Source organism: Anser cygnoides, chromosome 3, assembly GCF_040182565.1.
Source record: "Anser cygnoides isolate HZ-2024a breed goose chromosome 3, Taihu_goose_T2T_genome, whole genome shotgun sequence".
NCBI classification, from domain to species: Eukaryota; Metazoa; Chordata; class Aves; order Anseriformes; family Anatidae; genus Anser; species Anser cygnoides.
The window spans coordinates 33,156,765-33,445,122 of record NC_089875.1 but is presented as its reverse complement, the minus strand read 5'-3'; the positions used below and the strand labels follow the sequence as shown (position 1 = coordinate 33,445,122).

Below are 288,358 nucleotides of genomic sequence, written 5' to 3'. Positions count from 1 at the left end.
TTGGAAATTTGGGAGGAGTAAACAACATATTCTACTCAACAAGCAGGAAAGAACAAAAGAGGAAAGGAAAGATATTTAAAATGAAATTTAAAAAAAAATAGAAAAAGGGGGGAGATTACATGGAAGTTTAAAAAAAAAAAAAGGTAACCAAAGGTTAAAGTTGGCTTGGTATCATAATCCTTTCATTATAACATATTAATATGTAAGGGATGTTTGCACAGAAAAGATAGGATAAAACAATTAGTCTAGAGCATCCATCCAGAGAGAGGCAATTCTGTCCTATATGTAGTATCATGTGAATACATTAGTAACAGGCCTGATCACAGAAGTATTTCACACTAAATTCAGTCACATTTTTAAAGGTGGACTGAAATTTTCTAAAATATACATATTTAGGAGTACCGTTAAAGTTCTTGAATAACAGTACTTTGCACTTTTGTAGCAACTTCCTTCTGAAGGACTCAAAGGACTTTACAAATACGAATTAATTAAGTTTCTCCAACCCACTGTGAGGGAGATAACTACGATTACCTTATTATACAAGGGGAGGAGGGGAAACAGCAACACAGAACAGTTAAGCAATTTGACAGAAGTCGCACAGTACATCTGATGGTCTGAAGGAATTGAAGAATGAAGTTGTTAAGACGCTACAGAAAGTGTGCAGCCTGGCTGATATTGGCTCTAAGGAGAATCAGGGGGTGGAAACATTGCAGCAGCCCTCTGAAATGAGTGCTTGGGAGAGCAGAGCAGGGTGTGTTGGTCACCTGGGATGAAAACAGGACTGGAATGACAACATATCTGAAAGTTGCAGATATAACAGGGACTCTGGAAGGGCATTTGCAAAACCACCTCAATCTATTAGCACTCTTTGTGTGTGTCAGCAGATATGGGACAAATGAAAATTGTCTGCCTCTTTCCACTTGGATTTTCAAAACTTTCTCAACAGGACCAAAGAAGAGGGTAGACAATCAGGTACTGTATTAATGAGAACATCCTGCCATGTCAGAGGGAAACAGGCTAAGGGTCTGAAGAAAATAAATGTATAATGTAGATTCAAGTTTTCCATTTCCAATATGGCAAAATATTAGTAGCAGCATGCATCTAGCCTCTAGAAAGATCAGCATTGGTCTGTACATTAGCAGATAATATGGCAAAAGTGAGTAGTCAGGGAGGTGGCAACGTTTGCAAACAGTAAATATTCCTTGTCAAAGGTGGTGAAACGCGAGGAATCAACCACATAACAGTGTAAAGTTTTTTGCTAACAAACACACATTCAAAGAACTCATTTGGATCATCCAGATGTGTTGCCAGGTTTGACATGAGAATGATCTGATGTCTTCCGAGGCTGCGTTCTAATTTCTCGTGGCACTGTGCTTCTCTGGTCAGTGTTCTCCATTTGCTGGTGCACACATAGGCGCTAGGGTGGAATTTCTTACTAAAAATGGTGCAAGATCAGTAGGTAAGCACATTATGTCTGGAACATTGTGTTCAGTTCTGTATTCAAATAAAATTATAGCAGAAATCAAAGGGGTCCAGAAATAGTCAAAACAATTGTTTCAAGGCATTGCATGACTTCCATGTAGGAAGAGAATTAAATGGCAGGTGTATTTATTTTAGAAATCATATGAATAGAATAGGCATTCAAAATAGTTAGAATAAATTATGTAGAAAAGTAAATTCAATGTTCCTATTTACCTTGTCTTTCACACTCCAGCACCAAAGGCACATCTCATTAAACTGAGCGATAGGGAAAGTATTCCTTCAAAGGGAATACTTTTCCTCAGGCATCTTCATTCACCTGTGGAAATCTCTGCTACAAGATATCTCTGAGGTGCAGGGTGTGGAAGGATTTGAATAAGAAGATACTCATGGATATTGAAATTTTCCAGATTTTCAATAGGTGAAGTTAAGATACAAATGATGAATATAAAAGCTTCAACGCTACAGCATGTAAGCCAACCACTAATGAGAGTGCTAGGAAGCATATTTCCTGAAGCAACAATTTTTAAGTGCCCAATGTGAGATCCTGTGAGCCTTCTTTCATGGCTTCTGGTGCTCACCAGTATCAAAGACAAAAGGGGAAACAACTGGATAACTGGCCACATCAGACATGGAATTTCCTGTGTTCTTGAGCCTTCTTCTCAGCTTCTTTCTGTCTTTAAGGCTGCCCTTCCTGTCATCTAAAGTGCAGGGAGGTACCACTGAGTGATTTAACATTTCTATCAGTGTTTTTTTGGCCCTTTCAAGCAATTGAACTCATGGTGCCCAGTGTCAGGCTCACTGCCAATTTTGACTTGACCTGGTCACAATTTTGCAAGCACTGTCAGTGCCAGAGCGAAAGCTGAAATGGAAATTTTAATGATGTTAATGAATAAAAGCTTAAGCTGTGCTTCCTGCACCTGGGCAGCAAAAGTACATTTATAATTACTTGCCAAACAAGCCTCCTGGCTGCATTCTATCTGCCCCAGGCAAGCAGTTAACTGAGGTTCTCTCCTTTCACGAAGATTATTTCTCAGTGAATACTTCTGCCAGTGAAAGGTGTTGGATTGACAGCTCTGGAGACTGAAGTCCTCTATTATGTGACAGAAGTGAAAAAATGTGTAACAACAGTTTTTATTAGGTCACCTAGTTCATCCCTCTGTCAACACAGGATTGTTCTCTCTAATACATTCTTGAGTGATTTTCCCCACACACTCCTCCTGCTCTTAAATATAAATCCCCAAGTTTTTTCCATTTTGCTGCACGGCTCTGATCCTCACAGCCTCTTCCACGCTGACACTGTAGAAAACCCCTCTGTGTGTGTGTGTGTGTGTGTGTGAGTGGGCAGATAAGTGTGCGCATCTTCCAGGCTCCAAGAGTTAATCAGAGAAGGGGCAACAAGAATTTGGAGTCAGCAAGGAAGATACTTAGAAACTATCAAAAAGTAATTTCTGTGTGCCAGTGCTTTTCCTTGCACATGCCTTCTGGAAGGAGTCTTCATATCTAAAAATGTTCTTTTCCTTGCTCTAATGCTAATAAACTACTGGTATTGTTTGGAAACTTCATGTCATCTTGACTCATCTTTTTACCAGGGGAGTGGCCTGAGAATTCATCTTGGCCTTTGTTTTAAAGAAAGAGAACTGAGGGACAGGGGGATTAAGTGACTTGTTCAAGCTGCTAGTCAGTAAAATGAGCCCAGACTTGTCCCTAACTTCTGGCCCAATCTCTTCAAGCTTCTCTGGGGACTGGTTCAATAAATCTCAAATGTTGATGAATCATCGTGTAACAGGGTGGGGGTCTCATACCAATGCAGTAGGCCCAGAAGAGCCCTGACCTCAAAGACTTCATTCCTGGAACATAGAGACTTAACCAAATCTGCATTGCATAGATTTCTGGGAATTCAGATCTCCACTTAGTCTCTTCCCCAACCCTTGTATATTGCCAAGGAACAGGATTTATTGCCCCAGTAATCTAACATGATGGTTTTTCTTCCAGGATAGGTTCTTCCCTTGTGTCAAAGTTAAATCAACAAACAGATGAAAATTGGAGCCCTGCTTAACCTCATGAGAAGAGTTTGGATAGCTGTTGCTAGTTAGTACATGAATGGGAATGGTAGAAGAAACTACACCAGGGATGACCAGTTTAGAAGGATGTATTTTACCTCTGTTCTGAAAAATAATTACCAGGCACCCTTTCTTATCAGATTCCCTTCCTGCTACCACTTTGTGTTCTAGGGCAGACCTGGGTTAGGCAGCATGCTCCAGAGAAGCAACCTGAGACCCCTAAGCTTCAAAGGACTAGCATATTGCTAAACAAAATGGCCAAGACGGCTCCCCCAGTCATTATACAGTTTGGTTAGTGTTTGGGTTTCTGCCATTTAATTCTGTGCATTACATTTATAGAAGCCCCTTGGCTGGCTGTGACAAACAGTAACCAGGTGTGCTCAGTCGGAGAATTACAACTGACTTGTTCATTGCTGTGACAGAGCACATGGCCAGATCCTAGGCTGTGTGCTCCAAATCACAGGGCATCTTCTGCTCCCTTTTACACTGGAGAGCATATCTGCATCATGCACTGCAGCTCATGCAGAAACTGCCAGGTTTGCACAGCGTTACTCAGCTGTGGTTTCAGAGGTACGAGGACTGCACTGCGTGGTGCTGGCTCCAGGGACTCGGTCCTGCTGGGCGCACTCTGTTGGCATTGCGGTGCCACGTCTATGACCTGTGATAACATTTCCATGCAGCACCCTGCTGTCGGGTCCGCTCAGCACTCCAGCACAGCAATGCACCATGGCACCATGTGGTGCAGACATACCCTTGGGCCACTCGCCAAAGTCACTCAGTTTCTCCCAGCTCACGCAACGGCAACTGTGCAGCATCCAGCAACTTTTATTGAAAAAGACTGATTACAAGAGAGTGTAAGTGATGGTTTCTAGGAGCCTGAGCTGGAGAAGGGCCAGCTCAAGAAATTCAGAGCGCGAACAGAGTTTAGAAAGTACCCTGAGACTGAAGACAGCCTCTATGGGGATTTCTCTTTGCAGAAAAAAAGTACATTCGTAGGCCAGATTCAGTGAAGAAATAGAAGATACTGAAAGTGCTGAAAAAGAATTAGTAAGGCATTTAAAAGAAGGTGAGAATCTGGGATGTAAATACCAGTTGTGTCAGATGCCTGGACCAAGCCTGGCCACCTGGCCTCCTTCTGTCTAATATCGTTACTTTGCACTTAGCAGAACAAGGGCTGGCTGGCAAAGCAAAGACACAGGGACCTGCCCCGTCCTGGAACAGAGACACCTGGCTCCCGGCCACCCGCACGCACCACAGAGCAGCCAAGGGCAGGAGCTGTGAGGACCACCTGGGGTCTCGCCCACACCATACCCACAGCGCTCATCCAGGAGCATGCGATGTTGTGCCCCGGCACAATTCACGCCCTCTGTAAGTGAACAATTTCCGACGGAGTAACACGAGTGATTCATTCTGTCTGACAGTCTTTCACATGTAAATATTTTATATTCCTATTGAATATTTTTGGATGATTATGAATTCTTGATGTGATGAGGACCTTGCTATGTATGAGATGCAGGCAGCAGCAAGGACTCGGCAAGGAGGAAAAGCATCCAGGAAATAAAAATAAGATATTACAAACTACAAATTAGAAAGCTGGGAGAAAAAGAGGCACACATTGTTCTTCCTTCTCTGTCTGTACACTTTCAGAAACTGTCTGAAGCTCACATAAGGAGATTTGCACATGGAGAGATGTGAAGTCAGCTGCCTTTCTCTCTCTCTCTCTCCTGATTTAGTTTTACTTTCTTTATTCCTGTTGAAAGATGCAACACCAATAGCCCAAGGGACCCAAGACTGAAGTCACTCCAGAGTTAATTTACAGGAACACTTCTGTTTTGTCTTCATTTTGACTCTGTTTCTACAGTGCACCCAGACACCAAGACTGCACCTCCGATTCCACACGGTGAGTCTAGACTGAAGGTGGAGAACTTCTACAAAATGGGAAAAGATTTAGACAAGAGAAAGTTTTCTGTTATATCCCTGTTATCGTTAGCAGCAGTATGAGCTTCTGTATGAGTACTGAAATGGCTCAGAGTCTACATGAGGGACTTTGGTGGCCTACAAGAATTGAGCTCTGTCTCATTGATCCTGTTAGTCATAAGGATTTGTGCACTTGCAGAACTGAAGGGGTCAGAAAAGATCAGTCTCCATCAAATTAGGAAAGAGCTTGCCAGAAGAAACATACCCTCTTGATTTGGACTGAAATAACTAAATGCATGAATTAATGTTCTTTATCCTTATGTATCCATACCTAAGGTTTGCTTGTTTTCTAACAGTCCTCCCGTCCAGCACACTAGGAGGTGGACCGATACTGCCAATTCTTTTCATAGTGCTCTGACTGGCAACACAATGTCAACATCTGTGGATCAACACAAGCTGGCAGAGGCCTCACATGTTGGCCCAGAAATGAAAATACGTGGCTCAAGTTTATCCAAAGGTCATGCAGTTTACATTGCGGGTATACTTAGCAAGATTAGGAATAATACCCTTTCCAAGGTTTCCCTATGATCCTGCTTGTCCCTGGGCCCAGAAATTGCATCTCCACAGAAGTCCAGTGACAAAGAGGCATGCTGCTACCTGCAGAAGAACTGTCTCCCCAAAGTCTCTAGGGAACAACAAAGATTCCTTTCCCTTATTTATGTGGTGATGGCAGAGAAGTTAATATGGTCTTTGCAAGAGTGAAGGCTAATTTGGACAGACCTTCACTAAGAAATCAACACAGAAAATGCTGTCCTGAGACTCATCTTGCAGACCTGTCCACCTCTGCTCATGCAACCCTGAGTAGATGTCTGCAAGAACAACCCCTGCGTGACTGACTGCTTAGCATGTGGCCTGCAGAGGCAAACCTGAATCCCACTGTCTGCCAGGGAAACACGGGGCCACCAGCACGGTGAGGAGAGCTCTCAGCTGGGCAAGTCCAGATAAGGATTGCACAAAGGGCCCTGATTATCTGGTTCCCGTGGTGCAGGCATCAAAGTCCTGCACTGAGCATTAGGGTTTCCATGAGTCCCCAGGGTGCGGTACATTGACTTCGCTTGCAGTGCAGTTTAAGATTGATGAATTCACAGGTTTTAAATCAACTCCAAGCATCTGGGCTGGCCCCTTGATGGAGGCTGTTAACTTAATGAAACTGAAAGGCTGTGAAGTCAGATAACAGACATTAGAGTCTTTATTTACCTAGAGATTAAAGGAGACCTTTCTGAGGTAGCACAGGACTTCTTTTCTGAAAAGTGTAAGCTGCAGCCTGGCAGCACTTCCCAGGCACCCGTATGCACACACGCATACACACTGGCTGCCAGGAAGGCACGGTGTGCTGACAAGTGCTCGCTCCCTCACACATTGGCTGACAAGCAGCGTGGGGTAGCACGAGGAGAACGTCTCCTTTTAAAAGTACAGGTTCTGCTGCAGGGGCTACCTGGCACCAAAGGAAGGACATCCAGCAACCATTGGGGTCCACATAGCCATCCCCCAAGAATGAAGCATCCAGATGATTAATAGATGCTTTTGACCAGGTATACCCAAATTCACTCAGAAACTTGGTAGCAGGGCCAAGGACAGAGGCCCACTCTCTTGACCGCTGCCCAGCTGTGCAGGGCACCAGGCACCGCAGCTTTCCATCACACGCTTCAAGAGGATGAGCCAGAGCAGTGCTCCAGCTGAGTGAGCCGAGATTTAGTACCAACTGAGATCCTCGTGCTCCCTGCCTCATGATTAATTCATGTGGCACAGCACGTGCATGCTCTTTCTGTGAACAAATGTTGCCCATTTCAACTCCTATCCGAAGGAGTTCCTCTGATAAGCTCAAACCTTATGTCTCTTGCCTTCTCTCTGCTTAACACACGCAGTGACAGTGACAGGGTACACTGTTCAGATGCTCCAGTGGCTGCGCACGAGGCAGGAGAGGCCTGGCCATCTGGCTCTCTGCTTTCAGGAGCAAGTGGGAGCTGTTAAAGCATGCACCCAGCACGTACAGCAGTCCCAGGCCCCCCTGCATGGCATCCCGGCATCACCAACAGTACCAGGGAAAGGGCAAGGAGAAAGGGAGCAGCGGATGGATGCTGAAAAAATGGAGCAACCCCCCAGCCCCTCTCTTCCTTGGCAGCCACTTCAAGGAGGAGAGAAGGTGTCTGGAAAACATAAAAAATAAAACACAAAGCGACATAACAGCTCAGAGTCCCTGCCCTCACTGCAGCCAGCTTACAAAGAGATGAAATCCCACCAGATTTCACCAACCACACAGCTCTGCACAGAGGGCTGTTAGGGCTGTGTAGTAGCCTCCTGCAAGGCAGTAAAGATGTCCTGCTGCCTAGGCCATTTGGAAGAACAACCTCGAGTGAACCACTGACTGTCAGATGTGTTCACAGTTATGCCTCCTTTGTTCAAAACTGCCCCTCTCCCTCACTTACTGAGGTGCACCGGGACAAGTTCTTTATAGGTCACTCCTGTCTTGGAGACACTACTGCAGAGCCTAGCGTATCTTGCACAAATATGCTTGGATTCCTCCCAGCACCAAACAGAAGGACCCTCAGAAGCATATGATAGAGGATTTCAGTGTCAAAATAACTAAGGAGTATTAGGGAATTTATCCTGGCTAAATGACATACATTTCAATTTGTATGGGGCTGAGGACTATTCCATTTAAGCTCTTATGCAGATAATTTTTACTTCACCTAGATACAACCATGTCTGTTCAGTGAAAGTGCAGGGGTCACTGCCTGAAAAAGTCTTTCTATTCAATCAGGGAAAAAAAAAAAAAAAAAAAAGGCAGTTAAGGTTTACCTTTTAAACCTTTTCCAGTTTCCAGCTTTCTTCTTTTAGTGATGTAACACTTCTTTGGATTTTCCTGTGAGCTGGATGCATTAGTTAGTCAGTAGCAAGAGCAGTACATTTAAGTTCCAGGATTATCTTCCATCTGCAAGAAGCTGGGATCAAATGTTATGCTCAAGATCTCATTTACGGGTGAAAAGAAAACATACATATATATATATATATGTATATATATATATATATACACAAAGCTAAGAATCCATTGTTAATGTAACTGAAATCTTAACAGTGTGATACAAGAGTCATAATACTCCAGATCAGACTATAACAGGAAAAGGAAGAACACTTCTGTACAGAAAACAAAACAAAACAAAACAAAAAAAATCAAAACAAAAAACAGTAGTAGTAATAATACAGTTGAAGTAGTTATACACACACTTCTCAGTTTTAGCCCTTCCACTGCTCTTCTGAGTCTTGACGTTGCCTTTCTTTCTGATGGGAGGAAGTGAGGGTATCACAGTTTGTCATCAGACACTGGAGTCCTTCAACAGGAAGAATATGAAAATGCTGATGGTTTCTTCTTCTTTCTCACTCTAGGATCCTTATGGGGCATTTTTATATGTTTGCTAACATACTTTTACACTTTATTCTTTCTTTATTGGTCTGCAGCTCCACAATACATCCACATTTATTATGTATGGTGCAGTTTACATATGTTAGGTATTGTTGTTTGTTTTGTTTGTTGCCTACAAAAACTGTTTTTGTCCAGCTCCAGGTCTGCATTGCACAGAGTTGAGTAGCTTTTCCTTTTGAATCCATGTGGCTCTCATTGCTGGTTCACTCCATCCTACCTGCTGCCTTGCACTTCTAATTAAAGTGCAAAGACCACGTCAAGAGGACTGTGAAGTTGTAACGGGACTGCGAAATTTGTCTCCTAGCCCTGTCACCAACTTATTGACCGATCTCAGGCAAAACCACACTGTGTCTGCCATTTGTTTTTCCCTTTGCGAGGAAAGGATGACATTGCTTGTGTATCTTTGCAGCACTCTGAGAGGATAATACGTTGACCGGGATTTGCAAGTGTGCCAGAGCTCTGTTCTGACAACTCAGAGAACAAAGTGGCTACAACAGACTATTTTTCTGAACAGCTTTTTACTGGGTGTGGTTCTGAGGAGGAGAAGAGAAAACTCAGGGATCGCTGAATAGCTAGTTTAGATCGTTCTCAAGGGATTATCTACCTGCAGCGGTTGGTGAAAGTAAAGTGTGATTCCCTCACTTCTCCCATATCCCTCACACCTACAGCACCATGGATGGGCTGGGGACTGATGTTGGACCTCATCCATGAGACCTGGTCAGATCTGTATGGGTAACTCCTCAACAAGCAGGTGCACATCCCCTCTGGCAGGACAACATGACGAAGAAGGTCCGATAACCTTTCAGAAGCAGTTATAACAGCAATAAGAGGAGCAGTCTCTCTTGCAGCCTGCCTCCCAGACTGAGGATTTCTTGCTGAGGCTCTCATCCTAATTCACTGCTTCATGCCTCAAGGACTGCAACTGCAGAAGCATGCCATTGTGCTCAAAAAACATTTCTAGTGTACAGCCGCTGGCTCCATTATTAGAAAATTGTGCATTATCCACTGGTGAGTGACTTGTGTACTAAAAGACACCCATGGAGCCCTGTGTGTAAAGGTTGGTACAGCCTTTGGTTATCAAGATTTGGCATTTTCTTTCAAGTTGCCATAGACTATTTCTTCTCCATCCCTGTGGCACACTGCCTATCACAGTCTAGCCATAATTCTGTGTACTGGAGGGTTACTTCTGCTTGAGTTGTGATTGTGCAAATGGGCAGCAGTATTGCTAAGGACTGATGGACATATTACAGGCTAGGGGAAAGCAGAATTCAGCCTTCTTATTCTCAGACAGCTCCTGCAGCAAACAACAACAACAAAAAAAGCAAGTAATACAAGTAATTACATCTCCTACATCTTACCCTTTAGCATTAGGAATAATCAGGGACCTGGATGTGGTCCCATATCTAAAATCAGGGTTGTAAATTTTGCCTTCTCAGCACAGCTGACAAGGGGTTTGGGAAGGAAAAAAAAAAAAAAAACAAAACAACCCACACCACAAAATGATAACTGTTCCTGTCCCCATTCCCTGCTGGAGTATTTCTGTCCTGTTAGTAGTTGCAGAGACAGAGAAATAGCAGATTGACTGCTTGTCACATTTCTTCTTTGGCAACTCACCCTTTAAAGACAGTGCCCTTTCCCTTTTCTATTCTGGCTTGGGAGCATTGCTCCTTCCTGTATCCTCATCAGCAGTTTTAACCCTGCCTGACAGAAGTAGCCAATTCCGAGTGTGGCTCAGTCTATCTCAAGTAGCATCACCACAGGGTAGGGGAATGGGACCTGCCTGGCTTGAAGGCACCACGGGGAACTGAAGGGAAACTCTGTAAAAGATATTAACCAAAACTAACCCATTATCATCTGTGAGAACAATAATGATTAAATCTACAGTGAACTACTCTAACCTAACTCTCCTTTCTCCAGACTGCCTGGTTCTAGGGGCAGAAATGCAGCTTTAAACTGGCCACCCCAAACTGAGATCAACTGGGAGTTCCCTGAGCAGGGACCCTCAGCATGGGCCTTGTCTGTAGGAGCAGCTGGGGAAATAGCTCAGCACACACGCAGCTCCCTTGGATTTGTGTCCAATTACTACAGAGAGCCCAGGATCACTGCCAGCTGCCTGCCCAGACACCTTGGGCAAATTCAGCATTTACTGTGTCATACCCGAGGCAGATTTCACAAGGCGTCAGTTCTGTTTCGCCCAAGAACAAGCACAGAAAGCTTGCCACAGCTGAGCCCCAAAGAAAGAAAGGGATGCTCATCTGCTGCTCAGCACGGGCGGGTGACAGACACATTAGGGAATGTGCAGCCACACACTCCTCAGAGAGCAGGGAAGCACCCAAACTTCTGGGTCTTTAAGCCATTTACAGCTTTGCTGAGGCCCTGCCTTCCCCCCTTCTCCACCCCCAGAGCAGGACTAGATGGCATTTCCCCAGCCAGCCTGGCCCTGCCATGTGTTTTGTCTTTTCCCTCTGTTATAGCTGGATTAACCCTACTGCTCAGCTGGGCAAGCTGATTAGTTAAAGAACTTGTTTCATCCCTCTCTAGGGCTTTATTTTTCATCTGTCATTTTCCTTTGTATTACTGTGGGAAGCCTCTGCCTCCTCAGCTCTCCGCACGTTCCCAACCTCACGCCCCCCTCCATTTTCCCTGCCATCAGCCCTACCACCCTTTCCCAGATGGAGTGAGGGAGCAGGGCCTTCTCATTTACCCCTGTGTGGTATTTCCCAATATCCTTTCACCTCCTCTGCTCAGGCACTCCGTTTCACAAGAGTTAATCCCCCATTTACTCCCCCAGCACTCTGCTTTTGTGCTCCCTTCTGTTCCATCTCCCCAGGGCTGTGCAGGCACCGTGCATGTGGCAGTGCTTATGGGCCCCGGTGCTCCTGCACTTGCAAAGACATGAGGCCTCCCCTCATATTGGGGTCTCTGCCAACCATGCATGGTAGTCTCATACCAGGAGTCACCGAGGACAGTGTGTGAGTGTACTTGCCCTGTAGAAAGCATGTGCATTGGTGCTCTTTGCTGGTCAACGGAAGCTCTGAACCAAGAAAGGGATGCTCCAGGACATTACAATCAATCAGAACGAGAGGGACCAAGGCTACTAGCCTTCCCCAGCCTTTTGCAGGGCTAGCAACAAGATCTCCTTGGCTCCCTTACTCATCTCAGCAGTTTGAACATAGCTTTATTTCTCCTTCATGGTTCTACATGGTCTGTTGGTTACTGCATCCTGACCAATGCTCACTCCTCCTGCCACCTCTGCTCTCCACCCTTGTCCCTCCACGTGCCCCTCCATGTCTTTTTCCATCTCTGAGCAATACATATGAGCCCTCCAAATGCTGGGCAAATGAGATGCATCTTTAGGGAAAAAAAAAAAAAGAGATAAAAAAAAAAACACAGAAAAAAAACACACACAAAAAAAGCCCATAATTATGCTGCCCCTGTGGCTCCTAGCAACAACCCTGATCACTTTGATTGCACGTTGTGACCTCTTTTGCTGTGCTCCATCTGTTTGTTTTTATAGTCTGTAAATTTGCAGCAGCTAAAGGAACATGTCTTCTTATTTGTATCTGGAGGGTCCCCTGTGCAATCTGCCCTAGTCCTGACCAGGGCCTTGCTCTACAGGAAAGACAGGTAAGAATAACAATGAAAAGTGGGAGCTGGAGCTAGAAGCACAGCCCTACTTTGGGAGCAGAAAAAGACAATTAAGGAAAGGATTTTCAAATAATCCAAATGAAGAATACAAGGGAATAAATATTTAATACTCAGTCATGCAGCTTCATCCTTTCTAATAATCCCTAATGTTTCTACAGTGCCTTTCAGAAGGGAGAAGTGCATAAAGGGCAGATGCGAAACTGGTTCTGACAGACAAAGATCCCCCTGCTTCTCCCAGTGCGATAGCGAGTGTGCAGCTACAGCCAAGACATGAGGGAGCTCTTTATGCAGGCAGCCACAGCTGTAACCCCATGGAGGCCTGTTGGAAGTATATATTCTGCTTAAGAAGTCGTTGTAGTTCCTACTCTTACTCTTCCTGACTCCATGGGCAGGAGCATGCAGAGATTATGGACATGTAATACAGTAATACACTGTTTAAAATTAAATAAAACCAAGTTACATTTTTTTTTTAACACAGTCCATGTGGTCCTTCGTTTGTGGGGCTCAGCAAATATTACGAGGGTCAGAAGAAAGTACTCTGCATGTGGAGAGAGGGTACACTAGCCATAGGTCATAGGTCTTCTGCAAAAACTCAGTATCTCCCAGGCTGTTTCTTTGCCCTCCTCTTCCCAAAGCCCTCTCTGGCTGAATCCCCAGTGCAGACCAGTGCCAGTATGAGGAATACTGGTGACCAAGCTGGGCCAAGGGGCACTGAGGACTGTATGAAATGACAGACAGGTTGCCTGTGGGTTGGAATGGCCAGAGAGAGGAAAAGAAAGGAAGACAGGCCATGTGTGTTTTAGAGGAGATTCAGGAGATAGTGCCTGGGATATGTGCAGGTGGGAGTATTTTATCTGTGTCTGTGGAAAAAGAGGGGGCTTCCAACATTCTGGTTTTAAGCCCTTTTTTCCCTTGCTTGATTATCATCACAATTACAAGCCAAAATTAACAAGTCAAGCTCATGATGTACAGGTGATATCTGTGTGAAATAGGAGACTTAAATATCTAGTAGGGAACATCCCTCTTACCTCTCTAATTATGAGCTTACTCTAGCTTTCTTCTTAATAGTTGGGGGCTATTTGCAAACAGTGGAGGGAGAGAGGAGAACTGTTACCAACCAGCTGCATCCTTGTATCTGAGAGCCTGTGAGTGTATTTGGGTGAAAAGAAGTCCCAATGGCAAAGGATGGATCCACTCTGGGACCAATAACATTAATTAGGGGATGGTGCTAGCTTTCTAAGTCTTGGACAAAAGGGCTGCTCTACCAGAAACTCTCTGGATTATCAAACTCCTTGCAATATCCTGCAAAATAAACCATGTGGATGGAGAAAGCACCCACTTTCTAAGGTGTTTTTCCACATCTCAGTTTCCACATCCCAAGAGGAAGAATGACAGGCATTTCAGAAAAGCATTTTCCCTCAGCAGTTTCCATGTGACCATGAGTACAACACTACATAGAGGCAACCTTGGGAGGAGAAATGAGCCCAGACAAATAATTACTGAATAATCCAGGTTGGAAATGACCTTCCAGCTTCTGCTTGTAGTGTAGCTAACTTCAAAGCTAAGTAGGGTTACCCAGGGCCTTGAGCTGCTGAGTTTTGAAGATCTTCAAAGATGGAGATCCCACAGCCCCGCTGAGCACCTTTCTCATGGAGAAAAGTTTCTCCCTTATGTCCAAATGGAATTTCCAGTGCTGCAATTCATGATGACTGTCTCCTGTCCTTTCATCTCTGGGAAGAGCATCTTCATTATCTACCCTTTTTAGGCAGTAGAAAACAGCAATTAGATCTCCCCTTTGCCTTCCCTACTTAAGACTAAAAAAACACGCTTCCCTCAATTGCTCCTTCTGCATCATGTACCGCAGCTCCAAATTACCACAGTGACCCTGTACTGGACTCCCTCCAGTTTGCCAAGCTCTTTCTTTTACTGGGAAATCCCATGCTGGTCATAGAGCACAACATGTAGCCTCACGAGTTACAAATAGAGGATACTAATCACTTTGCTCAGTCTGATGTTCAGCTCAGCTTTCCAGATCTGTCCCTAACCAATCCACATCCTGGATGTGTCCTCTGCTAGTTCTGTGCTTTGTTGCATACATGTCAGAAAAGGGAGGGTTTACTGGTGAGAATCAGGCAAAAAATCCTTCTATACTAAAAAAAATAAAAAATAAAAAAATAATAAAAAAAAAATTAATGATTGCAAATTACCAAGAGGAAAGAGATTTTAAATGTTCAGTAACATCAGTAACATTTAAGGGCAAATTGTGTGTGTGTGTATGTGGGATGTAAGTGAGTAGGTGGCTGAGTGGGTGTCAGTGGCACTAGAAAGGAATTTTTTGATGATTTTTAAAATAAAAAACACTAAGGAGCTAACAGTATGAAATAGCAATTATTATGAAGCGTGATCTCATTTCCGAAACTGGTATGAATTTCAGGCTCTGTAGTTATTACATTTTGAATAAATAGCAATTAACATCTAAGGCTTTTCTATTTCTTCTTCTTCATTTTTTTAAAAACTCCTGGCTAACAGACAGACTTAAGCCATTCTATTATTCAAACACCGTAGAAAAGAATGTCAAGACCCCTAAATCACCACTAACAGAAAAAAAAAAAATCCAAACCATGTTGTCCAGCTTTGACATTTTGCTGCATCTTCCTGGACTGATATGTACTGACCACTTGTGGGTTGTCATTTATTGCAGTGCCAAATGCCTGCAAATCTCTTGCTGACTGCAGTTGGTTTGTGGTTCAGCTTCTTATTCTAGAGTCTCACTATGAAGCTTAGACATTTTTTCCCTTGTTTGCAAATAAAACACATAACATAGTTTTGCAGACCATTTTCTACTGTCAGTGGTGTCTGAGCAACTCCACTTTCTGCAGTTCTCTGCCGGTGATACAAATGCATATGCTAGTTCTCCAAATTGTGCCTGAAGCAGCAGTTGTGAGATGCCCAATGTGAGATGCTCCAATGGCATTTGTGAAAATGCAGTGTGGAGACAAGGCATGGGGAGCTGGAGCTCAGGTCACCTTTCCAAGAGATGTATTGGTGCTGTAAGAGATATAAAATTGAAAACCAATGACAATGTGGTTATCAGAGAAACCAAACCTAATTCTCAGATAGTACCATTTCCTTTCACTAGAAAGGCTTTTCTAACCCATCTTTCTTCTCCTGATGTCTCTAGTCAGTATGTCTAACATCTACAACTAGAAAAAAGTTTTGAGGGCAAGATGAAACATCTACACCAATGGGTGATCCCATATGTTCAGTTTATGAGCCCCTTAAAAATTTATTTCCTGTAGAACAAATGTAAGACAGCTAACAACACTTAAGCTCATATGTTATCTTTTGCAAGTTATATGTTACCTTTTGCAAGTTGTAGGAGCAGTCTGTGGACCTCCAGGACTCTTCAGAGTTTGGACTGAAAACCACTGCAGTAATGTATACAGAGGAGGTATACTGGCTGCAGAGTTGGCAGTAGGACTGCTGCTCAGCCAGTTATGAAAGCTTCTAATAGACAACACATTTTGGTATTAACTGCTATTTAATAGAAAGTGCTATTGCTGGATGACTGATACGAGTGTCATATTTGGAGAAGAAGCAGTACTACAGATCACCTGATCCTGAAACATTAACCTTACTAAGAAAGCAGTGCAAATAGACCCACCACTTCCTTGGGCAGCCTGTTCCAATGCCTAACCACTCTTTCCATGAAAAAATACTTCCAGACATCTAATCTAAACCTCCCCTGGTACAACTTGAAACCATTTCCTCATGTCCTATCGCTTGCCACCTGAGAAAAGAGACCGAAATCTACATCTCTGCAACCTCCTTTCAGGTAGCTGCAGAAAGAGCAGAGTTTGCTGTTATTTTATCCTTCCCCTGCAGTGTTTTACCTATTGCCTTCATGTACACTTTCCAAACCTCCACTAAAGCAAGCTGGGGTATTTGTTCACTCAGAGTGTGACTCTAAGTAAGGCTCCAGTTGTCCCTCTCCCTGTCTTCACACTTGACTCCGCATTGCATCTGCAAACCACATCCCTGCCAGTGCTGGATCTGGATGGAGGAAGTCTCCTGGAAGGTTTCCCCTCTGCAAGGGCAGGATTTTCTCCCACAGCTGAAGGGACGCAGCCTCTGCTGAGTGCGGAAACAGGGAGCTGAGCGGCATTATCGAATCTCTCATTCACTGCCATTACCTACGGTCACTTTCAAGCGCTTCTCCCTTAATGAAGTGCTGGCTGTTCCTTCCTGGTGTTTCATTAAATTGTAAGCTGGAGCAAGCAAAGATGCACTGGAGTGAAAACAGAGAGAGGGACCGCAGCTGGAGCCCTCTGTCCTCCCTTGGAGCCTTCAGCCTCCCCCTAGCTCACTGAAGATCAAAGCAACTATTTTTTGTTTTCAGGTTTTTTTTTGTTGCTGTTGTTGTTGTTGTCACCTTTCCCCAGCACTGTGCCCATCGTTCCAAAGAGAGGAGTGAATATTTGATTGCAGTAATTAGTTAATCAGTAACTGGCATAATTTTTTCCCTGATTAATGCTTTGAATAATCATTGCAGCCCTATCTGTAGGCAGTCCTGTTATCAGAGTCACTTTGAAAACAGCTTTGAAAAGATAGATCTGCATCCTTACAGATAAAATTAGACAGGTCAGATGCTCCACCCTCCAAAAACTGCTCCTTCTCTGATGTTGGCCAGGGAAAAAAAAGAGATCAAAACCACATCCTCTTCCCCCAGCTCACTCATTTGCACTTCCCTGTAAGTACCATGCGGTAAGGACCTGGGGAAGGAGTCCACATGGAAAATTTCTAGCTCACAGGGCAGATGGAGACACAGGATGGGCCTTCCTGGAAATGAGGACCAGGAAGAACATTTATACAAAGCCTAACCTATCTCCTGCCTGGAGGGTTTTTTCATTGCTCCAGGTGAATGCTGAAACAGAAGGACCACATATTGATCTCAGGGAAGAGTAAGCTCAGTGTGGACTCTCTGTGTTTATACACAAATATATATATACATGCATGTGCAAGAAAATATTAAAACTAGTGTTATTCTGTAGTAAGAAAAGGATGTGACGTTGTCCTCCCTTCAGGAGTAAATCCAACTCCTAAAGCAGTGTTGAAGCTGAAAGTCAGCCTTGCTTTGGAGGGATGGATAGCACTCACTGGGGATTGCTATAACCAGTCTGGGTGGGAATTTTTCAACTCAGAAAAAAAAAAAAAAAGTAACAAATTATTAATACAGAAAAGCTAAAAATCTCCAGAATGATACCCCAGTCCCAATGCAGAGTGTCTCAGTAATAGTCTCTTTAGCTCCTGGGTGGGATTTCTAAGAGGAATGTGAGAGAGACATCACAAGTGAACATGTGCAATGCTTAGAACACCCAACAAGAGGGAGGGCTCAATGGGAAGGGACCAGCTTTCAAAACCATATCCTCTCCTATTGTGTCTGGAAACCTGAATCATGGTTTTACTCATCCCAGGTCAGTGCTGTGATATCCTTCATGTCAGTTATTCTGAGGGTTTCCTTCCAGTCTGTCATCTCTCACCAAAACAAACAGAATACAGACTGAAAGATCTTGGCTTTTTTATTATTATTTGTTTGTGCATGTGTGTGTTTTGTTTGTTTGTTTGTTTTTCCACTGTGATGAGAGGGTATTTCTGAAATCCTCAAAATGCTGTGAGGATGGGATGCCCTTCCCTGACAGCTCCACCTGGACCACCTGATCCCGGAAAATATCACATCTGCAACGGACACATCAGAAGTTGTGCAATGGTCCCATCAGCAGCTGTGATTTGATTATCACATCACAAAACCCAGGGCAAGAATACAGAGAGTATTTTCCCAGGGTACATTTCTGTTTATTTGATGGAAGTATATTGTTTTTTATCAGCCACTGTTAGCTATCAACAGCCATGGGAAACTAGCGATCCTTGCTGTGCTTGTTAACAGTGGCTAGGTAAACAGAGCACGACCTGCTGCCATTTTTGCTGAAAGAAAAGAATGAGAAGATGTGTACAGGAGGTGAAGAAAGTGTCCCTCTGCAACCGGGTCTGTCATGGCAAGGATGAGCTAGACAGGATAAAATACAGAGCAACCCAAGCATCCTCTCAGACACAAGTTGAATCTCCTCATTGGACCAGTTCTTAGAAAACTACAGCACTGAGAAAGTATGAGCATCAGGTAGAAATCAAAGAGATTTTTAGATTAGAGGTGAAGAGAAAAGCACATTTTATTTGTGAGGACATACACTACATCATTCAGAAGTGCTGGACCCGGCTCCTCCATGTGACCCCACAGACATTAGCTGAGAAAGGGTTGAGAGAACCGCCCCTATGAGACTGGGATTTCCTGTAATATACACAAAGAAATATATTTATCAATCTTATAATGTGATATTACAAGTAAATCAGGAACAATGCCATACACGTATGATCAGACTGTCTTATCTTTATCTAAGTTATGTCCTCAGTTACGCCGCAACTTAGCTAAAAAATTAAGTCTACTGACTTCTTGGCAATGAGGTCATTTCTTCTGACCTTTTGCCCGTGGAAAGCCTCAAGTCATTTGTCTCGCACCTCCAATATTTCCTGGACATTTAACTTCCACTTAGCCTACCTAATGCTGAGCTGACAAAAGCTGTCTTAGTAATGGGTACTCATATGTGTGAAACTACCACCTATACTCCTATCATATTCCATCTCTAATGATTATTGTATAATATTTCCTACTTCATCTTATGCTTAATACTATACTTAGACCTACTAAAAGAGACAGGATTAAATGACATGTGAACAGCTATCAAAATGGATAATACTATTCCCCTAGCATCAGGAAGACTCCCAGAGCGATATTGTCTGGCTGGCCAGCACATTTCTAGTCATGAGAAATCAAGCAGGCAGATACCTACTTATTTCTGGCTCTGGAGAAAGGAGAGCTTAGAGCTGCTTTCTGGCTGCTTAGCATGCAATGGCCACCTACACAGGAGAATAAAGTAGGACCCAGGTCCCGGAGCGGACCTTAGGACAACCCTTTCTCATCACTATACTTGGAAGAGCCAGGTCACTTACTAGTAAAGCAAATAAAAATCATGAGCTTCATTTTTGTTTATACGATTTCAGAAATAGCTCACATCTTCCAGAGATTGTTTCTGCCTTAATAATTGACCTGGTCCTGCCAATACAGAGATATCCGCAGAGGGTAAAAGACGATCATTTACTGATGTTTATTCACCCTCCTCCCAGTGGAGATGCACCAAGAACAGAGCAGTGGACTCCCCTGTCCATTTATTTAACTAATGGAATTTGTGCTTGGAGCTGCCCAGCAAACCCAGGGCTCCCAAACCAGGCAAAGCTAGGGCTGCTGTCCCATCCCCGCTGGTGGCAACTCCACAGCCCCTGGAGACTCAAACTTCACTGGAAACGCAGGAAGCAGCAGCAATGTTAAATTTAGACCACGTTCATTTCTGCTGAGGGAAGAGGGGAGCAGCTGCCTATGCCCTGAATCCCCCATCTGATCTATCTCTCTCTCACGCTTGGATGCTTGGGCATGAAGAAAGTCTGGGAAAGGACTAGGGCTGGGAGCAGAGGCCGGAAAGCTGGAGAACCTCTAGACACTCTCATCCCCAGGGAGAATCTCCCCAGGCTTGACTGTATTTTTAATCTGCCTGTTCCATCAGCAATAACAAACACAGTCAGAAGAAATAATAACAGGAATTTTGCTGTGTATGAACTTGTTATCACAAAATGTAATCTCTCGATCAAATTAGAGCTGTGTTTAGACGTTCTCTTTACTGACCTTGGGCTCATCAAGAGAAAAACATTTCCCTCCAAAGGTGGCCTGCTGTTCACTCAGCCACCTAGGCACTTTCCCCTTGTAAACTATTGCTGTAATCTATCTGTGCCTAACCACACATGCCTAACTCTGGCTGACTCAACAAGTAAAGTCAAAGCAGTTTGAGATGTTTTATTGAACGTGATATGTGCCATAAAACCACAGCTGAATCTGTTTACTCTCAGGGCTCTTGTTACTCCTATGCCCAGGACAAATTCCAAGCCAGAAGAGTTGCAGTCCACCCTAGACTTATCCTACAGCTTCAGATGGACAGGAATACCTCTTCTCATATTCCTAACTGATGTGTAGCTATGAACTGGAAAGTGACTGCTGTAGTTCACAGCAGGGCTAACAATTTCAGTGGCAGGCAGAATGATACCAGTATGCATAAGGTGTAATGAACTGATGAAGTTTGCTAAAAATCTTGGGTGCTAGACATCTTGGTGGAAAACTCTCATTCATCCACTACTTCAGGATGCTTCATCCCCAAGTGCCAGGGCTTAACAGCACACAAGGAGCCAACAGCTATTGCACCTGCATTCCTGGTGAATGACCTTTATGGTGAATGCATGGCAGTATTCCCTCCTGACCCCTAAGGCTTATCGGACAACTCCCTGATTCATGCAGGCTGGTTCTTTGTCCAGTGCTCCAGCAGATTATTCCTAGCCCACCCAGCAGAAGGTATAGGGCAGAGGTACTGAATGACCCTGCCTTGTCCTTAACTTGCCAGCATGCATAATTCATCATCCTTGGATAACCTGCAGTCCTTCCACCCTTCTGGTGACTGTATCAGCATTTGCAATGCAGAGCACTCCTTTAATTTTATTTATTGAGGGACTGATTTGCACAGCAGGGCATCACTTTGTTTATTCTCCACTATCATTGTTACCTTTAATGAAGACAATGAAGAATTTAAAATAATAATTAAAAAATATATCTCCCTCAGTTACCGTGGCAACAAGCTGGAGCTTTTTAACACTGCCACATATTCCATCTGTTTCTTTCTTTTAAATGACAAAACAGCTTCCTCCCATACCAGCATTGCATGGAGGAGAGGAGGTTCTCAGGAAGGGGAAAACAGAAATTCCAGCTAATAAACAACTCATGTTCCTACCCTGAAGGAAAGCCCCTTTCTAGTCAAAAGTGGTTTCCTCCCACCAGTGCTATCTGGCGTGGTTTTCTCTAGACACAAAAGGGCACTAGTCTGTTAGCAGCCAAGCCTCCAGTACTTTCTCGTTCCCCCGTCACCAGGGCAATAGATAAAGTGTTGCATGTCTCCCTCTGTGTCCTCTGTCTCAAGGTAAATCAAACTCTGTCAGCTGAATGTCCTTGAACTTGATGCAAGTCTAGACCTGGATAAGACTCAGCCTGGTTTTGAAGGGAAATACTAAGGGCATACTTGTGATAATGTGAGAGAGATGTCATAACAAGGTGCTTTCTGATAGATTTTGGGGATGGGAGTAAACAAAATATCACAAAATTATTGTTTCCTAGCATCATAGGTTTCCTCATTTCTCTCTATCTCAGATTTTCTGGACTTTTTTCTCTTCCTCCTCATTCTCAGACTCTGATTTGGGACTTACTCCAGCCCACTTCTGTTCCCAGAAATCTTTCACGAGCTCCACTTCAGCCAAAGCAGACATTTCTTAGCACCATAAAATGGGCTCTGGTCTTCTCTCTTTCCTCGGGCTTTAGTTTTCTTGGCAGATAAACCCTCTCCCCCTAGACTGGCTGGCTGCCACTGCTGTATGTCACACCTGCCTTCTGCTTAGCATCTGACTCACAATTTAATCTGGAATAATCTGTAATATGGAGAATCCATCTGAAAGATTTTTCTCTTCATCGTATGGATATAAAGCCAAAGCAATTCTCCCAGATTCAGTGGAGACATTCCCTCTCTTAGGCTTGCGTTACCAAGACCAGAAATATGCTAAAATGTTGCTGTTGGTCTGATGGCCTGCAGAGGAACAGCAGTGGACAAAACTGAATGCTTAGAAAGAAATCTGGGAAGTCACCTTGCATGCACAGCAAAAGCGAGCCTTACCTTCAGAAGTATCTTCAGGATCAAAGAGGCTGTGCTCTCTCTCCCTTTCCCTCCAGCTTTCAAGGTGGTTTTTTTTTTTTCTTTCTCCCTTTTATCTAAATTTCTCCTGTAGTCTTCTACACTCATTGGCAGTAGTTTTTCCCTTTTCTGTCTAGTGTCCTGTTGTATCTCTCAGAGTCCAGTTCAACCCCACCTGGAATTTTAGTTTCAGGCAGGCTGTAGAGTGTTTTGGTCTTTTGCCTGTCCTCATATAGCCAGTTTATTGGTTCCCTCTGTCCTTCCAAATAAGCAGCAGATTGCAGCTGGGGAAAAAAAAAAAAAAAAAACAAAAAAAAACTGTTGGCTGTTTCTCTCTGGGAAGCAATCTGAGAGTCCACCCAGTGTTGGGGCAGCAACTCTAACCAAGCTTGAAATGAGAGACAGCACCTGGCCAGAAGAGGTTAATGCCTTTCACCTCTGCACACATGGATCCTGGCTACAGCTGCCAATGAAATGAGTTTGGTAGAAAACATTTTGGCAACCACTAAGAGACACCAGAATATCATCATGGTGGCAATCTCTGCTTTGGAAAGGTTCAGGGCTGAATAGCAGAGAAACAGGACAGTCAATAGCAAGGACATCTCTGCAGGAAAGCCTGTAGATCAGAGACTGGAGCAGAAGAAGGTGCTGTAACACCAACTGAGATTGCCCCAGGACATGAATTACAACAGGGCAGGCACCTGATGGAGTTGAAGGGCTAACTGTGTGGTGGCTGCCATGTACAGAATGTGACAGAAGCAGTAAGAGTGGTCTCAGGGGAGGATGCTTAGGAAGGTTTGGGTATGGACACACAAGGAGGAAGAGAAGAAGGGCTGTAAGAACAGCAGATGTTGATGGCACCAAGATGAGTGGGTCACCAGGATCACAACATATCTACCTGCAGTTTCTCAAGAAAAAATAAAATAAAATAAATATATATATAAAAAAATAAAGGACAACCTAAAATAAAGGATTTTTGGTTTTGTTGTTTTGGTCAGCTCTGGTGTCACTGCAGACGTAGAAATACCATTAAGCTTTCTGTGCCATATAGAGGTTGAGATATTCCTTCTCCTCTCATCTTCTCCTGTAAAAAGGAGGTTCCCAGAAATGCTTTTAATTTCCTGATGAAGCCAAAGTGTTGGGAGATCAACAGGGATGTTTGCCTATAACCTTGATGAGCCAAGGAACCAGGGTCTTTCAGGATTTTTGTTTGCTGATGTTCTCCAATTCAGAGATCCAGAAAAATGGGAAAAGCTGAAGATCAGGGTGGGGAGTGGTGAAGCTTGACTGCTACACAGCCCAGGGTGGGCTTAGTGGGAAGACTGACAGAGGACTCCTCAGTGAAGAAGGATTTAGACACTGTTGGAGGAGAAACAGAAGAGCTTAGTGGTTATTTAGCAAGTGGAATGGAAACACCACTCAATGAGTAATAGAAAATGGAAAAGCTGGGCTGTTTTTGTGATACCTTGCCTCAGGTCTTCTTAGGGCAATGTACAGTCTCTGAATGATAAAACACTAGCAATGTGATTGATAAGCAATGTGATTGTCTTAAGAGACACTGTGAGGAAATCCTTGAGAATTAGAAGAGGAAACCAGACCTTTAACATCTTCTGTAATGCATGGGTGAAGCAAGAGGGTTTGGGGTGGAAATGCCATCATCTTAGGCCTGCTGTTTTATGATTGCCCATGATTTTACCCTTCATGCTGAGATGTCCCTTTGTGTCCACTCTAATAAATAGGGCACTGGAGCCAGATGGTCCCATCAGCAGTCCTGATGCTGGCAAGACAGGAGTACTACTGCATGGCACTTGGCACTTCATTACTTCCTCCTTTACATTGTGTATAACTGATGGTTGTGCTGCTAAAGAAGGACGAATATGATAAATAACCATGGAAAAGAAATCTATGGAGATGGATATTCTACTGTAAACCATATGTCTCTGCCCAAGACTACTGCACAGTCATTACTGAAAACAGCAGGGTAATAAAAAACAAGATTTCCTACATTTTCAATAATATTTTCTGACCACCTGAATTATCAAGTGTTGAGAGACTGGCCAGAATTGCAGCCCTGGAGGCCAGACAAAACCTCCTCATGTCATGCCTTCCAGGTCTTTTTACTAAGAGGAGGGAGCCATTGCTGTTGGCCAGCTCTTGCCTGGCACCAGGCCCTCCTCCTCCTGCTGGTGATGAATCTGCACCTCCAAAAGAAGACACATTTCACTGCAATCCTCATGATCATAAAGTTAAATGTACTGGCCCTTGGCATTAGCTGTATGAGGAAGGAAAAACTTACTTAGAGGGAGAAAAAATGCATAAACTGTGAAAATTACAAAATACTAGTGCCAACAAAGAGTTAAATCCCCAATTTCCCTGATGACAAAATCAACCTATGAGATTTCTTTTTCACTCATCAGTGAGGATGTCCTATGGGGAGCAGCTTCCGAACACCCACCTTCCAAACCCCACTCATGGCTAGAAATAATATCACCTTAGGTATTCCTTTGCAGTCCTGCCTCTACTCCTTACAGAATCATCTGCATTCACTCTCTTATTCCAGATAATTATTCACCTCAAATAACCCCCATACAGGGAGGACTTAGCAGAGGCCTTTCTGCTCTAATAACACCCTGACCATCATCTTTCACCCCAAAGTCTTCTCTAACAGCTGCCATTACCAAGCCTTCAGTCTATGTCTGAATTTCTTGATTTATACATTCTGCAGCAAATCCTTACAGGATGAAAGCTGAAAGTGCTTAGCAAGGCAAGGACCGAGATCAATGAAATGTAGTGTTTGGTACTCCCAGGTGAGCAGCAAGACACAAGTAAACACAATATGCTCCAAGTTTGAAGCAGTGCTGTCCTTTATCTGCATCCAGGGAGACGTAGTGAGTGGGCAGTTAATTAACTGGTGCCCCCAAACAAGAATGTTTTCTGAAATTCAGCATAAATCATTGTGAATCTTACAAATCTGAAATCCAAGGCTATATAGTGTTACGGTAATTATTGCCCTGTCACACAAAGCATTGTGGGTAGGTAACCCATGCAAATGGAGGTAGCCAAGGAGTAATTTTCTCCTCTGCCTGAGTAGGCAGAATAAAGAGGTCTTCCTCCATTACAGCTCTGAATTTTGGGCCTTGGCAAGCTGGGAAGATTACCTTTTTACTAGCAACTACAGATGTAATAGAGATTTTCAGTTGGATTTATGCCCCACTGTGTTCATAGAAGTGAAGCATTAAAGGAGGGAAGAGCATCTGCAAGCCGTCCTTCCATGTCTTATCATCTTCTAGCTGCTAAGAGGAGCCGAAGGATTTGTTCCCCTACCTGCCTTTCCCAAGCTATTTTTCATAGTGGACAGAGAAGGGCTTAAATATTACAGATGGCTGAAAATCTTGAGGCATCAACACGGAATGGCTGTTTCTGTTCATGCTAATAGCCCAAAATGAACAGCAGCAGCAGCAATGTGCCATTGTGAGCCTTGCTCCGTTCCCCTTAGTGTCAATCAACTGAAAAAAAAATGAACTGACATACCTGGTGTCAAATAGAATCCCAGGCTTTTTTGGCCCAAATTTCCAACTGTTACTAAGACTGTTTTGGCTCCCTCAGTGGTAGCAATGAGAAGTGAGAAGGCCCATCCAGACAGCTGCCAGCATTCTTAATGTGTTGTTTAACAAATCTGGACCTAAGTGGCTATATAGGATATTTGTATGTTGTGCATAGCAAGGGAACTTTCAAAGCCTCTTGCTGTGTTTGAGACTGTTTGGCTACCAGGTCCCATTAACTTAGCTCTCTATGCTAGCAGAAGCCAACAGGTCAGTGTTGCATAGCCTTTCTTCTGCTGTGTGGTCTTGGAGCAGCGTTCAAGGTAGGCAGCATCTGGCTGTCTAACTGCTCTGTCTGTTAGCCAAACCAGTGCATGAATGCACAGTGTCCTATACATGTGGATTTTTAATTGGAAGGCCTCTCAATCGGTCCTTGTAGTTCTTCCACATATTTGGTCCCTTCAGACACTGCCTCCTTTCTGCCTTATTCATTCCTTTTGTTGCAGATGGAATTTGTTATAATAATAATATGAGGGTGACAAACCAGCTACATTGACACCAAGCTAAGTGCGTGTGTCGATCTGCTCGAGGGCAGGAAGGCTCTGCAGGAGGAGCTGGATAGGCTGGAGCGATGGGCTGAGGTCAGCTGTATGAAGTTCAACAAGGCCAAGTGCCGGGTCCTGCACCTGGGGCGCAACAACCCCAAGCAGAGCTACAGGCTGGGAGATGAGTGGCTGGAAAGCTGCCTGGCCGAGAAGGACCTGGGAGTATTGGTTGATAGTCGGCTGAATATGAGCCAGCAGTGTGCCCAGGTGGCCAAGAAGGCCAACAGCATCCTGGCCTGCATAAGAAGCAGTGTGGCCAGCAGGTCTAGGGAAGTGATTGTGCCCCTGTACTCGGCTCTGGTGAGGCCGCACCTCGAGTACTGTGTTCAGTTTTGGGCCCCTCGCTACAGGAAGGACATGGACGTGCTCAAGCGAGTCCAGAGAAGGGTGACGAAGCTGGTGAGGGGTCTGGAGAACAAGTCTTACGAGGAGCGGCTGAGGGAGCTGGGCTTGTTCAGCCTGGAGAAGAGGAGGCTCAGGGGCGACCTCATCGCTCTCTACAGTTACCTTAAAGGAGGCTGTAAAGAGGTGGGGGTTGGTCTGTTCTCCTATGTGCCTGGTGACAGGACGAGGGGGAATGGGCGAAAGTTGCGACAGGGGAGTTTTAGGTTGGATGTTAGGAAGTACTTCTTTACCGAAAGGGTTATTAAGCATTGGAATGGGCTGCCCAGGGAGGTGGTGGAGTCACCATCCCTGGAGGTCTTTAAAAGACGTTTAGATGTAGAGCTTAGCGATATGGTTTAGTGGAGTACTTAGTGTTAGGTCGGAGGTTGGACTCGATGATCTTGAGGTCTCTTCCAACCTAGAAATCTGTGATACTGTGATACTGTGATTATATGTCTGCACAGCATGTTGATTATTAAATGCAGTTGCCTGGTGCAAGAGCGCCTGCAACTGAAACCCATCACCAGAGCCCTGGAGTCCTCTGCTCCTCATACTCCTCCCTGAAAGACAGGAATTTGCCAGTATACATATGCATGGACATGTGTGTCATCTCTACAGCTTTTTCTGTAACTAAATGTGTAAGGAGGTATCCAGCCCGGCCTGTGTTTGAATTGCTCGTCTTACGACAGGAAAAGTGATCCTTTTAAAAAAATTATGAGCAGGTATATTAATACTTCAGGAGGTACATTTGTTGGAGACAGATTCCAGGATGCTTCAGAGAAGCTGAGCTCAGCTAGCAGTAAGTCACAAGACCTAAAACTCACTTTCCGTGTTCTTTTGCAGATATGTTTTTAACACTAACCATGATTATGCTTTGGACTAGCATCCTAGGAGAGCAGATGGGTTTTCCTGGCATTGGGTTCCCTGGGCTTTTGGCTGTTGGAGGCTACTGCATCCTGTTGTGAAGGGAATGTATTTTCCAGTGCCCTAACACGATTCTATCTATTTCCAAATATAATGGTTCCCTGGTAATTCTCAGGCATGAGGTAATGCCAGGCATGGCTCAGCCTGACACCAGTTTACTACAATGCACATGTGAAAATAGCCTGATTTCTGCATCGGGTTCCAAGCCAGGAATTAATTGAGCCAAGAACAAATAAATAATTCCTTGTTTATTCCTCACTTAAGCTTTGCTTCTGTTGTCAGGCCACAACAGGTCAAGGAGGACAACTGCTCTGTGTACCTTGCAGAAAATATTACTCACTATTAAAGAAAATTAATAAATAGCAACACTCCAGAGTGGAAAAGGACTTACCCTTCTTCTCTGTAATTTACGGTAGTGTTTAATAATCTCTACCCCTTAACTACAAATAGTAGCAGTATCCCTACTATTCTTTAAAGCAGTGGAAAAGTTCAACCAGACAGGACAAGATGCAGATCTTCCCTGGAATTTTCTCACACCTGGGACTCCACATAGGTTCCCCTACTGGGAAGTTGTAGAGGTTGTGCTTGGCTTTAGAGGCAAATCCAGAGACAACACAGCTGAAAGCACGGAGTTTGTGAGCTGAACCCATAGATTTCCATGTAAAAACACCTGAGAGTTGGTGTTCACCATTGCCTCAGTAATGCCATGGGATCTGAACCACGACCTCCTTCTGAAGCTCTCTGTCCTGAAACACCACAGTCGGAAGCAGCAGGAGTCTCCAGTAAATGCTGCCCAATATGCTCTCTTCCTATGTAGATGCTTTTGAGAAGCTCATTGGGTTGTGATTCTGTTTCTGGTCACCAGGAAGTTTTCTTCTGGATTTACGTCTCAGGTGGGAAAAGGCTATGCTAGAGGGGAGCCCGTGGGGACACACAGTCCTGCTCCAGCGAGGGACACGGACAGGCTGTCTCTCCCTGCAAGGGGCTGGTGCGGATGCTCCTCTCCTCAGCTGAGACAAGGGGCTGCTTCGGGACTCTGCTCCATGCCCCTGCCATTCCTCTCTGACCACGCCATGTGGCTACTGTTACAGCAGTGCTTCCACCTTAGTATTCCACATTTCTCTTCTGCTTTGTTTTAACGTTGTTCGATGAGCAACAGCCCCCTTTTAGAGTGGTGATAAACACCACTGATATAACTCACAATTGGTAGAGTCCTGCCTCTCTTGATGTAAGACAGCCTTGAGATGAATAACCTGTGGAGAACAAAGTGGCTGTTTAGTGGTGTCCAGTAAAATTTTGCAAGAGTATATGGCAAAAAGCAAAGTGAAAACCTGCACTAATCAGAAGTGTTAGGGAGATTTAAAGAGTGGGACCATAAATAACCTGGCAGGAGTTTGGCCAGAAAACCCTGTGTAGTGCCCCACTTTCTTTAGGAAAGCACCTATTTTTTTTTCCTGTGTGCAGCAAATAAGGGTTTTACCAGAATATTAACAATATCCCCATTCCTATATAACAGCGCATCCTTGATGCAAATAGAAAGGTATTGCTTGCCACCCACGGTCTATTGCCTTTGTTACTTAAAGACCCCAAGCATTTCCACTTTGCATTTCACCAGCCACTTGGAATATATATACTAGCTATAAAATGATACTTAAAGAGTTCCTGCACTTTGTACAAATGGCTATTTATGACCTGCCATCAATGTTGTGCTACAGAGAGGCATGGGGAGGGGGAAATTGATGGAGCACTGAGCCTAATCCATCAGTCACTCTGCTACAAACTCTAAACAGATTTTAATTGTGAGGCCAGATTTACTCCAGCCATCTGTATAGCAAACATGTCTCCCCACTGAAATAGAGAAATACTTTATTCTGAATGCTCTTTTGCAATGTATATATTGTATCAATGTCAATAAAATATTCTTCACAGCAAAAATGTAAGCCTGTCTGCTGCATAACAGAGAGTCCCAGTGGAAGGCAACACTCCCAGATTTAATGCTGACTAAACTTCTCAGTTTCACAGGAAATTAATGGGGCTGGGGAAGAGCCTTGCAATTAGAGGAACAGGGCTACAAATTCTTGCCTTGCTGTTGGCTTTCTTTATTGGAAAGATCTCAGTTCTCTGAGCAGGACTGGGCTGACAGCTGGAATTGCTGGAAGCTTTTATGTCTCCTCAGAGCAAGAAAAATAAAGCCACTGGCATTATAAGCTTGCTTAAGCCTCTGTCCCCGGCTCTGCCAGTGCACTCCAGGTTGTTCCCCACCCAGAGCAGTGGATTTACTCCCTGCAACCCCTTTAAACCATGGCATCACTGCTGAGACTGCCAACAAGGGAGCCAATTAGGTGGTGCTACAAAGATGTTGATGCCTGTGGTCTGAGAGCTATCAGCTCATCTCAGATATCCCCTGGATGGCCATGAGGTGGTAGCAGCTTTTAATCACTGCTGAGCTTGACTTCATTCAGACCGTTTCCTTGAGCTATCCAGTCCTTTTGTCCGTCTTACTTCTATGGTGATTAAAACTCTGTTTGCTACAAGGAGGCACTTGCTTTAAATGTTGTTCCTTTCCTCAAAGCTAGCTATGATAGAATTGCTCCAGAGGATCCTTTTGTGAATCAGTTTCCATGTAACATGCCCCTCTCTCATGGCAGGCCCAGCCAGCTGTCACAGATCTCCGGCCAGCCGGCACAGTCACTGTACTGCAGGCCTGGTAGCCAGCCCTGCTCTGCTGCAGTGCAGCTCTGTCCAGCTCTCAGAGGGGACCTAGTTCATAGTCACAGAATCACAGGGTGGTTTGGGTTGGAAGGGCCCTTAAAGACCACCTGGTTCCAACCCACCTGCCACGGGCAGGGACACCTCCCACCAGACCAGGCTGCCCAAAGCCCCATCCAGCCTGGCCTTGAGCACCTCCAGGGATGGGGCATCCACAGCTTCTCTGGGCAACCTGTGCCAGTGCCTCACCACCCTCCGCATAAAGAATTTCACCCTAATATCTATGGAATTACACTGTCCTCTCTGCTTTACCACAGGCAGACCCTTTCTGCCACTATCAGGTCAGTTTTAAACTGGGTAGAACAGCTTTTCTTTACAATTCTTGAGGCACTTGCTAGTGAGATGTAGCTCAGAACAAAGTGCCCAGCCTAAGAGCTTGTTTGCTCAGGAGAGGTTGTTCTCTGGGTCTCCCAGGAGCCCAGTCCTGCATGCCCAGTGCATGCAGATGCCATCAGTTTCCTCTGTGAAGGTGCAAATCCTACCAGTCCCATTGTATCCACATTTTTCTCCTCTGATGTTACAGGTGCCACTTTTTAATCTCTTGGAATTTGGGGTTATTCCCACAGCTGAAGGCACAAGACTTTAGTCTGGTGGTCATTAGCAATTAAACTGAATGGATGCCGGCACGTTAAACATTGCATACTTTGATTTATAAAGGATACTTCAAATGTTTATCCTTGGAAGGCTTTTTAGAATCTAGTTTGTTTTTCACTTTCTGCTGTTTGCTTGTTCCTTGGCATTTCTCTCAGATAGACAATGAAAACAGATGCATGGCTTTCACTTCAGTTTCTAATCAGGTTTACTTTCTGAATTTTGTGCACTAGAAGAGTAAGATTCATGTTGCAAGCCCCAAAAAGGATTTTTTCGTTGTCTTTAAGAATGTTTCTTTAACAGTATTTTTCTTAGATGAATTGCAGTGCAATATTTTTATTGGTCTGTGGCATATTGTGGGCAGGCTTATTTCTAGCAGAAACTGGGGTTAAGCCTTGGCTTGGTAAATCCCTTAAAATGGTGGTCACTGGGTAGTAGTTATATGAATCTAAAACATTCATTACAGGTTTCATGTGTGCATGAAGGGAAGAGCAAATATCAACAGCCTCCTATCTCTATTTTCGGTCAGTCCTGCTTGGTGTCGGGGCAGTAGCTCTCAAGTCACCAGATGAACCAAGACGTCTGCACAGTGTGATTCAGAGAGGTGTGCCAAAAGAAGAAAATAGTAGGTCAGCGTCGGTCCTTTGGCGTTAACCTGGTGATATTCACTGCACAGGCAGGAGTCTCGTCTCCTGAGTGATATTGAGCCGCCCAGGAATGACTCCAAACTCCTCAGGCTTTGCTCTCGCTGGGCTGGTGGTGCATTTCTCCCTTCTCCCATTAGTGGTGAAGTGAGACAGGGAGTGTATGGATGGGAAGATAAGACGGGATCCCAGTGAGGCAGGCAATAGTTTGGCAGTTAAATTTACCATCAAAAATACTCCAATGTATTCTAGAGGCATTTTAAGTGCACTGCATTAAACACGACTGGTAATACAAAAACAGAGCAAAAATATGCCTTTGATTTCCTTACTTGTGTTTTATTGCTCCACCTTGTGCTCCATAAACCACGTGAGCATTTACATCCAGGATAAGGCATTAAGTGACAGTGCAATTCAGTGGGCAATGTTCCTGCCTCTAGGGAGGAAGGTCAGTGGTTCGTGTTTTCCTCCAGGCTCACACCTCTTTGTAGGACAGCAGCAAAGGGCTGGAGGGATATGTTGCTTTTTAGACCTAGTATTACACACAGAAACAATGCGAGATGCAACAGGGTGAAAATGAGGATGCACATCACTCATTTCAGAAACATTATAGTGGAGTATGTACATCTGACACATAACAAAACTTATTAAAATGACAGTACAAAGCCAAGCACTGAAAAATTAGGAAAAGGCAGGAATCTTCAGGCAACCATTAGTTTGCTCTCTTATGCGTTAACCACATGGCTACACAGTTTTCCCTGCAGGGCCCTGTTTTATTCACTGCACAAAGTAGGCAGCACTAATTTAATAAATAGCATTTCAGTATTTCTTTTCTCCTTGGCGCTCATTCTGTTTTCTGTCTGGTTAGGTTCCTCATCTCCTCTGCCCCTCTCCCCTTTCCTGGTGCCTGTGCTCCCAGCCATGTTCCCCATCCTTGCTGGTGTCCCCTGCTGGTTCCTCTCCTCAGACTCAACACTGAGTCTTGTTGCCCCTTCCCATCAGCACCTCCAAGCATCCTGTCACATTAGTCTCAGCTCTCCTACATCCACCTTGTCCCCTTTCTTCCAGTCACCCCACTCATCTCCCCACTCCTAGATGTACACCAAGGTCCCACCATTACCTCCCCACGCACCTAATCTCAGGCACTGAGGACCCAGCCAGCCCTGGCCAAGCCCAGGGAAGCGATGGAGGGAAGAACTGAGGAATGAAAGCTGCATCCAGGGGCTGGGGAGTTGGACTGTGACACGGAGGGATGCCCTGCAGGAGGTTTGTGTGCCAGCATGGGATTGGGACTCTGTGGTACAGGTAGATGCCCAGTTCTCATTGGCCTTGGCTTAAAACCCCCAGGGGATTCAGCAGCTGACATCCCTCCTGCAGGCTGTGAGGCTGGGCTCCATCTGATCCTGCAGAGGTGTCCATCTGAGCTAATCATCTGACAAGCCTTTTGTAGTCAAGGCAGAGAAATCAGCAGTCCTGGGGCATGATTCATCCTAAGCAGACATTTAATATAGGTCACATGAATTGTTCCCTGTGAGTGTCACTGACTGTAAATGGAAACAGAGAATATGAAGCTATGCAAGATGAATGCCACACTGGCGGCCAGGAGAGGGTGATCACACCATCACCTAGGCAAAGTCTCTTTCTTTCTGCAGTCCCAGCCCAGCCTGACTCCCTTATCCCTCTTCCCTCAGCCTGACCATTTTCCAATCCAAGTCTTTGCTTGCCACGTCCCAGCCTGCAGTCTTTCACCTTTCTCCACACCCCACACCGCCATTTCCTTCTCTCTCACCTTCATCATGTCCCAGGTGAAGCTCCAACCCCCATGAGGCTCCTGAGTAAATCTGCTCCCCCAGCAGCACCTGAAAGCTGGTTCCAGTGGCTACAGCCTGCAGGCCCCAGTGTACGGGAAATTCTGCATAGCCCGGGGCATCAAACATGCCCAGGAGAGGTAGACTCTTGGGGGAACACTGCTTCTATGATCAAAGAAATTTCTAATAGGTATGTGCAAATTGCCATTTCTGGAGGCCAGATTTGGGCCAGGTTCATGAAAATACAAATGGTGCATTCTCAATTCGGAAACTACCCAAGTGCTCAATTTCAAGTCCTATTTCCACAGCACGCAGGATACAGAGCATTGATAGTAAAAGGTCACCCTCATTTTTAACATGGGCAAAGACATTTTTTTCTTTTGGCTTCATTCTTGAAAACTGCTACATCGTTTTGGTTGAAATAGATACAAATGCACGTACCCCCAAAAGAAAGAGAAAGGAATCATGAACAATCTCTGCCCAGAAAAATTCTTACATAACTAAAAATAAGATCTGGTGATGGGAAATGCTGGACAGTCTTAATTATAGGTGAGGCTAACAACCTGAACATAAAGATGAGAGTGTCAGGAATTGATGTATCAAAAAAAAAAATGCTAGAATAAATGGATTACATTAAAGAGTATTAAATCACCAGCTTCTGATTGCCCAGGTTAAAAAATTCTGAAGGCGCTTAAGAAAGAAATTTTGAAGGAAAATATATAAACTCTCAATAGAATTAGTTATACAGCTGGAAGATAGCAAACGCTGAATTTACCATTTTCAGAAGCACTAGGGTTAGTCATCCCGGGAAATACAAATCAATACATCTTACTCTGATAAACAAGTTTTGTAATGAAAATTTAAAACATAATTATAGTGCCACTGATTGAGGTATGTTAGGGTCTAACAGGCAAATTTTCAACACAGGAAAATCATGTTTCATCGGTCTATTGGTCTTCTTTGGATAAAGAGGCAATGGAGAATTTGTTGCTACAGGCTATTGGATTCCTACACAACTTTTGACAAAGTCTGCCTTGAGATAGAAATGCAGAAACTGAGCAGCCAGGGGCAAAGCAACATAATAAATTAGAGCAAAAGAAAACGAAGAGGAACAAATTGGTTATTTTCATTATGGTAAAGCACCACTAGTGAGTTACAACAAGGTTTAGTGCTAGAGGATCATATTATTTAATATAGTCATTGGTGATCTTGAAATGGGAACAAGCAGCGTGACAGCAAAATGGGCTGATGAGGTCCCTTTACTTAGCCAAGACCGTGTGAGACTGGGAGGCCTGGTCCAGGTGGATCAGACCTCTGGTGGGGCCACTACAGCAGGCCGGGCTTTGGGCCTACAAACCCCACTTAGAGCCTACACCGCTTTCCTAAGCCTGCAGCTGCCGCGTTCATTTTTCTGACTGTGATCCAAAGCACATCTACCCTTCGGGCAAATGCTTCCTTAAAATCATTGGTATTTTCTTGTGAAGTGTAGCCTCTGAATCCAGTGGCCTACACTACTGTAGCTGGCTCCTGAACTGTCATTGCAATGACTATACAGTGTCTGTTGTATTAATGTACGGAGGGAGGCTCAGCCTTCCCTTCCAGGAAGCCATCTTGCACAACCCTTGCTGCATTTGCTCTGGACCATGAAGCTCAGCGCGGTACCAACAGGGCTCCTGTGCCTGGAAACCTCTGCTTCAAACTCTGTAAAATTTCCACTACATTTTTAAACAACATAGCATCATGTATATTTATAGCATTATAAAAATTAAAATAGTCATTTTACTACCACCAGTCCACTCTACTCAAGGGTCAAGCTAGTCTAGGTCCTTTGTCCTGGCACATTTGGACAGGATGCTCCTTAAACTGCCTACAGACCAGCCAAGTTGAAGCCAATTGCTCTGGAGGGCAACTGCTTTACTGTCTCATGTGTCTCTGCTTTTGAACTCTCTGCTTAAAGCTGCTGAGGACAAGGCACCTCTAATCCCAGCAGCTGGGCGTGCATCCAAACATCACAACACCTCTTGGGCCTGACCTCAGTTTTTGCTGTGGCACAAACAAATTGCCCATATTGTGCACGTAGTGGGTAATAAACAAGCCTTGTGCTCCCAGATATGCGTCACTGCTGAGTGTGGGGGGCAGACAAGAAGATGCTGTTTCCCTTGGCTTCAAGAATATTTCTCTATTGGGATTTTCCCCTCTTCTCTCGCAAAGAGGAGCTGCAACACCCAGGAGCTTTCAAAAGCTCTCCACCCACAGCAGCTCCCCACAGTGCTGTGAAAGGGGATGTAGGGAAGAGGTGGAGGAGGAAGAGGAATGACATAAACTCGTCAGAAAGGGGAGTCAGAAATGGGAAGTGTTTCCAAGCCCTCACCCGCAACATGACTTTCAGAATGGTCAGGTTGGTTTAGAGGCTGCAGTTCTGTGATAAGGTTTGGAGAGTGCTCTGCGAAGAGCTGGACAGTCCCCAGCTTGGTCCCTGCGGTATGACAGTAATACGTTATGCTGCGGTCTGACAGCAATATGCTCTGCAACCATTCATCCCTGGGCAGTGCCAGCCGCCGGGATGCTAGCTGCCCATGCTCTCTGATGGGGCTACGTGCTGCAGAGGTGCTGCTTTCTCCTCTCTGCACAGTCCCTTCCTTTGCATGCAGTGACCCAAGATGCTCAACTGAAGATCCTGGGGATCCTGGTGATGTCTGCTCATAATCATTAACTGCACAACACATCGTGAAACTGCAATCACCTCCTCTTCTCCCTCTAAATCTTCTTGCCGTGTAAGCCACTAGTTTTTCCTCCTCAGATTCCCATTTGGAAATTCACATTTTCCCTGTTTGACTTCCACAAAGGGCTTCCCTAAATACTGCCCTTTTAAGAAGTGAACATCAAATCAGGATTTTTTTCACAGCAGAAAAAAAAAATATATATATATATATATTTCCTGTTTCTCCAGCTATTTATAAAGGAAGGCTGATGTCCCCTGCTAGTGAGTGCAGGAGGCAGTGAAAGCCAGCCACCAGTGCTACCAAAGAAAAGCAGATCCACAGAGTAGCCAGCTGAGCTGAACTCCAGCACCACCCCTCGGCCTCCCCTTTGCCTTTTCACCCCTTCCTCCAAGTCCCCAGCTGCACAGCAGAAAGGCAGCACATCTTTAAAGGTCATATGCTGGTGCTGGCTTGCTGGGGTAGGGGAGACTGGCGTCTGACTTGCGATGCAGTGTCGTTTTCCCTAGTGCCCACAGCTCAGTGACAGGCTGTTTTGAGGATGTCACCCCAGAAGCAAGATGGATATTTGGGGTCTGAGTTGGATGACAGCTGTCTAATACTGAAAAGAAGTATAAGGGGACGGTGGTGTGGACCTGGCAGCAAGGGACCAGCCCCCTGATTAATATCTTCACACGAAGCCTGGAAAGAGAGCCCTCCCCACCCGTCCCCGCATCTGACTGCCTCAGAAAGCAGGGGGAGCATTTTCTGGCACTCTGCTGGCAGAAGAGTAGCCCTCGCAGCTAGGAAATAATGGTCAAAAGCAGGACAGCTCTGAGGTACGATGCACACACATCTCCCCGGAGCGCTGTGCAGAAGGCACCAGCCCAAATGCACACAGTAGGAAAAAAACAGCTGCCTGAAAGATTGACAGTGCGAAGAAATTAATGAAGCTTGTGTATTAGCACAAGTTTTGCACAAGAAGCTGTATCTGGGGTCACATGTGCCCATGACTTTGTACCTCCTGCAAATCGCTAAGGTATAAGGGATGAGAAAGAGGCCACCTTCCTTCATGCCCAGCTGAAGATTCTGCTAGCTAATCTCCACTGCCTTTTGCAGGCAAGGGGAGGTGGCAGGGAATGTTGCAGCTTTCCATGCTGACCTGTTGGGCTGGAGGGATGTGGGTCACACAGCTCACAGAGCACACCAGGCTATCTGCAGTCCCCTGACAGTCAAAACCGGGGAGAGCATCTGCTCCCTCCTGCACTCAGCCCAGGGTGGAGTTGTGCCCATACACCAGCATACACCTGGGTGTGGTTTTTCTCCCTTTTTTTTTTTTTTCTCCCTTCTTTTGTGGGGAGGTTATGAATCATTTTGGGACATTTCAGATTTTTCTGCAAGAGGTTTATAATTTTGTGGGAAAACCCAAGAGCTAATGAAAAACTCCTCAGGTGCTCTGATGGGGAAAACGCTAGGGCCCCACAAGTGGTCAGGTAAAGTTCACAAGCAGAGACTATGAATTTCTTGACAGTGTCATATGTCCAGAACAGCGACCTCAGGCATCTTTATAAAGCAGCACTGCATCTTTTCTTATAGGGGTCGGGCTGCCACCTCATCCTGCTCTAAGTAATACTGCGGGGGAACTAAAACAGAATTCCCAGATAGGCTCTGTCAAGCTGTCTTCCCTCTGGCTCAGCTATCTGAGACTTTCAGCCCCACTCTCTGGCCATATACAAGAGCCTTAGCTGAGCACAACGTACTGAGTGGTAAGTGGGGGGGGAAGAAAGTTTATCCCTTTTTATGCCATTTTGTCAATGGCTTTCTCTATTAGACTTTTTCTTCAATAGGAATTGTTTCAATTTAGACCTCTAGGGATAGTCTACGCATAATTTTTCATACTGACTTAACTATATTAGCTTCAAAGCCAATGTAATTAAAGTAGTATTCCCTCCTCCTCCACAGTCACACTTTAACTGGTATAAAGGGACTCCTAATGGTACCGCTTACATGAAAATGAACTGCATTAATTCTTCCTTTTCTGAACACCTGTATTACCATCTGGACAGCTGCAGCACTGCCAGGGGGTGGACTGGGGATGAAATAAGGAGACCCTTCTGACAAAGTTGAATGGGTCCAAGCGTAGGCATGTAATACTAACGAGGCAGACTACCTCACGCTCTGGTCTTACACATAGTGAGACAGACTGAGAATCAGCATCTGTTTGGGGAGAAGGGATCTAGAAAAGTTTGACTTACAGCACTGTATCAAGAAAGCCCTAAAAGAAGATGGAAGTTAGAGCTTCTGGTCTCACACCAGCTTTAGGATCTCCACTTCTGACAGCAGAGGACAATGCAGCAGGTTCAGCTACTGCCTTTGACTGTCTCCTCCTACACACAGCCCTGTCCAGTCTCACAACTCCTTGTTTGGATGCTGAAGCTCGCAGCTGTCCCTCCGCTCTCCCTGCCCTGATTTTCCATTGCCCAGTCTCCAGGTCTCCTTCTGCAGCGAGGAACTGCGCCCTGCATCAGGCGAGCGCCACTAAGGCACCGCAGCCATCTTCCCTGCACAGATGCCAAAGTGCAACATAATTTCACATTTGTCACTTTCCAGGCTCCTTCCCCAGTCTCCCTGATTTGTGATTTCTATTTCAGGAGCTCTGCAAAGGAGCTCCACTGATTAATCCTCCCTCTATGAACTAAAAGTAGCTGTAATCCCAGGGCATGGGGGAGGGACCCTTAAACATCCCCGGTGGAAAGAGGCAGTATTAATTCTGGCATGGGAGCAGCACTTAGCTTGCCTGCAGAATGACTTAATTTGTTTCTTAATGGACATGATGCTTTGCTGATAAAAGCCCTAAAGTGCCTTTAAAAAAAAATTAAGAAAGTGATTGTTCATTCTTTACCCATTGGAGGTTTCATTTGTAATGTTTATACTCCAGCCTGGAAAGTGGAAAGGGTTATGCTCCGGATGGGAAGTTAACACAGATGCAGGCCCTGGTACTTTGTTAACTTTGAAAGGGAGGGGAGGAGCCCAGAGCAGAAGAAAAGCAAGGAGCAGATCTCTTAAGGAGTAACTGCCTAGCCAGAGCTCCAGGGCAGGCCAGGAATGATGCCTAGGAATTGAGGGAGATGTTTTACTTCTGAGCTTGCGTGCTATAGGAAGTAGAGATGGAACATTAAACCCTGCATCTAAATTTTCCTAAACTCTAAGGAAAGCCAGCTCCACCAGGAGTCACGTTGCCAAAAGCTGGCACCAAACACTGCTCCCTGGGCAGACAGTGCTACCAACTACCTGGCCCTTCCTTGTACTGAAGCCTTCAGGTGCTGGTTTCCCTACAGCTGCTGCTATCTCAGCATGACGGAGGAGGTCCTAGAGATGGGAATAAGGAAGAGATTTTTAGATGACGTATGACATCAGAATATCAACCAAATATTCAGAAAGTGAAAATCATCTCACTGCCTGGCTCTGGATCTTGGCTAAGCACTTTGTTTTGGCTGTTTCTGCAGACTGAATTTGTGCTGCTGACCACTGCCAGGGACACAATGCTGGGCTAGACAGACCACTCATTCAATCTAACATGACAGTTCCTGTGCTCCGTAATGCACAATGACCAATAAATTTCTAGGGAACCCAGGCTTTCACATTAGTCTCAAAATTCAGGTTTTGATCCCCAGCCTCAAGCGCTGGGTCTCCTGCTTATACTCTTGTTACACTTGCCTGGAGTTGCTGTGTAAGTGCCAGCCCCATCACTGCCATTTCTGCCCACTTCTGTGGCATGCAAAGGCTTTCTGGCATCCCTTTAGTATGTGCTGTGTGCCAGGGATGGTGCTGCAGCAGCATTGCTTATGTTTCCTGGAAGCACTAGCAAACCATCCCCTTCCACCTCTCCTTGTCCAGGACCCCTTGTTTGTTTTTTCTCACTCCATGTTTGTTGGAGATGCGTGGATGGCAGGAGATCATCACCTCTTATGTTTGGAAGCCTCTTCTAATAGGATCATGAAGGTGGGAAAGGATCCCCTTGTCAGAGGTCTATCCTTCTCTCCAGGGTGGGAAGAGCAGACTGGGTCAGAAATAGAGGGCCTGGAGGTCAGAGTCCTCCCCCATCAGAGAGCTGCCTCCCTGCCTGGGAGAGGAGGAGAGAGCTGCAGGGCTTCCAGGTGTGGGGACTAACGGAGGTGAGGAGCCAAATGTAAAACATCTGAGCTCATGGAGAAAACCTGATTATCCAGGAGTATCAGCAGGATGAGGGAAGATCTTGCAGAGATCAGAGCTATAAAGGGCAACAAAGCAAAAGAATGTGACTAGCTACTAAAAATAAAGGTTCTTGAGTCAGACTGTATTAGCCTTATTGACTTCAGCAGGAGAAAAATACCTTAAGTACAGAGTAACTAGGTACAGGAATCCTCTAACTGGGCCAAAGCCGAAAGAGAGGAAAGGCACACAGGAATCTGTTTTAGCGTCACAAGTGTTCAGCAAGCTTAAAATACTGGTGAAAGTTGCATTTCCTTCCAGCCCGCAAAGCAGAAAGGGCATGCTTGTGCCTGCAGAGCAGGAAGGATGGGCATGAGAGAGATGCAGGGACTTGGCACCAGGCAAGGTGAAATTCCCTTTACACTGGGCAAATCCAGGCTGAAAACAGTGTGGGAAGACCCATGTTCTCCTGGGCTTCCATCCCTCTAGCCTAGCAGGGTTCAAATATAACCTTAATTGCTTGTACAGGAGGAACCAGGGAAATCCCTTTTCCTAAATGTGCTGCTCTCTGGCACCAAGCATCCAGCCCAAATCCCAACTTCACTTCCACAGGCAGCATTAACATCGTCTGAGCAACTTCAGACTTAGAGTGGTGTCACCAGCATCAGAATCAAGCCTTCAGTCATTCCCGGCATGAGACTCCGTTTCCCTCCCCCTCTTCTTCCCTATATTTTCTGCAGTCTGTAATACCATTTTCTAAAAATATTACAATGTGCAGTTTACTTCTGGCTGCTTCTTCGAGACCTTCCTGTACCTTCACCTCGTCCCCACCCCCACTTTCCCACCTCTGCAAGAATTTCACAAATCACTGCAAGCTACGCTCCCCTAGCATGGGGACATGCATCACCTAAATACCCTCTCCACAAACTGCCTTTCACCTCAAGGACAATAAAAAAGATGCTCCTGCTAGCTGGTCTGCTTCTCACCTCGCAGAGGATGTGTTAGGAAAACTCCAGACGCAGCAGTATATTGATCTAAATTAAACACACACACACAAAATCTAATTGAACTGACAGGAAACTGCTGTTTAAAGGCAGAAAATTAAAGCTGTTAATATAATAATGAACAGTTGTGCTTACTGTCTGTGCCACTGACATTTCATATTGTCATCTCACCAGCTAATCACCGCCTCTCCCCCTTTTGTGGGAGTTAATGTGTTTTCATCCATTCACCCAACAAGGTAGCTCTCCAATTGTTTGACAGTTACTAATATATCCAACCTGCTAATGAGCCACAGACCTGGAGCTGCTCAGGTGATGGAGTAATAACAGCTGTGCATCGCTCGGGGCTGAGATTTCGGACCCCGGCCCCGGATACAGCCACTGGGCGATGGCTGTGCATCCCCTATGGCACCCAGCTGCAGCTTCACAGGGCATCGGGCAGCTCTGCCCATTCCCAGAAGGAGACCTGGAGGCTTTGAAGGCACCATGAAAAGCACTGGTCCTGGTCTTGATAGCAATTCGTCTCTCCTGATCTCCGTCTGACTGCTGAGTGGGCTTCAGCCTGTAGATGAATTTCAAACAGCCTTTGCAAGTTTGGTGGCCAGCCACCACCTGCCTGCTCGCCCAGACTCATGGACATGAGCACCACAGCTCAATGGCAATTTTCTCTCAGGAGCTGCACTCACCGTTGAGTAAATATCTCCGCTCACAGATGGGGAACCCAAGAGGAGGAGGTGAGGACAGGCTTGCTTGTGAGTCAGAGGCAGGACGGGGAAATGGACCGTTGCCCCGGGCCCTAGATCTGCCAGTTTCCAAAGCAGAAAAGGGAGAAGAGGAATGAGGCTCATCCACCTTTCAAGACAACCCGCAAGCTGATTTCCTCCACTGATTTTCCAATAAACTTGACTAAATCGCTCGAGTGCTTTCTTGACAGCCTCAGCATAACAGAAAGGGCACCGTGCTCCCCTAAGGTAGCCCCCGTGAGGGCTACACAAGCTCAAAGCCTGTGGAACAAAATTTACATTATCCAGGTCAAATCCTGCTTTGTGCTGCCTACCAGTCATGCCCTGGGTGGTGCGTAATTACCTTTTTAATAGTAGAGGGGTGAGCTTGGAGGTGCTAAAGTGATTGCACCTGTGGCTATTTCTCATCGTGACCAGGAGACACCCGCTTCTGCTTGCTCAGCCAGTGTGTGCAGAGTCCTCTGTCCAGCTGGAAAAGAGGAAATCCCGAGGAGAGAGGGAAAAGGCACAGCTCTCCTGATCTGTCACCATGAAGCAGACAGACTGTGTGGGGTTAGAGAGTGAGCTGTGGAGACTCTCACACTTAGGCTTCTGGCTTGAGACACGGGGATGAGCAGGACCCAGAACTGGTCCTGTGGTGACATCCTTACTGAGACTTCCAGAGGACAATGGAAAAAACTCTGCAACGTGCATTTATAAAAGCGTGTGTCCCTTGGGGAAACTTTCTCCACCACTCATCTCATAGAAACTGGCTTCTGCCTTGAAGCATGGGGATTTATAGTCCATCGTATAAAATCGAGGGTGTTTCCATTATCCATGTTAATACATATTTTCTTATTCTGGCCCCATTCTTTTTTTTGGACACATTAATTTCTGACAGCAAGGAGTTCCACAGATCTGGAAGTATGTATTGCATAAAAAACAATTTTTTAGTTTTTTACATGAAGTTTTTCAATTTAATGAGTCATCTCCATGAAATAAACTAGGAGCATCCAGTATACCTTCTCTAACCCATCTATTGTTTTACTCTTGTCCACCATGTCCCTTGTTATTTATCTACCCTTTTTAATAAAGAGATCCAGCATTTTCCACCCCCTTTCCAAATTTTTTTATGTCTGGTTAGCAGTTCCTGAATAACTTTTACTCCTCTTGCACCTCCTCTGGCCATTTCTCCAGGACTGAGCACAGTATTGCACGTAAAAGCAAGCTATTTAGCAATATTACAAAATTGCCACATATTTGATCCATCACATTTCCAGCTGTTCTTTGTTTTGCTTTACCATCTTCCCGTGTGCTAGAGGGGTTGCAAGGATCTCTCTGTACTGGGAAGCTCACTTTTTTCTTCTCTTAACTGAAGACACAGCAATGTCATTGAATGGTTTAAATGATCTCTCCCCACTCCTCATTCATGCCGGCACCAGCATCTTCAGGAAACAGATTATTGGCTTTGTTCAGGTTAGTAGTTTCCCATTCTTTGTACCTCTGTTTGCCCGTCACATCCTTTTTCATCTCTCTCTGCTTATGGGGCTGCATGAACTGTCCCCAAGTCCCTGAGTTAGCCCCACATATGCAGGCCCATGGCAGACACTCAGAGCAGCACTGATGGAGATGATTTGAGACCTCTTCCCCCCACCAGTTCTCCCAGTTTGCCCAAATCATCCACCTCCACTGCCCACTGCCAGACAGGTGAAGAACAAAATAAACCTGATTTCCCCCAGGAGGGGAACAGTGTTCTTGGGTGATATTTAGGCTCCTGCAGGAAGCAACAAAGTAGCCACGTAGCCCCTGACACTGCTGCCCTACAGCTCTCCCGCAGCTTGAGCCAGGCAGGTTCGCTTCAGTGCTCGGGATGATAAAATCCAGAGGACAGTCGGCAAAGGCCAGTGAACAAGCAGGGACAGCAGAAACCCTGTTTCAGCAGGAGAGAGAGGACAGAGAGGCAAATTGTAGGGAGGCCGTCCTGCAGAGCAGGGCTGACTCCGCAGCCACTGCACCGCTGAGCATCAGCGCGGTCCCCAGGGGTTGCTGCTGATGCCGGGGATGCTTGATGGAGACACTTCACCTCTGGGCAGCCCCAGCTGCTGGCATCACATGCTGCATGGTGGTCAGCGGGGAAGGGGATGGAGAGGTCAGAAAAACCAAGAGGTGATGAATTGTAGCAGGGAATCAGCTCTTGCTGTGGTCTGGCCCATCCTTGCCTGTGGGGAACGGATGGCAGGTGTTGGGTATAAATCAGGGCTGCTGTGCCTGCCTTTCCCATCAGGACTGAGCCCAGCAACATCCTCTTACACACAGACCCTTTACTGCCACTTGTAGGTAACATCCAGGCTTGCCCTGCAGTTTGCCATGCAGATGTCTCTTTTGGGGCACTGTGCTCCTCCTTTACCCAGCCCACAGCACAACAGAGAGGAACCCAGAGTCCACTTCCCCAGGGAAGGGCATAATTTCCCATTGCCCAGGCAATAAAACTACCTTTCCTAGCTTTATAGACACCTGCTGACAGGCTTTAAAAATAGGGGACCCAATTTCCATTTTCATGGTGTTCCCTTATATACTATAAAGGAGCTTTAAATTGGAGTGATCTATATTCATCTCATGGCTTCTTTCCACTGCCAAAGTGCTGTAAAGTCTGTTGTAGTGTAAATGAGAATCAGGTCCAAAATGTTCCTCCGCAGCACAGACCAGCATTGGCCCCTCCAAGGCTTTTAGCAAGGCACTGGGGAAGGGAGGAACAAGAAGAAATTCCAGGTGGGAGGAAAGTAGGAGGGCAGGGAGGAAATCATGACCTCGACAGGTGTGTTTGGGAAATAACCCTCTGCCAGCTGGTGGCTGGGGATGGTTCCTACTTATTTGAATGCTCAAAGAGAGCCCACGTGGGTGAATTAATGTGGGTCTAGGCTTGTGAGAGAAAGAAGAACCATGCAGGTAACGCCTTCTGCATTATACATTATCCTATATACCTGTATGTCTATAAATTGACACACTGATAACCCCAGATTTTGGCAAATCTTTACAAATGTGTCTCAAGTACTGCAGAGATCCAGTGGATTACTGATAATTTAGAGTTATCCTTCCCGTACAAGACAACCAGTTTCATATGCAGTGTAAGCAAATGCATCAAGCAATTTCTTGGTTCACCCATCTGTAGCTGCTAGTCATGCTAGGATTTATGTATTAACTGTGTTGGATCAAATGTTGGCTCAAATGTTGGATAACTTGGGGAGGGAGGCCAGTGTTTTTCCGACTGAAATTCGAATGTGTTGGAAGATGCAGGACTGTGAACAGCAGCTTTCTTTTTTTAACCCCTGACAAATGCCACAGGCAGCAAGGCTGATCACCTCCCCTGTTAAACCTGGGAAGATGACTGTAGTTTTGGTACACACCCAGCTTACATCGGGAAAGCCACTGCCATGGGCAGTGCTCCCCTCCGACTGCCTCTGCTACACCTATGGGTGCAAAATGACAGCTGTGACTGCCAGGCTTGGACGGGGAGGTAGTGCAGTGGCCAAGAGTCAGAGAGCATCAACAGCTCAGCAACAGGTTTCTGTAGCTGACAGCCTCCAAAACAACATCCTTTTCTTTCAGAGTGTCTATTCTGCCTCTCCTCTCACCACTCATGGATGAACCAGAACAGATAGGAAGCATTTTGGTTTTATGACCGAGATCCACAGAGGCTCCCAAGTCACTTTACGCATTTATCCTCCATATAAGTTGGTACAGAGAGAGGAGGACAGCGGTGCCCCATCCCTTGCACCGAGCTCTAGAGACTGCTTCTGGCTTGAAGATATTGTGCTGGGTGAAACTCTAGGACCTGGGCCAGGACAGTGGCTGAATGCTGGCAGGTCCCAAGAACCCTCCAAAGATGATTTGGAAGCTGTAGGAGTGAAGGAGGGACAACCTCTCTGACCTTTCTGCCTTTGCTCTGGCTGTGGTACCTTCTGGTCATCCAGTTCCCTGGGGGACAGAAACTGCTGGGAAAACAATGTGGGCAAAGGAGAATCAGCTTTCCCCCAATTGCCTCTGCCCTAGAGCACTGGGAAAAACTCAGGTTAGGGTTTCTGGGATGTTGAAAGAAGGGAGTTTTCCATGCCAGCAAGGGTGAGAGGACACAAAGTTTACAGCAGTTATCCTCCAGCCAAAAAGGACGCTTTGTCTGAGGTTTCTGCTGCATTAAAGAGATGTGCAATGTGCAAACACACTGGCCACTGCTTTGCAATAATGTCCTCTCACCACAGAGTTACTGTCAGTGGGTGACACGGCATTTGGCATGAAAGAAAGGACCACATGAATGTCGGTGGTGTGGGACCAGGAGATCCCATTAACTCTCTCCTCTCCTGTATTCCTGCTTCAAAACAAACTGACCATTGGCTTCAGGCACCTCCTACAAAAAAACAGCTTTCCCAGTTCCCACTGGTGGTCTTCTCGTTACTCAAACATTGATTGCTCCTCACCATCACAAATTCCCCTTCAAAGAGGATGATCAGACATAGTTAAGCAGCTATTCAAGAACTGCACATTTTCCAGACAAAAAAAAATGTAAAAACAGCTAAATGGAGTGAGTGGGTTAGAATTGGTCCAGGATGCTGGTACCCTTTGTCATAGGGAGAAAAGCAGTGGCATTTGCCAGGGATTAAAGAAATCACTAGCTGTACAATTCCTCCAGGTCTTGCTGACTCTTTTGTTTAGCGTGGACTCAAAGGGCAGAGAAAGGCTGTCTCCCGCAAACGCAAACACGCCAAAATACCAGTGCCATTTCCTGCAGCAGCTACGTTTCCCACAGTGGGGTTCTGATGCAGATTGCTACTGATTGCTTTGTAGGACAGGCCAGAAGCAGAGCCCTGAATGATGCCACATGCTTGCCCTCTTCCTATACCTTCCTTCTGCCGAGATTGGTCACATCTCGCTCCAGCTGCCTTGGCCTACCTATCCCAAGCAAAGAGATTGCTGTCACTAGTTGAAGTAGTCAAAACCCACAACGCTGGGCTCTTTCATAGCAAAACCTGACCACAGCAACCCAAGGGATGAGCAAGAGCCAGGAGTGACCCTTCCGGAGCTCCCAGGCACAGAGCTAGCCATACAAGTTTGTGCTTCCCAGAAGACTTCTTTGGTTGGGAACATTCCTCCAAGGCTTGCTTTGCACTCACTATTTCCTAGCTCATATTTGACTAGTTAAAAGTTTTATCAGCCAGGGCCATAAATTACAGTGACAGCTTCTAGGGAAACTCGGCCCTTTCGTCTCCTGCTCATTTCCTCTCTATCCCCCACCATTGATCAAACCTGCATTTTGAGACTTTTCAAAAGCAGAAACAAAGAGAACTCCAACCCTGTCTAATTGAGACGTGGGTAAAGTTAAAAAGCAGCCACCATGCATGTATTTGCTGCAATTATATTGGCTCCTTGATATTTCTGATAATTCCTTTTCCTTGTTTCCTTTTTTTCTTTTTCTTTTCTTTTATTTTGTTTTTAAAGCAGCTTTATGATTAATGGCTGCTGTGATGTGCTGACATTTCAGCTTTTCACATACCCCACGCCCCTGTTAAATGGCGGGGTCTCAAGCTCCTATTTGCAAGGAGTGGGACGACCACAAGTTGTACTATTAATCAATGGGCTAATGCAGCCAGAGAGCTCGGAGCTTGGCTTCTGGAAAACATGACACCCCCCTGGGAACCTCGTAAATGTTCGTATCAGATGAGCTTTGTACCTGAGAGCAAAGCAGGCTGGCTGAGTAGAAGGCTCGAGGCGGTATCAGTGTACTCTTTGAAGGTCATTAATTTGTGTCTGATGAGGAAGAAAAAAAGCAGTGAAAGCCAATGCTTTTCCAATGTGTGGATCGAGGGCTCTAACAGGCCATGAAGAGCTGATGCTGGAGAGAGAGCAGGAGTTGTGTTTCAAGCCATTAAGCCCTGGCCTGACTTCCAATGTCAAAAAGGAGATGGATGATGGTGCTGAGAGCACAGTTTCCTCACACAGGAGTTTGGAGACCACACAGTAAACTTTGAACTGGAAAGACTGTGAGGAATATCATGCTGGGGGCTGCTTCTGTAATAACAAGTTTCAGACACTGTAAATGTCTTTGATCCTAAAGGGGCTTTAGCAAACTTGGGCACAGTGCTCACTGTGTCGAAAATGGACACAAAGCTGCCCCTGGAGGAGCCAGTCCCAGTGGTACAAGACAGCACTGCATGCGGGGTGCCAGCCTGGGGCTGGAAGGTGGGACCGACCCTTCCATTTAAAGAAAGAGTTGAGAGTCAGAAGTCAAAGAATTTAGGTAACTTTTAATCATGTCCCTGTGTCGCAGGGGCATCATGGTTTCTGGCCAAAAAGCCTCAGATTTCCATGGGCAGGTTTCCTGGCCAGATCTCTGCTAGGTCAGTCGTTGTGTGGCTGGGGAGACCAGACGGGCTCGCAGCCCCAGGTGGGCGACATCTCTGCTTTTGGACACAAGCAGGGAAAAGCACAGCTGAGGAACGGGCGATCAGGATTCTCCCCTGGCTCAGCATTTGTGCCAGCCCAGCATTATGCATGTGAAGAAGTGGCCTACTTTAACAAAGCACTGAGCCCCCCTTCATCTGAATGGGAGCAGAACTGGCTCCCTTGCGGCTGGAGGGGTAGTTACATGATAACGGTGTGTTCAGCAGCAAACCAAAAGACACCAGTAAAAAATAATACTTCCAGGAAAGTGCTGAAGAAGCTAAGCTTGATCTTAACAATGCACAGCACAGCCCCAAAATTGGTGTTATTGGGACAACTGAGGGGGCTGCGGTATGGTATGAAATGTGGTATGAGGGCAGGAATTTCTTAAGTCAGCTTTGTGAGCAAAGGAAAATTATTGTGTAATTACACCCTGCCAGTAATCACAGCAGCAGCAGGTCTTGGTGTCTCCAGATTTCTGTTTCTCCCCCAGCAGGTGTAGTTATAGGAAAAGTAATCCAGGCAATCCCAACTACCCCATGCAAAATAACAGCAGTGAAAACAACAGCTGAAAGCTTTGTCTGCTGTGGCAGTATGGGTCTTGTAAATGATGTTCCCAATCCTAAGAACAGAAAAGGCTTCTCCAGGAGGTCAGGACACCTACAGTCACTGTGTTGCCTAACTAGCATGGAGAAGGGAAAAGTCATGCTTACTGTTTGGGAAGACTCGTAGAGCAGCAGCCGTCGGTGCAAGCAGCAGTGCAGATAATTAGCTATTGCAGAGAGCGCCCTGGTTCTGCTCCATGACAGTGATTATCCCGCACTGGATGGGAGGCAAGCAAAGAGCAGCAAAGCCGAGATGCGAGCCCCACAGCCTATTCCACTTTGCTGTCTCTCTTTCTGGAGCACCAGCAGAGACATACAAAAGAAGTGTAAGTGCCCTTTTACAGGCAAGTTGGGCCCCAAACCCCTGTCTTTCCTGATGCTCTGCCTGAACCCAATACTGAGAGACACCAATTCCAAGCAATCTCCAGGCTATCTAGAAGGAGGGATGAGCATCAAGAATTGTCCCTGAACCAGAGCAGGTCCCAAAACACCCACAGAGCTTGGGAGGCCCACGAGAAAAGGATTTAAGGAGGCTTTGGCACAGGTTTCAGGGCCAAGAGCATCAGAGGGGAGACACCAGAGGGACACAATGGCACAGCTCGTTTTGCCTGGGGAGTTTCTGATATGAATGGGCTTGAAGAACATGCTGGGCACATGTCTGTCAGGAGAGAATGGCCCTAACTAACTCTGCTGGGGTATGAGGATGGACCAGCTGATCTCATGAGGTACTTTTTACCCCCTTTTTTTCTGCCATTGCTGTGAAATCAGCCTCTTTGTGAATAAAACAAAGCATCACCTTAATTCTTCAAAAACCGTAAAACAGGCTTAAGCAGAGCAAATAGATTTAGATATAAAACCCAAGGGACTGGCAGCTCTATTGGAGACCATAGCTTTATCCAGAAACCCCAGCCACTTCCTCCCCTGCTGAATAATTCAGAGCTTCATTTTCTTATCTGCTTTAATCTGGGTTTGTACAAACCAGCCCTGCTGTTAAGTAACATGAGCAAGATAAAGAACAACAAGGCATCGCCGTGCAGGGGGAGCCTCAGCAGGCAACACACATCTCTTCTTTGTGCTGCCACACTCCGTGAGAGAGGAACTGGTGTCTCCACTCCACTCTGGCCCACTTGTTTTCCTCCATCTTCTCTCCAAGCTCCTTTCCCCACAAAGATTCAATAGGTGCCTGTCTGGTCTGGCCTCTACCTGGAGCAGGGAAAGCCAAGCACTGCTGGGCAAAAAAAAAGAAAAAAAAAAAAAGCCCCCAAGCTCTGTAATAGACTTTTCATGACATTTACTAAATCTTTTAGAAGTTTTCCTTCTTTCTGCACTAAATATCGGTTGCTTAAGATAATCTGCAAACCTGTAGAACGGCCATTAGGAGCTCCCTGGTGACTAGGTTAATTCACAGTAAATTACAGTCACTGCCAAGGAGATTGCAGGGAGGTTAGGAGGAGATTGGAAGCGGCAGGCAGTAAAGCACTGTAGCATTTACCAAAAAAAAAAAGAAAGAAAATAGAACAATAATCAAAACTCTCCCTTGTAAGGAACAAGGAAGCCTGACACTGAATGCATGTTGGGATACAGAGATGCTGGTAAATACTGGGAACAACCCTGGGCAAGTTCTCTGAGTGACAGGCCAGCAGCAGCCATGCCTGGGAAATGTGAGGAACAGCCACAGAGAGACTACCCCTTTCCCGACTTTTTTATTTTAAATGAGGTAGCACCCAAGAGTGCCAGGCAAGAACCAAAACCTCAGCTGCACCAGGCACTGTACACACAGGAAGATGTTCTTCAGACAGACAACATTTTCCACTTTCCCTTCCCCTTGCCATACTTCTATTCTTTCCCTTTTCACCGTTTAAATGATGGCACCGACCTTTCTCCAGCCCCCGTGAATCACAGAATCATTAAGGTTGGAAAAGACCTCCAAGATCATCTGGTCCAATCATCCCCCTATCACCAATGTCACCCACTTGTGTTGCTGTGAGTACACGGCATAATTAGTAGCCCAAATGTTTGCTAGTGCTCCGAGTACACCACAGCTTAGAGGCAGGTCCTCTAAGTTCCTGATCCTGGCAAAGACCAGGTATTTTTAAGTATAAAACAGTCAGCACGTTCCCTGTGCAAGTCACAGCTCACAGAGCACACTTTACCTTCTTTCTTCTAACTCAGTTCAGAGCCCAAATCTTTCTCAACCATTTGGCTACCTTGATGTTGAGAACAAATACGTTTCCCTAATCATACCTCAGAGGGGAAAAACCCACAATCCAGGCAGCCTCCATATTACAGAGAAAGTTATTTGAGCCACATGCAACACCTAAGCTGTGTGACAAAATCATGCCTGGAGAGCTTATTGGAAGATGCCAGGCAGGGGTCTCCCCTGTAGGACCGTCCCCAGCACCACCACCCCACCGTGGCTTCTCTTCAGCCTCCCACCCAAGATCCATTTCCCTTCCCTTGATATTTCCAAGGTGTCTTGCTCCAGCTTCTGCTCTGGCTGCCAGTCAATATTCAGATCCCTCCAATATTCTGGCTGTGGCTTCCTTGATTACAAAGTCCCGGTATTCAACACAGTCATGTTAAGTTGGTAGTAGGCCATCCTCCACGGTGCTGTGGTCTCCTGCACAATTCACCTGGATTCATACTTCATCCGTCTACCCCAGGAAGGTGTACCAGGCAGCTGCTTTAGAAAGAATTTAGAAAATTCTCTGACTGCAGACAACAAACTCTTCTCTAAAATGGACACCAGGCAGCAAGGTGTAGAGGCCCTGGAAATGCAGACATCCACTCTTCACTCTCTCTCTTCACTCCCTCTCTCTCCAACAGCCTCTGGTTCTTTGATGACGAACTTTCATTTCTGCTGCTACTAAAATTTAACTATACCAAAAACTAATTTGTGCCTTTTTGTTCTCTTCCTGAAAATATACATATTAACCTATCGGAAAAGCTTCCTTTCTGCTGCCAACTGGTATCAACAGTCAATCAGAATCTGTCAACATAGCAATTTTATCATCTCAAACCCTGGTAGCAATGCAGTCGTCATGGGAACCAAAATAGTAACTATGGAATAGCTGCCTTAGTAACAACAACAACAAAAAATGTGTTGGCATAAAATTGCATTTGTAGTAAATTTCAGTTAACACTTCAGAAATTAAACAGTCGCTGTGTGAATCCTGGAGACTGTAAATCCAAGGGCCCTCTCCAGGGGAACGGTGGCTTTCAGAGTTTCGTGAGATCTAATCTCACTGCTGGCCCATTGTGCTGCGAGTTGAAAGAGGAGGAACAGAGAGAAATGGGTCTATTTTTTTGATATGGACATCTGTGTAACATGAGATTAAGGATGCAGCAGCTTTATCCTGCTTGAAGAGGCAACCTGCATCTCTTATGCAGAGTTAAATTTGTGATGCTGGGGAGAACTGCTAACTACAGAGACTTTAAAGGCAGCCTGCTTTAGTCTGTGTGAAGATCCGAAAGAACATGACCATGGGCAAATAGTAGGAAGAGAAACATGAAAACTGCTGTACCAGAACAGACCCATGGCCCAATGCTCTGGGGTGTATCAACATTTCAAAGTAAAATGCATATTCTCAAAATGCTTTTGGTCACATATGCAAAGATATTCAGCTTTGCAGGATGGTGGGTCATTCCTCTAGCCCATTTGATGCTCACGCTGTATTCCCAAAAGCAAGAGAACAGAAAGGCAGGTTATGTCTGAGAAGAGCACTTGCTGAGTTTTTCTTTTCAGAGTGTAGGTTTAATACACTCAGTGCTTTTATCCCCTCCAGACCTCTGGTTTCTGTCCTGTAACACCTTTGGAAATGGAAAAAGTCAATCCTAGTTTTATTTCATACATGGCCTCTGAAGATTCTGCCAGATCTCTTTGCATTGCATAGGACTCTCTTAACAGTGAAGATGAATAGCTAATTTCCAGGATTGCTTTTTAAATTATTTGCCAAGGAGATGATCTACTCAGCTGAACATCAAGACCACCCAGAACAGCAGGTTCAAATCCTTGCATTGTCTTCTCTTCCCTGCATCTGCTAATGGAATATAAGTCATATTCTCTGCCCCTGAAGTCAGTAAGACATTATGGACAGTTGAGGGATGAGGGTCATAAGAGTCCTCAAAAGAGTCAAGAAATTCCTTATGAATGGTTTCAGGGTTCTTTTTGAAATGAAATCACCATTTGATGCAGTTTGCCAACATTACCAAATAAATAGCACTGGCACTAGAAATGATGAGCCATAAGAGGCTGGAGGCTGGAGAAGAGGCAGGGAAGTATCACTAGCTGCTTACACTGATTTTATGTTCTTCAGAAGTCCAACTTTTATTTCTTGACAGGGAAAAGATACTATGCTATATGGATCTTTGGACAGGCAGTTTACTTTAATACTCTCGCATTCACATGACTAGTTTGTTATTGGCCTCCATCCAAGGAACAGTTTTATTTAATCGGTGCTCTATTAAATTTGTAAAACCATTCTGATATAATGGGATGGATAGCTAGTTAATATTAATGTTTGTCTGCCTAGAATAAGAGGTAGTTTAAAAGTTTGTATAATTGATGCATCACAAGATTACAATCCGTTCACTTTAGCTCCAAGACTTGTTCTTGGGAACAAGGCCATTGAGATTGCTGACTTGCAACAAGGGCCAGTGACCCAACCATCAACCTCCTGCTCCAGCAGACGATGGTCTCAAACAAAGCACAATCATTTAGAATGGTATAAGTGGAGTACACAACTTAAGTGACCTTTTAACCAGATGAGTTTGTCCTAGTGACTAGTTACCTAGAGAGAGCACGTCCAGAGGAGAGAAATGGTCACAAAGGTCAAGGAAACTTTCCATTCATCACTGTTCTGAAATCTTTTTGAAGCCTAAAGATGTGAGGATGCCTTGAGATGCTCCAGAGAAATCAATAAGAAAATCTGCTGGAGCAGTAACAAAATCTGTGTCATGTAAAGTGAATTTAGACCTAAGGTTTAATGTCTTTATCTTAAAGGGCATCTCTCTACATTCTTCCCAGCACTGTGATAATACAGTGAAGAATGGTCAGAAAAGGTGTTTCTCAAGAAGAGATGTGAGTGCTGGAGGGTTTGGAGGATTAACCTTTCAGTTCTGGACACTAGGGCTCAAATACAGGCTTTGGCATTAGAAGTGGCTGAGAGTAAGTGAGGGCTGCAACACTACCAGCATGGACAGAGCTGACGAGGTTACAAAACAGTTTGTGTGATTAGCCAGGAGCCACAACAGAATCAGTGACAGAAGTGGAAACAGATTAGAAACGATGCAGCTTTGAAGACAGGAACCAGGACATTGGCTAGAGAATAAGATTAGTTTTCTCAGAGGTGTTCCTGTATAAATAAACAGGAGACAGGGGATGGGGGTGAGGTAGTAAAGCTGATCCCAAAGTAAAATTGAATGTGAGAGAAGGATTGGCCTTGCAGGCAGCAGCAGGCCTAGGAGGCATTAGCAGACCTAGGGTGTCCCCATGTAAAAGAAAGTTATCACTATTATTTCTTTACTCGACACTTTCACCAGTCTCTCTCTGTCACTTGCCCCTACTCGCTATCATCTTCACCTATACAACCACTTTTCCAAGAAAAGGTTGGGGTGAGGTGAGACACCTTCCCAGACATACCATTCAGAAGAGCGGAACACTAACCAGGGGGTTTATATGAAACCTTCGAGGACTATTGAGCTTCACTGACTGTTTGCCAATCTTCTTGTGCTTTCCTGTGTACATGAACCATGCCCCTACAACCCCTGAAAGATGACTGCTACCATTCTCACTTCCAAAACATACAAGAGAATCACAATTCCGTGTTGTGTCAGGGAGTTCTGGGTTGCCCCTGGTGTTAAGGGTGCCTCGCTACTGCTCACATTTAATCCTTGAAGGTTTCTATATCCCCTGTATGCCTCAATTAAAAGGGTTTATAGAGAGATTTAACTCCAAGCAAAAAGAAGTGGGAATACTCCATAACCCCACTAAAATCTACTGGGATGAAAAAGGCTTCAGGAATGGCAAATGAAGAAAACAAAGCTATTTTAGGAGACAAATGGTACATGTGCACGAGAGCCAGTTTGTCACTGGTCCTCAGGGCTACCCCTGGCTCAGGGGGTCCTGTAGCTGCAGAGCACAGGCAGCTGAAGACAGAGCACCAAGGAACATCATCACCTAATGGTTTATTTCTGATACTCTTCTCCAGGCATCAGCTACTGTCATATAACGGATTCTGAGTGAAGTGGCTCGAGTCTCACCCAGAGCAGCTGTTTGGGTGGTGGTTGCATCCTGCATTCCTGGAAGACAGCACTGACTACATGAGCTGGAAAGGAAATATCTCAGTCCAAGATGAAACACTGTAAGTAGTTTGTACTGACTGCTGTCTAAAAGTGTGGGTTTACCTTTGACATTTCCAAGAAAACGATGCTGAAATCAGGTCTGCAACTGCTTACTTACATTTGCAGTTACAGAACATGTGATTTTTGAGGAAAACTGACCAATTGGTGGCAATTTTCCCGTATTTTAAAGTAAGAAGCCAAACTGGGAAGGCACCTCTAACACACTCTGCATGGCTATGAACAATAATCCCTGCGATGCAGCAGCACTCAGGTGAGGGAGAGGGCGTGAAGCCCCGTCTCAGCCATGCACTCATCCCAGCAAAGGCACAGACCCCAGCTCCACTTGGGTGACAAGCTGCCTGAATGCCACAGCAAGAGGAAACCCAGGCCTGAAATGGTCTCCCTGCCTCGCTTTGTGCGGCACCATACTTATCATTTGATGCAATTATGTCATTAACTAATTTGCAATTTTGCATAGAACCATTAATTTAATCTTTAAATAAATAGTATGGATTTAGCGCTGGTGAAAGCGATCCAGATTAACTGCTCGGTGAATGAAGCCCCCTGCTTATCTGTGAGACAGCAGCAGGACGAGCTTTATCCACACACTGCCCTGCCAGCAGACTGCAATGTTGATTTGACAGATACACGCGCAGCTTCATCTGAGGACTTTGAGGAAGGAGCTCAGCTCCACGGCTCAGGCACCTCACCATCTCTCTTGGGCCAATTAGTGCACATAAAGGCAGAAAGTTTGCAAGGAGGGCGGCTGGAACTGAACCTCACTGCTTGAATTTCAAGATCGTCAGAATTAAAGTGATGAGCAAGTTGTCACAGGGAGCCAGAAATGGCCCCTCTACAAAACGAGCACTACACAGCTGTGAGCAGCCACAGCAGAATAACACTTTCACACATCCTCCCGCTGCCTTATTGTCCTATGCCACCCACCACACCGGAGCTATTTATACCCTGCTCCACACAAGATGCTCACACCTCCTTAGAGACGGGGAAGACAGACAAGGCATCTGATGGGTGCATTATGACAGCTCTACTGATCGGATTACCCTGGCTGCAGGGGAGCTGCCCCCACAGCCACTGCTCTCTTGTCAGTTGCACAGAGGCAGCAGTTGGGTTGAGGAGGGGCAGAAGATCCATAGATAGCTGCCTGCTGGCGGATGGAGATGGATTCCCTCATCTACATGTAATAGCTGGGTGGACTGACAACTAACAGCCCTTCTCCCTTCAGCTGGAAAAAAACACAGGGCATGAGGAGGAGGATCCATGCTCTTGCTCCCGTGCATTCACGAAATTCCAGGGCAGCGACATAACCATGACAACTACTGCTCTGCAATCACAGCCGTGAGGACTAGAAGACAGCTGTGGCCAGCCATGAGGAATGGCAGACAAAACCAGAGGAAGAAAATTGACAGGAAGGGAGTGAACTCACAGCATGTGCTGTGAAAACAGACCCAGCTTCCTTGCACTGCTGCTGAGGAGGTGCTCTCGGTGGCGGGGCCCACCTGGACCAGCCAGTTGGCTCTCGGCTGCACTTGTTATTCTCTGCGACCTTTCAACATGACTCTTGACAGAAAAATTACCAAATGCAATGCACTTGTGACTTAGTTAATTCGCACCTGCATCTAATTTCAGACTTGCTAGAATAAAGAGCAGTTCCATAATCAAAACAGGAGAAAAAAAAATAAAAATAATAAAGTCAGGTCTGCTATACACCGGCATCCATGGTGGAAACTGTCCCTGCTACATGCAGAGCCTGGTGCAGGAGCTTTGCACTGCTGGCAGACATGGCAAAGAAGGGACGAGGTGAGACCCTGGAACTCGGTCACGACCTCCTGGGGGCTCACAGTGCTCGCTGTTGGTGCCACATTCCTCCCTGGTTTCTGAGGTAGAAATTGCTTTGGACTTCTGAATACCTCTGCGTTTTCTTTTGGGGAGATTGTTGTGAGTGGTTTACAATGGCAAGAAAGTCAAAAACACTTTGGGTTTGGCAGTTCTTGCATGACTCTCAGGCCTCGTGGCACCTGCCCCCAGGCCACCTCTGTGCTGGCCCTGTGGGACCCAGGGCTGGCCTCAGCCCACCCAGCCAGCCACCTCTCCTTCAGAGCCCAGGGCAGAACTGTGATGGCAAAAGTGCTGTTTCTGAAGGAAAACAAGGATGATCTTTTATTTTCCCCTTAACCAGCTTCTGTATCTAGCTCTCCCCAAAGAGGGCTTTATCCACCTTGTGTCCTGCAGTCTCCTCCCTGCACGGACCCTCCTGAAATGTCTCCAGACACCCTTTGCATCTTAATGACCCCATACCACACCGCCTAGCTCCAACCCTGCCCAGAGGCTGTCACACGAGCCCCTGTCATGCTATATCCTCCCAACCCATACCCAGCCTCCTTCCTACAGCCCACCTTCCCTCGATGGCTCCCGTCGTTCCTTTGTCGCAGTTGCCCAGCTCCCTCCTCGGTGAGAGCAGTGACTAACCCCTGCCACCTCCTCCCTGCGGGGAGCTGGAGGCCATACGGATACACACGCAGCACAGAGAAGCCTGCACTTTTCCCCTCTGGACAACCATAAGCCTACAATAAAGCTGCATGGGGAAAGCAAATCAGGACATAAAACATTTTGAGATCTTCAGATGAAAGGGGTTAGTACATCATTAACATCAATTTCTTTGCCTGAGACACATGTTAAGCACAGGACTGGGAATATGTAAGTCTGATGTTTCAACCTTGGCTTTCTCACTGACCCCTCATCTCTAACCCTGGTCATGCATTTTAATACCATTGCCTCCATTTTGTTTCTAAAGGAAAATGATCCTAACTGTCCTGCCTTGCAAGGCTGCTGCAATTGTGTAATTAGGTATGGCCTGTGGGTCACCGTAAATGTAAAGAGCAATATGTAAGCATTATCTATTTATAATAGCTTCAAAACGCAGTGTCCTATGACAGCGGGTGTACCACTGCAATGTGCTCCCTGAGGAAATCAGTCCTTCCACCTCATGGCCTTGCCTCTCTCCATGTGAAAGTGCAGTCTCTGGCAGTCTGTGCAGGGAATTTCCACCCATTACACCTGAAGCAATCAAGACAAAGGAATTTCAGATGTTGTCTCAGGATGTCCTCACACCACAAATGCATTTATCGTGCTGTTATCCAAAGGGATCTCTCTGCACTAGAATACACTCCCAGGAGGCAGTTGCTCACTCACCGAGGGAGAACTGTGCAAAGCATAACCACTGACCTATACTGATCTTCCCATCACTGCTGAAATTTCCTACCAGTGATAGCCTCCAGCAACAGAGCTTGGAGGAAAAGTCTGGGTGAAGGATATGCGCTTCTGTCTTCAAAGTAACAGCTGAAGCAGACCGAGGCAGATCTCACACCAGAATCACGAGAGATAAAGACTACAGGGAGCAAGGCAAACTCGGGGCACTGCCTGGTGTAGAAGACTTTCTTCATATTGCAATTGACTCCAGCAAACCCTTCACTTTGGTCAGCTGTTGAACGGTTTCACATTCACAGCGCTTGTGCCGAAATTCTTTCTTTTGTGGTTTCTATGCCAATTAGCCTTTATGCGATATGCTCTGAGTGTTTAGAACAACTTGCATGGAGATACTGGAGTCTCCTCAAGTCACTGTCACTCCTGCCTAGGTAATTACCTACAGACCTGCTCCTGTGAGATGAGCACCCACCTTCCAGTTGGCACCCATCCGTCCTCCTTCAGTCTTAGCAGAGGCCAGGCCCTGAATACACCGATCAAACCAAACACCTAATCCCTCAAGGTGGTGCCTCCTGGGTGAGGTTGAAGGCGTATTAGTGATGCAGTGTGGGAGAGCTTTAGTTTATCTCAGGTTCCAGAGCTATCAATCCAGCGCTGCGGTTGTGAGATGCAAAATCTTTAATTAACTTCTGAGCACTTGCTACCAGCACTGGTGGAGGTGGGTGGATGTGATTGTCGCTCAGGGGAGGATTTTCCCCTCCCCCTTCTTTTGAATTCCCTGGCAATTAGTGCTCTGTATAGAACAACATAGAGCTCCTCCAACCCGGAGGGTTTAGCTTGGTTTTGTTTTGTTTGGGGTGGGTTTGCCCTCCTACCTGTTCTATCAAATACTAAGCAATTTATGGACCGCTTTACATTTATTTGCACACCCTTTTGCATCTTAACTGACAACCTACGTGCTTTTCTAATTAAAATTTTATTGGCTTTTCCATAAGTGATATACCTACAGTAAGTGAGCACAGTTCAGTACAGATAACATGTGGTTTGTTTAGCTATCTTGCGGGAGATTATTTCTGTTATCGTTGTAAGTTGATTATTGTAATTATTGAAAGAGAGAAGGCTGAGAGAAAGAGCATACAGAAGGAAAATGGGGGGGGGGTATTAAAAGATAATAATAAAAGATAATAACAGTCTCCTTTGTTCTTATTTCTTTCTCTTGACAGCCTACTGTACATGCTAAATTCCAGTTTAATGTTAGAGTCAATCCCTCCTGTTGCTAACACACCCCCATCAATAACACAAGGTCTTTAAACCCTCGATGCCTGCAATTAACTTCAATACCAAAGAATACCGGGGATTGTCTCTCCCCTCGGTACTGCCAGCCCTACTAGTATCACAGAAGGCTTCTTTTCATCTCCTTATTCTGAATTCACTTGATAATTTTAACACTATTTAGAAAGTGTATGGCTTAAAGATACATATAATTGAAGATAAGAGTTACATAAGGGGCAGGGGGGCATAAAAAGATGGGGTGGAGACAAAGATTATATACTGAATCAATAACCATGCTATCGGGCCATTACTTTGGGGCCAGCATGTGTGATGTAGAAACCCATGAAGGCCCTGAAGTCTCAATGCAGTTAGTGAAACTGCTGTACCTTGCTCTAGTCATGAGGGACCTATTTTTCAGAGGCACTTACATCCCCTGCTCTTGTAAAGTACAAAGCAATCGGAAGACGCTGGGCAGCTCTGCAAGGAAAATCCTAACTGTCCCAAGCGAGAAGATTTTTTGCATGCTTCAGATGGACACTGACCAGTGCTTAAAACACCTGGTGAGGATATCAGAGAGCCACCTTTTCCCCATCTTGCTTTTTGCTCCCGTGGGAAGTGGAGAGATCCTTTTATAATTCAGATGGTGTTGATAAAGTGACTTTTTTAGATGCTTTGATCCAGGCTACTACGGCTTTCAAGGTCTCAGACTTTGAACTTGACTATGTATCCTCTTAAAACTTGAGGGGAAGATTTGGCACAGTGAGCTTGTGCTCTTGAAGTGGTTAGGACTGCATCAGTGTTTCTCACATCCTGATGACTTTGTGCCCAAGTGGGTCAGCAGAAAAAGGAAAAGCATACATCCCTGTGGGACAGCACCACAGTTAGCAGTGGAGGTGCATGATCGCATCACCATGAACTGGGTATGTCCCGCCAAACCATTCCCATCAGCCTGCAACCCCCCTCCTCAACAAGGGCCAGCAGGGGGTCGTAGTCAACAAAGTCAAACGCTGCAGAGACATACAGCATCTCTCTGTAGGAGGTCTGTCCTCCAGCCATCAGAAGCAGAAGTGCCACAAAAGCAGCTTCATTTAATGTCCTGGCCTGACTCCAGACGGAGCCCCTGTGTCATTCCAGGAATAATGCGAGCAGCAAACCTCCCTCAGGTCAGGGGGTCAGCGCTGAAGCTATTCAGCCATCAGCTATTCAGATGTTTCTCAGAAAATCCTCCCAACAGGCCAAGCCCCGTGAAACTGACCTGAAAAATAAAAACCAAGAAATCAATGCTGTGCTCTTTACGGTTTCTTTGCGGTAAATAAATACTGCATTACCTACACCGTGCTCACATGAAAGGATTTTCTTCACTATGGGTAGTTACTCGCCTCAGAATATTCAGTGTTTGCTTCCCCTCTTTTGCCAGAGGACCTGATTTGTGATGTCGCATGAAACTTCAAAATGAACTGCTCCCTCACACAGAAAAGGAGACTAACAAGCTGCATACCCTTGCCCACCTCTCACAGAGAGGGAGAGCTACAGCCCGTGTTATTGCTTTATAATGACACGACTATTTATGGTTGCAAAGGTTCTTGCCAGGGTTCTTCTAGTGAGGAGGAGACGAGCAAGGCAGTGCTTTGAAGGTCAAAATAAAATGGACAAACCAGACGAGTGTTTGTTCCGGGGAGTGTGGTGGGAACATAAGCCCCTTGAGATCATCTGTGAACCATAAAAAGCAGCGGGATCAAAATATAATTTTCATTTGAGAGGTAGAAATCTGAAGAACAGACTGAAAACAATGTAAAGAATAAAGAATAACCAATTTTACCATGTTTCTTTATATAGCAGTGCCCATCCTGACCTACATGCAGGAAGCAAAAGAAAATAAGAAAGTGAAGGGAAAATATTTTTAAATTAACCCAGCTTTCTCAAACCTTTTCGAATAATCAGACAAACAAACAAGAAAGGCTGAACCGTCACTCACTCTTTGGATGCAAGCTCACGTCAACTTTTATTTTTCTGAATTGATTTGCTTGTTTGTATTCCTTGCCATTTTTATTTTTTTGTCCCTGAAAGTACCGTAAAAGCCAACTAATAGGGGTACAAAACGGTAAGGTTTATGTTCATTGCAGAAACTTGTATATGATGCAATTTGTTAAGATCTTTGCCGTTCCCCCAGCAGCACGTCAGGTTTGTCTAACACCCAGCCCTTGAGTTACGGTTTTACGGTGCCGATTTACAGCACTATAAGTTTAACATAGTGGTGCATTGCAAAAGTTTTTTTTTTTTTTTTTTAATTAATATTTTAGACCCCCGAGGAAAACACCACGAGGGTACGTGGCAGGAGCGGCGGCACGATTTAGGGTGCCTGGAGCGCAGCCACGGAAAAATTACCTCCAAGCGGAGCTCCGGGACGAGTCCCGGGACACGGCTCGGCCCGGCTCGGCCCGGCTCGGCTGCCCGGGGCAGCGCTGCCCCCTGCCGGCCCGGCTCGGAGCCTCGGCTCCCGCTGCAGCGGCTGCGGCTCCACTCCCAGCGCCGTGCGCCCGCTGCGCGCACCGGGGTCGTGGCGGTGCCCAGGTGCCCAGGGACGGCTGCGACACATCCCTCCTGCCCTCGGGGGACCGAGCAAGCATCCTTCACAACCAACAATCGCTTTCAAAAGCGCGCTCTTAGTAATGGAAAAATTACTGACCCCACCCAAGGTTATGGCAACCAGAAAATGAGAAGAAATCCACAGGCGCATCCCCTTAATTCCCTTTCATCGCCAATGCTAGCATTAAATTGTAAACAAGTTTGCAATTTAAAAGGTGCCAGCCTGTGTGCGCGGGATGTAAAACACCAGCCCTAAGCTCTGGAGTTATCTCCTGCGTGGGTCTGATGCTCCTGGGCTTGTGCCATGCGCCTGGGCTGCCTCTGTGAAGCCTCCACCTCCCCGGAGCTCACCTCCAGCCTGACAGCCCTGACAGGCCTCCTCTGAGACAGCTGGGGACATCTGGGCAGCCCTGGGAAAAGCAGCAGCATAGCCAGTACTTTTTTGAGCCTTTTAATTTGCCATTCTCCAGCGGGTTGTTTTCCCAACAGAGCAGTGGGATCTAACAATCATGCTTGCAAAACCAAGCTGTATTATCTCACAGTGGAGGTGGTGCTGCAGAAGCAAATTGCAGAACGCGCTTCAGGGATGGAGGAAAGAAGAGATGCTTTGGCTTTCTCTGTAGTCCTTCTTCCATCGAGCCCCCCCCAGTCCAAACAGCACCCACCACCAGCCGGGTCTCTCAGTGGAGTCGGCTCCAGCTTCAGTCCTCACTTCTCTGTCACCCTTCTCTCCTTCCCTAGAACACCAATTTCTCTGATTGTTTGTAATTAACTGCAGATTATTGTGCACAGAAGTCCAAAGAGGATAATTAAAAACAGTTCAACCAGCGGCAGTAGAAATAGCCTGCTGCCAAGGAAGAGAGAGCAGCGCACAGCAAGCACACCCACGCTTTCTGTGCGCCCAAGTGAGCTGGCGAGGACCAGTAATGCTGGTGGGCACAGGCGGGCTGCGGGGTGCTCCCATCCCATTAACCAACGGGACCAGCAGCCCTGCGAGCACAACACGCACCTAGGTCTGTAGCAGCAGCCTCGAAGCTCTGAGCAATTTCCTCAATAACTCCACCGAGTGGGCTGGAGAAACCCAGCTTTTCTGCTTCTCTACCAGCACCTCTTTTTAGACAAATTGTCAGTGGAAAACCTTTCAAGAAACCATCTCGCTGTGAAATACGCTTTGGTTGTTTGAAATAAAGGACATGGGCAAATGCCGGAGCTGATAATACAAAGTGCCCACTCAGTCCTGTGTCAACACAGATCATTTTTATACACAGTAACAGACAACATGGAGTGTTGAGGAAAAGCCTGAGCAGGAGAAAAGTACACATGATAAATTTAAACCTTGGAGGACAGAGAGCTGGAAGTGGAGTTTTATTGAAGTAGAAGGTTTTTTTTTCACCTCTTCATTTATACCAAAAAGAATTGCAGGTCAATTAGAATGAAGAAAAGTCTTTCCAGTTGTGTATGGAAAGCTGGCTCTAAACTCAGAGCTCAGAGCCTCTCTAAGATGCCACCTGTGAAAAGGAACAGCCTATGACTGTGCAAAAGGAAGGAGGGTGAAGTAGTAGAGAAGAAGGGGATGTTTTCAGGGAGGACTGCCGTTTGCCTCTACTAGTATGTCAGAAATAATTAAAATAGCTTTTCCACTTTAAAAAAATAAACCATTTGTTTAGAAGGGGCTACTGATCTTGCCCCACCATGGGCACAGTCAGAGTTTCGTTCAGGGACAGCTGAGGCAAGGCAGCTGCTTCTGCTGAAAGGAAGGGACCTTCTTCCTTGCTCTCTTTCTATTTCTTTCTCTCTCCCCTTCTCCTGGTCCTGTGGGCATGCCTTTTCCCTTGAGACAATTTCTTTTGCTTACCAAACCCTCCAGTGTATTATGTGAATTGTTAACCCAGCAGGATATGATCCTATTTTCTGGGGTGTTTTCCTGCTGTCTTGGTGAGTTAAGGCCACTCGGTATGACACTGGCAAGGTAAGAAACTAAACAAGAATCTTTCTTCAAAGGGATACCAAAAAATATGCCAAAGCCTGGTAAAATGGTTCAGTATTTTGCTAGAAATAGACCTTGAGTAAAGTCCAACCCTGATCTGTATTTTGGTGACCGTCTTGTTCCCCAGATAAAACCATCAATGCAGAAGTGACAAAAATTAAGAATAAAAAGAATAATTGAACTGCTTTGATTTTCAAAGAGAGGTTCAGGACAGCCCAGCTGTGAAAATAATGAGCATCTTTTGTTTCCTCCATGGAGACCTGTAGGGATACTGTTGGTATAAAGGTACAGGCTCAACAAACCGATAAGGCATGACTACAGGAACTATGCCATGCTGCTACAACAAAGTGTACTTCAAGACACAGACATAATATTTTCTCTAAGAAAGGTGGAGCTAATTGCAAATTCTCTTGGTTTCACTGAAATCTGCTTCTTGGCTTCGTTTCATAAAGCTGGAGCCAAGGAACTGTGAACAGCTGGGATACCAGGGGCAGAATGGAAAGAAACGGGAATTCTGTGCAGGAGAAAATGCGAAAATCAAAACTGAATGTGGCTTAACACATCAAGGATGAACTCTGCTTTGACATTTTTTAAATAATATCCCACAGCCTGAAGACACAATGCTAGATGCTGTAAGAAAATAGCTCTCCTCTGAAGCCCCATGTTTCAAAAGAAGCAAGGCTTATAATCCCATTGGATGTTTGTTTAAGAACTAACACATTTAGCAGCTGTAAAACCTAACTATAATGTATTGCTGTTTGTCCACTAAATCACATTACTCTCTAGCAGTGGGATGCATATTCTTCTTTGCCGTCCTGCCTATCCTCAAAACCGGAGCTTTCTCACTGAGTGTACCACCAGCATTGTACAGATCATGTTCTAGACCTTATATTTAGGGCTGGTCAAAAGGGTTGTAAGAAACATCTCTGAAAAGTCTGACCTCCTGCCAGGCAGCTCGGGAGCAAAAAGGCAAGACTTGAGCTGAGGTAAAAAAAGGAATGTTTTTTTTCTTTTGTTAGAATTCAAGAAGCAAAGGGTGACTCCTGAAATAGGTGACTGTGGGCCGCTCATCGATTCCAGCGATGCAGTGCCTTCCTCACAGGTTGCTGCTCTGTGCCATGTTATGATGGGCAGGTCTGAGGGAATGAGGGCTCCACTCATGGCAGGCACAGCCCTGAACCAACAGTCTGCCCACGCTTCATTTACAAGGAGTTTCTCCCTCTTGAAGCCAGCCTCCTTTGATGCATTTGCATGGATACTTTCCACTGAAGACTAATGCAAGTGTCACTGATGCTCAGCTACACACTGAATCTGTTCTTGGGTGGACTGCTAAGTCCTGACATCCCAGCATCTGGGCTGCTAAAATGTGACAGCTTGAAGCCCCAAATCTTCAGGTCAAGCTTCCCATTTACCCCACTCACTGACAGGCTTTCATCCCATCCAGAGAAGCTGTTCTCAGTGCTTAGAAAGTCATCCTCACTGCCCAGTCTTCAGGCTCTCTGCTGAGCTTCATAGCCGGTTGATGATTTTATAGCTCCGTCCCCTGCTGTGGATGTGCCAGACCCAGAACTGACAGTCCTCAGTATTCAAATCAATAAACAGTGCCCTGAAGTCGTGAGTTTTGTCCAAAAGTTGCACGCTCAAATAGACTACTTAGGGATGATTTCAATTCGCCTCAGTCCCTATTTCCCTATGAGTAGTTGGCTGGAGATTTGCTTTTTTAGACAGAAGAAAAGAACAAAGGCATTAATTCCTTGTAATCACCCGGCTCCAGGAGACAGACCTGCAAGACATCAGAGATCCAGTAAAATCCTGAGCTGGCAACACCCCAGCTCTGGGGCCTCTGAAGCGCTGCTGGGTGAAAGCAGGCTTCATAGCTCATCAGCATGGAGCAAATACAAACTTTATTATGTAACCATTGTAGCTGGAAGAATTATCTATTCTTTATCTCAGTAAGAGCCAGAGAGATTAAGCTTGGAAGCCTATTAGCCACCACTGAAATGCCATTGTTATCATTCGCAGTTAATCATCACGCCCAGCTCGAGCACACTTCATCAGAGCAGCTGACGCTTGGGCTCTAAATGAAAGTCAGCCAAGCGGGAGAGAGGAGGAAAATGCCCATGGCTTTTGCATGGGTCTGGCATCTTCTGCTCATGGCAGCTTTCGATTCAAATAAACACCCCGGCAGCAGGGTGGGAATTCCTGGCAAATTTTTCCAGATCCATGACTGATTACAGCTGGTCTTGGCAGTACAATTAAATGGCATAGAGAAGTTAGCAGAAAGGCTCCCTGTCACAAAACATCCAACGCAGGACTAACAGACACATTTAGGAAGCCAGCCCCCGGTCGAGGAAAACGCTTTTTTAGGGTCTTTTTGGAAACTCCTGCCTGCCTACTGTTAATGGATGGGGTTGAACTGCAGTCTGAATGTTAATGAGCTTATTATGAAGAGCACTTTATCTTGTGACAAAGGTGGATTTAATGGAGTTGAAAGGTTTCCCAGAGTAAATTTCAAAATGTCCTAATAATGCAATGAAGAGTCCATTAGTGTATTTATTAATTACATTGCAGCCACATTTCAGCAAGGCTGCTTCAGCAACCCAGGATGTGAATCTCCCAGCAGAGGAAGCTCATGTGAAAGTGCCCTGCAACCTGAAGATGTGGATGTGAGGGTCCGTGCCACAACACAAAGGAGCTCCTCATGGTCCTAGGCCTTACTGAAGTACTGCAATAACAAAATATCATCTCCAAATTTACCTTAAAATGTTTCACTTGAACAGAGCAAACCAGAGGGTGGAGAAGCCCTCTGTATCCTGCACAAACATGTGGAATCTGAGGCCAGAAGAGACTATTAAATAGTGCAGTATGACCTTCTAGAAGCCCTTAACAAAATGTTTCTCATTTCTTCTTCCACCTTAACTTCCAGTCTGCTTTGTTTTGTGATAATTCTGGCCTTGATGCCTGCCATGCACTCTGGACCCTTATCATCCAAACGCTCCTAAAACACCTGCTCAGCTGATCTGTCACTGATATGGATTTGGAGTGGGATGAGTCCCTGTCTCATATAGGTTTGCAGGTTAGGTCCAAATCTCGCAGCTCCCTAAGCATAGCTCTGAGCTATTTTGGCTACGCCTTTGCCTCTACCATGAATCTTCCAGTAAAAGTGATAGTCAAGTCAACCTCTCTGGTGCCTGCTTTTAAGAGCTAATGCAACATGTATTGATACTTTTTCTCCACATGCCTTGGCTCAGATCCTTTAAAGAAAAGGTCAATCTCAAGGCTAAGATGAATCCCTTTGTCTCAGGATTGATGCTGTCCTTTTGACCCTGCTGGTCAGAGGTCTCTTTTATCTTAGATGCTCTTGCCTGCTTTCCGTGAAGATTGTCCTGAGAGGCAGGGAGCATGTTCATTGTTTTACAGCACTGTCAGGTAGAGGACATCTCCCTCTGTCTTTCAGCTTATGGTCTGTGTTAACAGTCAAGTGTGAATGACTGCAGGCTTTCTGTGAATTTGATGGAGTCAAGCTTTTGAACTCTTTCCTCTCCTAGGAACTAGCACACTCAGAGGTGAGGAAAACAAGCCACACAATTAACATAAAATTCTGGCACAATATCATGATTCACAGTATCACCTTTTATTTTCTGTGCTCATCACCTCTGTCTCTTACTGAATGCCTTACCTCTACAGAAGAACACCTGTGTTGTCAGACTGTAATCCACATCTCATTCAGCAAATGCAGACCAGTTAAAAATAACAACAAAAAAAGCCAACAGACAAAAATTTCAACTCAACTTTTTAATGTCAAGGAAAATGTGATCTTTCCTTCTTCAACCAAAATCTCCAGCTGAACCCCTCTCTCTGTGAAAGAAGTTGCACTGATCTACAGGAGACACTCTCTGTCATGTCAGCTGGCTCATTACTCATTTTAAAGCAGGGGTTTTAAAGGCTATTTCAGTTGAAAAAGGGGACTAAAGTTTTCTTCAACCCAGTCTCACTCCAAGCACTCAGCTGCATGGTAATTACCTTTACTATCTCCTGCAATCAAAGGGCATCTTCAGTCAGAATAAGAAATAATACTTCTTCTATAGTACTTTCTGTCCAAGACTGCTGAAATCCTGGAATTATTTCTCATATCATCCTAGTACCTATAGCTTTCCTTTTGCAGATGGAAGAGCTGATTCAAGGTGCTATGAAGCAACATGTCTCCACTGTGGTGGGGCAGTCAGACTCCATCTCATGGGCCCTGACTCGCTCCCCATTCCTACACACTCACGCTTGCTGTCTCATTTGAGGACACCATGAAAGAAGGCATGGTATGTGAACCCCATTTTTTGGTGATTTTCCAGGTCTCATCAGAGGTCTAGCAAGTATTAATCTAGTATCCGGAAGAAAAATGACTGCATTTTGGTTTTCTAACAGGAAAACCAGGAAGAAAAGTTGGCTCATTCAAACCTTTCCTCACACTGAAGAAATTGCTCTGAGCATGAAGAGGACTCTGTTCATACCATCTGACTCACGTGCCATCATGCAGTAAGAGTGAACTTCAATGTCATTACAGAAGGGTATCATTAGAGGAGGTGGTCCTGGTTAACATAAGCATCCACACACCTCTGAGAAACAAAAGGACTATGACAGATCTGGAAATCTGTCTTACACACCACTCCAGGTGTAAATCACAGGAGACTTGGCAGACTTTATGAGGAAAACTCTAAGTGTCTTAATGTTTGTCATAAGTGACCAGAGAAGCACATAAAACCACAAATAAAGCCATTTGTATTGCTAAATGCATCCTGAACATGGTGTTTTTCTAGAAAACACTAATAATAGAAATTAATTTGTCAGCTCTTGTTTAGGCCCAAGCCTGTTCTACAGCAAAACATTGAGGAAAGCTGGTTGAAATAATTATTCTTGATTTACGCAATCATTCTTTTTATTTCTGAAAGCTAATGGAGTGAAAACATGCTTTCCAGACCTTTGCTAATGACAGAGTCAGAAATAATGATCAGGGACCCTTATGTTCCTCTCATAATGAGGAAAGCAACATGAAATAATAGGGATGCAAGTCCTCAACAATCATTTGTTTTTTATTTAAAAGGGAAATGGAGCATTCAGATGAGTTATTTAGGTTAATGGAGCCACAAATAAGGTTTGGGGGCAAGAATTTTTCATAGATAATGCAGCATGGGCAATACCTTCTCTGGAGATGTTGAGATTTCACGAACACAGAGAGGCAACGTAGTCCCTTAGGGTGCTGAGGCACTGTGTGCTCAGCCTGGGTATCAAGTGCTGGCGTGGTGCAGGAAGGTCACAGACAAAGCCAGCCCCTAACCAGAGTCACAGAAGGAGCCACAGCAAGTATTCAAATTACTCCCCACATGCAGGTCCCCCGGACCTCATGTGCCCACCATGCACTTTCCTGCTCACTACTCTATACCCTTGCCTTAGACAGATGTCAGCACAAAACCCAGACTACACAACACCCCCTTCAAGAAACCCAGTGTCTCCCGCTCCGCTGATATTTTCTGAGGGTGGCAGGTTTGGACTGGCCAAGTCCAAGAGCAGCAAGCAGTAGCTCCAGCAGTTTTACCCCAAAACTGAGAGAAGAGAGTAGGAGCCATCCACAACACGTTCAGCTGATGATCAGGTAACTGATGATCAGGTAGGAAACAGCTACAAATCAGCTGCAAACAACTGGAAGGAGAAGAGAGAGCCTGGGAAGACTTGTGCCCTGCAAGGTCCTTCTTGCTTCATGAGATTTGTACCTGCTGCCTGCCTACAGGCTGGTGAAGAAAGCAGCAGAGCGGAGCCCCCCTAACCTTGGGATGGCAGTTCAGGTCCAGGTCTCCAGAGGGATCTATTTTTTCACCACATCACCACATGAAGGAGGTTCATGTTTCCCTCCTGGTTCTTTTCGTACTCATCAGTTCTCCTGTAAAAAGACCTGACAACAGCAGCAGGCTGAGGACTTTTAGAGAGAGGGACCTTAACTCCTTTGTCACTAGCACTTAAATTAATTTTACACCACTGCTTTCACTTCTGGTGTTGCAAGAGGACAGCCAGGCTTGGACATGATCTCTGCCACAGAGTCCTGAATCACTGCTTTCTACAGAAACACAGGAGGAAATACAAATTGCCTCCTCCACTCTTAAAAAGCCTATCCTGTAATAGGAGAATCATCACAATCCTCAGGCTGCTGGTTCAGACAGTTAAAAAATTCCAGATATGGGTACATTGATACCACTGATTACTCAGAAGTAGGAAGCAGTACATAATCCACCAAATAAGTTCTGAAAGATGCATAATTAGTACAATTAACAGTCTCTCATTCCTTTCAATATGAGACCATGACAAGGGAATAACAAAATTTAACAACCACTGTGATATTTATATCACAGTATGTATCGTGAAGCAGTCTCCTGGAAGGAAACAGATAATAGTTCACAGATACATTTGGTTGTTTTATCATAGCCTGTGCAGCATTTATACATTAGAAAGAAATTTAAACCGATTGATCTGTCAAGGTTAATGACAAGAGAACCAAACTTGAGAAATTGGTTCAATTCTCAAGTCCTTATTTTAATAAAGCTAACTGTTTTCCTGGGCTGTGATCTCATCAGCTCTCACAAGCTCAGTGGCAGGAGCTTTGTCAATGTGTTCAAGCCCATAATTGTGCTGGCAAGAACCTTGTAGTGATGGAGGAAAGCTTCCCCACCCTGCAAGCCAGGATTTGAGCCCGGCAGCCTCGGTGACATTCACCTGGCATAGTCATCCATGAAAAGAGATGTGAAAACAATGTCCTAAAAATCTGTGTCTAAAAGATTCCACAAACTTAGTAGGTTTTTATCTGTATAAGGTTTTGTCTGTGCAAGTGTTGTTTGATTTTAACAAACAAACAAACAAAAAAAAAACTTCTAAAATTGAGCATCTACCAACGGATCCAACCTTCAAATGCACAACTTCTCCCTTAACAATTTTTTTGACTTCCACTGGAGATGCTGGGTGAAATCAAGGTATTCCTAATATTTAACTGGAAACAGATTCCTCTTCTGTCGTCTTTATGTTGTTCTATAGAAATATGTCTTTGATGCTGCAGAGCAAGCACCAGCTGGAGAAATTCTGCTCCTATGACTTTCTCTCCCTACTCTGACCAAGACAGTATGAAATGCTAATCACCCTTCAAACCTCACAGCATGAAGATCGACTCCTGAGAGTCTATTAATGAAGGCCCAGCTGCAGTAAGCTGGGCTCATGGTTTGGACAGATGGTACAAGAATGCCCAAATAATGAACTGGGAAGGGCAGTTGTCCAAGAAAGTACTTGAAGTAACTTTACATGCACATATGACTACGTGTAATTTGTCAGCCAACACATGAATCTTCAGTCACAAGCACCAAGCTCGAGGAAGATATAAGCCACTTAGATCATCTTGCCCCTGGGCAGAAAAAGCACATAAGGAAGAGGATATTATCAGTAGCAGAGTGACACATGCTGAGAGTACAATAGGTCTCAACAGTCACCTACACCCCCACCAAGTCTGATTCACTTGTCACTTGCATGACACTGTCACCCTCACCTGTAAGAGACTAACACTGACATATGCAACCAGCGAAAACAGCCTGTGCTGGCAAAGACCATTGGCAACACTGTCAGTGATAAGATCCAAATGCATTACCCTCGTGTAACAGATATTTCAAGGGAGATAAATAAATAAGTAAATAAACTATGTTATGACTGCCATGAATAAGAGTCGACCAGATCGGAACAACTCCTTGTTCCTGGAGCCCAGGTGAATGACCTGGCATTTGGCAACATTAAAAAGCATTTCATTGAAATGGGCACTGCGCACTGCACCATCCTATCTCTCTGTGCAACCACTGTCCCCATCTTTATTGGCTACTACATCAGTTTGTGTGTCATCCTCAGATTTTATCTGCAGCAATTTTATATTTATTTCCAGATCACTGGTAGAGAAATTGAAATAACACCGGACACAGACTATTTTATATAAACCTCGCTCCCATCAGTCAGCGTGCTCTGCCTCTTTTGACTGAAGTCAAAATGTTGTGTTGGGCTATGTTGAACACACTGCAGCAGCATATTATCTCTCTGCAGTCACAGTTGACAACTAAATTTGTAAACACAAAAATGAAAGTCATTCTGTTTAGCAGGCCCTACCTTCTTAAAAGCTATGTTACCTGGTGTTAATTATATTTCTAGCTAGCAACTGAGTGTCATTTTCTTGTGCATTATTTTGACAGGTATTGACACCAGGTTGCTCAGCATATAATTATCGTAAACACTCCTCAAACTCATCTGAAGTACTGGCAAAACCTAAGACCTTTGCAGTCCTCTGTAATACTGCCAGCACTCCCAGGTTCATTAAAACCCAGCGTTTCCTCAGCCAATTCTCTTAAGACTCTTAGGTATATGTTATCCTAATAGATTATGTTTAACGAACTCTTTGGTTACCTCTTCTTGGAAGTAATCATCCTTATCCAGGCCCATATGTTGTAGCTTTTAAAATACAGAGTGGAAATCATGACACAATGCTTTTGACTCCTTGGCTTCATTACAGTATCTTTAATTATTGCTGCCTGATAATGCCAGAGCTCCTATTTTTCCCGAGCCCACAGAAAGTCCTTGTTGCCTTTACCTCCTCTTGCATTTATGTGCTGTGTTTAGCTGTCAATGTCTCCAGCAATCTCTTTTCATGGGTGTCATGGACAAGGAACAAAAAGTGTATCCTGGAGGAGGATCAACAAGGTGTCCCAACAGCTGCCTACAGATTTGGAGGCTTTCTGTAATTCACCTAAAGGTTAATAGGGCCAAAAGCCCTGCCTGCAATTAGGGGAAAATTGCATGAGGACTAAAATTTGCTCCCATCCTAAGAGTCTCCAGACTGTTGTATAGGGCTTCTCACTTTCCTGACCTTTTTGTGGAAGGAAAGGTAAGAGCTGGCACAGAGCCCGTAACAAAGACAGGAGCAGAAGTCACCACTCTAAACTACTAATTTTGAGTCTTTTCCCCACTCTACTCCATCTTTTTTTCCAAATTACCTGCCCCGTCTTGTCTGTGCTGCCACACGCACAACTGAACTAAAAGCCTTGCACTCAGAATAAATATCTACTATGAGGAGAAGCTTGTTATAGTAATAACACATTCTCTGCACACACACCGCATTCTAATAACTATGGTCGTGCAGAGAAATCCTCTTAAACCAAAGAAATACCACAACGAATAATGAGAATGTTCAACAAAACTCTCTGAAGCAAACAGGGAAATAGAAAGATTGTTTGACCTTTTAATACTGTAAATACATCTACAGTGCCCAAGGAATAGCTGCATCCCACAGCCTCCTGAACAAATACCTGATCCCCCTAATAACACCGTTCTCCTGCACGTCTCTGTAACAGCCACATGGTTCCTCTTAGCAGCAGGACAAGATAGTTGGGATTAGATGGAGAAGCATTTCCCAGGTTCTGGTTTTGTTTTGTTTTATTCTTTCTTTTCTTTTGTTTTGTTTTGCTCTGTTTTCTCCTGCAGGAACTCTCTCCATTGAGTAGGCTAGGTCATCAGATGGAGCATCCACTTCTTTTCTGAGTCTACCTTGCTTCCTAGCTGCCTGCAGAGGCTGAGCTGCTTCACAACTAAACCTGTGGTTAGTGCTGAGCTAGAAAACAAGTTGACAGAGTTAGGCACTAGCAGGATACCAGGCAGCCACACATGGTCAGAGGGGAATTTTGATGAGTGCCTGGGGCAATGGCATTCAGTACCTTCTCAGCCTCCCTTGGCTGACAGGGGGGGCAGCCGCCATCAGTTTTGCGGTTTACTCCATGCAGAAACAGTTGCAGGAAGAAGGTTCCACATTATCTGGGACAAGGGTGAGCCTATCTATACACACCCAAAACACTTTCTGTGAGCGTCTACATGGCAGTGGTAGACACAAAGCATAAACTAGTCTTCTTCATGCACAGGGCAAAAGTCATCAAGATAATTCTACTCCAGCTATTTCTCAGACTGGAAGCAGAACAGCTGTGAATCTGCCTTGCTCTACAGCAAGGCTAATTTGCTGGGCACTGAAAGATCTATCGGATCTCCAGGAGCTGAGCTGTTATCTGCACAGAGCCACCCTGTGCCATGAAGACTCACCAGCTTGTTAAGAGGTGTCACTGCACAGCCCTGGGTCAGATTTCCAAACAGGTCTGTGAAACTCTAGTCCCAGGTATGACTACTGATCTGTTTGGAAAATCAAGCCCTAAGCTCCTGAAATCTGCCCTTTCTCATGTTCTTTCAATTACTACTGAACTCATTTAAAAGCCTGGTAGTGCTGAGGGATGGCGTGATCAGCACTGTAATAGAAACAGGTTTTTGGAGTCTGCAAAGCTACCTCTGGTCAGAATATATTAGTCATTCTTCTTTGAAAATAACATTAAGGACAGGAAAAAAATAGCGTTTAGCATGATGCTCACAGAAAGCAAAACTGCCTCGCTAATCTCTCTGAATTTGCTGGCCATGTTAAAGGAAAGCCATGACTTTTTCAGACTGATAAAATGTTTTTGAGCAAACATGACACAAAGAGAAACTATAGGAATTAAGACATCTTTGGGAAAGAGGTAAATATATTTTGAATGAAACTCTAGAGACGAGGAAAACTGCTAAGTGACTTATTGGATGGCCTAATTTTCACCTTGGCAAAAATTGTATGCCTAAAGGCTCCACCCTGGATCCCACACTGCTCAATTTGCATGTGTTTATGAATGGTCTAAAAAGGGATTGAACTGAAATAACAAAAATGGCACCAGCCACAATTTTTTTAGGTGGGTCAGTACCAGGAACAATTATGATGACATTCAGGAAGACCTTAGACAAACAGATGACTGGCCGATGTAATGAAACAACAGTGCTGAAACACCAAAGATAACTGCAGGGAAACGTCTCCCCTGCACACCTCGCTCCCCCTGGCTCACCGTATGGGTCTCTGCTGGCCCGTGCAGGTGGGTGCTCCTCTGCCTTCCCTCGCCCACCACACATACACACACGGGTCCCTTGGGTCCCTCTTGGAGCCTGTCCTAGCCGAGAGCACAAAGGAGAGTGGAGAAGGATGGAGGCTGCATCAGGAAAGAGAAAGGCTGCAATGTTATAAGGAGAAGAAAGGACATAGAGCAGGGAGGAGGAATGTTAGACAGGTGGGGCTAGGGAGAGGATGTTGCACTGCAGGTGGTACAAGGATGCAATGCAGGTAATGCAATGAAATACTCTAGGACACCACCGTAGATATATTCATGTACACTCAATATGTGCACAGATAATAGCAGAGAGCCAATATGAATTAGAAATAAAAGACTAGAAAATATTTGAGCTGTTCTATACAAGCACTGCAGAGCCAGCTGAAATGCCACACAAAACGACATCACTTCATAGGCTCTAAAAAGTTCCACAGAAATACTGCACAAGTTAAGTAGGGTTATGACAAGAAAAAAAATAAATCAAAAAATCCCATTAAAGCAAAGTATTAAGAAGGTATTCTAGGAAAAGAGCAGCAGATGAGTCTAATGTCTACGGCTGGGGTTCAAAAGGGAAACAATAAAAGAGTTACATATAGAGTAGGGCTGAAAAAAAAGATGCCAAAGGAACAGGGAGGCTGCAAATGTGTTCTCCACTGAGAGCCTTTACACCTTGGAGGTGCCTGAGGGTCTTGGGTAAGGCTGTGCTGACAAACAGGGCAAGGGCAAGGGTAACGGTGAGTGTTGGGAGACAGACAAAGAACTACTGCTCTAGATGGACCGAGGCAGAAAGAGGGCTGCCAAGGGACAGGCAGCAAAAAAAAAAAGCTCTCCTTTGAGAGCTTGCTCATCCTAGCCATGACTGGAAAAGCTGGAACAAAAGTCAGCCAAGGTCTGTAACTAGGATTAAGATGTGGATTAAGTTGGGGTTGGGAGCAGTGCAAAGACTCCCTCTGTTTTTGAGATACCAAACTGGTGCTTAGGCTGCTGAAAAAATTCATCCCCTGAGACCTTTTTTCACAATAATGTGATGAAGGAATGTATCATCTTTAGAGTATACTCAGTTTATGCCTACTCCTTATTTCGTAATGGCTGTAGAAGGGACATAGAGTGAAGAAAAATCACAGGGAAATAACCACAGATGAAACCTATGTATTCATTGCCGTAGTAGACCAAGGACACAGAATGATTCAAAATGAAAATATATTTGTCTATGGACAACATTAGTTTCCAGAGTCATGGGAGTTAATGATAACAACAATTTTCAGAGTGTATTAAATGCCGTACTTCAAGGCTTAATCCAACCTCGAACTATTTAGGGATCAGGATGAGATCTAATGGGGCTTGAGAACAAGGTTGAAAGGATTGATTATCCTGCATCTGCCTGCTGTGAGGTTCTTACATCTTCCTCTGAAGCAGGTAGTGCTGGCCAGGGTCAGAGGCAGGATGCAGGACTGGAAGGCACCCTGGATTAGCTTGTTTGTACTCCGTCTGCTCTGCCTTGGCTGCTAGCTATGCAAAGGTTTTATGCCTGTAATCCACAGCTCTCCTTGAGGAACACAGAGGGCCTCTGAAATGCTAAACAATCCAGGGAAAGAAGCTTACCTGAAGCCATGAGTAAACCCAGCAGTCAAACCTCTGGCAGAGATTTTGGCTTCTTCCTCTTCTAAATGGCTCAAGGTTTGGATGTCTTTGTTTTCAGCCCTGTATCTGAAAGATAAAGGAATTAACAGGATTTCTTTAATCTTTGTGTTCTCCCAGATAAGTGTATTAGAGGAATTTTGTAGCCTATGAAAATATTTATTTTGAATTAAAATTAAAGCTGCACCACACTGTGTTTTATTACATCTCAGTGTAGGACACGGCTGAGTCATGCAGTCTCCCATACCCTGACTGCAGCAACATCATTCCCTCTGCCCAGACCTGCATAAAGGATACAAAGATGCTCTCTTTTCAGCAAAACCCAGTTTATATCTGTTGTGACATGGTATAAATGAGGTCCAAAAATTCTCCTGAAATCTGTATTTTATTTTCAAAATTTCATAGGGAAATTGATTTTGGCTTTCAAACAGCAAAGAACTAGATATGTAACCTAGGGCACTCTGGAGTCATTGTGCCCTGTTATTGGCAGAGGAGACCAATAATTGTATTTCTGTGTAAACTTCTTTTAGTGAATATAAAAATATCTCAATTGGCTTTACCTGAGTTCTCTCCAGACCCATTTTACTCTGACTTAACTGGAGGGAAGGTTGCTGTTACCTTCTACCTAAAAGAAAGAAAGTAGAAAACTGCTAGTTTTGAAGCCAATGACCATGCAGACATGCTTCCTCACTGCAGGCAGAGCTGGTGCTGGCGTCTACAAATTTCATAGAATCACAGAACATCCCAGTTTGGAAGTGACCTCGAAAGCTCATCAAGTCCAACCTTTCATGAGAAAAGGGAGCATAGATGAGATCACTTAGTGCCTTTCCTTCCCTCCTTCAAAAGAAATATAGATCTTAGAAAAGATCAAGCCCAGAACACACTCTAAACTTCAGAGGCAAAGACTCGTGAACAAAGAGAAGTTATTTCTCAGGAACAGGGGTCCTGGACAGAGGGATATGGGGAAGGTGGGAAGCGTGGTATAACTCTTTCCCATCCCAGCAGTTATGAGCTTCTCTGTTTCCTCCTTGTGATCATATGGAGCCCTCTCTGAACACAGCCACCCACCAAAGAGCATAACTCCAGCACCAGCCAAACCACATACCTACAGCCCTGCAACCCTGTCAGAGCCTTCAGCAAACCTCCTTCACTCTTAGCCCAGGCTAGCCTGGGAAATGCAGTTTCATTAAGCCTTTCTCAAGGACTGCATTCAAATACACCATCCTAATGTTGGCTCAGGTCCTGCTGCAGAGTATCTCTATGCCTCAGTTTCTCCTGCCACTTTTTTTTTTCCCCTTCTGCTTTCAGTAAGCAGAAGGATTCAAGTACTTATCTCAGGCCTTTTTTTATTATTATTTCAAAGCTGGATTACTGCATTAACTCCCTCTCCCCATTTTTCTACCACTTATCTCAATGCTCTCTGACTGTGAGGATGTAACACAGCAACAAAGGAACAGGAAAAAGACAAGGGATTAAAGTATAAATGGATCTAAATTCTTAATAGCTGGAAGGAACAAAAGTGTGACCTACATTAATCAGAGGCAAAATAATGACAATAGGCTTCAGCTGGTTGTGTACCTTATATATATATATTTTTAAGAGGCCAGGTAGCAAGAAAAGATGCGTGGAAAGATTTCATTCAAATGTGAATTCAGCCATAATTTGGAAGTTTTCTATGCTTTGGAAACAATCTGACAGCATTTGAGAAAAAAAAAAAAAAACAAAATAGAATTCAAAAATATTATCACCTTTATGAGGACCAGCACACCAGGCAAGAGACAGCCAAGAGTTGCATATTGAACCCTCCTGTGTGTAAATTACTGAGATTTCTGTTTAATTTCACCATGAGGATCTTTGCTGCCATTTCTTGCAACTTGCCCCACATGTCTTTCAAACTGCAGCTTCAAGCTCCAGGCCCTGGAGTCAAGAGATGATATGAGAGTCTCTGTTTCTATTACAAACTAAATTGAAGCCTGGCCCTTGTGACAGTGAAGAGACTGTTGAATGGAGGAAAGGTTCAGATATCAAAAGAAAAAATACTCTTCCATCTTTCTTGACTTCTGATTCTTAAGGCAAAACCATAGAGGTGGGATATCAACTTGTTTTCTGAGTTGCTGGAGTAAGTAATGGTAGTACAGTGCGGTAAGCATGGGGCTGCTGTTAGCATGCAGATCCCTCAAGGATGTTGGCTGCATCCTTTCATTTCTCACTCCAGCTGCTTTTGGGAGAAAAGACAGAAAATGCAAATGGCCAGTGCAAAGAGCTGGGTATGTGCCTTCCGTTCCCTTCTGGGAAGTCTGGGAAGATTTGCCTTGCGGAAACTTCTGGCCAACCCCAAATGGTCTTTTTCGGGTCCCCAAGCCTGAAGCAGTGAACAGCTGGGGATGATGCATTAATAGCTTCAGCTTATATCTTATCTGCTCCCCTCCTTGGAAACATTACAGCTTGAGACGTTGACTGTACTCTTGCCCCAGCAGCCTCTTGAGCTCTGAACTGGATTGGTTTTCCTTTAACAAATCAGCCTCCTAGCCCCCGTTTTAACATTAATTGATTGGAGATGCTTTTAACTGTTCCTTCTGGGTGTATTAATTTTTTACAGATTGAATTTGGTTTGATGAGGCAGGAAACATGAAACTATTCCTGGCATCTCCTGCATACTCAGAATAGCCACTGTAATGCATTCAGAGAAGCACACAGCAGCAGGGTGGTAACAGAGCAGGGCGGGGAGGGGGGCTACGTAGTCACCTATCCATTTCCAAAAGACATCAGTAAGTGATTGCTTACCCGTGTCATCTTTTATATTAAACATTTTTCCCGGCAATGCAGGTATTTCGATCAGGCTGGGGATCCTGACATTAACAGATATTAAATACACTCAGGAGAAATATGATCAAATGTTTGAAGTGTCTAGTAAATGTGCTGTTAGCCGCCCTCCCAGGGAGGCTTAGAGCAAGCTATTGTGTTTTGCTGAGCGAGAGAAAGGCTGGAATATTAGACAAGGAATCCAAAGGCAATTTTATCAGCAGTGTTATGCAGCTCTGGAACACATTGCTAAAGGATTGGAAGCTTTTCTATTACAGCCATCAAATTACTTGCTATTCTTAAACATTGAAATGCCATTTTGCATTTTAAACCCTTCTAGCTGGCACCTGTAATGTATTGCCACGCTCAGAAACAAAACCTCCTTATTCTGACACTGTGGCAAAGCTCTGGGCAGGGCTGGACTTTGATACCCAATTAGACCAGGCAAAGGCTTCATCCTCCTTGCTCACCCATACAGGAGTGGAAGATACACTTGGCCAAGCTCCTCTCTCTTGTAACTCTGCTCAACTCAGCACGTTTAACCCACGGATGAGGTTGACCGATTCCATTCTTAGCCACATGTCCCGGATCATCGAACAGGCCTTTTCCATCTCAGAAAGCTTTCATTTCTTCCTCCAACAAGATTTTCTATGTTTTTACTTCCAGAGATGTCATACCACCAAACTCCATCATCACAGCTCAACTGTTCTTCTCCTGGAGCAGAGCAAATATTAGATGGGAAGAAGACAAAGGGCAAGGAAGAAAGGGGGTTGGTCACTCTGGTAATGTGAAAGACCAGAAGGAAAAAGGGCTGGGAGAAGACCCTCCCTGAAAGTATCTTGCTGTACTGTGGCTATTTCTCTTCCATTTTTCAGATTTTGGTTTCATGAGAAGGAGCCTGAGGCTGTTCTTTTCTCTTGACAAATCGGGTATACAGTGTCTGAGCCTGTGAGACCTTTGTTAGGCTGGGCAATGTAAACACTCCCTTGCAGAGGTTTTTCTTATTCTTAGAAGAGCCTCTTGATCCCACAGGACTCTTCCATAGGGTCATAAAAAAAGAAAACAAACAAAAAATAAAAGGCCACTTTCTTTGGTAAAAGGCCAGGATACCATGGGGGGAAAATGGTCGTAGTTTACCAAAGAGATGCCATTGATTACTGATAAATAAGTTACATAGATTAGTGACTTACAGAGTATTCTGTCCTGGAAAGTATCCTCATTCCTTTAAAAATTTTCAGGATATAGGAATCAGTTCTTCCAAATACAGCCACATTTGGACCAGATAGACCGTCTCAAAACTCTCCTCTCCAGCCAAAGGGGCTTTCAGTTTAATTCAGCTAAATTAAAGAATCAACTTTTTTTTTAGTAAAGAAATCAAATGACGTGTTTCTAGCATACACCTTAACATAGGTTATTGGTCCCAGGAGCACTCCTGAGACCCAGTGCTACATATCCAAGCACCCTTGCACATGATTTGACTTCAGACTACCACACACAAATGTTACCTGTCCTTCCAGCAGGCAATGTTGGTGTCCTGCTGGGAAGGACTTGGACTGTCTCATCTGCCCAGCCCGTTATGTGATGTTGCCACAAGGCAAATGAGATACTCAAGGACAGCAGGACCATGCACAGCATGCTGGGGTCTCCAGGTCTGCTCACCCTTTAGCACGTGTGCCATGTTGCCTTTCTCCCTTGACCCTACAATCCCGGGATGAACAGAACATCTTACTTCAGAAGTACCCCAAGGTAGCAATTCAACAGGCCAGACAGTCAATACATTTAGCTTCAGTCAAGGCTTTGAGACCAGTCATTAAACAGCCGTGATGGTCAAAAAGTAATTGGTAAATGCACTGCAGAAGATTTTAACCCACCATTGAAGCACTGGGTACCAACTGCTGCTGGCATCGGTGAACTGGTGGTGTCATTCAGCAAAGCAAGCCCTAGGCCCTCCTGTTTGTTAGAGTATTGTGGTTGTTTTAAATTCAAACCTGCTGTCTTTTTCCACCCTTCTTTTTCTATTGCTAAAAATGGTTTTATGACAGATCTTGATGGATATGAATTGCCTGCCATATGCTGTTTCCTTTCCTGACTGTTATCTCCATATGTCAAATGTACTTGCATCTGATGATCTCCATACAAACGATAACAAAACAAACAGACAAGGAGAGGCCAGACTGCAGGGGAAACAGAATCCCAATCAGGGAACTGAAATACCAGCAGACAGGCTTTCTACTGGAGACTGTACAGTTTACAAGCTGTCACTCAAAAACAGTGACGAGCTTCTCCTTCCAGGCATTCTTGCACATTAGTTGCTCTCTGACTGCTGAGAAAGGATGTGTATGAGGGGGAATTCCCCAGGGACCCACCACCCCAGTTAGGATATAGACAGTCTAGCAAAGAGACCTTGCAAGTAAAGGTTGTTTTGCCTACAGCATAACTATTGCCAAGCTTATATCCTGTTTTTATTTTTTTCCTGCTAAATTGGGTAAATTATGAGAATCACCCCCAGTGACTTCAACCTACAAGAGATTTGATCTCATAAGTCCCTTAGACACTTAGGAAAATTGGATCTCTTCTCTGTTACGGTGGTTGCCTTTCTCTTTCATTTTCTCCTCACCGCATTCGCATTATTCTCAGTCTCTTTGAGGCTCCTCTCATAATCCAACAGGTCCAACATTAAGGATCGTTTAGAAAGCAGAGGATGATAAATATCTGATAATCCAAGACAGTGTAAGGGAGGGCAGTACCATGTTGTCCGTAATTACTTTTTTCCTGCTGGCCCCAGGCTAGGCTGTTCCCAGGGAGGCTGGTGACAGTGAGGATGGGTAAAGCTGTTCTCTACAAAGTTTTTATCTCTGTGGTGGGCTCCCCACAATGTTTGTGCAGTGTGCAGGCCAGGGACCTTCACAGAGAAACCATCCACACCAGAGGGGGCTTTCTCTGAGGTAACACAGATCCAAAGTCACACTGTGCAGCTCCCCCTGTGACAGTATCACTGCAAGGAATCATCTTTCAGAGGAGAAGTCTGCAGTCCTGTCCCCTTGCTCCTATTTTCCTTTCTGCACAAGAGCAAGACTCAGTGCCTTTCATCCTAGCTGAGTCCACTGGGAGCGAAGTTCTTCCTTCCTGACCAAGGCAAATCTGTGCAGTTCCTGAGAACAAACTCACCAGCAAAGTAAGTATTAAAAATTCACATTCTTAATATGATAGTTCCTGGCTTCCTCAACTTCTGCTTCTCTGAATCCTTCCTTCTTCCACCCCATGGCCAAGAAAAAAACACTTTTCTTCCCCTCACAGTTATTGCCCAGGTAACTGCTCAAGGAATGAAGAGAAGTGTTGGAAGAGAGATCTTTGCAAGGTTAAAGAAGACACCTTTCACTTTAACAAATGATGGTCTCTATCTGCTTAGTATCCCTCTCATGTGTCAGTAACAGATACAGGCAGAATTGATTATCTTTACTTCAGACGTACTAATTAAAGACCTTCTCTGATGTAATGGCACTACTAAAATTTCCACTTGGGTCATCTGTGCTTTTCTGTGGAAACTGTATTTTTTTCAGGACAGAGAAGCCAACATTTAAGGATATATATATATATATATATGCTGCTATATATATTATAATATATATATAAAATATATATATATTATTTAAGGGGAGGGGTGGCAAGGGGGGTGGGGGGACCAGGGAGAGAAGAAATTTAAAAGAGTTGATGAGTCAAAACAACACAGACAAGAAGTTTTAAGATTTAGAGTAATACAGGTTGGAGGGATTTTATGAGTCTATTTAATCCAAGAACAATCTCAAAGTCACCTTCAAAAGTAGATTATGTTGCTTGGGGCCTCATCCAGAAGAGCTTTAAAATCTTCCAGGGATGGAGATCCCACAGCTACTCCGGACACTTTTTCCAGTGCTTGACCACTCAACTTGCAGACTGATGTAGCAGCCTAATAAAGGCTTTTATGGCTAGTATCTGTCTTGAGCTGTCCTTTCAAGGAGAAACATGGAAAGCACACCTGGCTGTGGTCAGTATTTGCTCGGGGCTCAGCATCTACCCCAAAAAACTGTATGGCATACAAAGGAGCTGGTGATGTTGTTTCAGGCCTTTGTTATACTTACAGAATGTGTCCAGGATGCCAGCTCGTGAGGAAACATTAGTCAGCCTGCACAGCCATTTGGTGAGCAGTGCTGAGAGAAAAAGACCTGTAACACAATTCACCTTGGAAGGTTCACTGCTGTGAGCCTGACACTTCCCAGAGCATCCCTTACCAGGGGATTAGCCACAATGCACTTCCAAACCAAGAGGATTTGTGGATTCACCCATGTCCCTGATGCTACCAATGTTTCTATTAGTCTTATAGTTACACACACTCGCTTTACTGCAAAAGGCATCTGAAGCAGATTTCCTAGCATCCCCTTTCCCCTTTATCTTTTCAGAATCTCAGTGAGTGGTCCAGGCCCGCAGTACAACCAAGAGGGCAGTCAGCTTCCATACAGAGGCAGAAATGAGCAGATATGAGCAGCCCAGGTCAGAGAAAATAGATCAGGTTATGCGAGCTTCAGTACCAAAGCTGACTTGTTCAAAATATGGTCCAAGCACTAAACGTCAGCTGGGGGAGATCTCAGCAGCCCCTTGGACCTGTCCCATGGAAGGAAAGGAGAGGGCACAGGCTGCAGCAGACCTTTAAATGCATGGGGAGATTTTTCTAAGAAGCTGCAATACATGTCTATTTGTCAATGCAGCAATACCCGAGATAACAAAGACCTTGCTGCTACTCTAAAAATTTTACTAAGATACTAAAATTTTAGTGGTTGTCTTAGGCCAGTGCTGTAGCAGATCAGTTGGGTTACCACCATTCTACATGAGCATTGTTACTAAATGTGTATTTAGAATATTTTTAAAATGAACATGATTCATTCTTTTGGGCTAACTGAAACAACAACTTGACACAGGCAGAGTGATTAGACAGTACACCACCCTTGCACACACTGGACGTTTTCTTTATCTGAGTAATTCTAGCATTGACCAAGCCTAAGATTCTAGATTTTAGCATTAAGCTTACACATTTTAAAATTCAAGTCTTCTAGGTCACTTGCTCATTAGCCACAAAAGTGCTCTGCTCAGAAATGCAGTATAAATAAATAAAAGATAATGTAAGTAATTCGATTTCAATTCAAGAAGCATGAACCTGAAGAGAATTTTTCTTTTTGAAGTCTTTCAGCTTCCCAGGGCTCTGGTCTTCTAACTGCACTTTAACAGCTGGTGTTAAAGAAACAAGTAGTTTAGCAAGAGACACTGGGATATGAGAAGGACTGAGGACAAGGAAGGGATCAATTTGGGGGGATGATGACCATCTCAGCATTAGCACTGAAAGAAAGCAGCAATTTCAGACCCTCCTCCACCACAGCTCCAGGTACCAGAAGCCTGTCTGTAAGGATTTACGTAGTAAATAACTCCTAGTTTTGTCTCTTGTACATCTCTGGCCATTAAGTACCAGTATCATTGCCCTTGGGGAGCACTTAATGTCTCCATCTATTTTAATTTCATATCATTTCGCACTGGTTCTTTAGAAATGCAATTGCATGCTTTTCTTTGTTTCAGTCAATATCACCTAGACAGCTTGAAGTCAGTACACAAACTCCTTAAAGATAATAATGCCCTGAGATGAAAAGAAAATATTTCATTGCTTCATACGCTTGAATAGGAAGGAATCGAAAGGACCTCTACCAACGTCAGACAAGCTCACCATTTAATGTTATATTTTAAGAGTCTGATTATATTTTGTTGTCAAACTCCTGTAGTTCAATTCCGTACAGAATTTCCTGACAGACAGAGCACTTCAAAGCTGCTAGTGCAATTGTTTCTATTTAGATGATGCTCTTTAATCAACATAAGATCTAGCGTTACAAACAACATATATGTAGAACTCATAGAAACCTTGCCAAATCAGAGCTTGTGAAACTTCACAGTCGCTGAAGGAAAGCAGGCCTGTTTCTGACTGGAAAATAATAGAAACCATAAAGCTTCCCTAATTAGTGCATTCAGTTTTGGTGCCATCTAAAGACTGAAGCACGTAAGTCTCCTTGTTTAAACTTAATTCTACAGGACACAGAGGAATCACAGCAGTGCACAATGCAGAACCAGAAAACGTGAGAGAAGAGGAACTTGATCAGCAAAATGACCATGTCACTCATGATTGTGACTAATGACAAGATGTTGCAAGACCTAAATCATCCAGAGTGAGTGATCCAATGAGTGTGTGAATGTGTGTGTATGTGCACACGTATGTGAGTGCATGGGGCTAGAATAAAAAGGGTGGACTGCCAAGTCTCAGTGGAGTTGAGCAAATTATTTAATGTACATAAGTTCTTGAATGTAGTTTATCTTTTAGTCTATTTACTCTTTATGACGTGTGTGCTCACTGATTTGAGATTTTCCAGAAATTAATTCAACATTTGAAATTGTATCCGGAAACCTTTAAAAAATTCAAGTGATCTGTAGTCCATTCACAAGCTGTTTGTTGCAAAGATTATGTAGCTGAAATTGTGCTGGTTTTGTTTAGATTTCTAGATGACTTAATATTCATGCCTATCCCTAATTCCTGCTTCCCGTTAATTGCTAAAATGGGTTTTCAAAGCCAAGTTCTACTACTAATTCAAAATTTGTGCTCTCTAAAAAATTCACACACCAGGTAAATTTGCCAGTAAAATATATCCAAGGAAGTTCTTCCTTTTTACCAAATTTCTGTCTGCACGTGCACTACTGGGAACTGTCTCTTCCAGCTTCCCTTGGGAGAACATGAGAGGAACAACAACAACCAAGTCCTATACTGAGAAGGAGTTCTCAACATCACAGCAAAGGACAAGGGAAATCAAAATGAAGGGTACACTTGTGAGGAGAGCAGACTTTTGAGCTTACACTGAGTGACTTCTCTTAAAATTGCAGACATTTCAGATAGATGTTTTGGATACCCTGAAGAGACATTCTAAGCAAAGACAATCCCAGCAAACTGATTTGAAACTACAAATGTTGAAGACAAGTTGATTAAAGGAATCCCTTAACTGGTTGATTTTGCTCCGGTAGTAATGACTGGAGTCATAGTAATGACTATCTTGAGTCTAAGTAGTACATTTCTCTTGTACAAGAGCAGGATGATGAGATCCCATCCCCCTAATGCAATAAATCTCTAAATGACATGATATTTGGGATAATTACATCAATAGGGATACTTCAGCAAGTGGGCACAACTCTGCTGATACCATATTTTGTTAAGTGACACCTAAGGAGTACAAAATAACTGCCTGCACATATTTGAAGATCATTTATAGCACAGTTGAAAAGGAACAGTGTGAGAGGTACCTAAATATAGCAATATATCTGTATTGTGCTAAGACAAATAAGTCATTGAATCCAGTTGTGACCCAGCGAGGACTCATGCATGCCATATGTTCCAACTACATTATGGGTGAGCTCCCTGACTCAGCTGCTTAGATGGGCTGTAAAACTAAAGTATGGAAATCCTACAGAGGATATGTAATGCTAGGTATCAGGAAACAAAGAGTTTGTGATAATGAGATCTGCCAAGCCAAAGGACAGAATCATAGAAGAAGAGGTAGGAACCACATTTTCTGAGACACTGATGTTGAGTTTGATAGCTGCTCTGCACAGAGGTGACTGGAGGGATGCTGAGTCAGTCTTTTCCATGTATAGCTTTGATTTTGTTTCTAGCAGCCAATGTGAGTGAAAAAGAAGCTTGTTTTCCTCAGGATGAAGAAAGATACCTTTTCAAATTCCACTTCTGGGACAACACTAGTGAATGCTAGTGAATGGATGGACAAGCTCCCCACTCCTGTCAGTGACCCTTCATCAGACGATGTTTCCAATATTGGGCACCTCATTTTGGTACATATTACTCCCTTGTCAACAATAAACCTACATCCATTGCTGCTGCTATTGCTGCATATGTTATGGCATCAGTCTGGACTCCCAACATGAGAGCAAACCCATGGAGGCATGACTGACAATAGGCAAAATTTTAAATTAATTGAGATTTCCCTCCTCATTTGGAAACAACTCAGCAAAAACATAAACCTTGTCATATCTGAAGGACGGCTTAATACTACACTTCTAAATGAGACATGACTGAGTCTTAATCCCACTGAGTGAAACTTGACTAGTTCCTATTAATAGTTTATTATTATCTCTGATACTTTTCCCCACTCCAAATCCTTTGTGCATGATTTACATGGGATTTTTAAGCGGTAAAGCAAAACCCATTTGGAGAGACATTTTCCCATTTTAATAACATTTTCACACACATCAGCTAAGTCAGTCAGTGTTGCAAATTCAGCCTCCCTTTTCTGCAGTGATCAAAATTAAATGCCAGCTGATCCCCAGGGAGGCTACAGACTGAGCCAAGAACAGCAAGCTCCTCTGGTAGATACCAATGCTCTTGGTGAATCCCCTCACTACTTATTCATGTATTTAGTGGTAATTCAACACCATATTTTTACACAAATCACAGGATCCCAGCCCAGCAATTTGAGCTCAGGCAGTTTCTCCATACCCTGAGATATGTCCTCAAGCCTCGTCACTCCAGCCTCACCATTTCTCAGTGCATAGTTAGACCCTTTCTCCACACTGGTTTGGGTGAAGAAGCGGCCCTAGAGTTAGCACATGAACTTACAGTTAAAACGTGTGCTCTTTCAGGTCAGGAACCTAAAAAGAAAATGTCAAATTCAGGCTTTGCTGTTGCGTGGAGAAGCTCAACAAGAAGGAGCAGGGTATAACTGCCGTGCCAGAATTTATTTCTTCTCACTGCTAGAAGAGGTGAGGGCAGAAGTCTCCCTTTATTTTGCCTTCCCACTGAACAGGCCTCTGCCTGTCTCTGCTGGGAGGAGCTGAAAGGAGAACAAGAGACAGCAGCCTGCAACCTCCGTAATAGCCATGGCCAGCGCCGCCTGGGGTAACCACAGCTGGCCAGGATTCATCCAGGAAGGCTCTGGGGTCTGCTGGCACTAGCTGTGTCTTTGTACAGGTGAGGTCTTTCTTACTAAAGGCTGTGATCACATAGAACACTTTCCTAAAGATAATGACATTTCCTAAAGATAATGATCCACCTTCCTACAGATAATGACCCACAACACCAAGCAATTCAACACCCTCTGTCATTGGGATCTCCAAACCCAGCCAGGCAGACAGTATGCACACATCCTTCTGAGGACACGAGAGGGAGATAACACTGCTATCGGAAGGAGGAAATACACTGGTCCCAGGGATTCTTCCACAACAACTACCTCCACTGGTCCCCCCCGAGAATATCTTGCTTCTTAATAACCTGAGCCCCAGCCCCTCCTGTGCTACAACACGGAGCTCTTGCTTGGAAAGTAATTCTTAAGGGAGGGCACACTGCTGTCAGCACTGCCATCACCCAGAACATTTTGAAGGACTATAAACCAGTTGGGGAAAAAAAACAAAACAAAACAAAACAAAACCACATGTGGGACTACTGTATAACAAAAACTTTTCATTCCCTGTTAGGTATGAAAATGATGGGTTGTAGAGGGTATTTTAATTGTAAGTGCATTGTTTGCCATCCATTCTGCGCTCAGATATATATGTGATCACAGGACACCTGAAAACTACTGAGGAAACAAACTGGCAATGTTACAATTCCCATATGGGCCCAGTTTTGAAAAACTAAATTTTATTTGCAGGTTGCAAGTGAGCAAGACCACGGGTAGTGCTATTTTACACTTAGCTTTCTGAACATATGCCAGTTTGGTAGGGTGAGGATTACGATCAGTTTCAGTGATCCTGTTTTCAGACAAGAGGCAGAAGAACTAAAGAAATGTGCTGCCCCATTTCAGCATTTGCTAGTAACATTCTCTGATTGGGACTATTGTAGCATCTGAGCTAGTCTTGCTTTGCACCTTGCACGGGCATTCATGCCTGAACAAAGAACGTACAAAATGCTACTCTCTGGATTTGGCAGCATGTTATAAGCATTTGGCACAAGCATACATTTCAGTGTAAAGTGCAAAGCAACAAAGAACCCAATCCCATTCACTTCAAAAAGAAAAATAAATAAATAAATAAAAAGAGTATTTTGTACCTACCTAATGACAAAATTTGCCAGGTCTGAAGAGTCTTTTTTTTTTTTTTTTTTAAATGTTCCTATCAGCCCTGCTTTTAAAACAGGAAGAATGGTAGCTGAGGGCAGCTAATAGCCTACAGGGTCAATCTCAGTATTAGGATTTGAATGAAGTGATGAAAGAGGTCTAAAGGGAATGAAATCCCTGGACACAGAACTATGATCCTTTTGGGAATTGTTCCCATGGGGCCACTTAGCAACAGGCCACCATCCAAACACAACACCCCTGAGAGCAGAGTAAAAACTTTCTGCTTTGTATTTTGCCCTCTCTGCTGAAAATACTGTTTCAGGCTCATTCCCTGGGGAGTCAGTGCCTCATCAGGAAGAAATAAAGCTGGCCAGTCTGAGAGTGATTGTGTCTCATGCTCTGCAAAGGCACACATTTCTCTTATCCCCAGGAAGAAAATTGCCTCATTTCATATTCAGAATCAAATGTACTGAAATTATAAGCGGTGGAATAATTACGTTCAACACGACACACTAGATCTGACCTTAATAAGACAGCCTGGTAGCCTTAACGGTTATGAGACCGGCTGCTTCCATTTGAAGACCTGGGGATCATTTCTGCATTTTCCCTCCAGCAAAAATAAGTTATGTGTTTCTTGCACATGTCCATGGGCTCTGTGTGACCCTGGGGGCTGCAGCAATAACTCGTTTCATTCTGATGCATCTGAGTGTTGACTTGGCCAGTGCCACTGACATAGAAACAAAGAGAGTAAACATTTACTTAGAGAGAGGAATAGACCCAGCTGTGGAGTTATTTTTAACCTTTAATTGTTTGATATTGAATTTTAGCAATTCTAGAGGAAACTGTGGTTCCTCTGACAGAATGAAGTTGCCCTGAGTGTTGATGGCTCCGATGCAGCAAGGACATACCTCTTTGATAAAGGTATTTGGTATCAAAATCTGTCACAAACCAAAATCTGTCAGCAGCCCTCACTTCTGACCTTCAGGTCACATTGGTATTCAACTGCCACCCTCACACATCTCTGCCAATGCTTCTCAGTCATGACCTACACCCCCTACCATTAGAGCACCAAGCACCCAATGCGATCCAGAAAACACATTTTTCTGATGGGATAACTATATCACAAAACCATTACACAAGTTGGAATTGTTTGCCTTTGCTCAGAAACCTCCCTGCACTTAGATGATGGAAGGCCACAGGATGGGAGGGAAGGGGAAATGTCTCTGTCCAGAACATTTCATTGGCAGCCTGCAGATATGGCTTTTAATCCCTCTTTTCCTTTGGGATCAGTCAATCTAAAGCACATAAGAGATGAAAATCAACATCCCATCTTTCTGCTGAGTAACAGCAGCAGCTGGAGAGAAAACTGTGGATATATTTGAGAGCTAACAACTACGTGCAACTTCTATTCCCTGGAGAGGTACAAGCATGAAAGTTTGATGGAGAGTCCAGCCCCTCCCCTGGCAGAAGACTTATTAAGGTTTCTGCATCTAAATATCCAATATCAGGTTATTACACTGCTTTCTTCCAGAACTTGTACAACCATTATTTATACCAGTTCAGCTTTCTATATAATCGAGGATTTCATCGCATTAAAGGCAACAGCACAAACCTTAAACCCCCTGCGCTGTTATTCCTCAACTATTAAAGAAGCACTCTAGTCTTTCTTCACAGAGGTGCTGGAAGGAAAGCACCACAAATGCTTGGGAGGTGGCCAGAGGCTGTGAATGTAGATGTTGTGCACCATAAGGACATGGAAAAAGAACTGACTTGTGTCTTTATCAGGAAATTGCATGTGAAGGGTTAGACCTGGAGACCTTGAGAAAGATATCCATGTTATTTTCCTAAGTCTGTCCTTGATCTTCTAGGTGACCCTGGGAAAAACACTTTTCTTTCCAGTACATCCATTTCCCCAGCCATAGTATGGGAACAGTAATACTGACCTTACAACTCAGGAGATCAGAAAAACTGAATTCACTCATGTAGAATGCTTCACAATTTCCATCACAGATTGTGGCTGAGAATTAGTAATCTTGTCCTGGTACAGCCCCAGTACAGCTGTTTCTGAGCCTCTCAAACTCCAGTGCTAAAGAAAGGAAAGCAAAAGTCCTTGTTGCCTTAACCACCCTTGTGCAAATCCTGCCTGCACTGTCTGATGCACACCTTGGATGACATGGCTCGTTGTAGCCCATGCTGCATGGGGCCCCATCCTTGTGCAATGAGCTCTGAAAACCAAACCATAAGCAGAAACAAAGACTGTAAGAGAAACCCCATTGTACTTTTGTACCCCAGAACCTCCTCGGCTCACACTGTGCCTGTGAACTGCCTTGGAGGATGGGGCAGGACAGCAGACACCTCATGGCAGTTTGTCACTCAGTGCTGCAGGTCAGGGACTTGCACTCCCTTCTCCGTGGTGCAGTCCTTTGTCCCTGAGGAAGATCCATAATCTGAAGTAAGAGAGGGCCTCCTACACAGCAGGAACTGTTCAGTGCCCTGCTGCTTCCCAACAGCAGGGCTTTTTCTCCTTGTGTTATTTAGCATGGCTTCAGCATTTATGGTCTGTAGCCCTCTATACACCCTGCTCTTTGCAGTGCCACCATGGAAATGTCTGTATAAATGTAAATTTCAATAGCCATTATACTTCCAGCAGCAGCAATCTGTGTTCGGTACCTCAGAGCCTGTTAATCTGTAGTAGTCATAAGGCTACTTATCTCCTGCTCTTTTCAAATACCTCACCAGTGAATACAAAAGGGAAATTCTCCTCTGGAGTCTGAAAGGGTGGGTTTTTTTTCCTTTCTTTTTTTTTTTTTTTTTCTCTGCGCTCTACTGTTGCTACACTACCAAATGTCACATTCAAAACTGATGGCAAAGTTTGGAGAGAGATAAGAGATGACAATCTTCTAAGTTTCTGCTCATGTAAGACTCCTGGCCTAAGAGAGCAGCTAGCTGCAGGGTGAGGTCGCAAGGGCCCATTGCTTAGCTGTCTGCTAGCAAATTAAAGCACCATGGTACAAAAGCTTTGAAAGATTCAGTTCAGATCACCTTTGGGCTCATTTTTAGCTCTTCTATCTATTTGCTGGTGAATCCTCGGCTCCAGCCTACAGGCGTTGAGCTACAAAAGAAAGGTGGGAAAGATGTGCTGGTACGCTATGGACATCGGCATTGTCATAAGACAAAGAGAGGCACGGTTCCAGAGAGGCGTCTAGTGAGGACAACAAGAGCTAAAAATGTGCAAAGAAACTATGAAATGAAATTATTATCTCAATTGGATTTGGGCTGCTGCTTCTAGAGCTTTCTGGTGAAAAATCTTTGGTGCTGATTCAATTAGCCTCTACCACTACTGAGATCCAAAGCTGAAGCCAATTCAGCAGCCAAAATCTGGAAAACAGCTCTCTCTGAGAGCCAGGCATCATTCCTTTTTGCACCTCCTATCCCTTTGTGGGGGATAGAGCACATTACCCAGCCCCAGGAGACCTCACCATGTGGCCAAGGACTTTTGGTCCACAACAGGGCCACAAAAAGAGCAATAAAGGCACAAAGCCCATGATTAACCTGCTAGGTAAATTGGATGCACTATGTTTAATGAGGGACAGAAGAACATTCACCTGGAGGATGAAGTGTCCCAGGTGACAGAAGACCTCTGCCAGACACTAGCTAGGGAATTCATGCTGTGGGGTCAGCTTTGCAGAAACAAAGGGTCCAAACATTCATGAGAAAGGAAGGAAAAGGAGAAAAAGCAGAGCTGGGTCCTGCAAACGGAGAACAACTGTGTCAACTACGGCAGGACACAGACTAATCCAGATGTGAGGAAAAGAAGAGGATGCTGCAGTTGCTGCAGGCAAAGAGCCCCAAAAGATGGGTTTGTCTGGTTCTTCTGAGGAGATGGTAACAAAACAACTTTATTTTCTATGTATAGCAATGAAGATACTTATCAGTTCTTTCAGATCAGTTTTAGTAAGTTGGCAAACAAGAGGCCCTCAGTCAAGAGACAAAATGCCAGGAATTAAATCCTTGATACTTATTGTTCATCACCCAGTCTTTGCTCTGCTGGCTTATTTATCACAAGGTATTAGTGAAATCAGCTGGCTCACAGACCACAGTGGAAAAAAGGTTCAGGAGCACATGCCAGAAAGACCAACACAAAGAGGGACCTTTGCAACTTTCTGCTTGGAGCTGCAAGAATACTTCAGCACTGGCAGATCACCCTCAAGCTCTTTATGTTCTTCCACCTTGGAAATAAATCCTTAGGTCTTTCCCCACCTACATGTTTGCTTTTTTTTTCCTAATTGTCATGAAGGTAAATGGATCCCATCACTACCAGCTGAGGAGATTAACTGCCTGTACAGCTAGGACTGGAAATCTCCAGGACGTAATTGCTTGGAATTTGCTGAAACAGAGGAAAAGAAAGGGCCAAGGACAGTCAGTTTATAGTGCAACAGCAGGCAGCTTCCTACAGTGCCTGATGTAAACAAGACATTGCTCAAATACTCCTTTTTTTTTTTTTTGCTACCTCCCATACCTTTATACATCCCTGAAAAGCTTCCTCATTCTGCAGGTTTTGCTGGAAGGTGCAATCTTAGAAATAAATCCTAGATTAGCAAAATGGGAAGCTTTTCAAGTGCCGATTGCCAGAGGCTGGGGAGATGAACCAGGCAAGGCATAGATGCTCTGTTCTTACATTCACATTGGAGCATCCACCACTGCTACTGCGAGACAGGCTGCTGGGCTGAACAGACTTTTGATGCGATGCATTGCAGCTGTTTCCTCTGTTCCTCTTTATGGAAGGGGTCAATAAGTAAATTTATGTGTTAAAAGTTAATAGCTTGAAATTTCATTCAGATTTCCCTTGCCAAGACAGCTAATGATAAATTTATCTTTTAAGCAGGAGAACAAGCTTGTAAACCTCTCCTAATTACAGGAATAGAAAGGCACACAGTTGCTTTCACTTAATCCAGTCCACAAATCTAAACAGAGATTCTGCCTTTCATGAGCAGGGATCCATGTAGACCAAAATATTCATAGAGCTTCATCGATCTTTTATTTATTTATTTATTTGTTTGTTTGTTAAAACTGTCTTTCACTGCTGTCACCTGTGCAACTCTACCAGTGGCAGCAACAGTGGCAGGCCTAGAACAGACAGAGTAGCAGTGTTGCCTGTGCCCTATTACCACATCATTTTGGCTCTCACAAATCAATTTGAGGTGATATTACAATGCAAATGTCAGCAGCCAGAGCTGTACTGTTGGGAAGCTTTAGGGAGAAAGCACGGGGAAACAGTCGTGGTTTCTGCAGAGTCAAACTGGCATTTTACACCAGAGATAATGAACAATGGGACAGCACAGGATATTCTCTCTTCCTGCTGCCCCAGGTGCAAGAATATTCAGTAAAGGACAAGGCTGGGCTCCTTGGAATGTACCTCTAATTCCTATTGAATTTTTGCAGGCACAGCCATATATAACAATAATCAAGACAAGACAAAATAAAAGCCAAAAGCAAGGCCCAGCAACCTAAGATAAACTGTGCTCTTCTTGCTATTGATCACCTCAACTCAGCATTTTCATTCCTAGTCAAATGTGAACAAAACATTTGAGAGAGAAGTAACTCCAAGACTTCTGAGAAAACAGGACAAATACCATATACTTGGGGAAAAAAAAAAATAGTCTGTCTGAAAAGCCATGGGCCAGGAGCAAAGGAATAAAGTTGAATCAAAAGCTGTCTTTCTTCAACCCTACTCACCCTTCTGCCACTGCTCCACTGAGCTGGGAGGTTTACAGCATCATCTGCTTATGGAAAGGCAAAGGCTTCAGGCACCCTCTGTAGTCTGTGCTCTATCATTGTAATTACATGAGCAACTACCAGTGTAGTAAAGCAGTCTTGTATTTTCTTCAGCGAGTCAGCCTCTTTGTCCAAACTGGAAGAAATGTGATTTTGGTGTCTTTCCATGTGCATCCACATTTACCTCCCGCTGTGACTTCGCTGTTATTTGCCTTCCCTGCCTCACGGGGACAGGTCTTCTGGAAGAAGTGGAAAAGTGCCCAAGGTGTTTCAAAATATGGTTGGTTTGCCTTCTGAATGATTGCTGCCAGAAGCCAGTGAGCGTTTCACCCCAGACTTGTCTCACAAGGCCAGAAAACTCCCTTGGCTTAACAAGATTTTCCACATGCCTGTTGTTGTGGGTACAGCCTATCCAAAGCAGAAACGAGACATAATTTCTCGGTTTAGAGCAGCCACACAAAAGCAAGAGAAGCTTTTGCAGAAAACAGGAGATGCAGCGAATGAGCTCAGATTTGCATTCAGACTTAACCTTCCATTGTCAAAGTGAGAGAAATTTGAGGTGATCTTTCCAGCATGTTTCCTTGACGCCTGTTGGCAGTTCAAGTGCATGAGTACAATCTTGTGGCGTGTGCATGGGTGTGTATACACCTGCTGATTATTTATGTGAACTCCGGCGTATGCACTTATGCATATACTCAGGGCTTGCTCCTACCCATTTGACAATACCAGTAAACTTATTTTCCAGTGTTTACCTATGCAAAGAAATAAGCCAGTTGTAGCATTTTGCAGCCAGGACACTGGGGGCACTGTAGAACGACAATAGGAACAATTCAGAGAACAATACAAACACAGTATTAAAATCATCTTATAATTCAAACAAAGCATGCTGAGTTCCTGAGGGGCAGAGCAATGGAGATGTCAGAAAGGAATAAATGCATGGTTACAATTGTTTTGTTTCAAAGCACACTGCCTGAAAAGTGTGTTTTAGATGGATTTTGCACTGACATGATGGTGGGGTGAGCTCCTAGTGCCGGAGCCCTTTCTGACAAAGACTCGCTCTAAAAGCTGAGCTGTGTCTGGGCACTGACACACCATCAAATTAAGCTTGAAGGAAGCAAGGCAGGATTACTGCAATGATCTGCGGTGAAGGGCTTTCAAGCCACAGCACCAGTGAGTGACAGTCACTGTGGCCCAGAGGATGCTGCTGTCGTGCTGAGCGCAGGGCCCGGGGAATTTGAGCGGTGCTCATTTCACATCCTAGCAGGTACTGGGGAAGTGACCTCCTCACACTGAGGGCTGCTCCACCAGCCAGCAAAGCGTGTGGACATCGCAGAGACACAGTAGAAGCCCCCTGCCTCCTCTTTTATTACACTTGAGCCTTACGCCCCCATGGCTTTGCCCATCAGGAGCCATCTCCCCAGCTTGCCTGCCGAGTGATGGAGGGGTCCCCAGTGAACGCGGTGGGAGCTGTTATTATTCCTCACATGGTTGTGAGCACAGCACAGAGATACAAAACCAGCAGGAGCCCCGCAGACGAGGGGCTCATGATTCACTGAGAGCCTTCTCCAAGGCTAGCGCTACGTAGAGGGAGCTGCATCTGGTGATAAGCGTCTAGCTCCAAGGCTACTGAAAGCTAAATAAACCTATGTTTATTTGTTTTGCAGCAAGCACAGCTCAAAGCCAGCCTCCCACTGCTGCCCGGTGCCTTCCCCATGTAAATCGGGGAATTCCTGCTCAGATGCTGAACATTAGAGCTGCCTTTAAGTGCCTGACATTGATTTCAATGGGATGTAATCGCTGGAGCTTGGCTCTCACTGAACAAAATGAAAGACCTAAGCAAAGTCATGCCTGGTGGAGCTGACTGTGGTGTAGCAAGAGAAAGGCTGAACACTGCCCTCTGCCTTTTCAGCTCTACGCAATAGGCACTTCACACTCCCACACAGGCTCCCGTAGCGTCTGCAGCAGTATTCCAGGAAAAATGCCAGGACACTCAGAAGAAGGAATTTGGGGTCAGGGCTGAGACCTGCTGTTGGTATGCACAGTGAACTAGGAACACTGGTGGGAGTAAAGAGTACTGGAGAGGCAAAAACCACCAGAAGAGAGTAGTTCATACTGCTTTGCTCTGGGAGGTAGCAGGAGGCTGTGGATCATGTTCTCTGTCCCACAGGAGTCCCAGTGCCATCACAGCAAAGGACCCCACAGCAACCTGTCTGGCTGTTTTGACAACTGTGCGCCAGAGTCCCGCAGTGCGTGAGGCTTGATGTAGTGTAAAAATAAACCCAACAATTTAATATAATCCCACTGACATAAATACAATCATGAATTTCACGTGCCAGTTCAATCACGAATGTGACACCTGTATTTTCCCTCTAATTTAAAGCACATCAAATGATCTTGGTCCAAACTTTAATTTAATATAACCAGATAGGGAAAGAGCCTTCAGTGTATAAACAAAATTACTTGTTTGTTTTATCAGGATAGCACAGAATACAAATTAGTTACCAATACTTGTACAGTGCTTAGACAAGACAATGGCTCAGGGCTTGGATAAAAGTCCTCCTGGAGTATCCACTCAAGAGAAGGAGACCAAAGACACCATTTTTCCATCTTTGCGTTCCCTCCGGCAGTTGTTCTTGTGCGATGGGTAGGAATTGGGTCTGGCTGGCAGGGACCATGCTGCAATTTCTTTTCTTCCACAACAGCCCTACCCCAAAATGCCTAATTGTTACCTGGAAGTGAAGGGTGCTGTGTATCTCAGGGACAGATCCCAGAAGTGGTACTCCCGATGAAGTCATCGGTGGCTGAGAGGATGAGACCTTAAGGTAGTATTGAGTCAGAAACTAGAAAATCTTAAAATGTATAGTATCAGAGTCATTACCAAGCTTCTCCAGACAGTGCTTTAGCTGGAAAAGTTCCCGTGGCAGTAAAAACAGCATCCCTACAAGACTTGGACAGAGCCTGAGACTCCAAGCAGACCCACCCTAGTCTCAATTTATTAGGCAGAACTATGCAAGAACAGCTACAGCAGCTCTGTCCTTTCAAGGTTAAACATTTGAAATGACCTAATACATCAAAGGAGGTGAAACATCAGGATAAATTGGGACGATTTTTGTAATTAACCCCCAAAGGAGGACTGAATTCCACCTGTCCAGAATCCCTTAAGTGCTGCCTTTCTCTCCAAAGACCTCCTGTTATGCTGCCTCACATATTATTAGTGACATTAGACCTATATCAATGGCCTCTCTCCCTGTCACAGTCCATACATATCACACACTGACATTGTCCTTTCCTCCCAGCTTTCATAAAGAGTGACATTTTTGACATCAAGTAAAAAAAGCAGAAGCAGCAAAGAAGCAAGCTATATTCCTGGATGAAAACACATGGATCCAACTAGCTGGTGATCTGAGAGTTTAGAAGACGGGCGATGTCTCCTGTAGATTCCATCTTCAAATGGAAGGAAAAAGGCTATGTGGGGGACTGTCTCTCACAGTCTGGGGCACCTGGTGAGAAAGCGATTGAGAATGTCCAAAGTTTGTTTCTTGTAGGGCATGCCTATACTTTTGGAGTATTTGAATTAAAAATCTTCCTGAGGCTCCCTTGCTCAGTTTGAGAAAGTCCTTTCTTCTGTGAAATTCTTCAGGCATTTGGGAATGAGGAATTGTGAAAAATATACAGTTTGGGAGAGAAACCTGTAAAGGCTGGCTCTTCTAGGAAGATGTTTGAAAGTGCTGGAAGAGACCACTTACATCTCAGTGTGGACAATTCTGCCTTCCTCTTCTTTTTTCATTATTTTTCTGGGGGAAAAAAAATTAATAAAAAATAAAAAAGATAATGATCAGCAATAATACAAATAGCACAAAATGACAATAGCCAAAAATTTAAAGAGGAAGCACTTTTTGGGGACTGTTCTGGAATGCAGTGCTGGAAGTCACTGCAGAGCCTGACTGCGATGTTGCTCAAACCTCTTGGTGTCAGTTTCTCACCTTACATTTCCTTGCTATCAGCACTATACCTATATGACAGTGTTATATGTAAATGAACAACAGAACATTTAGTGCTGCCCAAATTTCTGAGGTCATAACTCAGTTTTGACTCAGTCTTTCCTCAGACTCCTTCTGGAGAAAGAGCTGAATCATGATTAAATAAGGAGCACGTAAATAGGCAATGGATAAACAGTGTGATGTGTTTCTCCTAGAACTTTGTTCATTCTTCAGCCATTGCCCTACATCTATGTACAAAGGGGTGTAAGGTTGGGTATAAATGTGTTCCAGGCTAGACAAAGTAAAATTGATGAAGACTACAGACGCCAGAGTGAATGAGATCTCTGAGGGGTCTGAAAGAAGCTCGCTGACATATCTGCTAAATATTCATTGAAATGAGCTTGGGGAACTTTGCTTCATTAGAGCCTGGCTGTGGGGGGAAAGCAGATCCCAGCTGAACTCAGAAGTGTTTTTCTGGACCTGGGAGGCCTAGGTCAAAAGAGACATAACTGGCCAAGGGATGCAATATATTACAGTGACATTTTCCTGAAACAGTGTTTTGGAGGACTCCAGCTTAATGATGCTCATCTCTCACAGTTATACCAGTGATGCAGTGTTAACACCTCTACAGCTAGCTTAGTATCAGAGCTTTACCTGTAAATGCAGACTCCCACAGATAAAGGGGACTTTTGACCCTACTAGTCAGTGAACAACAATTAGGACAGACTATTGTCCTAGTGACAGTCAGTCTGGAATAAATCCACTTAATTCCTTGAAACTTCTGCAGATTTACAGTAGCATAAACTCTTTTCACATATTCAGTTGTGATACTGCAGGTTTATATCGATATCATCATAAAGCCTGTGTCCATTTCATTTGGAAAGAGGAAGCTACAGACAACTAGAGTCAGCATTACTCATCACCTCCCTAGACATGCATAAAAGCTACAGAACAAGCATGACTTTACCAGTGAAGGTGAAGCAAACAATGCCCTCTGCATTATCATTCTGAACAATGCTTCCCTCATGGTACAAAGCCATATTGATACAGTCAATTGCAATAACATCTTACAATTCTCTAACACCTTTTATCCCAAAGGAGACAGCGAGGGATCCAGTTCAGAGGTTTTGGTGAAATTCTTTGAATCGCCTTTGCTGCACATAAGCTTACTAATTAAAGATTTCCAAATCAGCACCTGCAGCCTTGCTCTGCCTGTGGAGCCCTTTCCTGGAGCCTACACAGCTCAGTCTGAAGCTCTGAACAAGAACATCACCAAATGACCATCCAGAAAATACCTTCAACAGGAGATCTGAATGCATGTCAAAGACTGTCAGAAGAGCCACGCTTTGTAGGTGGAAGTCATAATCTCAGACTAATCCCACTGCTGGATCTGTACTGTGAAGTATAGGTGGGTGACAAATCTCCACACAATGAATACATGGCCTGACCTATCTAACATAAAATTAGAAGAAGCACATTCAGACACACTCTGAGAGAGAATCTAGGTCAGATGGAGGCCAGGCAAACGCTGTGCATTTCTATGAGGCTGCATTCTCAGGTTAAGCTGTGAATATCTAGTGTGGGAAGGAAAATCTTCCATGTAGGATCTGACTCTCCTCTGCCTCCATTTTGGATAAATAGTTCTCATGGCAGTGAAGGCAGAATATCGTTTAAGTAAATATGATACCAAACTCTGGAAATAAAGAAAATAGAGCCATTCATAAATCTTGTCGCATCAGAACTTAAACAAACAAGATCAAATTGCTATCTGGTGTAATTTAATTGAATTCCATGGATTTACAAACAGAGACAAATATAGCCAATAAAGAGAAGAATATAAATGTTTTATTCGACATTTGTGACATCATAAAGTTAATATAGCTGTGCAATGAAAGGAAGATTTTCTGAGCACATTTCTCTAATTTAGGTCTCATTTATAATAGAAAGTAATTAAATACATTCCATGAAATTGGAGAAAGCAGAAGAGAATGCTGAAGAATGTTGTTTCATTCCTGGGACAGAGATGTACTTTGATGTTTCCTGCTGTTTATCTTTCTCTTTGCAAGCAGGAGTTCCCATTTATGTTCAGCTATCAGCTGCCAACCCAGAGCCCACTGGAAGATGCATGTCATTTCCTGAAGGATCTTAATAAACACCACCAGTAGAGACATTTACACTTGGCAGTTTATATGTCAGAGCAAGAAATAACTTCAAATTATTTCCATGACCATTCTGCAAGTATTTGTGGAAGGATGCTAACACTGAGAAAATAATACTTATGGAAGATGCAAGCTAGGGAGAACTCACTGGCTTGATTAGGAGAGAGCACGGTTCAGTGAGCTTAGGGGTGACACTCATCTCACCATTGATTTACTACACCAAATTCATCAGGACAGTGAAGAAAATGGAAATAAATACACTTCCTTGTAATGAACAGCACAGTGCTACCAATGGTATCCCGCAGTTTTGGGGTGCCTCTGCCGAATGTCCCTTAACAAGGAGCTGAACCTCGTTGTGGAGGGCAGAGCATTTGTGGGAGGAGGTAGGACTCAGACAAGTATTGGAAAGGTAAGAGGTCATTCCTCAGACCCCCCAGGATCCTTCCTCTGCAACAGTGTCAGGGAGACAGCCTTCTTCTCTTTCTCTCAGAAGCTCTGGAAGGTGCTGAAGGTTCTCCACCTTAATTATAAAGCCATACAGCAAACATTCTCAGGAAAGGTGTGCGTATAAGCAGTGTGTCTAAGGAAAAGCATGACCAAGAGGCTTTCTCCTGCAGCCATCTGGCAGAAGCTCCTGGCAGCTTTCCCCACAGCACAGAACTCCTTCAGCAGCTTTCCCCGCAGTGTGGCTCTGCAACCTGCCCTGGGCTACGCTGCCTTAGCTTGGGGCTGTGGACCACAGCCCTAGCCAGCAGCGCTGAATTTTGGTTCCTGCTGTACTGCTCAGGAGCAGGAATGAGAGCAGGGAGAGGAGCAGAGCACAGGCCCAACTTGGGTCCTCTCCTGGAGTGGGTTTATTCCTTGCACGTGTCCTTGCATTTGGGTGCACATGGAGCCCAGCATTGCTGAGCAGAGAGTCCGTAAGGCTTTTGCTCTGGTTTTGACTAAACCTAGTAAGTGGGTCCTCTCTGACAAGGACTGACCTTTGTTTAGGAGAAAGGGCTTGGTGTTGAGTATGCATCCACATACTTTTGGTTTAGGAAGTAGGGTTGCTGGGATTTTTTTCAGCCTTTGTTCTTTGCTTAAAACCCTTGCTAGTGCAACCGCTCCAAGCACAGCATGTCCATTCACCCATCTTTCTGCTCAGTGCCCCCACAGCACTGCAAAACAGCACCAGTCCTTGTGAAATAGGAGCTCCATAATTCTGGGCACGTATCCCGAAGGGTTTATTCCTCCTCTGCTTATGCCCATGGACGTCACTACATCATTAAACTGCAAAAACCTCTGGCAGCTACTACTAGATGGGAAATACCCAGTATGGGGTTAGAGGAGCAGGTGCTGGTGTTGCTGTCAGGGAAGCATGTATTGCTGTGGGAATGGTGCTGACAGTCCAAAGCAGGCAGCTGGGTGATGCACAGGTTTCTGACAGATTTGTACAGTTAAGCTTTCTGATTGCAGCAGAGCTGCTGAGAAGACTCAGCTGATGAGTCTTCACACACACATACACAGATACTCACACAGAGCAGCTATAAGAGTTCACCCAAAAGCATAAATCAAGAGCCTGGATCATCACTAGAGAAGGTCTGCCCATGTTTATATGGTGTGACCAGCAGGGACCTAGGATGCCAGGACCTACCGAAAGCTAGACCTGTTTCATCTAATGAAAAATGTAGCTCTTACTCCAACAGCTTTGACAGCAAGAGTCACACGATTTTTTCCTGTTCTCAGAAAATGGTCTTCCCATCAGCTTTCTCAGCTCATGAAACTTTTTCCTGGGAATTTCTATGAGACTGGCTCCATTCTACCAAGAGTTAATGTGGAATGAGTACAAAGTATTTACTTGGAAGGCTGACAAGGATATGACAAAGCTGGAGGCTACTGAGCGATATCTGCTCCTGTGAAATGTGAACCTCCTGTATTTTTTGCCCCGTAGCTAATCCTAGCCCTGACGACTCAACGACTGATAGAAAGGAGAAGCCCAGGGTCTTGAATGTGTTAAGGTCAGCAAACTGCAGCAACTCATGGCTCAAAAGGGAAGGGGGTTTGTGTTTCTTCTTTAAAGGTAGGTGCTAACCATGCTGAAATGCAATGTTATTATGCAGCCTGGCAAGATTTCAGTGATTTTATTGACAGGGCATTTTGTTATGTTTATTAGATTTGTCAAAAAGGCATTTTACAATGTTTACGAGCTAGCATATAAATTTATAAAACTTTAACACTTTTGTCAAAAATAGCCTTTACTGAAAATCAAATACTGCAAGTAGTGAAACCTCCTATCAGGCAAACCCAGGCAAAATTTTCCAACAGCCAAGTCATGGACTCATCCACGGAAGAGTCTGTGAAGCACTGTTGGCAAAATCTGTACTGTAAAGCACTTGAATAGCTGCTGGGTGCACCCAGCAAGGCTGCAAAGCTCCCAGGTGGGTGTTCTGGCACAGCTCTCAGATGTGGCACTTCTGTCTGATGGCCTTGCCTGAATACAAGCGTGGGAGTCACAGGGCTTTTGCTGGTTTTGTTGCTGTAGCCTTGCAGGAGGAAGGAAAGAGCTTCTGGCTTGTGTTTTGGCGTGGGTACTGCTGTCCTCAATAAGAGCTTTTCCCTGTGGACTCTAGAGCACAACAGGACTGGGGCTGACGTACTGCACAGGAACAAGCCACAGGCACATCCTGCACCAGCTCTCTGCTTCTGTCTCCACTCCAGAAGCCCCTTCTGCAGGCTTTTTTCATTACTGTTGTTGTAGCTTTTAATTTTCTGCAGTTCGATTCTGTCTTCTGCCCCTTTCAATAAAAAAAAAAAAAAAAAAAACACACCTTGTCAGCGAGCTCCCCTCTTTTTGCTTTGTTCATCCTCTACAATACCATCAAGAGGATGTGAAACACTGGTTCTCTTCCCTTCCCCTTCTTACTTAGGAGGTTTATCTGGCACTCTGCCATTGATACTTTCCCCATTCTTGTGGGCTGTGGTATGGCAGCAAGGAAGGCTGAAGAAATGAGTAAATCATTGCTGTGTCAGCTGGGATCTCTGTAGCAGCCATGACAACACTTCCAAAGTGATAATTTTGGAATGCCATCACCAAGTCTCTTCTTCACGCAGGGGGAGGCTTATTGGCAATAAAATGTTCCCCATACTGCTTCCCTTTAGCAAAAGAGTCCTAAAAGGAAGGAAAGGTGGAGTTGATGAGAGGCATTGGGAGGTTAGGCAGGAGAAATCCGTGGAGTAAAGGGTTGGAAGAAGAGTGAGGAGCAAGAGGCAATGCAGGCACCCTTTCATGTGTGTTGAAGCAGGTTGTCCTTATGCTGGAGGAGTTCACCCTGGCATGAATGGGGTCCTGAAAAACAGAGAAGGGACCTATTTGAAAGGCAGAGGACAGACAAGGGAGATGTGGTGACTTCATGTGGCAGAACAGCCTTCTCACAGGTGCAGCATCGCTTCACCAACAACTTTCCTGGGCATGCTTTGTCTTCTGCTCTCAGTGAGAAGCTGCAGCATTGCCTTGGCTTCCTGCTCTCCTTTATTGTGCTAGGGGACAAATTCAAAGCACAATGCCAAGCAGGGTCCTGCAACAGCCTTACTAGGCCTAAGGTCTGATGGTGGCAAGAGAGTGACTGTGACCAGACAAGGGGTATTTAATCTCCTTCCATTTTCACACATCTTGTTTTGGGAAATATACCTCATAAAATGACATGGGATCTGAAAGTTAATAATGTTCATTAAATAGCAAATTGTGTTCTTTATTGCCCAAACTCTCCCTAACTGAAGTATCAGTAGACTTGGATACCTCTCTTACGCATTCATTTATCTGAAAGTCCTGCACTGTCATTAGTTTGATCGGTCTGGAAGCATGTGCTGCAGTGATTGACCTGGCTGGTATAAAAATGAAAAAGGCTGGGAGAATGGGGATGGTGAGCAAGTGGTGGTGTGCAATTACTATGCAAATTTCAAGGGAATAATCACCACCAAACAAAACTTCTGTTATGTGGATGCTACTTGCAGGAAATATAGCATCAAAATGGGAATTTTAAGCCAAACAGATTGGAGAAACTTCCTAATTCCCATTGGCCTAAAATAACACCAACTGCAGGACTTGCTGAACATATTTAAGTGCCTTCCTTATTCCCTCTCTATAAGCCTAAGATACACCTTAACACAAATTCTGCTACTACCTTCTTGAGAACCCTTTTGCTTCAGTGGTATAGCAAGTTTATGCCGTGTTTATGGAGCATCTCTTCCCTGGGTCTGCTCCAGCTTTTTGTACAGGGAAGGGATCCTGTATTTCCAGGAATTTTCCATCCTCATAGCCCTGGCCAAGTTAGGACTAGTCTCCCCTTTGCCACCAGCACAGGCTGAAGCCTGCACACCCCCTTCAGCACCAAATATCAGACCCAAAGCCTTGGAGAAGGAATAGGTACATGGAGTATTGCCAAAGACTTTGTTTATGGCCTTGGGGGTTTTCCTCCATTTCTGCCAGAGCTCTGTTCCTTCATTGTTGCAATGAGCTATATCCTAAGGGGATTCTTCTCCACTCGTTCATTTTGGTATATACTCATATAATTCGAGATCGCAGGCATCAAGTTTAGGGCAAATCCAAGCAGCCTGCTCGTCTCCCTGGGTGTAGTATGATCTATGACTTTTTGATGGTACCTCACATATGCTGGGCAATGAGATTGCAGGGTATGGCACTATATGTGAGATTTTTGAGAGTAAGATTTTTACAGCCTACTTTTGGGTGCACACACCATTAGCCAAATCACATTAGCTTCACCTTTGATCTGTTGAGACCCTACAGGTAAACAGTGAAACAGACTTAGCGTGAAGCAATATCGTATGGGACATCAGCAAGATGCTGTGCAGAAGGGTTCAAAGTATAAAAGTGTCCACACAAACCTTTATACACTAAAGCTCATCCAAAGATTTTCACAAAAGACATTTTTGTATTGAATCCAATCAATGAAAAATGAACATTGACTTTCTGTAATTCACTGTGAGAATTCAAAGTGTTTCAGGTTTGTAAGAAAAGGGTAGTACAAAAGCATAAATAAGATAAACTGGCCATTAGGTAGCGTTTGTCATGTGGCTGTGAATAACTGAAGAAAGCATGTGAGCAGCACATGCAAGATAGCCACATAACAAAGGATTTGGGAGAAAGGGTTGATCTTTGGGAGAAGATCAGAAGAGAATGTTAGAGTTTATTCCTCTTATGAATTTATTTAACTCTCTGACTGCTTGTTTTTTAAATCAAAATAAAAGATTACTGGTGGACCTCCATGGTCCTTGGATGATGTACTCAGGACACCTCATTCAGCACTTTGGGCTGGACCCTTTGTACTGAATATGTTCTTGGCATAATCCCAGTGCCTTCCACAAAGATGTACCCCATTTCCACAGTGCTGATTTTGCCCTCTCTTGTTGAGCCCACGTAACTGCACTCTGCATTCTCACAGCAGGGAAGAAGCACGTTGCGTGCCGAGACTGCAGATTTAAGGGGTAAATAGAATGAAAGGCATGACTGCAATTTCATTAATTTTACTCAAGTCTGGACAAACTCAGAAAGCTTTCTAGGCATGGTTTTGAAATGAGGAAATATTAAACCACCTTTTCTTTTTTTTTTTTTTTTTAAATTATCAGCTCTGTCCCTGATTGAATATTTTCTGCGTCATTTCAGACACCAGGATTCATAGTCAATCAGACAGGACTTTCAGAAGAGGCTGTCCAAGTACCTGGAGGTCAAAGCAAAAAAGTCTTGGAAATGAACTCTCCTTAATATCTGAATGTTGTTCACAGTTCAGAAGTGTTTCTTGTCCACTGGCAACCGCACTTTGCCTATGGTCTTCACGATTTCAACTACCTCAACAAAGAAATTTTGCTTCATGTGTAGAGGTGGCTAATGCCATAACTGATGAAGGCCTGAGATCCGTTCATGTTTGGAGCAGTGTTTACTGTGGAAACAACTCTACTGCATTATCCTTTAGGGCTTATAGAAAAAAATCAACAGGGGTGGAAGAAAATAAAAGCTGATCAGCCCTCCCCAGGGCAGCTTTCATGACTTGTGATGGGTAGGAATGAGCCTATGTAAGCTCAGTCCCACTCCCCTCTTCCTTCCCCGTGTGCTGTCCCAGACACTTGTGCATCTTTTCCCTGAGTCTGTTGAATTCTGTCTGTATATGATGAAGTCCTTGATGCTCTTGTAAATTATGCAGAACGAGTATGTGAGAGACTGAAAGTACTCCTAACTACTCCCTGGGCTGGCAGCTTGAAGCAGAGCAGCTTGCAGGGGAACAGACGGCAGCGTTCAAAATATTTGGGCTCCCCAGAGCCAGAGGTTTGAGTCCCAGCAGGGCCAATTCAGCTACTTGTTCCCAGTTGCTTTACTGCAGTCCACAAATCTTCTTGTCCCTAATGCTCTAGACAAGACCTTCAAATCCTGAGACTGTGCCTGGTTTGTATGCCTGCAATACATTTTGTAGCACTCCTGGTGAAGGCTGGGGTTTCCCCAGTGTTTTGGGGTAATGTTTGCACCAGAAAAGATCCAAATATCTAATTGGCAGGAATCCTAGACCTTCTGGGGAATACATTTCCTGGGGAGGTATTCAATAGATAAAACGCCATGTATATATCAATATTTACAATTCCTAGGACCAAATCTGGAGTATCTTCCTGCATAATTAGAACTCACACATATTTTGACAGTGCTAAGTAAGCACGTTGGGCCTCAGCTACAATTTATAATGTGCTTTGGGATTAAAGGTGTCCTATAAATGTAAGATTATTATTAATAACAATATCATTGCAAATCCCAGAACAGTGAGCTGGGAGCAGATACACAGTATTTTGCATGCTTGTTAAACCAAATATAACCACTACAGGAGACCGAGTTATTCTCACCTTTTATTAGACTGAAGCAGACAAGCAGTGTGAACAAATATGATTAAAAAGACCCTCTGGATTAAATGTACCCCTGATTGCTCTTGCAAGCCAGATATCAAATTTTGTGGTATTTTCTAGAGGTTGTTTTTTACTCTACAGTCTTCATCTGATTTTACGGTCAGCACTACTTCAAGCTTATTACATTTGTAACAGGATACAAATACAGCACCATTAATTTAATTTTATTTACATTTCAGAGTTATTCAGATAGAATAAATTGAATGGAATTTGATTGAAACTGTCCTGCAGGACTGACTTTAAGCACATTCAACAAGAGTGCTTGATAAATAATGGCAGCATTTAGTACACAAAAGACACCCCCTTGGACTGGAGGATTTGCAGCAGTCATTAACAGATGAGGGAAAAGAAACACTGCCAAGAACAGAGCTAAGCTGAACACTTCCATTTGAAATCCAGTTCTCACTGCAGCCATCTTCAGACGGGACCGCTACTACAGAGGATGGTGACCTTCCACATACAGCTCTGTCTGTGACCTGCAGAAAGCAGTCGTTATCCTGTGTGTTTCATTAGCACAGCACTCAGTGTTCAAGTGAACATTTATATAAGAGGAAGAAGAAATACCAGGGCTTGTTTTGCAGTGACCCTTGGAAATCCTGGTTAATGATGGAGAAGCTGTTGTATAGACACTTTGCAGAACCAACACACATTCCCAAATTCAAATCAAAAGGACGATGGATGTGTCTTGGCAGACAGGGAAGTGGAAAGGATGAATGGACTCGTGTTTGTGTGTGTGATGGGGAGTGGCCAAACCACTGTCAAGCTCTTCATAGGCAGCATGGTAATGCCAAGGTTTTAGCAGAGGTTTGCAAAAGGATAATGAGGGGGTTTCACACTTCTTTACCAACATTCATCCCAGTAGCACCAGGGAAGACAGCACAGAAGTGTTTCTATAAAAATGTTAACAAGTGAGAAATAGAGACTGACAGAATGATGAGAAGGGAAACGACATTGTCATAGCAAAGGAGAGCTCTTTGGCAGGGTGGGAAGGGCCTGACAGGAAAGATAAATAGCTTGTGTTTGATGGAGTAAAGAGGAGGAATGTAGTAGGGGAGCAAAGAATGTGTAAAATCCTCAAGCTGATGGATTAGGAGGATGATCTTTACAGCAGTATTTTGCAGGGATGTGCACAGACTGAAATTACACTTGGCAAGACCAAAGAGAAGGGTGTTTCAGTAATCAAGATGCAAGGCAGTTTAGTTTTAGCCAGGTTAGATGAGGCCTTCTGATGCTTTTAAACAGGGAAGCTAGGCTACTGCCATGATCTTTCCTATCTTGCCCAGAAGTGAATGGCAGAGTTTTGAACCACTTTTTTGCTACTAATTATTTTTGTTTCATTCTTAGCTGAATGTGTTTTGTTCCTGCTCTTGTCAGCCTGTAGCATTCATAAGACAATCGCATTCACATGTGTGGAAGAAGGACATACCCTCAAAAGCTGTGGGCTGTAGAGTTTTTGGCATCCAGCCACCCCTCTAACTGATCTCATTTAAGCCCTGCAGGAGATTTTGAAGGTATCACAGTTAGGATAGACATGTGAGATTTGTTAGTGACTATTTGGTGGTACCTAATAGGTGGCCCTCCAGGTCAACATTCTTACAGAGCTAGCAGAAGGAAAAAGGGATTCTGTTTGAGGCTACTAGGATTTTTGTGATCTGTCACAGTGGGGCATCTGGTTATGAAGAAATGGAACTGCCTTGCAATACCAAACAAATTGTCCATATAGTTTAATAATCCCTCTGTGATAGTGCCTGGTGAAATGCTTCCGATTAAATACAGGAAACGAAGCAGAAGACAAGTAGGAATGACTTGCCAACAGGGGAAGTTTCTTTCTAATTCTTATCAGTTAACAACTGGCCTAGGTCCTGAAGCAAGAGGGTTTATATCCTTTCATAACAAAAGAAAATATGTATTCTATTTAATGAGAACATCCCCAATTACATTATCCGTATAAATGTCTAATCCTGTTTTTGAATCCTACTAATCTCTTAGGCTTAATGTTATCTTATGGGAATGAGCTAATTAGGCATTGTATAAAATGTATTTCCTTTTAACAGTTTTATATGTGGTGCTTTTTATTTCCGTTGAAAGTCCCCTCATCCTGGTATTCTGGAAGGGCGAATAGGACTGTCTATTTTTCCTCTTTCTACCACCTGTATTTTCCACAATCCAACCGGGAACCAACTCCCTGATGTGTAACTTTCAGTGTTTTCCAACCTTCCTCTGCCGAATAAAACATTCATTCACATTCTTTTACAATCTCTGCCACTTGTATCTGAGAGCCTTATTTGGTATCCTCACTGAAACAGGAAACCAGGGCAGGACAAGATCGTGCTGCTTTCTTCAGCAAGGGCATTACCATGACTGCAAACTGACTTGCCCCATACTCTAGGTAGATTTACTTTATTTGCATATTTGCTCACCCCGTTATGCCCTGAGCAAGTGAATCCCTAAAGCTGTCCCTCATACCACCTTAATTCCCTTCCTGCGATGTTACAGCTCAAGCAAAACTCATTGAGGTGTCTGGGTGGTTTCCACGACCCCTTCTGGAGCATCGCTGTGTGCCTGCTGGCGTGGGAGCTGGCCCATCACCACTGCCTGCTGCCAGGGGTTGCCTCTGCCATTGCTCCATCTCCACCAGGTTTAAGGAGACTATGGCAGCATCAGATCCACCTCTTACACCTCACGTTTCCCTCCCCTTTCCAAACCAGTGAATCATTGTCAGCTCAAAAACCGATCGCTTGTTCCTGTTTTGTTTCCAGCTCTTTTGCAGGTGTCTGATGGCTCCTCCTCTCACCTTTCACTTGCTTTTTTAACAGTGTCATGGCAGGGGGTTTTGAAAAGCGTTTTTAAAGATCCAAATAAAATCTGACAACTTGTTCACATCCTATAACCCTGCAGTGGTGCTGGAGTCATGATAGCAAAGCTTAGTTCTCACTAGAATATAAAGAGCCTGTATGGAGCAGAATATAGAAATTGTGAAGGACCTCTATATTCTGGATTGAGTACAGCACTTCTGGCTCTCATCCAAGTATCTTCACATTGATTTTTTTTTTTTCAGAGTTTGTACAGGAAGCCAAACAACCTTTCCATTGAACCTAGAAGTAAACTGATCACAAGCCAAAGATGAGCCCTCTCTCTGCAGCTATCTGAACCACTACAGCAGCATTTGTTGAGTGTGCCTTTACTTTTCTGGTTTTAATCTGCAGTGTGCTGACAGCCCCAGAAAGATCCTTAATGGATTTTAATAGCAATGCAGCACTAAACATATATAGCACCTGCCACACCAAGGCATCCCAGCAGACCTCCCAAATAATAGAGTTTAAAGCTTCTGCTTTCAGGAGCCAAAGGCAAGGCTCAAGAGAGCAAAATTAAGTCTGGGTTTTAAAATATTGACAAGCTCGCCATTATTAATTTCAAGAGGAGAATTAATCACTGATGGACTGGATTGCAGAGGAGAAAGCAGGGCAGGATCAGCAGAGACAGCACTGATGAACTTGGAACCACGCTGCTGGATGGGAACCTTTCAAACCCCAGCAACGAAAGCCTCTGTTCAACATGCAACAATTGAAAGTTTACAACTGCTTAGCACATTGTAATTAAAATAAGTCATCCAGAAAAGTGACAAGAAGTCTGAAGTTGGCCTCACTGTATGCCTTTTTGAGCTTTCATGGGGTGCCTCCTATGCAGAGGTCTCAAAGCACTCTACAAGTACTAACAGGTTACACCACTCTGATAGCAAAAGCATTATAGCTATTGCAAACCAACACACACAAAGATCAAATGATCTGTGCAAATGAATTCATAGCAGTATCAATAGTGAAAATCCAAGAGCTCTGGTTCTGTTTCCTCATCTGCCCATTAGAAAATGAAGCTTCCTGAAACTTCAAGAGGCTGAAGCACCACATGCATGACTTCTCTTTCACTTTGCTCCTAATCCTAGGAATGGTTATATATGTGCTATTAAGGCTTTTATAACATAAATTATGGTAGTCTTATCTGACATAAAGCAGGAGCCATTTCCTTTCATCACTAGAATGTCGTGGTTTTAAAGCCAAAGAAGCAGGAGAAGGATCAAAACTTGTGTTTCCTGAGCTGCGTGATCCTTCAGCAAAAAAAAATTAAAAAGTCAGAAACAGCTTGCAGAACACCTGAAACAAGAATACAAGGGGATGCTGAAATGTTTAGAACATTTAGGAACAGTTTAACAGACCCTGGTAAGAGATGTTACCCTTTTCAATGGAATACGAAATCTACTTCTTATCTACCTGCATGAGCTCATGAAAGCTGCTTCTGAACTACAGCTGCACAATTCCAAACAGGTCACCCATTCCAGTAGGAAATAGGGCACATGCACTCTGAATATTACAGAAAATATACACTTTTTGGTTCCATATCTTTAAAACTTAAATGCATCTTCAAATGATTACAGCTATCTTCTTATTCACAAGTTACTTATCACATGTCTAATAAATCTGTGAGCACCAATCTGTGCATCAAGCCACAAGTTCCCATTTGAAACTCTTAAAATATTTTTTTTTATAACGGCAATAAATGATTTTGATTCAGGCAGCATAAGTAACTGTAACTTATAGATATTATGCAGAACTGAGCTTGGAAAAAGGCATTTTTATTTCTCTACTGTAAGACTGCCCTCCTTGATTTTCAAACTATTCTCAGACATTTTGCTGCCAGGCAAAAGGTGACATGTAAAATAAGTTATTGGAAGAAAAGGGTATGACTGAGCAAAAAGTACACAGAGAAAAGACAAAAAGAGCTTTTCTTTGGCAAAGAAAGTTTATAACTAAGCACAAGCAGTGCAAAAAAAAAAAAAAACTGGTCTGGGGATTCAAATTATTTTTGTAATCCAGTACATGAACTTCACCCTTCTTCAAGGTCATTCTCTCCTTCTGTCTACTAAGAAGCCCACTTACAATTTTTTTTTTTTTTCAGCCTCTGTTGAAGGTGTGAGTAGGAACATAGCTCTGACTGAGCTCTTTTCGGCTAGGAACCAGTTAGTGCCCTAGAGCTTATCTACAAATCTGTAGCATGACTTCCTTTCACCTAGAGAGCATCTGACTCTGGAAACTAAAATGCTGAACTGGTACTCTTGGGCTCTGCCACGGTTGTTTGGTGTCAGAAGAATCCAGCTGGGTAAATCAGGTAACAATTAGCAAAGACACACTTCTGTCATCCTCAGTTCAAGAAAATATAGGACCAGTGTCAATGTTGCCTAATGAAGAAGGTACGACTCAAAATAGGATGTGTTAGAGTTAGTTCCTTCTGGCATTCAGATGAGAAAATGATGGAGGGGCATATGTTTTTCTAAATTCCTAAGCACCACAGAGGTGCCACATAAAACATGAGGCATGCTGCATGTCAGAGCTCCCTCTGGTTCATGCACCAGCCTGCGCAAGTCAGGAAACAAGCAGTAAAAAAACTGCATGCTGTCCTTTCTGTCACCACATCTAAAGCTGGTGCAGTCATCAAAAACAGCTGGCGCTGACACTGATTAGAGGAAGAAATCAGTCTAGTATGGATCACAGACACCCAAAAGGGTCAAACAGCTGAAGGGACAAAGAAAACTCATAGGTATTGCATCAGACTGATGTGTCTATTTGGCTGGCCCTTCCTGAGGGATGCTGCCCTCCGGGCAGGTGGTTTAGCAAGGAACTGAGAAGCACCTTTTGCACCTTGCAGCTTAAGGGAAGAGAAGGGATGCTCACTGATTCCTGGGAAAGAGCTGAGCTTTTTATTAGGGTTTATTCAGGGCTGGCACGGCATGAGAGGGGAAGAGAAGGGAGAGTGAGTTTAATAAGTGGGTGCTTTATCCTCTTTTCTTTGATGGTTTTATACATGAAGAGGACTGTGTGTGTTTCATTCAGCAACCCAGTACTGCTAAGCGTTGTCATAACATAAAACACTGAGGCAGTTCTGCCTTGATAAAGTTACCAGCCAGAAACAGCGAGCACAGAACAGATCAATATATAATGTGGGAGTCATCAGCAAACCACCTGCTTAGCCAATGTCTAGCAGCCTGTCTCCAGAAATAGACTACATGAGGCAAACACGGGCGTAAGAGGTTCTGCAGTAAATAACTCTAGATGAAGCTAGAGCTAACTACTGAGAGTTTGTCTCTCACCCATTTTTCTACTGCCCCACCTATGGCTGTAGTCCTTGTGCATTTTGTTTCAAGGTCGATTTTCATCCTCATAAAAAAAAAAAAAAAAAAAAAAAAGCTATACATATTTCAGGATTATAAAGTAGAGCCTAGGTTTTAGTGTAAGCTGAATCCAAACTGGACACAGCTGAAACCTAGAGAGCGGAGTTTAATTTTAGTAGTCCTTCAATGCCACCACACAGCCTCCTAAGCCTGTGCTTTCCTGTCCCTCTATTGGCCCTGCTTCTTCACCGGCACACTAGAAGCCACCTGCTAGTTTCTAGCAAACCTTGAACCCAAAATATCACACCATGCTCTATTTCTTCGCTGCTCAGCTCTCTCCAGCAGCCTGAAATGACACAATCTGAAGGGGTTGCTCGCTGGACTGAGCACTCAGCTGTTGGTGAGAGGAGAAAAAGTGCGTGGCTGGGGACACGCACTGACACCTGCACAAAAACAGCCACAGAGGCTGGCAAAGGAAAGCTTTGGGCAGGTGGATGTCCTGCGTGGGGGTAGGTTAAATACAGTACCACCACCCCACTGCCTGCTTTGCAACAGCAACCGTGGCCACGAGGCTTTCCCACAGCAAGGAGGTGCGTGGCCAGGTGCTGGTACAGGGTCAAAGAAAAGAGAGAGCAGACTACCTTGAGAGAGACCTTGGCAACAGGAGGACCAAAAAAAAAAGCAGGAACAGACCTTGGGACAGATTGTGTGATCAAGTGGAGCTGGAGATAATTGTATTTTAAAGATCTCCTGGGGAATGGGCTTAGAATAGAAGTAGCAGCAGGGTTGGATCTGTAGCTATGTAAATAGCTAAAGCCACATTTGTTAGCAGGGAGAGGGAAATGGAGAGCTGGGTCTAAATAGGTAAATTTCTTTGTAACAGGTCAGTGCGCTGTTAGACAGATGTGCCAATACTAGTGGTGTAACACTGTCCCACACCGGCTGTTACAAGTCCCAGGGCTATACTAAATGAAATTGTTGACAGAAATACCAGTCTCCAGGGGTTATTTGTTCATAGCCTGCTGTTTGGGAATAATGCAGGAAGCTGGAGAAGAGATAATTTTGTAACCATCTTCTGGTATCTCAGTTCAGCACCATCTGGATGTTCACCCCAGTTTTTCCCTATTCCTGACTGAATGCTTCAGATTTTTTTACAGAGGGGAGACTTGCTGCAAGCTGTGATATTCATAAGCAGGATAAATGTCCAACAGCTGCCAGTGAGCTCTCCCAATTCATTCATATGCTGATCACTCAATAGGTGCAGAAATCTCTCCTCAGAATAAGAAGGTGGTTTTCTGTCAAAAGCCCAAGAAAAGTCATCCTGTCTCTTCTTTAGGGCTCTACAGGAAAATGGCATCCTGTAGGGTTGCTCTAGGTTGGAGAAACATTAGAGCAGCAGTGGTAATGAGCCATACATCTGATTTCAAGCTGCCCCCTCCTTTTTTACCTAAATTCGTTTAATTAAACCATTTGAAACCAACACAGTAGCATATGTGTGGCTGGTGTTGGTAAGTAGGCTACTAATATCTTTTGAAAAGGTTAAGCAATTAAACGAAGACATGGCTAGTAGGCAAAACCACAAACTAGTGAACTAGTTACCATTCCATAATGTAGGACTTAAAACACAACTTTCCTTCTTGCTCTGGAAAAAAAAAAAAAAGAAGTATGTTCTTTCATTGTTTTGATAGGACTTGTCACCTCAGACTGGCTAAGGCAGCCGTTCTGACCTTCCAGCGAGAGGCAGAAAGAGAGACGTTAAAAACTTCAGGGGGAACGAGGTGCAAGGAAAGCCCCACTGTGTTGTGCATGTGCTGCACTCTTCTCCATTTTTCTTGGGTATGTATACTGCTTACTGGCAGCTGCGAAAACTTTTGGTATCACATCTGTTATTTCTTCATAAATTGGTTAGATTGTACCATGGATCTGTACATACATGCTGCAGAAAGAAAGAAGAATAGAGATGTTGCACCCAAAGCTTGTAACGAAACATTAAACTCTTGAAATGATAGAAAGAAGGGTAACACCTTCCTCTGCACTTGACAGACAGCTCTACAGAGCATCACCTACCCCCTCACAGCATGGCACAGCCTTCCTGTGATGGTGGTTGTGAGGACACGGGTCCCCACTTTGTCATTTCGGTCCAGCCACAGCATAGACAAGGGCATTTGCTGACTGCCCGTGCATGCATGCAAACCAGAAAGGTTTTGAACCCCTTACTGGAGAGCTCTCCCCGTCTTCTCACAGACGTTGCACAGATGCAGTGTGCTGCAGAAAATAGGAGCTGCATCCAGCAGGCCTTGCAGGCAGCACGGCCATGCCTTCAGTGCACCAGATGTGCGCTCCAGCAATGGCTCAGCACGCATAAACTGTCTTGTCCCATGTGCTTTGATTTCAGCATTTAACTTCTTGAACCAGAGCAGTGCATCTGTTTTTCTTTAAAAAGGGGCGCTCAGCCTGGTTGTGTTGATCCTGGATGCAAGAGTGGCTATCTCACCCCATGCAATAAATCAGCATGGCCAGAAAGCACTAGGGTAGAAGGGAGATGGACACAGCGTGTGGCCTTCCCTCTGGGCCCAAAGGAGGGAGGTGATGGGCCCATCCCAGAAAGGCAGGAAACTACCACTGAGCATGATTAATGGCTATCAAGACCTACTCACAATCATGCTGTCTGGAGGATTTGTCTGACCTCTTGATCAGAGAGATGAATGAGTTCATGTTAAGGAGACCCTTCTACGAATTGCAGGTAATGATAGCACTTCACTAATTAGCACAGGCAGCTCCCACCTCAGAGCTGTTGTCTATAAATTGCCTCCAAAGGCCAGTAGAAATTCCTGGATAGGGTTTTTCAAGCTTTTCTCTGAAACCAGGAAAGCTGAAGCCTTTTTTGCTTGCTGGAGAAATGATTAGAAATAGACCAATAGAACAGGAAAACAAATCTGTTTGACCCAAATCCCATTTTGAGGTGTCAAAGAGAAACTGTTGTATCACTTCAGAAATATATGCTACTACAGACAAAGCCACTATTTCAGCTTTTCCCTCAGCCTCCTTGTGCCTCTCACATCCCCATTAGCCACTGCTGTGGGGGTTAATAAAGGAACGAGTAAGCTCAGCAGCAGGCAGTGAAAGTGACGGTCCCAAACGTGCAGACCAGCTTCAGGAGGCTAATTGCAACAGTATGAGCTTGAGGATCCCTGCTCAGAAGTCTCTCAATTCTAGTATTGCTTACCAAGAGCTCGCTGATACCTTCTCTTTTCCTGTCCTCCTGTTACTCTTTTCTCCATTGCCATGGTTTCAGCCTGTGGTATTTCACTGAACTATTTCCAGCTTGTTAACCATTGACCTGTCCCTATGGTACACCTCCTCCTGTCTCCTGCCTTCAAGATCTACCCTGTAACCTGTCCCTCTGTTTAAAAGTTCTCTGTAAAATACAATAAACCTCCCCAAAAGCCATTTACCTACCCAAACAGAGACTCATGCTCTCTCCCCTACAAGAGAGAAGGGTGGGTAGACATACACGATCATCCAGTCTCTCCTTCCTGTGTCAGCCATCGGCTCCAAACCTCGGTGTGGGTATTTGCACTGGTCTTCTGGCCAAATGTAAGGCCAGACTCTTACTCCATTCAGATTATCATTTGTCCTATGAATCGACACATTTGTAGCATGAACAGGCCAGAGTCAGTCCTGAATTCAAAGACGGGTTTGGGAAGCTGGAGGGGTGAGTGCATGTTCAGCAGGTGAAGTTAAGAAGCTGTAAGGAGTCCATCTCCCCTCACCACCCCAGGACCTTTACATCCCCCATCCATGCACAGACATGTAGAGCCGCTTTCCCTCCTACCTGCTTATAAGCAATCCTCCCTCTTGCAGGAGCTGCCTGCCTCTGGGACCATCTGTGTAGCTGGAGTGTGTATTATACGCCATGCAGTTTGGGACAGAGAATCCAAGAGCCTTTGAGACAAGGCTTGCCATGCCTGCTGCTGCGGAAAGAAACGGAGGGCGCTCCTTGTGCTATGGGGAGACATCAGCCCCCCAGCAGCACCCCCACACCACCCATCCCTCTTTCTGCACTGGTGGCAGCTTCAACAGAGCTGCACAGGACCAAAACGAGGGCCAGCAGCTGGAGTATTGCCTGCTGCTCACACAGGGTGCTTCGGTCATTCAGCTCAGTCACTGCAGCTCTTCTCTCTCCTAGTCTGCTCTCTGCTTTCCATCTCATCTACAACTACGACGTTGTTGTGCAACTCAACTTCTTTCTCGTTCGTCATAGGTGAAAGCTCCTTCTCATCTCCATTCTCAGCCTGGGGACAGAAGAACAGAGCACACTACCTCGGGTGTATTACTGCGGGAGGGGGGACAGGACTTACAAGCAGCCCTAACCAATTCACCTCCTCTTCCTCCCTCTTCGGCCTCTGTCCAAGTCCAGCCTGCAAGTGCACCTGGAGTCTGCGAGCCATTTGCAGCCAGCAGCTGGCATGATGTTCCTCAGAGGTGACCCGAAAAGCAAGTGGACTGAGCACAAATGTGTCTGCCTGGTCATATAGCATAAAAGAAAGCTCTAAGTGTGCACACAGCAAAGGAAATTTTGCCACGGGTACAACTGTTAACACTTTAAAGTTGTTTTATAACAGCGTCAGACAAATTTGAAACAGCTGCTCTGTATGCTATTCATTTCCAGCGGCAATGTCTGTTTTTTTTTTACTTGCTATAAAAGAAATTGGTGCTGCTGTTGTTTACAAAATTACCCAGGCTGCACTTATGACTTCTAACTACTGATCTTGCTGTGCTCACATGGACACCAGAAATGGCAAGATCAGGATTTTCTTGGCTAACGTTGGTGCCACATCCCTGAAAAATCTAAATGTTGAGTGCACTATGGAAGGGAGCAGGCAGGGGCAGAAGGGGAGAATCACAGGGTCCCAATTCACATTTTCCTCAGATCTTTTGTCATTGAACTACTGAGCACTTTCTCATGCCGCTAAGCAATTAAGCCTCCCTGACATTGTGGCGCTTATGAGGGAATTGCTGCTCATCTCAGCTGTGCTCAGAAACACCAGGTCAGGAGTCAGACAACTGACAAACCCACTGAGGGGCCTGGAAACGCATTCCGATGCAGATTTCCCCATCCAACATCTTCAGAGATGCTGAGGAAAGGGCAGGAACAGCTCGTCTTCAAACAGATTGCTAGGGGCAGGCACCTTCCAGTTTAATGAAGACCGGACTGCTTTATATTTATACAAGGTCAAGGCTTTATCATGCTTGTTTATCTACCTTAGAGTAGGACCCAGAAGACCTAGGTGCAGACAAGGACCCTTTGGTCTAGTATTGTGAAAATACTGAAGGGAAGCCAGGAAGCAAAGGAAATATATAAATATCACGCATCTTCCACCTTTCTGTTTAATTATATTCTTTTGCCTTAAGCTCCCTTTTCAAATGAAAGGAAATTTCTAGTGCTTTATTTACTTTTAACTCTTCCATTTATAAACCAAGTAGTTGCATCGAAGATGATTTGGGGTGCCGCTGTTAAGTGATGCTGAATCCAGGGCAAAGGAGGAGGTCTTGAGGGTTGCAAAGGAAGCACTCATGGCACAAGCTCTGAAAGAGGACATAGACCCCTGCATGGGCTGCTGTATTGGGAAGACAGTTTGTTTCACTTTCCAAGGCTGCTTTTCTCCTGGTAAAATTGCTGTGATAATGCTTATCTTTTTTTTTTTTTTAAAAAAAAAAAAAAAAGTGCCTGGAGCTCACTTGTTAAAAAGAGCTCTCAAAGGCTAAGAATGGTTTTTGCTTAGTCTGCTGTCTATGATTAGGAAATGCCTAGCATGATGTGACCATCATTACACATTCATGAGTCTCACTGTTTATAACAATAAAAAAAAAGTATCAGCTTATATAGAACATCTGATCTGCAGGTTTATTTTTCTGTGAATGATTTCATTCTTAGTCATTGTCACATCTGTGTGGGGTCACTATTATCCCCTCTCCTTTCATTAAATCATGCCAAAAGTTTTGCTGTTGTTGTTTTAATATTTGATCTGTCATTTTTTAGATTAGCCTAGAATGTTTTGTTTAATTGCACTATATATATATATATATATGTATGTATTTTATTTATTTATTTTTTGCATTTGTGTTTTTCTCAAAGTGTCCTGGATTACATAAAGGGCAGCAAGAGGAAGGAATACATGTGTGAAATAAATAAAAGTATTATTAATAATAATTGCCTCTGGGTTAGTCATATCCTTGCAAATTGCATCTGGCTGTGTTAAGAGTTATTGCTTTCACCTTGGACTCTCCGTCCAGCCATTAATTGCAAAGAAATGCCACTCTTTTAGCTAGAGCAATAATAACAACTAATTCTTGTTTCTAAAAATGCCACCCAGTAAAGATTCTGCTTCCAGACTGTCAATGAGATGTATGAGCATTTCCATTTCAGAAAGCAAAACTGAGGCACAGAGAGATTTAAAACAACATGGAAAAAACGTCAAAGTCCTGACTCCAAATTCTGTGCTGCGACTATTTAAACTTTTCTTTTAGTGTTCAAATGTAGGTTTTATGTTTTAAAAAAGACGTAGCTATGAAAACCTTCTAATCTACATGACTCATAAGTTGATAATTCACAGATGATTCTATTTTTTTTTGCTTCGTCAACACAACCAATGTTGAGAGCCAAGATGAACTCAGCTTGCCTTCTTTAATCTGGAGGCTTCCTCTGAGTAGCAAAGAAGCCTGGAGTCAGATTCATTGAGGCCCAAGCCAGAGGCTAAGGTGCGGGCATTTCTGTCTTCAGATTGCTTGCACTGACACCTAACTCAGACTAAACGAATAAGCAAATCCTGAGGCATTCAGCTGGATCACACCCTGCTATGCCAGCTGCATACAAAGAACCAAGACGTGCTTTTCTAATGTAGAAAACGAGATGAGCTAAGCATTGTAAAGCAGGCATTTGAAAGGCTGACAGCCCTGGTCCTGATTCAGCCAAAAGAATGTGTGCCAGTCTCGGGCAGGGTTCAGTCGCCTTTTTCGGGGTCCCATCTGTGATGCTGACTTGCTGCAGGTTAATTTCTTCATGGGCGATAGCCTATGCCCCTGGGCTCCTGCGAATCATTGTAATTGTTCACCTTTATAGCTAGATATGACTACGGCTCAGACATGTCATCTCCATCGCCCTTTTCCACATGCTCATTTTACTTTTCAACCTCAGTAGAGGGTTTAACAAGAATGATCTTCCAAAAGAAAAGATTTTGCTACGAAGCATATCAGCCTACTGGAGAGGAATAAAAAGTGGTGATTATTTCAATCAGCTCAAGAGTCTCTCTAACAGATTGGCACCACATGAGTCACTTTTATCATTTTATGGTAATTTAGATCTCAAGATGAGAAGGAAGATGTACAATACTTGTGACATTCTCCACCTGCTCTACTTCACGGTTGTGCACATGTATCTCAACTGGGCAATCATGTTTATACCAAAATAAACAACCCAAAACGTTCTGATTGTACACAGGTACAACTCTTTCTAGTATATATGAAGAAAGGGAACACTTGAGAAACAACGATACTTAATTGTTGCTTCTAAATCTGGTAGAGTTCTGCCTCCTGATCCTGAGAAGTCTGTTACCTCATCTAATCCTGCATTGTGGCCCCACTGAGAATGAGCCCAAAGCACTCAGCAAGAGGTAAAAAATCAGACTTCACCGTGAGAACATTTTCCTTATTTGACCTAAGTATTTCTTCCCTTAGAAACATATCTTTTACATCTTTTACTAAACTGTGTGTGTCCTGCTGGTAAATACCTTCCATGTTTGTTATGTAATCATTCACTGGTCAAACTGTAAACATTACATTTTTAGAGTATTTCATTGTCTGCAGACTACATGTATTTTGGTCGCTCTTCTCTGCATTCTGTGATTTTTCTGCAATAAGATGCCCAGAGAAAAGCTGCAGGGTGACTACAGTCTCATTAAGCATTACTACCTTCCCCATCCATTTCATGCATTCGGATAAGCAGAACTAAAATTACATTAGCTGTTTCTGTTGGCATAGAGTTAAATTGTTGCTCACTGCTCTTCTGACATAACCACTTTTCAAGTTACTTTCCTACTACTAAGTAGTTTTTTTTTTTTCCCAACTAAGTACACCTTTCCTCACCAAGGTTGAAACAAGCCTTCTTGTAACTGGACCATACGATGACTTTCTGAGTATGAATGTTCCCACCCCTATCCAACTAATGCCTTGCATAAGCTTTCTAGGTGCTGCTTATCCATTTGTTTGCACATGCTTGTACATTAGTTCAGAAGGTATCCAGGGCTTGGACTCTCTGGATGGAAAAAAAAAAAGAATAAAGAAAATGTCAGTAACGAAGCTCCTCAGTCAGGGAGCCAGCGGCCTGGCTCAATAGATCTGTTGGAAGAATGGCTTACACACTCTATGGAGGTTGTGATGCCCTGTTCATGACTATATTAATTTTAGATCAGCTGAACAGATTTTCTCCCAGCCAGCTTCCAAAGAAGCATCGCACACCAAGACTTTCCGTTGCTGTGATGTTGCACTACAGAAACACTTTCTGGAGGTTGCAAATGGAGTGATAAGACTAGAAGAAACATGACACAAACCGAAACATTTAAAGGTTTAGAGAAACAACTTCAGATTAATGTAATGATTTTTCCAGAAGTAATTCTGAATGATACATCAGTAATTTATACCTTCTGCTACTTAAATAAAATAGGAAATACCACAATTATTGAAAAACAGTGTGGCAGAAGTTATTCTTTAAAAAATTCCAAAATACTGTTTTAGACATAAGACATTACAGCACCAAGCACACATGCTCTTTCTATTCTGTCCCAGAGTGTTGAAGTATACTAGAATCCCAAAGATTTTTTCCCCTTCAGATTATTCCTCCATAGGGCATCAGTATTGGGCAGAGCTAAATTGCTGTTGAGGTGTCTTCATTGTCATCGTGTTAAATATATACTTACTTCTTGTAATCCCATTATGTCTGAACTCATGTTTTTCTTGTGTTTAACTTGGAATGAATTACCAAACCACTATAGGATTTTTAAAAATCTGAATTGCTTCGCAAACCAGAACTTGGGCATTAAACCCAACATAACCTTACAAAATCAAGTTTATTTGGAATGACACAAGTGTACTGAGCAAGAAGACCACAGAGAATGCTTCTCCATGACATTTGTAACAGCTGAAAGCTGACTCTATTTTAATTGCAAATCAGGACATATGAACTAGCTATCAAATCATCTTTAAAGAAAGACAGAATGTACTGCTTAACCGAAGGGAGTTTACAGCCTCCGGTAGCACTATAGGTAGCCAGCACATAAGGGACAATTTTAATATTCAGTTGACTTACTGGTTTAAAGGGCTGAGTTAATGAAGCTGGGGCTATTTTGTTCAAGTACTCACTTCTCTCAGTGCACTCACAGTGCTGCCTCAGCAGTGAGGCTCCTCCAAGAGCTGTGCCAAGAGGAAGCTCTCACACCCCAGCGCACAGGGCGCTCACTACGCAGCCACAGACTACTTCCAGAGGGCTGGCACCAGTTAATCTGTCAATGAAAACTCTCAACACACATCCCGTCTCCATTGTACCGCTTCGATCTTACACTCAGTGATGTTTTTGCTTTCAAAGTTTCTGCTGAGGAAGAGCAAGGTCTGGCTGAGCTACAGCCCGGCTGGTTCATCAACAGGGAGTCAGTCAGCCTGAACCTCGATGGTTGTTGGATAAACCAACTGCTATTAGTGAGCTCAGTCATAAACCTCTCTTCAGAAGCAGCCTGTTTACTTGAGTTTAATTAAATTTCAACATGTAAAAAAGTTTTAAGCTTGTCTCTGTGCGTTCCATGACTAGTTTTTTCCCTCTGCCATGAATTAATTTGATACAAAATTCTTAAAGATGGTCAATATTTAAGTCAAAAGAGTTTTGGCAGAATTAATCAACTGTTCACAAAGACCTACATACTCCAGGATTTGTTAACAACGTATATTACTTTCAATGTCAAACATCCTTGGGTTTAGGTTCAAAGTCAAAACGTGAGATAACACCACCTCAAGAATGTATTACAATTCCACCTGCATAATCACCACACCGGTATTTTTCCACATGCCATTTTCCACAAAGAGGTCAAAAGAGCAATTTCTGGCAGGGGGTTGGTGTTATTTCCATGTCACACACAAAACCAAGGTACAGCAAGGCTGCGACTTGCCCCAGGCCGCTTGCTAAGCCTGCACTGTAGGTACAATGCCCATTACTCAGCTCCCAAGTCCAGACGCTGGCATTCCGCTCTCCTTTCCCTTTGCAGCCAGCTGCCCAGCCCAGCGGGGTGCCTGCCGCCCATCTCTCTGCTCGCCCTGCTTCACCCCGGCCATTTCCCCCCCTCTGTGGCCAGATCAGCAGGGCCGCGGTGCCCCCATTCCCACTGCTGAGGCCAGCCCTCAGCTTAGCTTCCCCAGACAGCCAAGAACAGAGCACAGGACAGCCGCGTGCTTTAGGAACGTGACCGTTTTTATTTCACAGAGAGGCGAACAGCAGGCGAACGCCCGCCACGGGGCGCCGAGCTGACAGCGGCCCGGCCCGAGCAGCACGGGGCAGGCCCCGAGCCCCGCTGGGCCACCAGCCCACTTCCGCGTAGCGGGCCTACCGCGCATGCGCCGCCACGGCCGGCCGCCCCCCCACTCCCCCCCTCGTTCGCCGGCTGTACCACTACGGCGTAACGTGTGGGTGGGAGTGAACGCGGGGTAGAGGAGCCAGCCGGCTCTGAGAGCCCAGGCAGCCCCTCGTGGCCTCGTTACGGAGATACTCGTTCCCTTCTCGAGTGTGCGGGCGCCTCCTAAGCTCGCTTCTCCCCTCATTCCCACCCCCGCTCAATCCCGTCTCCCCCCGGGGCAGCACATTGGTACAGGCCGCTCCCAGCTGATCCGGCGGCTCGGCGAAACCATCGCGCTCAGGCCAGGGGGAGGCGAGGTGCCGGGGCCGGGCCCGTGTCTGTGTGTGCGCGGGGAGGGGAGGGGGGCGCATTGTTGAGTCAGGGGCCGAGCGGCGCGGCGGGGCGGACGGGCGCACCTCGCCGCGGCGGCGGGGGGGGGACGTCACAGCGGGCGGGCGGCAACGCGGGCCCTGCCGCTAGGGCGCGGCCGCCCCCCCTCCCGCGGCCACCCCTCTGCCGCCTCTCCGGTGGTGGCGCCCGGCTCCAGCTGACCGGCCTGGAATCCCGGCTCACAGCCCCGCCGCCCCCCCCTCCCCCCCCCCCCACCGCCCGCCGCCGCCGCCCCGGCCCCGGCCCCGGCCCCGGCCCGGCCCCGGCCCCGCTCCCGGCCCCGCCATGGGAGACGCCGGCAGCGAGCGCAGCAAGGCGCCCAGCCTGCCGCCGCGCTGCCCCTGCGGCTTCTGGGGGTAAGCGAGGGCCCCGCGGGCCGGGAGGGGGCTGGGCTGGGCTGCGGCCGGGCGGGGCGGCGGCGGAGGGGAGGGGGGGGACCGGGAACGGGCAGGGGAAGGGGCAGGGGCCGGGGCTGAGCCCTGGGGAGGGGCTGGGAGGGGGGGGGGGGGGGCTGCGTTGTGCCCCCCTAAGTGTGGGTTTGGGGCGGGGGGGGCTGCTTGTACCCCTCAGGTGGGGGCAGGCCCGGCTGTGAACCCCCCCGGGCCGCCCCCGGGGTCCCCTCGCCGCCCCCGAGCCCCCCCGGGCCGCCCCCGTCTCCCCCCGGTTCCCCCCGCCCAGCCCCACAGGGAGCCGGGGGGGGGGGTGGCTCCAACTGCTTCCCCCCCCCCCAGGTCGAGGGGAAAGCGCTGTGTAAAATGGTGGTCCCGTCACCTCGGGGAGCCCCACGGCCTGCCTGGCTGCTGGCCGGCCTCCTGCGAGGAAGGGAGAAGTAGGGCTGCTGTTATTGAGCCAGAGCTGGGGTAAAAATACGAAGCCGGGCCCTCGCTAACCCCCTGCCCGCCCTAGGGTGCTGGATACGCTTCCATCGCCGATCACTTCTTGTATTTTAAATCAGACGTATCATGGCAGGTGGTTTGCTGCCAGACACACGCAGCCACAAAACGCCCCTAATATATATATATATATATCCCAGAAATGTTAGTCCCTAACGCTCCTGCTGACGAAATGCTCGAAGAACACACGACTAAATAGACTTCTGAGGGCTCACCTGAGCTTTCCGCTTGTCTGTGGTTGTGCCTTCCTGGGATTTATGGCGTGCAATGTAAGGTGCTCGGGGGGGGGGGGAGTGGAGGCTGGGAGGAAGGAGATGCAATAAGAGTGATTTAGCGGTGTCGCTGTACGTGGGGTGCTTCCACTGGAGAGGCAGGATTTTAAGTGAAATCCGTTTTCGTGAGTTATGAGAGAAAACATGAAGTGCAACATATGCCGTGGCCCTGCCGGGAGTGATTGTGCAAGGCATATTACAAATATACAGTAAATTGTTCTGTTAATTTCTGTTTTCTTAGGCTGCCATGTTTGGCACTGATGCTTTCTGCAGTGTAGTGGGGAGCAAGTTGCTGCTGTCTCTGAGGCAGCGCACCGACTCGTGTAACCTGATCTTGGCGTGAGAGGAGAGTCACAGAAAGTTGAAAGTGAACTTTTCCTCTGGGCTGAACTTTTGGGCTAGTTCAGAGGGTTGTGATAAAGAGACAAAAATCTGGTGCGTCGTGTTTGAGGATCTGGTTAATGGTGACAGGAGGCCCTCAAGAAAACCCATTGCCTTTAAAGCCATTACTCTTCTCTTAAAACCTACGTTTCCCTTGAACAAACAATTATCAAAATGCTATTTCTTGCTCCCTTTCTCCCAGGTGCCTTTCAATACTCATTGGCAAGCTTTGTAGCTATATTTCCACTTCAAAAAATGAATAAATTGCACCATCAGCTTCCACAGTCTGATGGCTTGTTGTACTTCTCTGTCTTGAAGAAACTTAAGTGTTGTCCTCTCCTTATTCACCTGGGCCTTGCCAGTGCTTGAAAGGATCTGCTGGTAAATCTGTATGGACATGCCCTTGTAGCAGCGTTGCACTGGCAGGAGGACTCGTGGTGTCACGGTGTTATGCCAGCATTCTGAAGGAAGTAAGTCAAGCTAGGATAAAGGGTTGTATGCCTCTGAATTCTGCTGCTCTCGGTGTCAGTTAGGGTTGTGCCAAAAACGTGTCTTAAAGAGGATGGAGTCTTCTCGGTGACCTTTATGTTGCTTTGACACTGGGGATAACAGGGCCATGCTTGCCTTTTCTCTGCAGAATTCTAGCATTTCATCCTATGAAAAGTTCTGAAACTTGTAACTTGATGAAAAAATTGCTATGAACTTTCTAAAGAAAGGCATATAGAGGAATAGCTTTGCTTTGTTTCCTGGTCTGCATCAGTCCAGTGATGGAGAATCCTTGGATGGCTGCTCTCGAGTGCGCCTGAACCACACAGGCTGCAGAAGAGTTCATTGCCAGTGGGTCAGACCGTCGGGTCTAGACGTTACCCAGTACGTCTTGTGGCCGAGTGTAAAAGATAGCATTGGGGCTTGGTGGTGGCGGTTTTGTTTGTTTTGTTTTGGCTTGACTTTTGTTTACTGCTAGCAGTACCATTTATGGTGAGATGAATACTTTTCTGCAGTAATCCACAAACGTAGCATTAAGGAAAATATTGAGAAAACCATTAAGAAAACCATTGAAGTAAGCTGTGGATCTGTGGGCTGAACTTTGCCTGTTGATGAATAGTCATAAAGTAGCTCCTGAAGTACACATTGGTCTAGTGGTGGTATTCAAAGGGTTAACAGGAGAGGACTGTACATACTATTGCATTAAAGTTGGAGGGGTTCTTTTAAAATGCTGGATTTTATATTAGAAATTCAGATCCTGTAGGTTGCAGGAATCTCTAGTGACTGGAAAACTACTAAACTCTTGATGTTTCAAGATCTAAGAGACTGAAAAATGAACAACTGAAAGAAGGACTTGAGTGAGCCTGCTCAGAACTTCTGAAACATCTGCTTAAGGTCAACAACTAACGTTTTCTTACCTTTTGTGGAAGATCACAGAAGCAATCCTTAAATCTTCTGCAGACTTCCCCTTCTCTTTAGTATGTCCAGTCTGTCACTTTTGCTCCAGCGAGGTTCAGATGGAACACGGAGATGATCTTTATATTTTTACAAAATCATCTCACACGGATAGCCTCAATTGGGCAAACCTCATCTGTATTGATTTATTTATGTAAAATTCACACAGCTTGCTGTTTGGAAATATTTTACCCCCTGCTCTTTCTATTTTTATATCTTAAACTTCAGTTAGTTGCAACTGTTTTGCTTTTTATTGGGATAGTTTTTGTGTATAAAGGTTGGAAATGGTGCAGTGTGCAAGATGTTATTTTAGATTACTTCATTTAGAGTTTATGCTGTGCTTAGCTTCTCATTCTTATGATCTGGAAAAATTCTTTCTTCTTTTTCTGATTAACAGACCATGTAAATTTTTTTTCTTAGATGAGTGGATTTCAGAAACGAGTCTTTTCTGACATATATAAAATCTTCTGCTCTGTGTTAATAAATACATGGAAATATTGCAATATGTATATATTCCAGTTAAGCCACTTTGCTTATTAGAAATGAGGCATAATCCTTTAATGAACTTCATGTCGGCAGTTCCTCATCGGCTTCTGAAGGACTCCACAAAGGTTTCACTTGCGTATAGCTCATCAAAGGGCTGGGGCTTTTACTATTACACTGTTAGATGAGTGGATGAGACTTGTAAGCTAAAATACTCCTTGGCTGGTAGAAGCGTACATTGTGAAGGAGTCAGAGAGGGTAATACTGCTGTGATTCTGTTTGTACCGTAGTGAGCGCTGCTTGGTTTTCTTACGGTCCAGATGACGCCAGACCATCGCGTTTAGTGCCTGAGAACCAGGAAAGAAGGGAATATGCTAATGGACCTAAAAGAAATGAATTCCATTCTTGAAATGGTGGCAACCAGCAGGAAGTTGATTGAAAACACAGTATGCTTAGTTTAATCTCATCGTTTTTCTGGCACTATAAGGTACTGTAGTCAGCTGAAACTGATGGCAGTGCTGTTTGAGAACACGCCAGCAGGGGTTTTGCAGGATGGTACCATTTGTTCTGCCTTCTCTGACACTGTGTGCATCATAGACATGGTGAGGCATTGTGCCCCAAGCATTGTGTGCAGACCCAATCCAGAGTTTATTTCGGAGTCTGGATTTTCCAGTTACTTGTGTATCACCAGGGCCCTGCCATGCCAAACTGGCTCTTCTCTCAATTCTGTTTCCTAAAATTAAACGCTTGATCAAGTGGTGAATCATTTAACCTAAGCACGATTAGTTTATGACTATATATCACCAAAGCTTTTTTTCTTCGCTTATATATATATATATATATATATATATATGTCATTGGTTACTTGTATGTATGTGCCGTTAACAAGCCTCCTCTTTGGCTGATCTTTTCCTTCTTTTTTATGGGTGATTGCAGCTGTTCATTCCATAGGAGCTCTCAGTGACTGTCCATTTATACTTTCTAATCTCATAGGCTGTGTACGTCATCCTCAATGAATAATGCCTTCATAAACCTAATTTTAAGTACTGTTGAAACACTCCATAGATGTTCCTAAGTGAGGCTTGATGAAACTGTAGAAATAGGCACCTTTCCCTCTAAGAATTAGTTTTTGCTGGCCTCGAATCGTGCAGTTACTTAGGCTTTCACTTACTCTATCTTTGGATCAGATGCTAGAAAAAATAACAAAATTGGCAGCTTATGCAAGTCAGTGCATCCAGTCCCAAACAAGTTACCGTTTATTAGCCCTCGGTATTAACTGAGGTCTTTGAGCGCCCAGGGAGGACACAACAAGTGCCTGGGGTAGCTGTCTGTGGGTGGTGCCGTGCGAGGGGCAGGGTGTCTCTGCAGTGCTACTGATGACACGAAATGTCAATTCTTTCAATTGCGATACCTTGATTTGAATCAATAAATAAATTAATGATGCTTGTGTTTTAGGAAGGCTAATTCTTACTGTGCTGTGCAAGACCCAAAATGTGTTTTTGTAAGAATAAAAGCTTATTTGCTTTTATTACTTTCAAGTGTGCTGTAATACAAGTAAAATTAACTTCCATAGAATTATACGAACGTTTATAGGCCATCTATTACAGTGAGCTAGAGTTGGTTTGAATCAGGTAATTAATTTGCCTGAAGTGGTCGTTATATTTTGTTTTGGCTTTAGCTTATGGCTAAAACAGTTGAATTTCTTTTTATATACTATAAATGAACTTATTTAATGTTGTGTTACATTCTTGGGTGAAAGTGAGTGGAGCAGTTTGTAGTTAAAGCCATCGTTAACTGCTGCGAGGTAGGTGTATTGCACAAATTGGAAGAAGAGATTATTTAACTAACAGAAACAAAAGGCCTGATGAGGAATTGGTCTAGTCACAGATTTTCCAAGGAAATGCTACAGAGGATGTGGAGAGACTTTGGAGAGACAATGACTTCTTTTGCTTGGATTTAAATTGTAGAAGATACTGAGAATTATGAGACATGGAGAAGCTTCAATCCAAGGAGACAGTGGAGAGAAAAACTGGACTTTGTCATGTTCCCTGTTTGAATAACAATATAAAGAACGAAGAACAATAGTTTGTGAGGTTCTTGGGATTTCCCTGTCGTAATACAACTAGCAGAGCATCTCAACTACAGTCAAAAGGTAGACTTTTTCTATACAGTGAACAATTGCTTTTTGCAACCACATTCACCAGGAAGATATTCCATTTTGGATCGAGGCTTAGCTTTCTTTTTGCTGCAGAAGCTGACCTTTGGGAGTAGGGGTTACTGGCACTTGAAGTAAAAGCAGATGAATTGGATTTGATATTTTAACTGTAATAAGCTCTCTTCTAGGAATGTGAAAACAATGCTTTCTTTTGCAGTGCTTAACAGAATAGACAAAACAGAAAGGAGATTTTGTTATTTAATAGAAAACAGCTGTTCTGGATCATGCCAGAGATGCATCCAGCCCCAACTCTGACTTGGGTGATAAGTGATGCTAGGGAGTAAGTGTAAGAACAGAGCAGGCATGCAGCGATGCTTATCTTGGTATATTCCTCCTTTGCTTCTGGCAGTCTGACATGAGGCTGTCCTCCGTTTTATAGGTGTATGGCTTAGCAGGTCTTAATTATTTTTTATGAATTTGCATAATGACTTCTTGAATCCTTACGTATTCTTGACCCTCACAACATCCTGCAACAAGTAGTTCAGTAATCTAGCCATACTCTTCATGGGGAAAAAAAAAAGTAATTGATTTTTTTTCCTTTAATCTTGCTGTGTGATAATTTTAAGGAGTGAATAAATTCAAACAGCTGGTGTATGAGGGTGTTTTGTTTAAGAAGATCCAAAAATAGGCCTGCTTGATTAAAACTGTCTGTTTACTTCTTCAGGGAAGCCAGAATTTGAGAAAACAAACACTTGCTTAAACTATGAGTTTATTCAAAATCTTTATATAAAATGTTGTAGAAATACTTCCTAATTATAGATCGATGTGCTGCTAATTATAGACAGCTGTATCCAGCACCTTTTAATCTAACCAAATTCCTCAGTGGTCAGAATGAAATTTGGTTTCCTTCTGCTGCTTCTACTGGTGGAGCAAAGAGAGATGAAGCAGATTTTGTGTGCTGCTTTTTGAAGCTTGGAGGAGTTGAGAGTAAAAAGTTGCTGTGTCTGTGTCACCGGCCAGGTGTCCGTCTTCATGTCGGTCAGTGTTGTCCTTGTTTCATTTCTAAACTGTGATTAGCTGAAGGTATTAGCAGTGATTATTCCTCAGGTAATGCTATGAAATTTCTGTCATGCTGGCAAAATGTTCAACTGTTGTGTGGCTGCATAGATGTATCCTGTTTTGTGTATTGCTTCACTTCACTGAGCGTGCTTCAGGTTGTCTGGCGTTCCTAATGGTAAGTCCAGACTGTTTGAAGGTTATAACATAGGTATCGGTTTTGAGGACATCCTGCTCTTGTTCTTAGTTGCGTAAGCTTTAACCATTTCAACATCAAACTTCCACAGAAATGTTAATGTCGCTGCTGCGTGTCGGGCCCACGGGGCCCAACATGTAATATTAAAGCCTCAAAATGATGGAAGCCTCGCAAGCCAGTGTTTCCTTTAAGATGTTGAAATCGCAGTGATGCGAAGCATTAACTTCAGAGAGTGATCCATGATGGATGTATGCATTGGAGATGTTGGAGACTCGAATATTTTCATTAACATGCTATGCCAATTATTAATGGGTTTTAAAATTATTTTAAATTAGAAGTTTGTGTATGTAAATAAACACAGGCTTCTTAAGAGGCAGTTGGTGGAAATTATCGATGTGATATGTTTTCTCAGTGAAATGATGCTTATATTCTTTGAAGTTTAAAATGCTACAGTGCTCCTCTGTGTCTCCCCAAATATACAACCCTGCCTGGCTCACTTTGGGTCTTTAAAGTGTTGGCACAGTATCTTGTGGCAGTTTTTGGACAATGCTTGACCTTGACTGTGGTGAAACTCTTATCTGGATCTCAGAGAGCAGCTTCATATTCAGTTTAGGCAGGTAAATCAGAATGATCTGTTCTCTCCCCCCTTTTGCTCGGATGGCACTATAGATGCCCTTCCTGACTGTTCAGTGTCGTCAGGGCTCACTAGCATGGACTCCTTTCTTTATTTTTGGAAGAAGAATTAAAAATCAGGCATATTTGCAGTACGGATTTACTTTCCTAGTTGCCAGATTTGTGAAGGAACTTAGGTTTAAGCAGGGGTTTAAAATAGTTTTTTAACACTTCTTTTTAAATCATGTAACACAGGAGAAGTCAAATAGCTATGTATACGTAGTTGCATTTACTGTAAATTATTCTTTACCTGTATACAGGGAAATGTCTTAAATGAAAGATTTTAATATTCCAAGAGTTGGAGACCCAGGACACTTGCAGTTGTCTGTTCAATTCCTCTGTTAACGGTATCTGAACAGTAGCATCGTGGAAAGTGCAGTGATACGTGTATGGAGAAGTTGTATTAGGAACTTGTGGATGGGTTTTTACATTGAATGGGTTCTCTGGGGTCTTCCAGTTATGTGCAGCAGGGACCTGCCCTATGCCAGGCTCGTAGGGGTTTGGTTCAGTTCCTGCCACTTAACCTGGCCACCGTACGCATGCTCTGAACTTGAACGATGTATGTCAATGTGAGGAAGGTAATTTTCAGTTTCCTAACGATGTAATATTTTCATTACTGCGTTAGGGGAATTCATTTTTAAAGTGTCTTTCACTGGCATTATGTCATTTAATCTATATATGTTGGCTAGTGTTAGATGGACAATGTTTATTTGGTGCAAATTAGAGTAATTGTAAGTAATGAAAAAAATTGAATGGAGCTAAAAACTGGCTTTCTATAATTTTAATAAGCAGTCAGACAAACTGTGAGAAAGAGAGGGTTGGTTGTTACCACCTGTACTCTCTAACTCTACTGATATAGTGTGGTGCTGGGTGAGTTGTTTGAGTTGGGACCTGTTTTGCAATGTATACACTTCTTTTTTTGAATGAAGAAGTTCTATTTAATTTCTAAGCACTTAAGATAGCCTCCTAATTGTGCAGGATCCAAAGCCACATCCTCATGGACTTAATGTGACCTACTGAGATCAGCCCTGTTGCTGTAACAGCCGTGTTTTGATCCCTAATGATACGTTGGAAGTGTCTCAGGGGAAGTTGTGTATATAAAGGAGGTAAAATGCTGCCTTTTGGAAAGGATCCCTCAGTACTGGAGGCTGCGTTGTCCTTCTAACCGTTGATCAGATTGATTTTTGGTCAAAGGTACTATCAATATTAGTCTAGACTGTTGATAAATCAATTGTGGGTCTTCAAAACTTTTCTTCAACAAATATCCAGTATTGCTCAATAAAATGCATTTTTAGCTAGGGAAAGGTGAATTTTAGGTCAGGTATTGCTGACAAGAGTTTAATGTCAGCTGTAGTAATGCTTGCTCATAGTTAATGTCCTAGGGGGACTTTTTAAATCCTCTTCAGGGAACTAATGGACAAGAATGGTTTCTTAAACTGTCCAAGTGTTAACACATGCTGAAGCTAGATTTCTAGTGTTGCCCTGAATCGTTAACATATTAATCTATTCAAAACCTGATAATTCCTATTTTTAGAATCAATTTCTGACTGCATAGTTCTTTGAAGGAATGAAACATTGGATGTATATTAACATAGCATGATTCTGTAATAAAGGTTCCTTCCAATTTTAATTTTATGTTAGTCTAATTCAGTTTTGAATGGCAAAATTCTTACGGAAAATATTAGGATTTCATTTTTAAAAATGCTCACAATGTTAGGAGACTGAAAATACAGTAGTTCTTTGGAGCAGCTGAAATCTTGGGTTTTGTTTTTAGATAGGAGTTTGGAGCCGAGCTATAATTGATAAAGGACTTTTAGGAATAGTCCACATATACTCAATAACTTACCTCATTAACGTAGGTGCTCATTCTTCTTTTGAGCTTTTAAAAGAAAACAATTGACAATAGTACCCAAACACTTAAGGTTTCTTCACGTTGGAGCTTTGTGATTAATACTTCATTGCAAAGTAATTGAAATTAAACTTGCCTTGGAAATAATTAACTGAAGATGGAACAAATTGACTCCGCGTTTGATTTAAGGAAGTAGACCAACTGGTGTTTGTAACTCCTAGTGTTGTCCTGTGCATGGAGTGTTTGTGATACTCTAAAATAGACATGCTGGAAGTGACTTCTCTAGAACTAGTTAGAATTCTAAGTCCATTATATCTGGAGGTGTTGAATGTCACTACATCCTCTTCTCTTCTTCTGTCTGTAGTTTGTTAGTACAGTCATAGGTTTTATTTGGGCACTGGGCACATTGCTGTTTTAACTTCTTGCTTGGGTATGGTGATTCCAGATACATAGATATTGTTCCCCTAATGCTGAGTGCCATTCCCTTTTGTCTTCTGTTTATTTAATAGCTAGAAGTCCTTGGCATTGGAGTTTGTTGGACCATGTTTTTTCACATGCATGTTTGCCTTCATTAATGAATCATGTATCACTCTTCATTTAATTCCACAGTGGTTTAGGAGTCTTGAGTGAAAGACCTGATACAGCAGGGAGTGTTTACAGCTTCCCAAGCTCCGTCCTCTCTAGAGAGGTGTTTGTTTTAAATCAGCACTTGCTGTAAAACAACGCTGACCCATTGACATGTTGTTTCCAAGGATATCCGTGTTGAAGGAAGTGTTTGTGGTGGGTGGAGGAAGCTTCTTTCAATCAGAAGAGTTGCTATGCAATTAGAAGAGCAAGAACCGCCTGCATTACACATCTGCAAGGCTCAGGTGGTTTCGTAGCATGCTCTTGATGAAGATAGGACCCCATTATTATCCATTATTCTGTGATGCAGTGTTTCCTTTTGCTATTAATGTTCTCATGTGACTAATTCAGGCACGACCAGAAATCTTTCTGGTGAATAATTAACACTTCCTGTCCTGCACAAGTGGCTTGTAAAGACGGATTCAGATAGTAAAGGAAAAAACACCGTGATGTATGTCATTACATAGTAAGTTAAGCAAATGTGTTGCATCATTCTTTCAAAATAAAGTAAAATACTGGAAATTTCATCACTTACTGGCATAGCAGGAACTTTACTATTACAGGTTAGAATTCGGTTGCCTGAGCTGACATGTCCTCTGAAATGCATCTGAAATTGAGATAACTGCAATTGCTGCTTGCTTTTGTAACCACTAATTGGAAAGCCAAACTAAACAGCGCTAGGCCAGGGCTTTCAGAAACTGAAATCTGCAGCTTTCAGACAGCGTAGCAGAGGTTGCTGTAGTTGCTGGTTTCCTGTTTTGTGTGTGTCCTCAGATCAGTTTCCCAGCACATTGCTAGGTGTCAAGATGACAAAAAGTGATTGAGCCACTTTCCTATTGGTGTTCTTTCTGTCATTGTTATTTCTGTTGGCTGAATTAGTAGTGGGTTGCTGACTTCTTTAGCGACATGTTTGTTGCGAACTTTAGTACAGAAATGCTTTTAAGTAGTCTTTATGTTGCAACTTTATGTGCATATAAATCTTGGAAGTTTATGTATATACACAGAGAGAATTATTAATTTCTTTGCAGTTTTTGATTAAAAAAAATAAAAACTGAAATGATTTGTCCTGAAGTAGTCATTATATAGTTAGTGTAGCTGGTGACTTAACTGTAGCACAGAAGACTGCTCATACACATTTATGGATTTTGAGGATTAAAGTATCTCTAAGTATCTTTTCTTTGAACACAATTTGGGCTAACTATTCTAGTAGTATTTTTCTTGATATGAATATCATACAAAATAAAAGAGAAGGTTTGGGGGTTTTAGTTAGTTTTGAGGACTACTTAAGGCCACTCAGCCAATAACTATTTCAGTGATTTTATGGGCCATATATATTTGCACCACTAAGGTTTGTGTGGTAAGACTGGTGCTCCAAAAACAGGGTTGCTTCAAAAGCTTGTATTCTCTGGACATGGTGATGGCAGTTGGAGAAGAGGGTAGGGAGATGATCCTTATCTTGGGTTTTATAGTTATTTGATTAATCAGCAGTGCTTTCCTTTCTTCTGCTTAGCTTTCTTGTCCCTTATCGTCTGTGCAAGACAAATTCTGAAGGTAGATTATACATTTTTATTACATCAACTCAATACCCGGCATGGAAAACGTAGACCAACTTTTTGGAGACACAGTCTTCCTTCAGTATACGGGGAAGCTGCTCTGCTTTTTCCAAGTATATATCCAGGCATCACCTCTGTCTCCCAAATCAGTTCTGCCTGTATGCTTATGTTATCATGGCTGCAACAGCACCGCTGGTAGGAAATAGAAGATGTTTTCTACCCGCTAGCTGGATAGCTGACCTTAGTTATTGCTTGCGTGGCTGCTGTCAGTTGGTTATTTGTAGGTGTGGTTCAGAAACTGTTGTTTCTGCTACAATCAGCTAGCAAACACTGAATGTGGTATTACCTTTATCACAAAACGTATTAGCTGATAGTTCAATTTGTACAGTCTGAAGGAAGCTACAGACTTGTTTGATTCACTTTGATTCTGGTTGAATTAGTCAAATGTAAATGTTTTCTGTGGAAGTATAGGTGGCGCGTTTTCCTTTCCCATAATGGAAAGAAAACACATCCTTATTTGAGTTGACTCAAGGAAAAGTAATGCTTAGGTAGCAAGGTCCGAATTATTTGTTTGCCAGGCTAATGTTTGAAGGGGCAGTGTGTTAGGTGAAAGTACTGGGAAGTAAGAGGGCAAGAAAATCATGTACATGAAGTTCATAGCGTACATATTTGCTATTCATTAGTTTCATTGTTAGAGATACCTTTATTTGTCCTGTACCAGTTTCTCAAACTACCGTGGTGAAAGCGGAGAGGGAGGATTGTGTGCTCTCCTTACAGAAGGGGCCCTCCATGAGTAAAGGATGGAAAAGGTGCACGGATATTTGGTGAAAAACTTTTCCATGATTCTGCTTGACTTTTTTTTTTTTCCCCAAAAATACTGCAACACTTTTTTTCTCTTGGAGATGAGAGATGACTGAAGAGGTATGACTTGGTGCTGCTTCTTGCTTGCTTAAGTTTTTTAAATCCCTTTTAACTACTGCTTCTATTTAGGATTCAACGTAAATTTGACGTGGATGATTGAGCAGTAGACTTGCAGTGTACAGCTCCATACTGGGACAGTGATTAGGTGGTTAAAACTTGCTCGTTCTCCTTGTGTACAACGAGGTTACGCATAGCTTGGATGAGTGTTCAGGATGAGGTAACGTTACGGGGCTAGTTTTTTTTTTTTTTTTAACCTACTGTTAATGATCCCTCAGTGCTTGGTTACGGTGCCTTTCCCTGAGATTGCCGTCAGAAATGCCTCAATAGCTGATCCACCGAAAGGGCCTTTGCTGTTTGCTCTGCATGCGTGTGAACGAAATATTTAACTTGGCTCTGACTTCCCCCAGCCTGAATGAGATGCAGTAAGTGCGCTGATTGTGATTTATCCCTTCAGTCTCAATTAGCAAAGGGAAATTGTAAGGAGTTGAAGCATTTTCCCACGTCCTCCCTATGTTATTTCAAAACAGGAAAATGATGCGGATAACATAATGGTTTCTGTGAGTGCTGCGATACCCTTGGTTTTGTTCATGTAAATAAATGTAGGCTGTCTGCTCTAAACACTTACAAAACAGTAAAAGCTACCTTGTGAAAATGACAACTGCGAAGATTGCAGTTTGCGTTTGCATTAATCTGGATCACCGAAGATGGAAAAGCCAAAATACCAGTGTGTGTAAAGGTTTCCTTCCCCTGTCTCAGGATGAAGGATTGTTTTTTCACTAGATGTTTAAAACCCTTGAACTTTAAGCAGAACGTGCGTGCTGAATGCTTTCTGTACTGGTAATTGAAATGAGATTGCCTGAGGAGTGGGAGTGTGCTGCGGGAAACATGAGAAAGGACCGATGCATCGCACAGAGGGTCTCACCCCAACGGGGCGCCTGGCACCCTTCTGGAAAGCGCTGTTCTCTGCCGTGTCACCCATCAAATGGCGCACACAGCACCCCTTTCTTGTGGCTAGCATGCTGGCATATGGTCCTTAAGGGCTGTGCGTTTACACCCGATGACTAGAACTGTTGTAGTGGGGGAATGTGAGCTGCCTGCTCAGCGGGGTCTACCACCCCGATGGTGTGATGGGGGCCCCCAAAATGGGCTTTCGAGGCACAGCATGGGACAGGCCATCGCAACATGCCTCCCAGGGAACTAGTTCAGGCTGTGACAAAACTTTGGAGGAGGTGGGAAGCGAGGACGGTGAAGCACATTCCCATTCTGATTATTCGTTTAGTTTCCTTGCTACTTTTTCTTTCAAATCCTCGCAAGTAGGAAAGAAATACCAGGTTGTTTTATCTTTGTCAAAGAATAAAATTTACTATTTTGGGGTGACCTTGTTCTCTGCCCTCCAGCCATTTCTCAGAACCGCTATACTTGCATAAAGGCTTTAGTTACAAATTTGTAAGGAAAATGTCAAGTGGCTGGGCACAAAGTCTGATCTATCTTATTAATTAAATAGGCACTGCAAGCTTCTCCACATACTGTTTAAAATTCTTTAAAAAAAAATCTCACCGATTATGTGCAATTGTATTATGACAAAGCGTTTGGACTTTGAGGGAGCAGGTAACATATTTAGATTGTTTAAGATTTTTGAGATCCTGGTAATTTATTTTCTTAAGTAAGCCGCTAATTGGCTTTACATTGTTAAGAAGAGTAAGCTAATGCTTGTCTTGAATTAGTTGTATGAATCAACTTGTTTAATTCTCATGTTTAAAATGCAAAAGTGAACTGATGTAGGTAAAGCTACTTGAATTTGGAGTTAGGATTTGTGGGTCACAGAGTACCTCAACAGATTGGTTGTGGCAGAGTCGTTTCCAAGCAAGACTCAGTGCTCTTGATATCATGTTTGATTACTCAGCTAAACACCTCACTAACTGCCTGTGATTTAGCATGCATGATGTTTACCTAGTTGCATTTCTCATTACTTAGATGCTGAGAGGAGATGAGATTAGCAGGTTTTATTTATGCTTTGGCAGATTATTTTATAACATTTTGTTATATTGCTGCACTGCTAAGATTATAAAAATAATAGGATACTTTAAAAAACAAAACAACAACAAAAAAACTTGGTTCTTTGAGCTTTTCCTGTCTGGTTGCTATTTGTTAGTGCTACCCATGAAAACCCTGCTTTACAGAGCTGTCACAGAGACTGAAGTATAAGATAAATACACTTCTGATTAAAACTTTGATTGTGCTAAACCTAAGTTTGGAACAGCAATATATCAGTCTATAACATTAAGACTACAGTATGAAAATATTTATTTGTATTTTGCAGACATGAAATGCCCTTTAAAATATCAAGTTGACGTTTTGTGAAATAATTCAGGGTGCTCTGCACTACAATTGTTCAAAACCCTCAAATGAAATTGCCTCCCAGAGTAATTGGGTAAGAGCAGAAACGTGATGCGACATAGCTCAAGAAATGCCTGACATTAGTAGAAGTCCAAATGAGTTTAGCCACAAGATTTAAGCGATAAAGCTTGGGAGAACACACGGGAGATGGAAACCCAAGAAGTTCTTTGTTACCTTATTGCAAGCTTAGAGGTTTGTGAGTGGAAGGCGTGTGTGCAGGATGGTGAGTGCTCTCCTCTGGGTATGGCACTTGCCGCTTACAGGAGGAAATTTTGAATGATGGCTGGACAAGAGCCCAGGGCAAGGTTATTCGTGCATGGCACAACTTGGGTTTTCATCTGAGCCAAGTGTCAGAGGAAGTGCAGAAAAGCTTTTGAGGCAGCAGGTAGGTACGGTTAAATGCCAGCTATGGGGGGTTGCCCAGTAAGAAGGGACTTGGACCTTACTTGACCTCTCATGTGTCATCAGGAGGAGTGAGGATGATACTGCAGTGCGTAGTGCTGAAAGAAATTAGTAAGAGAAACAGTAAAAACAATGTTCTGTACCTTTGAGCATGAAAGTTTTAAAAGGAAACAAAAGTAATATTAATAGAGACTGTGCATCAATGGCCGTTTTCAAGCTAGGCAGTCTCAGCTTCCTGGGTTTCACTCACTGATGAGATAGGTTAGCCTTGTTGTATACCTCCAAGTATTAGAAAACTGAAGACTGAGCTAAAACCACGTACCCACTGGTCAAGTACCATGGGGTGTTATGTGTTTCCTTGTGAATGTGGAGTTTGGTTTGGTTACTGGGAGGGCCTCCTTAGAGCAGCCCTGGGAGTAGCACGGTTGGGATCAAAACAGAAAGAGCTCTCTGTCTTTCATAGGTAACAAGGCAAATACAGTTCTTGTAATCAAGCGTCCTTCACTGAAAGTCCAAATATAAGAAAGGATTTCAAAGCATTTTAAATGACTTGGGTCTCAAATCCCATTGACACTCAGGAGCATTTGGAAACGTCAGGTTGCCATTCATACATACGTAATATGATCAGACGGTGATTGTGAGCTTGTAGGACTGAAGCCAAAGCCAAAAATGTTGCGAGTAACTTAGTGGGGTGATTGCTTAGTAGTAGAGTCAGCATTTGATAGACTTGTATGTGTTGGCTTCACTTAATTGCGTTTTCAATGTAATTGTGGAGTTCTTTTACAAGTATACATGCTTTGTAGAGGAATAGTGCACCGGTTCTTAACAACTTTGAAACAAGTTACATATTGGAATAAATAAGAGTGTTGCATTCAGATATTTTCACCAACTGGCAGGACAGCAGAACAAAACATGCTGTTGATGTACTTGATAGGTAGCATTCAGCGTTGCAGTAAGACTTCAGAACATCTGAATGAGGGCATGCCATAAAACAGACTGAATTACTAGCCTTAGCTCTGTCTGCAGTTTGCACGTGTGAACGTGGGTCATAAACACATCGGGACTTATTAGTGTTCTATATGTCAATGGGAAGTGTTTTTGTTGTGGCTGTGGACAGAAATGTAACTATTTTCATTGTAGACATACAATGATTCCTTGGTGTTGTTGAGCAGTACTTTTTTGACTTCTTACTAACTCTTTTGTGTGTTTAATTACTGGCAGAAATTATCTTTTATATTAAAAATATTTTCCTCCCTAGTGAGGTGTATCACTCCACAGTAGTTTGTTATTGTTCCTGCACACAAACTGTTCTGGGAGAAATAGGGGCTCAGAATTACGTGAGCAATGCATTTATGACTCTGACCGATTCTGTAGCGTATAGCTAATTTTTGTGTGTCATGCAGCCTATTTCCAAATAGTTTTGAGTTGGGACCTTCAGGTATTTGTTGTACTTCACAAACGTAGTGTCACTTTTTTTTTTGTAAAAGAGAAGGACTCAGCACATAAGGATTTTTAGAGCCCACGCAGTGGTCTGCAAGCTTAAGGAAAAATGTGGAAATCCGAAGTTTTCTATGTCTGTAATCCATATGTTCTCCTGTTTATGTACAGTCATGCTGTGCAGTGTTTAACTGTCTCGTGAAAACTTTCTCCTGTCCTTAACCCCTTTTCAGGGCATATGCTGTAACAGCATGTCAGGAGCCTTGGTGGCAATAGGATTTTCCCTGAACAGGGTAATCGAGTATATTGCTTTAAGGAGGGAACAGGATGGGATTACTGAACCCAGTGGCAAGGCTCTGGGGAGCAATTTAGATGGTGGTAATGGTGGTAAAAAATAAAAATAAAAAATAGTGCTTAAAATACAAGCTAAGTTCAGGTGTCCTGAATCAGCAGGTTCTCAAATTCACATACTTTCCTATTCAATTCAGAGGAGACTTGGCAGGGCGATAGCTGTCATTAGTATGGATGTTTAACATTCAGTGCTATGAACCTAAAAGTAGTTCGAGTATTTGTACTTTTACTGCCAGTCTCTGCCGTGAGAAACAGTTGATTTACGCACCAAAAAAAGCTTTAGTTTCAATGAAACCTGGGAGCATGCCTTCTGTAAGAAAGAAAGACGCCCTTAGTCCAGAAAAAGCTGTAAGCTCTCATGTTCCAGGGTGCGATGCTTGGTGTAGGACAGTTGCAGAAGCCTCAGTAAGTGGGAAGATGAGTCAGTGATGAACAAATCAGTTATTCCATCCACACAAATTCTGCCTTTATAAATACAAGCGAAGTTAGTAGAATGTAAAGCTTTTGTACGACGTAGCTTTGATGGAGCAGACTAATGTTTTTAGAGGTGTTCTGCTTTCCCTTAACCAGCCTTTCAATTTTTTGAGACTTTTCTGTGAACTCATACGGCTTTGTTCATGTTACATACTATAAATGCCAGAAATCCAGCTGCAGTCACTGACCTTACGCTCTGTAATGGCAAGAGAAAAAATTTTCAAAACCTTTGGTCCTGTTGTATAAAGGGTACTGCTTTGTACATCAGGGAAACTTCACTTAAGACCAGGATATTTGTCTGGTTAGTCAGGCCAATTCATAGTGGTTTTTTTTTTTTAATACTTTTGTAATTACTTTTCTTTTGTAATACTTCTGTTCCAAGCAAAAAGTAATGACTCAAAATAAAAGGCTCACCTTAAAGGAACAGAAAATGGCAAAAGGAAAGACAGATATGACTGTCCCATTGGCATCTGAGAAGATGGTTTGTTCAAAAACTGGACCTTTCTGTTCCTATTACTGAGGAGGCTTCTGGACTTTCTTGTGTGCTGGGGGATGAAATGTTTGTGGTGTGTTACAGAACCAAACCCTGCCCTCATCCTATGAACAGCTTTATTATAGGTGTTATGAAAAAGAAAGGAAAAATGAATGCTACTGCAGTGTATTCACAAGTTTCTTAAACAGTAGCAAAAAATAATAAAAAAATGAATATAATCTTTTTTTCCTTTGAAACTGTTGACACAGCTGTAGTTGCATTGCTGTAGCTGATGGGTAAACTCTGCCAGGTGAGTTAGTTAAATGAAAGTTAGTACTCTGTTTTGAAACTCTAAAAAGAGTGTTGGTCACTGAAATGCAATGAGTGAAAAAAGTGTAGCTTTAGTTGCAACGTGAGATTACTGAGAAGATGGAAGGATACGGGGTTTTCTCCTTTGTGCCCCCCCCCCCCCCCAAGGAAGTGTGTTTTAAAGGCAAATAGCTTGTTTTATAACACTCAGGCATTTAATTTCAAATGCAGGGGCATAAGTAGCCATGTGGTTTGTGAGTGTGTTTAGAAAGCGGTCCCGAGCAAATGCCTGACGAAGCAGTGTGCCTTTCCTTCTGGGCAGAACCAAGACCTGACTCCGTGAGGGTGACAGTCACAGTGTGTTAGGTCTCTTGTACCACTTCTAATGAGATCAGGGCTTTCAGACAGCGGGTTTCAAACACCATAAATTGATGATAACAGAATCTGTTATATTATCCTTATATCCTTACCAATATTCTTATACCGAAGCAATGGGCATTATTGTTTTCTTATTCACTCTATTAACTTGTCTAATTGACTTCAAAAAAGATAACATGGCTTTTTTTTGCTAAACTTTAGGATACAGGGGAACAAAATTTGGTCATTTGTTGTGCGAGGCATAAAAAGTGAGAAGCTTTAATCAGCATTCAGCAGTTTGGAAAATTCTAGTTCTCAGACTAAATTTACATTTTGAGGAAAGCTTAATTCTGAAGTCCAAAGTTTCTGCTCATTAAAAGTCTGAGGTCTTCACTAGGTTTTCAAAAGGGGACTTCTAAAAGGAAAATAATCTCTTTGCTTTTTTTTTTCTGTTGCTGTTTTAACCTTTATGGAGGAACTTACAAGCTTTGAAATCTGTTTTATCAATTGAACTGTTGGGACTGTCAAGCCACTTCTTGGCTTCTGTTGAATTTAATAAAGTCTCAGGAGCAGAAGTGGGAGCTCTCTCCAACCTTTACTGAGGGATCAGGAAGTGAATTGAAATACCCAGTATTGTTCACTTTAGCTTTGCTCAAGCATTTTGTGAATGCCTCTCTTATTCTGTTTAAATAGGTTAAATATTCATGTTGTATTTGATTTCCTGGGTATTTATTTTTTTAATAATAGTACTTCCCAATGTGTTCATTCTCCTGCCTTCTGAATTACTAGCACTTGTGCTGGAAAGAGAAACAGGGAAAGACAGCCCAGAATTCTTGTAGTGTAAAAAAGAGACAAACAAATACATTTTCCTATTATTACTCATACTTTCTTTTATTTTCTGTGGAAGTATTCTGGGTTATTTTGCACATGTCGTACTGAACCCCGTAATAAGATAAGCTTTAAGATTTATCCTATTTCTGTTATTGTAGCAGTCAGCATTTGCCCTTGTGTGAATAATGGGCAAGACCACCCCATCAGTAGATGCTGTTGGTTGTAACATACCACTGATACGGTGTTAAGTGTCCATTCTGTATTTGGAGAGTAGTTGTTGTAGATTTATATGGATATATAAATTGATATAATATAAATAGATTTATTTTCAGACTTTGCAGACTGGATTGTGATCTAGCAGTGCCCATTGCAGCTGAAATTCACTGCGGCCCTGCATTTAACGTAAGCAGCCTGTGATTTAAGTTAAATTTTGTAGAGTTGAGGGACGGTCTTTTCAATACGGAGCAAGACTTAGCGTGCCTCATCTGCTGGTACTGAAGTGCAGTAACCCGTTTCTGTAAACCGTTTCCTTTACGCAGTAAATTCTCACCAGCGCTGCTAGTAGTTCAGCTGATTCAGTGTTAACAGCAGCAGGAACCCTGTGTGCTGATCGTTTGAGTTATAAAATGCTTCGCAGATGTTAGAGTACCTGGAGAATTACAACTGCTCCTTGCAAACTGGCAGAGACCCACAGAGAGCGGGGGTTGTAATGCACCCAAAAGGCAGCGTGCTGCATGCTTTTGTCCTGTGCTGGTACTTTTCTGTAATGCCTCGTCATCTCTGTCCCCTTGGGTAGGACCTATTAGGTGGTTATATCTACGGTATATTTGAAGGTATGGGGTCATCAGAGTTTTTATTGAATAAAGTGTCAATTTGATTTTATGGCTTTGGCTGTGTGTGAAGGCTGAGGGAGGTTAGCACCGCCTGGTATGCAAGGCAGGCAATCTCTTCCTAATTTCCTTTACCATTTTCTTGTTGCAATGTGTAATTTCTTTTCTTAAAGAGTTCTGCAGACAGTGTTTAAGCCAAGAGCTGAACCAAGATGTGGAGCACTCTTTCTCTGAGAACAGCGATTAGACATTGAACGATGTGCCAGTTCTTCATAGGATGTGCTCAGGAAAAGACTAGGTGGGGTACTGGCTGTTAAATGCCCTCCTGTATCAGCTCCAGGTTGTAGATAATTGATTTAAATCTGCCCAGAGTGGATTAGAGCAGTACTAACTGACGGTGTAAGGAATTATATACATGTTTTTGTTCCTTGCCAAGGATAATAGTAGCAGCACAGAAACTTTTACTGGGAGATAAAAAATTATTTTCAAACAGGGAGTCTTTTAGGCCTATGAGATAAGTACACACTAAAATGTCAGCTCTTCAGTCTTGCAGTTTTTAATGTCCATGTTGTTTTAACTTTCACTTCATATGCTCTGTTTAGAGGACCACATGTGAAACTTGGATGGAAAAGTGCATATCCCAGTGTTAGTCATAACCTAATACATGCTTCAGTTTGTATGATCTCATTTGTTAGTAAATAATCTGGGAGCTATGCTAACTGGCATAGTAGCAGATTCATTATTCTTGCCATTGCTTATTTTTCCAGTCCCTTCCACTTCAGTTGATAGGATGGGGTTTGCCCTGCCTCAGTTTACGTCTTCCACGTTCACGAGCAGGTTTTATAGGTGAGGTGTTCCCAACTGTTCCATGTGTCTGACCAGTTGCACACTAAGAAGGAAGCGAAGTGTAGATTGAGGACAAAATCCTTCCAATAGTCATGATGGGGTGTTAAAAGCAAGATAAAGGTGCTGCTCTATTCTGGTTTGTGCTTAATTTTAACTCTTAAGATTCGTGTCCTGCTCCCCCCACTCCATTCGTTTATTTTACTAATTGTCTAGAATTTGTGGACAGGGTTAAACGGTGTTTGCTGATGTGTTTCTTTTGTATCCTGTTCAGTCTCTTGCCCTGTTTATCTTCTTTTCTGAGTGAAGAACACCAGAGGAGAACTTTTCTGATTCTTATTGCTATCATGCAAAAGACAGGCTCTCTGGGGAGAGATATCTGAAAAGTATCTGTGGAGCTGTTCATTTCCTCTGATCTTTTCTGTCTTCCCCGGGCACCCATACTCATGCTGGAATGTAAGGAATTAGTTTTCAGGTATGTTGCACTTGGACATGCGGAAAAGAGAAGAGTTCTTGATCACAGTCAGAGGAAGGAAAAAAAAAAATAACTGAGGTCTTTGATGAGGTACAGCACTCTGGGCATTTTAACTAAGAATGTTTTACAGGGATCACTAGATACATTAACTACCCAATCTTGAATATGTAGGAATGAATTACTGTTGTTTCCTTTCAGAAGTTTGAGAAATAGTTTTATATGTTTTGAGGAGATGTAGACAGCATGAAAGATAGAAGAAGTCAGATAATATGGATGCTTTAAGACACACACATTAGTATAAAAATGCCAGTGTAGCTCTCTAAGGAACAAACTCTTATCTGTTGGATCTAATTCTGCACTGGTGCTGTTGGTCTGGGCTGGTTTTCCAGTACCATGCTCGTTCTGTTTCAGTGCCTATGGAAGATAACCTCATGCTATGGACATCTTGGTTGATGCAGTGGCAGTGCCCATACGGGTGTCATAGCTGCCAAAGAGAAGGAAGTTCTGAAGCAACTCAGGATGGACGTCTACGGGTTCATGGCCCTTGGTCAGGTGTTTGACTGTAGTTAAGAAAAGAAAACCAATATTAATAGCCATCGTTGCCTCTTAATATCAGTGTAAAGTGCAAGGCAGGGGCCTGAAATGTGCACACGTGCTTTTTTCTATGACTTTGATCATGGCTAGGATTTGGTACTTGTTTCTGCTGAGCCAGGTACGGTAGTAAAAGGTGTTGAGAAGCTTGTAGAGAAGTCCAGAAAAGTTTGGAACGTGGTAGAAAAAGCTGATTGCTGGAACTGGGGAAGGATCTGGAAGATTGACTTACTAGGCTATGAGGAAAACAGTTTGAAACTCATTGAAATATTGTGTAATTCTTTTTAGTTAATTTTAGTTGACATAATTAGGTAAAAGTGGAAAGATTTTTTTCGCATGTTTAAAAGAAAGGAAAAGCATCTGGATTATTGTTAACGTTCATGTGTTATGACTCAAAATGTTTTTGTTTAATTGTATCCTTTCATTTTAATTGTTTCATTATTTACAGTGTTAAAATATGCAGACATCTGTGTTGTCAGCTTTCCTGTTATGGAAAGTTACTCTTTTATTAGGTGTTTTTTTTTTCCCACGAGCTTGTTTTCTGTATGGAAGAAATTCATAAGCATAGACGTGCTAATACGCCAGTTTTATTCAGTGAATCAGATGCGTGATGTCCTTCATTAACTTGTGATAAAATACAATGCCAAAGACCAGAATGCTGCATTGTAGAAGCATGCACAGAGGATGCTCTTCATCTGGCTTTTGAAGCAGCTTTACTGATCTTCAGGTCTCCTGTGTTTGAACCACATTGTATTGTTACAAGGACAGAAAGACAAGTAGTTATACCTATGGGCTAGCTATAGCTAATGAGAAGATAACTCAGTATTTGCTCTTAGATCAGAAATAGGCAGGTTTTAAATGTGTATTTTGAAAGTAATTTCTTTTCTTTCTGGAATTGGGGCAGAGCATTTAATGTACTTTGTGGAAATAGTTGAGGACTACATCTTCTATCTGCGTGCTGGAGATCGTGTATTTGCACTTAGAATGCTCAAAAAAAGAAAGACTTTGACACCATGACACATTACCTTGTTTTAAAGGTGTTTCCTGTTTTAGGTCACATCAATTCTGGACGCTAAAGCTGAAGCGATCTGGGCTCGGGGTGATCATTACGGAGGTCTTACACTTTTTCTAATGCATAGTTGGTTAGCCCAGTTAAATGTATGCGAAGTATTTTTCTAATCAGAGTAAAAGTTATGAAATAACATATCTGGATAAAGTGCGAAGCTGAGGCAGCTGTCGCTCCTGGGCTTAAGTCATAGGATTTGAGGGAGGCAGCCCGTTCACTCGCAGGCCTCTTTGGCATCATCGAGTCGTGAACTTTCCGTCATCCTTTACTCAGAAAGAGAATGGAGTTGACCAGTGTGTCCCAGGTTAAGCTCAGATCTCAGAAATCATATTGAAAATGTAGGGGGCAGTTGGGGTTTTCAGACATATTAAGGACTGAAATATTCTTTCTGTTTTATCATGGCTTTTTATTAAAAAATAAAAATAAAAAGGAAAAGGAGGGGGAAAAAAAAGCACAACCAACCAGTAACAAAAAACCTGTACAAAAGTAGCTGCTAGCTATCATGAGGAATATGTTGTGTGTGGATCAAAAATGACAGGGGAGGCAGTGAATCTTTTCAGGGTTAGCAGGAAGAAAACAAGCTTAATGATGTAGTGATGTAGTGCATGCTCTTTTCTGTAAAGCATTCAAAACTTACATAGCTGCCGTGTTCTCTCTGCTGCTACTCCTTTCAGACACTTCCATTTCATTTGTATTTCTTGACTTAACTGTGCAGATTTTTATTTTTTTATTTTTGGCATTCATCTTTAGTGGAATGGTTTGGGAATGTTTTATAGGGCCATATATCGTTCACACAGGTGAAGGGTCTGAGAGACTGCAGGAGTTTTTATGAGCAGCATCCACTGTCTTAGAAGAACCAGAGAAGGCAACATTACACAGCACACTTCTCTTAAAAGAAGGTGCTACTTTTTTTTATAAACTAGCGGTTGAGCTGTAGGTGACAACTTTCACTGAACTAATGATGCTTAGTATATATATATTCTTTTTTAAAACTTGTGATTGTGCCTTGGTGCACATTCACAAAAAAAATCCCAGCTTTTTCTAGGAGCAGATTGATATCTGGCTTCGTATACAGCTTTGTTTGTCACTATCAGCCTAACTCTTGCTTATACCATTTCTTCTATTATTATTTTGTTTGTTTGTTTGCATATTACAGTCGTGTTGTCAAAGCTTGGTTTATAGTGGTTTGTTCCTTGAACTCTTCGTTATTATGAATTTTACCTGATTTATTTTGATTTTCAGAAACTTCAGAAGTTGCATGTTCAATACAAACATCTTGAGGGAAATGTTTATAAGCAGTTTTATGCTGTTTAGAAATGCTATGTTCATTTGAATCGCACTGAATTCTGGCTGTGCAGTTAAAAAAAAATACAAAAAAGGCAGAAGCTACATATGAGAGAAGAACTGTTTGACCTCTTAAGTTAAAATATCCAAAGTGTTCTTCTGGGCCAAGACTTTGTATAAAGCGTTTAGTTATGTTTATATTATTTTAGTTTAGCTTATATATAAACTTTATCTTTATAAATTTATAAAATAAGTTTATATTAATATAAAAAGTATATTATAACTTTATTTTATAAATTTATAAATATAAAGATGTTTAGTTTATAATATAACATTTTTAAAATTATTACAATATATACTTTATACTATATATATTATACTTGCTGTAGTATAGCAATCAAGTAGTAGAACTCTGTTTCTTTACTCTGGGATGGGTTTTGAGGCAGGGAGTTTCTGTTCTCTTTCTCAGAGATGAAAAATCTGATACAAATTTGTATCTGGGAGCTATTAGAAAGTTAACCAAAACTTCTGGGTGACTGGGAGAAGCATTCAGAACAGTGCTACCAGCAAGGTAGTTTTGGATGGGTGAAATGCAACTGATGGAATTGTGCTAGAAAGGACCTTTTTTGTTTGTTTGGTTGTTTTTTTGTTTGTTTGCACTTGTTATGATGAGTTACCAGTGGTTTATTTCACTTCTGAAAGTGACTTTTTCCATAACTTTTTTTTCCTTCTCTTTAATTTTTCTTTAAATGTACCAACTGGGCAGAATAGCTGTCTGCCAGAATAGGTGGATCTTAGGAATGTTTTGTTTAAACAATTTACTGTAAGATTGCTCCTAGTATAGACATAGCCTTGATAAAGCTCACTGCAAATTTCTGCAGAAAGAAAGGAAGTACTCTTATTCTCTAGAACAGTATCACGAGACCTGGCTGCAATGATGTTTCCCAGGTGAGAACTGAAAACGAGTGCCTGTAATCAGCTACAGAGGCAGCACTGATCAAAGTAAGAGCGGTGTTGCTTCCTGGCTGGATGACCGGGTACAACACTCACTGGGATGGAAGAAAGTGAATCTCCCTCAGCTAAACATCTAAAGACTTTACTAAAACTTGGTTTAAAGGGGGAGAAAAAGGCCTGTGAATTTGTGTGCTGGTGGCTTCCATTGGACGTGTGTTTATGAATGGTGTAATAATACAGGTTGGAGGCCTCTTGTGAGAATGCTTCACGTGCTTTTCAAGAAGTGTTACAATTCTACTGTAGTATGCAAATCCAGGAGGGTTCAGTACGCAAAGGAGTGCAAGGAATTGTAAAACTGAGAGTGGCGCTCATTCTTGAAAATACCTTGTTACCTTGCTGCTAATAGGGGTGTTTTAGGGAGGTCTAGGCAAGAGAGTTATCCTGCTGGACATACTGATTGGTGATGAATGTGATGCAGCTCCTATCGGTCCAGGATGAGGAATGCCTTCTTGCGTTGTCCAAGGGGATGCTCTTTCCTCTTCTTTCTGTCTACTTATTTCTAATTTTAGCTTCACGTGCTTTCCTAACTTGTAGAAATGAATCTTCAAAATAATTATTGGGGTTCTGACTCTTGTCACATCTTTTGTGGATAGTGCACCTGTAAGTATTTCTCCCTCTGTACTAGGGATGGTTAACACTTTAAACTTCTTTTTGCCTGTATAATGATTGACCTGCTACATGTTAAAAATCTCCCTGTGAAAAAGGAGTTTAGGTTATAATTTTGGTATTCTGATAGCTTTTGAGAGAACACATGGCACAGTACTCAAAAAATGCATTTACAAAGTTGAATCCTGTGCAACAGCATTTTTAACTGGTTTAAATAAGTTTTTGTAAATGTTACACACACATACAGAAAGACAAGGTCTTTGAAGAACTTTGCAAGGCATTTTTGTCATTCCAAAGTTCTGCCCATTCTAGGCCATTATCATACCAATTAGTGTTTTCAAGCGTTTTCTAGTAAGAAAAATAATTTTGATTTAAAAAACAAACACACAACCAAAAAACCTCTTGCAAATCCAGATTTATTTCTTCTCATGCACTTCTTCTCATCTTTTATCTTTCCCTGTTTTAGTTCCACAGTTGGCTGCAGGCCGCTCTGGATTCCAGGAGAATTCTCAGGCTAAATCCTGACGATGTGGGAATTGGTTGCCAGAACAAAAATAGTAGTACAGCCTAGTAACAAATGGAGGGGTGAGACTGAACTAGTTTTATAGGTTGTTGGATTTTTTTTTTGATTTTTTCCATTTGTTTAGTCTTTGAAAAAATAAATAAAAAAAATCTTGAATTCCATGCTTAACTTTGACTTGGAAAGTTAGTAAATGTAGAAATGAACAAGAGCCGTTATATCACCTTGACTTGAAGAAAAAAAAAGTCTGAATAATAATCCTTTCTTTACTTTCTGCTAACACTCATCTTATTTCTCTTCTCCAGAAACCAGTATCATAGACAGCTATAATTTTGATTGTATAGGTATAGTCTTGATTTAGAAATCAAGAATAATGCTAGAGACATCAGTGTTTTCTCTTATCCTCAGCTTTGTTAAAGCTGCTGTTATAGTCCAGGTCCAGTTTGCCCACTGTAGTTGGACAAGGTATGGATGAATGGGAAGAAGTAAAGAAAAGCTGATCATGGTGTTAGAAAAGATCTCTTAATTGCCATAACTTTGGTTGTTTTGTCCTTACATGAGTAGGGTGCCATGAATCTTCAGGTCTGTTAAAAGTTTTTGCAATAACGAAGAGCTTAAATTCAACAAGAAAGGAAAGGTTTTGTATTTTTTCTAATCTAAATGCAGTTGTTTGGGTGTAAAGTGTTGGAATAGGATTCCTGGGGAGGTTTGATGTGAAGGTAGCCATGCCTTCAAGTTAGGGGGCAAAACAGATGCTTTCTTGATGTCTCTTCCAACTTCTTTTTTCTTAAAAAGATTTGATATTTATTATCTATTTCTGACCTTGTGATTTAGGTTTTCGAATGCTACTTACCAGTGGAGCATTGGATTGTCTGATCTGAAGAAAAAGATAAATTTGATACTACTTAATATTGTAAAATCTGAAAGTGCTTGTATTGTCATAGGGCAAAGTTATTTATTACCTGCAATGCATGTAAATAGCAGTGTCCTTCAAGAACTGGTGGAAGGTGGCTGGATCAGAACTTTCAAACGTTATTCCTACTTTTCAACTAAAGACCTTTTAGAGTCTACTAATACTTAGTATTTCAACCTTCTTACTGTCCTTTAAACAATAGGCTACACGTTGTGAAAAAGGTTCAGATGATTTGCAGAGGAATGCTTGGTATAGAATTGTGCTGCTGAGGTTTTTTTTTTTTAAGAAAGTTTAGACATGTATTTATGGAGCATTTAGCTTTGACTGGAGGGCAACAACTTTGTACACTCAGCTAGAAACCCCAATGAATCTTATTTAAGTTGTAACAACCCTTCTTCCTTGGTTTAGATGCATCGGATTCTTTGTGGTTTATTGTATGGATCGTTTGGATAAGGCTTTACATTTGAACTCCATCAGTGCTTTTGTGTCAGAGCCCAAGATATGTTTTGTAAGGGTAAGGAGCTACTTTGTTGCTGTATTTTTCCTGTTTTCCCCTCTTGTGTATTTGTTCTGTTCTCTGGCCTTATTATAAATAAAGCATTTCAGTGTCTCTGTATATTTAAAAATATAAGAAGTGCTTCAGCCGAAGAGCTTTAAAAGAAGGCTTTAGTGTAGCTATTGGAAAAATAATAAATCAGAGTTCAGCTACTTCATTGGGATGCATTGGCATATCTTTTGACTGTGGAAAGTTGCCAAAAGGGCATTACACTTGTAAGCTGTGCTGGGCATGACGTTTACTCTCCATTTCATCTCAAATTGAAGTCAGGATGATTCAGTCAGTCCCTGTTGGCATGTGACTGACTAACTGAAGCATCGCTTAATGCCGCGTTCCAAAAATCTTACAATGGTAAGGGACACTAAATTGTTCATTGTGAAAATGAGGAGTCCAGAAATCAACAGCAGAAGATTAATGTGTTTTCCAAGCAAGAAAAACCTCTAGTAACAGTAATAAAATCTTCGTGATAACAGTTTCTAATTGAATTAGAATTCCTGTAATTGGTAAATACCCCAAACATGTGGGTATAGAACAGCTGATGAAGTAGAAGACATAGACCGCATTTATGGGATATTTAATTTCAGATTTTAGTTCACTGAAGAATCTGAGTGTATGCGAATGTTTCTGTTTGCCAGGTTCTCTGCAAGTCCACCTGCATTTGACACGCTCCACTTCTGCTCTTCTATGTGAACAGAATTTGGCATCCATCATTCTTTCAGAATTACTGAGCCACCTCAGTCTAAAAATGTAAATAATTGTTTAAACTGTCCCAAAATCCCTTGACTGTATGCCATTAGAGAGACTACAAATTCAGGAGGAACTGAAATACCAAATATATAGCATACGTGAAATCTATGAGGTGACATTGGATTTAGACCAGTAAAATGGCTTTCTTGAGAAGCTAGTGTACAGGTTATACGGAATTTCCAAAGGGATGATGGAGGGTCTTATTAATACAGTCTAATTAACCTCCTTTCTGTACAAGGTGAAGTGTTATATTCTCAGAGCAAATGATGAAAAGCGTAAGGGAAATACAGAATTGGATCAATTTTCTTTTAATGATGAATAATCCTCCAAGTCTGGTTGGATGAAAGTAAACATGTGTGGGCTATGGTTTTGCTTTTACTGTGTGCCAGGATTCAGCTCGGAGTGAATTCTTCAGCAGAGTTATAAACCTTTGAAAATTGCTTTATAATGGAAATTGTGACAGACCATTAACTACAGTAGTATAAATGCATTGCTTTAACATATGTTATAGCTGTCCTTAAGTTGCCAAATACATGAAACAGTATGTGCAGAATATGTAGGGTGGAGGCTTCTGTGTGGTTTTAAGTAATTAATAACATGACTCATTACATGTTAATGTTTCTCAGACATACAGCCCATGACGTACTGGATGGGTATCATTCAGGAGCTAGGATATATTTGACTGCAGCGACATGGAGATCCCACTCTAATTGCTATACTGGAAGAGGCCCAAGAAGCATTTAACATGATGTGTTTAATCACCACTGCAATTATAGTGCCACTGAAGCAGATATGTTTTCCTACTACCAAGTCATAGAACTTCTAAATCGTAAAGAATCATTAATAGATATGCTAAAAACTCTTGTTCCCAATAACAAACAAAAACAAAAATACAAACTTGTTCTTAATTTGCACCTGTGGCTTAAATACATTTACAATTAAATATCTAATGTATACATCCCATATGAAAGCTTTCTTTTTTCTTCAAATTCCGTATTGTTCCATTCCTGAAAGACAACTGCAGAAAAATTATTTCCAGAAATTACTGTTGCTCTCTGGATTTTTTTAGGCCCTCACAACACCTATGCTAGAATCATTACTTATTTTTACTCGTGTGCAGCCGTACCAGTCTTGCCGTTGGTGAGCATTTGCATTAATAAAGCTATTTCACTATTGCCTTAAATGTGTGGGAGTTACCATAATATAGACCAAATTGAACACTTCGTATTGCTCTTTGGCACTTTAGTGTGAAGTTTAGCTTGTATTAGTTTTTAGCGTTTCTGGTTAGCTTTTTCATCTTTCTTCTTAAAGATGGGAATGGGGAAGCTAGGAAGTACCTGACAGTCTGCTGGAAAATGTAAGAGTTTGTTACAAAACCTTCGGTATTTATTAGGTATGCCTATCCAAGTTTCTTGGCAGAAAATTGTTTTCATTAGGAAGTCTGAAGATGCGGAGACGAAGTGGGTTTCTGTATAATTCTTTTAAACTCTCTTCCAGTGCTCAAAGTTTCTGCATGCAATTTATTCTTGAATCTTCAGACTGAGATTCTCTTTTAGATTCTGGCTATTTGAATGAACTGCGATACATCTAACAATCTTGTGAGATTTACGGCTAGAATTCTAACTTCTTTCTCTAGCTGTGGTTTCATATTGATAAAGTTATTTACTGGGAGAGGGCAAAGGAAGAGCAGGCTTCCAGTGAAGACAGAAGAGTAGAAGGCACATTGATTTGGATGGTATCTTGCAATGGTACACTGCCAAATGGCGAGAAATAAAAGGAATAATTAGTACGTTAGGGTATATATTTGAGAAAATAATTTTCAATGCTTTTAGTGGAGTAGATAAGGCCATGCCTTCATATGATTGTAATACATGAAAAGGGAATCAAGGAGGCGGAGTGGCTGAGTAAGAACCTTAGTTTTCAATTTTATTAATTAGTTACAATATATCAATACGTAGGAGTCGAAGAATGTTATTTTTGGAATTTAGTGCTGCTCACTTTCCGTTATGCATGTTTAATCTGAGATGCAGATGTTGATCTCACCAAAGTTAAGAGCTTATAGTGTGTGTTCTTCTATCTATAGGTTCAAATAGCTTCATTTGCTATAGAAATTTGCAGGCACAACCATCCAAGTAAGGGATGATAGTTTGAATATCCTGAAATGAGCTTTATTTTTACCCTTATATATGATTTATGTAATGCTTGTAGCATAAATATACTGTAGTTTCTGGGATGTCCTGTTTCCATAAGTTTCCTCCTTTTTCCAAGTCCCCGCATCATTGTTAGTACTTTCAAGGCTGTGTTTTCAAGGAAGTTTTTGTTTGTTCTTGGAAGTGGAAACACTTTTGATACCTAAACTTACTGTAGACCAAGTCCTGTGGAATAGTTGCATGCAATTTATTCGGTAGCCTCTGGGATTTTTCCAGCTGGCTTGAAGATCCTCTGCCTCTCATTTGCTCTGCCACTTGACCTTCCGAGCATGATTCACCTTGTGGTTTCCAAATCTATATAATAATTTTGTATCACCCTTTAGTTAAATGGTTTCTTTTTGACAGATGGAAGTACCTTCAAGTAGGGTTTAGCTTTATATTCTGCCTCTAGATAATACCATTCTATTTGACTTGATTTATCCATAAATATGAATGTCTTTCTGAATACCAGCTTAAATTATGTACAAGTGGAGACTGTAAATTACTAATGCAGAACTGACTTTGTAGGGATATCGTGCATATAAAATGGATGCTGTAGTAACTCTGGATTAGATGCTGTTGAGCACAAAGCTGACTTTTATGAGGGAAACCTGGAAACTACTTTAATATGTCTGGTTAAAACCAGCAATTTGATAACCGATTCATCGGCATGTTGAATATCCCAACAGAACTGGGAGAGAAAGGTGTGGAAGTGTTGGTGTCAGCCTGAAGAACTGCACTCTAAAACGTACAATTCTCCCTGCTAAGGTTGACTTGGACTTCGAGCTGCCTATGCCTTATTCACCTTTACGCTCATTTTTATGAATGTTCCTAGAAATCTGCAATGTACTGTTTTTCCTAGAAGTCTTCTCTTTAAGTAGAGTTGACCATGAAGTGGAAACAAAGAGGACTTTATCATGACCACGTGTCGTGACCGTTTGACGCCTTAGAGCTCTGAGCATTTCAAATAAAATTACCAGGAGAAAGAACAGGTATTGCAGACGTATATTTGAAAAGACTGTCAGGAACATAGGAAAACTTATATTTTGGTGTTCCTGGCTGGTGATGTGCTTCTGGTGAATGCTGGAGTCACTAGGAAGTAATGTAAAATAGCAATGTGGCTAACAAGACTTACATGAGGAAAAATAGCATATATGGGTGTGCTCAGTTTTAAAGGGGTGGTGAGAGGAAAGGGGAAATCGTAGTGATGAGGGGAGGGATTTGCAGTGTACCAAAGAGCTGTCAAACATACCTTTTACTTGACAGACATTGGCGTGTCTTTCAGATGATACCTACTAACCTTGACATACGTAAACTGCTTGATATATTTTCTTTGTAAAAACCTTTGCTCTAATTAAATAGTACACTTTCCAGAAGAGGTGATGGTTAGTCAGCACTGCTACTGTCTCTAGTGTTTAAAAAAAAAAAAAAAAAAGAAAAAGCATTATCTTAGTATTGGTTTAATGTCAATGCATCTGCAGTGACCTAAGTGTCTAAATCTAGATTCTCATCCAATGCTGCAGCCTCAGACAAACTGTGATGCCTTAAAAATGTGTGTAAAAGGATCAGAAAGTGAAACTTGAAAGAATAACAGTGAACTGAAGATATTTAGCTGGCATAGTGGCTTGTCCGGTAGCACTGTCCTTTCTGAAAAAACTGTTTTTGTGTTATGAGTAAATGACAGCATTTTTCTTTTTCATGTGGCTGTACGTTGTGTGTGCGCATGTGTTTTTATTGTTGGTGTGTCAACAAGTAAATATTGTATGAGGATTTGGATTGATATTTAACAGCTGAGATGGCTGATGATACCAGTGAAAACATTTGTCATTGCCCGTTCCGATGTCATCAATATGAACCATCTGAACTCTACCTTTCTTTTTCTTTGCTGCCCCTGGGGTTTAATGGCTTCGCAGAGAAGCTCCTGCCTGGCATATTGAGCTGCTCCAGAAGGTCTAACCCATAAGCAGTGAGTACTGAACTGCAGCACACTAATGCTGTAGGTGTTGACTCACCATGCTGTTTTTAATTGCAGCTCTTTTGAAGGTAGATAATCTGTGCAGACTGTCAACATAGATATTGAATCTTTGGGTCTACACTGATATGATGATGTATTTGTATGGCTACAAATGCTGTTCTGCTTTTCTTTTCCTGGGAATTAACTTTTCTCCTGTGCACATACTGTTTGCATTTAAAACTAGCTTTCATGTGTCTGTGGCTCCTGCTATAGCTGGCAAATGCTTACGTCTCATATCTGCAGTGAACTGTGTTCTTCTAGAATCCTTGAGCCTGATGTAAACCAGCTTTCAAATGTGCATGAATTGAAAAGCATCTGTAATGTTTTGATGTGACTAATACTAAGATATGATTGATCAAGTCTGGATTTACTTTATAACTGGAAAGTCATTCAAAATATCCATTTGCAAACTCTGTGGGGAAAAAAAAGTATAATTCTAATACGTGTCATCATTTGCGATCTAATTGCTTTGAAAAAAATATTTTCAAAGTTTTTGTCTTAAGTCTTGATTTTTTTAAATTTGTATATTGTAAGGTGCAGATCTCATCTCAAACTCCATCCATGTTTGGCTGGAATTAGGAACCAACTGTTCTGGTGGTGTCAATTGTTTAAGTGTGCATATTTCCAACGATAAAGATGCAATTGATTTGGCTAAATGGGGTGTTCCAGCTAAGAGGCTGCCTCAAGGGGAAAAAGGTCTTCTGGGCACGGACAGTTTTGGTACAACCCTGCCTATCGATACGTACTTTCAGGCCTGCTCAGGAGGATGCTAATGCTGATATAGAATGGCAGAGCTGATTCAGGAGCAGTGACTGAATGAACTATTGGGCAGTGTGCACAGAAACTGGGTTGCTCATACCTGAAGGCATTTCAGCGCTTAGAGGCATTTTGAGAACTGTCTCCGGCTGACTTCATAAAAAGAGAAGTTGTGATATTAGAAGAGTACTTTTTGTAAGCTGGGAGAAGCTCGTGCTCCCATAGTATACCGCTTTGAGTAGTTTCCTGGTAGCCCTGGAGAGGTCTGTAGCCTGAACTTTTGCTGTCGTTTGTCTGTGGGCCTACCGACTTTCTCTGAGGGTGAGAGCTTGTGGCCTAATTGCACCGACACTTGGGAGACATCTGGGAGGCTTAAGGTATTGCTGTCACTCTCCAGCTGTTTTTCTCTCAGCTGAAGGTTACTGCCCTGAAAGTCGAGCCACGCTAATGGATCATGTGAACTATCCTAGTCCATGTCAGTGCAAAGTCAGCCAGGTTATTTTAAATTACTGCTGGATGCAGCTGAGGGTAGTAATGAACAGCTTGAGGTAATAACTCCTTAAACCATTCCAGCTATACTTCCAAGAGCACATCTGTCTATGTCCTTATAAGCACAATACTTTAATCTCTCTATTGCTATGCTGCATTCAGGATTTGTCAGGCCTGCAAAGCAGCTGCCAAAGGGAGCTTTAATATCCAAGTGGAATGTGTTGGCTCTTCGTGTCTATCATTATCATCAGATTGTGATAGAAAGATCTGATTGATGGGTGTGCAAAAATACCTTGAATGGTAAAGGAAGCTTATTCTTGACTATGAGGTTAAATAAGTGAAAGTCGTGTTTTAAAAGCTCTGTAAAGAGGTTATCAGATGAAGTCTCTTCCCCATCCCCGTTCCTAGTTCGGCCACTTCTAGCCTATTGTTATCTTTGACTCCCAGCCATTTAAGTTCTTCCCCTGTCTGTACCCTTGCTTCATTCCTGAAAAGCTTCCCTGTGTTGATTAGAATTATAATAAATTTTTTAGCTCTACTTTTTTTTTTTTATTTTGCCCCAGGTCCAGCAAGACTATGAATCTCTGTTCCAAATGCTTTGCTGGTAAGTGCAGTAAAAGGTTTTGTGTTTTTTTTTTTTTTTGTTAGATTATTGAAACCACATTGTTAGCATCTCCTTCAGGGTTTTTGCATGGGTTTCTCTTCCTTCAGTGTGTACATGCAATCAGATTTTCCTCACTTTGGTGCTTCATTTGTTTGCTAATCAAGAATCTCTTGTGTAAATGCACCGATGAAGCCTTGCTCTTGAAGTTTATGGAAGTCAGGAATGCCCTTGAACTAAAGAGCTCCACTGTTAGCACAGCACCTGTATGGATGATGTAGCTTTCACAAATGCAAAAGTCTGAATTTGGAATATTGTAGGATTTACTTGGTAATATTCTCTGAAGTATGGGATGGATTAAAAAAAAAAAAAAAAGAAAACTGCTATAGAAAACCTCTAGTTACATTTGTTTTTAATTTTCAGCCCGTGGAAATTAAATCATCAGTAGCTCATTAGCAGTCTACTTATAATTGCTACATATTATTTTCTTATGCAAGGTCATCGCTACTGTGTAAGATGTTAGGAATTGCTACTGACCTTTTCCTGTTAGAATCTTCTGGCTTTGCCTTTTTGAAATTTTTGTGGTATTTTTTTAGTGTTGTAACCTTATTTTTAATTGTAATTGAAGTGCTTTCATAGTTCATGATTTCAGTTTCTCTTGGGGAACAGGTACAGTATTAAAAAGATGGAAAAAAAATTTAGAAGATTTCAGTCATTGGCTTGTCTGTAAAATATTCCCTTTTAGAACCGAAGCTGGCTATAATATTTGGCTTGCACTTCTTAGTTTTGTTTCTTTTTAAGGTCATTGGTTTCCAGTGGAAAAGTGATAGAATCTTTGAAATTTAAGGCAAAGTGTACCATTCCCGCCCCCTCCCCCCCCCCCCCCCCAATGCAAATGCTTTTACTGAGGTTTGTGCACCAAAAAAAAAATATTTTGACTTGTAGATTTCAAGTCTTGGGTTCAGCATCACTTCATTAACAAACACAAGGAAAATAAAGATTGTCAAAGACTGTTCAGCAAATGATGCGTATATTCCTCTGGCTATTTTCCAAATGCATGGATCACTGGAAGGGTATACTGGAGAAAGTGCAAGCGCTTACATATACTCTTTCACTACAGACCATGGTCAGAAGTATGCTGCGAGGTCTTTGATTTGACTCAGTACTGTTGTATTCTTATTAGCATTATAAAATAACTTTTGCTTGCATACTTCAGAAATGTGGATTTTCTGAGATACCAAAATGGCCCACCCTTCATATTATGGGTTTACCAGAGTACCCAAAACTTTATAACCAGCGGGCCGGGCATTCAATAAAAACATCTTTCATTTGGGCTTTATTTTTTTTGTTTGTTTGTTTTTGAAGACATTTTATGATCCCTTCTTGGCTTCTGTTCTGTAGTTTTCCTGAAAAGCTGTTCCCTCTGATCAAGTTCATTTTCTGCTGTAAAAATACACAATAATAACTAAAATGTGTGGTTTAGGGGGAAAAAAGTAGCTTCTCTCTAAAAATTTTCAAGATTTTCTTTGCAATTGTTATAGCTTGTTTATTTTATTGAAAGAGTAATTCTCAAAAGTTTGAGAAACTTAAAAAGATACTGCTAATTGGAAAAAAAAAAGAAAACATAGTATTTTGGTTTTTTAGTAGTTTTAGTATTAGATTTTAACTATGGTTCCTTCATCAACTAATAATGAAATAATCGGAACTCCAGTCCTGTTTGGGTAATAAGACTTGTGAGACTGAGTTTGAGTTTTTCTCAGATATACTAAAAATATTTTAGTGACATTTTTACTGGGTTTCCAGTCACAGTGTTGAAATAAAGAAACATACTTGTTTCTGTAAATTGGACCACCACAGACAACAAGAAAGCTGTTGAAATATGTTTTTAACTATTCCAGGCACTCCAAAGATATGATGTGGAAAAAAAATAGCTTTTTTCTTTTAGTATGGCAGGTTATTCATTCAAATGTATTGAAGCAGATTTGTATACCGGGGGAAATTGGGAATTATTATTTCTCTTGACCATCGTTTCCTTTCTCTTTTATTTTAGAAAAAAGAAATCCACACAACGAAAAAGGTTAGTAACTTCATTAAATGACTTTTTTTCCTTTCCTTTTTCAAATGGTTAGAATCCAGTCTTTTTTTTCCTTTTAAAAATAATTTTGCACATACACAGCAGCAAAGCCCCTTGTATTTGCATAAACCTTGTATTTTTATATAAGTTATAAGGGAATGGCAACAATTCAGCAAGAGATGAAAACATTGTTGGGGTTACATTGAAATATAAGTTATTATGTAGAACTTTACTATCTTTACAGGTTTCTCAGACTTGCTGAACCATATACCTGCTTGTACATACATGATAGTGAGCTATTCTTTGCTTCTACCCTTCCTCTCTTCCCCATTCATGGGGAAAAGTGATCATAGTTAGATGCCTGTGATGGTGGTAGGAAGGAGGGTTTAATAAGCACAGAAACAGAGAAGAGGGCAGTGGTCATGGGCTGTCAGTTTGCCTTCTTGTCTGACCAAATACCGGTGATTTCTAAGTAGTTATTTAAGATTTATTCAAGATAAATTCACTAAAATTAATAGGGAGACTGGAACTCCTGGTTTTGGCTATCTTTGTACGTTTTCTTACATGAAACAGGAAAATATTTTTTCATAGGTTACTTTAGAGGTTGGGTTGTTCAGTTCTCTGTGGCAAGGATGAGCTGGATACTTCAGATACATGCAACCCTTTGCCTGGAAGAGCACAGTGTGTTGACCTAGATCTATAAGGTTCACTGAGCTCTTCCACGCAAGGACAAATCTGCTGGTCCTCATATGCCACGTTGGCTTGTGCATAAAGGTTGATAAATAGTGGAGAGGAGTTTGAAGTTAGCGGTCCTTTTCAGCCCTGTGTGCCTCCTTCCACCCCATCTGCCTGTTCCAAGAAGGAATACCTGACTTGTTTTGCATAAACCCAGTAGAAGTAGCAGACCCTGAAACGTTCAAGAGCCTCTGAAATCATCCAAAGTTAATTGTACTTCTGCAAAGTACTTTACAACGTTCTGTCTCCAATTCAGTGAGGACCATGTGCTATCGATGCCTCAAAGCCTCCAGATACCGCACAAGCGTAATCCTGCATATTAAATTGCTTCACAGAAATTTGCTCTTGAGATAGTTAAGGCATAGTTGCTTTAGATGTCTTGCACATTCTGGATACAAATGCAATAAAGTGTAGGTTTTCTTTAATGAGAATATAGGCTGGTAAGTGGAAAAAATGCAAATTATGGCTAGAGCATCTCCCTTAGTGACACCACATCTTTTGCTAATACCTCAACCTCTCTTCTTTCAATACAGTAAACTGCTAAATCTGAATGATGATGAGTGAAATTTTTCAAAAGCACTCTTTATTAATCTACTTTTGCTCCCACTAGGTTTAGGGAAGTTTTAATATCAACTTCAGGTAGGGACATTGTTTGAGTGCTTTTGAAAAGCCACTTTGTTAAAGTAGATTCTTTCAAGTAGGAATTCTACAAACATTCACAAAAACAACACCTGGTACTGCAAGAACCCAATTTTAATTGGAGCCTGTGGGAACAGTCACAGAACAAACTACTACAGAGTAAGAATAAATATTTAAATACAGAAAACTGTAAAACTAGACTTTCCACTTAAATAGCTCAAAAAACCTGCACTCTGCCTTTAGTCCATTTGATTGGGAATCTGGAAAGTTTAATTTTTGTGATGGTGCAGTCAGCCTTGGCCAGAGGAATGCAGGAAGTGGATTTCAGGTTGTTCAATTATGTGTGAAGCTAAAGGTAAGTGCAGCACTGGAAGGTTTGGTGGGGAGATGTGCTTGGAAAACTGGAAGAAGATGAAATAATAATTAGGGTATTCACGGGTTTGTGAATCAATTTTGTTGCATTTGTGTGATCGTGTAATTGAAACTTTCTAGAGGTGGATGTCCATATCCTTTCTTAATCTAGCTATCCAATGTTGATATTCTGTGAAGCACTTGTTGAGTATAAAAAAAATTAAAGAATTTTCATCTCCATCCATCAAGTGGGAAGTCAGTATTGCTGGTAATCACATAGGCATTTTCAGTACGTGTGCTTGGCTTTATGCCAGATGATAAAGTTTTGTAACTTCAACAGTATATTTTATTTTCTCTGGAGCTTCAGAGATCTGATAAGGCAAAAAAAGAATAAAAATGGACATTTATATCTTCTATATATCAACTGATTTCTAGAAGTATGGGATTATTTGCTATTCTTTCTATTTCCCAAACTCACTCAGATGTCTGACTGGAGTTATTGCATGCTTTTGTGTGTCTTAACCCTTCTGTTTTGTTGAGCAGACCTTTATTTTTGTCTTGCTCAAGTCATGCACAATTTTCAGAGCATACAGAACTGTGGTTTTTTTTGTGACTCAAGAGTCACTGAGTAACGCAGTTTCCTCTTTTTGCTGTCTTTGTAAATCCTGGGAACTATTTAGATTGCTGCCTTGCATGGTCGTAATAACAGCTACTTTAAGGATGATCTGGCAAGAACCAACATTCCTGTCTAAAGAGATTTTGCTGTTAATCAGCTGCTAACTTGACTGTCAGTCAGACTTTCAGGCTACTGAAAACATTTTCAAAAGTTGCATCTTGCATTTTGCTAGTTCATATTTTGTAATCCTTACTGTATCCTGTTGTATGGTGAATAATAATTTATGCATAACTCAGCTCTTCATAAAACTTTTGTTCCTAAATGAACAATTAATCAGTCATGCTTACATTTTCCATATCCTTCTAATATCTGATGCGAATCCCTGGTTTTTAGTACTTTATTACTGGAAAAGAGAGAGCGCTTTCAAAAGCGTTGGGTGGATTTGTTTTGTTTCTTTAAAAAGCACAGAGTACTAGTTTTCTGTACGTGCACAGAAAATGCATCTTTTTCAGGGAGGCTGCAGTATGTTGTTACCTTTGTTGGTTCTTAATGGAAGCAAGTGCCTCAATTTGTTGCTTCATTAGGCTAGAATTGTTGCTGTAGTCGTGTCTGGCTTTGTATTTTGAAGTACACGGACTGTTTGCTGCAAAAAGCAGCACTCACTGGCTAGCACTTGAGACTAGTAGAGTTTCATTTTCCACTTTTAGTGCACACTCAGGCTTGAAGCTAAACAATTCTTTGGACATTCTTTTGGAAAATTGTTTAGCTGTTTACAGTGGCAGTAAAGATACTGCTAATTCTTAGAGCACCTGCTAATAAAGTACTGTAGCATTCCAGATATAAACAGAGAAGTTATTTGACATGCATTTAATTTCTCTTACTCTGTGCCCAAAGAATTTTTAAAAGGAGAAGACTGGTAGGGAAAAGATGTCTTAACATAGTAAACTTGAAAAAGTCAGAGGTATATTAAGCTTGAGAAAGATAGTAGCCATGAAATGGAATTAAAGAATTAGACAAATGACTTCATGTGGTTTTCACTTACATATAAGCTTGATTTGCACTGCTGACCCTAACAATTCCTTTTGCTCTGTTAGTTTGCATTATTCTGCAGCTTTAAAAAATGTGAAGATCAGAGTAATAGCTCTGTTGTGGGTTGTTAGGGTGATATTTTGAGAAAGGAATGGGAAAGGACTTTTATGTTTTTAATTTACTCCCTTTTCCTTAATCTGCCTTAAAGTTTTGTTGGAGAAATATCAATTAATGGGAAAAAATGAGTTAGGTAAGTATAGTTGTACTACCTAAGCTTAGGACTAATTGTTTTAGTTCTGTCAGAAGTAGTCCCACCAGCCAAATCAGCCAGCATATTTATGCTACTTGTTCTTAGTTTGCTATGCGTAAACTGGAAACGTGGGAGAGAATCTAGACCTGCTGTGCTTCTAAGAGTTAAGTAGAGATTGCATTTTAAGCTACTAAATCTGTGTATTATTTTTATATATATGGCATATAAATATATTAGTGTAAGGGGATCCCCCAACAAGGAGGGGCCTTTTTTTTCCATCTATACCATCATGGCATGGAAGTAGCAGAGTACAGGGCTCCTGTGTTGTTTTGGTCTGATTTTGCTGGGTATTCTATAGAGGGGCATTAGAGATGCCGTATGAAAGAGCCAGCGTTATCTGCCTGGCACCTGTCTGTGCGATGGTGTTACGTGCATGGCGGTGCAATGGAGCTTGTCAGTAGGGCCAATGGCTCAGCTGCTGGTTTGATTTCCTCAATTGTTTTTCTCCTTTTTCCTCCTCTTTCATCTTCCCCCATATATAGTAGTGAGGAGGGTTAACCGCTGGTGGAGGACAGACCCATGAATCATTTCTCTTTCTGTGTGGGCAGAAGAGTTAGTGGAAGAAAGGATTTCTTTCACAGCTGGCACTGAGATTTTGTTTCCTTTGTTCCTTCTTATGTTTCTAACTTCAAGTTCGCTTTTTTTTCAGTAATGTTTGAAAGTGTGTTTTCACCAGCACAGTCTAGGGAAACTGAATGCCTTTTAATTAAGAACTTTTTTTTACAGACAGTCCTATCAGTAGACTACCCTGTAGGCCATTAGTGGCTGTTCCATTGCATTGCATCTTGTTAAATTCACAGCCTAGTAATCTGGAGCTCATTTGTTAAAAAACATAAATTACACTCAAACAACATCTGACAAAAACAATATGACAACATCTCAGTACTGGCTCCCTGAAAAGACTACCAAATATCTTTAATTTAGATTTTTCTCCTAGCTTGACTAGATATCACTGATACTATTTCATGTCTTTTTTTTCTTATCTCAGGGGATTGCCATACCCATTATACAGGTGGTTGAGCTACAAGCAAACGAGAGCTCAGTCCCTTTTTGTCTTAGGCTTCCATTATTTTTAGTTGGCTTCATAGTTCTGTTATCTAGTAAATTTTCCTCCTCGTGTTAGTGCTGTTTTCTTTCTGTTTCTTTAATATCTTGTTCACCTTCCAAGTCATAACCTTTCCAAATGACTTGTTGAAACACCAGCTGTAATTTAGTCTCTGGTGTATAGGTTCCCTGATGATATTTTAAAAAAAAAAAAAAAGTTGAGATATGACTTAATTGCTATGATGTTTGCACATTGCCACCACGAAAGCAGAGTTACCTATTCAGAATGTGCAACCCACAGGTTTCATTTATTAAACTTCCGTGTAACACCATTCTCCTATAAATGCATGCATAAGATATGAGAGGGAATGTTTCTATTTTTTTTTCACATTTAGCAATTTGCTTGAGTTATAGAAAAGTCTGTGCTCTGCTTTGTGTATTTGCTCGTTTGGAAATCTTCTGTAGTTTATAGAGACACTAGTGATTTGTTCCTTAGCCTCCCTGTGGAGTTTGTTCCATATTACAATCTAATTCCATGTCCGTGTCGTGCACTCCTGAGTTGTTAATTTGTACATTTCGATGCAGTTTGTTTCATCGTGTTTTTGTAATCCAAACTGAGTGTAACGAGCTATGTGCTTTGGGGACCCAGCCTTGCCTTGCCAATTAGAACAAGTGGTTACTGAGAGCGAGCGTGTTTTAAATAAAACATGGCACCTCTGCGTGGGACCAGCAGCCTCTGGGGAATAAGGAAATCTGTTTAACTCTTTCTTTCTGAGAAGAAAGGTCAGTATCAGTGAGCACATTTGAGAAGCATTCAGCTCATTCCTTTGAGAAGTGTAATCCAGATTCATGTTTCATCTCACAAATAAAATTTAGTTTGTCACTGGAGACATGTTATGCAGTACTGCTCGTAGAGTATTTAGAAATGCACAAGGACAGCTGTCAAGTTTATTGCCTGTTTTCTAGGATTCTAATCACTAATGCCACGAGAACATTGTGGAGAAATACCAGCTAACCCTTCTGTTTCCCCTTGTACTGCTACCCAACAGGCTGCGGTAGGGCAGGAAGAGAGCCAGGTGGTAAAAGAGCTAGTTTCAAAATGGATTATACGAGTGAAAGTGTCTAGAAACAACACTTACTGAATAAGCGTACTAGGTTTATGTGTGAGGTGACCATGAGGAAGGGCTCGCTGTTCTGCCATTCTGAGGTAGCAGGGAAAGGGTACAGCTATGACCATCAATACTAATCTTTGGGACTGTTGCAGAAGTTATCCAGCACTCTGCTGTTCTTTATACAAAGCTCCCGATGAACTCAAGCAAGACACAACAAAGATTTTAGAAGTTAACTTATTTTTTAATGCTCTTTCTTACTTTCCACCCAAAAATTTTTGTTACTTTCTCTTCTCTTGTACTTGCGCATCCTATGCACTTGAGCACCTTGAAGGGAGGAAGTTACTGTCCACCACCAACCTTCAGCTAAGGACTCTGGAAAATAATTTAGGTGAGCAGTCACGGTGATTGACTAAGACAACATTTCAACAGCCATTGCATACACAAGCAAGGCAAGACCAAGAAAAACATCCCTCATGAAAACCTTCTAGCTCAGCAGCTAGGGGTAAGGGAAGTACAGCTGTTTGCTAAGGTGATTTAAGCTGTTAGGTAAGCAGATGTACAGGACAAGTGTCATCTGGATAACAGAATAATATGTAACTGATGACTTTTCAATTGTCTATCTATTTTATATGAAAAGAGTATGATCTAGCAGCTAGACAACTAGATAGGAACTTGAGACCTGATTTCCTTTTCACAGTAAATTAGCGTTGCTTTGTGATAGACAAGTTTCTTTTGTCTTCCACTTCTGTGCCTCTGTTCCTCATTAGTTAGTGAGAGGTGACGATATTTCACTGCTTCACTGGAATGTTTGTGAAGATCAAATATATGTGATATTCAGCACAGTAGCAGTGGTCAACTAAGGAGCTGAGATAAATCTAGAGCTCCATCTTGGGAAGCAAAAATTCATTTTGAGGAACAATATCTGTATTTTCCTCTTCCAAATCAGCTTGAAGTAAGCATGCCATTAGCATATATTAGCTTAAATTGCAAAATGGCTGTCTTCAAAGATAGCCAAGCCCCTCAGGCTGATTAAATTGCCCAAACTGGAATAGAAGCTTGGTCGTTTAGCTATAAATAAGGCAGATCCGTGCTCCACCCCCAACTAGTTAGTGATAATGCAGGAAATTAGTGTAACATAACTCAGTGTCAGATCTTATGGAGGAAGGCAATTTGTTTTCACAAAATCTGTAATTAAGTTGATTTTGTCTATTTACGCTTTCGTATCCACGTACAAGCCCTAGGACACATGTCCAAGTACTCTGGGTGGGATGACCTGTGCACAACGTGGAGAGAAAGGAGTTCTAGCTATTGAGCCCTCACTATAAGCTGATTTTTGACTTGCCTTTTATACTCTTAAGGAGTGAATGCTGTGTGGAACCATTTGCTTCATTATTTTGTTCTAACCCTTAGAAGTCTTAGGCAAAATTCTGGAATTTCAGTTCTCTTCACCTTCTGTGGATGTTCTGTGGTAGCTGTTCTGTTCTCCTTCTTGACATTGTATCTTTAGTTCAGTACTTTTCTTTATTTGAATGAAATCACATTGCACTGTTGCAATTAATGCATGCCATTTTTTTAACCCTTTTAAAGCAAGTGTTCCATTCATTCTTTATTCATACTGGTCTTCATATATCCGTTACAAATCTCGTATGTCCTCACAGAGTTAGTCACCAGAGGGCAAACTGCTCATGCAGTTACACATATAGAATACAGCTATAACCTTTAATTTTTCTGAAGTATTGTCTATGCATGAGTTGCCATCTAATTAATGCTATATGTGAAGTGAAAAGCATAATGACTGCCTTCTTCAGAGATACAGAAGTTAGTATTTTACATTGAACGAGAATTTTTATGTTAGCATTCAAACTGCTGAACCTAATTGAAAAACTTGAGGGGAAAAAATCCCGCTTTAGGTTTAAAAAAAATAAATCACTGGTCACATAGATATCTAATTAATAGTCAAGAAGAATAATAAGCTGCACATGTGTTTAAGGTGCACATAAATATAAAACTAAAACATCCTTCCTGTTTTAAAGATCTAACAGTTTAAAGACAGCTGTGAGCTGTAGGCTATGTATGGCTGTTGAATGTTTGTTGTGATGCAAGAGTTCCCATCTTACAGCTTTGAATTTTGTGACCAGTAAGAGAAGCAGAGGATCTCTTAATTTTCCCATTTTTGTATTTGATTGCTCTCCACCCCTTTCAAAGTGCTGCTTAGGAAACTTGTGTGTTCTCAGCAGGAGGTGGTGTATCCTGTCAGCTAACCTGACCCAAAGTGGCTAGGGAGGCATTTGTAAATATGTAAATAAGTACATATGTAAATATGTAAATAAGCAAATACAGAAACAATAAGAGGAGTGCTGTTGTTCTTACTCTCTGCATAACATGATGACCACTCAGCGTACCAGCTATCTCACCAATTTCAAATTTAGGTATACTTTATAGGGCGTGTTAAGCTTATTTAGTATTAGGCTCACTGCCCTCAAGTTCTAATGGAACTTCTTAAAATTGTATTGATTGTCATCCTGTCTAATGTTTTACTGATAATCTAAAAAAATATATTCTGCCCTTTACCAACTGTTTCTGATAATTAAAATCTGGGGAAAACTGTCTGGATAGTCTTGTCTGATAAAGCAGCTGATAGCTCATTTTGTATATGGCTACATGCTTATGCATTTGTATATATGACTAGGTGTAAATATACACACAAACATACATATACACACAAATAATACATGCACACAGGTGTTTGTGTACAAATGCACGTACTAGATTTGAGTACTTAAGATTTAGGAAACAGCAAGACGGGTTATGTTTCCATAATAATTAATCCAATCTGTGTGTATGCATTACAACTGCTTTTTAATTATACTAAAAGGATTGAAGAGTACAAGAAAGCATAAGATTACTGGCCTAATCTCATTTATATCACAGGTCATTAAATGTCATGCAGGTAAGTTCTGTTTGCTGAAAATGTCTAAATATCTCCTTTAAACAGATATCCTGTCCTGCTGTGAAGATACTGGTAGTTCTGCATACACAATAAGCACTAATATTTCTAATGAATAACGTTCCTCACTGTTAAGTAAGAAATATGATACACATTGTAATTTAAACACTACTGGGAGATTTCCACAGAGTTGTACACTCATGCTTTGTATAGTATGGTGTATTGAATAGGAAGCAAAGCAAAACAAAAAAATCTCTTTTACCCTTTTTCTTATTATTATGACTTGTACATTGGCCTGAATGGTGAGTTATTAACTTCTTTAAAGAACTTATTAACCCTCTAGTATTTCGGGAGAATAAGTAATTTACCATCTTGACGCTTCTGTGAGTCAAGGTGGTGATACTCTTGTTCATTATACATAGATCAGAATCAAAAGCATGAATGTCAAACATCCACAGATTTTGGATATGCACTTTGAGAAGCATGGAGGTTGTAGCCCCTTCCTAATCTCCCTCCTTTAAGGTATGTAATTTTATGGTGCTTTAAGCATTGAAAGTACAGATATCACTTCCTGCCTCAAGGGAACTATAAGGGTACTGAATGCTTCTGCTAGTGAGGACCCAAGAATGCCTATTTGAACATCCTTTGAATAACTATGGGTTGTAGGCACATGGAAAAGCCACGTAGGAATTTTGTGGCAGAGGTGGCGGATGGAATCTGATTCTCTGATTGGTCTTCAAAATTTTCTTTGGGGTTAAGACTACGTCAAGAGTCTAGCAGAAAGAAACACTGCTTTCTGTAAAGTTCTGATTTAATGTTTTGAACTACCTTCATTCCATCAAGTAAGAGAGCTTAAAGTCTTGAATGTACAAAAGTTTTTAGTTAAAATATTTCGTTCTTGACTGTTCAAACTTAGCAAAGAACGTTGCCAACCAAAAAAAGCCCACCACCCTACAACCTTTTAGTTGGTGTCTGTGGAGGTAAACTTCAGTTCTTGGTTCATTTCCAGCCTGAAAATGAAATATACTTGTGCTTTCTACCATCGTGTTTTAGCTGGGCTTAGTAGAGTTTTATTGCTTTTAATAGAGAAGCTTTAGTTCACCTTTGTTGACATGTCCTGCCCAGCAATATGTGAAGAAATAGGAAGTTGATCTCAGTGTAGGTGAGTGCACTGTTTCACTATGACATTTTCTGCGTTTCAGCAGTCTGTGCATTACTTCAAGTCCTCAGTGGAACTGCCTTCCGCTGAAGAGCTTTGAACAGCAATTTATAAGCTACATTTTGACAATGTTGGCTCCTTTTTTTTTGTATGAGACTCACTAGTATCTAGAGAAAACTGTGATAGATGTTAAATAATCCTAGAAATGTAGAGGAATGGGTGTTTACATTTACCTCGTTGACAAAGGTAAGATAATGTTTAGAAATACTCAAATATTAGTCATTATTCAGTATTTTTGTTAGTGTAGCTATTATTTTAAAATAGTTTTCAGTTATACAATAATGAAAGATGTAAAATAGTAGTAGTAGGGTTTTTTTGATAATCAGCATGTGAAAATCACAGCTGATGCATGACTGCTAGTGAAAGGTAACTGGATGGGTTCCAGTATGAATAACTTTTTTTTTTTAATTGGGCTCTTGAATCAATGAACAACTGAGCTGATGCAAAGGTTGTCCTGAATCCAAAATCAAGATGGCTAATGTTATTTTCCAAATCAATATATCTGGTAGCTGTGGGTAGCAGTGGGTTACTGGTGCATTTCAGTCTTTCAGTCCTTTTTTTTTTTTGCCTTTACCCCTCCAAAAGGTTCTTTTTGGGTCTCAGGGCAAAATACGTAGGAATATTCATCAAATAGATTTAGAAATTTAAAGTTGCTGGAAGCTTTTGTAACAGAACCTTTTTTTTTTTTTGGTGGTAGCCAAAAGAGCTTTTTTTGATGTAAAGGTCAGATTTCATGTTCTTGTTCCCACTTGAGCTCTTTTTGACAGAATGAAAGCTATTTTGCTCTTGATTTATAAGATATTTACTGTGAGTTAGTACTGCATAAACATCTGATGTTGTGAGCAGCTCTGTGTTCTGCTGACCGTGCCCTAGTAAATAGCGAAAGGGATTTTAAGATATTTATTGGGGCCTCTTCTGTAGGTAGCGTAGCAAAGTACAGTGTCTGTTTACATGAGAACAAAAGTAATAGTTTTGTTTTTAATGTGAAACCATTTTCTCTTCCAATAGCAAGTTGCAACGACTAACTCCCTGCAGAGAGAGAATGAATAGTCAGTTGTGATTCCCTCCATACACACACCTGAGCCTGGGAAATTAAATCATGCCTTAACCTACAGGGAAGGAAAATTTACAACACACTCCCTTTGACTTACGAAGAAGCTCTCAGTTGTACTTGAGACTTTGTCTTTTCCTAGAGAACTTCAGGAAAAGACAAAGTATTGAGCCATATGTAACGTTATGGTGGCTTGTTCTGTAGTTATGCTTGCAAAGGCATTCAAATGAGTCTACCTGTTTAAAAGAGAAAAAGTAGACAATCTTACTGGTGTGAGGACACAGTTTATATAAACTCCACTTGAAAATGATTTCTGTGAAGAACAAGAACAGTTTGTAACCCTTTCTGCACCCCCAGTAAAATTGATTAGAATTCATTTCAGAATGTGTTTTGTAAGGGTTTAATTGCAAAGAAAACTTTGAAACCATCCTAGAGGTTTAAAGATTTCAAAGACATCTCAGCATATTTACCCAAATAAATGTGTGCATGAGGGTGGCATTTCAAGGCTTGCTTTATCAAGCAGAAGTCTTGCATCTTTAGACTACGCTTGATTAATACTAGGTTAAATGGTCTTGTTTATATTGCTTTAAAATACTATTCTTCAGTGAGTAGAAAAACTTGGAAGTTCCTCACTCGTTTCTCTTCCCTACAGTGTTGTTTGATAAGGGTCAGGAATAAAAATCTGTTTAATTTGGACCATTTTTTTGGTGTGTGTCTACCTATTTAGTGGGGAAATAAACTAAAAGCAGTATTTATTTAAAGATGTACTCTATAATAACATCTATGTAATAGATGTTCTCTATTTTTATATGCATGTATTCTCTCTAGATGTGCCCTGCGTTATATCTAAGTGCTCTGAAGTGACTTTCTCCCTGAATCTTACGTTGATTCTCTCCCATTATGAAGTTACTTGACTTTTTAGATTATGTTGACTCATCACATTCCTAATCAAAATAATACTTCAGAAATGGAAATACCTAAGTGATGAGCCTATCCCCACAAATGTTCTTTAGGAGCAACTGACTTCTACCTGTTAGATGCTACAAAGGAGCAAATGAGGCATGAAGTTACAGAAGTCACCAGCTAAGCTGTATGGAAATAGAAAACGATCTCTTGCCGTAGTAACCTCTTCTGGAGGTATAGAAAAAGTATTTTATTAGTTTTGGTTTGTGTCATTACTTTAATGGCAAACATGAAATTCTGAAACAGTAAAAACGAAAAGAAAATTAGCTTTCTGGCTTCCTTGCTTTCATGTGTGAATGGGGGTGTTGGGAAGCAATATCCTGGAGGATGTGGCACTCGGAGCTGTCATTTTTAGTAACAGGCAGTACATGTAAATAAGTACAAAGCATGTCTTTAACTCCAAAGCATTACAGGTAACTTCTTATCTAACCAAGTAATCAATTTTAATTTCCTCTATTTGTGAATTTTCCCTTGAGTTCCAGTTTGCATTCAGATGTATTCCTAAACTGCGAATAGACAAATAAGGTAGCAAACAAGAAATGTCCAACAAATCAGGACAAATACTAAGCCAAATTATTATGTAAATTACGTAGATATCCTTTGTTTCTTAGTTAACAGAAGTATTAAGCTTTATATAAAACCATTTTTTATTGCAAGTTAGTGTGTTTAAATGCAGACAGTGACAAAGAATCAACCTTTAAACTCTGATCATTGATTTTAAAAACATTTTGGTTTAAGTCAGTCTTTTGTGAAACAGGATTAGGATAACACAAAGTTTAAAATCTCATAATTCTTGCTGGAGCTGCCAGGTTAGAAGCAATTTATTCCATTTCTCCTTTCCCAGTGAAATTCTAAAGGATTCAGGACGTGAAAATTGACGAAAAGTGTAAGCTATTGTGAGGGTGTCTTACTGAGCAGGTGAAATCCTCTGTTCTGTTCTCTGACTTCTACAAAGTATTAGGCTGAATAGCCGTACGATTTGTGTAAACATCAAACTGCAGGGAATGAGGTGTTTGCTATTTTCTGCCCAATCTTCCTGTTTGCTTAGCTGAAAGGAATTCAGTATTCTTCAGCTTTGAAACCTGAGGTGGATTCCCTTCAGCATGCAGCCTTGTGCAGGCTGGGGCACCTCCTGGCCTTTCCTGCCCCGTTCTCTGACATGGACGAGGGGAGAAGTTACAGTGGCATGGCATTTACTGTGTCCACAACCTTGACGCCTTTCCTACCTTAGATTAGAAAGCTCTTCTTCCACTTTATATTTTGTCCAGCAAAAGGTAAGGACAGGGACACCACTACAAAATACTAACTTAGTGCATAACTGGGTTAATGAAGGAGAGTCCCACGTTCTGCCTGTTGTGGCTCTCTAGTTACAACTTTCTTTGCTAAAACCTTCCTATAGTACTGTTAAGTGTCACTGATTAGTAACTTAACATGGAAATGAATTTTGTGGCTAACTACAACTCATTTTCTGCCTTTTACTTAAAGCAAAGCAAGTAGGAGGCTTGCTGTCTCGTTTCCCAGTTTCACTGCTTGATGAGGGGAACTGAGATGCTGCAATGTAAGCTGATACCAGTTTGTAGAGCAAGGCATTAACAGGCTTTCGGTTGTGCCCTGCTCACTTAGTAGGAGTATACAGTGATACGGGAACTAACTTATTGTGAATTCTGTGCCTCCATGACCTATTGTAGAACGTTATCCTGCTGCAGTGTTATTAAGTCATTTTTCATCTACTCTTAAATTAACGTTGACATTCTATTACTGGATTTGTTCTTGTCTTCAGATTAGAAGATAAAGGAAAAAATCTTATTCCTGCAATATTAAAATTAATTGTTTGATAAGCAGTACCTTGCTTGAAGTAGAATCCTCCTAGAAAGATTGTAATGTGGACATCAATCTGCTTTCCATTTGCTTTCGTGTATGAAAAAGTGCTTTCAGAGCACATCATTCAGGGCATCAGGAGAATGCAGGAGGTAAGGATGAGTTAAAATCATGGTGAGAAAGGGCAAACAGCAGAAGATACCAGTGTCCTCCTATGCTGGTTTTACAAGGGATTGTAACCATTCAAAGACTTCTACCATTAATGAGCATTATAATGCTTTTTCAATAACTGCGTTGTGAGAGTATTTGCTATTTGATAATGTGAATTTTATGTGACACATTAAGAGATGGGAAGGATGTCTGAAACTAAATGCGAGTTCTGTTTGCAGCTGTTTGTTTGTTTTGAAAGCAGCCGTTTTTTTCCCCAAACTGAGTGCTGGTTTGGAGCTGGCATTGTTACAAGTGCTTTCATTACAGATTTTCACTCTAATTCAACTTAGGTCAGCCCTTACTAGAAGTTATCAATAAGGAATAGCACTTCTACCTGTGGAAGACAAATTGGCTTTATAATCCATTTTATATTTAACATTTTTATCAGAGTTTCAGAATACTCCAGATGAAACTTTTGCTTTTAACCTTGGGAAAGAGGTAGATCTACAGGGATAGAGTGATCAGCTGGGGGTGGGAAAGTAGGAAGAAATTCCTTGTTTCGCTTTTAAGATAATTTCAGCACCCTACTTGGAGACTTCTGTCCTTCAGACAAAGCTGAGGCACAAATGTAGGTAACAGGGTCTCTGACAGAAGTAGTGGAGCACAGATTTCTGCCAAGAGGGATGACTCAACACTTTCACAAAAAAAAAAAATAGGCAAATAATTCAGTAATTAGCAGACCTAGGCAGAAGCACTCGGTTTTCTAAGAGATGCTTTTTAGACTGGTCATTTCAGGTGCTGTTATTTATTCACTAGGCAAGTGATCATATATTTTTACTGTTTTGTTTTATTTTTCTCTTGATGGGATGGCCAGTAGCGCATGATAGCTGAGGAAGACGATTATCTTCAGCTGGTTCTGGGGGGACAGTCATGTTCTTCAAGGCTTTTTTTCTGTTGTCTTGTATTTTACCTGCTCTAATATAGAGTGGTAGCAGGGTCACATAATAAGGTATGTTTTTTAACCTGTTAGGTTAATGTCTTCAAATTATGTTCATCTGGCTTACACTGGCTTCATTTTTTGTCTGTAAAGCAGATTTCAGTCATTTTGTGCCAATCTAAAACATTTCAAGTTGGCGTGAATTGCTGGTTAAACTAGAGTCATGCAGCAGCAGGAGTGGGTTGATACCTGAGAGAGTTAACTTCTTTTGACTCAGGCTGCAGAGATTTATTTCACTAAAGGGATAATTGGAAACTTTTCTGCTGAAAGCATGAATTGTGCATCTCATCTGGTAAGACTGACTCTTCCTGTAATGGTATTTATGAAGAGGAATGCTTTGGTTTGTAAGAAGTCATAAACTGCTGAAGTAAAACTGGTTTGATCACCTAGTCCATCTGTAGATGATACAGCATTTCTAACATGGGTGACAGAAACTGCTTTCAGCACAAAAGGCAAATAAGGTAATGGAATTGCTTTATCTTTACAAGGAACAAAGGAAAAATGCTCATTTTCCAGATGTCTACCAAATGAGGTACCAAGGAGAACTGAAAGACACGTACTTAAAATCTGAGCATCATTCAGCAAGAAAATAGCATTTTTTCCTTCTATTTCTTAGCATGTTAAATGCTATGATATCTTTGCAGCTAGATTTGATCCTAGAGGCTTCCAGGGAGTTTGTAAAGTAAAAACATTGGGTTTACTTTGTGTTTGTGCATACGTTAGCTTACCAAAAAAAGTGCAAGGGAGGAGCGTGAGCTTCCTAGGGTTCATGTAAGGGTAACACTGATTTCCTTTTATCTGCCTCACTTCTTCTGAGAATTGAGACCATCATAGGATGTCAGGTGTAGTTTGGCTCCCAACAGAGGTGAGGACTCTCATAGGCTTTCCTTACTTTGGAGCTGCCTTTTGTCATATGTTCTGGTAGTGCTGGCAGTCTAACTACAGCTGTCGTAGGTAGAGTGTACTCGTGATTGTCCCAACTCAGAATGGATTAGTAGTAGTAGTAGAAGTAAGTTGTTGGTTGGTTTTATAATATTTGTGTAAAAGTTGAAAATAATAATGTTTTGATCTGCAGAAACACAGAGAAGAATATGAGGGATACTTTGGCTTTTACCATCCTTCTCGTGAATAGAAACTGCATGTTTGCTTTGCTTGAAATCACCCGGAGTAGTGCATGCCATCTTCTTTAGTGTGATACACTAGTTGGGGTGATCTGGACATATTTGAACTTGGCAAGTTTGGGGATTTGATGATACCCTTGGATCTCTGTAATTCATCTGAAATCAGATTATAAATTGCCATAGTTCTTGATTTTTAAGCAATTGTAAAACAAACAAACAAAAACAACCTGTATATAGCATAGTAATGCTCTGTTTTTTCTTTGGATTGTCTTTAGCAGTAAAAGCCAGGAACTCTACAAAATTAGACCTTGGCTTAAATCATGCTGCAAAATTCAGTATAAATATCCAGTTTTTGACTGGTTTCCAAGGGTATCTGCATAGTAGGAATCCTCTCCCACCTGTTTGAACAGAAGAACTTCATTGAATGAGGGACCAAGTTGGGGATCTCTGCGTTCCAGCTGGCAGTGGTTCGTGCTGCCACCTGCCAGCCCTACAGGTGTCTGCTGGAAATGGCTTCCTGATACTGGAGAGCACTTTGGCTTTTTTTCCTTTTTTTTTTTTCTCCTTCAGTTTGACTCAGAAGATGAGTGATAGATACGCATCTGTCTGTGTGGTAGTGCCTTCCAAAAAGCAGTACAAGTGTTAAAGGGAAGTGTCTGCATCTCTGATAGCTTTTTGCGAAGCAGTTTTAATCCCTAGGGTGTGCTGTGATGCCTGTCTTGTATTATCAGTGGTGAGTGTTCTCTACCAGGCAGGTGTTTTGGGGCAAACTCTTTACATTCTTGAAATCAAACCCACAGCACTCAGGAATTGTAAAACCAATATTATGAAGCTTCTGTAAGAAGCAGATGCGTATTAAGATGTTAAGCAGCAGGCTCCTAGTGCCTTTTCATGGAGGGAAAATAAGTGAAACATTAGCAGTTTCTATTCTTTGTTAACATAAGTCATTTGTAATGATGCTTTTCCCTTCCTTATGTCATCTCTTCTTCCATATAGGTATAAGTGGTAAATGTGAGCTGCGTTTTTGAAGCAGTTTTCTGCGTCTGTGCCGTCTGCTGTTTAAATTGATTGGACCTTTTCTTTTAACTCTTATAATGAGTTTTCAAAACTGTTTTAGTTTCTGATCAAGGCTTTCAAATATGTTCATGCTTGAAGTATATTGGGTTATGAGTAAATATTTTTCTATCAATATACTTTTTACCTTTTCAAAGGAATGGAAAATAAATCTTAACTCTAACCTGGCAGCATTGTATTCGTGTGATATTGGACTCCTCCATGATTAAAAATTCAGAGTAAGTTTAAGTTACTCCATACTGACAGACAAATTGTGGAAGGTGTGGTACCTAACTGGAAGAGATTCCCTAGGGAAGCTAAGCTCACTTTTAATTTTTCTTTTTGTTCAGTAGCGGCCATCTGGCTCCCCCATGCAGTTGAATGAAAGTGAATCCACTTCTTGTCTGGAAGTGGATATACAGAGCTCCATCAGCGGGGCAGAGGAGATGATCAGTGTGTGTAAAACTAAAATAAGAGATTTGAGAATTCATATTAAATCTCCTCAGTTTTCAGCCTAAACAACTTAACAAAAATCCAAATTGCTGTTCATTTACAATAGGTCGGTACATCATGCTGCTCCTGTCAAATTTCTTGAAAGCACTAAACAATAGTGCTGCGCTCACTCATGTAGAGTTGTCAGCTGTGTAGGGAAAATCACTACTTTTTTGGAGCCCATCAAAGCTATTCAGTAATTAGTACATCTTAAAGTAATTGAATCTGCATGATGATTGTACCATGGGATACTACAAGTGATGAAAAGTTGTTAGCAAGCCTGAAAAAAATCATGGCTACTTTACTACCTAATGCTTTAGTCACTATAATAAATCTTCTCTGTGATCTTCAGTAAAAACAATGATAAAAGCTGCATGCTAATTGCAATTTAATTTCACTTTAATTTTACAATGTTAATAGTCTTTTTGGAATTTTGTTGTGGATTTATTTATTTAACTGTTTTGGCAATTGGCTTTGTAATTTCCATGTGCTTCAGTCAGCGTGCTTTCTTTCTCGATCGAAGGGCACCATGCATTTTGGATTCACTGAAGTAAGGTGCTTTAAAAAGATATGTTCTGATGCTTGCTTTCTGAACGCTAGACCCTTTAGTAAGTGTGTGAATTCTCTTGCATCGACTAAAACAAGAAATTGTCGGAGAAATGGAAGTGCTGGGCTTGGCGTAAGTGATGGTGGGAAAGGGTGCTGTGCCTGAGGCTGTAAAAGGCAGGCTTGTCCTGTGAAACCATGCAGGTTGTAATAGCTTCTGAAAACACTAAAGAACACAAACCAGTCCAACTGTTGCCCTTTCTTTTTCATAGGTCATAACATACTGCTTTTTAATTCTGTGAGAGCAGCTTCTTTCCAAAGGCTGTTCATTGGGCCTGATTTGATGTAATACCTTTCTTTCTAGTTTTCAAATGTTATGGGACTGACCTTGCTGACTTTGAAGAAATAAAGAAGCGTGTGTACACATTTATTGATATTTACTTCCCTCACAATTGTGTAGAGACATTTCTTAGTCCTTTTTCCCCATCTGTTTTGGCTATGTTTCCATAGAAATCAGTGATACCTACCCCAGTTTCAGCAGAAAGACCAAGTAGTCCTGTTTTAAGTCTCATTCCTTGATTGAAGATCTCCTTTCCAGGAATAAGTACTGGAAAGTTTTCTTTTTGTTACCTATTTGTCATTGTGCTTTGCAATAATGAGTGTCTTAGCAGTAAAATATGTTTTTGTCTGCTTTCTAGCCTATTTCTAACGACATATATGAAACACTTGACAGAATAAAATGTGTTTATAGTTCATCTCTTACTGGAATTCTGGATGGACTTTTGCAAAAAGGCACTCTATCTAGTGTGTATTTTCCCGTACGTATATATTTTTATATATATATATATATGTACATTTATATCTTGTCCCTGGCAGAAGACTCCTCAAGCATTTTGGTGTGTCATGCAGTTCTTTAAAAAGGGAGGGGAAAATGTGCTGGGCATGGCTTGAAATCTGTGTCCTCTACTATTACAACACTTCTAAGTGAAAAATCTCTCTTGCTGCTGGTGAAAAAGAACTGATCAGCTGTATTGAATGTGGCAGTGAATGAATGGGAGAGTGAAAGGTGAAAACAGCAAAAGAAAGATGACAGAATCATAATGCTGGAGATACTTGTAAAAGAATATCTGGTCTATTGATGTACTGTGCTGTGTCAGGGCCATAGAGGAAACTATTGACTCTTGCACAGATTCCATTAACCACATTTTGCTCAATTTAGGAAGTTTCTCAGTAGAAATTTAATTTGTTAACCTGGCACAGACCTTTCCTTTTGAATTGGTGTAAGAAAATTAATTTGTATCAGATGCCTTATTCAGAGTTTTAGTTCAAGTTCTTGGAAATAAATCTCTATTTCAGTTTCATTAGGCAAATCAAGCTAAAAATTTCTGCAGTGAGTTCTATTTGGTGCTGTCTCTAGCATGTATTTATTCTGTGTATAACTGTAGATACTAGCTGCTAGAAGCTTTTCTCATTTGGAATTCATGATTCAGGTGTGGAACACATTAAAAAATGTATCAGAATTGTTTAGTCACATGGTAAAGACAAGAAAAATACCGTGTTATTTCTGTAAGAACCTCAACATAAATCTTAAGTTGGACTTTTATGCTCCTTTACCAAGTCTGCAGACATAGGAACATGCATAATTTGAAGCTGTTTTTACATTGATGATGATGATATAGCTTAAACTGTGCATTTGACTTTGTTTTTGAGGGGCACATTTTAAAAACAAACCTACACAACTTCTAAAGCATTTAATTTTTTGTTACCTAAATAGTCTCATCCATGCAGTATCCACTTGCTTTTGTATCCTTCTTTCACTGTGTGTATTTCTAGTTCAAATCACCTATTATTTGGCAGTTCATATATAGCACTTGTCTTTGCTGTACTGGTTGGACAGTACAAAAATGTTAACAGATCAAAACTGCTAAAAAGCCAAGAATTAACTAAAACTTCACTAATTTTAAAATGTCATTCCAAAAGCGAAGTTTTCATTAGTTGAAAGATGAGAGTAGTGGTGGGAGAAGATGGCATCAATCACTGTGACTGAAGATGCAGAAAATCCCAAAGTAGGAAGGTAGCTGTGAGGGGTAATGATGGTGTTGAGTCTTGCTGTTAACCACATGCTAAACGAAATGAATGTGTGGTTAATGTTAAGTGTATCTATAAAATACTTTCTATGCTACAATGAAGAACAGAAGAAAACAAATGCTCTTGCCTGTTTTTAAGACCAGAGACTCTTAAAATATCCTTTTGCTTTAATTCATCAGTTGCCAAACCCTAGTATTGAATGCAGAATATGGGATAGAACGCTTTTTGTCATGAAGTATAAACATGTAGATCATTTGCTTTTGTGAAAGCCTTTCAATTTTTGCACTTACACTCCATATACTTTTAGTGCTTGTCAATATTACAAGACAAAAATTAGAGTTAATTTCCAGTGTAATTGATATGGAACAAAAAAAAAATTATAATCCAATTTTAACCGAAGAGCATGAGCCAAAGGAGAACAAGTTAAGATTCATAATGAGAAAAATTAAACAATATCACGTGGTCTCTCTGAGAATATTTCAGATAGATTTGTTCAGATGAACTCTGTGTTTCAGCACTAAAGTATTTGGATTTTTTTTTGTACTGTATACTTATTATGGAGTATTCAACGAAGTATAAATACTCTTGCCTGGCGTGTTTGAAGTGTGTGTGTGTTTAAATATCTACAAAATAATGCTTCCAAGCTGCTGGCACCCATTCATGCTAATGCTCTACCCAGCAAGACTACAGGTGCTGTCTTAATTTTCTGTGGCATTGCATGATCTTCTGGAGGATATTGTGTTCCCACGTAGCTACTTGTCTGCCTTAAACATTTTCATATGGCCTATACTGCAGTTGTATTGGCTCAAATGTGGCATTTTCTTATAGATTTAACTCCTTGGTATGGTTTTTTTTGTTTGTTCCATATAGAGTTGTCCTTATTGCTTGCTTCATTTCAGGCATTACAGTGGGATTCACATTTCTTATGGGTGGTTAGTTCTTCTTTTCTCCAAGGGCAAATCCTGTAGTGCTGTTATTAAGTGCATTACTTTATTTTCTACTCTATATTTGTTAGTGACAGCCACATCACCAAAGTGTACCTTGCCTTTGGAGAAGATTATGATATTTGCAGGGGTTGTAGTTTTTGTAGGAATTCATCATGCAGATTTGAAATCACAGTGGGGAAGCGTGTGCTGTGCAGGTGAGGAGCCTCACCCTTGCTTTAGGCAGTTTGTGATGTGTCAGTTCACTGCAGGCTTCTCTTCAAATGCCTCCTAGTACCACGTTGGCAGATAACTCTATTTCATAAAGATAAGATCTTCCTCAAGCAGGGCTACCTAGGGCCAGTTGTCCAGGACCATGTCCAGATCACAGCCATAGTGCTTTTGAGCATCACTGTGGATGGAGATGCTTGTGCCAGTGCTCGGTCACCCTCACAGTGAAAGTGTTTCCTGAGATGTTCAGGTGGAGCTTCCTATGCTTCAGTTTGTGCCCATTGCATGTGTTTGAAGAAGTGTGGTTGTCAGGGAAGGAGGAGGATGGGCAAGTGGCCCAAATGAATATCCCTGCTATTTATTCCAAACTAAGTATTTGATAAGAAGGAGTAAAAGTATAATTACATTCTTAATTGTTCAGGACTGATTCAAAGAATATTTATTGTTTCCATGAACGGTTGTATTTTGATGCCATTACGTGAAAAGAACATAAATATCAAAATTCTGTTTGCTTTGATGTGGTTGTATATCTAAATGTATAGAGGTATGCCAACCAAATATCACTGAATCTTTTTTCTGTGTTCTATGCCAATATTCCTTTTTTCCTAACTTTATTTGTCTTAGACGTCAGTCGAGCAAGAATAGAGCTCTTAGCTGATGAAAAGTTCAAGTAATTTCTTGAGATCTCAGGTGTTAAAGGCCATTTGATAAGAAACAGGAGAATTTGTATTCGTACCTCCCAAACAGCCTTTCATTCCCCATACTTTATGGGGATATGAATATATCAAATGAAGTAATTATCAAATAATTGGTCTAGATGTGATGATGGATTTCAGAAGTCATTTTAATTTACATACAATTATTGTGATATACATAGTTAATGTTGTAGCTTGCCATAAGGCAAGCAATTGTTATTGTTAAAATCTGTATTTGATCAAATTCTCAGTGTTTTAATTTTTCCAGGCAGAGGATTAAAAACAGTGGCACAGCATTGTGTGGTGTCATTTCCAGAAGCTATTGAAGCATATTTAGAAGAACAGGCAAAAGATGTCATGTGAATTGCATGCAACAGTTCATTATAGCAACAGTGTAAAACAGTACGTCTGGCTTTTTCTTGCTAGGATTTTCAATTCCCAGGTTCACGGGACTGTTTTATAATACTGTAATCTGTCACTCTGCTTTTTATTTTTTTCCCCCTCCAGTGTCCATTAACTTCATGGTGATTGTAATAAAGAAACAATAAGGTGGATGACTGACTCTCAGCAGCTCACCTATTAAGGATGTAACTGTAAAATCTGACACTAGAAGAACAGCTAATATACCATTTTCATTTTGTATTTGAATGGCTTTGAGCACGAATGTATCATGCCCTAGAGAAAGGTCGAGTTAATCCTCTGCATTGTGGATACTATGTAATTTATATAGTGTTTCCAGTAGAAAAGCAGTTAAATGGATCTGCAGGTAATGTTTAATAACTGAGAATGTAAGTTAAATTGACCATCTGTTACATGTCTCTGCATTGCCACAATGGCCTGTGAGATGGCGGAGAAATTTCACACTCATTTTGTTTCAGATTGTTCTAATTGTTTCTTTTCCATGAAAAGCTTGAAAAGGCTCTTGCAATTAAGAGAATACCCATTTATTCAAACTAATTGCCTAAGTACATTCACTCCTCCTCAGTGATGTGCCTAGAAGGGACTGTATGTAACTTCTTAACTTCTTTGCAATTGGTGCATCTGAGGTACCTGCTGAGCTGCTGCTGTGTCATTTCTCAACCAATTTGCTCTGAATAGCAGACTACAGTTTGTCCTGGATTGTTTTACTTTGGATAGTTGCATAACTTGCAGAGTTTCTTAAAATCCTGGTAATTTGCCTTTACGTGGGATTTTTGGACCAGTGTTTCGAGGTCATAGGGATAACTAGAGACTCTGGAAGGAGTCAGCAGGAAATGAAATCCTGAAGAATTTTGTCCATATACAAAATATGATGAGGAAAGTGTTAATTTTGGAGACTTTAAATAATTAGATGGTATCATCCCTTGGTAATTCTTGTGTTTCTCCATGGGCAGCAGAAAGGGTGCTCCCAATGCTAGCGGAATAAATAGCACTTCCTCGTTATGAGAAGCTGTAGCATCTCAATGTCAGCTAACTTGAAAAATGTCCAGAATGAAGTCATGCACCATAAATAAGAATGTTCTTGAGGTAATTGCCAACTGCAATAAAAGAACAGTTTTTAAAATCAAAGTTACTTCAGGGATCAAAACAGGAGTTGAAAAGTGCCCTCAAACTGACATATATTGGAGGGGAATCAAACCAGGTTTACAGAGTTACTTTGGAAGTGTTAGTACCAAAATCGTGTTCATTTCTTCAGTATGCCTCAAGTTAAATGGAACTTGTCTTAAATATATTATATATATAAACATGCTGTGAGCATAGTTTATCTTTTCCAGTGTTAAACCTGAGCTGTTAGTGGTTCAAACACACACAAATGAACTATATATGGGATTACTATGTACAGAAGTTAGTCTTGACATAAATGTGAACTGAATTTCGAGTAAGGTTTCGTTATTATTTTTTTAAACTACCTACATGGTTGTAAGTGATTTGTAACTGAGAAAATATATTTTGTTAGGAGCTGAGAATGCAGTTTTTCAGTAACATGAAGTCAGGGTTGGGGAGGGAAGGGAGGAACAAACAAAGTCCACATTCTTGGTTGAAGTATTAAATAATTCTTATAAACTATTTTGACCTAGTGCTCAGTTGGTTAGATAATGATTAAACTGGCTTTATGATACAGAAAACTGCACTAAAACCAGTTAAAAGTCATTGGATTTGGTTCAGAAACACCAACACTGGAAAGAGGAAAATACTTTTAAAGGATGATCCTCTTTTTTTTGGGTGAGAAAATACAAGTACTCTTCATTTCAGGACATCAGTTACTACATGTGTTTATATAAGCCTTTTTTGTCCTCACCACTCCCCTGGCCCCCACCACAACAGCCTGTCCACCTGATGAGCAGCAGAAGTCGTCATCTGTTGCTACCTTGATACAAAACTTCAGAACGCTGAATCCTGGCTGCTGTGCCCCACGTACTGGAATGTGCTTCAAGCAGCGCAGGGTAGCTGTGCCACCAAACAACTGCCGATCGTGGGTGGTGTGAAGCGTTGGCCTTGTTCCTCTCTAATGGAAAGCTGACGTGATGTTGGCCGTTTTCCAGAGAAGCTGATGATTGTATTAGTCAGACGTAATGCGGTCGGCTCCTTCCTGATGGAGGAATAGGAAGTGTTTCTGTGCCAAGTACTGCGAGGAGAGTCCATGCTGCCTTTCTTAAGTTGTACTCTGATGATGTATTTGTTCAGTTACCTGCCTTGTCTTCTGACTGAGCAGAATCGCAGTACGAAAGCATCTTGAATTTACTGGACTCGATATATTTGTAGAACAGAAACACTTTACTTATCAAGAAGCTTGTGTAATAGCTGTCAATCCTTTAATTTGAATCTCCCTTTTGTGCAAAGTGGTAGGAACAAGTTCTCAGGTGCTTCTGCATTTTTATTTTTTTAGCCTTACGGAAGGCATTTAAGTGCTCCAGGGGCTGCCTTCTCAGGGTTTTTGAAAGAATGAAAAATGACTTAATCTGCTTGATTTTCTAGCATAGAAATATCATCCCTTTATGTTAAATTGCTGTTGATTGTTTCAAACTTGTTATCCAAAGTTTTCTTGTTACTGTACATAATGTCAGAATACCAGAAATAAGTGGAAGCTGCTGCATCTGTACCTTCCAAGTCAGAATAGCCAGTCAGCCATCATTGGTATGAGAATTCTTACTGTTTATTTAAACGTCTTTAATACTGTGCCATGGGGAAAATATTTGCCTCTGCCCAGTTCGCAAATGATGGAAGCAGTGTCGTGTATAATCTGTCTCACACGCACTAGTATTTGTTAGTTACAGATGAAATTTTGTAATCCATTTGTGTGGAGCAGTATCCTTTCCAAAATGCAGCCGTGCATCTGTTGAGAACAGTATGCGTCTCCCAGCTCACCAAATGCAACTCAAGTGCACTGCAAATTGTAATAACAGGTGAAACAATACAACATTTATAAATCTCTATTTTACATCTGTTGGTTTTGCAGCAGCCTGCCAAAACAGGTTTCTATGCTTTGAGACTTCTGTTGCAGTCATTAATGGTCCCGTAAGCTCGTAATTCCGTTTAGGAAACCCCAGCTTTCTCATCTGTCATCACGCTTTGTACTACTAATGCAATAAATATTTGAATGGTTAACAAAATCTTGTAACTCACACTGCTCTCCTTACTTGAATTTTTAATTTTACTTTATGCTGACTGCCAATACATTTCAACAACTATGAATAATAAATCATTGAATTCATGTCACTGTAAAGATCACATACTCTTTTGAACCCAAAATTTTCACCCAGAATACATAGCTTATAACTCAAGTGACAGCCAGCACTGCACTTTCTAGTATGCTAATTAATGTGTATATGTTGAAGAGATGATCCTGTTTTCACTGCTAGTTGATAATTCTCTTGCTTTTCATGTGTCTTCTCATGGCTGTCCCATGCTCTTAGCCATTGTGTTTTTTGAGAGCAGGGAACGTCTTTCCAGTTAAGGAGCTGAGATGTGTGTTTTGGGTTCTGCTGTAATCTATGCGGTTATACATCTCTTCATTCCCACTGCTCTGCTATAGTTGTTTAAAAATACTTTTGCTGACCATACAGATGCAGACTCTGATACTTGCGAAGCAGGGTTTGACTCTTTCCCTTCCAACTTTCATCATGTAATCTTGTCAGGACTGTGTGGTCAGCTCAGCTCAGCAGCTAGCTGTGATAGCAGACTCACTGCACCATGCCTAGCGAGAGCACGCTGCGACACAGTATCTCGGGTTGTTCTTTAGACAATTAAATGTAGACTGCAGCAGTGGTTTATGACTCATGTGAACATGGAACCACCAGGGACAGGTCATTTTGACCTTTATGGGTATAGGGAAAATAATAAGATTTTTACCATAGTGCTCCTAAATTTAAAGAAATATGTTTTATCCAGATTCCGAAGAGTTCAATAAATGTGACTTTATTTTAGAACAGAGGTCAACACTTTCTAAATCAACCAAAACAATAGACTACGAGGGTACTTTTTGAGAAGCGTAACCCAGGTCATTAGCTTGTGTGCTAAATAATTCTGAAGTCTTCCACTTAGAGAAGTTTGTGTATATCAGTTTTAGATATGATAAATTAGATGGAGGGCAAATAGTAGAGACTCTATTGTGGCGTTTGTAGACAAGCAAGTAGGTGTAATGGAAAAATAAGCTGTTTTTCCTGCTTGACATTCATTTAGTTAGGCTGTCTTTCCATTATAGAGCTACTTCAGTTGGTATTTGAAGTTGGTTATTAGTGTGCCCAGCCAGCCATGTATTCAGTGCCTTTAAAATACAGTCTGAAAGCTTGATCTGCTTAGTTCCACTATATCAATATTCCTGTTTCTGAAAACACTTAACTGCCTCTTCTCGCTTTGTGCATACAGGGATTCAGGATGAATTCTGAAATGTATATTTATTTTTAAAGTTTTTTTGTTGTCTCTCACGATGCAGAAGCAATAGGAGCAAAATGAAATTCCACATCTTTGTAGCTATAGCCTAACCTGCAGGGAAGAACTGGAAATCGCATAATCTGCAAAGCTGTGGAGCTCACTGCTCAGGTTTCTCCTACCATTGTCCTTTGAGTTGGACAGACAATGAGATACAAAGTTTTCTGCTGACAGCAAGGTGACACTGTGTTTTTTTTTATCTTAAAGATAACACCATCTTCTAGAGGCATAATGTTATGTTTCGTGTTATTACTTTTCCTAAAAATCATTTTCAGAAGGCCTAAGCTGTCTCCTGATTTAACAGTTGCATTTACCTCATATCTTTCCACTATAAACTGTTTTTTTCTGATTTTGTTTTCATTTTGGACGTCACTTTTTTCATGCAGTAGTAGACAAACAGTGGTACAGATTGCTTTGTTAGATTTTATGCATTTTGTTTCATTGCTCTTTACTATTTTTACCTGCCAACTAGTAACTGTGCCTCAAAGAAGTGCTTAAGCTCTCAGGTTCTCAAGTTTTTATTTTGTGAAGTTTCTCAGTATTTGGACCAATCTTGGCCCCTAGGCTCCTGGTCAGTAGTTCCAGACTCAGGGTTGGGAAGTTTCATCTGAAGCTTGATTAAACTGATGAATGATGAATGAATGAAAATAGATGAATGAAGTTAGGCTAGCTCAAATCTAGCTCAAAATGTAAGTTCCACTTTGGAGTTCCACAAGCAATAGGAAGGGGTATAGGTAAGCCAAAATAGAAAGCCTCACTTGCTTTTTCCCTCTTCTGGCATGGCTGTTTTGGCCACACAGCAGACTGGTCTGGGGGAAAAGTAGCCCATCAAAAAATACAAGCTCCTGGATGAGTTCTCCGTGTCAGTATATTGTGCTTGCAAAGCTCTGTGAGGTGGTACAAGGGAGGGAACAGCTATGCATTAGCCATACTGAACAGACAGTGGAAATCAATAAACTAATTAAAAAAAAAAAAGATATCGTCAAGTTGTCTGAAAGTCAATTCAGGAGTAACTAGAGATGTCTTGGTTTTGGGATCTCTTCATTCTAGAAAAAAGGAATCCATGCCAATGATGTGCTAAAATGTTGCTTTGGACAGGGAAATGCTTAGAGGTACCTTCCAACCAAAGCATACATCGCTGAAAGCAAGAAGATAAAAATAAATTCATGTACTCCCTTTGTTATTGCTGAGAAGAATTCAGGAATATCATGGAAATTACCGCACTGAATTCAGTTGCATTCAGGACCTTGTCTGGAGCAGGAGATGTCCAGCACTTCTGCTAGGAGAAGGAGCAAATAAAATCATCCAGAAGTACAAAATGGACAAGTATCTAATAACTGATAGCAAAGGAAGGCGGCTTTTTGCCCCTTGCTGGCAACTGACATCCCGCTGGAGCAAACGGGTTTCATTTGTAATTTATGTATTCTCTTAGAAGCAATGCCAGTGTTGCCCCTTTTAAATCTTTCTAAAATTTTGGCTCCCTCGATACTTCTGGCAAAGGCATATGCATGGTTACAAAGGAAGGAATTTTGTCCTTTAGTTAAAAAATGGAAGAAGGGATATTTGTGGAAGACATGGGGCTTATTTTAGAATGTTTGTTACGAATACTTAACTCTCTCGGAGAGGGAGAGAGACCCTGTGCTTTGTGCAGTTACTTCTAACTGAGAAGTACGCTGAAATAGGTTCCAGACGTGTCAAGGGGAAAATGCATTCTGAAGTTTGGGTTTTAGAAAGTTGATTGAGCTGTATGGAGAAGGAGATAAAAGGTATTGATGCATCAACTCCAAGTATAGCACATTCATGGATATTAAAATACGTATGCCTCTACAGGAAGAAGGTTTCATTTAAGAAAACTGCTACTAAAGCAAAGACAACTAGGCTACTGGATTTTGCAAACGGCTTTAAATGTTCAGAACTTGACCTCTGAAAACTGGAGCAGTGTTCACTCTTTGGATATCTGAAACTAAAGCCAGGGTTTCAAGTCCATGATCGGTACCGCTCGGAGGACACCCTTGTTTGCTCCCTCATCAGCATCGCCCCTCTGGTTCTGCTGTGCAACTGGCTGGCAACTACGTGCTGCTTGCTGGAGTCCAAAAAGTTTGATAGCAGAACTGTGTTTGCTCTGGTGTATGAGGCTCTTTGGGATGAGAGGGGGTGTTCGTATTTCTTCCAAATTCAGCTCAATTTTCTGGTGTGGTTCATCACGCAGTCGTACTGGCACAGCTGAAGGCACAGTGTGGGATGGTCGGCTGAGGAACAGGCAGTGAAAGCTGCTTAAACTGCCACAGCTGTTAGAAGAAATGTTACCCGAACTGTGGTGTGTTCCTGTCTGCAGTAGGAGATTTTTAAACAATGCAGTCATCTTGTTTTGGGTACGTTTTGGTTGGAAAGTGCTTAGGTTATTTTTGCGCTGGACGGTATTTCAGACTTCTGGCTCATGTAAGTAATTGAGTGGGATAGGTCGAGGGTTCTCTTTTTCCAGTTCTTGGAATAAAATCATCATCAACTAGAGATCAGAAGAACTGTATTTGAAAACTGATTTTTGAAAAAAGCGAAGGGAGGTTTATTTTTGCTGAGGTTAAACTTTTTTCATTATTGCAGCATGTAAAAGATTTTTTCCCATTTAATAATACGTAAGATGGTGCATAATTCTAAAAGTTTATTGTTGGTTCTTTATGCCATTATAATATTTGGGGTTTTACAGACTTTTTTTAAGCTCTTGGTACACAGATATTTCAAAGAGGAGATCTGGAGGAGGAGAGCAGGTAGTGGATTTACAGGTCACCAGGTGTTTGTGTTCGGTGGTGGGAAATGTCAGGTTCCAGAAAACAGACAGCTTGACATTTTCCTCATTTCGATTATTGCAAAGGATTCGTGGGCTTGAAATTTTATTAGTCTGCAATAAGGAGCATGCTCGCAGTGCCACAGAAAATTGCTCAAGAATATACGAATTGACAGAATGATTGCCCTTTGTGCTGAATCATAAAAGAGGGCAATCTGATCTCCTTAGTCACCACAAAGGTGGAATCGCACAAATTCTGCGGAAGACCTTGGACTTCGGTGATTTTATTACAATACTTGAAGGACACTGTAGCATTCCAAATGTACTTTTTGCAGTCTTGTCTCTACATGTTCTCTTCTGTGTATACCACGCCTTGCACAATAGCCCTGTTTGAGCTGTACTTGCTACTGCAGAATGAATAGATAAATAATTGTGCTTTTTTGCTTACTTAAAAATGAAGTAAGGATTTTTTAAATTACTATTTATAGGTCTTTATTTCCCACTGCCAAGAAGTTGGTTTCAGTCAATATACTGGTTAACTTTTCTGTCAGTAGTTGCACACAATAGGGCTGTCAGTGGATGAAATTTGGATTTTGAAATGGGCATAATGTGAGCCAGACCATCATTTATATTACAACCACGTTCTGAAGTGTCTGAAGAAAAAGTGGTATGGTGGCAGTGTTATTAACATGAAAATCTCCTTTAAACTCGAGCAAGTCTGTGACATGCTCTGTCCAGGGAGCTTACGGATCTGTATAAAAGCATTTGCTTTGCAAAGCAGAGGCAACGGTTTGTGCACTGGAGCAACAAGGCTAAATAAAATGACTTGTGAAATTAAAGACTGCCATCTCCGTGAAGAAATGCATCTTCTTGTTTTCCCTCTCCCAACCTTTACACAGTCTTATATTGTCCAGATTGCTGTGGGTCTCTTTGTTAAATGAGCTTTGTATCTCTCAGTTAATTTTCTGCCGCTATCACTCTAGGCTGATGACTGGAGGTGTTTGTGTATCCATTAAGTGCACTGCCAGGACATGTCCACCACTTTCCACCTCTCCCATTAAACAGCTGTCAGCAGGTTTGCAGAGCAGCTTTCTTGCTTTGCATTAATTGCTGCAACTCACTAGGTGCAGTGAAGAACACCTATAAAGAGAGAAGACAGCTTTCGGTGAAATTTCTAAAGGTAAATAGAAATGCCATGAGCAGTTAAGTCAGATTTCATATGTAGTCATATCAATATGATTAGCAGGAAGGAAGTGTTACTTCTTTTAAATGTTCTTTTTTTTTTCAACTAACCTTTCTCCTTGAGCTCTCACCCCCATATGGAAAATACTGCTACTATAAACAAGTGCACGTCAGCAGATTCTTGGATGAGACCGTCTCATTGAAGTTGTATATAATCCCATGCTGAGAGTTACAATTGGTTCTGAAATGGAAATCTGTTACAATCAGATCAAACATCATCCTAGCTGAGATGAGCATTGTGGGGAAGATGAATGATTTGGACACCAAAGTCAGAATATAGTGGGTTTATCGGTGTAAGGCTTTACAAGACAAGTACTCTGGATGGAAGAAGAGCGCTAGGTTAATTTGTTGGTATTCAGCTAGTTTTCCAGTCCTTTAATTAAATATTAATATTGTATGTTTGTGCAGAATAGGAAATACTAATTCTTTAGACAAGCTTTTTGGAATAAAAATTTCTTTAGTACTACGTGAAGCAGTAAAAACAACAATTAATAAATAATTAATAAAGTAGTATTTTTTTTTTATATCCAGGCTTGTTTTAAAGCACTGTTTGGAGATCTGCTGGCAAATAGAAGGCCAACACAAGATATGGGAAAAGTTAAGTGTATTGACTCGTGGTTTGAAGTTTAATCTAAAGATTCGGTATGTCTACTCAAGAAATCTGTGATGCTTTACTGTACTTAGCCTTATGCTCATTGACTTCAGGCTTTTCAATTTGCCGGTCTTGTCAAACTGAGAAGCGGAAAGAAATTCTGCTCAACTGACTTGTGCACCATCATCCAGAAAGTGTGTTAAGCAGAACAGGTCCCAAGTCCTCTGACACAAATACGTATCCTGCACGCTGGATGGTGTGGTCTTGTGAAAATGACGGCAATAAAAATTCTCCCTTTCATTCTTCTACTCATTTTGTTTTCTCTGTCTTCTCACACCATGAATTTTTTAGCTGGTAATGTTCTTGCCAGAATCCGTGTTGTTTGTACTCCTTGCCAAGTATCGCCAAATTGGTCTTTTGAGGGCTCTTGCATGTTGCCTTTCGAGCAGCCTACCAAGAGTACTATCAAATGATCAGTTTCTTACCTCTCCAGCCAAACCTGCTGGGGGTAAGCATTCTATGTCCAGTGGTCACAGCATATTTATGTAATAAGCAGTTTTTAAAGATGATTAAGATCTTCTCCTGGTCACGTTTGTGTTCTGTGTTTTATCCCAATGCTGCATTTTTCTCAACCCAATATCTCTGTGCGATGTACGACTGGATATATAAACCGAATCCCAGTGCAGTTGTAAAATCAGCTTTTTCACTAGGCATGTTGTGTTCCCAGCAGTTTCTAGGCTTCTTGCATATACCAGTATAAAATGATGTTCATCATCTGACTTGCACATTTTTAGTTCCTTTCTGTTCCTTAGTAATCTTTGCATTGTTGCTCATGTAAAGTTTTGATGAAAATTAACACCGTTGCTCTCACTGCTGAATTGTAAGATGTATATAAGATGTGTGTCATTGTCTTTTTCATAGAGAAAAAGAAAAAACCCTGCCTTTTAAATATACCACTTAAAAAAAAATCTAGTCCCTCCTTCTTCCTTCTGCTCTCCATCCCATCTATTTTGCTCATCACCCTAGTAGGACTTGCTCTCTTAACAGAAAATAAATATTATCTCTTGGGTATTCTGTAATTTTTCATAGTTATTCTTGGTGGTTTTATCCATTAAACGTGGTTGGTGATTTGTTTCTGTCCTCTGAGGAAGCCAGTAGTTTAATGGATGAAACATGATAGGTAATGAAGAAAAATGTTTTTTTGCGACATGCACTGATTTGAGAAACCTATCTTATGAATGTTATGTTGTACTCAGATTTTGATATAACAAAAAAGGGCCACTCAAGTTTCTAAATTTTGTTGGACATGCTTAAAAATCGTGTTGCGTTTTACTCCCATACAATTAAAGGATTGTTTTATTTTGTTATTTTAAATAATTGATATTGAGTAAACTTTTTCATGATTTATATTGCCTCTCAGTCTTAGGTGTGCCTACTCCATCTTGCCCAGCACTAGTTACAATTAAATCAGTGAACTGGTAATGGTTCATGGTTTCTGAGGGAGTTTGTTAAAGATTTTGGCTAATAACTTTCCCTCTCTGTTTTGCATATCTGATTTTTATTAGTAGTACATACATGTGATCCAGTGCACAGAGAACATACAGATAATGAAAACAATGGACAGTTTTCCACTGTGATGAGACAAATTCTGCTAGCCAGTAGAAAATGATAGCAATAGTAACTGTAGCTTCGTATTGAGGTGCCTTGGAGATGAGAGGATGAAAGCAGAGCTCTTCCTAGTGCAATCAAATTGTCAATTTGGAGTAGAAAAGTCACGTTTTCTTAAATTTCTTAAAGATAGTGTGCCACACGTTTGTAGTTATTTAGGGTTTTTAACTTATTTTCTATTTTTTACTTCTAATGTGGAAATGTATATACGCATTCTCACTAATTAGGATATTATCAAAGCACCTAAGTCTTTAAAGTGATGTTGAACTCAGTGTGGTAGAAGAAAGAAATACAAGTGGGAAAGGAAGAAGATCTGAAGATGCAGGATTAGTTTGGAATTTCCCACAAAAGTACTTTAACCTGTCAAAATTAATTTTCTACTTCTCATTTTTAAAGTGTGCCATAGGAGAAATCAGTAATATTTAAATATCTGAGAGAGAAATTCAGGTCCCCATAGCGTTGAGTGCTGTGTAAACAGCAGTAAAGTGGTCCTTGTGCTAAACGTTACATCATCTCAGCACCCAGGAAAAAAACCATCTTTAACACTTGCTTTTATTCCAAGCTTGTAACCCCGGCGTTTTATGCCGAAGGTTGATATATATATTCTGCTACATGGAGATTAAATCATTTGTTCAAATGTCATTGGGACTTGAAGAACATTTGAGAACTTTGGAAATTGTAAGTAAGAGGAGCGAGTTAAGGCTTTCTAACACTTGTGTATAAATAGCAAGCCATCAAATTACAAATATGTTAATCAAAGATCCTTGAGACTGTAGCGCAAGGAAGCAAAATACTTCACAAGTACAATGACTTGTTGTGAAGGTGTAAGGTACTAATTCACACTAAGCCTGTCCTTGGTTAGGCGCTCGAACTGGAAGTTCTGAATGTGTGACTGGTGTCTGGTGCGGCTCCATCGAGCTACTGATGGGAACGTGGAAGTTGCTGGTCAGATCTTAAAGCAAGGTATTGACTCGAAATGGGTCAGGCACATTGTGTAATTCCTCAGTTCTGACGATTTTGTCAGTATAATCACAGTATTTACGTGTTTTCCAAATTGTTTTTTCTTCTCTTTTTCTCCTTCAGCAGATCATAACTCACTTAGTGCTATGAACATGTAACGGCTATGCTGAATGTAAATGTCAGAAGATGTTCTGAATAGTTAAGTTACTCTCAAATTTCAAAAATCTGCAAGTGAACGGTGCAAGTCAGAAAACAGTGAGTGACAACCGAGAGGGTTACTTTGCTCTTTTGAGAGTCTGGTGAAATAAGGGCAGAAGAAAATTAACTTGAAGGCATGTTTCTCCTCAGTGTCTGGAAGTGTCATTGCAGAGCTCTTTGCAAACAGTATCTCCTAAAGCATTTTTAATACACAAACACTTAAAATGCATACAGTCTTTTATCCTTAGTATTAAGTATTTAAAATATAAATGAACATAAAGATGAAAACCCTAGTGGAATCTTGAGGCTAACCCAATTTATGCAAGATTGGGTGGAGCCACAGAAAATCAAAACAAAGATTTGAAGAAAAACTGTTCTTCACAGCTGGCTGCCTTTGTAGATATAAAACATTAATATTTATACAAATGACTGCTGTTTTCCGTGGAGACTATACATCTGTATGGATATCTGAGGGAAAAGGTTCTTAATCAGGAAAAGTAAGATTTCGTAAAGTCAGAAAAACCAGCTCAAGTAGTAGAGCTTTCTGAAGCCAGTAAGTTGCTGCTCTTCTGTGCATTTTGTTGTTATTGCTCTGGCTTCTTACCACTTCGGTGGAAAAGTTTAAGATTTGTGTTTGAGTATGGTTGTGGATCTTAAAACGGGCAGAGTAGCATCCCTTGTAGTTGTACTTCATGTCGTTACTGAGAGGATGGCCTGACAGCATCCTGTGTATCCCAGTCTGACAGTAACTACCTGTCATGGTACTGGATTAAAATAACTCAGTGGTGGTTTTGGCTTGTTTTCTGTCTTTTGCCAACATGTTGATTAGAAGAAGCAATGTTACACTGGCTGGAGAACTCAGGAATTGTTGCCTTCTTATTCAGTAAGGCCCTAATTAGGGTGAATGATCTTGGAAAACAGATAATGAAATACAGGATTTAAAGGTAATACTGTGACACAAGAGTAAAGCTTTCATCATTGTGACTAAATTCTGGCACATGAGAAAATACTGAGAGGATTAAATGGGAGAATGGCACGGTCAAGTGATAGTTCTGTTCTCAAGGCACCATTTCCATTTGAAAAGAAGAGCTACGGGTAGACTGTAGATGAGGAGGGATGTCTCAGCCTGCTCAAAACCTCTACAGGGAAAGCAGAGAAGAGAATGGACCTAGTGGATGTCCTCACAAAAAAAATTGCTTGCCAAATCATTCTTAGGAGAGCAGCGGATATTCATAAAGTTAATGAAGTTTAAGGTGTATTTATCAATATATTTTGCTATAAATTGAACTAACCAAACCAAATGACTTTTTGAGTTAGTTCAGTGGGAGCCTGGCACATACACGACTCTCATAATTTTGAATCATAATTGATCTAAGGTTATATAATGCATTATTAAAAATGAAAAATGAATATTTTTAAAATAAAAGCAGTATGTAAATTGCATGCTGTTATTACAGGGTCTCATTTTGAGGCCCATTCTGATTTTTTTACTTTCTGATAAAAATTACTTTCAGGTGTGTGTTACCTTGGGAGTATCTTTTCTCTCCCGGTATAGCAATTCATTTTCTATTCACTCTCATTTTATTTACTTGTTGAACTGAATTTTAAATAAATATCATTTTTAGTCTGCAATTGCAGGTTTAGCTGGAAGAAACACTTGAAGTTGCTATCATACAGTTGCTTTTCCATTTGCATCCACAGCTCTGTTCTAGATGAATAATTGAATTATGGAGCAATCTGAGTGGTGATTTTTAAAGAAATTGCATAAGGTATTGTTACCGCCACTGGACACTTTCAAGAAAGAGCAACTGTTCTTAAGTAGATAAATATATACTCTAGTGTTCTGTATTTTTCTGATGTGATTTCTAGTGCTGTAGTTGAAACAGGATTTCCAAAAATCTCTTGTGCAGATGGTTTTGTTCGCATCTGCTTTTTGCAGTTGCGTACAGAACAGATGTTATCTTTTGCCTAAACAAGGCGTGTAACCTCGGTTTAAAAATTTCAGAAATTCCCAGCTGTGGATTTCCTCCTTCCTGTTCATTGTTCCCACTCATTAAGGAAAACTGAATAAGTGCGGGCACCGAGCACAGGAGCATGGAGAAACTCCTAGGCATTAGTGATAGTTCCGAAGCATAACCTGCTAGAGATGATTCTTCTCTTCTTGTGAAAAATTGCAATGTAAAAATAACTTGGAGCTTGTCAGTAAGACAGAAATCTGCAAAGTAGTTTTAGCTTGGCAATTTTGGATCAGTTTCATTTGAACTTCAGTTAGACAGTCATTTTGTGTTAAAGTAGAGAGCTACGCTTCCAACAATTTTTCCAAGCAATTTTTAACAGCTGATGTTTTTGCAGATATTTTAGTACTAATCAGGCATCCAGGTGGAAAGCTGAAGCCTTCTGTTCTTCACCACATGAGATTTGATGAAAGCCTTTCAGTCAGCTGTCATTGAACAGGTAATGAAGATAATAGAAACTCCACTTTCTCTGCATCCGAAGAGCAGGCTGTGATTTGTTTCCGTGTTTTGTTTTGAAAGAAACTACGAAGATGTATTCAGAACTGCAGAGGGATAGCTCTGTACCTTTCTGAACTTCCAGATCTTCCTAAACGTGTTACTGTCAGTGTTCTCTGCTTTTGACAGGATTCAGGTGCATTGGGACTGCTTTCCGTTTACTCAGTACTAGCATCTTTTGCTAATGCAGCGTATTAAGGATAAAGTTACTCTTACTTGCTTTTAGCCATGTGTTGTTTTTTTTTTTCTGTCCACATTGGCAGAAGGAAGAGAATGACTAAAGGAAATGAAAGAAGAATGATGTTTAGGTGAGAAGACAGTAAAAATATAGCTAGCAATAGTATACCTTGCAGAGCACTAAAAGAGGAGGTCTGGCAAGTAGGTAATGCAGAAAATCATAAACACAAGTCTGCAGCCTGGAAGTTGGTGACACATCATTCATGGCATGTACAACTGCTGCTCCCCACTGACCTGTGTCTGCAGCATGAATTAGGCAATGCATCGCAATGAATCTGGCAGACGAGCCTGTTCCTAGCACAGTCTTTGTGACTATAGTGCATTTTTAAAATGATTACTTTTCTGCTATGTAATTTTGATGTAAAAAACAGTCTGAAAATCCTTCAGAGTAGTGTCATGTCTTCAACGTGAAGGACTGCTGCTGACTTCGGACTGCCACAGTTATTCTCGTGGCATTGCAGATCAATATTTTGCAGTTTTCTTGCAAAGCAGATTTAATGAGAAATATATACTGTGGATTAAACCATCTTTAAATTGACTTAAGAACACAAATTTCATGTTTCTAAAACAGCTTTTTTTGAGAGAGTATAGAGAAAGGAAGAGACTTCAGATTTGATAAGCAGGGATAAGAGAAAGAAGCTCTAGAACCAGAAAGTGGTAACTTTACACACCTTATCGTGTGCTACTTCGGGGTCTCCTGGAAAAGGAGAGCAAAAGTCAAGGGCTGAAAAACTCCTGATGTCAGTTGTGGCATTATTTTATTTGAACTTCAACTAGCCACATCTGCAAAATAGCAGGCTATGTAAGTAATCTCTAAGTGCAGTTTCTTTTCAGCAGGATTGGATGAGCTCTTTTTCAGAGACGATCATAAAAAACAGGTTTTGCTTGCCTAGGAGGGTCAGTGTGATTAAGCAAGATATAAATGTCAAACCTTACAATCTGTGAGCAAAATGGCCAGTATTTGGAATATTGATTTTTAATTGATTTGTGGCGTTAGAATACTCCTTTACATAGAATAGTCCAAACTATTTTCTTTACATAACATTTTCCTAACTATATTCTTTCTTTGCTGATTTTTTTCTCTGCTTTCTTCAGTTCTATTCTCTGTACAGTGTTGCTGTTCTTGCTATCTTCAAGCTGTTCAATGTGCTCAAGTGAATAATTCCTAAGTGCTTCATGGACCTGGGTAAAAGAATGTCTGTGCAGGGCCAGCCAAAGCTCTGGCTAGGCAGCACCCCGTCACCAATAATGGCCAAGAGTGCAAGACTGTAAGAAAACAGGGCAAACTGTTATCACAGCTTCTAAAAATACTCATGGGGAAAAAAAAAAAAAAGAAACCTTCCCAAATTTGAGATGAATGTAGTCTTCCTGACTTTGTCATGCATCTCTCCAGCATGAAATTGAAGAAGTGGCTTAATTTTCTTGATACACAGCTTTTCCCTATCTCTAAAGGCAGTTGGATACCTTTGCAAAATGGATACGAAAATGTAACTAACAGCATTCAAAGTCCATTTGCAAATACCAAAAAGATAATTCAACAGTAAACACAAACTTTACCTTCAGACATATTACATGCGACATTTTTCGCTCTAAATGGTGTACAGTCCTGTATGAAGCAGCTTGAAATATTCCAGCTGAACATACTACAGAAGCTTGGATTTAATCTGTCACCTCTGCAACTGTGGTCTCTTTGGGTCACTGATTTGTCTTTGTTTTTCAGAACTTCTTGTAAACGTGTAAATTGAAATCTGCTCTCTTGAGCAGCATCACAAACAGTACTAGGTTTGGTGGTGTTTTAATAACGCAGAACTTGACTCAAGACAGACAAGGCAGAATAGAATTAGCACAGCTGTTAGTGTAAATGTCTGCAAAATAGAAAAAGGAGTGCTCTTCGTAATATTAAATATGAAATAGTATAATCTTGTAATTGGAAGTTGAGCTTCTGTAGCCATATTGTTTATCCCAGATGCAGCTGATGAGTTTCAATATAGCCCGGGGAACTTGGAAATGAAGGAATAAGCAGGAAGTCAGGCCAGAGTTGCAGTCCAGATTGAATTATGTTCTGAGCTGGGAACTAGAGGAGACTGTAGATAGACGTCCCACTGTGTGTTGCAGAGGTCACAAATTAATTAGCAAGGGAGTATGTTGATGGAATTGAATGCATGGGATTGATATCAGCGTGTTTGTAGAGCTAATGTGTTCTTAGTCATTGCTGAATTTGGCAGGAAGGAGATAGGAAGTAACTAGGGACACTCTTAGGTCTTTGTGAAATCGGATGTAGGATTCTTGCCTTTATGGAACAAGATTTAAGATTCAAATATTCATACTTAACTGGATTCGAGATGCTATGGAATATCAGTGCGGTTAGCATGGAAGTCCATGAATTAATTTCTTAGTTAAAATCTTGGAGAAAACATGCATCAGCTTGGAATCTATTTCTAGGGGGAAAAAAACAAAAACAAAAAAACCAATAGGTTATGGGTAGATGTAATAACCTAAAATACCCTTATTTTACTTCTCTTTTCAGTTGAGCTGCAACTATTATTTGCTGAGAACTTAAATATATTAGTGTTTACGTAAACATTAGGCAAATAAGAGAAACATTTCTTAAAATTGACTTTAAAAATATTTAGTGATGCATATTTTTTATTTAAACACTTTTTTTTGGTGGAAGTCGTGTTTCTAGAGATAATTCAAGCCATGGTGTGAATAAAATTTATGATTCTGGTGTTCCTTTCTCATGAGAAAAAAAAAAAGCCTTTTTCTTCCATTTTGACCTGTGCTAAATATATGTATTTTCTTGAAGTTAATTTTATATGTGAGCATAAAAGTAGTAGTACATATAGGATCATACCCACCACTATGGTTCTGCTTTATGATTATGAAAATAAAATCCATCCTTCAGAAGGAGAACTTCTGAAATTGTTTGTCTCAAAATTATTTTAACATAAAGACAATTAGGCAGCATTAAAATGTTGCCTTACAGCAGTTTAGGTGAGGAAGAACAGTGGAAAGTCAGCCACAGAACATTACGTGTTAGATTTACTGATGCTGTTTCCAAGCAAAACCCATTGAATAGGGAAAACTTTGCTCTTTTTTTCCTAGATCCATTTTTGCTTTTCCAGCAAGATTGGATTTAACACTGGAATCTCTACTAATAAAACATACCACCTAAAGTTCTGATATTGAAGAACTTAGACTTTACTTTTAAGTAGAAATACCCAATGCAGTGGATAGCACAGGTTTTTTGGTTGGTTTGTCTCCTGAAGGCAGGAATCAGTATACCCTGTATTTGAAATGATACACACCAAAAACCCTAATGCTCCCTTTTTCATAAAAATTTCTATTTTTTGTTGTTTAGTCTTGCAGATAACAGCTATTCAGCTCTTCAGTGTAGGAAGCCTACAGCTCTCTTCTGGAACACAAGGCTCTTGCTCTTATTCCTTACTTCTGCAGAATAAGTGAAACAGCTGTAAAGAGAGATGGCTGGTTTGTGGGATATTTTTTCCCCATGCATAACTGAGTTGCCAAGTGTAGTCAGCAGAGACAAGTAGGTATTTCAAGAGAGTGAGTTAGACACTTAATATTGCAGTAGTTTTTCTCCTAATGTTGGTATTCTGAATCTTTTTCCAGAGGTGTCTGCCCACTCACAGTCATGCACAAATTAATTGCCTGCAGTTGGGCTTTGTCAGCACCACTCCTTTGTCTTTCAGGAAACCGTAATATTGGTTATTCCCACAAATTTTTGCAGCAGAATTTACAAAGATGAAATGACATTGGTCTTGCTACTGCAAATCTCCCTCTCCCCTTTTTAATTTGTGTGTCTTTCAATCTCGATGGCTTGCTGAACTGATTTATCCAACAAAGCAAGGTGATGCCACTTCATTTTTCTCTCCCCACTGAAGAAAGCTGAAATAGTTTCTGTTTTGGAAAAAAGTCTCTAATGCTCCCTGGTCAGATGGAAGATGAGAATTTTTATTGTCATCACATTATGGTCAGAAAGAGAGGATGAAGGGCAGGGTTTTCTGCTGATAGTTTGAGTTGGAAATGTTGGATTAGTTACTGAGTTGCTTCTATTAAGTAGAAAATCAAATTTTCCAGAGCAGTAATTAGTCTAAAGTGGATGTGCATAACAAGAGGCTCTTCAAAGTGCCTTTAAAGAAAGAAGGAAGCTTGTTCCCTACTGGTGATGATTAAATAATGTTGAAATCAATGTGTAGGGAAGGAAGTTTTTGGAAAATGCAATCTAATAGAACACCTCCCTCTGCTGGTAGACATCACATAGTTTAATGTGCTGCATCACACACTTGATTGGAAACTTCCTACTGGGGCATGCCTCTTAGGGAGCTCCTGAAGGCTAAGGAGAACTTTTCAAAAGAGAATTGGGTTGCATAGGGAGGTTCCTGCCATTCTTATTCTTTGAGAACGATGGGGGAGAGGTTGGGCTGCTTGTCCCAAGTTTGCTCTGAGTTTCTTAGCTAATGAGACTTTTCAGCTACCTGCCCTCTTACTCTTGGAGTTGGCTGTGTTTTGCTGTTCTTGCTGGCCTACTAAGGATAAGCATCCAGAGCCTGTGCTTTAATCAGGTAATCAGAACAGCACTCATGAAACAGCTATTAGCTTCTAGTAATCATTTAGCTCTTCCTGAAAAATTATGTATCCTTTAGTTTATTCACATTTAGTTATTTGAGCCTAGGTTTACGTGCCAATCCTCACTTAGTTTCCAAAGTAATGCCTGAAGTTACTTGCTTTTGTAACAGAATTAGCCACCATAACTTGAGGATAAAGCTTGTCTGTTAACTGTTTATCTTCTATCTTACTAACAGCAAAAAGCAGATAATTTCTAATATTTTCCTACAAACTTTTCAGGGGTGGGTTCAATCACACGCTGTTTGTATACAGTGCAAGCTCTTGAAGAAGCAATATACTATGTTATTTCTAGCTCTGTTTAAGCATAACAAAAACACTTGAAAGAATGTTTTCAAACACTTCTGGAAAGTACATTTTTGTTCCTTGCATTTCCTGGGTATTGCACTTCAGATGCGAGCAAACTAGCTGAATGCATGAGAATAGCATTTTTCATCCTTGCTTTCCTTTTTGTTGGTAAGCATTTGGGGATGATTTGACCTGTTCTTTTTGGTAAGCGCATTGAAAATTGCTCTTTCTGCACCCCCACCCCTAGTTGAACACTCAAAATAGTTTTTCCCTGTTTTGTGTTGTTAATAGAACTTGTGTAATCCTGTAAATTTTCTCTGAGGCTCTAGACAGAAAGCAAAACAGCTGGAGCCTTTAGGTGAGGAGGAGTCCCAATCATGTGGCAATGAAGCTGTTGATCTGCTTGAAACAAAGCTTGGAACATGGAGAACTGGTCACAAAATCTGTTTTCACATGCAGGATCCCACCTTACCAGCATTTAATTAATATATTGTTACAGGTCTACACATCACTGCTGTGATGTAGAGATTTTATTATTATTATTTACTAATGAAGACTCCTGTCTAAGTGATTGTAAATTTCCCATGCCTAATAAGCTCATGCAACCCAGAGCTCTGGAAACAGCACTGGCAAAAGACTTTCTTATCTCCAGTAATTTGCAAGTGGTGGCACAAGAAGCCAAAAATCACAGATTTATGAAGCAAAAGGATTTTATTTATTTTTTTTTTGTTTATTGCACTCTTTTTTTCAGTTAGGACATAGACAAGATTGTTTTGTCAGGTTTCAGCAGTGATCCTCTAGCGATGAGATGCAGAAGGATCACTTCATTGTGGCAGGAGATGCCTTAAGTTCACATGTATTTGCTGTATAAAAATAAGTAGAGTGTATTTATCCATTGTTCCCACTGGAGGGACAGGAACATATCATTCTGAAGATGGTAGTTTTTCCATTCCTCTCCAGTTTCTGCACTTCTTTGAATGTAAAGAAACCAGAGAAGTGTCGAAATTTTGAAATAGTCAGCATTTGTAAGGGAAAAAAAAAATCCCTAAGGTTTAGAAATGAGCATACTAGATGACTTAACTTTGCAGCCATTTCATAATAATTCCATATTTTAGGTCGGGTTCCAGCTGTGTTGTTTGGGATTAGCTGGCTACTAATGCAAATGCCTGTTGTCATTGACTTGAATTCAACATTTCTGCTATCTTCAAGAAGACAATTTTAATAATTAGAAATAAAATATTTGTTTTCATTAACTCAAAATTTTGTTGTTTTGTTGCTCACAAAAGCGTAAGCAATGTTTATTTTATGTAGACAGTTCTCTGATATCTGCATATTCATGTATTTTTCCCTAAAAGACTGCAAAGGGGAATACATATATACTTCAAGTATGTTGAAAGTAAGCAAAGGGGGCTGAAATTGGTTTTGTGTTCGTGAGCCATGCTGTTCCATGCTCAGAGTTCAACGATAATGCAGCAGCTTGTGGCACCTGCGTCCAGTGACAGTTTGCTGTGTTTGACCTTTTGGATTCATAAATCTAGATCATCTTTCCTTTCCATGTGCCCTGAATAGTCTCACTTTGGCACTTTTTTCCTTGGCAGATTGACCACTGTGCTCTTGTGCATTTCTGTATGATTGCAGAGTAAGGAGGAGGGGATGATAAGTGGGGAGGCTACAGCTACTCCTTCAAGTTCCCGGACTCCTTTGGGAAGTTACTAAACTGTGGAGCTTGAAGCTAAGGCACAACAGTGTGAGTTGAGTTTCCAGTGAGCTTTCTCATTTGTGTGATTAAAACATGACCTGCTGTTAGCTATTATTGTAGATTATCACAGCCACAAGTTGCTCACATGGGTTCCAACCATGGCGAAGTTTTGCCTCCACACCTGAGGCCTGTTGCACTTGGTGTTCCCTGTCTCCACACTTCTCTCCAGGTGCTGTATATGAAAAGCAGGTATTTATTGCAACAAGAAGCATCAGATTCCAGTGAGATTTTGAAGAGTGGAAACTCCTTACATTTCACCTTGCAATTCATTGGTTTGGTGGTTAAACCTAAGTAGCGATAAAATATGAAATCATCTCCTCAGGCAGATACTTCCTCCCCCTCCTTTCCTTTAGAAAGGAAAATATGGGATGAGATCTGCCTGCTTTTCCATTGTGTGGTGACTGTGTGATAGATTTTGAAGCCGGATGGTTCTGCTGTGCTCACAGCAGATGGGTTAGTAGCATGGAAATGAAATGAGACTCATGAAATGAGGCCACGCTCTGCTACCTCTTCTGGAAATCTTCTAGAAAGAGCCTTAGATCTGCCTCGTGGTTGTTCAGCGAGAGCTGTGGAAAAGTGGCCAAGAAATGAGTAACTCCGAGGGATGTTTTCAGAGCTTGGACAAAGGTAGTTTTTAAGGTGCCTGAATTTGGAGATGAGGGAGATGGAAATGATGAGGAGTTTGTGTGTTAGTGCTAGAAAGATTTAATTTGCTGTAGGGGCCTTTTATCCCATGTGAAAATCCTGGCAGTTTATAGAATAGGCAACTTTTTGAGAATGCTTCAACATGTGACTGTTATTGACAGAAAATGAACCGTGTGTTCAGTTTAATTGGAACCACATAATTTTGACTGGAGGAATTAATTTAAAAAAAAAATAGACATATGTTTTGAAATTGGAAAGTTCTCTCTAGGTATCGGAAAGGGCATGATGAGGTGAGTTGCAAAGATAGCTCCAGTACATGAGAAGCTAATTGAAGCATTTCCTTTATTAAAACAATATTAGTTCCTACGTGTCTTGTGAATGAAGTGTCCAAAATAAATATGAATGGTAATTAAAATCTATTTCTATCAGTTAACAGTCATGTTTTCAAGATCTCTCATTTATTATAAAAGTGCCTCTAGAAGTTCACTTCATTAGTTTACTTCATATAACTCGCTGCTGTTGCGAAGTGCTTGTTTTATGGGTTTACTTATGAGATTCTAATCAAAATGAACATTTCCCCCCCTCGGTGAGCATAGATTTTGATGTATCATCAATCTGAATTTAATTTGAAATGGGACTTTCCTTAATAATTTATTCAATTCCATAAAGTACTACTAGTGCTAAATATTCAAGCGATGAAGATACAGAAGTTTAGGGGAATGACAGAGCTGCAGCTTCTTGTCAGTTTTCTTCTTTTCTTAGTCAATACACGAAAATTTTGTGTATTTTTTAGAATTTTTCTTGCCTATTTTTAAATGTTCATGTTACAGATTTTCCAATTCTGCTTTGAGAATAAGTTCTGTAGATCACAGCTGCTTAGATGTTTTCCCCAGGTACTTTTTTTTTTCTAGACTCTCCTGTATTTAATTCTGTTATATCCCCAGTGTTGTACTGCACTCAGATCATGTTAAATGATTATTTCTCCTTAAGTGGCACATGGATCTTTAAAGAAGTGCAGTTGTTTAGTTTTACAGACTAATTTCTAAACCTTTTATTGGTGTATTTTTCCTGACTGTTGGGTACCAGGGTTTACTCTTGCTGTTCCTCTCTAGAATTGGTTAAACCATCATTACTGCCAATTTTTGTAGTGGCAGCACTTAAGACTCCACGGCAAGCTGCCTGTTGGGCTGTGTGTTTTCTTAGCAGTCCATTTTCGTAGGTGTTCTTCCTGATAAACTCACACTCTCTACCTATCATTGAAAAATAAAACATTTCTCACAGTCATGATCAAGAAGTGGTTGCTTTCTGTTTTCCAGAATTTCTTTAAAGTTCATGCTTTTGCCGTGGGTTGGGTTATTACAGATATTCTTTGACAGACATTGAAGAACCCATACAGTCCCAATTAGTTGGGTAATAAATTGTTTTAATTTCCTAGTTCTGCTGTCAAGTGCAGGTGCTATAGAGCTAGACCTTCACTGGGTTGGGTTTTTGTGATGCAATGATACCTTTATATAGTACCTTCTCACTGCCTGTTCTCAGTACTGGATTAAAGCACAGATGCTAACCATGGATGTGAGGGATTCTGTAACAGGAAAATTAGAGTGGCTGTTCAAATAGTAGGTTACTCGTCATAGCTTCAGTACTTTGGATGCTGTGGTGATGGGCAATAATATTTATACTTCTCTGTTGGTGAGTTTTATGGAATAATAATGAAATTTTGTATGAGATAGGTAAGCATGCTACTTAAAGTAACAACACAAAATGTGACGCAAGGGTTTTTAAAATGCTTCTCCAAAGGCTTTTGGTGACCTTGTTGCCGGTCAGCACTGAAGCAGCTCCAGTAAGCAAATTGCTGTGGTCAGACAGAGCAAGGAGTGCGTTCGGTGGGGAAGCTTCTCTCAGAGGCTACTTCTCTAGGTGATAATGAAATTCCTCTTTCATCATTTCAGTATTTCACGGCTACTTTGGGGATGGTGGGATCATGTGCTGTGGAAATGGCATTTTTTTTCATGGCAGTCTTGGAAGGTGTTATAAGCCTGGTTAATAGAGTTGCTGCAGACTCTTCTGCTTGCTCCCATACAAAGCTGCATTTCTCTTCCTTAACAATGCAATATGCATATGTGTTTATTAACAACTTGGATCTTAAAATGAAGGTTATTTGTAATAATGCTATGCTTGTTGGCTTGCTAGTCTTTGTTTAGTAGTCATTTGTGAATTTTCCTGATAAACAGTAAGCAAAATGGTAGTCAAATCTGGAATTTCCCACGTAAGCATGGGGGAGAGTCATTGTATGCAGCCAGGAGAAAGACGGGGCCTGTTTGGGGGTGTTACTTACCCTTAAGCAAGGGTGTCTCTTTTAGGAACTATGGTAGGACTTTACTCAAAAAATGATGTCACCAGATTTAATATAATTAAAGAGAAAATTGATCATGTTAAATGTCCTTGTAGCTTTACAAATATGGAGGTCATATATAACTTGATCCTGGCTCCTGAATGACAAATACGTGTAACTGCAGCAAAGTTTTAACTAATTGCCACCTTTGCAGACACTTCATATTTATTTTACCCTTTTTCTAGTGTTTCTGCTTGTTTGAAAAGAAAAAAAAAAAATGTATGAAAAGCTCAGTGTCTGTAACATCCAAATCAAGTTATCTGAAACTCCTATTAATGTGTTGCTGTTTTTAAAACCTGCTCAGAATTCTAAAGTTCAGTTGTACAGAAAATCATTTTTCTAATATTTTTGATGGTGTTAGTTCTCCCTGTACTTTGTGCTCAACTGTGAAAGCAATGAGCTCAGCTGATAGTTCATGTAAATATTAGTTAGTTCCTACTCTCCAGTCTATTATTATTCTATTCCTCCACTTATTTTTGCTATTATTATTACTGTGTACTTATTATGAAACATCTTTCTAAAACATGTGTACATGTTGTATTTATAAATGTAATTTTGTACAGTACTTACCTCTGATTCCATTTTATGACTTTGGCTGTCTTCTTCAATACAAATGCTTGTTCCATAGTGCATTCCCCTTACTAACTACTTTCACGCTAATTTATTATGCAAAATATAGGTATAAATGAATGCCACTTCAAATGCCTTCAGTAGGCTATGAACCAGAAAAACACAGTGAAGAGTTGTCAATAAAAAAGTAAATAAAATCTTTAGGTCTTGTAGTGAATATATATCATGGTCATCATGTATGACCAGGCACATGAAAAAGAAAAAATAAAATTATACAATAACTTAAAACAAACGTTTCCCTATAGCAGTTTCAGTGTCATATTTGTCTTACTTCCCAAAGTACTTTCAAAATGCACTTTCTTTGAAGTGTGAAACTGTTTTTTGATTAGAGTAAGGTAAAAGTCTTTTGTGTGCAGTGTTGTGATGCTAATGGACATTTGATGTAACACTAACATGTTAATTTATGCTCTGTAAAAGAACAAGATGCTCTGGTTACAAGAAATGTGCAGCCTGCACATTTAATGCAGTGCAAGAAGCAAGCACTCTCCAAACAACTTTTTTTTGCTAGTTCACACTGTGAAGTTATGGGAGCTGTAGAACTGGAGAGTAAGGAAGTGGTGTGCTATCGCCTCTCAACTGAAATTATTCTAAAGGCTCTAATTTTCCCCTCTTAGCATGCTGTTTACTCTGACACTTCTTGCAACATCCATCATTTATTTGAATGAGCCCGTTCTTTTTAAATGACAACATCTCTTGTAGACCAGAGAATAGGAAGTGTTGGTAACCTTGATCCTTAAACTAGGCTGAAAGGAGAGCTTATTAAATTTAAGTTCATTTGTGAGTGTCATAAATTTTATGATTTACTATACTATAGCATTGGTGCAAGTGAGGGGAAAAAAATGGCTTAGTCATTGTATATAATATTCTGACATACATATATTTTTCAGAATTAAATGCTTAATGGTATATTGGTATGGCTCATATTTGACTGTACCTCAAGTTTCCACTGTCTCTAATCACAGAAGTTACTTACCAGAAGCTAAAGGGTTCTTCTTCCCTGTTCAATTACAGACCCCTTATAGTTAAGCAAAAGTCTAGGACTCACTATTATCTTATGTGTTTTGTCAGATATTGATGGCTGTAATATCAGAAGCTATAAACGTGCTGGTTTTCATTATCAATGTTATTTTAGAAATATGAAAGGGTGTAAGATTGTCTTACAAAAGAACTTGTCTTCTGATGTCTGGGAACAAATCTGGCTTCTTGCTTTCATTTGAATCTTATCTATTTGAATTTATTGTATATAGAAAGTATGAAAATTTTGTATCATGTCTGTGTATGCACAGAGTCCTTGTGCTGTTTACACATAAATCCTAATTAACAAAACAAAATTAACTCTCTTATTATTAACACCAGTGCATCAGAGCCCTGCCTGAGACCTTCTGCTTTCACTCGGCTAGTTGGGATGCGGGCTGCAACCCTTAGACACAACACAGCAAAATGATTTTGGAGCTCAAAAACTGGCAGTGTTGCTGTTCGCTCCTAGCAGCTTCTCTACCATACAGCACAATTTTTTTTGAATTGATTTTGTGCATTTTATTGAGATCTTTTCTCAAGTCATCTTTTAGTGCTGGCTCTGCCTGATAACAAAAAAAAAATCTGAAACCTGAAAGCAGTGGAGGAAAGGGGACAGTTGAGCAGGAAAAGAAAACATTCTGTCAAATGGAGAAAGTTTTAACTAAACCTGTGTACCAGTTGAAGGTTCTGTAAAAAGTTATAAAATTGCATTTTATTAACAGGGAAAGGGGAACGTTGGGTGATTCGATGGATTTTGGGTCATACATTGTGCGTTTTGGCACTGCTTCTGCTAGCATAGTGAAAGTCTCAGTAAAAATGGAGGAGACAAGTTAATGAAGGTGTTTTTGTATGCTTCTGTAGTTAAAAACAGAAACTTCTGGGAATGATAAATTCCTTGCCAGCTCTTGTTCTGGTTTGTTTTTTTCCCCCCACATTGAGTCTATTAGGGAGGTCATTGTTCTGTCAATAGTTATGTTCTGATTTTAATCAGAGTAAAGCCTCCCCTTCAAAACTTGCCAGGATCTTGCCTGGATTGTGCATGTATTTCTGTTTTATTTGTTAAGCGGTTAAGGCTTAACTGTATCCATTCAGACACAATTGCTCTGGTAATTGTTGCCAGCTTTTATTGTGTTTGAGGGAGATCAAGGTGGTCTGCAAGTTATTTGTGTTAACAGGTGTCCTGGTTAAAAAAAGGCCGAATGGAGTCCACCAAAGTAGAGAAAAAGTATAATGCAGCTCATCCAATATATCATTAGATACATATTTGCACCAATAAAATATGGGGCCACAAATCAGAAAGCAGTATTTCAGAAATCTGTTGATAATTTAGGTCAAATTTATAATACAGATTATATTACTGAATGGGTCTTGTATTGCTGTTGACGTTACTGAAAGTTGTCTTAGCAATGCAATTTGAAGATGGCAATACTTAGTAATAAACCAGTGTGTGTAGATAATACAAGTTGAGTTACAGTTAGTGTGTCTCAGGGTACACCAGTTTCAGTATCTTCCTCAAGTACTCTCTTCTGCAATGAAAAAGTAAAAGGGTGGACAGGAGATGTTCCCAGGTTCCAGCCAACTGAGCAGGGTAAGACTTTTTTGAAAGTTAATTGATCTGCAAGCTGAATAAAAACTTGTTCTGGATACAACATAAAGGCAAAAAGGATGCAGATGCAGTGGTGGATTTTCCTGCTGTGTGGCAACTCAGTGTCATTCAGAAGCTTTTTGTGAAACACAAACACTGAGTGAGGATTTTTCATAGCCTTTTGTGTTCTCTTTTAAGTTGGAGAATTTATCAATAGGTTGCAAATATGAATAGTTCTTCAGAAAAAAATGAGCTTGGTTTATGCACATCTTAAACGTACAGCTTTGGGAGGTACTGCATAGCATTAGCATCTACCATTCTGTCACTGAGCAACTGTCAGGACTTTTGTTATTTAGACTATTTCCTTAAAAAATGTTTTACATTCATCTGGAAATGCCCTTTGTGGATGACACTGAGCTAGTCCAACAGAAGTATTTGCATGTTATCTAGGGGAAAAAAAAAATACAGTGGCTGAGAGTTTTTAACTTGCTGAATTTTAATAAACTCCATAGTATCTATTGTTCTGCAACTCTGCACTCGTTTTTTTTAATGGATTTTGTAGATTGTTCACAGTGTATAATATTGAGAGGAACCATTTTCTTGCTCAGCTCTTTGAAGATGGAAGTGCTCCCATTTTTGATACATGTACATAATACGGCTTCACTTTTGTGCCCTGCCTTGGGTGCAGTGTCACATAAAACACTCTCTGTGGCTACCTTTGCAGGCAACGTGCACTTTTCATTTCTTTTCTCGACGGGTTATTTGTAGGCCAGTGGTTCCCAGGACGTCTCTGGCTGTGAGCTCCCCCTCTGCCAGCACCATGACCTCAGTATAGGTGTGAAGAGTTGGGGATCTCCTAAACTCATGTCTCCAGGTCTCATGGCTGCAGCTGTCGTGTTGTGGCTGGTGCAGAATCACAAGTGCTTGAAGCTTTCTTGATTGCACAAACACTACTGATGTTCAGGAGCCTGACTTGCCTGAAACTGTGGTGATAACAAGTGAGGCCCGAGTAGGGCATCTTCCCAGCTCCGTTATGACCCCTAACAAACTGCATCCCACCAGTTGTTGAGATTTTGTTGTTGAGGCAGATGAATTCCTGTCTGCCTCCTCCCCCCTCCTCCCTGGCTTTGAGTTCATTCCTTTCCAAGCTTGGCTTCTGGCTGAGTCTTCCACAGCAGAAGTTACAGCTTCATTTCTCTGGCAAATTACTTTTAAATACTAATTCAGCAATTAGGGACTGTTGGACTGCAGTGCTTCCCAGTCCCAGTGAGTCATGTTGGCAACCAGCATTTCATCATCTGCAAATATTTGTGGACTGCTCCGTTTTTTTCTGTCATGACATAATGAGCAACCTTTATTGATGTATGTGTATTTGCATAATAAATAAATTCTGCCTTTTTATTTCTTCTTCTTTTAAATAATGTGTTAGGAATGCCAGGAGATGATGCAGTTCATCTTCAGCAATCTTTACGAGGAAGAGATGTCTTGTGTTGTGGGAATAACTGGACGTCAAGCAAACCAAAATCCGCTTGGCTGGGAGGGGTGTTCTTGGAGGGTGTCCGAGGGCAGAGCTGTGTCGGACTGAAATCAGTGGTGTAGCGGGTAGGAACTGAGACCAACGCTATTGCTAATCAAGTATCAGGACTGTGGGTTTTGGAAAGCCCTCAAGAGAAGATTTGCACTTGGAAAGATTTCACCTCAAACCCTAATCTGGTTTGGAGCCAGGGTAGGCCTGAGGATGGGATCTATCCAATGTGTGGAGTTCAGACTGTGGGGGCAGTTCTGAGACTTGGCACTTGCTGACAAAAAGAGGGGAAAACTAAAACTTCGAAGCCAAATTAGCTGTACGTAGTTTTAATGTCCTGGAGGGATTTACCTCCTGAACCTAACTCCATGGTCGTAGGTCAATCAGCGAGCAACTTCTAACGCCAGCATTGGAGTTGGCAGTTGTATTCAACTAGCAGATCCGTAGTGCCCTGATGTAGGTGTGTTGGCTGGCTTTTGTTGCTGCCATCTTCTGAGGTGGTTTTATTTCCTTGTCTGGTTCAATGCTGTCCCCTCCTCAGCTCGGTTCTCCCCTCAGTTGGGCGCTACAGGAAGAGGGAGTTGGGATGGGGAGAGAGGCAGCTGCCTCAGCCAGCTGGAGGCATACTGACCGCCACTGATGATGGCTTTGTTAATCTTGCCTGTTGGGGTAAAATAAATGTCTTGGCATCCCTGTGGCAGGACTCCTAGAAAACCTATTGTTTGATTTGACTAACAGAGGGAGCCTTATCGTCTGGTGCATTTGAAATGTGTTTTAAATTGTTTAAATTACTGTCAGAAAACTGGTAAAATGCATTAGTTTGTCAAACCAAAAAAGTCATATTTACAAATAGTTGATAAGCTATGCTGCAAAACATGCGTTGGCTTCAGTGTTGCAAAATAGTTGTCTTTTTTTCTTTTTTTTCTGGTTTTTATTTATTTATTTATGATTATTCCCTACCCCCACCCCCCTTTTAAAACATCAACTGGGCTATATCTTGGTAGGTACAGAAAGGGAAGAGGGGATCTGCAAAGGGGATGGGATTGCTTAAATATTCCCGGATTCAGTTCAGTCTGAGCATGGGAAAAGAACTTAAGACAGTGTGGGCACAAAAGGAAGAAGATGCCACAGGTAGACTGAAGCATAAAGAGGCAAGACGTGGACAAGTCAGGTGAAAATAGAAGGGATTCCCTTTGTGGAGAAGTTGATGTGGCCTGAATGGGAACCAGGAAAGAGCTTTGTCCTCTGGTTGGTATACATACACATTTTTTTCCTGAACTTGCTGCTACGATAGGTTGAGATATAATTTTGTGCTCATAGGACTCTGTTCTTTTTTTTTCATTGTCATAATGTTGTGATAACAGCGTATTTTATTACTTAACTGGAGTGTGAAGCATTATTATTTCATTTTTGGTTCTAGTTTGAAGTTAAGTATGTAGGAGAGAATTGCTTTGCATAAATAACTTTGCGTTTAATATTAAAAGCAAATATGACAAAGTAGAAGGTTAAAAATTACAATGTTTGCAACACACTAAGAAATTTTTACTCTTCTGTTGTTTTAATGGAAACTGTAAACATAAAGGATTTTCTCTTTCAGACAGCTTACTGCACAATTTAACAAAAAGCCAACATCACAATGCCTTAACTTCTCAATTTTTTTGTGGGCTATGTAGAATAGTGTTTTTCTAAGTGTTTTTAAATTATTGAAAGTCACAGTTTGAAAGGAAAAAAGTAGATATGCTACTCATTATGATTATGCTTGGTCTTTGAGTGAACATCTAAGAGCATGGTTTAGGCGTTTTCAAAAATGTCAAATGGCAGGCTGGTTAAATATTAAAGGGAATATTGTAAAGACAAACCATTTTCCTTTCAGAGGACTGCATTCATTGGTACCTAGGCTTTTAAAGCCTCCCTGGGTGGTCACTGCTAGCTCAGGGATGGGCATAATGGGATAGGCACAGTGTAAATACAGCTCCAAGGTGCCCCTTGCAGACATCATACCTGCTTATTTAAGCAAGGTTGGAGCATGTGGTGCCTGCAGCCATGCTGTACTGGGCTGATCCTGGCTGGCAGTGAAGACCCACACAGTCAATTGCTCGCTCCCAGGGGACAGGGCAGAGACGGGAAAAAGCAACAGCAAGAAAACTTGTGGGCCAAGATAAAGAGAGTTTGGTAAGTGAAGAAAAGATTAAGAAAATAACATAACCACTGAACAAGTAATGCAAAGCCCAGCTCCCACATGCTAACCTGGAACCACAGTTGTCTACATGAGCTTTTCCGGAACTGTTACACTGGTGGGGTTTTAGGTAATGGCAGTGAGAAGTATTGTTTTTAGAGAAGTGTAACGTTTCCTTGTACTGCATACCTTAGTTCTTCCTCAGTCAGAGGTTTGCTTCTTTATGCTGTTACAAGTGCTTTGTGCAAGCAGTTATTAAAATGATACCACCGTGTGGTGTATACTGATACACGCAGTATTAAGCTATTGGATGCTCTGAACAGCTGTAGAAACAAGAACTTTGTATAGTTCTGAAATTGGTGGTTGTTCTCTAGCATTAAATAAGTCTTAAGATACTTTGAAATAATGAAAAGCTACTCTAACTTTGTGTTACATGAGATTTAGAAACTGTCAGGATGATGATGCCTCTGACAGTCTTTGGGGGGTTATTTTTGTTATGCTACTTTTTGTACAAAATTGATTAGGTTGAGCAATTGAGATGACATGTGGATCTTGGTTTTGATAGATTTCCAGAAGAAGCAGCCAGATGATGACTCTACTCCCAGCACAAGCAACAGCCAGACAGATTTGTTCTCTGGAGAAACGAACAGTGACAACAGCAATACCTCTCTAACCACACAGGCCGCTAACTCCAACCAGCAACTTTTGACAGAACTGAATGTAACTTCACCGAGCAAAGAGGAATGTAAGTGCACAAGTCCTCAGTGAGAGCAAGGGAGGCATAAATGTTTTGCTTTGTTCTCTGTCTTATGTTTCACAGACTTCTTTCTGAAAGTAAAGAAGGACCCTCTTGAGAGCAAGGGGAGAGGTTAGAAGTGATTCACGAAATACAAAACTGTTGGTTTTAACAGAAGAGCAAATTAAAAAGGGTCACAGGAGTTTCTAACTTTACAGCTGTCTTAACTGCAGTACGCAATTTAATTATGATTTTGAGGTACTCTTATGTTGAGAAATTCTTTCTCATATTGGTAGTAAATTAATACACATATTCTAGGATAAACACCAATATCTTGTAAATTTTGGCTTTAAAACATTTTAAATGGGTTTTAATCCTTGCAATTGCAAATAGCACTGACTGTAATGCATGTTTGTCGAGACTCCTGTTAGGTCACTTAGATAACTAAGCTTCATGTGGTAATCTGTCTCTTATTTCATGGTCTTTATTGTGCTGTTTCAGGCTAAATTAGCCTTAAGCTAGGCTAAGATGTTAAAAATTAACGAACACATAGTGTGATAAAATCATCCTTATTGTAAACCTCTTTATGAGTTCATTCTGTATATAATATATTGAGTTTTAAAATCTGCATTCTAACAACTTAAGCTTAAATGTGTCATTTGTAATTTAAACATGCTCAAACTATAGCTTCATTTTAAAATGATTTTTTATGGATGGAATCTTTCTTGAGTTGAGTTTGCTTGTACATTGTGGCCAGTAGATAGATGTGTGCATTGCAAGAAAAACATACTCATTTAGTATGCTAGACTAAGCTAGAGCTGCTGTTATTTCTCTGCTGGAAATAAGAATGCTGACAAAGCAGTAGGACTAAGAGATCTTTGATATGGCACATTTGCTTTCAGTTGTCTTCACTATTTTTAACTGAATTCCCCAAATATTTATTCTGTTTACAGGTAGGTAGACTTCACATTTATGTTCTTTTTACTTGTGCAGAATGGCTGTGGACAAAGCAGGAAGTGTCATTTTGGGATTGTAGTTGTTTATTAGACTTAAAATGTTTAATTTTAAGTTATGGTTTTCTACCCGTATATGGGAATATTTTCAGAAATAGAGCCCAAAGTAATAGGCACTTCGTGTTGTTTAAGCTGACCTTTCTAAAATAAGTTATTTGTAATAAGAGTAATTTGCCATGTAACTCCTGTCTCTCCTTCACATGTACAGTTGCTGCTGACCACCCATCTCTTCCTTCTGTCCAGCACTTCTTCAGGGGAAACTTGCAGTATGCTGTAAAAACAAAGCCTTATTTTGTCCTTTCAGCAAAATGTTGTGCTTCAGCAACACATTTGAACTTTCACAGGGCAGTGGGGCTCAGCACCTTTGCTGGCTTATGAGTCAAGATCTACTATTTGGCATTAGAGGGTGCTTCTCCAGTGCATACTGGGTCAGGTTTTATGAAAATGTGTTCAGTGATGAATTAGATTGTGTTCAAGTGTTTCTGCTGTGGCTGAGAAGGACTTGGGGGTAAGTGGGAAGGTGATTACAGGGATGGGAAAGAGGGAGGGAAATTAAATAATGTCCTTCATCCTGGATTGCTCTGTGCTTGTGAACATACACTCAAGGTGATGGATATTAGGCAGCACAGCCTGCAGAGCATTTGAAAATATTACCTATAAAAAAATTCTTTATGACTTCCTGCTGGGGTGATTTTAAGTGAAATACAGTGGAGAGATTTATGTACAGCTTGAGCTCTCTCTGTCTTCTCTCACATCCTCACTACCTCTTTAATGAAGCTTAATATCATTTATCAGAAATAATTATACACTGATGGAGCTCTTCTGATGGATAATGGCCTCAGGGTGGAAAATTCTTTCCTGTAATGAAGAATGCCCAAACTTTAAATGTCTTTTTGATTTTAATTTAAGGGTGTATTTTTTCTGTGCAATATTTATTTATTTTGCAACAAGTTCTTTAAAGCATGCACTGCTCTCATTACAGCTGTGTTCTTCAGAGATTGATACTTTGCAGTGCTGTGTGGTTATGTACAGCTACGTGCTGTTCTGCATAGAATTGCAGTAATTCACCAGAAATCAATGTATGGGATCATTAAGGTAATCCCTATCAAAGAATGGAAAGATTGGAGTGCTCAGGAAGGATTCTGTGGTGCACTCAATTTCTCCTTCCTCCCTTTCAAGAGTCTCACATCAAGGCATTTGCCATAGCAGTTGAGTCCATAGGGTAAACAGATTGAACAGTTAAGACAAAGTGAAGGTGGGTTTTTTGATTATTTGTTTTGTTTCAAGTAGCCATTAGTTAGCCATGTTAGTTTCAAGTAGCCATTTCCTTTGTAAAGACTCAATGAGTGATGAAAGAGAAAAGCTCCTTGGACTGGATTTTACAGGAGTTCAGTCTGGCAATATGCAAGTATGATCTCTGCCATTTTGTAACTGTTCTGATGTTCTGTGAGGGTTGCACTAAATTCCTGAGTGTCTTATATGCAAAACCAGGTGGTAGCAACCTTCCTCCTCCTGCCACCATCGCTTCTGAACAATCACCTACCCAAATGGCTACTTTCTCAGTATTACAATTGCGAGAGAATTGTATTGAGAATTGCGAGAGAACTGAGAATGGCAGTTCTCAGTATTACAATTGCAGTCAACAAAAATGTGTTAAAAATTTACACCTGGTGACAGTGGCACAAGCTCGAGGACTTTTTTACCTCTCCTCTCAAGTTTTGGTTTTGTGGAGTATTACATGTCATTGATTTCAAAAAATACTGTTACGGTTTAGGGAAAGAAACCATTCTAAGATCATTCTGTTTGTTTTATTTTCCGTATACACTATTATAGTTGCCTTTTTCCATCTCAAATCATCTTGTCTATCGTATTGCCAGTTGCAATAAGTTTTCTGAAATAAGCTTTTGCAGATAAGGAACATATTGGTATTGCTTTACTAAGTCTAGATTTGAATGGATTTTAATGATCTGTTTCTTAACAGATAGTTAAATCAGTCTAATTTTTGTTCCTGTGCTTCTTTATATGCAGATACATTTCTCTGTGTTCAAGTTCCGTCTAGTTTTTAATCTATTCTTATTTTTCTCTTTGGCCTCCTTTCTTCTTTTAGGATGTCCAGGCAGAAGTTACTTCAGTGTTAGTCACCATATCAGCTGTTTGCTCTAGCAATGATTTCCTTTTTTTTTTTTACTGGGAGGGAGACTTGTTTATTTTCAATAGGGAGGAAAAAGGGGATTTGTCAATGACCTGCTTCTTTCTCTGCCCCCCACCTCCAACCACTAGCACTCTTTAAAAGGAAAAAAAAAATAAATCAGCTTGTTAAGGAAGGTTCTATGTATTTTGGTAAAGAAAAGGTCACACTGAATATGGAATAATTTTTGCTTGGTTTCAGGCCTTCATCGCTTTCTTTGGGGATGTCACATTATATTTCTGTCACTGAGCGAGTAGACCTAAAGTTGACACTGTGCAGGTTTAAAACTAACTGTGTTGTTATGTGACAGGAGAAATGTCAGTTTGAACAACTCCAGCTCTGGCAGCTGGATCAGATTTTAAATTTCAGTAGTTCTTAGCTTCAGCTGACATGATTTTATTTTAATTATCTGTTTAACTCTTCCTGGCCTCCTTGAATTAGCAAGAACCACAACTGAAAAAGGACAAAAAGAATAGCTGATGTTTCTAGAACAGTTAAATGCTCTACATTTCTACATTGAAGACTTTATAAGAAAGTACACAAAGATGTGAGGTATTGCTGTAACTGTCAAAAAAATACATAGGAGATTTCAGCCCAGAAAGAAGGTGGTTATTACTGTCCACACCTTACCTCTGTGTGCTGAATTTTAGAAGCCTAAATGTGATCATCAGGACTGAATGTCTGTAAATTTTCTCTAGTTATTATAAAGCCTCCAAGATTTAAACTGTTGCATGTCAAGCATTTACAACACCATTAATTTGTCTCAAATGCTTAACTGCACAATTTGCAAGACGAATTTAAAGAATGCTTTGAAACGTTAATTTTATTAAGCATTTCTATGTGCTGCAAACACTGAGTTACACTCAATTATGAAGTTATTTTGCCAAATTTACTTTGTGAACATAAAGGGTACTACATCTGAGACGCAGATGCACCAGGCTTCTATAAAAGATCTCTGGCAGACAGGTGAGAGATTGTTTTTTCTGCTGTACCTATTGGATGTTTATCCTCTGAATTTCATGGCTTGTTGAAGCATGACTGTGTAAAAAGCAATACAGGCTACAGTACACAGTACTAGAAAAGTAATGATATTTTTCTGTCTTATGAGTAATAATAATAATATAAAAAAAATCCTGTGTCAGTTTTTTCAACATAACCTCATGAAAAACAGATAAACAAGCACATCCTTTTTTTCTTTTTTCCCCTCTGTTGAATAGCCTGTTCTCTGACACCATGCAAAAGGTTTCTACCAACTTAAAACTACTTTACAGTTTTTGTATTTTTGTTTGGGCTTGTCAGGGGAGTCAAAGATGTCAACTTTCACATGTACGCTCTCAAAATACAAAGTATTTTGAGTTTACAAAGTATTTTGAGTTCTTATTGTGATATGCTTAATTGTCTTTTGTGCCTTTTAAATAAGAACAGTGATTTTTTGAAATGACAGTTGCTCTTAGATTCCATGCATTTGAAATGGCCTGGCTTTGAGAATTCACTTGTTCATTGTGATACAAGTCATTTCTGTATTTTTTTGGTCTTTTTTCTAATTCTGGTTGCAGGGAAATTCTTCTGGCTGATATTTGAAAGCTATGTGTGTGCCTGCTTTTATAATGCATTGAATGTATAAACAAACCAAGCTAGTAGTCTTTTTTTCTCTTGGTTGTTATAGATGGTCATTGAAATTAATTTGTTTTGCTGCTAACCTGATTTATTCAGATACCAATTTGTAGGGATTTTTTTCTGATACAAAAGAATGCAGTAACTGCTGACATTATGCTGGGCTACAAAACTAGCCTGCCTGACCGACATTATTTAATACTGCAATTAAACTTGTAACTTCACATAACGAACAAAGCTACAGCTAGATGATGGTGATGAGTAATTCTGACTTTCCTTATAAACTCACAAGATTGTCACATGTTCTTTCTTCTTGTACTCAATTTTGTGTCTTGTATCAGAGCAAAAGAAAACACACCACTAGTATAGAATATGCGTCTGGCTGTTGTTTGATATCACAGTTGTTTTGCATCTGTATACCACAATAACTAGCTGTTTTCTGAGTTTGTTTTTAAACTTATTATAAAGTCACATAATGGTAGATATTCTCCATCTTAAGAGTTTTTTTAACTTTATTTTCTTTAAACGTACTGTGTATGAAGAGCCTTTTGGTACTGTTTAATGTTGAATTAACAGAAATTCAATTTTTTATTTGATTTATCATCAAACCTGGATTTTTTTGAATATTTATCACAAAGTACACTTTTTTAAAAGTATTTATTCAAGCCAACTTTCTACAAGAATGCTTTGAAATATAGAACCGTTCTGAGCTTGATGCTATTGGAGTTATGCTTTGAGAAATATGACTAGTATTGGGTGCCAATGCAGAACATACAGGCAGCTATAAATCTGAAAGAAAAAAAACTGTCCGGTAGAAGTGTTGCCTTTATCATTATTTCATGACTGAGGATCTTTGTCTAAGTTCTAATCAAATCTTTACAGTCCCAGTTTTATCTAATGAACATTTCTGGTTGCTCTTACGGCTTAAGCATATAAACTGGAAAGGTCTGGCATGTAGATTTATGAAATGAACACTTCTTTCCACGTCTGTAGCATGATAATTTTGAAACATAATGAAGACCAGCAGAATAGTACCACTGTTAATTGTTCAGTCTGATTTATAGTCACTTCACACTGCAGAGTAGACAGTGTATCCTAGGGTCCCATTTATTAAAGTGAAAGGACCTCATGGAACGTGAAACAGAAACACGGTCATATAATAAAAATGTGGGCTAGAGCTGCACAGCTATCAAGGTTATATAAAAATTATTTCTAATAATATAACTTAACTGCCAGTTTCAAAAGCCCGTTTTTGCACTTCAAATTGCAGCTATAAAGTGGGAAAGTATCATGTCTACTTTACAAATGGGGAAACTGAGGAAAAGCAGGTAATGGAGTCAGACAATGTTAGGGAATAAAGTGCAATCTGAATCCTGTCGGTTTACTTCATTACAGTTGTTAAATGTAACTGGACTGCTTTGCTGCTACTGGTTTTGTTTCTTTCTCCAAAAGCCGTGTGTAAATAAAAATCCATAAAAGTAAATAATGGCAGATTTGTACAACTAGATTTTTAAAAGTGTATATTTGTATGTGGTTATATATATAATCCTCTTATCTGTTTCGTAATGACATGACATAAATTACCATGCAGTTTACACGGTCTACAGCAGATAAGTAGTTAAATGTTGTAAAATTCTCTTGCTTTTATTTCCTTAGAGACTATTCTATCTATGCAGGCTGAATTTAGAGATTTACATTCCCGTTTATGTATTTGTGTTTGTAATCAATGTCTGTTTTCAAACTCAATTGTGTAGATTAATTAGATTGTGTCTGTACCAATTCAGCAAATGCAAATGCACAGCTAATTTACTGGTTTGGACGGGTTTCCAAAGTTGTGTTCTTTCCCATGTTGCATATAACCATAATGTTTCTCTCTGTCACGGCTACAACACTGCTAGCCAAGGATATTCAGCCCTTATATGATTACCCTTTTCCTGCCTGTTACATACACAGAGCTGGTCTACTTTCTTCTGAAGAGGAAGAACCATCACAGTACTGAAGGCTCAAAGCAGCATTCAAGTGTATTTTTGCCACTGCAAACAAATCTTACTGAGCTTTAGGCTCTGTAACTTATTTTTCACATTCATTCATTATCTGGCTTACAGACTTCGTGTTATCTATAATTGTTTCAATGTGTTATTGTACTCTTAGGCTTTGTACTCTTGTATAAGCATGGCTTCACTCCATTCTGCATCTCTTCCTCTGGTTAACAGGTAATGTTCCAAGTGCTGTATTTGCAGTGCTGTTCTAATACAGCTGGCTCAAATGTTCTGGGTTCAAAGAGAGGTTACCCTAGGATTTTGCTCTTTCCTGCACAGGAAAGTCTGACTCAATGGAGTCACTTTGCTTTACAGAAACTTCAGAAATGGGGAAATAACAAGTTACCGTGACTCAGGGTATGTCCTGCAAGATAGGTGCTACTTGGCAATCATTAGTCTTTCAGGAGGGGAGATGGTCAATACAGAATGGCATTCAAGAAGTCAAACATAAATAAAAAATTATAATAGTTAATAATATTAACACACATAGAGAAATATAAGTAATACAGAATAAAATTTTACTACTTAAGAGCTTTTCCGGAGAAAATGGCTTTGAAATGTTTACTTGTTTATTGAGCTGCACAGTTCTTAGTAATTTGATAACCTGTTTTTCCCAATTGGTGTGTTAAGTGTACTGTTAAGTTAGTCGTAAGAAGCTAGTGGTATCAGAAATCAAAAACATAGCAGCTACATTAACAAGACCTTTTATGTGTATTACAGTGTTCAAGTTAAAGGATCTTGTATTGTCTGTTCTTAACTCTGCTTTTCAACTTGCAGACTTGGTGATGCTCACAATTATTTCTTTAGTATTTTTGCATTTTTAATGTTCTGTTGTTGGAATTAGATTATGGCTGGGTAGCAGCTGCTTTTGTTTGGAAAGGGAGTTGCAAATGTCAGAAGGCACACGCTGGAAAAAAATAGGAGCAGAAGCTATTGTTTAATCTGTTAGTTGGATATAGAATAGAAAGATATCTTTATTCTTCCATTTTAATCTCTTGCTTGTATTGAGAAAAATAGTAGTCTGTACAGCCCTATGGGTTATGTTAGAAGCTAGGCATGTGGCCTCTTGCTGTGCACTGAAGTGTTTTGTGTATCACAGTCATATTCCCTGGAAACAATTATTTTTGGGAACAAAGGTATAGATATATCCTGAAACATGCTAAGTAATAAGCCTACCTTTATGTACAGCAAAGAAGGACTGGTGCTGTACTCTGTCTGACTTTGCTTTGCTCTCATGCAGAATTTTTATCAAAACTGGAAAATGTGCTGCTGTTTCCAATAATATAAGATGGCCGTATTGGATGTTATGTATACCAAAAAATTCAATATAATGACTTCCATGAAGAATTACACAGTCAAGCCCATGCTACATAGTATTGAATTATGCATGACATTTTTAATGATGGAACAAAAACAATAGCAGAAGGAAGGACAGGAAGCCTTCACTGGTTATTAGGCAGTGTGCGTGCCTACTGTCATTAGGCATGCATGTGCATGCAAATCCCCAAATATTCTTTGTTGAAACCTTAATGTTGTGCTATACAAATCAAAGCTCTATGAAGGTAATACCTAATGAGAGAAGATTAAATAAAACAAAAACTCTAATGCAGAGAAGTGCAGAATAGATACAAACTTATTGTACTTTAGGGACGGAAAAGTATAAAGATCTTATATTTAGTCAGATGCTGAAAATATAAACTAACGGAAATAATTATTGTACAGTAATTGCAAAGATTAGTCTTATGGAGAGTCGATGGTGATGGTGCCTGCCAATGCCTATTTAGTGAAACTGGAGGAATGTAACTAAGTATTTAATGAAGAGCTGTTGCATCTTAAGAGGTAGCTGTGGTCTAAGGTCAGTTCATTGAAATCCCATATCCTGTTGTATATTTTGTGTGTATGCAACCACTGTATATTTGATCTTTAAAAGCTGAGACTGACTTAACAAATGGGCAGTGTAATTTTCAGCGTAAGTATCCGAAATGTTCCAATAGAAAATATGGTAAATAAATTTTTTCAATAGAAAATTCGGCACTGTTGTGCTTACTCTTGATACGGAAAACAGGGCAGTATCTTATATTCCCAGATGCACCTAATCCTAGAGTAGGCCCTTTTTTCTGAGCCTTTTGCAGTAGTATTACTAGCATAGATTGATCTGATTTTTTTACATTTTTTTTTTTTTACATTCTAGAAGAATTCTGGAAGAAGATATGTTATGAAAACTGGTTTGAGTTTATTTGACCGCTTCTAATGGTTACAAAGCTTGGCAATGCTGTCAGGCCTGGAAAGGGCACCAACATGGTGATACCAGGGTGCTTGCTCCATCTGTCCTGGATGTTTTCCTGTTGGCCAGGGAAGGCATCCAGCCCATGCCTCCCAGTCCTCTGGATGGCAACAGCAGTTTGGCTCTTCTTGTATGCTAGGACAACAGGTTTGGTTTATTATATCATTTCTCACAAACCCGTCTTTCGAAACCTGAAAAATCCAGCCGTCCCTCACAACACTGGCTGTAACTTATCTCAGCTGCTTATGCAGGTGTCTGTCACATGCAGCATATTTCTTTTGTCGCCTTCGGTAGTTCTCTGTGTCCTGTTTGGTTAGCTGAACCCCTGGCCAGGCCCTAATCCATGACCTAGTGTCTGCCTGCAGGCCGAACCCTCACCAGGTTGCCTTTATAACCATCACTTTAAAGATTACCTCTTGTGTGATTACAAGATGGTGTATGTTGCCAGAGGGATTCTTTTTTTTTTTTTGAAGAACAAAAAGCTTATCAGTCTTTCTCTGAAAAACTGCAAGTTTAAAACTAGTGAGATCTTTGCTCCCAAATGCGTTTAATTTTAAATCAAATGCACCAAATTAATTTCCTCACCTCTTTCCCTCCCTATTGCTTAAGTTTCTTTTGTTTTTTTTATAGTGTTACGATGCTACAAGTATTACAGTGCAGACAAAGTTACCTAAGAGCTGATACTGAGAGAAATAGAAATAAAAGAAAAAAAAATGAAGGGGAGAGAGGGAGGAGGATATCTCTGAGAGAGTCAAAAATAGTTTACTACCAGGTCAAATTTTAAAAATATTTAAAAAGACAAAAAGATTGCCAAAGCCTGTGCTGCTTTCTGGATGTGCAAAAACGGGAGGGGTGGAAGAAAAAAAAGGAAAAAGTGTTTCTCAGTGGGTGAAGACTTACGTTAAAGCTTACCATGTCACAATACTCAGCTCTGTTGTATTGTCAGCATGGTACTACTATATTACCAGCAGTCCAGTGCAAACTTGATTATTGGTATTTTGCTAGCCAAACCTCTACTAGATCTAACTTAATTTCAGGCTCTCTAACATCATCCAATTTATAATATCCAATTATCAAAGCTATGATGTATTATTACCACTGGCAATGCTACTCTCAGGTTATCTTGGCTTTACTGTGTAGGTTTTATTTTTATTTATTTATTATTACTGCAAGTTGCTGAATACACTGAATTGGTTGCTATTTTAACAAGATCTCTGGAGAACTCTTCAATGATGATGCATGTTGAGAAGAAAGCCAGAAAGCAATTTACTACCAAGCAGATACCAGATGAGTGGGCAAGAGTCCAGAGTTCAACAAAAAACTTCAGCATGGAAAGAGGTCATTAGCATATGCTTGTGCCACACTTTGAAAACATAATGAGAACAAGATAAGAGGCAAAGTCATTATCTGACTGGAGACAGTGACAGGATTTCTGTTGACATAAGGGAAGTGATCAGTTCCTCCAGTGTGTTAGTTGTGGGTTGGTTAGATAAGTTTTTAGCTTTTGTTCCAACATAAACAGCACCTTTTGTCAACGCTGGAAAAATTGCAATTACGATGTGTATTTTCCTAAAACTGTCTCTTAAAATATTTGTGAAGTAATAACATAAATTGTCTCTTCTCCCCCACTTCTCATCTGTGTTTTTTTTGCAGCTGAAGATGTATTCAGACTTGGCTGGGAAGGAGATACTGAGAATAGTAGAATACTTCTATATATGCATTCCAAAGACAAGTCCTCCTAAGTTTTATTTATATTTCTAAGTATAATTGTGATGTGGTTTTAAGTGTTAAATATAGGCGGTATTTTGAGACTTACAGTCCTCTCTGTTTCCAGGTGGGCCATGCACAGGTACAGCTCATGCCTCATTAACCACACCAACCAAAAGATCTTGCGACTCAGGTATGTGTTTTGTGGGGATTGACAAGTTGGATTTTGCATAACACGTGGCTGTATAGATACAGTTTAATGATCAAGGGTAGCAACTGTACCTGGAGAATGTCAAAAATAAACATTGTTGATTTGCCGTCAGAAAAATATGTATAAACATAAAAGGATGTGTATGGAAGATGGTTCATCAGAGTCTGGTCAAAAGTAATTCCCTAAGTACACTATGTTTCCAGTTAACCTTTGTAGACCTAAGAAATACATAAATAATTAGTTTGATTTAAGTGTAATGATTGCTGTAATGTTCTGGAAATCCCTCCATTAAATGTGAAGTATCAAAGGAGAAGACTTCTTCGAGTTTTCTGATTGAAGATGCAGTAGAGACAGGTGATGTTTACTTTAATCAAAACTAAATTTTACCTGCTTTGGGTCTTTTTGGTGATTTTATTTCTACATGGAGGATATAGATTGGATGATCTCTCTCAGAGCTAGTGATATGTTAGGTCATTGCCAGGCTGAAGGTGCTACCTCTGCAACAGATCTGTCGTAAGGAATCATACCAGCACTCATTCAGGCAGGCAACCCAAGCTATCTGTGTTGGCTCAGATGTTTTTTCAGACTTGGGTTTTGCAGTGGGTTAAGGAGAACTCCTACGATCCTTTCCACCAACGCTGTTTTGGAAAGCCATAATCTCCTGTGGAGAGGCACTGACAGGCATCTAGGTAGTGTTAATGTTCTAGCAGCCTGTGTTTCCAAAATAGTTTTTGCCTATATTTGCATTATTATACTAATTTAGCTGGATTGAATGCAGAAAGGAAATGTCTTCCCATTTGATTAAGGACTCTTGCTCTTTCAGGAGTTAAAGGTAAATTTCCTCTAAGGTCATTCTTTCAAAAATTGTTTCAAGCTACTGTACATTTGGCTGAGCTGTGGTTATTCCCTGTGTGCATGGTATTAGCTTGCTTGGTCTGCAGTGAAGGAAGTTTGAGAAGCTACAGTAGCATGTGCTTGCTGAAGGTGCAGAGCTCTCAAGTGATGCGCAATAATCTGTGACAATGTTGTAAATACTGTTTGTCAGAGAACTTTGTAAGTGTGGCACTGGAAGGTGCTGGATTCAGCTTCTTCAGAATATGAAGACTGTGGATTCTTTTTCATGTAGATATGGAAGCATACCTAAACAACAAGGGGTGTTTGCCACTGTTTCCCTTGCAAACAAATCTGCATCACAATGGTGTTACCAAATTGTATATTCTTTGTGTTAGTGGTTGTAGCATTTAACTCTGATTTTCATTGCAGGATATTTTAAAAGGTTTCTGTGATGTTATACATATTGAAAACTAAGAGTACTATATGAATATTAAAAATAAAAAATGTGATTAGCAAACAGACAAAATCCACTGTTTGCGGTGCCATACAGGACAGTAAAAGCTCCTTAGAGTAAAGCCATTGAAACTACTAGACATGTTGAAAAATAGCCATTAAATGGTTGGCTAACTTTGCTCAGTAGTTCTCTTATTATTAGTTTATGCTAATGTTTGCTATCCTACATGCCTGTATGTTAATCATTTTATGTGTTTAACAAGAAAATAAGGAGATCTTAATTTGATGCCACAAGCTTAATCTTCAGTCTACTAATTCTAGTGGCTTTATATTGTATCATTTTTCCTCATTTTTTTTACTATGGGCTCAGTAATTTGCATATTTTGTTTGTAGTCCCCTACACTAATAAACCTGTTAACAGGAGTGGCAGTTTTCTTCAGAGCTTGCGCTTTCAGCAAACTTTTCAGTGCCATTTGGAAAAGAAATAAATATCTTTGTAAAGTCTGCATTTGAGAATCGAGATAAATACGGGAATTGACAGGAAAACATTGGCTATAACATATTTGCCAGAAATGTTATGATATCTTCAGGCTTAGGAAGCAGACTATGTAGGTCAGTATTTCACACTACATTCGCTTCAGTGTAGTCTCCTTTGCTCGTATTCACCTAAATAATATCCTAGGAATGTTTTTCAACACCACACATTGCATATAAACCTCTCTTCAGTAAGAATTCAACATTTCTTCTGCTTTAGAGTGCTTTGAAGAAAGAATGTTTTGGTGGAATTCATCTGTGTAATTTTTTCCCTTCAAGCATAGTTTTTCCCTAAAGTCTGCCATATATCAGCATTTGAGACAGAAAATTAGAAATTTGACCTACATATGTTGCATGCAGGTTCCCATCAGGAGGATATTAAGGAAGGCATAAACCTTTCATATTTTATTAGCATTAATATAACCATTGAAGAAAGATCAAAACAATAAATCTGTCAAGACTCAGGAAAAGTTCTTTTACGAAAAACAGTTTTTACCTCATGCACTTGTCAGCTTGCATGCTGGAGGAGCTGTTCAGATAAAAAATTGTATTATGACACCAAATAGTGGTGGGTGTTTTTTCCCTCCTCCTTGCCAGAGTCACTGCTGTGGTAAAAAGTATTTATATTCCAAAGTGTGCCCATAGGACAAGGATTATAATGAAAAGAATGAGTAAGGACTTGCAATCATTAGTTTGGATGATGCCTTGAAGGTTTCGGAGAGCCAGTGGTCTGAAGGTTTTGTAGGGAAAAAGATGGGACTGTGGCCTGGTATATAGCTTTTTATGTATTCTGATTTGTTTCTTAATAGTTAACTAATGTTCTGATTGATGGCAGATACTCTGAGGCTTGCTCTAGTCAGTAGGGCATCCAGATCCCATTTATATTGGGTGCCTGTGTTGTGAAAGTGCAGTACTATGTAGCATATTACTCTTCTTTTTCTGCTGTGGAACCTAAAGATGATTGAATATGCAATTCGAAAGAGCCAGGTTTTAAAACATTTTCATGCAGCTTAAAGAAACCTGGAAAAAATCACTGGAACTGTTTGAGTGCGCTCAGTTAATTTTTAATTGTGTGGTAGAGAGAGTAATAGAAGCAGACTGTTAAAATGCAGTAATGATACAGTCAATCCATAGATTATATCCATAAAGTTGGTGAGTTTTTAAATACATTATTTCTCAGTAGTGGTTCTTGAGAAACATGTATCTGTAATACTCTGCATAGATATATGTGCAGAGAGCTTACATTTTGTGAAGATATCTGTCCTAGATGGGTATGGTGGTATTTATTTTGTGCAGGATCACAGTATCTGTCATATGCTCTGTGTCTTCTCTAGTTTAAAGTTTGAGTCTAGAAGGTGCAAAGAGTTCTTCCCCTGCTTCAGCAAAGCAGTTAAGCAGATGCACGGTCCTTTTTTTTGAAGTTTCAGGTTTATTGATGTTCTCATACTGACACTTTGAGGCTGAATCTTGACTATCAAGACGACAGCCTTTTAGGAGTTACAGAAAGGGCAGGTTGTGGAAATAGGAATCTGACAAATTTTTAGCCACAGCGGACTCCAAGAAACCATTACTTTTGTGTGATCATTTTCTTAATCCGCATGTGTTGAGTAAGGACAAAAAGACCTGGTCCACCACTAACTAGATTTTTTTTATTCCTCTGATGTGCTTAAGTGCCTTTGCAAAGACTGTAGGAAAGATCAGTGAACAGAGTTTATAACATCAAAACAACGTAGAGATATTTTGTTGTTGTTGCTTTTAGGGACTTCTAAGGTATTCTTCAGCGTTTGACTTTTGGAGGACACTGTTAGAAATCCAACCTTCTTAGAGCTCTCACACCAAGAGGAAAGTGATGATAGAACAGCCTTCAAGAAGCATTATAAATCACCCAGCCCTGGCAATAATAGTGCCCATTAGAGATGCTCTTTTTTTTTCCCCTGCTCAGTTTCCAGCTGTACTAATAGAACACCACATCAAGCAAGGCTGTAAATAAAAGTTATAACCTAATAGGTGGGCACTGAAGTGGAACGGACAGGAGCTGAGGCATGGAGGCCTTATTACTGCTCATCAGCAATTATAAACAGGATAAAGTGTCTGGGACTTGCACTGATGCAGCAAGAGCTAATAGAGGCTGGGAAATGACACTATACCATGATCAGATGATGTATGTTGATGGGTTTTTACTATCTCATCTTATTACCTATTTCCGTGATGTGTTGTATTATCTGTTCTGTGCTTCCATATGCATCTGGATAGACACGTTGGTTTCCTCTGCTGCTGAAACGAGTTTGGTGTTTTCTGCACGCACGCTTTGCATCAGTTTCCAGTAGTGGCTATCTGAGAGCCTTCTCAAACTGATGATTACGATTATTGTAGATTAAAATGTGTCTAATGATAAGGATCATAATAGTCGCATCTGTAAACAACTTTACAGACTTGCTGCAGTTGTAGGATTTATTTTCAGTACCACAGTGTTCAGTTTTACAAAATCACCCTCATTCATTATGATACAGTCGTCTTTCCTTTCATTATGGATATGGTTGTCTTTTGCACTGAAAACCTCCTGTGCGTTTTTAGACTAAATTTATCATAACCACTGTCTCTCATTGGAGAGTCTGAAGAGATGGGTTTGGGGTCAACATATCAAAAAGTTTGTTACGAGTCAGCTGTAGGTGTGATGATCCTTGCCTATGAGTTATAAAAACTTCAGCAGTTCCTGGGAAAGTTTTTAGGAGCTTGTTAGCACACAGTAATTGGTAATATTCACAGAAAAGTCTTTCATGATCTTTTATCTATCACAGTGTCTAGCACATTTCTGTGCTAGACATCTAAATCATCTCTTTACAAAGCCACTGAGAAAAAAAATGCCTTGAAATTTAGCCTGTACTTGCTTTAATCTAAAGAGAAGTTTTGCAAGCATCTTCATAGTTCATACATTAATCACTCATGCCGTTTACTTCTGAACAGAATTTTTGTCTAAAGTAGTGGGAAAAATACAACATTCAGAAATGAAAAGGTGTGCAGCAGTATGATGGCAGCATGTGAAAACACTGCCTTCTATCCTTGTCTATTCAATACACCCAGGATAAAATAAACAGATTATTTTTCTATCATCCTAAGAATTTAGGACAGGAATACTTACATCTGCCTATGTCAAAATACACTAAGCTAAGACAAATAGAAACCCGTTCTGATCATGGTTGGTATTTATTTGAAATTAACTTTCACACATACTGCTTCCTAGGTGCTCCCTTCCTCCTGTGCATTGTGCATAAAGTGAGGACGCCAGACAGCTGAAGTGGCCAACTCGATAACAAATGTAACATGACTGTGGAAGCACTATTTCATATGCTACATAGAAGGAATTAGAAATACCCACAGGCAATGTTTTGAGGATGTTAATAAAAGTGCTAGTAATTCCTGTTCTGGGAATAATCCCCTCTTTCTAATCAATCTGTTAAAGCCATTTATGACAGGCTAATGCAGGTCTTAAAAAGAAAATAAAATTACTATTATAGAATAGGATAAGTAGATGAATATGGTAATGTGTATACTTAATAACATTTGCCATTTTGTTCTGTTGTATTGCCCAAAGTTGTACCAAAACAGATGAATGTTCTTATGAACACATAGGGAAGTCAAATATGGTATCCATGTCAGTGGTGCATCCTTTCTGAAGACAACAGAAAAACAAAGGATTGCTACTTTGCCATTGTGTGGTCTATCAGCATAGCTTTATATTTAACTACCTTGTACAGAAGGTGAGATTTGGTGCATACTGGTTTATGTGGCAGAAAAGTGTACTGATTTAAGTAGGTTTGGGTTATACAGGTGTGTATAGCTTATGAGAAATTAGCTTTTTCTCCCCTGTGAGGAGTGGAAGAAAAGCACTTCAATACTGTAAAATTAAAAAATAATAATTTAAACCTTTATTAGGAAAAGAACAAAAGGTCTCCTGGCCTGTATAACTTCTCAGCAGATGGTGAGGTACATCCTTCTGTGCAACTCCAACTATTTGATAGCTGTCCCATGCTGTCAGTTCATTCAGAGTCAGACTGAAATTTTTCAGATCCAGTATCTTACTGGAGAAGGTCCTCCAGATACTTTGCTGCCCTTATTTATTCTCTTAAATAACCGAAATTCATCCTCTTATATTCTTCGTGCTGTTTGGGTAAGTACTCGAACCTTCCTTTTTCACTACTACTTCACAAAATAACCTGTGTTCAGCTTTTTTGATTACTTTTAAGTCCATTCCTCTTCTTTCACTTGTCTTAATCTCTTTTTGCTGCTCTGATTCAAATTTTTCATCTGTTTTCATAATGGAATTTGGGGTATGAAAATAGAAGGCTGCATTGGAAGTTGAACAACTTTGAGGATAATATGCATAAGTCGAGAGGGCAGGCTGATCTCCTGGAAGGAGTTCACATTAATTTGTAAGCCAATAAGAAAATGATTTCAAATGCCAAATTAAGGGCAGTACCAGATGATGGGAGAACAAGATCGGCTGTGTTAGGAAGAGCATAGTTGACAGATGAAGGGAGGAGGGTTTTGCCCTCTCGTTAGTCCTGGAACAGGCACCCATGGAGGCTGTGAAATGTGTATTTTTCAAGTTTGTTAAGCAGGGACTGCACAAGTCTCTGAGCAACCTGACCTGGGTTTTAGGGTTACCCTGCTTCAAGCAGGAGGCTGGGCTGGGGGACCCGCTGGGTCTGATAGGTGGTTGAAAGGTTCAGTCTGGTGGGTGAAATGCTTGCCAAGTACCAAGTTGTATGTTTTCAAGATTGTTATCTTTTAAAATTCAGATATGAGTACACCTTTGTAGTAAAGTCTCGCAGAGTTGTGACAAAGGATTTCTCCTAGGATCTGTTGAAACAGTAGGTAACTTTATTCTTTATATATATACTTTGAATAAAATGAAACAAAGTTTTATATCCGTTTTTGGTAGTTTCAGGCCATGATTAGTTTTCTAAACTATCACGATCTCTCTGTGATCAGTTTAACTGACCTTTGACAGCTGATTAATATTTATTATTAGAGAATATACAAATTTGGCTTTATGATCCCAGCAGCTCTGAATTCCTCTTTTTATTGCCAGCATCTGCCCACAGACTGTTAGAATGCCATCATCCCCTAATAACAAAGTCACAGCTGAAAACTTCAAATAACTTGCATTTGTGTTAATTATAGGGACAAAGGAATTGGGGTCCTACGTCCTGCATTTCCCACCTATAACCCCGTCTTAAAACTTGGTAAAAATATCTGTTGGAACAGGACTGGGGGAGATGGGGTTTGCTTTACTCCCGTTTGGGTTTGCCCGGTGACCAGACGATAGGGAGAATGCTGCAGAGAACGGTTGCGATCGCTGACTTCAGGACCTGCAAGGGCCTCTGCTCCTGCCACCCTGAAGAACCGAGCTGTTTCTACCCCAGTGTGTTGCAGTTATTAAGCAGCACCTTGGTCTGATCTGTTCAGATCCGGAAGACGACTTTCTTATTGGTGGGCTTGAGCAAATAAGACATAGAGCTTTTATCATTTTTCATTTGGTATTTTATTGTACTCGAGGCTCGTTCAACCACTTCAGCATTAACTTTCTGGCCTGAAACATATTTAAAAGCACATGGACACTTAAATTTGCTAACTACTGATTGCAGTGAGCATCAGAGAGCTTCAAGTACAAGTTTTCACTATTTTCTGTTTAGAAATTAATTTTCATGAGGACCTTAAAATTATATGGAAGTAGTTTTAGTCTCTTGGAATTACGCTAAGCATGAACAGGGGAAAGTACGTATCTTAATACAAAATGAGAATTTTTTTTTTTTGGTTGTTATGCAACCAAAGTTGCTTCATTTTCCTATTCCAGTTCCAAATTATTATCCATAATGTAAACTTCAGGGAGTAACTAATGAGACCAATATCCTGAAGTCAAAGAAGGTTGAAAATGAGCTAGGTGTAAGACGCAAGACAGGGCATCAGGGCATGTACTATTGCATCTTCGTATGTTTGTTGATCTGTTCTACTTCCCTCTTTGTGGAGATCTGGTCTTCAGGTTAGTTTAGATGCTCCCAAATATCCTCTTTCTAAACAGTAAGAGTTTCCCAGTAAAAGCCTGACTTCTGACATATTGGAGACAGCAATAAGGTGTGCAGAAACTGTATTCTGTGCCAGGACAGGTTGTGTTTTCCCCATGAAATTGCTAGGAAAAATAACAAAATACAAACTGCTTTTAATGTTTTATTTAAAATAACTGAATTGAAAACAAACTAACAGGTAGATAAACTGTACTTTTCAGAACTCACACTTAATGCATTCGGTAAAGTACTTATCAAAATACGAGAGCTTTCAGGTATTTTTCTTAACATTAGTCAGACACAGTCCTTGGAATGATAGTCTCTCATCGCAAAATTTCTGTTGCTGTTGGCATCACCCGGGTTCTGCAGTTAATGACAAATAAGGTTTTTTTGAAAGATAAATATTGAAAATACGTATTTTTTCACCGCTAGCAGGCAAGAATTCTTTACAATTCCTCTTCTGAATCGGTGTCTTAGCCTTGGAAAACCCTCATTATGCCAATGGGGGAAGGGTGCGCTCAGAAAAACTCGGTGTATGAGTGAAAAATAACAGAGCAAGTAGTTTCTATATAGAACGGGGTTTAGGCTATTAGTTTGAAGAATTACTTTCCTGAATACTGTGTACCGTTTGATTGATGAGGACATAGCTGGAGTATACTACTAGTATTTTGAAGCAGAGCAGCACTGCTTATTTATGCGCTCTTGAATTGACTAGCAAATCTGCAATATTTATAGCATTACCTATTCATGTTAATCCAATTTTAGAGAACTTCACAAAGCATAAGAGGGCTCTCAATTAAGTCAGCAAAAACAAAACAGCTTTCAAATTTCCCATTTTACCAGAGCCAGTGTAAGCTTATTTGTACGTTTGCACAAATGTATTCATATATGTAAATATGCATATTTGAATACTAGAAAGTAGGTTTCAGGTGCTCTGGAATGCCTGGGATGTTTGATTTGCCTTCATAACTTTTTCATCATGTATATTCTTGTGTTGTAGCTTTTTTTCTTCCTTTTTTAAGGTTCTGTTTTTCCAATTAGCTCTCTATACTTGTTCATTATTCCTTCATTTTATAATCCTGTTCTTATGATTCAGCGTCACCAGAATCTTTGTCCCTCTCCCAGCCCTAACCCTAAATTGCTAAAATACATTATCTAAAATGCATGAAATATAAACACTTTCTTCAAATGTTTACGCTCCCAGCAGGAGAGACGGGCAGCAATCAGCAGGCTGAGTGCTCAGCAGGACCGGCCAACCTCTTCTGCCTGCACAAACCGCTCTGATGTTGTGGGCTCTAGAAGTTTACAGACCTCGCTTTTTGACGTGACTCAGGGAATGACCCCCATCGGCCTAGGTCTTTAAATAAGCAAGATCCTTCCTCCACTCAGCAGCAGTATGGGTGGCCAGTGCCTTACAAACTGTTCCAATGACTTGAAATATGCACTATGCTAATCCATCAAAGGAACTGGACAGTGCAGGTGCCCGAGTCCATTCAAATATTGTACTTGTTTGAACTAATTGGGTGTATAAGTAAAAACGCTTAAGAAATAAATTAACATTTTCCATTAACTGAAGCCATACTGACATCAGAGAGTGTATAGGGAAGGGAGTAAGGCAAGAATTTAACCATGAGGCAGATGAAGTACAGGAGCCTAAATATGAGATGAAAACTAATTCACTTCTTGCTTAATTTAGCAATTATGAAATTTCTTGACAAGAAAGAATAATATGCATTTTCTCACTCTAATTATAACTTGCATAAAATGCATGCAGTATCCTATGTAGTTCACTGTCATGCAATTTCAACTTGCGTTTTGTTCATCTAAGTTACCAGATTAGTCTCTTCCGTTTCATTAGAGATGGCAGTTAATAGCCTCATTAAGTTACCCTGCAGTTACAGCATGCTTCCTTTTGACTGATGGTAGTACCAACAACACAGGCTTAGAGGAAAAAACGTAAGAGAGCTAAGAAGGAATTAGTGCATATATTTATATATTAGTGCAATATATATATATATATATATATATTCATCTTCCCATCCAGAAATTACATAATTACAGGATAACTGAGAGTGGAAGGGGCCTATGGAGATCATGTAGTCCTCGCTGAGAGCGGGGTCACCTACAGCAAGCTAGGCACCATGTCTAGTCAGACTTTGATCACCTCTGAGGATGGAGCATCCACAACCCCTCTGGGCAACCTGTCCCGGTACTGGATCCTCCCCTACAGTTTAAAAAATAAAAATAAAATGCTTTATGTGTAAATGGATAGTTACTAAAATCAATGTTTTGGCAGAGGGAGGGGGGAAGGCGTGTTTTGCTAGCAGAGTCAGAAGAACATCAGTGGTGTTTCAGATGTGGAATGTCTTACAGTAACTCTTTCCATTGTGTATCTCAAGGAGCAAAGTTTGAAGTTGTTGGTTTCATTGCTGTAGGGTGGTTGGTTGGTTTTGCTTATTAGGGCCGTAGGAAACAACTGGTGTTGACTGGTTTTGTTAATTAGCATGGAAATCATAATTTCTGTAAAGCAGCTTTTTGGGGTTATTTATAGTCTTCAGGGTGATTTCACTGGGAGCCTCCTGAGGCAAAGAAGGGAGGGGCTGATAGGATTTGACTTCCGTAGGGGGTATCCTATAGCTCCACCTTGTGATGGGACAATGAGCTTTACAGCATCATAACTGCTTTTAAACTCTACATGGGGGAAAAAAGTGAGTGAAATGGGGATGCTAACGGCACTGCAGCAATGGTAGAAAGAGGTTGTGTGGTTAAACGTTCCTGAAGGGTCTATGTAAGTATTTGAGGCATCTGTCTGCAGTGTTTTAAGGAAAGCTGAGGTGAATTCACACAACAAATTCCTTGTGAGTGCTTCGACAGAGGTGTATGCTTCGGTTTGTGACACAGCTCCGACATGCAGTCTTGATTGCACAAGGGAACAAGATGCTCATCTTGATGTAAATACCAGAGTTTCAAAATAAGTGTTTTCACAGCATGAAACAGCAACGGGGAGGAATTGTTGGGGTCATCGCTGGCAAACTCTGCTCATAAGATGTTAATCTTGAATTTCTCTCTCTCTTCATTAATAGTCAACAAGCAAATGTGTTTTGGAGTAACTGTTAATTTTAGGTTCATTTGAAGTAGAGGAGATGATTTTAAATAATGATTCTGGTAAATGTAATAGGAAAGATTTGTAAAGATGCAGTTTCCTCTAGATGAAATTTCTAATGCATAGTCAACATGCCGGGGAATTAAATAATCCCTCATCTAAAAATGGAATAATGAAGAAGAAAAGAGGGAGGAGGGGGCAAGAAACTGGAGACAAGACATTGCTCCAACTCAAGTTAATCCCTGTTACGTGGTTATTGGCTGTGACTGTGTGAGGTTCTTCATGGACAGAGGTTTTAACAGCTCAAGCTCCTTTCAAAATGGTTTCAGAGTAGATGGCAGTGATGTTGGAGGGTTCATTAATTATTGCTGTTACTGGTGTTTGGACAGGCAGTTGAGATCATAAATGCCAGTCTGTCAGTGTGACGGGTTCTTTATGAAAAGAAGAAAACGTGATTGAGTGCCTCAAAAGCTGTCATCAAACCAGAGATGAAACAGATTCATTTCATTCTTGAAGCAAGCAGCAACAGAGGAGGGCTTCTTTTTCCCTTACTAGTCTCCCATCTCTTTCTTCCTGCCTGTTACCTTTTCTCAGCACACGTCTCTGCTGGGCTTACAGCTCCCCACCTCTTCCCCAAATGCCATGAAAGAGCCACTGTGATTGTTAGCGAAGCCAGGGGTATGCAGCCCACACGCTCCACCTTGACAGGAGGTTGAGAGAGACTGGGATTCAGCTCTGACAGTCGTAACACAATTTATTTGGAAGATTTTGAGGGGAACATGAATAATGAAGACAAGAACAGTGACAGTGAGGAGCAAATGTGAGCTTCTGTCCAAGGCACAACACAATTTCTAAGAACAGTACTCGTCGTTTCTAGTCAAGCCTCCAGTTTAAATCTTGCTCAGATGAATTCGTTCTCATATTTCAAATGGGAGCTTGATAAAAAATGCCATAATGAGATGTATCTGCATCCTCAGACATAGATGAGAATAATCCTTATTTCTTGACTCCAAAATTAAAGTTGCAATGGGGAAGTGACGATGGCAGAATTACTGTAGCTGAGAAATTTCTTTGTGAAATTTCTTACGTCTATTGTTGTTTTTCTTCAGAAAAAATGTTACAATTTTGACAACTGCAGGTAAAAGGAAAGCATCCCTTTTTTATCTCAGAGGATTTGTTGGTTTAGGTATAAGCCTAAAATGCAAGTTGAGCGTGGAAAATGTTTCTTAAAAGCAGAGGAAGAGGTAATTCTCGTTGCACGAATCATCCTTCTAAGGAAAACTGTTACTGACTGAAAGAATCCTCTTCCTTAGCCATTTTTGATTGCTTAATAGTTTATACTGAGAGTCTACCCTTAACTCTTGTTGCAGCACTTTATTCTGTTCCTATTTTTTTTCTGCAATCCAGGTAGTAAAGCTGGGAATGATAATTGCCATTTTCTATCAGCTCTCTGAAATCTCGTCTTGCAAGATTGCAGGTGCTGGAAGCTGTATTTTGCATCCAGTATTGTTTGCGTCAGTATTGTGAAAGGCAACGTGATGTGTAAGAAAAAGCACGCCAAAAGTTCTGATTTCTGCTCTGTGCTTTCTCTTTGTTCCTTGTACATACCCATAAGAAGATGTAAGCACATGTATTGGTTGGTCCATTTTGCAGTATTAGCATGTGCGTTGAGGGTGTTGTGCAGTCGGTAGTGGGACTGCTGGAGCTGTCCCTGAGAGTTAGGCTAAGTTAGCTCAGTGTTAGCTCAGATACACATTTAAAAATCAGATATGTAATCTTTCATTTCTATCATATTAGTCAACTTATGTTAATATTCAATTAGTCATTACCAATTAACAGGAAATGTATAATTGAATATTGTAATTAAAGGGCTACTAGCCTGACTTGAGGTAGCTATTTTTCTCATTAAGGCACGTGACTTCATTAACTGATTAGACACTGGTTGGCTCACATGCATGAATTCCATATTTGGACTTATAACAAGCACAGCACCGTGTTTTCCATAGGCTCAATGTAGAATGCAAAATTCGCTTTTGAGAAGTACCAGATCGGCGTGTGCTTCCAAAAGGAAAGAAGTGTGGGAGGCAGCTATTTCAAAATAGCATCGTATCTGTTTCTCTGAGTAATGAATAAACTACGAACTGTGTAGCTCCCCACCTTTGACAATGAGGTGGGCTGTGGCAGAGTTTTCCTGAACCCTGCCTCAGCTCAGTGACAGTGGATGAGTTGTGTATTGAAAGGTGCACCCTGCTACATTCATGGCTAGCCCACTTCTCTAAGCACTCGGAAAAATAGTTTATATACGATAGGATGGCTGCCTCGGAGTGTGAGTCGGGATCTCTGCAGTCTATTCAGAGGAACTCTCTCTTAAATCATCTTCTGCAGAGATTTAATTAAAGACAGGACTAGTTGTTCCATAAATGTGTTAATTCATTAGGCGCTACTTTTCATTGTCAGCGTTCCTGCACAGCCAGGCATGCAGAGGTGGAATAAGTTACGTACGGAATGTTAGTTTAGCCCACATAGATGTATTTTGTAAGGTGTAAGGTGTAATCTATGACAGTGATCAAAAAGAAGGCTATATTGAGACATACATCAGATAGAATTATTGCAGCTTAATAAAAACTTATCACCTGTGTACAGTGCAGAAAGCTGCTCGCTTTTCTGTGAAATGTGAGATGCGGGGAGTTTGTACGTATTGAAAAACCAGGCACATTTTCAGCATGTCTTAGCAGTATGACAGAAAGAAAGAAGACCCAAGTGAGGCAAGTTGCATATTTATAATGGCTGTAACACTGGATTCCAACCACTGTAAAAATGCTTGAGACGAGATCTGAAACACAGGAAAGAAAAGTGAGTTAGTTTCTATTGCATGTGAGGAACCAGGGAAAGTTAATGGAGCATCACCTGGAGAGGGAGAGGCTAGCAGGTGTTCCTGGTCCAGCTGCAGTAGATATTTGGTTTGGGAGAAGTGCGTAAGCAGTGGACCAGATAAAATCATTGAAATAACAAGGATATGGGCGGTGTTTTAGCCACAGCAGTTATTTCTGCAGAGTGATACCTGGAAAATTACTGTCTTTCTCAGCTCCTGCATCGGAACTTACTTTACAGGAGGTATTCAAGTTAGCCTTAAGTAAAATGCTTCAAATTCTGAAAAATGTTCATGGATAAGCCAGGACAGCTAACACAAAGTAGACATCTGTTCCGTAAGCACAGGACACCATGCAACAGAAATTTAAAATAAAGGCAAAAACAAGTTTGATAGGGTAGAGCCCTTCCAGAAAAATACAGTTACCGTTTTACCTGTGAATGAACTAATGTTTTTTTTTTTCCTTGATCACCATCTTGCACTAGAATGCTGACCCACTGCAGTAATGGCTTTCAGCAGTTGCTCTCCTTGCAACACTACTACGAACAATGTAACTTTTAGTGCAGTTGGGATTAAAATTATTCTCAGTTTCTATTGAAAAGGAAATACAGGTTTGAGTCAGCTCTGCACAGTCTTGGGAGGGGAAATGTCTGTCTGACCTGACCTGGCTCAGACGGCAGAGCAGCAGATCTGCTGAAATCCACTGCCTCCGATATGCCACAAAAATAAGGTCTGGGCATTGCAGGTTCCAGCCAGTACTGCACATTTCCTTCAGGACTCTAGAGCCCCAGCCAAAGCACTCTACGTTGTTTAAAAAAAAAAAAAAAATATATATATATATATATAAATAAAAGAAAAAAGCAACACTATGTTGCCTGAAGTAGTAATCACATTCCTGAACTTTAACTTCTTAAGGAAACATATTTTAAAAGGGTCTTTCTTAGGTTAAAGGCTAAATTTGAGAGTGGTAGCAACTTACCATGAACTCTTCGCTAGCACCTGTGTGGCAACTCTGACCCACAACAAAATACCAACAGGGATCACTGATTTGCTTGTTTTTAACTAAAGCAGCACCTCTTGATTTGTATCTTCTGAGAGAAGGATGTTTTCCACAAACTATTTTCTTACAAGCAGAAATTTATATAGATCAAGTTATTAATGCAAATGGTATTCTGACTAATTCTTTTAAAATGGCTGGCACTTTGGATTTAGAGCATGCATGTACAGGTTGGTCTTCGTTTGTATTGTTGGTGTATACTAATTTACATTTAAATTGTTATCCATGTGGAAAGAGGGAAAGCACGGTATGGTGCTTTCGTGTAAAGCCTTCAGTCATAAGAGAGACAGTTTACATGCTGTGCCTTAAAAATCTTCCTTCTGCCCAGGGAGGAAATAGGTCGAATCTGCTTTTGATTATTTTTCATCAGAAGCCTAGTTCAGTTTGTTTGTGGAGGGAGAACGAAGGCACATAGGAGAAACTAAATGAGATGACAAATGAAGCCTGCAATTGTTTAGGATGGTTGGTACTCTACATGCATCTCTATGCAACCTAGCCATGGCTGGAAGGAAGTTAATCAGTTCACTTTCTATTCAGTATTGTCAACAAGGAGAGGTTCTCACAGGGAACAAAAATAATTTGTCCCTTACTTGATGCTCATGGTGATTGTTCAGAAAATGTATGCATGTGATAGAATGGGAAGTATCAAGCTGCTTGGTGGTGACCCCAGCTGAAAGCAATATACCTTCAATCTGCCCGAAGGGATGCCTCAGCGAGGAAGTTCTAATGTTTTTCCTAAAATATTTGTGAATACAACAGATTCACAGTCGGAGAGTGAGGCTTCTCCTGTGAAACGGCCACGGCTACTGGATGACAGTAATGACAGGCCTGAAGAAACCAGTCGATCCAAACAGAAGAGTAGACGCCGATGCTTCCAGTGCCAAACAAAACTGGAGCTAGTACAGCAGGAACTGGGATCATGTCGCTGTGGTGAGTACTCTGGCTTTCTACCACAGCGGTGCTCGAATCTGTATTAGAGGTGGAAATACAGGGAACCCTTGCATTTTACATCTTTCAAAGGTATCTTAAATAGAAGCTATAACTTCCGCTGGTGGCAAAAGTTATAATTAGTTCCTGTCTGTCTAATTTCCCCTTTAAAATTTTAGCCCTGCTGTACTGTCTTGTCTCAAGAGATCTTAGATATTAATGAATTAAGCTTCAGAAGTCCCTGTAAGGCGGGAGAGTGCCATGCTCACTTGACAGAAGAAACACAAAGCGCATCAGTGGATATGCAAAGATGACAGGTTTCTTACAGAGCTTAAAGAAACATAGGTCAGCACCTACATTATGCATTTTATAATTACATTGGTATTAAGAAGTTGAAACAAAAAAAAAAACTTCTAATTGAAAATGTTTTCCTTCTTATGATCAGCTAAAGAGATGGGGGGGAAAGAATTGTTGTTCGTGATACACTTAATATCATTCAACCTGATTTTTCCATAGTTGATGATGTTGTTCAGCTAATTGAACTGAGAGTGATAATCTCATGCTGGTAGCTAACGTGGGGTTTCATATTAGATACAAATAATTTTTCTGGAACAGTAAATGTGACTAGATTCTAGAGGAGATGCGCTCTCCTTTATGCAACAGTTCTGCCCATACCTGGTTTATAATGTGCTCATCGGAGCTAGTGATAATGCACGTGGTAGTTTTACCTGCTAATTATTTTTTTCATATAGTCATGTATTGAAAGCTTACACTTGCACTTCCTGACCATGTTTGTATTGATACATTTGGAGAAGTTTCAGTTGCTTTATCACGTCTCAGCAAGGGGGATAATTGCCAAAGGATTTGCATAGGCAGGTGCAATTCACATTGCGTCTGTGCTATGTACAATATTGTATTAAAATGTTTACTGAGTAGAAGGCAAGTCCATCTGAGTAGCAGTGGGAAAAGAAAGGATTGGCTAAGCTGGTTACAAAGACTGAGATAATGAATTCTCTATTGAATAAGTAACATCAAGTGAAATGATAGAAAGCTGAAAAAAATCCATGTCATCCTTTGTTCTTTTCTTCAATATCTGTCTGTCCGTAACCACTAGAGATAACTGCTGTATGCTCTTTTGGACATGAGACAGGCTTCATTTCAAACACTGGAGCACTGCCATAGAACTAACACACACTATCTGTGAAGCCACCAAACATGAAACCAATGACTGTAATACTGAAATGCTTATTATGGAAATCATGTCTGGATACTTCGAAGTATCCAGTAAGAAATATATATATATATGTATGTATAACTATATATATATGTATGTATGTATAACTGTAGAAATTCAGTACTATCAATGACAGTTTGGTTTGGCTCTTTCTGCTCAGACTTACGGCAGCAGTTTCTGCTCTTCATCTGCTTATGTCACACATCAAATGAATGAGGGTGCCTGCAAGTACCTTACTGACATAGACAGAAAAATCTACCCTAATATTGGGAGTAAGAGAGCCTTACAAGTTTGGGGAGAACTGAAGAGAAAATGACTTACGTTATTGTATATGTTACATCATTAATCTTTCCTTCATTCTAAAAAATGAGAGCTATGCAAGAGCAATGAAGTTGAAAGCAACTTTTAGAAGTCCTTCCATTGATTAATAATGTTTTTAAACTTTATTAAATAAGACCCTTTTGTCTTGTCAAACAGGGCACAACCTGTTTAAAACAGAGCAGAGAGGGGGCTCATTTTTTACACCTAAGACTTCATGCTTGATCCTGAGATATTTGGGAAACTGCTGTGTTGAGTCTACTGTTTCTTGTAAGACCTGTCCAGAGAGAGGTGGTGCTGTTGAACCCGTTCCCTTGACACTACAGGGAATTTTATGCAGATTTGACAGTGCCGCAGGGCTTTGCCTCGAAGAAAAACAATTTACTACTGAGTAGGGAGTTTCAGTAAGGCTTCTTTAATATCAAACTCAACATTTTTCAGCTGTAGAAAGGATTGTTTATTTTCGTGCACGCATACACACATACTTGCAAGAACTCTTTTCATTCTGCTTCCACTCTGTACAAGTTATTAACTGCTGACAAGAAATTCACATCTCATAAATAATGCTTAAGAACCATTGCTATATAAATTGAATGTGTTATGAATTGTGATGGGCCTTTTTGTAGCGTTCTGTGCCTAGAGCAGGAAGAACAGAGGATGTCATTTTCATTAATTTCTAATGAGGTGCCAATTAAAGGCAAGGAAGGAACTCAGAAGGGAAGAGTCACAGAGCTCCCCTGAATCCTGTGCCCTGGGGCTGTCAAATGAGCATGCTGCCAAGCCTTCTCTGAAAGTTCCAGTAAATTACAAACTCATCTAGAGCACACACAGACAAATTCAGCTTCCTTTTGATCTTCAAAAGAGCAATTTGTAAGACGAGTTCTGAGCCTTTTCACACAGCGAACTGGGAGAAGTGATAGGAATTGTTAATTGCTGATGCACTTTGCAAGCTTCAGTGAGAAAGAAATTTTAAAATGAGTTCTCATTTTGTGCCTCTCTGACTGGGTAACCTTTAAATCAACACTACTAGAACAAAACCAGTTTCATCTGAAACGTTTCTAGAAGACAATTACACCAGGCATGTTTTCCAGACAGCGAGATTCTCTAGTTTGAGTTGGACCTCTCAATAGCTTCGTGTCTTACGATTTATAATGCCTATATTGAAATAATGTATTTATTTAATACTAGCTGTAGCAGGCAATTGGCTTGCATCAAGGAATTACAAGGGTCATGTTCTTAAAGTTGCATTCTATTATTGCATTTCCATTGGAAGTGTAAGTCGTTTGAAATCGATCAGCTAATCCTTGATCTCAAAATTAAGTCATCAGTTCAGCGATGTGATAAGCAGGTGGACATCACAAACTCGGTTTAAAACTAGGAGCATTGAATTTGTCAGTAAAAGTAGCTATATAACATGTTTCTGGAAATGTAATCTGGACAAGGCAGGTTTTTACACTATATATTTATGGGCCTTATCTTAATTATCTGACTAGATAAATATCGCTACTAAATAGAGTTGTATACATTTTTTAAAGATTCTGAGTTGTAAATTTCTAAGCCATGGAAGTTATTTACACAGAAAACACTGCTTAATTTTATGGCAGAGGCTTAGTACTGTACGGCAAAAAATAGTTCTGGTATCACTTGTTTTTTAAAGGCAAAACACAGAAGTCCTTAGTGGTCTTTAGTAGTGTTGGAATTACGCGAGGCATACAAGGATGTTCTAGGAGCTCATTAAAGGAATTTCACATCTGTCGTGTTAGATCCAGTTCAAGTCAGCAATTAAAGAGAGATGAATACAGTGTGCTGGTTCACAGTTCTGCAGTTTGGTATAGAATGATTTGCTATTTATAGACCACATCCTAATAGACATGTCTGTAGCTCAGGCTCCACATATGCAGAGCTGGGTTTAGTTGTATCCTCTTGCAGTCAATGGAGTGGTCAAGATATTGTGCCCTGGAATCTAACTGTATCTATATTCTGGTAGCAGTGCCTTGGAGAGATGTTGCTGATCTGGTTGTGTGCTTCTCTGATAGGAATCTATTTTTCTGTGTTTTTTTTTCTGCCTGTTTTAGGCTTTGCAGTATACGACGTGCTGGGCTTGTCAGAGATGGCATTGAATGTGACTTTAATGCAAACTGGATAAATTCCTTATTAAAGTTTTATTAGAAGTTGGTGAACTGCTTCATCAAGACATGATCAAAGAGGATAAGATTGCCTTGCTAAAATGGTTTCTAGTTCTAACGTGTTTAATAGCAAGGTGATTGCCACAGCTTAGCAACACAGAAAATCAAAAGATTGCTTGAATAGTTTATAACTCAATTTGTACCAGACTAATTTGTGGTTTGTTTTCCTTAAAGTCGTTGCATGCAAACACTGACAATTGTGCATTCTTTTCTGAGAGGGAACAGAAGGAGAGGAAAATAAAGACAAGAGGCCATAGTAGCACAAGGTGTACATGTTGCATAGTGCAGATGGCTAGAATGACAAATTCATTCATACAGAAAAAAACGAAAGAGAGAAAAGAGAAGCTAAAAATTCATGTCAGGTCTTTGCATTAATGTCTACACAGGTATCAATGCACCATGTCCCTTTGTATGTGAACAGTGATCACGAGGGAAGCTACTCGTAGGAACAAAATTACAAACTTGATAAGTCATTTGAAGAAAGTAGCTCAAAGGAAAGCTGACCTTAAGGTGATGAGGGACTAAACCTGTTGGGAACACACTTACCTTGCACAAGAGAAAAACTAAAACCAAACCAGCATTGTGTCTGTTACAAAACATCTTACGTCCTAAGCCATCTCCTGACTTAAGTCTGATGGGGTTCTACAGATAATTTGCCACTTGCCAACATTTGAAATACATATGTATGTTTTGTTAACAATGCAAAGAACTTAAATTGCATTTACTCATTAATGTTTTCAAAGGAGATTGACCACCACAAGAAAACATCATAAATGTTAAAATCTGTAACCATAGAAGGGAAAGAAACAATGTTTTATTTTGTTTTTGTTGTCTGTTTGTTCATTGTAAATATTTGGCAAACATTTTCTTACCTATTTCAAAAGCTTGTCTCATGTTATATACATATATACCTATAGGTGTATACATACATGTACACATTAGCCTAGTTAATAGGTATAAAAAAGAGAGTTCTGGTTCGTTAATATGCTTATTTTTCCACATCCTTATTTGTATTTCATTTCTGTATAAATGTACAGCAGCCTGGTAGGCTTCTTTTTCTTGCCACTGTTTAGAAGTGTTACTTCACTTCTGTTTGCTCAGCAGAGGGGTAAGAGGGAGATAGGAACAGACAGGCTCCTATCAAGCACTGAGCATTTCTGTTAGCCATCAGAAACAAAACGCATTCGTGCAGAAGAGACTTTACCATTTTAACAGATAGTGTGGCAGTGAGTCTCACTGTGGTTCAGTAACAAAACAGGTGGAAGAAAAACAGCTGCAGATTCTTAACTTGTATAACAGAGCTGCTTGTTCATAAACACAGGAGATGAGGCACTTGTTTGGATTGTGCCAGAATAAATTTGGAATGATTTGATTTACTCAGTTAATTTAGAAATTATCTTCAAAAGGACAGGAAGAAAGAAACAAACTTGAATAGATAAGCAAAAAGAAAAAAAATGCTCTGACAACTGCTTGATCTCTGTACAAAATAGTCCAACATGTATTGAAAATAATGTTTCTCTTAAAACCGACTAAAATACTAAATTATGGTTCCATTTCTCTGGAACCTTTTTGTATGCAGAAGAATTTGTAATGGTACTGGTAAATTCACTTTCCAGATGGGTAAGGTTTATCTGGTACAAGCCAAAATGTCTTCAGGACATGATTATGTATTGCTATAACAGATGTATAGTACTTCCATGGATTAAAATTAAATACACGCATTGCTTCTGGAGGTTTAGTCAACCTGCTCATTAATAAGTACTAAAGGAAAAATAAATCTTATTAGTAACTGGTGACATACTATAATTCTGCCTTTGCTGACAAGCCTTGCTGCTGTGACTTGAGATGTGCCATATTCAGCTGACTTATGTTATACGGGCACCTCAGTGGTTTGCTCCCAGAATAGTACTTTTGCTTCAGCCACTCCGGTAATGCCTACCATCTTAGCATACATTGCTGCAAGCATTTTAAAAGAGTTTGAATTCAAACTCAAAGGTATTTTTTCTTTTGTTTTATTTTATGAAGATGGTAATTGAAATGATGGGGAATGGGAGCTGTTAACTAGTATTGGTCTCTCTCAGTAACGTGTTCTGAAATGAAACAGTGAAAAGCAGGTAACTTACTGGTGTGTCGTGGGTCCTAAAGATGGGACTCAGAAAAATGCTGTAGTGTCTTTGTTTCAGAAAAGCTGTCTGCAGATTTAGAAGTGCAAAGGGAGTTCATGGTCTGCTTGTAGTTAGGAATCAAAAGATCCCATTTGAAAAGGTTCTGGTATATTCCCCCTGCTTGTTCAGCTAGTGGGGGTTGTGTTGCAGCAGGTACTGATCTTGATTTCTTCCACTGTGCTACCTAAAGATCTGCAACAGGCAACTTCTTTGATTTAGTAACACATTATCGAACCTGCTGGTTACACCTTCCTACAGTCCCGATCAATAAATGTAATTGAAATGGGTCAGTTGATCTCTTAAGTCTTCCTTATATAAAACAAGTTAGCAGGTTCCTTGTTTAAAAAAAAAAAAAAAGTTTTTTTAAAAAAAGTTTTATTTTGATGCTACTGATGTAGTAAGTCCTTCAGCATATAACTTCAGGGAGTTTTTGCAGAGATAGTACAAATGTGAGGAAAAAAATAAGCGTTCTGTTAATGTGCCATGTTAGGTCTCTGCTGTCAGTACCCATACTGCAGTGAGAAAAGAAAAGAAGCGTATGCATAAAGTAAAAGATGATACGTTTTTTTAATTGTCTTTTATACCCAAGAGATACGTGGCCTAGTGAACTTGAACATAAAAATCTAGCTGAGACTACCTTATTTCTAATTCAGTCTTTTTCAGTAGCTTTAGGGAAGTAATTGGCTCAGTCTCTAGTTGTTTTTTTCTTATCAGAAAAAAATGAAGATAAAAGCCACTTACCTGCCAGATGTTAAGGGAATCGGTTTTTGAAGGTTAAAATGCTTTACCTTTTCTAAACAAAGCTCTTCCTTTACACTGGTGTTGTTTATCCAGCGTCTCACAGGCAGGTGTAGCTGCACCAGGACCGTGCACTTAGAAAGCTGCTGGAGGTTGGCAGGAGTCCGCAGCAGCCTCTTCTCAGAAGGAAGGAGATGGCCTAGAAAGCATCTCCCTGAAAGTGAATCAAACGTGCTCTGTCTGTGTGCTAACAATAGCTACACGCTTAACGTGAAATGAAAAGGTTCACCTATGGAGGTGCTCGCAGCCATTAAATGTTCCTGACTTTTTGAAGTCATGGCCAAGTATGTGAAGAAATGGGGCACGGGGCATCCTGCCATATTCTGAACAAGCAGGAGGGCAGGGATTGTTGTGTAAGCCTTTTCAAAAAAAAACAAAAATAATAAGAGAGGCAGGGTGATGGAAATGTGCATCGTTAAGTCTTTATATTCCTTTATGGTATAAACACATCTTCTGAATGGAGCCCTGTTTTTCTCTGAGAGGAATTACTCGTGATACAGATTGCAAGAGGGTACAGGAATAAAGACTTAGATGGAGCAGAAGGGGTAATCTAAGAGACACTGGAAGTAAGGTGTAAGTAGGGGATAAAGACCTAAAATAAATTTAATCTAGGTTTAAAAAAAAAAAATAGAACTGCTTCTCTCCAGTGATTTGGCCAATAAGTGGAGCTGTCAGCCTGTGGATCAATATGGTGCAACCTCTAGAAAGCTATTACAACCCAAGGCATAAATAATATAATTCAGGAAGTACACTGAAAGTCAAACCCAGTACCGTATTCAGCATGTGATGGTTTGAAGTCAAAATGCATGAAGGATCGGGGAGAAGTGTTAGAATTAATGCAACACGTACAGTATGTTAGTATAGAGCCTTTCATTATTTAATCCAGTTCTTTATTAGAAGCTGTATCTTTCTGGCAGTTTCATTGGTCCAAACAAAATGATACACATACATTATTAAATCACTCAGTATTGTTTTCTATTTTAATTAAATTACTGGATACACTTTGGCTCTTAATTAAATCCTTAGCTTCTGGGATGAGCATATTAGCTCCAGTGGGCTTGGTGTACAGAGACTTCTAGAAGTATTAATACCAATCTATCTCTTTTGAAAAAGTCCAACCCTATACACAAGGCCCTGTTACGATGTCAGGATAGCTCTAGCATCCACCTGCCCTTTTTCAAGAGACACTTTTTTTTTTTCTTTTTTTCTTAAGATTTCACATTACTCTCAAATTTATGTGTTCTGCCTAGGAAACAGATACTTGCATATGCTTGTATAGCCTATGGAAATAATATTATATGAGTACTACCATTTGCAATAGCGTTACCTCTTTATATCTCAGTTTTATTGGGTTTCTAGTCTTGGACACTGAGATGCCTTTTTGGCACAACTCTGCCTTCCTACTGCGTATCTCCCAACCTCCATGCTGTTCTTTGGGTTCATTCTCCCACATCCTACAGGATGTAACCTTGTGAACCTGGGAACGATAGGCAAGGTGTGGTGTTGCTTCAATATGTTCCTGGGCACACAAACTTGGCAGTCAGTGTTCCTTTTATGAATATAGTGGTGATATTAAGTCCTCCAGAATGTATTATTTTCAAGATCATGTGATTATTCAAAAAAGGAAATTCTTTACACCTACATAACATCTAACTTTTTAATGTTGTACAAAACTCTCCCCCGCTCCCTTAAGTTATTTGTGCAGTGGTGTTACCTGTCTGGTATTGCTGTTGGGGGCAAAACGTATGATTTGAAAATTGTCTTGTTAAATTAAACCGGTTTTTAGCTTCAGTGTTTTAACAACTGCATAAGTCTCTTGAAGAATAATAACTTGTATCAAGTTGAAAAAGAAAGATAGATTTCCCTCCCACCCTTTTTAAAATAGCTTTTTTGCTGGTATCACTTCCAACAAATTAAGCTATCCTTCCAGTTGGAAGGGATGGGGGAGATGCATAAACATTGTTTCGGGGATAATTACACTCTTTGGGGAAATGATGTCCAATTACCGTGAGCAGTGCTGCAGCAGCATGTATCACTGCATGAGCTAATCTTCTCTGTTGGTTAATCTGTGTGATTTTGCTGTTTTGTCTAATGTCCCGTAGATATGTTTACCTTTTAAAGATACGTTAGAATCTGTTCTTGCACTTTGTGTGGTACACAGACTTTATGTAGAAACCTGCATATAGGCTCACATGTGCCGTATTAGATGATACATCTTTAGCAGAGAATTTTTGCGGCACCCTCATCTCTTAAGGCTACAAGGTGCTTTTTTAAGTTCTGTTCGAAACTCTGTTGATTGGAATTTCAAATCAGCAAGAAAGGTAAAATTTCTTATGAAGCACATGAAGAAGTCAAAGCATACAGTGTACAATTCTGTACAGGAGTAAGTCTTTGCAATTATTGAGGCTACTTTTGAAGAATCTCTATGTAGATCTACACAAGTTGTTTATTAAATAAAATTTGGAAATGGCCTAAGCTGCAAATTCTGGCGGTTTTGAGAGTTTGACGGGGGAATGAAAATTACAAATGCTGCCAGCATGCAGGTAAGGTGGTTTTAAAGTTTTAGTAGCTCTAGGGTTGTGTGGTAGTATTGACCTTCTTTTCCTTTACCTGCCAATGGGAGCTTCTTCGAACAAATTGGAAGGGGGGTTGGTATGGTATATAAGAGAGTCAGTGGGTGCAGTGAAAGTAAATGTCTAGCTTGAACAATTAAGAAGATTGATAGTTGGTGGTAATCAGAGACTTCATCTTTTCATGCCAACAGTTATATTTTTGTATCTGAATGGCTTGGATTTTTCTAGAAATGCAGAAATGTACCTGTACATAAGCGGGTTTCAGTTTTCATCAGTAGATGGGTCTGCCATATTAAGTATATGACATGCTGTATGGAAAAGTCTAAATACGCTCTTTATTCTTACAACAGTATGGATGTACAGAATGTGAGGCAGTTATTAAAGGGTAATTGTGGGAGCACGCAACTACTACTTAGGTAATATACAGCAAGATCTTTCAAATAGGGACACTGTTAAATGTGTTTAAGCCACTTTGTAAATATGTACGCTTTGTAAATATTTAATAACCTTACTTGGCATTTCCACCACTTTTCAAAACATGCTCACAAACAAGAAATCAGTTTTCCTTTAGCAGCTTTCTGAATGTTTCATCTGTGAGATCAAGACCAGAATCTTGGTGGGGGTGGGAAGAATTTCCTTTCTATTATGTTGCTATTCAAGTAACAGGGATCATTAGATTTACCTGTATCTTCTGTAACAGTATAGTGTTCTCCAGCAGTGTGTTAGAAGAGACCAGGACATCATGCCTGGCCAAGTATCTCCACTAGAGTACTCCCACCATGTGCTGTGCCTCTCTGGTGGTTTGCAGTAGCCTGCTTAATGGGCATTTGTGCCATGCTCCAGAAAGTCTGACCACATTTTGTTGAGTTTACAAAGAGAAAAAATAAATTTAAAAAAATCAGGGAGCCTCCAGAATTACAATTTGGCTTTTGTGTTGTGGATTATCATGCGATTTTGTTTAATAATTTACTGATGCTTCATGTATTTTGCTGATATTTTAACAGTTTCCTACTTTCAGAATTTGAAGACAAAGTTATGAATTGAATTCAGGTTTCAGTTTAAATATTTTTCTTACCATCAATCCATATTCTAGTCTTGTCAGTGCTCTTGAATGTAAGAATGAGGAAAATGCAGTCTGTTTTTGGTATCACCCCTACCCACCAAACTAGGTTTGTTGTACTCTGTCATTCTTAGACTTCCTTTGACTGATGTTTTTTTGCATGTCCTATGCAAAAGACTCACCTACGTGGTTACAAATAAGGCAGAGCTGATATGCTCCTGGCTTTAGCCGTTGATGCTCTGGTGATGAAATGGAAGTGAATTTTTGATGATCGATCATGACGTAGTTTCTGGGGTACCTAAAGCAACTTAAAGGTTTTGATGCACTAAATAATGTTTTTCTAAGATGTTTGCATTAGAGGCCTGAGGTGTAGATGATTCATAGTCTACTTCTAGCATCAGAAAACAGTTGCAATGCTGTGAGATGTATTATTGCATTTACTAGATTGACATCTTCTGTGGTTGTAGTGGAAGTCTGCCATATTTTGGTTGATGACTACGGTAAACTAACTTTAGTTGGAAGATGGATTCCCTTTTCCAGTGCTCTTTTCCCTAGCAGAAAGTTATTTATTTTGCCTTTTAGCTATGGTGTGGTACAAGAAGCATTTCTGCAATAAAATCCTTTAGGGGAAGCAACCCGTATTTGATATCTTCCAATAATGAACTTAACAGTAAATATACCACAAGAGCTCATTAATCTAACTCTCCTTTATAACCATAAAAAGCAGACTTCTCAGGACACAAAGTTTCATCTCTAAATCTGGATTGGTTTTAAGGATCAAAATAGAAGCAAATATATTGACCACCTGTCCCAGTGCACATAAGTAAATAATTTAACTGTTGTAAAAGCTGATGGTCCTGAGACTAGACAGGGCATTAGTGCACATGCAGACTGCAGAATGTCCACTGTGATGTCTAGACGAGGGAAGAAGCCAGGAATGAATAGAGCAGTTATAACTTAATTGAAGAAATCTGCTCAAAACTAATGAAAAAATGTTCCAAATTAGTGTTATTCAACTAGCTACCATGTAGCAGTATTCAAATCCTCTAAATTCTAAATAAAACTTAATAAATAAATAAATAAACAAACGAGTTCCAACCTTCAAAGTCACTTAGGCATTTGGAATAATGGGACTAAAGATCTGAAGTATGGTTTGGAAATGAGGCTTTAGAAGATCCCTATTGCTATTTTGAAAAGAATAAACTCCTTCATTAAGAACAGCTAATATATGCAAACCTGTCCTTAGTGATGTTGAAAATGCTTGGGTACTCTTTCATTTATTAGGTATTATCAGTTCTAGTTAGCTATTCATATTTAAATAGATACATGAATAGCAGGTTTAGATCATTTAGTTGCTGCAATTAGAAATACTTTTCCCTCAGACTGTAAATTAGCAGGATCAAAAATGAAAATCGTCTGTCATTCTTTGGGCAGTTATTGAAATTCTGTTCAGGAATAAGGAAATATTTGATGAACAGAAGAAATAAATAGCGTGTTTTATCTAGAATGAATATAGTATACGGTACAGCTTTTCCTGTATGAAAACAGGTACTCTAAGAAGAACTGAAACGTGTTTGATAAAGGTATGACAAAGTAGAGAATAGATAATATTTTCTTGGGGGAAGCAGAGTAGAAAGAAACATCTTGAAGCTACTATGGTCTAAAAAAGGCCAGGAGGCTTTGTAGAAGGTGAGGAGATGGTGCAGCTGAGACGTTGTGTTCAAAAGTGATAAATCATCTTCTAAATGTATTTCCTTATTAGATTTGTTGAACTTGTCAAAAGGGTCTTACTGAAGCTGTGCAGGGGGCTGTGTATATATCTGGTATCTCCTTTAAATCACACTAAATAGTATTTCTGCGTGTGCTTGTTAGCCAAGTGGAGAGGATCTGTAAAAAAAAATAAATAAATAATCAGGATTTGAACCCAGTCTTTACCTATTGGGGACTGAAATGACTTCAGCCCAATCCTTATCTGCAGGATTTCTTGCATCTGCTTCTGTCACATCTATTGCAGATAAGGTGATGGACTTAATTGATTCTTGAGCTGATCCAGTCAGGTGTTGATGTGTTGTTGTGCCTACAGTGGACACTGGTTCAGTAATTTGAAATCTTATTTCAAAAATAATGAAGGGAAGCCTTCAGTCCTTGCTCTCTGTAGGAGAGAATTGAGTGAAAATGCCTATTCAGCATTGAAACCATAGTCTGAGGACATTTTCATTTTGACAATCAAACCTTGAATTTCTGGCACCTCACAGAAGATATTCATCACATTTCAGTGTGGTATGACCAGATTGAGATTGAAGTAGAGGCAATGATGACAAGGAGAGAGTGTTATCTCAATTCAGTCTGCATCACATCTGTATTCCTGAACTTGCACGTACCGATACAGAAAACTTGTCTTTTTTGCTTTTGTTTCTAGAACTGGGTTTCAAAATCAGATAATAGGCATGTATTTTTGTAGCTGGTGCTATTGAAACAAAGAGCAAAGCTGAATCAATTTTTTCTTCAGTTGTTTTTTTAACATAATTCTGTGTGTGATACTTTTGTGTCCTTTTCCATTTTCATAACAATGGCATTAACATAAAGGTAACCTGTTGTTCTCTCATACAATTGATGTTTTGTAGTTCAGGAGCTTGAAATATTTTACATACACATGTATACAACAAACATGCACGGCTATATGCATATACTCTCAATCATTCATTCATTTTTATTCTTTTCCATCCCTCAAATGTCATCACTTTGTGGCTTTAACGTCTTTTGAGCATTCAAGGAGAGGCAGTAATGTAAAGCATTCAGTGGGAAGCAGTGTGATGCTCTTTGCACCCATTATTCGGGAAAACTATTGCAGCACAGGCAATAGCATACCTCATTTCAAGTACAGTGGACTACATAAACCCTCTGGCTGTGTAACTCTTCTCACTACTTTATCATCCTAATACTACTTATCACATTCATCTTAGAGGTAAGGAATTTGAGACAATTTCTGTACTGTTCTGAAGTCAAAAAGCTGATTTTCTTTGTAGACTAGAAGGAGGTGGCTGCTGGAGATGACCTCCTGGCAACACTGATTAGCTTTAGACAGAGAGACAGTAAGCTACATCTTTTCAGCTACAGAGCAAGATGTTGTGGCATGATGTGTCCCAGTGTCCAATGCCTGAGGACTTCCTCTTAAATGTAAGAGGATGGCAAAAAAACCACTAGTGTGACTTGGGCTTTGAATTGTGTTGATAAATATGCAAGAAAATGCAGTAAATAATCAGATATTTATTAATGCCATGTCAGGAAAGTAAGTAAAAACTTGATTTTTGAGAACCGAGTGATCCCTCGGTAGGCAATATCTCCCTTCTGATTCAGGTAAGATTCTGCCACTTTCTTCAAGTCCTTAACTTTGGTTTTTTTTTTTCCCCTCTCCCTTTCCACGGTAGGTTATGTGTTCTGTATGTTACATCGCCTGCCTGAACAACATGACTGCACATTTGACCACATGGGACGTGGGCGTGAGGAAGCCATTATGAAAATGGTGAAACTGGATCGGAAAGTAGGAAGATCTTGCCAACGCATCGGCGAAGGATGTTCCTGAGTGCAAGACTGCAACCAAATGCTGTTCTCTTAGTTCACTAATGTTAGCCTTATTTAGGACAAAGTCAGCCAGACACCTTGTACTAGGCAAGTTTCAGACTACAGCCAATCAGTTTCCTTTCTTTAGCCAACCGTCCTGGTACTGTAGTTTAGGGGATGATGGTGGTTGAAATTGATTTCTGGCTGGTTACTAAGGTGCCTGCTAGCCACCGTATAAAATTAAAACATGAAGAAATATTATTTTTTGAGCATGGCTAGTGGATTTAAACAAAACAAGAAAAATCCAAAGGCTTCTGTTATTGCTGGAGTCACTGTAAAAGCCTTACGCTGGAAACATTCCAGCTGCAGAGTTAAAACAAATAGTTGTGTAGAAGCTGGTGTAAAAGTTTGCTATGCACATGGCTTTCAGACAAACTGTTTAATGTGCAGCCTTTCACTTCTTCACTTCTAGTTAATCCTGAGGAGGTGAAATACTACTAAGAGCAGCAACTGCAGCTGCTTAAGCCCAGAAGACCTGACTGGTCACTCGTGCCTTCATCGCGTGTGGCTTTTGAGTTAGGCAGTGTCACCAGCATCAGGGATTCTGTTGGGGTAGGAATCTTTCTGGTTCTTCCCAGGAAGCCAAAAAGAAAGGGGGACAGAGATTCTTATGAAAAATTTTTATATCTATCTTACTATAAGGAACCTATCAGGGTTTTTTTGTTTTTTGTTTTTTTTTCTTCTCGGTTAAATTATGATCTCACTTTAAAGCCAACTCCATCCCAGAGCAGTAAATGGTGCATACATTTTACATGGCATCCACAGAGATTCTAAGAGTCGTGTGAAGATTGCACATGCATTGAGCAGTGCAGCCATTCCCACCGGCCGAAACCTGATTGGCTCTTGTTTGCCTTTTGCTAAGTGCAGGTATCTGATAATTGATCAAATAAGGCTAATTCACAGCACAGTAGCCATGGCTGGATTCTACAGACTGACTTTCTGTAGCTAGACTTATATATTGGGGAAAAAAAAAAGGACATTTTGTAGCAAACGGAATTCAGTAACAGTATTGGGGAACAACCGGTGAAACACCCTGTATCAGATTGAGTTTGTATTCCTCGCTTCCAGAGTGTCAATGAGATAATCAAATGGGCTTCGTCAGCCCTGTTTCTATGCAGCTGAACGCTCTCATGAAAATCTCTGCCCGCATCTATTGCAAAGCAAGTATAGCAAGTGAACGTGAAAAGCATTACGTGGAGTAGGATGTTTTGGCTCTGTTTAGACCTATGGTTCTGTATTACGGTATGTCGCATTGAGCTGAGCTGAACTGAATTGCACCGGTCTCGTCAGTTTGTGAACAAAAAAGCAAAAATAATATTCAGCATGTCTCCTGCTGCACACAGGGTTTATGCAAGTAAAAAGGATTTGTACTCATGTGGCCCAGCTAAATCCCGAGTGAATTTCCCAGTCCATTGGTAAGGTATTAACAATCAGGTAAATGTGTAAGAAAATCTGAGGGAGGAAAAGATTTTGTCTCATCTTGAATACTGGGCAGACAGAAGACATCAGAGAGGTGCAGTAACGTGTCACTTGGAAAACCCCAGTGTTTTGGGAGAAGGTTTGTATGAGTCATCCTCCATTCTACTTGTCGCAGGTAACTAACTCGTTATCGGCCAAATCATTGTTACACTGGTAGAAGCATTTAACAAGGAGAACTAATTCCAAAAACAACAACGAACAACAACAACAGCAAACCACATCTCCACACACACATTCAGCATCTGACTGTATTAGCATAAATTAACCACGAATCAGAAGTGTCCCATCACTATAAAACACAAACTATCCAAAAGGCAAGAGTTTTTTTTTTATTATTATTATTATTATTGTTATTATTCAAGAATATGAAACCAGCAGCAAAATCTTCTCTAATGTGCTGCATTTTCAGGAAATGGTCCTGGTGAAAGGGACTGTCCAAGGATATTATTTACATTGCCGTGAAGAATTTATAAAAGCATGGATTTCAGCTGCTGCTGTGAAACGCACTTTCTTTTCCTACAAAACCCTATTCATAACATTTGATGGGCATTCTGATTGATACACGAGACTTTTCTGCATTAATACTGAAGATGCTTTTTTGTTCCTCCTTAATATTCTCTTTAAACTTGTTGCAAGTGCACAGATGGTTTCAAGGTGGCTCTTGTGAGAACACTACTTAAAAATTCATGTGAATTATGGACAATGTTCACTTTAAACAAACAAGTTGGGGACGGGGTTGTTCCTTTGCAGTATCTGTTCTGTGAAGTTTGTTAAACGTAAAGAAAGCTTAAGTTCTTGTATCTTAAAAGAAGATCTTATTTAACCCTTTTGTGTTCTAGATTTACTTACACATGTAGCCTAGAGCTCAGTTTTAGTTTAACATTGTGAAAATATTAAAAGAATCTTGTAACTTTATTCTTTTTCCTCCTGCTAAAAAAATTAAACCAATCAGATTAAAGTTTGAATTCCTTTCTGCCTATTCCAACAGGTCTTGCTATTTTGCACCATTTCTGCTGTAAGGTCATGTAATAAATATGAATGGGGAAAATGCCAACGTTAGGCCAGTGACTTAGAGCTGAATTTACAGTTGGTGGAAGGTGAACAGGATTTTCTGCCAGATTGAAAGGGGAGAATGGTGTTTTTGCTGTGTTCAAGTTTATTGATTTATTTTGTAAGCAAATCTGGCTAAATCTACTGTAGCTTGAGTATTGGTCAGCTTAAGCGTGATGTTAGATAGAGCAATCAAATGAACAAGTTGTTCTTGCTCTTATCAAGTCAAATCTATACAGTGCACTGTATGATTGACATGGAAGTGCTAAAACATCCTACATGTTCTTTCATATATTTTGGCAACTTCTGCACCTATAGTAGCTGTATTCCAAATTATAGTGGGCTGTATTCACAATGGGTAACTAGAGGAGTAGTGACAGTTTCTTAATCATTTAGAAGCTAGACACTCAAAGGTAATAAACAACAATGTATTAAAGAGAGAACAGCAAGGTGATTATTTAAAACTTTTTAAATTGTTTGGAACTGAAATTCTTCCTCATTCATGGGACATGTACACCCCTTATTTCCTCCCAAATTAATATGGTACTTTCAATTTTAAATCTGTATGTGATTCTTGAACAACATGGCTGGGCGATAGAAAAGGTAAGTTACGTAAGACAGCTCTGCCTTTTTTGTCAAGTTCCAAACCTGTAGCTGGCTGCAAGCCAAGGCTTTGAGGAAAAGTAAGAATTGTCCATCAAGGTTGCTACACCGGAGTCTGTCCTTGATTGCACCTGATTTCTGTTTTGAAGCAGTTCAATGTCTTGAATGAGAGATGATGTAACTGTGAAATGCGAGAACACGAGCTCCTCTGCAGTAATGCACAGGCAACACCCTGATGGAGACCTGGTGCAATTATAGCAGTCCCAGAGTAACATTAACTGCTTTTTATCTACTTCATGGAATGTGATTAATAGGTTCAAACCGTGAATTTTGCATGACTTCCTTCTTTTGGAACATCTGTAATCCACTGGCCTCTTGAATACAGTATCCTGTTTATATTTAACTTTGTGCTCATTGTGTTGTTCGGTTCATGCCGCAATCGATGCAGTTCCTTCTGTGACTGTGCTACAGCTTGTGTATAAATCTCTGAAGGGTAAAAGCACGTTTTTTTAATCTTACACTGATTCTTTCAGTACAGAGACTCACCAAGGAAGAAAACTGATATTAATGGTGTCACTAAAAATACAGGTCTTATAACAGCTTTAAATAAATGCATCAGTGGAATAATCGGCAGCACCCATGCTCATAGCGATGCATACACAGTTAAGTGCCCAGACAAATGAATTGACATTTTCTTTGTCGTAGTGTAGTTACTGCAATTGTCAGTCATCAGTGGAACAGCAAAGAGAAAGCCTAATTGAAGTAATTCCTTAATGTCACAATGAGATTGCAGCCAATTTGTGCTGGAAATAATTTTGTATGCTCCTGGGTACTTTTAAACCTAGAAAACAAATGGAAATGTTTTAGACAATGCTACTTAAAAATCTGTATCTATTGGCACCAGATGTTTATTTCATCACTCAAATACCTGGTTCTAATTCTGCTCACAAAATAAAAGTAATGTAAGCATTGAGCAGTGGTTCAACACGAAAGCTGATGTGGCAGGAGCTGCGGTATAAGGATACAGTTTTAGTGCAACCAGGTCACAATCTTACAGGTGAGTGAGAGTGTGCGTCTGTTTGCATTTTATTGCAAAGGACCACACTGGAAAAAGAGTATGTAGATTAAAATTCTCAAAAATATTCACAGTGCATGTTTTACATGCTGAACTTGTGCAACAATGGGTTTTATATCTCACTCTATTAGCAGCTTTTCCAGGAAAGCAAACATTAATGATGCTGGAAAGAGCCACTCTTAAATAACAGCGCTCAAAGACAGCAGTTACAAGGATATATTTTTCTGTCTCTCCTACTCTTTATTCACTTTTCACTGAGGCGTTCAGCATGTGCAGCTGGTCATTTGGAAGTAGTCGTGCTTGAACGTTGCTCTTTCTGGATTCTCGGCACTCACCACAGAAAAGAAAGCATCAGCTTTGGTCCTTTTGCAAGCCCCTGTGCAGTACTTCAAACAGATTGAAATCTGGATGATTGGTTGTAAAAGTGGTGAAGTACATGAGGAGGTTACCACAGTGACTGGCTATTTTTTCTCCACTACGTTTCAGTTAATTGATGTGACTGACGTGTTAGGCCATTAGGTGTCTTCAAACCATCCTTTGAAGGGGGGCAGGACACAACCACAGCTCACACCCTAGTTCTGTTTTATTGCTCACATCCACTTTCCTGTAAACTCTGTGTGCCTCACCTGCCAGTCTGAAGTTGAGTCGGGAGGAAGGAAAGCACAAAAAAAGGAGGCAGAGGCTGCTAAGTGACCGGTGCTTACTGATCGCGTCCACCTGCCTCTTCAAGTCAGCTCAGATCATAAAATGGCAAAGAGACAAATAATGAATTGCCAAACCCTACCGACGTTCTTGAGTTGGTACTGCAGTATATACAGTTTTGCTTTCTCTTTGTGAATATACCATGTTAGAGTTCGAGTCAATTCCACAACATATGTTATATGCAAAGAAATGAAACAGAACTGTCATAATTAGAAAACATTTTTGATGGATTATTTAGAAAAACTATGGATTTTGCTACAGGACCTTCCTATTTTGCAATACGCTGCTATATTCTGTGAAAGAAGACAAGCAGAACTTTGTAAGACTAACAGTAAACAATTTCAATACGCGCTTCTGAAGCATTCAGAAAAGATTACTGAAATAACAAGCATTTTTTAAAAATGACTGCATCCTCTAACAAGGGTTTTGTTCTGCAGCTAGTAGCATGTGTTGAGGGCAAGGGTTTAACCAAAAGCAGAAGGTTCCTTCTGCTAGGGTCATGCAAAGCTAACCACATGCAATCGGATGCTGTGCGTTAATAGCTTGTGGCACAGTGCAGTGACTGTAAGTAATGAGAATAAAGTTATAGAGACCTACTCTTGTCTGTTGGCTCTCCCTTTAAGCAAGAGGACAAAAGCTGGTGCCCACTTGGTGCCCAAGCTGGTTTCTTGGTTGCTCAGTCCATTTTATTCTCTTCTGAGTTGCAGACGCCTCCTTCCTTCTCTCTTCCAACTCTGCTCAGGGAGGATGGGAGACCACAGTTTAACTAGAGTACTAAGTACTTCAACGATTAAAAAGAAAAAAAAATGACATCTCTGAAAGTGAAGTGTTGAAGAGAAGTCATCCTCTGTATCTGAGATGCAGCACCAGAAGGACATCTCTTCTGGGTGCTCAGAACACTTGACAATGTTCTTTTTTTATTTCTCTTAATGTGTTCAGGGTCTGTTTGAAGTAAAGTAGCAATCCTTTAAAAAAGAGAAAAAGTATAGCATTGTATCATCTTTTGAAAGGAAGTTCTGCGTGATCAGCACTTCTGCATTAAGAAAACCAACTGAGAGATTCATTGTTAACTCCTGAAGTGCTTGGTCTCAGCTCTACTTTTCAAAGAAGCAAAGACAAGTTCATTCTTAATTGCAGCAATAGCTTGGCTTTTAATTATATATTTTTTTTCTTCTGTAGCATTTAAATTATATGACACTTACTTTACATTCCTAGAAGCTGGCAGTAGATCTGTTTCTGGAGACCTGCTGGGACATACTGCAGTCAGCAGCAGCATGAGCTGAAGACTATGAGCTCCAGGAATAAGCTAAATTTTAAGTTAGCCTCTGTTGGCCGGCACCACTGGTCTTGTCTACGTTAATGTTTTAAAATGATGGCTAGCTAAAAATGTTTTAAATAAGCTGCCTTGTACCAATGTTGCACGAGTCACGCTCGTTTGGATAGTCTGCCCCGTGCACAACAGCCCGAGGTGTCCCCTTCATTCTGTCTGCACGCAGTTCCCTCTTCATTACCCTCCATGTCTAAATAGATTAAAGTACTCATCAGTGAAGCAGCAACTAGTTACAAATTCTACAGTTGTCTTCGAGTCACACCGCTTACCCATTGTTTTCTCTTTCTGACTGTTTGGCCTCAGGTCTTGCCAAGAGTCACAGCTCCAAGCAGGTATTTCCATGCACCAATGGCAAGTCAAATTATGTTTCTGGGCTTAAACACCCATGCACGTATAATCAGTCCTTCTGGGGCAACATAGCAGGTCCAAGTGTCTGAATTTGTCTGTGTAGTAGTAGCTGGCGTTTCAGCATTACCAATTACTGTAGCCTCAGCCCTGGAAGCACCGTTACGCTCATTTGCAGTGCCATTAAAAATCCACCAACCCCAAACAGCTGAAAAGGCTGAGGGCATGCCGAGAGCTGCAGAAGTGAGCACGCTGCTGGGTTGCAGGCATTACTCAGTGGTTTGTCTCGTGCTGTTCCTGGCACTAGGGGCACAGGCTGCTGTGACGGCGGGGCGTAGAGGGCGTGTGTAGGAAGGTTGTGAATGTGCACATGTAGGTATAGGATCAGACCGGTGCTGCTGACCTTATTCCAGCTGCTACCTCAACAGCCACACTTCGCTTCTGTTTGAGGCAGCCACTCCTGCAAAATTCAGCCCTTAGTGGGAGCGGGGAAATACCTGCTCCTCGACACTTTGTTCCAGGTACTCTGGCACCCACACAGGCCCTCATTTCTCTGCTCCCTGGCTTCTGTGTTCACCGTGATTTCCACAGACGTGCTGCAGCCTCCCTTTGCAGACTCTCCCTCATCAACTGCAATGCTCAACTGTGTTCCCCAAACTGTCATATCCAAAGAGTCTACATGAAGACAACATAACAGTAGAGACGATCCCTTCTGGAGGAATCGAGGCATGTATTGCCAGGAGCTGTTGCTGGCTGTAATGAAAATGCTTTTAAGTGTTAAATGACTGCTGCTGTTTACTACACAAAGTCCCTAGAGCTGTGTCTTAACACTGTAAGGCTGAGTTGGATTTCCAATGTGTATTTCCAATTCCTCAGCGCTCTTAACTTTCTCTGTGGACTTTGTCGCTACAAGGACCCTTAAGGCTGGTTTGGTGCTACAGCCACGGCAGATAGCGAGCGGTGTGTCAGAGTTACCTCCGCAGGAACTGACAGCCCATCCAGCCCAAGCATCCAAGCATTTTTTTGTCCTTTTGTTCTGCCTGTTGTTATCCCAGTGTTGTTGTTCTGCAGACAAAACATAAAGCTTGCACTCATTTTCCAAGTAATACTCCAGGTCTATGATGCGGATATAAAATTATGGCCACGTGGTTGATACCGTGGCTTTGTTTGGTTTCTTTACATCAAACTTCCCGAAAACAATTCCCGGCTGCCACAGCTACTGAAACAGGCTGATTTGACTGATGTAGAAACCACGGGGCACGCGGACCAAGTCAAAAGCATTACATAAGTCAGAACCAGCTCCTTGCCTGTGCCGGTCTCAGCCTGGCGGCAAAGGTAAAGCCAATCACGCTGCCTCGGCTGCGTCCACGCACGAGCTGCCCCTGGCCCCACAGCTGCAGCAGAGCTCTGCGCTCTCACCCCAGGCCCTGCAAGACCTCAGGATTCACAGAACCAAGCAGCCACGCGTCCCTGAAGCGATCAAGTTGCGTATCGTACCTGCTCTTTCTAACCACATTTGTCGCGCGAAACAATAAAATTGTTTATAAAGAGACACGATGCATTAAAGAAGCCGGTGCTGGTCTGTGCTTGGATTGTGCTTTCCAGGGTGGCTTGTTCCTAGCAGCCTTTGCCCCTAGCAGGAAGGCAGGGGCGGAGAGGAGCAGCCTGTGGCACCCACGCCGCTCACGGGGATGGAAACACCCGCGTGCAGCCGGCAGGGCAGGGAGGTTGAGGCAGCACCGACCGCCTGGCTCCTGCCAGCCCTCATTCAGCCACGCAACGGCCCCACAGAGCAGCTTTCCTTGGCTGACACTCGGCACCTTTCTGGGGCAGAGGCGGGGAGCACCGCTTATTTTGAGAGCGGTCTGAAGACAAAATATATCAGGCAGAGCTAGATACCCACCTTAAAGATGACACAAATTTGTGTAGAATGTACCAAAATGTAATACTAAAACATGTTTTGAATACAGCATTACCTTTCTGATTCCTCAGAAAGCACCATGGCAGCTGGTATTGAGGCATTAACACAAGAAGGAACAAAAGGGGATAGGCTTCCAGCACCATACAGTTCTTCCCAGTCAGTTAGCCAGACCCTTGCTGTTCTTATTATTTATGGCTTTCTTGCTGTAATTCTGTTTGAGAGGGCTTAACTGTGAGCTACTCTTTGTGAGTACTGCGTAACACCGTCACCAGATAACTGCTGTTCCAGAGCCTATGACAAGATGGAAGAATTAGCCCTAGAATGGCTAATTTTTACCCTTTGTTTTTAAAGCATATAAATAAGGGTTTGGGACTAGGACACTCCCAGGACAGGCTCACTCACGTACCCAAGCGTTACTTATCTCAGAGATGACAGACTATGCAACCTTCACCTGCAGACAGCTCAGCAATTTGTGTATTCAGCAAGGATAGAGAAGTACTACTCGGCTCTGAAGTATCCATTTATCCCCAGCTCACTTAAATGTGGAAGCCACCTCTGATAAGGAGGCAGAGTCCAAGCCCCCCCATACACAAGAATCACGCTCCACTGGTGCATTTGTACATACTGAATATGGCAAACCAGGGAAAGAGCTGGCGTCCCCGGTGGGATCGGCGCACAAGTTGTACCCCCTTGCAACATCATCCCCCCAGGCAAGTGGCAGCTCGGCACAGCCAAAGGGGATGCGTGACTTGGAGGGGAACACCCTCCTGGCATACAACAAGGGCAACGCTTGGCTGCTTTTTAGGGTTAGCACTCACCAGCCCCCCCTTGGAAGCCAGGCTGTGGGCAGAACTTGATTCCAGGAGCTGACAGTGCCCACCTCGTCACTGTGGGCCTGGAGCTTGGAGAATGAGCAGATCTCTCCACCACGTCGCATTCTGCATGCTCAGGACGAGCCCTGGGCCCCGTTATTTCACAGGTCACACCTTGCCAGTCCAAGTCGAGCACAGGATGGGCCCTGCATCAGGCACTGCACAGCACCAACACAGGACACAACTTAACTGCTCCAGGCTGAGCTAACGCTTTGGCTCAGTACCCAATTTTCACAAGACATGGAAAACAGACGTGTAAGATTAGTAAAAAGACGTGACGCTAACCAGGATGACTGTGCACTAGACCAACTTCTTACAATTTAAGTTTCCTAAGCCTAGCTGAAGTACAATTCTCTTTCTCACACTAGGATGCTGTTCAATTTTTTTGGGGGGGATGTTGCAAATGTGGCTGTTTCCTCCTGAGGCATTTGCCCTTTGGAAAGGGGATCAGAGCATGCAATCCTATTTGTAAAGCACCAAAATACATGTAAGAAGTGTTAAATGCAGACTATTGAGAGGTCATCTGTCAGTGTTAATTTCAGAATTTCATAAAGAACCTTTTCTGTCAGAAATAAGCTGCCTGCACGTAGGAGAAAGGGCCACACACTTATTTATTTTACCCAGTATAAGTAAAGCCAGTATGTTCATGTTCTTTTCCAGGAGCCACAAAGTAAACCCAGGAGCTGAAGGTCAGGGTTTAAAGGAATTTCCTTTCATTTAAGTTTTAGCAGCCTTGAAAGCAGAAATTCTCCTCCAGCTATCCTCCAGCTCCCATGGCTAACTCCTCCCTAGGCCAGGTCCTTGGCAGCAGCCCAGTTTCACGTCTATATTTATCCAATGATTGATGGACGTTTATTGAGCCGCAGCATTTAGGGCTGAGAAGTGAAGCTGAGAAGTAAGGGGTGTATCAAAGAAGTATGAAGACTTCAGATATCTGCCTGAAATGAAACTTGTTCCCAGATAAACCAGCAGCTCCTTCTTCCTGACCATTAAGATTCCTTCCCTTTCCATTGGTATTCAAAAAAACCTCTCTGGAAATGCTGCAACATCAGAGAAACTGCACAAAGACTTGTAAATTTCTGGGCTGCTGCTGAAAGCTTGAAGAAAAACACACCACCAATGAACACTAAGTGCCATGAAAATGGGTTTGCTAGCATCTCCTTAGGCAGAGCATTGCTCGGCTTGCAAAGGCGTTGATCAAACCAGCTCACAAACCTGGCTAGCAGCATTAGGGCTGTGCTTGTCCACAGTAAATCCAGCTGGGTCCCTGCCACAAATCTGAGCCTGGGGGTCTTCGAGAAGCCCAACGCCGAGATCTGAGTGCACATCTGCTGGCCACGCAGTGCCTGAGAGCTCCGTACCAAGACACCGCCACCACCCAGCAGCAGCAACACTCACCGGACTTCAGCAGCCTCTCACGACACAGAGGATGCCGGTGATTTCCAATAAAACACTGCACAAACATGTAACGAGGCATTTGTTTCCATTCACTGTTGCTTACCCTGCTCATACAGATGAAGGCTTGGGATTTTTGAACATCGTCTTTGCTTTTAAAGCACTCCAGACAACCACAATGCTGAAAAAAACTCACATCTATTTATTTAGCTGCATGACATGAGCTCTGCCTGTTACACTGATGCAAGCAAACTGACATTTTTATTGATCCAGGTACCCTATTTTACGTCCCTGCTTCATTATTTTCCATTTGTCCAATTAATGTAGAAGGAAAGTAGAAAAATACACTGTGACAGGACCATGAATCCGCTAGAGTATGGAGCTATGCCCCACCTCTACTTTCAAATGAGCACAACAGGTACACCAAGAAGCTCCTACTCTCTGAACCAAAACATGTTCTGCTTTGTCAGGCTCTAAAATAAGCCCTCTCTTTAAAGAGAGAAAAAAAAAATGGAGCTGTGCTTGCTGAGGCAGTCAAAAGCCACCAAAATATATCAAAGCCACCAAAACTGAGGTTTTTCCACTCATCACTTTGTCCTTGTGGAAAAAGAGAGGGACTCTGCCCCTTCTGCTGGAGACTCCCTGCCCATGCCTCTGCTCTCCTTTCCCTCCACAAGGTTTTCCTAACTGCAAACAGCTATTTTTTTTTTTTCCTCTGAGGGAAGTACAAGGTTCTCCTCCTTCCCCAGGGCTTCACCTGAGCGCAGCTACAGCAGGATAAGCGGGCAGCTCTCCCCCACTGTTCCTCTGCTACAGCACACAGTGTTTAAGACAAACCAGACAGAGCAAGCAGCTATTCCCTTGCCTACACAAAGCCATCCAGCTGGTGCCGTCTGCATGTAATAAAGAAACAAAACCCAGAACCGTCCTAGCGCAGCTCAGCTGATGGGCCCCAATTCTGCATACTACAGCACGCCCAAGATAATGAATTTCCAGCAGCCAAGGGTAGGCAAAAAAGCAAAATGAATAGAAGACCTGGGAACGGGGGCTTGCTAAGTCTAATTCAAAGGGTGTTAAACCTTCATTTTTGTTGCAGATTTGATGCACGACACAAAAATAAGCCACAAATTGCTGCAAAGACGCTATTCTTCTTCCCGTTACAAAGAAGCAGCTAAACGGAAGGCGGCTCCCAATGAAGCAGCCCTTGCTTTAGTCACACAAATACCATCTCTGACCTCCGTTTCTCCATGTCAGCACATGACAGTAACAGAGAAGCTGCGGTGACAGCAGGTCTCCGTGGGGCCACAGGTGGTGGAGGGCCAAAAACGCCGTGCCAGGTGGGCAAAGCCTCTGCAGTGTCTCTGTGCACCCACAACGGCTTCTCCTGCCGTGGGATGCAAGCGGGACACGGTTTGTGCCACAGCTCCAGGGGGGTTGTTTCATTTTAAAATGAGACGCGTGAACCTGCAATCGAAATGTTTTTGATTGACTCCCTTTGCAGCGCTTCCTTTCCCAGCTGCCAGCTCGCTCCGTACCCAGCAGCTTTGAGAACGCTCACGGGTGCGGGATGAAATGGCTGCACCAGCAGCCGCGGGGCTGCTCGCTGCTCGCGGACACATCCGATTAGTTAGCACGGGGCTGGCTTTGGCGCCTAATTTGTTTCATTTCTGTCTCCTCCGATACACGGCTGCTGAGATCAGAATACCAGAAGCAGGCTCTACAAGCCAATCAATGATATCAGGCGCTGAACCCTGCAGATGAAGCCATAAGAAATGCCTTTTGAACCGCAAAAATAGATTTTTGGGGGTAATTACAGCTGGGCTGCACCCCTCTACCTCCATCTCCCCACCAACCAAAGATTGGGCACAGCTGCTTCTCTCTCATTTGGAGTCATTTCACGGCCTTTACAAAACAGGCCCCCAGCCTCCTGCATTATCTTCGTGATCATCGCGTATTTTGAGAGGAAAGTAACACAGGTCATTTGGTCCAGCACATCTGCAGAAATGCAGACTCAGACTTCCCTTCCACAAGGCAGAAAGGGAGCAAGTTTAAGGTCCATCAGGCTGACTGCTGTAAGTGTAGGAGCACAGAGGCACATGCAGACGACACCGGTAAGGCCAGCATGCATTCTGCCAACACACAGCTCTCAGGGGTGGGAAAATAACGAAGCCATTTGGCAGGGGACCTAAATTCCACATTTATGTGCCGTGAGAGTCTCAAAATCCCCGTTCAGCTAGCAGGAGTCTACTTTCAAATGCTGAAACCTCCCCTTGCGATGCATGGACAGCCTTGCATGGACCAGAGAATGCATCAAGTGTGAAGGCGCTTCATAATCAGCTGTTGCGGAGAAATTAATGCAACGAACACATATTTCTCAGTGGTAGCTGAGCTGTCCTACACTGTTTATGCCATTTTCCCCTCCCTGTTCCAAGTGCATAACAGTATTTTACCTCCAGTAATACAAAGGGAAGGTCAAATTAATTAATAGTGAAAGAAAAAAAAAAAGCAGTTTATCTTGTATAGGAGGAGAGTAAGGACTGCACAGATTAGGCAGCCCATTATGTTCTTTTTTATCTTAGCTTTTAAGAGGCAGAAAAATACTAAAATGTCATCAGAAGCATTGGAGGTGAGTCTGTACAGTCACACCAAGTTGAAATGCAACCAAGAAGCATAGAAACCACATGCAAAACCTTGGCACACAAGGACACCACGCAGCAGTACCTCTCCTTATCCTTTCCACTACAAACACCCAAATGTTCACCCCACTGCTGAAATTTCCCTGCTAGGCCTCACCTCACTCGCAATTTTGACTACATAGCTTGCCCACGAAGAATTTGCTCTTACAGAAAGAAAACCGTGACCACAAGGATCCCTTTCCTCCTGCTGAGTTTCCTACGCTTAGGTAAACAAAGCCCAACCATCTTCACCCAGACAAACCCTCGATGCGTGGATTAAAGGCAGATTAATCACTATCCTTCCTCCATCCGGACTATGAGTGTGAGTGATGGAGCTACCAGGGTGCGCAGCGGATCGCAGCTCATCAGCTGAGCACAGTAGCCAAGGCCACGCGTGCCTTTAGCTCATCGCAAGTGCAAAGTAAAACCATTTTCATGTTGTTTTAAGCAAAAACCTTGTGCTTTAAGTCACTGTTTATCACCAGCCCCTCAGTAACACTTCAGATGCATTCCCCTCGTCTTGCAAATATAGTCCTTCACACACTGTGCCACAAACACTTGTTATCATACGAACGTAGATTTAGGGAGGCAGCACTGAAGTTGTTTACATGGAAAGAGTTTGAGCAGAATAAGAATCCCCGTGCCTTGGGACCTTCTAAACTGCAGCACAAACTGGATGCAGGGTTCATGCCACGCATGAATGACGGCAATTCCAGCAGGACAACGTCCCCTGCTATCACACCAAGGTAATGAGTCAGTCCTTGAAGAGAGAGGAATGCCACCTCCTCTGCCAGCAACAGCAACAAAAAAAAAAACACCTTGCAGCACCTAATTTTTCTTTAGCATTCTCCCACCTAAGAACTGACCGAGCTTGAACCTGTGTTACCTCACAGAAGTTAGGAGAATCGCAGCCCGCAGCAGCCTGCCAAGTGAAGTGCTGTTCTGATCTGTGCAGAGCGCGCGTTTGTTTTTCCCCAACCCGTCTGATTGCCTTTGAGCTGGATGCTCAGCTTCAGCGATATCTTCAGGGAGAGCAACAGCTAGGAGGTATCGCACCGAATCCTGCAACAGGCTAGCACCAAAACTGCATCAAAACTACACGGGTGTTGCACCCAAACACAGAGGTGGGGGCTGGGATGGACAAACAAGACGTGCAAAGGAAACACACTCGAGGAAGAGCATACGGTCTAGGCCTGCACAAAGACCTCTGCAGGTTTTTTCTGCTGGGTGGAGGGCGGCAGAAGCAGCATGACACATACCTCAGAAACATCCGGGATCCAGGAGGTCTGACCTGCATACAGGCAGAAGCTGTTGTGAGGGTTTTGTTCTGGACGCAGATACCTGCAGTCTGCAGACAGCTGCACTTTCAACATTACAGGCTTCCGCTCATCTGTGCTCTTACGTCAGGGATGACCTGGGCCTGTCCGTGCTGCCAAAAGGAGCCGGGCATCAGAGGCAATCTACTCAAAAGGCAGACTGCTGTCTAGACTTCGACAATGAAGCAAATTCTGCCTCTACTTTACCAAGAACAGCCAGGAGACTGGAGGAAAAAGGAGAAAAACAGGTGAGATCATTGGGTAAAATGAGATGACAAGGGGTCTACTCCAGCAGAAGCTGCATACGGGAGCCACCCACACTCAGCTCTTGCAGGTGTGCTCATCAGCTGGGGGCAATCGGAGGTGCAATTGCTGCCCTTTATGAGGTTAGAGTGAGACGTGAGCATGTGCATCTCAGAAGTGGAGCATATTTCAGAGTAAAGCAAACAGTTTTGCTGTAGATGCTCCTCAGCCTTTGCATTAAAAGGGTAAGCCTGAATGAGAAGGGTTATAGATCACTGCACAGCCCAAATTTGCCAGACACTGCTTCCTAAAACTGCCTCTTCAGTTGCTGAATCACCAGAACTGCTCTCTCCACACCTGCTGCAATTTAATGCCTGACCACAGGTGACCAGGCTGTATGCAATATTCCGTACGTGGTGATGTAGTCTCAGTGCTTCCCTTCTGCTGAAAAATCCTTTATGTCTGGGAAGAAAGGACACCGCAAAGCAGGCTTAAACAGGAATACAATGTTGAGATCGTCCCACAGCCCAGATAGAGCAAGCTGTCATAACATCCCACTATCCACATTCAGTTTGGCCATTCTCTTGGGGCAAGGAGCTGGCTACTCTGTGTTCCTCTTTTCCTCAACCCACTGGTTCCATTTTCATCGCTACCATAAGCAAAGCAACGGCCTTCACTCCTCCACAGCTCAGTTACCTCCACCCTATATTTTTTTTCTCCTAATACCGAGGCAGACCTTATCGCTCCTCAAGCCAAGCGTGCCTTAGGCAGACACCTCCTCAGATCTTGCCTTCGCTGCACTGCCCAGAAGACGCAGGACAACAGCCAGACTGACCATGCTGTTCCAACACTGGGCAATTTCCCTTTTTTTTTTAATTTTTTTATCCTTCTCCTGTTATCTTGTGTTCCTCCAGTCTCTTGTATCCCACTCCTATTTTTCTATCTTTATAATTGTTCAAAGGTCTTTGGGATGGGGCTTAGCTTTTCATTATGTACACAGTAAAGTCTTCAATCTGATGCGATGATACAAATTAATAACAATAGCTGCAGAATGGTGGTAATACCCGCCAGTTGTGATGGGCATGCTGGAAAGATTACTTGATGTTTATAAAGCTCTTTGAGACTCTTGGATGAAAGTCAAGCTAGTGATGCACAGGATTTATTATTCTATTCAGCACTTCAGTATCCAAGGCTAGCATCTATTCTAGTTGAAAAAGATTTTTGCTGTATTGTTAAATGGAAACAAAATGAAATATATACAGTGCCTGGTGCTTTATATATAAGGCACAGGCAGCACGGAAACAGAATCTCATTATTGAAATGGATGTAGCTGAAGCTGTTACGCACAGTAGGTAAAAGACCAGATTCAATGACCTCTTATTCCATTTAATCAAAATTGTTAGTATATGGTTTTCCAATGGTGAAGGAAAAAAAAAAGTGTTTTTTTTTCCTCTTCATCAGGTATTTCAACAGTTTGTAATAAGCCTTTGTAGTTGCTTATGATGTGAATTTTAGGCACACCTGACCAGCAGTGAAATGAAAATAAAGTGGATGTGTGTCTAACAAACAAAACCACAGTTCCTCTGTAACACCCCATTCACTTAACCACCAGATCTTACCCATTCAGCAAGGCTCCTCTCCCTCTTTCCCTTCCCCACCACAAGCTTTTGTTCATTTCGCAGCCTCCCCCACTGCTCTATTTAGATGCGGGTCCCCAGAAAGTTCCCCCCTCCAGTTCTGCACTCGCAGAGCACAGAGGGGAGACGATGCTGTTTTAATGGTGCTAGTTATGCTATATGTGGTCTTGCTGTTTCTAGGAATAGACATGTTCAGACATCAATTAACATCTAATTGCTGGAATTAATCTTGTTCCTCCGCTACAGATGCCACAGAGATCAAACCAAGCCCATTTGCAGCTCTATTTTTAATTTAGTGGAATGACAGATTTTCCATCCAGTGAAAAATAATTAAATGACATGCTGTCCAGAGAGTACACAGTTCAGGGAGCAGGATGTTTATTAAGAAATGAAACAAGCAGGAAGAGATAATAATTGTTTGTGTCAAAGCAAAAGCATCTTTGTTACTGCAAGTCTTTCCTCTTCTTCAAACCTTCTCACCAGTATTTCTCCTCACTCCTTCCTGCTTGAGTGATCCCCACAGAGACAGCGAGGCTCACGAGAGTTGCTTGGGAAGGAACTGAACTCGTCACCCTGGCAGACAACCCCTAGTTCTCAGGGCCAGCCTGTGCATAAGATGAAAAAAAAAAAAAGCCTGGAGAGTAGATAAAACAAGGAAGTGGAGAGAAGGGATGAAAAAACAATATATCAAGCAAAATGTTTTTCCAGCACTCCCTTGAAGCAGTCACCCATCCTCTTTATTACCTGCTGGAGAGAGAAATTGCAGGCCCCAGATAAGGCTTTGTATTGTATTTTGCAAGACTTTGTACTGAATGAAGCCAAGCAGTCTTCAGCAGACAGTTCCCAGTCTTAAGCTATTGCTCCAGTTTCATATGTACATGGCAAGGAAGACTTGAGCCTGGCTGGTGAAGCCAGTGTGGAAACAGGCTGGAGTATGCAGCAGGAGAAAGTTGAATCCTATACAGTATGAGCGAGCCTGCAGCAGGTCCTGGTCAGAAAGCTGTCTGAGCATGACCCTCTTACAGGACTGTGTGAGATAGTCCAGGCCTGAGACTGCACCCTGGGGCTGGCTCACACCACCTGCAGTACTAAGCCTAAGAAAGCCGAAGCAGGCGTGCTGCCCGCTTACAACACCAACTAGTGAACCACATTTCTTACTGTATCGAAGGGCATTGTGATAGTTCCTCCAGTTTTCAGAAAGATCTGAACCGCTGCTTCCCTGTTCCCAACCCAGCTGTAGAAACATCTTGCTGGTAAGCAGGTCCTGAAACAGAGGAGAGATCTGCTCCCTGCCTGGAAGAGCATCAGCTGTCAGAGCTGGACAAGGTGGAGGAGGCTGAGGACGCATCAGTGAAACATCAACAGCAGACAGCAGGGTTTCCCAGGAAGCATGGAAGAACAGCAGGGTGTGGGGAGGGAAGGGGATCTAAAAGAGTCTGTGATTTGCACTGGTTTAGGGCATCCTTCGGGGGGGAAGGTCAACGGGCATGACATGCAGCTTCACTCATTTTTAGTTTGTGTCAACCCAGCTCCTCTCTTGGTTCCTCAGCACCAGTGACTAGATCAGAGTTGATCTCACCCAAGTCCACCGGCCCCTTGCTTCCTTTTTTTCGTCATTTTTGAAATACAGCACACCTCGTAATGAAAACCACTGAACCCCATCTTTTGCTCCCTCCTTCTGTGTAGGATGTTCCTCCTTCAATGCCTTCATAACAGCTCAAACTTCTTCCAGATATGCAGCTCAAGGAAAAGGTGCGTGTGTGAAGCGTGTTTCCAATACCTTTATGGTAGGTTACTCCCCTTGTGAGGATCCCATGTGGAGTGAATGAGCACCAGCCAGCTCTGCACCCAAAGAAATTGCAGAAATTTCCAAGAAATAAAGAGTGGTGGAAGAGCAACGCCACTCCATCTGCTCTCACAGGCTTTCAAATCCCACTCTCTTGCTTTAAAAGGGGAGTGGCGCCCAGAGCTTTGGCAACCAGACCTATCCTTCCCACACTCCATGGCTGTCCTAAAGGTGATAAGTGTTGGTGGAGATTTGACACACTTGATTCAAGAAACTTCTGGTTGCTGCAGAAAGGGAAGATGCTCAAAATGAGACTCAGTTTGACTAAGACTTTCCTAGGAATAGTTCAAAGTTATACATAGTTATATGTGGGTGAAAGAGAGAGGCAGGCTGTTTTTAGCAATCTGCAGTAAGAAGTAAGACAACAAAACCAAACCCATTTCTTCAATGCGCATCATTAGTTACTTAATTTACATTCCTGCCAAGCAGCAATAAATATCCTTCTGCTGCTTCCCATTCCCCCCCCTGCAACCTTTCCATTAGGAGCTCAGTTGGAGGCAGGGAGGGAGAGGAGGGGAACAGAGAACCTATGGCATAAAACAAGTCTTAGTTCTCAAAATACTGATACATAATTCTGTCAACACATGTCAATCCTGACTTATAACCTCTGTGCCCCCTGCAGTCCTTACTCATCACTGACAGTGCAGCTCCAAACCACTACCACCACATCTCACAACCAATTTGACTTGTTTGCCACTACTTCTGCTTACCTTATTCCTGGAGTTTTCCCCTGTCCCTCCCAATAGTGGCCTGCCAAATTATTCCTCAACCACAATTCTGGCTGCTAGCATCCATACCGTTACGATACAGGACTTTTCTGAAGCAAAATAAAATTGTATGACCAGTGGGAGAGCTAAAAGAATCTATTCCATACTGTTTCATTCTACTCTACAGTGAACATGCCTCCTTTAAGGGCCTGACACTGCAATATGACAAGAACATAAAGAAAATTGAACCCTTCCCAGCACAAAGGTCTTAATGCCCTGTCCAGCTGAAAGCCCCACAGAACGTAGAAAGCAAAGACTTTCCAACTGGATGGCAATTACATCATTTGCAAATTATTTTCTGGTAAGGAAAAGCATTTGCTGTCACACCTTGGAAATATGTCCTATGGTGTGGAAGAAAATACGGAATTAAAACTTGCAGATAAAGAAATTAGCTTTAATGTAAGTCCTCTGCATAGAAACAGTACTTAGAAAAGTAAGCCATGCTCAGACACAAACATGCTTACATTCAGAGATCTCCTTTCTTCACACATCTCAAAGGCAGAGACAGAGATACTGCGACCCAGGAGCAATCAGGTTACTTCTGCAGGGTAACAGCTACAGACCGGAGCTCAACAGTAACAAACTGCTACAATTACAGCAGTTCAAACATGAGGAAAGAATTCAGATTGCAAAGCACGACAGTGGTTTGGGGGGCATACCACAAGTACAGAAGTAATGCCAAAACACACCAGCATCCCCTGCATTAGATTTTGAAGTCACTTTACACATTGTTTGTAAATAACAACCATGATTTTACTAAGTAGAAGAAAGGGTACATAGATGAAAGAATGCAGTATCCAATTTCTGTCTTTTATATTGTTGCAAAGCAAACTGAAACATGACTTACATTCCTGCCTCAGTTTCCCATCTATATTAATGATGACAGTAACATTCAGACGCTTAAAAAAAATATTTACTATCTTGGTTTGACAAATGCAACACTAATTGTGTTTATCCATGCTAGTCACTTCTATCATACTCATTAGCTCTACTTGAGGACATCACAGCTTTATTAGAGACACCAAAACTGCTTCATAAATTTCAATTACCTAGTACAAATCATTACTACTATTTTATTAACTCTTGTGTAATTGCCTGTTGTGTATGCAATTACAAAGTTAATATATGTAAATCCCACTTTAGAAGCTCTTTCTGTACCTTTTATCTTCATACCTAGCATGTGTGTGCTTACATATTTTTTTTCATTAGCTTCTTCATCATCCAGAAATTTTCTCAGTACTTAAGCATACTGGTGTGATTTTAGACATTAAACTATATTTTTGTTGGTGATATTGCTTACTTCCAAAGCAGCCATTTGAGCTTCTGAAGTATAGATATATGTTCATCTTGCCAATTAGTTTTATATAGAAATATTTACATTTACAAAAAATATTGAAAAAGAGGATCGTATCATTTTTTTGGTTGGTTGGTTGGTTGTGTGTTGTTGTTGTTTGTTTTTCAAAAGGGAGAGAAAAAGAAGTCACCAAGTTGGGTCTTAGGCATAACTAAGGTATTGAGATCCCAAGTACAAAAAACCTTGGCACAGCTTCTGTGTGCTGATACAAGGGTCTCCTCTGACAGAACACCTAAGGACTTAAAACATGTACCTGGGGAAGGCAGCATTTGGTACTGAGCACTACCCCAAGGACCGTTATTAATCAGTAAAGTGCCTCTGCAGTCCCTGAGGCAGGGATCAGAACTCTGGACTCCCAGGTTGTCCAAGTACTTCATGCAGGAGCCAAATTTCCTTTTCCCATGTGTTATTTTCTGCATGAAGACATAGGTAGCAAGTACTGCAATTCTTCCCCAGTAAGCTACAGGCCTACTTCTGGGAGCAGCGAGAGATGTTACTTTGGAAGTCATGAGCTTGCAAAGTAAATTATCTCTCACCTTCTGCAGAGTTTCTCTAACAAGGTGTTATATACCACAATGACACCTCCATCTCCTCTCACCAGTAGGAGAGGAGGAATGTATGTATACGTAAAGGAAAAACTAAGAGCTCTCTTCTCTTTGCAGGCACCTCGGCTCATTAAAGAGCTCCAGACCACATCTCAGGTGTGTGGAGGTACCTTTCTACACTAAACACCCAAACTCCAGAGAGAGCTGGGATGGCTGCCGTACCTTTCTGCTCGGCGTTTTCTCCCGGGCAGGCCCGTCCTGTGCCCAACGCAGCGTCCTGGCAGTCGCTGTGCCACAGCTGGCTCTTCCTACGCCTCACTCTGGGAGCACAAGCAGGAGCTGATCCAGGCTTCAGGCTCGACTCCGAGAGCAGGTGATTAAAATTAAAGCTTTCTGACATTTGAAGTGCCGCACTTCATTGTGATGAATTGTTTTCGGTTTCTAACTCTTCGAAACTGACATAATGAAGCTGTACTTGCCTTCCTCAAAAATTAACAAGCACCTGAAGGCAAACACAGCAAGTTAATTTAAAAAAAAAAAAAAAAAAAAGTTGGGGGGAAAAAAGAAGTGCAAAACTAACCTGATGGAAAGCAGAAAACATCTGTAGAATCTATGAAGACATTTCAGACCACAGAAAGAGGGGAAAGGGTGGGCAGGTCCCGTAGAGGCCCCAGCCTTCCCTAGAGTGTGGTGCAAGGAAGAGAGCGGCACTTCGGGGCCGTGACACCTGGCAGTGCCCGAGAGCTGCCCCACACGTTAGGGTCACAGAATCACAGAGTGGTTTGGGCTGGAAGGGACCTTACAGACCACCTGGTTCCAGCCCCCTGCTACGGGCAGGGACCCCTCCCACTAGAGCAGGCTGCCCCAAGCCCCATCCAGCCTCCCAGCCCCGCAGTGAAGGCAGACGGGCCAGCCGGGCCCCCTCACCTCAGCCCGGCGGTCTCCGGCTCCCCCTGCCGGGGCCGCGCCGCCGCCATCCCGCCGCCGTCCCTCAGGCCCCGCGGCCGCCGCCGCCATGTCGGGCGTGGCCCCAGCCGCGGGCAGCCCCCGGCTCCTTCAGCGGAGGGAACCTGGGGCAGCGGCCAGGAGCCCGCTGTTGGCGGAGGGAGGAAGAGGGGAGGCGGGGGGCAAAGCTCGGGGGTCCGGAGGGAGCCGTCCGAGGGTCCGGGGAAGCCGGCGGGGAGATGAGTGTGAAGGCTGGCGCCGGCTTGGGGTGCCCCCAGGCAGAGCGGTCGGAGCCCCGGTTGGGTGCGGAGCTGCCCCCGGGTCGCCCGACACGGCAGCCCTCGGGTGCCGGGGGATTCCCAGTTATTTCTAGGCCGGGCCACGGAGCTGGTGGAGCTCCGAGGAGCCCTGAAGGTCGGGAGATGGCCGCTGCAAGGAATTGTCTTTGGTTCGCCAGCAGCCGCCTTGCGAGGCTCTGCTAGGAGAGGCTGCTTTGTTGGGTCTGTCAGGGTGGTATCTGATGAGAGCGAGGCGCCTCTCCCTAGGAGAGATAAGCCACCTTTCTTGTAAAGAGTAATCTCGTTTTAAATTTGAATGGTCTCCTTTAATAGAATAAGTTGTTTTTATCGTTTTTTCTGTCTGTACAAAACACACCAGATTTGTTGCTAGAGATAAAGCTATAGCAAAGGACAGTGTTTAACAAAAGTATCAAAGGATTTCTCACAAAGCAATACTCAATATACGGTTCACGTTACTAATACCAAGGAAAGAAATAGATGGCCATTGTAGATCATCCATCTCCAGAGGAAAAAGGACTTTCCACAGCAGGTTTTATGTAAAACTTCTGGCGCTTAGAAGGTCCTGGTGTGTTATTTCAACTGTGTTTCACTGAGGATCGTACAACAAAATAGTGAATAGATGTGCTTGCATTAAGCTCACAATGTCAACCATTAACCCACCTGGATGGCTGTCTGGAGATCAGAAAGCATTAAAAAAATTTTAGGTTGCTTTCCTTTCACTCTTTGCTCACCCAGCAGCTTGGCGCCATTTGCTCGGGATTCTCTGCAACAAATTATGTGGAAGAAGCAAAACTAAATATTGCCTCAGCTTCCGTAGTGGCGTGAAGCTCATACTGTAGCTCAGATAAATCCTCCTTTGAGGTCCTGGCCAGAGAAACTGTTATGTAACTCACCTGTTTGTTTTTTTTTTTAATAAAATTGTTTTTAAAATCTATGGGGCACATCAGAGGGGACAAGGCGTACAAGGACAGCAAATGTGCTGTCAGCCAAATAAGCATCTAAATGCAATAAGTAAGTAACCAGAGGAAGCAGAGAGCCCTGAAAGACAGGCCCTTAAAGGTGCTGGAAGGCCCAAGACAGCAGTCTGGTAGATGAGCGAACTGTAGCTTTGCTCTCCGACTGCCACCCAGCACAGGGGATGAGGATGAGGAAGCTGCCACTTCTCAGGGCGTGTGCAGTAGGGCTCCAAACACAGGCACAGCCACTTCCACGGCTAGAAATATTAATGCTGCACACAGTATTCAGACAGAAGCTAGCTGGAGGTCACAAGGGAAAGGAGAATCCAGTCCTACTTACAATGTGTGTGACTGTCGTATGGGGCTTAGATAGCCTGCCATTTCAGTTCACTTATATTTCAGTTCACAAAATATTTGGCATCATTCAGCAATGGCTGAGGCCAATTCAAGCAAATCTGGAATTGACCCCTCATCTTCCTTTCCCTTCCCCAGGATGAGACGGGCAACAGTCACCTTTCTCTGATGCCATGTGCCCAGCAAATCTGAGGCACACAGCGGCATTTCTAAACCTTTACAGAAGTGCCCGGGCTGCTTGCCTGCTCATAAGTGAAATTAAAGTGAAAATGGAGATTAGGGAAGGAACATGACTATGATCTTCCATAACTGTTACATTCAGATATGCATGAGGAAAAATCCCAACATCCATTTGTTGGAAAGCGACACCATTGTAAAACTGTTAAATCCGAGTTGATGCCATTATTCCCAAATGTTTCATTGATTTCTTACATTGCCAAAAACATTATTGACTGCCCAGATCACTGTGTGCCCTTGGTTTCGCATTTCTCCATTTAAATAGATGGAGACTCTGGGAGATACTTTCAAATAGAGAAGCTGTAAATTTAAGCACTATTTGATTTTCAGAGGTGCTGAGATTTCTTAACTGCTGGTGAAATGCATCACAGGGGCATTTGCTCAGTACTGCTGAAAATTAGGGTGGTTTTGCTCAGGTAGTGCAACAACATGAAAAAAAAATAAAAATAAAAGCCTAGCATGCACACCCAGGTTGGAGATTTTGACCATGATTTTTATCAAATGTCAGTTTAAGTGCAGGTGCAAGATCCTTGTGACACATGGAGAAAATCCTCATTTCATTCTTCACAAATGTTAAGAGCAGAAATTTCGACTCAGCTTTTCTTTCTCAGTAGCACACTGTTGTGGAGGTTAGTGGGTCTGCTCTTTTTATATTTAGATGCTCATTGAATTGTCCCTGTTGGGGCAGAGGGGGGTGTGGCAGGGGATTGATACCTAAAATTTCTGACCCTGGCAGTGGAAAGCCCTTTTTTATGTTCCTTAGGAGGGGAAAACCTATAAATAGATTTGTTTACCATGAAAATGCAAAAGGACCTGCGGTACATTAATTTTTCACATGGAAAAAGATATAAACAGGTTGCAAGTTTAAATAATTTACTTAGAAGAGGTAACAGCCTCTCTTTTATCTGACTCATTCATTTTTCAAATACAGATGTTGCTGTGAAATAGACTGCTGCTGGCTCCTGAGCATTTTGCAGTGGTGTGGTTTTACTGGCTCAGTGGAAACCCCGAGTGACCGGCCCCTAATGCCCACTCTTCTTGCCACAGCTGGATCGGGTGTACAACAGGGTGAGAGGGAAGAAAGGCCCTGCTGGTCAAGACTTCTGTAGTACAACGCACAGGTGAAACACAAAGAACTGTTGCTAAAGCAGACTAAAGCTCTACGGCAATGCCCTTATGAATTCATTCTCAGACCTTTTGGGAATACTGTTTCCCACTGCAGTTATTAGATGGACAGCAAGTTTTGCAGGGCTTTAGTCATCCTGCTTTCTGGTGTAAGCTCTATATAAGGAAGAGGAATGGCTCCCAACCCTTTTCTGGCTACATACTACAATATTGTTGAATCTGACAATTATGATTAATACTATGCAGAGGGTTATAAACACAACAGTGCTAAATACAGATCAAGAACAGAAAATGTTTGAAATGCACCCAAAGCATTCAAAATACTTCACAATATCAGAAAAAAATGAAAAACTGTTTACAAGCAGTAGAATTCTTCAGAAATCTCCATCCAAATATCAATGTTGGAAACATTTCTTTGCCAAGTATTAACTCTAGTTAGAGACTGAATCAGAAAACAAAATCTTCTGCTGCTTTCAGCACCTTTTCCGACAAGAAAGAGCATCAAAAGTGTAACAAGAAAGAGTTTTTCATAAGGCATTGCTCTCGCACCAGGGAAAGAAGCTTGGGAAACACCACCACCTCCAGCCTCCCCCACTGTCAGGAATGGTATTAGCAACAAAACTGGCAGAAGAGGAGAGTCTTAATCTCTGCTGAGCAGTATTGGGTTGTAACCACTCACAAAACTCTATTTACAGTGCAAGGTCTACTAACAAGAAACTAGATCAGTGTCTCTTGTCTTTCACTACAGAACTTCCCTTTTAAAAGGAAGTGCATAGTGAAATAATTGTCTTCAAAATTCCACATTACAAAGCCATCAGACAGATGGCACCTGATGGGGAATGTGGCTGTTTTGACCTAACTTACACATCTGAGGGGTAGAGCATTCTGCATTTAGGATGGATAGTTAAACCGTGCTTATACTATTTGCTAATGATTAGTTTACGAGAGCTGATTATTTAAGATACTAGCTATTTTCCAACAGTTATATGACTTCACGGAACAGGCCCATATCAATCTGATTTCAGATTGCAAATACTATAGTGCCAACCAGTGATGAGTGTGAGTGCAGTCCCTCTGCTAAAATTTCTTCACACAAAACACTCAGTGAGTGAGCTCCACTTATAGAAGCTGTTCTCTGTTCAGAAACAAAATTCCAACTCAGTGGGTAAATAATTTGCTGCAGACAGCTTGTGTAGATTGACTGTGGCAGGCTGGGCATGCTGTCACTGTTCTCTTGTACCCACAAAAAGCACTTGTAAGGGTACGTGCTGCAGATCAACATAACGGAGAAGGAGAACATCAAATCTTTTCTGTATGGAAAAAGTGAATGTGATGCTTTTGTCAGCTGCTTCCAGTAGACGACATGAAGCTGTGGGCAGGAAATGGGAAGCTCTGATATTACAAAGCTTTTCTAAAGGGCAAGTCAACCAAGCACTCTCTGAAATTTCCAAAAGAACAAACACACATATTCCAGGTAAATCTGCTGTCTGGCTGGATCTGTTTACAACATGCCTTATCTCGGAGGCACAGCTGAAATAATAACAAGGATTTTGATGCTGGTGAGTTACTTTACATATGCCTTATTAAAACTCAGGGTGACTTGGGAATGTGAAATATTTGCTCTAAGACAGTCATGTCAGTACCAGGGACCGACACGTAAGAATGCCCTCATTGCTGGCCAGCTTGTGGCTGTGTGCTCAAGGCGGGGTAGAATATGACTTGTTTCACTGAGGAGGGGGCTGGAGGAGGATATGGGAAAAAGGCGAATATGTTTAAATCACAGAAGTTGCAGGTGGACAACCTAGTCTACATCTATATCAGTGTCACTGTCACCTGAGATGGTAGCAAAGATACGATTTATTCTTTCAGAGCTTTTATAAGGAGCTGAAGCCTCCAAGCAGGCTGGAGAGAGAACTGCAGTGGGACCTGGTATGACAGTGCTTTTCTTATTAAAGATGCATGATTAGCCTATTGCTTACTGCACTTTCTAACCTTGGAGGTTTGAAGCCTTTTCATGCTGACCATGCCAGGCTACGATCCCAGTGCACAGATCCTTGCTGTGAAGGCAGTCAGCTACCCAGTGGGGACAGTTTGTGGCTCCCTCCATCACCCTCACCCAGAAAAGGAGAGTGACTTCATCTGCACTCTGCAGAACACCTGAAGCTTCCAACAGACTTCATAGCAAAACAAACCTGATACTGAATCAGTAGGAACCCTGCCACAGGCATCTCTGGTCCACGCTTACCTGCCATCAGAGTACACTTGGCTTTTGCACCCTCCAAGGAAGACTCGCGTGTTTCCACCAGCTCCTGAATCATCTGTGTGTCATCACAAACATAACAGTGTCATAACAAACATAATGATTATTCACTGAAGCTGGGGACTTTTAACCAGGACTTGTCTATTAACATTCACTCTGAATCCTTATCCACAAAGGTGAAAAGTCAAGGGGAGGGAGGGCTCACAGTCTTTACAGCTTCACATTAAGTAGAACAATTGATTCTTCATGGAGCAGCAATACTGGCACAGAGGTATCAATCAAAATCCTGCTCTCTAGCCCACAAGTGTGGTAGCATGTGGGTATCAGAAGAACATGCCAAAAGAAACAACGTGACTTTACCTTTCATTATATAGTAACAAAGAATTTCTGATCCTCCATCTGACTCCATCTTCTGCTTTTTGTCTCTGAAGCAGGGCAACAGAACGTCCGTGCGCTGAATTACTCACATCCAGTATTTAAGAACGTAGAAAACTGATTACAGTACTATGCTCTGCCAGTTCTCCAGAGATCTTACAACACTTCGTAAATGCTAATTCAGCCTCAGAAATTCCACTAAGATAGGCAGGAGTCAGGATGTTCATTTTTAAATACGGGAAGACTGAGGCACAGCGGAAGGCTATGATTCATACAGTATTGCATCAGGAAGAGATCTCAGAAATACGAAATTGCTGCCGCAGAGCAGACTGGTTGGTGAAGGCTGGGTCCCCATCCTCACTGAACTCCTAAGCAATGTACGTGCTTGTCCTATAGGTGTTGGTCACGCATTGGCAGTTGCCACCGCCAGATAAATCAGAGGAAGGCATAAAATCCCAGGACTCTTCATTCCCAGGGCATACATTCCCAGGGCTGTTGTGTCTGGTTCCTGTTGTATCACTGAGGGCATTATAATTCTGGATAACCTTTGAAGGGTAAAATGAAGTCTTCCTGTGAATTTTTGTGTCCCCACAAATGGACAGGTATTGGAAAAGGAGGCTGGTTTTGCTTTTGCTTTCTACAACTGTAACTGAAGTGCCTGAAGTTGGACACCTAACATCCTTCTTTTGCAGTATCACATCGTGAGTCTAAGTGAGGAAAGAAAAGTGTCCTGTACCTTCAAACTCCCCATGAAAATAAATTAGTCTTTTATTAGGAAAAACAAACAAACATACTTTCAACTTCAGTTCCTATATTTTTCCAGGAACACCTAGATATTGAAATCCATAATGTTTTGGGTTGTTTGCTTTGTCTGAGAGCCATTTTTACCTTATTACTTCCTAAAATCTTGTTTTATTCCTGTCTGTAGGATAGATGCAAGTTAAGTAATTCTTGGCAGGGGGTTTCTGGTGTTCAATTTTCCTTTGGTCATTAGAGAATCAGGACGGTCTATTAGTGTAGTTGTAGTGAAAATACAGTTCTCCTTCATAGTCTTTAGAATGACAAAGCAGCTGATTTTAGCAGCTGGTTACATATTCATTTTAATGGATTTTTCCTTCCTCCCCCATTAACCAAGAAGAGGAACATTTCAGATTACTGCTGTCCCCTGCAGTTTTCCATGTTCTGGCAGGAGGTGAATGTATCCAGAAGGCAAGTGAAACCTGCTTTGGTTCTCTCTAAATATTTGAGTACACGTGATTTCCTTCAAGAATTTTTCATTTAGCTGCCTTTCCTTCAGCATATGCAGTTCAGTTGACCTAAGAAGCACATCCTATTTTTTCTGCTGAAAATACTGATAGTCATGTATCCGGTGTAGGAGGACACTGGAAAACAAGCATTTTTCCGTGCTCAGCTGATGACACTGTTGCAATCCACCTTCCTCTCCTGCACCCCCAGTTCATAGTCCCCCTATCCTTGCTGAGCTATAATTTGCAGAACTTAATGCTGTGCACGTTACTATTCAACCACCTCTCTATTTTCTAGGTTTGGATTATCCTAGACGTGGCTTATATATGCCATGGTGCAGAGGTAGTCAGAGCTCTGGTAAGCTTTCCATTATAGCTGAGGTGCAGTGGTGGGGAACATGGACGTGCT

General features: G+C 41.6%; 1 protein-coding gene and 2 long non-coding RNA genes across 4 annotated transcripts; 1 reads left to right on the top strand and 2 right to left on the bottom strand.

Annotated features, from left to right (window-relative positions):
* Positions 1 to 109,167: 109,167 nt before the first annotated feature.
* Positions 109,168 to 127,600, bottom strand: LOC136790371 (uncharacterized). Of its 2 annotated transcripts, XR_010830201.1 has the most exons (4): positions 127,535 to 127,600; positions 119,519 to 119,676; positions 119,217 to 119,355; positions 109,168 to 109,697 (listed from the first exon to the last, which is right to left on the bottom strand). It is a non-coding gene; the product is annotated as an uncharacterized lncRNA (long non-coding RNA). The 2 variants fall into 2 exon arrangements; XR_010830200.1 differs by having other exon boundaries at positions 119,217 to 119,676.
* Positions 126,630 to 262,534, top strand: ZFAND3 (zinc finger AN1-type containing 3). Its single transcript, XM_066993835.1, has 7 exons — positions 126,630 to 126,782; positions 161,408 to 161,448; positions 163,496 to 163,522; positions 217,976 to 218,155; positions 229,119 to 229,184; positions 244,877 to 245,047; positions 258,807 to 262,534. The coding sequence occupies exons 1-7, from the start codon at positions 126,712 to 126,714 to the stop codon at positions 258,959 to 258,961; spliced, it is 711 nt and encodes a 236-aa protein (XP_066849936.1). The 5' UTR covers positions 126,630 to 126,711; the 3' UTR covers positions 258,962 to 262,534.
* Positions 262,535 to 264,337: 1,803 nt separating this feature from the next.
* Positions 264,338 to 281,063, bottom strand: LOC106029758 (uncharacterized). The gene is made up of 3 exons (XR_010830199.1): positions 280,735 to 281,063; positions 280,377 to 280,656; positions 264,338 to 264,873 (listed from the first exon to the last, which is right to left on the bottom strand). It is a non-coding gene; the product is annotated as an uncharacterized lncRNA (long non-coding RNA).
* Between the last annotated feature and the right edge of the window lie 7,295 nt (positions 281,064 to 288,358).

Excerpts from the sequence above, each read along its gene's own strand:
- ZFAND3 (XM_066993835.1), top strand. The coding sequence starts at position 126,712 with ATGGGAGACGCCGGCAGCGAGCGCAGCAAGGCGCCCAGCCTGCCGCCG. Across the intron at positions 126,783-161,407 it reads TGCCCCTGCGGCTTCTGGGG|GTCCAGCAAGACTATGAATC; the intron begins GTAAGCGAGGGC and ends ATTTTGCCCCAG. Across the intron at positions 163,523-217,975 it reads AAATCCACACAACGAAAAAG|ATTTCCAGAAGAAGCAGCCA; the intron begins GTTAGTAACTTC and ends TGGTTTTGATAG.